This window comes from Anoplopoma fimbria, chromosome 21 (assembly GCF_027596085.1).
Source record: "Anoplopoma fimbria isolate UVic2021 breed Golden Eagle Sablefish chromosome 21, Afim_UVic_2022, whole genome shotgun sequence".
Taxonomy (NCBI): Eukaryota; Metazoa; Chordata; class Actinopteri; order Perciformes; family Anoplopomatidae; genus Anoplopoma; species Anoplopoma fimbria.
The window spans coordinates 7,513,816-7,802,173 of record NC_072469.1 but is presented as its reverse complement, the minus strand read 5'-3'; the positions used below and the strand labels follow the sequence as shown (position 1 = coordinate 7,802,173).

The window sequence follows — 288,358 nt, the reverse complement described above, 5'->3', positions numbered from 1 at the left end:
GAGCCGGAAACATTAAGCATTCAGCTGGAGGCGACATCTGCAACCAACTCATGAAGTTACGATAGCTTAACTAGCTAGCAAACTACCACTGAACTGGATAGGGTTTACAAAAGGGCAATTATCTTCATACAAAATAATCCACAATGTCTTTAAACCAGACGTACTTCCATTATTTCGATCTATGCAAGGGCATAGCTGCAGGTATTTAGGCATGCTCACTTTCCTTCTGGAAAAAATGATCATATAAATATATATTCCTCTCCTTTGTGTCATCCCAAGTCAATCTGAGGTGGATATTGGAGTTAAATTGAAAGCCTTAAAGAGTGGTTTGAGATAGGAGCGAGTTATCACCTCCACAGAGAGCCCTGGGAGACACAGCGCTCCTCTGTAGCAGTCCAGCCTGATGCATACAGGCCACTGACCCATGACAGTCAGCCCGTATCGATTTAAGAGGAGGCAGAGGACACAGGGAGAAAGGGAGAGACAGGGGGAGAGAGGGGAGGAGGAAAGAGATGAAAAACAGTGAGGAGGCCAGGGAGCAATATCCCTCTTAAAACGTATCCATAATTCATTGTCTTTTCTTTCTTTCTTCCTTCGATACTTTATTTCTCTTTCAGATGGGTGCATGGCGGGGGATTGTTCATTTTTTAAGGGGGATTAGCGACGACCTATTTTGAAATGCATCCCTGTGGTACTCAAACACACACACACATAGACACACATGTACAGTACGAACACAAGGACACACAGTCGCAGTCTAAATCGTCCAGCCAAGGTCCTGTTGTGGGAAATACGGAAATGTGCCCAAAAGGAACCTTTTCAATATTTAAAGAGATGATTATTCCCTTTTTTTCTTGAAATTGTAAATTACAACGAGGTGAATCCATTACTGCATGTTTTAATGCTTATAATGTAAAAATGAAACTTTCAGACATAATATAAGCATGTTACTGCCAAAAGCAAATCATTGTGGACATTGTGCCCCTAAAAAATGAAGCTGGGTCTGTTCAGCAGCGCTCAGTTGAGGAGGAACTTTAAACAGTGGTTCTAAAAAGGGAGTCTTAACCATAAAAAAACAACATGTTGAATCCATTTAGCACTGTGAACAATTGCCTCTGGATGTAAACACTGAATTAATGCCTGTCTACCCAAAAAATAATAATAAGTAGATAGATAGATAGATAGATAGATAGATAGATAGATAGATAGATAGATAGATAGATAGATAGATAGATAGATAGATAGATAGATAGATAGATAGATAGATAGATAGATCTTTTTTTATTTTCGTGTCATGCACAAAAACGTGCCCAACCCTCATGGGTTTACAAGACACCAACAGTACAGCTGCAGTGGATCCACATCTCATCAGGTCACATTTGATTACAAGATGACATGTTGCTTAGTAGAGGTGTTAAACAGTGCAGCCGTAGCTAATGACTTTCTTTTAGTGCTGTGAAATCCTCTAGACATGTTCACTCCTCTATAACTTCTACTACTCATTTGTATAATAGAAGGAAGAGTGTGAAAAGTGAAAGATCACGGTGGAAAATCCTGTCCAAGACTACATCGAGCATGTTTGATAAAGATATTATGAAGGTATTATTTTACGTAGGAATTACATCCACATTGGAAACCTCGGTTCAGTGTTTGGTGCCAATGCAATTGGCTACTTTACCCATTGTTTACTTGCCATAACCACAATGTGCAAGTATTTCAGAAAGCAATATTTTTTTTAAACATTGTCATTAGACATAAAAAAGGCACCATTGGACATAATTGGAAGTTTTGCAGAATCACCCAATATGTTTGGCGGTGCAGCCAAGCAGAAATGTGTTGCTATGAATGATAATCACTATAAACTGCTTTTTAATTGTTGAAATAGGGAATATTTTGTGAATTGGCCAAACACTAAAATTGAACCATCTACTTTTGAATAATCGATTAGTTGGCAGTTAATCAATTAGATGTCAAATATTAGTAGTTGGCCTCTTAAATGTGAGTATGTTCTGGTTGCTCTAAGGCAGTAACTGAATATATTTGAGTCGTGGAAAAACAAGACATTTGATGACGTCATAATGGGCTTTGGAAAACACTGATCAACATTTTTCATAATTTTAAAGACCAAACAACTAAATCCTTGGTTGCATCCCTACAGCATATTACTTATGAATGCTAAGTAGTACCAAGGAATCATATACAAAATGCAGATAGCTTCACCTGTGGGAGAAAGATAGCCACAAAATCTCGATCTCTTTAGGCCACAACTGTGCATTATACGGTACTCTTTGCAAGATATCCACCTGCAGAGTTCAGTCACCCAGACAACTTTCAGTCAGTGGGAGGTTCATGCGTTTTGTATGACAAGGTGCACACAAGCTGCATGTAAACACAGCTGTGCCGTGGGCATATCTTGGCATTCTCATGAAAAATCAGCTCGTTACAACCAACTTCAAGAGAAAGAACACCACAGAACTGGTCATTATTTAGAGATTTTTCAGCCACTAAATATTTCTTTACACACACACACACACTGTTTCATATTCAAGGAGGTGCATAAAACTCAAAGGCAACAACCACCACGTCTTTGTGACTATACGCAGACCATAACATCTAAACACACAGCGGTGACTCGTCTTAATTACTGCTTATGCTGAACTACTGGGACACCTCAATCTGCATTACAGGTAAAAGGCCAAAATCGGTCCACAAAAACACAAACAGATATAGAGAGAGGCACAAAGGAAGTGAAAATTGAACATCTGTCTTTTTTCCTTTCAAACCCTGTGCCAGAGAAAGCTGGTGCTGCACCTGGACATGAATTATAGAGAGGCACTTGGAGGCGGGAGGTGGAAGAAAGAGACAAGAGGAAGAGAGGTGAATGAAAATGAGCGGACAGGGTGGATTTCACGTCTCCCCCATCTGGAGACACTCACCCGGTGGCTCTACGGGAACAACGATCAATTCACTGCCAATAACTGCCAATAAGGAATAACACCATGATATAATGAACTAACTGCTTCATAAAAAGTTGTATTAAATTATGCATAATTGCAAATAATGCGTTTCAAATAATGACAGCTCATTGTGTATCGCTGTTACGAAATGGCCCTCAAATTCTACACTGTGTTTTTCAGACTGCTGTAGTCCTTTAGGAAAAAATATATATAATTATTCTCAAAGAGGAACTACAAAAGCAAATAGTGCTTTGAAGATGGAAAGCCCGAAATGTCACCCACCCGCTTTGAAGCTCTCTGGCTCTCTTTGTTTCTCTACACTTGTAACTAAAAAAACCACTGCCAGAGCGCGTTGCATTCAGGGGCCAATTTAATGCGGATGTACCATTAAGAGAAAAAACACACAGGTACTAAAACATGCTCATGAGCTCCAACAGTGATGTACTAGAAACACACAAACACTCGCACCTGGAAAGGCTACATGGTGCAGCAAATGTATGGCCATCTCGCTTTGTTTTGTACCAACCCTTTGTGGCTTCAAGCACTTTAAGTGGCATCTGCCGCCTCTTTGATATGCAAGTCCATTAAGAGCCATATTCAAACAAATATACAATATTTATGTTTGTATATATAGAAATAGAGAGAGCGAGAGAGAAAAGAGAGGGAGAGAGAAGTTGGAGTACAGAGCTGAAACTAAGACTTGATTAATCACAGCTGAAAGACGGATAGAATTCTAAAAGTTCTGTGATAATCGATTTATTTAACATTTAAATGTTAAACATTTCCTCGTTCCAGCCTCTGAGTCGTGAGGATTGACCGCTTTCTTAGTATCATTTAGTATTAAACTACATATTTTATGATCTAAGAACTTAATTCATTGAGAATACCCTTAGTTGTAGCCCTTGTGTAATGCATATTAAGGACTTGATGAACTTAAAGGTGGAAATAAAATGTTTCTGTCCAGTCACACACAATAACATATATAATACATCTCCAGCTCCTTTGATGATTTTTCTTTGGGATTTCTGTTAACCATTGTGTCTTCATACTGGCTGGTGTATTACAACAAAAAAGGAACCGTACCATTTTAAGATAAATCAAAGCACCTTTAAAACTTAAATGGTATGTTTTACAAGTTTTACGTGATTCATTTGGCCGATGCTTCTGTCCAAAATAATCCGTTCAAATGATATACAGTCCAAGGCACAGCAGATTGAAAGCAAGCGCTAAACACTCGCTTCCCTGTTGCACCTACCAAAGAAATAAGTGCATTGCGAAGACACAGAGAAAGATATAGAATGAGGCAGAGGGGAGTTTCTGTTTTTCCGGCTTTAATGCCTCTTTAAATGTTCTTGCATTGTTATTGAGTCCTAAAAATGTAATTATCTTAAGTTAAATTTGTGCTAATGGGGTGAGACATTATCAGCTGTTTCGAGAAATGTGTTAAATCAAGCATTAACAGTCTTAATAATAAAACAGAGATTTGCATTACTTCGACTTAAGTTAAGTTCAGTAAAACATAATGCGCTCTAGTTGCACGTTACTTTGTGATGAAGTCAACATTTTCCGACAAACAAGATCATAAAGCCTAAAACTAAACTTCTCGAGTGGAGTCAAAAGCCTACAGTCAATTTTTTAGTTCACGATAATGGGAAATGTTTCAATTCTTCTCTTTTATTGAATTATGACTCACACGGGAGCATGAGATGGAAAGGAAGCTAATTTACATATCCGTTTGTATCTGCTGCCTCATAAAGTAGCACCCATCAAGTATACAAACCGCTGTGCGCACAACAAACACTATGCACAAGTGCCTGCTGTTCTCAACATGAGAGCCATCAGCACATGGCCTCTTCACTGTGGGTACCGGCATGGAAGATGAAGGGATGGGGAGGGGGTGTGTGGAGAGATGAGGGTCGGGGGGGTTCGGGATGAAGCAAAGGAGGAATAAGAGAGTGCTGCTGGTGGCAGAATCGAAGTGGAGGTTGGATTTTCTGCTCAACATGGTGCTCAAACCCGCAGCAAGTATTCGCTATCTCTATGGTCTGACAGCTTCTTCAGCTCCAAGCCTCTAAAAGAGTAAAAAAGATGAAGATCCCAAAGCTGGCTATAGACAAATGGCTCTGTAACGTTTTTTATTAAAGCAAATAATCAAAATTTTCTGCTATTCGTGGACAGTATTCATGAAAAGTATAATAATTCTGTCATTTGACTTTAGCACGTTCTGTTTAGATGCAGAGCGTAAACTCTGATGTGTTTTTTTTGTGGGAAAGCGTGCCGTTTCATCAGTTTATAAAGCATGAAGCTAGTGAGCCATTATGTTATTATGCTCACCACCACGTGTGAGAAAATGTGTTGTCGCCAGCCGTCCTGCGCGGCTCAGCAGGAAATTAGATCATGGTAAGATAAAAAATCGCATCATCAACACTTTGGCTCAAATCCAGAGAAAATAAGTTATTAAAAAAAATTTGGACAATATGACGAGAAACTGCAAGCTGGAACTGTTTGTACCAAACAAATACACAAATAACACATTGATTAGTTTTTCATGTACACTCTTTATAACTGCAAATCTTATGATAAACTCCTGATTCCAATTTTATCTTCAAAACAAGGAATATCAAGGAGGATTAAGCTAAAAGTGGGCAAATCCAATAGGTTATATGTATATCTATATACAGTATGTCTATCTATGTCTATGTATATATTTTGTGATATAGTTTTTTGGAAACACAGAACAATGAAATATCTGTTTTAGACTAATCTAGTGTGGAATATAGTTATGCAAGTATGTATGTGGTCAAAAACTATAGATTTCAACAGAGAACGTTTGACTTGAAGGAGGCTACAAATGTTCAACTCATGGTTCACTGGAGGAAAAGTCAGATGATCACTTCATTAGGATATATCCTCTGGGGCTCATGAACGTCTAGTCCAATAGAACAAGAAATCAAAAAGTGATAGCTACCACAGTAAAGACTGTAGGGAACATTTGCATGGTATTATTTTACGGTATACATCATTACATCATATAAAACACTAGATTATGGCATTTTTGTCATGTGAAGCTCAGCTTACTGCATAGGGATGGTTCTTATTTGAAACTCTGCAATGACTAAGGAGGATTTAAGAATATGTTAGAACATGGATTTAAAGAATTTACAGATTCAACCTGATTAATTTAAAGGGCCACTAGAAAATTTTCTGGTCTGCATAGGAGATGATGGACTGCTTATGTTGAAGAATAAGAATGGCATCATGCTGTTAAAAAGTAAGTTAAAAGTAAGACTTGAAATAAAAAAGAACAAACAATTATAGATGAGAAGTGTAACTAATGGGTTTGGACACCAGCGTGGGTGGATTGTTTAGTAATTTTGTGTCTTTTTGTAGTTGTTTTACCCCTTTTTGTAGTTACTTTGCGTGTCTTTGTAGTCGTTTTGTGTTTCTTTGTGGTCATTTTGTCTGTCATTGTGGTTGCTTGGCCCCTTTTTATAGGTATTTTGCGTATCTTTGTAGTCATTTAATGTTTACTTGTGGACATTCTGTGTCTCTACGTGGTCGGTATTTGTCTCTTCAAGTGACATTTTGCAGGTGAAAGCCAGAGGGGCTCCTTAGTTTTTTGGCCCCTGGGCCTGTGCCCGATAGACTCTATCAGAAATCTGTCAGTGGACGTCAGTATAAATATATTCATAACCTTGTCAGAAAGTTTTACGTTCTATCGAAACACATATTAGGACAGATATGTGTTGATTTAAACTGCTCAGTATTGGCAAAAGAAAAAGTACCCTAATACCACAGCATCATGCGTTGACACACTTCACATTTAAACATATTGCTGTATTCCTTTCTTAATCCATGTCTTTCTCATCTCAATGCTCCCCCCCCCCAATAAAACAATGCATATTCAATTTCTGTTTACGAACTCAGGGTCTCTCTGGGTGTCTGAAAAAGGTTGCTCCGTTGTTCCAATTTGCGTAGCGTTTCACCCCCTACTCATTAATCTCCCTCCGTTCGCTGATAGCTTCGTTTCGTCCACTAGAAAATCGCTTTCAATTATTCATGCCTATTTTCCACAAATACCTTGGAGATGGAATTAGCAAACAAACAATGCCAGGCGACACTAATCCTCGTCTACAGCAAAGATCCTTTAATGCACTAGAGATCTGGCCGGCTGTTGACAGGCACCTGTTACTGTCTTCAGCAGCTTTGCAACAGCAATGTTGACACAGTAAATATGTTTGCAGGAGCAGTGTAGCCCTGACCCTACAGGACATTGAGGCGCAGGGATAATACTGAAGGAAAGGAGCGAGGAAGGATGGAGATCAGGAGAGCACGTGGAACGGGAAAGAGCAGGACTGAAAAGGATAAAGGGGAGTGTAAGACACAGCTCAATTCATGGGTTGGGACATTCCTGGATCCTAAACAGAAAAGGAAACGTTCCCACATGACACCTTTTTTCTGTTAGACGAGCACAAAGAGTCAGTGGCTGATGAAAGTACGTTCTCCGGGCCAGGAACAAGGATAAAGACTAGATGTTTTAAGCCTGATTTCCAGATGCCAGAATGCCCTGTTAGAGCAGCATTTATTTTTTTTAATAGCTGTCTTTTGAGATATTTTCTCGTCCTGAAGGCGCTAGGAGGGAAGTAAATACAAAATAAAAAAAAAAGAATAAAGCATTGTGACCTTGGAATTAAAACGATATCTGATGCCCTGGTAGAGCCGAAAAAAGTTTCCACAAAAACAAAGCAGCGATATTCAGCGTTTTACTGTGACTCATACAACTCTGGTTATCTAGCATCCTGCAGCAAGCAAACACACATACATGCACACACACAAACACACACAAACAAACGCATGCATGTGTGGAGTAAACAAACCTATTGCAACAGACAGCAGAAGTTTTTGAGATCAACAATGCATAAATGTTAGGGAAGATAGAAAGAGATGTGTCCTTTCGAATAAGCATCATTGTGCGTTTATGTTTGTGAATATATATATTTGTGTGTTTGTTTGTTTGTGTGTGTGTGTGTGTGTGTGTGTGTGTGTGTGTGTGTGTGTGTGTGTGTGTGTGTGTGTGTGTGTGTGTGTGTGTGTGTGTGTGTGTGTGTGTGTGCCTGTGCCCTCTAGCAGACAGGAAGATGATGCAAGGGAGCCTGGCAGGGTACTACAGAGACTGAAAGAAGATAGTGAGACTGACGGTTTAGACGACTGAGAGCCGAGCTTGTAGCTGGATGACACACACACACACACACACACACACACACACACACACACACACACACACACACACACACACACACACACACACACACACTTTCACACACTTTCTCACACTCAGACACACATGCACAGAGCCAGGGGCGATGGAGGAGAAGAGACCGAGGAAGACTTTGATCACCGAACTGAGCACATTCAAGCACTCAACCAGAGAGGGCAGTCAGTGATGAGGAGAGGGGAGAGTGCCCAGGGAGAGAGGGGGGGGAAGGGAGGAAGAGGGAGGGAGAGGAATCTGGTTGTTTTCTGACCTCTGCGCTCACTGATACAGATGTTAAAGCATGAACACACAGACAATCAGGCATCCGACACAGACACCACGGAGCTCTGTTGTATTAAAAGAGGTTAAAAAAAAAAAAAAAAAAAAAAAAAAAAAAAGGTTTTCCTGACATGTTTTTCTTTATCGCGTAGACCCATGCTGACAAAACTAATTTCATTTTCAGCCATCTGAACACTGCGTCTCAACGTGAGCATAATGAAAGCGGTGGCAACATTTATTTATTTACACTTATTTCTTTAGCCTCTAGCCGCTTGCTGAATTTCTGAATGGTAAATATTACAATATCAAGCAGAAACCAGACACACAAATGTGTCGCATAGGAATCCCCACGGCTTATATTAACTTTACAAACGGTGTATGTCCGAAATAAAACAGGCAGCAGTAGCACTACAGATCCGTCCTCCATACCGGAGATGCAGGTGGATAAACCATTGTGCTGTTTGCGAAGAGAGCAGGTAATTGTCGTTGCCATTTTGACAAGTGTTTGCCAGAGTGAAGGTCAACTCTGTCTGCGTGGGAGATCTATGCTAATCTGCTCAGCTGGAAAAGACTACCACTCACCACACAAATGGTAGCTATAGCACCATTATGCAGTCACGGCTACCGTGTTTTCACTTTAGAGTTGTCTGCAAGGGTATGTGTGTGTGTGTGTGTGTGTGTGTGTGTGTGTGTGTGTGTGTGTGTGTGTGTGTGTGTGTGTGTGTGTGTGTGTGTGTGTGTGTGTGTGTGTGTGTGTGTGTACAAGCAGATCAGAGAGAGTAACAGGCCTTCCTACAGAGAAGAGCGAGTAGAGAGACAGACAGACAGAATCAGACAAACAGACGGAGACGAATGGAGTAAGTTATATTTAGTCTCTCTAAAGTTTTAGAATAAAACAACACATTACACAGCTGCTTACAAAACTCTCCTCTTGGCTATAAAGTAAACTTTTCATTGAATGTGTATAAGCGTCTTGTTTTTTTGCATATTTTCAATGAAAAAAATGGAGTGGACAACAGTAATACTGAAAGAAAAAAAAAAAACGTTTTCAAGCTTGGCTGAAGTAAAAAATGAAGTGGATGTATCCTTAAAAATAAAATGTTACAAAACGCAATGGAAATAGACTTAATGACCTAACTATGACGTACATGAAGACTTAAACACAGCGAAGTTTCTGCTCTCCTAAAGTGACAAAAAACTGGCGCAATATTGAGATGTGGAAACTTGACTACTGTCTTACCCCCTAAAATACACAGGAATTTTCTCACCAACATTTCTGCTGTGTGTGTGTGTGTGTGTGTGTGTGTGTGTGTGTGTGTGTGTGTGTGTGTGTGTGTGTGTGTGTGTGTGTGTGTGTGTGTGTGTGTGTGTGTGTCAGAAGCAGAGGCAGGAACACGGGAGCAGACGTTGTCTACGTCCGTGTTCTCCGCGTGTCTCCCTCGGGTGACAGCCGTGTGTCAGGGTCTCTGCTCTCTGCTCCAGATGGCCCAGCCGGTTGCTCCCGGGGTCCCCAGGCTCCCAGCGCTCATTGACCAGGGCCGGGGTTCTCACGGCCTGGGGGCCCGCGGACTCATTGCTGTGGCCTGGCCTCTGGGGCCTTTGGGGCCTCAGAGGGGCTCCGGGGTCGCCCAGCCGTGACAGCCGAGACAATAGGAGTGTCCTCACCCAGCTCCCACCCACCACCTACTAGCCTGTCTTAACAAACACACACACATATATATATATATATACACTCACTCACCACTGCGTTTGGCCGGGCCATTCTTGACCACGACAGCAGCCGGGTCACCAGGCGTCATTTTTTTTTAATCAAACACTTACAAAACCCGGTGATCAATAAAAAACAAGCTTAACTATCATAGAAGTAGTAGAACACAAATGTGTCGCAAATCTGGATGATGATCGATCAACACACATCCTTATCGGCAATTAAAAATATAATGACAGCACATAATTGTAGACACTTGATAAAGCGAGAACAGCCTTCCTACGCATAAACCCGCCCACTCGCTGTGAAGTGTACAAACATGTGGAAACAGGTTGTAGATCAAATCCATCATCAGCTACAAAATGTTGCTTTGCAGAGAGCAAAAGCAACTCTGGCAGATCCAATTTACCCCGACAGAATTTGATTTACATGTTTAGAAATCACATTGAGATTGAGAGGCAGCAAGACGGCTCAAAAAAAAAGAAAAAAGTTGAGTTCTAAACAACACATTTCAACATTGGTTTTAACAGCTTGGCTGCCACTTCATCAAATATTGAATAAATCATTTCTTGGCACAGTATGAACACAGCTGCAAAAAAAAAAAAAAAAAAAAAAAAAAAATCGCACACACAAACATGCACACGGGCGCACAAACACGGACACACAGAATGCCTTGTAGTTTTGATAAAGCAGCAGCTTTCTCTTTTGTTTTGCAGCCGAGCAGGGATTAGGCAGTGCGGGTCTTTGTCCTGCGGTTTTCCAGTTGAGCAGAACACAAGAGCCTCTACCTCCACTAATACAGTCAGACCTCCCAGCAGGCCTTTCACCACTCAGCCGCTAAGAACCTGCTGCCCAAAAGATGCTTTTCAATGAGTTATCAAATCTCCTCTATACTGTCCATGCCTTTCAACCGAGTCTCTTTGTCTATTCTTTTCAATGGAGCATTGAACACATCAAATAGAACTGATGGGCAGATAGATGGACAGCAGAATGTAGCAGAGCGGCTGCAGAGTACAGTCAAGGTAATACCAGTCAAGGTTTAATATATTGTTGCCTGTCAATGTACATGTATGTAAGTATAGCATATAACAATACAGCCATTTAAAGTCAGTGTAAATAATTCCAAGTAATCTCACCACATCCGTTACGATCGATTAATCATTTCAGAAATGAATTGGGCATACATTTGGAAACACTTGCTGCCTCAAGCTTCTCAAATGTAAAGATTTTCATTGTTTTCTATCATTTAAAAGTAAATATTGCTGGGTTTTGTACTGTTGGTGAGATAAAACTAGATATTTGAAAGTGTCACCTCAGGCTCTCAGAAAATGTAAAAGTAATTTACTATAGCAGAGCAAATGTACATCCTGTCGGGTAAATAACAAGTAATTTTAAAGATATCTGCAAGCACTGCTATGCAGATGATGTTCAACTATACATCACATTTAAGCCTCAACATTTTGGGGGTTTTGGGGTTTCACAGTCTTATACGTCACCAGTTACACTTACAACAAAATGTAAGTAAAATTATCTTTTTGAATTGATAATCATCAAATCTGTAATTCAAGGCACAACAGGATTAAAAGATTAGTTGTCTCCCGCCATCGATTACCATACATATTTTTCCCCAAATAAGGTCCCATGGTGGTCCACCGGAAAGGGGCGGGACTTAGCACCTCTATTGTCAATCACTCAATGGCATCATGAAAGGTGCTATTCAAACTGACTTACTTACTTACTGGTTATTTATTTGATATACAGAAGAATATGTTTGCTGAATTTTCTACAGCATTCTTGATATTTTGGTTTCTAGTTTCATGACCGCTGCTCAGGCTCTCAGCAGCAGGTTACATTACATTACATTACAGTCATTTAGCAGACGCTTTTATCCAAAGCGACTTACAATCAGTAGCGCAAAGCTTATATTACATATCATTCACCCATTCACACACTGATGACCATGCTCATACCTGCCCATCAGACTCTAACTAACATTCATGCAACATCCAGTCCACACTGATGGCAAATCCTTCAGGAGCAACTTGGGGTTGAGTGTCTTGCCCAAGGACACATCGACTGCCGAAGCCGGGTATCGAACCACCGATCCTCTGATTGGAGAACTACCCTGCTCTCCACCCTGCTCTCCACTACGCCACAGTCACCCCAGGTTGAGCACAGAGTACAGCAGGAGCTTTGATGAGTTCATTAAGAGGCCACGTCATTTATGCACGGTCACACATAAGGCAATGGTCAGCCAGGATTACCCAGGTGGCCACTGCATGTGGGTGTCAGTTTGATTTTCTGATTCAACTTGAACCATGCGGTTGCTCCACAACCTGTAACCGCTGTGAAATCACTATGCCGTTGCCATATTGTATTGAATTCAATGTCAGGCGTGCATATTTGGATTTGGAATACAGCTAGAAAGATGATTTGGAACACCGAAAAGAGATTTTCTGCATTCACTTCACATTGTTTTAGATGTCAGGAGGGAGCGGGAAGTCCACTCCACCTCACACTGGGGTGGAAATAGAGGGGGGTAACGATGGTAGGAGGGGGGCGCAGGAGATAAAGCAGGATTTGATCTAAGGTCAGTGGGGGCACGCATGTAGCTCCAGAGACAGAGGATTTAACCAGACTGCTATCTACAAGCACCATTTTTACATTTTTAATACATTTCAGAGGTGAAATCCACGGTCAGTCAGGATTTAGAGACAACAACGATGCACCTGAAGTAGTTTGATAAGCTCCTTCTGTCGCCTTTTACAAATCACTATTCAGGTGGGCCGTATTCATAATTCATCACCATGGGTCAGGCTGATGATCATGTTGACTTAACATTTGGTCTGACATTTCAGCCCTGCTCATGCCTGTCATTAGCTCTCGCCACACGCCACCTCATCAAAGTCAGCCACACAAGACGGGAGGTAAAAAAAAAAAAAGAAAAAGGAAGAAGTAGAAAATGGATAGAATAGAAAGAGAAAACAGACGGATGCTATGATACAGTATGGTTATTACACCTCATGCAGGAGAGGTAAATCTGCAGCAGCTGCAATATTTGCTCATTTTGTTAAACAAACGTTGCCAAAGTGGGATGACGGTGAGGGATAAATACAGATACACACTGTAATCCAACAAACACACACATGTACAAAAACTCACACTCCAAAACCACTGAACCACAGCCCAACCCCCCGGCCCAACCTTTCTTGCGGTAAATCTGTATCATCAGCCGTCATCCAGCACATCGCTGATAGGAAACGAGCTGGTGCCAAAAAATGTCGGCGGATAGAAAAAAACTGGAGCAGCGACACATTTCAGCCAATAACAACACCACCATGTTGATTCCAGTGGGGTGATAGTGGATGATATTGACTGTTGGGAGTATTGCCGTGCTTCTCAAAGTCATTTCCGACCAAAGCAAGGACATCTACACACATCACACACACGCACACGCACACACACACACACACACACACACACACACACACACACACACACATAGAAGTATACACTCTAACTGATTGGCTGGTGAAAACCTGTTTTAACCTGTCAGCCTGTTGGACATAATAGAAGACCAAATAAACTGTCATGTACACTGTATATGTGTGGGGTGTGTGTGTGTGTGTGTGTGTGTGTGTGTGTGTGTGTGTGTGTGTGTGTGTGTGTGTGTGTGTGTGTGTGTGTGTGTGTGTGTGTGTGTGTGACAGACTCATCATCTCAGTAATTGAAGATCATCTGTCATTGCACACTGTTGATAATCTTCTTTGGGATGAGTGGGTTTGTCGGAACAAGATGAACACCAGCCTATCTACTGTATCTGGAGAGACTAATCTGTGTTCTCATTTAGGCGCAGACGGTGACAGAGCGGTCGGGTTAGTGAAAATGAGATGAATCGCCATGAAGGTCGTCAACAGCAATCGTGGTGTGATATGTGATAGAAGAAGAAAAAATAGAGAGAGATATTGACTGCTCTTACCTGCAACTTGGACCAGATCTGCGGTGGTCACGTTCTTTGGGTTGGGGCCGATTCTGAAAGTCAACGCTGGACCCAAGACACTGCAGAAAAACAGCAAGGAAATAGCAAAATGAGCAGTTGTATTTAGAGGAATTTTTTTGACATTTTGGGAAATATTCATATTTGGTTTCTTAAGAAAAGTTAGATGACAAGATCAATACAATTCTCTTGTCTGTTAGGTATGAAGCTGGAGACAAGAGTTGGCTAGCTTATAGAGATTGGAAACAGCTAGCCTGGCTTTTCCTGGAATCAGAGTGATGTCTACACAGGAGGCGTTTCAGACAGGCGTTCAGGTCGTCCATCTCACGACTGCCTGAACGAAAAGAAACCTCCCTATTTCAATCAATCAGCTGTCTAAACAGGCAGCATAACGTTCACGTTTTTTCCACATTGTAGGAGCCTAAACGCAACCCAAAGCTTATTTTCATGCTACAATTACGGCATGACAACAGTGATTGTTTGTTGCGCTCTGAGCGCTGCAAAAACACAGGTGATCCACTCTTAAAACTGTGCCTGAACACATCTTGAGTAGACGTACAAGGAGGATGAAGCTTCAGGGGGGCTGTGTAGACAGTTTTTGCTCCAGGTAAAGATATAGTCCCGTGCATAACCCCCAGTAAAACAAGATTTATTCATTTTACATATTTTGGTTTTGACTGTGTTAATTATGGTGATCTAGAGGTGCTACTAGGTGTATTTTGAGAAGCTCTTTCCAGTGTCTAGTCTAAACTAGAGACTAGAGCATCAAATTCACTGGGCAGATATAGTCTTGCAATCAATCCACTCTCAGAGACAATAAAAAAAGTAGCAAGAAACATTATGTTTAATTCTACATTCAATGCAGAATTTGCCAGAATGCACAAAAGGTGTGAGTGATGAGCAGAGAAGCTGTTAAAGACCAGTCACCATATTTCAGAGAAAAATATCATCATCATCATCATGATTTGTCTTTCCTTTTCAGTTTGAATTTGGCCAAAGACCAATGTACAGTCATCATGTTTTCTTTCCTCCGACAGTAACCTGCCTGTACTCCCATGTTCCTTTACTCCCCTCCGTCTGGTCAGGAGTCAGCTACAGACTTCTCTCCCTGGGGCAGAATAAATGTTTGAGGTCCCTGAGGTTGGCCATGAAATAAAATCTAACAACCCCACCAGAGTCTGTAAGAACTCCCTGCAGTGGTCAGGAAATATTGCGTATTCTGAAGCCATGTGTAGAGAAAAAAAAGAAATCATACCCATGTCTACTGTAACCTCTAAAAATCCCAAAAGATGACATTAAATTATGTATTTTTAACATACTGACAATAAATAAGCAGTGACTTCAACGGGCTTCCTCAGGAGGGCCGTCTTTCAAAACAGGTTTAAACAAGACAACAATAAGCATGTCATCCCCCACGAATGATGAAGACCCTGTCTGAGCAAATCAGTAACTAGTACGGCACATTGCTTTGAGCTGTAATTGTAGTTCCCCAATGGGCCAATCAGGGTAATTCTGAATGCTGTGAGTGCAGCAGTGAGTTGTGATTTTCCTCAAGTTTTTTATGAAAATCTAAAATAAATCAGAGATGTCTGAGACACTGATGATGAACACATGGCATGAGTGAGCAAATGATCAATGCAGGAGTCAGATGCATCACTCTCCCACGTTCTAGGAAAATCCTAACAGGGCATTTAGTGAGAATTGTAAAATGCCAGAAATGAGATCGACGCTGTGAAAGTCTGCATCTTATCAAGTACTTTGAGTCTTTTATTCAGTCCAAAATGTCTCCCAGTGAGGTGGGTACTAAAATTCTTTAAGTTTGTTTTTTTTACTTGATTCTAGTGCAGCCTGTTCATAAATTATTCAAACAAATTGATTTCTATTTGATTACATAAACCTTTCAAGAGACCTTTGGGCCTTAATAAAATACTTGACTTCATAAAAGGAATTTTTCTTTTTCTTTGAAGACCCATACCATTGTACTTGCATGTTTTAGCCCATTTACTGCAAATACAATATACTACATCATAGCTTACTGGCTAATTTTGTAAACCATGCTGCTGTGTTAAAGATTTTAGATATGATCAATACATATAGCAAATGACTGCCATTTATTTTGACTTTTGAAACCTGCTTAACGTGTATAATCCATCACAGTAAAAAGCAAGTTTGCATAGATTTTTAGTTTAGGAAAAAGACTTCACTGCATTACCCTCTAATGATACATTAACAAAAATCAGTGTACGATGATTCACATAACTCTAGCTAGTGTGTGCTAGAAGTTTTTCATATATGGAAATAATTGGAAACCAATACATGGAACAGTGGATACAAGAATATATATCTCTATACATTTTTTCAAAATCTTAGATTACACATAATATGTTGTTAAACCTGCATAAACTGATTTTTTTCCTCTCTTTTAGCTCTGTTTTTGGTCTCCACCAGCTCCTGAGGGAAGTATCTGTCTGCTAAATGCTTCACTATGTTCACCAGCTAGTTGCAAACTGTTTCTGTCTGCCGTTTGGTGCTGAGCAGGTAGTGAAAAATAGCTTTTTAGAGCTTTCTTTTATTAAAACAGCTGACTGCTGCACTTAGAAATTACACTGATAACAGTAGTCAGCCAAAACTGTAAAGTTGCGGGCTAAAAAAACAAGACAAAAGAATGAGCTGAAATAGGGTATAAGTGATAAGTAAAGCTGAGGGTACTGCTGAGTTGGGTGATAATTCTTAGTGGGTTCACCAATACAAACATACAGTCATTTTATACAGACACAAAAATATTTTAGCAGCTAAAACTTGCAAAAACAACTGTATCCGATATTGTACTTGATAGATACAAAACCAAAACTTATAGATGGAGGAGTGGATTATTAAATGGATACTTTATTTCTATAATAAACACACCAGGCGAGTACTGGTGCCATCTTTCCATCATATATAATCACTCAGACATTATAGCACATCATCATGTCTTCACACTTCACAAGTCCTGGAAAGTCTACATACATTTTCAGTGTACTTCTGCAGACTGTACGGCAGAAAGGGAGATTCATCAGAATGCCAGAGTGCTGTGACCCGGACCCACTCACCATCAGTCAGCCCGCTCCAGAGGCAGCAACACCCACTCGGCCGGGGGCAATATGTGAGCCGACACTGCCAGACAGACGGACCCAACCATGCACGATGCATTTGTGAACATGATCTCTCTCTCTCTCACACACACACACACACACACACACACACACACACACACACACACACACACATACACGGCTCTAAAATAAATGTGTCCTTCTCTAATACCTTCACCTAGGCTCTGTTTGCTCTTGTAAATGTCAATATTTCCGCAATCTTTACCCCTGCCTTCCACTCTCCTGATGGAAGGTATTCTGCCTGAGAGCTCGATGCATCTCAAATTGAACTGACGTGATTTTATGTTTTTTTCCAAGCCACACAAACCTTATTTAAATATACTAGGGGGGCGGGGAACACCGCCACAGTCATGAGATGAAAATTAAGACGAATACATTTTCTGGAGGACTTCACATCGTCTCCTGTGTTATTGGATGCGTAAGCTTGGACTTCATATTAGCTCTGCTGCTGGGACATGACGAGTGTAAATGTGCAGACTGGTTGGCGGGATATTGGCAGGCTGTGTGTGTGTGTGTGTGTGTGTGTGTGTGTGTGTGTGTGTGTGTGTGTGTGTGTGTGTGTGTGTGTGTCTGCACAGACTGTGTGTGAGGATGGACTTGTGAGTGTGTATCCCACTCCCCCTAGTGTTTCTGGTGAGAAAAACATTTACGTCATCTGAGCAAAAAGGCACATTTTATCCCCCAGAACATCATCATCCAAAACTACAATTTCACATCTCTTTTGAAAGGCGAATATTTTGTGCTGATTACAGTAGTAGCAGCCTCGAACGTAATTGTGTTCAGCATCTGGAAATCTCAACAACATCGAAACCTTCAGCCTCCTCTTCTCTTATGCTCTGAAATTCTTCTCTGCCTGCCTTTTGTCATATTTGAGTATCTCGTTTTCAGTCTTCCTATCAGGGCTCATCCCCCCCCCAAAGCAGGGCAGCGTGCTCTGACCCAGCTCTCGTACTCGAGCCGACTCATATTCAGACAGAGGCTTTCAAACACTCACCTGCCGTGGCCACACAGCAAGAGGCACAATGGGATTTGCGTCACGTCCTCCGCCTTGGCTATTTCTACTCGAATGCGCTTTCATTACTTTGTAGAAGGAAAGAGTGTGGCGATAAACAATCCCAACATAGAATACTTTTTTTTATTTATCTTCTGTGTAGAATACTGTTATCAATATGAAGTGTAACACTGTATCATTTAAGGCATCTGTCTGTGGCTTTTACACTGTGATCATGATTGTATGCAATGGTGGGAAAAAAGTACATCTACTCAAGTACTGTGCTTGAGTATTCCCATTTATGCTACTTTATAGTAGAACCTGAGAGGAAATTATTGTACTTCTTGTAAGTCGCTTTGGATAAAAGCGTCTGCTAAATGACTGTAATGTAATGTAATGTAAGTCCACTGCATTTATTTGACAGTTTAGCTACTAGTCACTTTGAATATTCAGATTTTACAGATATCTTATTGGATGATTTGTTAGATGAGACTGCACAGCCCAAAGCAAGAGAAAATAAAGACTGAGGAGGAAAACAAACAGATCTAAACAACATACAACCAAAATAGATAAATATATTGATACATAACTAAATATTAAAATAATAAATGACATATAACTCTGGCTTGGTCCAGCTATCCTGACCCGTCCTACTTGCCTGAATACCTCTTCGTCCACAGGATTAGGCCAGAGATGCCCCTCAGAAGCCTTTATTTTTTCAATTTCACTCACCTTATTGCTATTATTGTTATTATAGTTAATGCCCCCTTTTTATTGCGTTCTTTTCTTTTGCCACACAACTCCCATATGCACAAATGCACCTACTACTCACGTGCATAGTCTCATAAGAAAATGTGAATGCATCTAATCAATTTCACTCAGGTATCTCCTGCTAATTACCTAAATTCATTTGTAATCCCATTCTTTTTTGTTGTTGTTTCTCTTCTTGCCTTGTCACATGCAACTTTGTGTTAATGGCTTTTCTTGCACTATCAATAAATTATTTTTAAATGGATATTTTCATAATATACATCAGAGATAGTGATATCTTCTTAAAGAGTAAGTCACAAAGTATATATCTAAAATTTGTGCACCATGTCTGTGTGCTCAGATTTGACTGATCTATGACTGAGTGAAAACTAATTTGAAGCTAATGAAGCAAATCCTGCCTCACATCATAGATATTAACAAGAGAGAGTTGTCAGAGAGTTTCTCTTCTATCCACGAGGATAATATTGAATTATTACTGAGCCCCTTTCATTTAAAATAATAATAACAAGTGATAATTTAACAATAATATAATATCCAGGAAATATATACCACTGTGAAGGGTGTCATTGTAAGAAATGAGCACTTTTACTTTTGATAGTACATTTTGTTGATTAAACTTCTATACTTTAACTTGTATTACTATATTGTTGTGTTACTACCTTTACATGAGTCTATTAAATACTTCTTCCAACACTGGAAATATGAATGATTGTCCATTCCAAGTATGTCGCAGGGCTATTCATCCGCATCCAAACAACAGCATCAATCATTATGTGCATCAGGTGTTGATTCTGAGTGATATGAAATGACAGGTGTAATAAGAAGATTGGCTCAATCAGTGCCGGCGCGGTGACATGTCCTGGTGTTCTCGCTCATCCAAGCTAAATCCAAAGCTTTAATTTAAAGATGGGGATCAGGACGTCTCCTTGGTTGCATTTATTTTTAAGGTCACTGTGTATTTGGAGTGTTGAACACTAGATACAGAGAGCACTCTCAGACAGTTTTCCTTCGCAGTTGCTATTATCCGAACCAGAATACTGTGAGTCTACATTTACAGTAGAGCCGCAGTCTGCAGCGCACCGGCTTTGGTGTTCATATGCTGCGGGTGTTACTGAACCACCCAGACTTCACTTCTCCTGCAGGAGCGTCTTGAAAGGCTTGTCAGATCTTAGGCAAACACATCTCCTCTGCCTCCTACATGGCCTGACACCAAATGTACAGCAGAAACATGGTACAAGCGCAAACCAACCCCGCGTTCAAGGACAGTTCGTCCACTCATTAATATATTAACCGCCTCCTGCTGGACTACTTTCTCTATTTCCAGCTCTCGAATCCACTGCTGCTTCGCTTTCTATCTCTCTTCCTCCCTTTTGCCTCTAACTGGGAGTCGGTTGATGGCTTGACTGCTCTCTTTTTGACAAGCCGTACAGTGACAATGGTGGCAAGCAGTGTGTTGAATACAATGGAGACATCGGTATGTGTCTGCAGGTAATTAGGCCCGATTTCTCTCCCTGCGAGAAGTCAAACACACCAAAAGGTCAGAAAAACAACAAACGCCTACATTCTCTGGCAGTGTTCGTACGGCATTTTCCACACAAATAGTCCTTCCCGCTTCTGGACAACCTTCACTCTGTCCCCCGAGCTCAAAGGCACAAAACAAATCTGTTTCAAATACTTTAAAAGTGGCCAATTATCCTTTATGCAACGTATGAATCGTAAACTGCAAGGTAAATCTTTATTTGTGACAATGTGGGCACGTAAGGGGATGTTTGTGTTTGCACGTACGAGAGCTGGGTGAGGTCCGCGGTGTGGAGGTTCAGCCTCTCCGTCAGTCGCTCCATCAGGTCGGAGGCCTGGTCAGTGTTGAGGGAGCTGTGGGAGCAAACACACACAGACAGCTGGGTGTCACGTTTTGGAGGTCCACACACATTCAACATATACACACAGCTATTCGACCGTTAAAATGCTATTTTTTTTAGAGAGATACTGCCACAATTCATACCCACAAATGGGTCATTGCACACAAGCAGAGCCACAGTTGTCTGAACGGATGTACTGCACACATGTACACACTCGCAGACAGACACACGGGCACGCACAAACACAAACAACCGCACAAAGAGCCATGCCAAGGGAAAAGGGATCAGCTGCCTCTTCAGGCTTGGTAAATCACCTGCTTTTTTTCCCCAGCAATGAGACAAACAATAAGGTGCAAATGAAACCTGCATGAGGTGTAATGGCTGTATCGTATGGACGCGTCTATCTCTCCCTTTCTCCTCTCTCATCTTTCTTTTTCTTCGCCCACATTCACTTTTTTTCTCTGGCGCGCACGTACGCCCCAAAGTACAACACGATAACACAAAGTACACAAACACACGGGCTAGCACGCACGCGCCCTCGCGGTGAGATGAGAATAATAAGGTGCAAATGGAATGGAGGTGAAGTGTAATGGTGGTCTGATAAAGCCATGCCTCATCTCAGCTCAGTCCGTGGCTGCTCTCTCACTCAGAGAGTAAATCGCCAAGGAAATAGACCAAACAAAGGCAATCTGCAGGCCGACGCGCTGGATGGAGGAAATGAGAAGGGCACACACACACACAAACACACACAGAGAGCTACTTTATAGCTGACAGCTTAACCTGGAATCACTGGGAATGCCAAGTGGCTGCAAGGTGACACGCACCAAAGAGTCATGGATCATAATGAGACACTGTTTTGTTAGCAGATAAATGTGAAATGAACTGGGATCCAATTCCACGCAGCGTCCGGTAATGAGTGCATTATCAGCTATTTCTCTTATTTTTTCAGATAGTAAATATACAATAAAACATTTTTATAATTATTTTACATATTCAAGGTTAAAATGAAGCTGAGATATTATTTTGTTTAGCCTGCATTTGACACCACAATACAGCAGCTTCCCCCCCCCCCCCCCCCTCCCCAACAGAACAGTGTACTGTGCATGAGTGGATGATTCACTCCACCTTTGAGAGAGTGGGTGGCTCTTTTTTTCTCCACTTTTTGAGGGGGGTTTTGAAAGTTAAAGATTCACCGAAGCAATTCCAGACACGTTTGCATCCCTCTGCGGTAATTCTAGCAACTGGAGAGCTCCAGGAGTGACTTGGTTGTTGATGCCGGTACTTTTCCCCTTGGGTTTCTCCGTCTCTTTCTCTTCTATCCGAAACCATTCCACTTCCCTCCCCCCCCCCCTCCCCCTCCCCCTATTCCCCAAACCCCCCACTACCACCACCACAATGTCAGGAGCTGTCAGATAAGCAAGTTTGCGAAGCCTCTCTGCAGGGTGCGAAGGAGCTGGGGATAACAACCGTGCAATCATGAGGTCTGCAGCAAATGCAGGCCCCTCTATAGGCCAACTATAGGTGACCGCTCAGTGGGCTGAGGATGGACGGGGAGGAGGAGGAGGAGGAGGTAAAGATATTTAATTCAGAAGGTGACCTTTTTATTTCCCTTGACATATACTCACCGCTGTTGTGTGTTTACGTCTTAATCTGCGTTCCGCTATGTGTGGCAATGACGTGACAACGATTGTGCCCGCCGCACCTTTATGAGCCGACGTGTGATGAACAGGTGAAGGACGACACGCTGTCTTGATAACGCCATGAAGGGATTTGAGAGAGGGCCAGGGGCCAACACACAGGCGATAGGAACTTATCTTTTGCGGAGCCTGAGCCGACTGAGAGGTGAGAGCGAAGGAGAGACAGAGAACTTGGCTACCCTTCTTGACAAAGTATCATCATTAAAGCTGTAATACGGCGTAGTTATACCCACATGCCGAGGGATGTATCATTCCTGCTATTGTAATCAGGTGCAGCACACTGTAAGGATTTCAACCTGCGGTATTCTTTTTTTCCATAAAGGCATGAATATGTGGGTGGTTTCAGACAGAAACCGCGTGTCTCTTACAGGCAGTTTTACATAACTGAACAAAGCAGACATAAACTCGGTATTAAGGTATGTAATGAGTCTGCCTGGAAACAGGTTTAACAGTACGACTGAAAACTGGTGAGTGGAGCAATAAACTACAGTACATGAACATCAAAACAGCTGATAATTACCACTTCAGAACTACAGTTAATGTAAATCTATAGACACACTCAGTGTACACAGCTTAACGGAGAGCAGACACACATATCCCCTGGTTTTATTTTTATTTTTTATAGTTGTTTGTTTTATTGAATTTTTTTTATTATCTTTAGTTAGTTTAATTAACAGCCATTTTAGCAGATTTCTACATGTGGATGTAGGTATATCTGGATGCATGGATGAATGCATATGTGTAAAATATATACTTTTTGTTCGTATATATGTACGTATGAATGAATATGAAGTCTTTTTTTTTTCTCTTCTCTTTCTTGTTGGGTGTATAAACTTCAAAAAAATACTTGCAAATACATGTAAATACATTGGACATGTTGTGGTTGTACTGATTCATGAGTTTATGCACTAAAAGTCGATAAAGGTATATTGAAATTAAGACACAAGGCGCTTAACTCAAGATTGGACCTTGAAGACAAGGTGCTGGATCCTTAATGTGGACAATATAAAAGGAAAAACTAGGACAGAACACCAATTTAACTTTTTAATATTATTATCTGGGTGCAGGAAATGTCCGTGTTGCAATTATAAAATGTCAAATTGATGTTCTGTCCTAGTCTTTCCGTTTAAATAAAATTATATAAAATGAAAAAGAAAAAGAACAAGAGAGAAGCTTTTAGTCGGTTTGTCAGTGACGCTTTTTACATATGAGTTTTCGGGAACAGTGACTAAGGTCAAAGAGGTCATTGATGTTCTGTAAATCAATCTATTGACGGAGTCTGCATTGTTTTCATCTGTAACTGGGACAAGTACATATCATTGTCCCATACTACACGTATATTCTAACAAGAAGAACCTGTATACAAATACACACAGCTCAGCAGGAAAACATAGACCAAAAAACACAAACAGTCTTAGAATAAATTGCCTAAATATCCTTATAAAAAGATACATTGATTAAGAATATTATTATTTTAGAAATGATATAATAATCTGAATCATTGTTATGTTTTTATGTTATATTGTATATGTGTATCATACTCACTCTGAGCCGGTGATGATGTAGCCAAAGTGTCTGTCCTTTCCTCTGCTGGAAAACTCTTTCACCGCCACGTGGACCAGCTGAGTTTTGACTCTCATGTCCTTCTTCTGCGGCTCCTCCAGCTGCTTTTTCCCCGCTGGGTCCTGATTCCCCTGCATCCACCTCTGGATCTCTGAGTCCACCTGAGCGTCAGGCCCATCTGCACCACCGGTTAAACGCAGGGTGGCGCCTTCTTTCACAGGTAAGGTCTTCGCCTCCCATTGGTGGGGTACGGAAACTTGGCCCTGCGTCGTTCGGCTTTGGACATTCTCCAGTCCGACCATTTTACGAAGGGGAGCTGGCGGCCCCATGTTGACCTCTGCAGAATCACCGAAGTGCTGCAGGTTGAGGTAGTCCAGCAGCTTGGAGAAGAAGGCTGAATGCTGTGTTAAATCAAAGAAGATTTATCTTTAGAAAAAAAGAAGGTCTTTCTACTTCATTTTACTGATATGTTATATATGTTTCCTTTTACAAGAGAGTTTTTAAAGTTCTAAGGACAAATTAATGAATACTTTGAATAGAGAATTTTATTCAATTAGATATCAGAAATCATTTAAAAGGTATATATTTGTGTTGCATTCACTGACATTTCTGTATCTGAGCGCTGGTCCAAGGTCTAATGACATCTGTTTTCCTTAAAAATTGGTAAAGGATGCATTCAATAACTTTACTTACTTACTACACTAAACAACAAAAGATCCATGGCATCGTGCAGAACTACTTTCATTAATAGCGCTTTTGAAGTTTTGTTAAATTAAAATATTTGAGGCTAGACAACACTCAATGAACTTTATACAATCCTGCAGTTGCTTTCAAGTTCTAATAATTCAACAGTAAATGCTAGCCTGCACAACTTTCAAATCATCCCTATTTGAAGTAGCATTCAAAAGTGAATAAAGTGTAAGTCTGGACATGTCTCGCTCCCTGAGAAACCAATTTGTTGGTTGAGCAGAGTAATTTTAAATTCACCTTGTCAACAGGCTCTTTGTCTGCACCATCTATTTGTTGGCCTGGAAACAAACACAATTTTATGATAGCAGATTGTGTGAAAAAAAGTTATCTTTGTTATTTAGCAAAGAAAAAAAACAGTTATGACTCAAAATGAAAGACTCAGAAATACATTTGGCAGCACTTTCTATTAGGACTACACAAGCAAAGCATTATTAACATATATAGAAACTTAGAATGCCTTATATTCTTATTATCAATGGCAGAAAATAAACACACTAGTACTCCAAGTGTTGCCAGCTTTTATTTTCTTTCTCAACAGAAGAAACACTCACCTTGCTGTTTCATTCTCAGCGTGTCTTCCTGGTTCAGATCCTGCCCTTTGTCTGATTGCAGGACCTGGTCTTGATTCCGTTGCATGGCTGCCAGTGGCTCCCTGTTACCCTCCACGCCCCCCCTGGAGTCGGGGGCTCCTGGTCCTGGTTGGACCCCAACCGCAGGCCGCTCCTCATCCACCTCCTGCAGAGCCCCTGTGATGACCCCAGCCAGATGGTCCAGGTCTTTGCCCATCAAAGCCTCCATGTTGATGCTGTGCCGTCCCAGCTGGTTCACCATATTCTGGATGAATCGTTCTGGAGAAAAAAAAAAAGAATGAGAAGTGTACATTTAAACGTCATTTTTCCCTGAAAAGCAAACAAATGAAAACATGGGAATATTGTGGTACAAATATAAAAGCCAGAGTGTTAAATAAGCATTTCTTACCATCCATGTCATTAAGAGACTCTTTGGCGGTCGGTCGGTTTGAGCCAGCCTTGAGCAGAAGCCTGTCAAGATTAGGCCTTTGGGATTTGGAGCTAAAAGCCACTTGAGACTGCGGTTCTACTTTTTCACTCTGAGCCGGCCGGATGTAGCTGAGGTAGTGGAGCTTTCCTTTGGGCCACGCCAACTTGACACCCGGGACGCCCTCCTGAGTGCTTGGTACCTCGGCAAGAAGCTGCTCCAGATGGCTTGATAGCAGTTTGCTCCCTCCTGGGTCCCGGTTGGAGTAGGTTTTGCTGAGCTTGGGGTGTCTGCCCTCTCCACTCTGGGTGAAGACTTTGGTGACCGGAGTTTGGCCAGCTCCTTTCTGATGGCTGTAGATGGTGGTCTCCTTCCAGCCCTGCTGGGGTTTTGACCGGCTGGGCTCCAAGTGACCTTCAGACTTGATGTCTTCATTCTACAAAACAAAAGGCCACTTAGCAAATTTAGAGCATTGTTAATATGTCAAACATCATTTAGCCGTGCTTGTGGCCTGACAACCAGTCCACCACTTTGGTCAAGGCGAAAATATCTTCACAACTATTGGATGGATTGCCATTAAATGTTGTTCGTTCATTGAATCCTGATGACTTCAGTGACCCTTTGACTTTTTCTCCAGCGCCACCATGGCTTTACATTTGTGGTTATGACAGAAATGTCTCCAAAAGAACAAGACATTCATGAATTTTAATAACTTAATAACTTATCTGTAACATTGTCTATAAACCTCCTCAGGCCAAGTCTAAGTTGTTGTTTATGATACCAAACTACTGCAAATATCTGCAGACACAATGACATTCCCATCATAGTACAGTGAAATAAATCTGCTAACATGTCCGTCAACTCTTAGTCGTGTCTTGTTCATTTGTGTAAAGCTAAAGTGACAACATTCATATGATGAATCTTCAGTAGTTTCAGCTCTGCAGTAATGCCTTTTCTCTGATGAGAACATTGGACGGGTTGAGCTGGGTCAGCATCGCTGTGACAGACTTTAGTATAAAAAGAGAAGCAACCTGTGCTCAACTAGACAGGACAGGATATGAATTGGGATTCTAGATCAAAGACAACTGCCCTTGGAAATTGCATTATGGAAATCAAAGATGAGATAGTGTCACTCAAAGAGTAATATCATGCATTTCCACAACAAACTTTAAAAGCATATCCCTTCTGTCAGAGAAGTAGCAGCCATCCCCTTATCTAAAAAGACGAAACTATGAGGTATCTGATTTCAGATTTAGCCATATGAGTTTATATTTGACACATGATGAATTATGTGTTTACATCACAATGCGATGGGACACAGGCATACAGAGGCCGTTTAACAATTTGGCATTATAGTTGGTATTAATACTGGCACCAAAATGTGTGATTTTGTTCTTCTCTTTGTGAAAAAGAGAAATCATTCTTTTTGTCCGAATCATAAGGACCCTCGTTTCAATACAGCACACAATATATCCGATCCACTGAGCAGCATTATCATTCGTGTCGCTGCAGCACTAATACTAGCTATCTCCCTCGGTGCCATTTTCTGTCCTTCAAATGTATATAGAGAAAATGTCAGTCTTTCCAAGCCCGGCATACTGAGAGGCCATAATGGCATTAACACAGCGAGACGGGGGTGCTCTGCCATTCATGCTAACCATGTTTGCAACAAAGGACCTCGCCTCATCAATATGGAAGGTCCTGAACTCTTCAACTTTGCATTATGACTGCACTGACACAGCAGCAGGAAGCGGCTCGGCTATGAAGCATTTCACACAAAGCCGGGGTTCCACCCTAAATATGAGGATTGAATAATGTAAAGAGGTGATGGAAGATCTTTGTGTAAAAAAGGTCTCTGCTCAGTGGGAGAGGGAGGAGAACACAGAGAGCGAGAAACAATAAAGTGGTGCGGTGACAAGAGGCCGACCTCAGCAAAAGACATAATGACTCTTTTTCAAAAGGAATAGGAAGAGGTTCTTCCATAATTTAGTTGAGGAAAACGTGTTTGTTTAATCTGTGGACCAATATTTCTTGCCTAAACCCAGGACCTAAATGCTATATTTCTAGCTGTTACACGAAGACATTAAAATATAGTAAATCTTTAAAATGGTTTTCTCAACTCCATTTAACATGTCTCTTTCCTAGAGTTAGAGGGAAAAAATGTAAAAACTGAAGCTGCAGAAGCTGCGATATCTTGACTTTTAGTCTCTCTGGTATAGCTCCAAAACACTGGAGTCTCCATTTTCCGTAAATGGATTTTTCTTTTTTATTAGACCCTCCTTGCCCCCTAAATGTGCTCGTCCTTCAAGCTAAACACCTCTAGTTTGTTAGAGGCGTTTTGTAAAAAGTCTGAAGCCCAAGCTGAGATGAACCTGATGACATGAACAAAACTTTGGAAAGCTCAATCCAGAGCCACACGAAGATATTACACAACTGTCTTCACACATTATTATTTGGCATGATTTTTTGCACTTGTCACACCTGTTCAATCCGCTACAAAGTCAGCAACTGCTACAAGCCTAAAGCGTGTGAGACTTTTACCTGAACGTTGGCTCCCTGTCGTTGAATTCCTGGTTTTCCATCAACCTCAGACTGTGGCAGGAAGCCCAGGCCCGTCAGGTACTGCTGAAGGTTCCTGCTCAGGTTCCTGTCTCTGGAGCTGCTGTAGGCCGTCAGGGGGCTTGGAGCAGAGGTCTGGTGGTGGAGAGGAATGGTCCTCAGTTTGGAGAGCTCTCTAGAGACGACCTGCTGGGTGAGGTCGTCCTGCCATGTCAAACCTGGAAACAAAGATCGAACTTCACTTCAAATTCCAAATCGAGTAAGGAGCATAAGATGCAAAGCTTAAACCCTTTGGTTGTGGAGCTTTTTAAATACCTGTGAACTCAATATAACCTTGAAAGAGTAACTTTTATTACATTACATTACATTACAGTCATTTAGCAGACGCTTTTATCCAAAGCGACTTACAATCAGTAGTATATTACATATCATTCACCCATTCACACACTGATGACAGGCTACCATGCAAGGTGCCACCATCAGACTCTAACTAACATTCATGCAACATCCAGTCCACACCGATGGCAAGCCTTCGGGAGCAACTTGGGGTTAAGTGTCTTGCCCAAGGACACATCGACTGCCGAAGCCAGGTATCGAACCACCGACCCTCTGATTGGAGAACTACCTTGCTCTCCACTATGCAGATTCCTCCAGATTAAACACTATTTTTGAAAATAAATCAAACAAAACAACATATTCATCGATGCATACACGGTTAAAGACAACAAACATCTAATATTAAGAATGCGCAATTGAATAAAAAACTTCATAAATCTCCCACACTTTTTGTAGCAAACTGAAATGGGAGAGATAATCTGGCTTGGATAACTGAGGATGTCTGTTATGATGTATGGGAAAGCCAGACTAACACTACCAACCCCAGTACCTGGCTCTGTTGTGACTCCAAAATTGTTTTTCTGGGATGAAATGAATGTTGGAAGCAAAAAGACTGACCAGTTTCATACTTTCTGGGCTCTTATTTCTTTTTGTATATTATCGCTTGGCATTTCTAAAGAGATTTTGGAAATATTATGGATTATGAAAATCTCTTTAAATTACTTTTTGCTGCTTGCAAAAAAGCCATCACATGGAAACAACGGCAGGCTCCAACAAAATGCAATATACTGAAGAAAATACCTTTGTCCTATGGGGAGATTGAGTCTAAGTGTCTGTAAGATGTAACATATAGTCATTTAATATTGTGTCGCAAAAAGAAAATTAAAAGAAAATCCAAACAATCATCTCATCTATCAGACTGGAAATATTGTTTCTTTGACACAGTATTCCTTTAAATGGTGACAGAACATTGTTTAAGTTATCTTTACAAGATAAACAAAACAGCAAGGATGAATCTGAATGGTGGAGCAGAAGTGGTCTAAAATGACGACACATTTAAAGTAAGCCTTTACTACACATTCACACTCATGCACACATGTACGGACACATGTATATACACAGACATGTACACACACACACACACACACACACACACACACACACACACACACACACACACACACACACACACACACACACACCACAGCCAGTCAACAAGCCCAGGGAGAATGTCACACTGCGGCCTGACGCCTTGCCAACATCTCTGCTAATTGCCAACACATAGTTGGGATGCAGAACTCCTGGGCAGGGGCAAAGCACACTGGTGCCAGGACCAGATGGAGCTACCCAAGCAAAAAAGATACCCAAAACATGGCTTCATTCCCAATGAGCCAAGAGGCACAGCATTCCATCGGCAAAGAGCAGAGAAATACCACAGATATCATACTTTTTGAGGTGCCAAGATGTCCATTGATGACACTTAATTTCTGTGCAGAAGCATTTTTTAATGAGAAAGAAGTAATTGTGTTGCGTTGGACTGCTTGGATTCCTAGCTGCCACATACCTAACTTTTTACACATTCATCTAAAGAAACAATGCTGCTCTTAATGATGAGGACATGTTTGATAGCAATAAATATGCAGCCTGGGTTAAAAGAATACCAAAAACATGAAAGTATCAACCCAGTAGAATGTCTTCATTAGCCTTATTTCTCACCCATAGACTCTGGGTATTCTCATAGATATTCATAAGCACCAGATGAGGATGTGAGCAATGCAGAGCAGCTACAGATGCCTCTAGTCGTTCCTGGCAGCGCTGAATGGAGCACAAAAGCAGCGTATGTTGTCGCTGTTCTGGAACGCGCCTCAGCCATCCATCCGTGCAACAATGACAGTTAACTACCCATGGCTTAACCGGTGTGGTGTATACTTGTTATATATTAGCGCGGCGGTGATGATCATTTATGCTATCATCAGTGGGGATGGGGAAATCAGCTCTGGCTGCAGCCCTAAAGGATCCATATGGTACCTGCGGTTAACTGCAGCCGGTTAAATGGGTTCATGGTGAATGTGCGATTGGAGCCACAACAGGATGAAGCGGGCCTCATTGACTGTGACACCTCTATCCCCCTACCTGTCTCCTGGGGGATGCACTCATTTCCATACATACCATGTTGTTGTGTGTGTCTGTGATGGGCACACTTGAAGGGGGAAAAGGTATGCCGGAGAAAATTACAGAATCAAAGTGAACCATTTTGTAAAAGGAAAAGTCAGGAGGAAAAGTCAGGGCCTTTACTGTTGGATTTTTTTCTCAATCAGCAGCTCAGCTGATTATCCTGGCACTGAGGAGCTAAATGTCATGCAAATTCATCTGTAAGTCCGGAGAAAGAGAAAGTGCTGCCGGCTTTTTGCCTGTAAAGGATAGTATGCCGTCTCAGGCAAATGCCTCGGTTAATTAACGCCCTGCCATTAACGCAACAGCTTTTAAACAAGCAAGAGCAAGTGTGACAGAAAGACAGACAGAGAGAGAGAGAGAGAGAGAGAGAGAGAGAGGGGCTTCCTAAATATTCAAAGCCTATTAGATGGGCTCCTAGCTACATGTCTTGTAGTTTCATCTGCTTTTGCTTTACTTCTGCCCACCAACTGATTTTAAAGGAATTAATTGAAAAGCGTGAATAATTTAGCAGCAGGTTCTACCTAATTAGTCAAAAATAAATAACCTAACATGAAAACCAACAGTGCCTGAAATACGAATATGTTGTGTACAGTATCATTTACTTAAAAAATATAAAGTACAGTATTGATGTGATCTTCTGGAAATACTTAAAACACACAAACTTTGTTTAGTAGATGTATGGTCTTAGTCCATCAACTTGTTCCATCTCCTCACTGAAGTTATATAATGTTTACACTGAGTGATATAACTTTGTGTTTTATGGCTGCACTATTTCTTAAAATGCAAATATTCTAAATATATAATGCATTATTTTATACACATTTCCCCAAAATCCAGGCTGATATATTTTGTATCTTTTAAAATAAAGTTTTGTGGTTTTGAATGAACCGTGATTGCCTCACCATCTCTACTAAAATAACTTCATATTGCCAAAACTGCAAAAACAGTTGGTTAACATCTACGAGGATATAAACGATTATTTGCCTGTGAAGGAAATCATTTCGCCCAGAGTAAAAATCGGCAGCAGGTTTTTCTTTGAAATGATCCTGCCACCTTCACAGACACGGACTCACACTGAACGGTTCAATAAAAGCATTCTTGTTTTTCTTATAACAGCTCAAGTTTTCAACATGGCATGTTAGCGTGAGAGTGTGTCTGACTTTTGTTATTCTCCAGTACCATCTAGCAAGGTTGTCAAGGAACAGACAGCAGAATATGAGGACGAACAACAGGTTTTGTCGATTGTCTGTCAAAAAAGACATTTTCGTGCAGGAAGAAAGTAGGACTGCAGTGGCACTGGAGTGACATAATGTCAGTTTATGGTCACTGATTGTCCCTGACTGATGCCTCCTGTCAATGGAGCTATAATGCAAATGTCACAGTGCATCATCTTACTTCACTTGTCAGTACTATGAGACTATCCACCGCTCTGCACAGGGTCAGGAGGTCAATCGACCACAGGTTAGTGTGGTTTAACGTGGTGTATCATGAACACCGGTGTTACATTCTGATGTGATTCTTTCTGATGTTGAGGGTATGGAGCTTGACAGGATAAATACTGACCAGGAACTGAAAAATAGGACATGAACTAGTTTAAAAAACCTAGAGTTAACCTTCCTCCATCCTGAAGTCCAACTGACCGTTCACTAAGCCCTATAAGCCAATGTTAACGCTAAAACTCCGCCAGTTGGTTTAGTTTCAAAAGGAGAATCCTCTTAATATCTCTTAAATCTACAAATGAAGGCCACTTACATGATATTGTGCTAAAGCTACTATTCAGTCAGAATCCTTGCTAGCTTATAAAGAACTGCATTATGAATAAAAAATGTATATTAATTAACACGTTATTCATTCAAACCCTTGGATGGTTTGATATGCAGTATCACACAGGCACAACACAGTGACTTTAACCTTATTGTTCTTACTCATTATTATAACACTTTTACAAGAGATACAGATTCAAGGATGAGGAATAACAGATGAATATGGAAAATTAACAATAGCTTAAAGTTTGGGTGGGGTATTTGGAATGTAAACGTCTTCAAATCAAATACAAATACATTGGAGAACAGGGCACCTCGAAAATAAGTTTAAAAAAAATCAAACAATGAATACAAGGTGTTTTTGGATTTTAATTAAAAAAAAGAAAAAATCTGCCAATGAAACTAGTGAAAATTCATTTCAAAAGAGTTCTTGGAATAAGATGTACTATTTTGGCCTTTCTAGATAAAAATAGATCTTGAAGTTAGCTATGGAAACTCATTTTGATCTATAAATCACCAGAAGCTGCATTTATAATAAGCCTGTAAAGCTCAAAAGTAGTATTTTTTTTTTTACTTAATTAGATAATCAAGTCTACAAACAAGTCCTTATATCTCACTGAAATGTTACTTTTTGGGTGATTGTTTCTTGTATTAAGTGTTATGAGTTACTTTGACTAGTAATTCGAAAAATATACTTGGTAAGATTTTGCGTTTTTGCAGTGTTGAAGTGTCATCAAGGTTGATGTTGAAGTCATGAGCAGGTATCAGAACCTGTAAACCCCAAAAATACTTCACATAGCTAATTCCATGCCCCATGCCCTTGTAAATAACGCTAAAACTGGGTTACTACTGGTCTGGAAGCGAGTGCGTTTTTCATAGGATGGAGAAGACATGACCCGCCCTACTCTGCCGATGATTGGTTAACCTTGACATTCTTTCTCTAACCAATCCTACTCCTTATCCAAAAACCTAATCGATCCAACAAACGAAGGCAGAAACTACAAGCCAATGAGAGGCAGAGTAGGGCCTTCGCCATCCTAGTACAAAAAAATTGTCAGTCAGGAATGTGTGATGACGACAGATTGTTTCTCTTACTACAACCCCACCAATATTTGGCGACATCCAGAGCTAGACAGAACTGCCCTGTCTACATACGGTTGCTATGCTATGATTGGACATTTGGTGTTCAGGGGCAGTGTTTAGTGAACGTACAATTAAATGCTTCATCATTTTGTATTGAACATCAAATTAGTACATTACTAATTTAGCTCCTGTGTGTATCATCACACAATCCCAGTCTGCACACACACACACACACACACACACACATTTAGCAGAGCCATAATGACTCCACAGCAATATGACAGCAGCCTGGCTATGAAATGTGTAGACACGCCGCACACAATGTGAATACTAAAGCTGCTTGGCTTTAGGTGCTGTGTAATATAAAAGTCATTTGCAGTCGGGTGACAGGGCCCTTGCATTCAAAAGGTATTGTGGTGAAAATGGAATAGCAGACATTGTGCTCTGCCAATGGGGACACACAGCCAGACAACCCAAGCCCTTTTGTACAAGGGTCAATTTTCTATTGATCTGAATGACATTGGTGTTGTGCAGTGAGATTGTGCGATTTCAACCTGCATCTCTGATGCAAGATAAAGAGGATTGTAAATCGATTCCATTGATGTTTTTCAACATTTTTTCTCCCCTTCTTCTCTTCAATTTAGGTTACAGTAGAATGGTCTCAGTAACCCTGTCTGGGCTTAAAAAAGAAAAGAAAAATGTGCGCCCCACGTCTCAAAGATGACACTTCAATAGCTGTTGAGCTGATAAGAAGAACGTGCCATCGAGTATTAACAGTGCATTGTGGATTCATCCAAAGATAATGCTCTGTGTCTGTGGATGTGCTTCCACAAGACAGAAAAAAAGGGGAAAATGATTCAAAGTGATGATGTCATGTCTGCGGCGTCTGTAAACGGGCGTCTACAAACACAAGGTCAGAGCTGTGAAGAAAAGCATCTAAAGCATTTACACACCTCTTAAAACAGGAGCAGGGAAAATTACACACCGGGTCTGTTCTCATCCTCCTCACTCTCATTTGTTTATTTCTAAACAGTAATTAGAATAAATGTGTGGTCTCGCCTTGCTTAATATTCATCACTTCATTTTTTTCCCTCCTCTTTTTATTTTTTTTATTTCCTCCGGCCAACTGCTAACTCTTAATGATTTTCAACAGTGGTTCACGCCTGTTAAAAGATATTAAACTCAGAATGGCCTGCAAAGCCAATTACATTTAGAGGGCTGATGCTTACGGTCACGGTCTGTGTTAAAGGTGTCTACTGCCCCCTGGTGGTTCATAACTTTAGTTACAGGCTGCCTAATGTGTGGAGAAAATATTAAAGAAAATAACATCATTTTCTAATAAATTGCTTGTTAACACTGGTCTGTGATTTCCTGCAAATGCATTAATAATTTCCTGACAAGTTTTCTGGAAAGAATCACGTAATTAGCACTAATAATAAGGTAAATAGAGACACAGGTCTTTTAGTTAGGATTTAGTTAGTTGAGTTTAATTATTTGAAAGGAATATCATTAGAAGAACTGCTACATTTAATCCTGAGTACCTGGTCATCCATCATGTATTTATTATCTAACACTCAACTCACTGTTTGTCTCTTATTTCACATATGATTAGTACCAGATTACTTATTTTTTTCCAGGAAACTTTGTAGGAAATGATCAAGAAATGAGGGACCCACGTAACCATTTCAGTCTTACATTCCAAAATCCGTCACATTCAAGCTATTTTTAGGCATTTTATGGGCAGAGTTGTCTGTTAGAAACAAACGAGCCAAAGTCATTACTTTTAGCAGTTATAACGCTGGATCCATAACAGCAGACTGCCTGGAGGCTCCAGTCATTTCTAGCTGTTGTGTGTCTACAACAGAGAGAACAAGACATGAATATAAAATCAGCAATATCAACTTGACAGAAATGAGGAGATGCATGACTCCAGCACGGCTCCAAGGTTGAGAAACTTGAACCCCTTAAATGCCTGCTGCATTCATAATGAGCTTTTCAGTTACTTCCGTTATGAAGACATCTTATTGCAAATGCACTTTGTGCCCCTGAAGATGTAACCTGTTATAACAAACACATTAGCTGCTGCCGCTGATTGAGTAGGAGAGACTGCCGGATGTGATTACACTGCACACCCCACAGTTAGTCATCCACAAAATTAGCTCTAAATGCCCCACCAGCATACAACCCAATTAGATTGGCTGGAGGAGTTAGAGGGGATGATGGCGAAACAATGGCCTCGATATGAGTCAAATGACCAGTTCTAGCTCAATTGTGTCGCTCTATGCTAGCCAAGGAGACAGCTTGGCTTATTTGGCTTTGCATCACACAATGGCAGTTGACAAGCTGTAAGCCCTGTACATGACTGATAAAGGCTGCTGAACAAGGAGGGGGGACGGGGGGGGGGGGGGGGGACACTCGGACAAAGACAGACGGGCAAACAGGCGGTATTTACCTCTGTGAGCCAGCTTCTGGAGGAGGATCCTGAGGCGTTGCAGAGCAGAGGAAGAAATATCGTATGTGTACAGGTCTGCAGCGGCCAACTCCTGGCACCGTCCAAACACTCCATCTACGGGAAAAAGAAAATGGGGAAAACTGTGAAAACTGTTTTAATGAGGGACATGTTTTGATAGCTGAAATAGAGAAGCAGACATGTGTCCGAAACCTATAACATCCTGTTTTGTGGGGGGGTGATAGCTGACATTTTTCCTCTGACAGCACCAAGATAAGCAGCCATTCATGGCAGGAAAGACTTTATCAGGGACCCTGGTGATCTCCCCATCAGCAGGCCTCCCGCCTCACTCAATACAGGTTGCTAGGCAACCCTCGAACAGAGTCCCTATCAGCAACGTAATTCAAAGGCTGGTCTAGACCTCAGAAGGATGCTGAGGATCAGGAGGGTCAGAAAGCAGCGTGCGGACAAAACGCCCGGAATATAAATGACCCGCGTGGCCGTTTTATAGAGATATAAGATGGCAAGAGAGATAAATCCATGCATCTTGTTGTTGGCTAAACTCAATAAATGAAAGTCTACCTCTCAGATGATCTCTGGAGATGAATCCTGCAGATTCGATCCGAGCCATCTCATCTGTGCGTGTGCGCGTGTCTGTTCGTGCAATCATGCATACTACCGCGTGCGAGCTTGTGTGAGGATGCCACTGTGATTAGATGGGATCTAATGATGTGAATCAACACTTTGTCATGCACCAGAGCATCCCATTAATTAGACCCAAGTTGTCGGACAACGACAGCAAACATCAGTGGTACGATTGATGCCCGACGACACATCAGGGACTGAGAATACACAAACACTGATGTCTCCTCCTCCTATTCCTATTTATCCACTGCACATGTACGATCAATATCTTTTAATCATCTATGTGATTAAGCATTTTCACGCAAAGAGCGGGACGTGGAATTTCACCTTTGCCTTCAAGAGCAACAAAGAAAAATATTCCTTTTTTTTTTTCTTCATCCGTTCAGTTCAGTTTTATCCCACCACTAAAAATACTTTCATTACAGTGCCATGTTGAGTGTAAAAGTCAGTGACTGATGATAACAAAGATAATAACGTGATGTCAGGCTCTAAATTGAATTCTTATTCTAAACGAGAAGCGGGTGTTTTCCTGACCCCACCCCCCCTCCGTAAATGACAGCTCTGTACAGGAAGAAGCCCGAGGGAGGAAGTGAATTAGCATAGACAACACAGTATAACACTCCGGAGTTATTTTCGGATCTCAAACAGCGCAGAGGAAAACATTCCCACCTACGGATGCACAGATCATCACAGACATCTGAATCACAAGAAGTCAACCTCCTCCTTGCTCTTTGCCAACAGACCCTCTTCTCATGGTTAATATAATAACTTAGATTTTGTAGTTTTTCTCAAACACGTCTGGTTTGATTTATTTTTCCCAAACACAAACAACACGTATTATGTAAGAAATGAGGGAAGGCTGGTGACATAACAAGTCACGGGGAAAACTGTGAAATGTTTCAAACCCTAATTGGTTTCCATGGCAACGGCTAGTGTTAAAGATGATATTTCCTTCTCCGTTGACAGGTGCATTTCCGATAGCCACCAGACACACAGACACACACATTAAAAATAGGAGTCAGGGAGGTATTTTACAGCAAAGAAACCCTTGTTTGTCAAACATCATAGTTGATGGATTTATCAAAGTCACGCTGAACCATCCGGAGCCACATGCATGATGAATCACAGAGCATCGTTCTGTCCCTTTGTGCGTGTGTATCCACAATACTGGGATTATCAAGCAACAATGGTTCATTGTAGTTCACAGTTTGAAGGAAACTGATTTTCTGACAGCTAAAAACAACATTTTGATTTAAGGTTGGAGGAGCGCAGCATGTGTCTGGTGCATGAAGAGTTCTTAAAATCTGAAAATAACAGAAATGCAGGGCAATTAAATATCAGGGAGTTATTCCTTAAATATGTCAGCAGTATAGATCCATAGGGCCAACATATCCAAGGCTACTTGGGAATGAAGCTAAATATATCAAGCAGAGCAGAACAAAGTGATTTTCTAATGATCATCTGTCAGGTTAAGAATGGATCAATTTGTGCCTTGTGTCACTGTGACGAACAAATCGCAACTGCAATGCAAATGAACCTCGATCAATCTAATATATAATGCATGAAAACAGTCGACAAAAGCAATCAATCGACGTACAATCCTACAAATCAGTGACATTCTCCCTAAAGACGAGCTACGTCTGGATAAGCGCCATGTTGACGGGAATAAAGACGGAGATTTTCAGCCAAAGAAAGGAGGTAAAGAGCTGTAAATCCAGACACCGTCTCTCCTCCCACTGTGACAGACAGCGCGACACCCGGCTGCTGCTAAAGCTATTTAAACTGTGAAGGCTAATGCTCGGGGATAACAGGAGCGAACACTAAAGCTGACAGACAGCAGAGCATTTCTAAAAGACTGTACATTGGAAGGAGGAGAGGACCGACCCGGGAGACAAATGAAGACGTATTGGAGCAGGTGTATTAGCTGTGCAACTCATGTCATGAAAATGAATAGGCCCGAATCAATGCAAAGAGACCGGCCAGATGCTATGAAAAGAACAGAAACTGAAGTGTTTACAGTTTATTCAGGTCTATTTTAATGTGAACATCATGGCTTTGAAATGATAATAACGTTTATTCATGCACTGCAATCTACATATAAATGAATAAATATAAACCAGACTCCCAGAGCTACATCAAAACAGACTGCCTATTCACTTTGCTGTGGAATATAAATTAGCTTTATTATTACATTTAATTTATTATCTTGACCTCTCCCGTTATATTTTTCACACATTTGCCACCAAAGAGTTTGTGTCTTTCATTAAACCTTTTGTAAAGACTAATTTCACGTTCTTCACTTAACACTTCTTGATTATTTTTGGATTTGCATTCACTGTGTTTGCCGCTCTTTCTCCGCCCATACAGATTGTTTGTGATTATATATTTTTTAGTGGTTACTTTTAAGCGTTTACGCTACAGATGAACCCGTTGCAAGCTTCTATCAATAAAAGCATCACCTAAATACGTTTAAATGTAAAATACAGCGCAGACGTTTCAGACAATATTGGCCCGAGTGGAGGCAAGATAACCACCGATCGATGAGGCGGTTAAGTGTTTAATGGGAGACAACCGGTGCCCACAGGGAAACTTGTAGCACTTCTCCACTGTACTTCAGCATTGCTTATCACACCAGTTAGCCAGAGACTCTGGAGAGTTGCATCAAATTAAGATGAATTTCCGGTCTTAGGGTGATCACATGTCCTTTTAGAGGATACCCCCCTGGTAAAGTATTCCCCTGAAGATGGAAATAAAGATTTGAGAGGTTGGCTTCAAAATGAGACATGACAACTGAATATCTTACGATGTATGGTGGATGGTAATTGACCTACTTAATCAATGACATTTCCAGTAGAAGAACATATTGAAGGAGCTTTTTCTCCTGTCTACGCATTATTTAAAGCTGCGATTTGTACCCTTTAAAAAGTATTCCCAATTGACCAAAATAGATTATGTTTTTAACAAATATAAAACAGTTGAAAAACTCAAAATGAGAAGCCTGCTTTTGTTTACTTCTGTGTGAGTTTGAAGCCCCATTGTCACGACTCAAATACGCAGACAAAACAGGCAAGTCAGAGGTGGATGGAAGGAAAACGGCAATGAAGAGGGCTGTGGAGGAGTAACAGACTTTGCAGCCATTGTTTCAAAAATAGAACATTTTGAGTGTTAAACCTGCCAACGTTATCTTTGTAAACTTCATATGTGCCACCTGATAGAAAAAGCTCAACAGGCGAGCAGAAGAAAAATCAGCTTAAGGAATTAACGAAAGGGCAGTTGGACAGCCATGATTTGGGTGTTTCCTTTTGAAGCGGATGAATACTTATAATTAATAAGTAATTAATTTAGATCAATTTACAGACATCTATTTTCAATTCAACAACCTTTCTGCTGATCAGTGTCAAAAAAAAACCCACCACATATCATTTTCTCATGGTTGTAAAAAATGATAAAACATACTTATTTCCACCTGAGGGGGTGACTTATTTTTGTACTGTAAATAACAGACGACCAGGTATCAACTGGTGCTGACAGACACCACAGAGAGCAGCTCTCCCCTCATCCACTTTGCATGGCAACAGAACACGAGGTGATGAGGAGCACGGTTGGCCTCGCCCAGAATAAACCGGGTTACCTCTTCAGGGACCAGGGGAAGAGTTGAAGTGGCAGACCTAGTTACTCCCACTCATCCTCTGTCTGTCTGCTGCTCATCAGGAGTCCGATGGAGAGCGACAGAGCATAAATTGAATGTATGTGGAGGGTTATGAAGCAACTAAATAATGTCTCATTACTTGCATATTATAAACAACATTAATCTTTCTTGCCTTTATACGTTTGCTTTTATCGAGCATGTAATTATATTTCAGCGTGAGAGGGATAATGTGAGCGTGGTATAAAAGTAAAATAAACGATGAGAAGATGTGGGAAAAGAATATGACCATTCAGGTCATAGCTCTGCGGGATATTCTAAGGTAATATTGATCTTCCACACCCACCACGACCCTCCTCTGTGCCTCTGGGGGATTTATGTCGAGGTATCAGCAATTTCCCTCTATTAGGCTACACACAGCTCTGCTCTGCGGTCTCTGTAATTAAAGTCAGTCATTTATATTTCTCTACTGCGCTGCCTCCTCCTTCCCAGTTTCCTCATAAACTGGGTTAATATGGAAATAAGGGAAAGGATCTCTAAATTTGCTTCTCTAACATGCTACATATAAAAAAATAAAAAAAACACTGACTACCCTTCGCTATTAGATCTTATCCCTGCGAACAGATATCTTTGAAACCCATCTTTAAACAATAGTTGGATAAGAAGATTGATACCACCCTCGTGTCTGTGTGCTTAACGTAGCTACAGCCAGCAGGCGGTTATTTTAACTAAGCATGAAGACTGGAAACAGTCTGGATTTGTAACAACATCCTCCAACCACCTCTTAAAACTAACAAGCTAGTCTATGTCTTGTTTGTTTGATTTATTTCGTAAAGCCATTAGGACAGAGCCAGGTTAGCTGTTTCCCCCTGTTTCCAGTCTTTATGCTAAGCTAAGCTAACTGGCTGCTAGTTGTAGTTTCGTATTTACCGAACAAAAATGAAAGTGGTATCAATCTTCTCATCCTATCTCGGAAAGAAAACTATTTCTTTAAGAACCATATCTTTCCTTCAGCTTGTTAATATTCATTATAAAGTCTTTGCTTTTGTTCTACATTATTTTCCCATGCAATATGCCTATTGTTTATTGATTTTCCTGCTTTGTTAATACATTTCGGATCAATTTACATTTTTATTTTGTTTATTTATCTGACTGTAGTTGTCATCTTCTGCAAATCCCTTTGATGAACATTTAATAATCAATTTATCTACAATCAGCAACTATTAAGACATAAAGATATAATAGTAAGCAAGTCATTTGTGGATACCACATCAATCTCTGGGATATTACAATTGGCATTCTTTACAATTTATAACATCTTATAGAGAAAATGATTGACTGATTAAAATAGTAAATAATCAATAATGAAATGAAATGTCAGTTAAAGCCCTGCTAAATGACTTTATTCAACCAGTAATAATATAATAATAATCTCAAGTCATTTTCATCCTCCTCTCCTATTAATATTCAAACTGGTTCTTGTCCTGTTTTTCATTGTTTGTCTTGTTTGTTACTCCACGCTGTCTCCTATAGGTCACACCATGATTTGCATGTCATTCTATTGTCTGCAAAAGAGCAAAAACTCCCTTTGCTGGCTGCATCTTGATTGTAAAAATTGATTGTGTGATGAATCTGCAGAAAGTAAATGAAGTATGCAAACAAAAACAAACAACCTCAAAGCGCAGGCATTCAATCATTAAAAACAAACACGCACTGGGATGGATGTAGGTCTCCAGTGTGCACGTAAGAACAATATGGTGTTGAAACCCTTCCTCTACGGAAGAATACATTAACCTTTCAACTCGTGAAGATGTTCCTCGATATCGACATGCTATCAACGCCTTCAAAATTGAAGCCCCCCCCTCCGCGCTGTGTGTGTGATTTTAGCTGATTGCCACACTGTGAAAAGCCCCGACATTTCCCCTCAATTCATCAGGTGACACGTTGTCATGGCAACCACTGACACAGACACATCCATCCCCCACGACAAGATGGTTTTATAGATGAGGTTGTGACAATTTGCAGGTTCGAGTGAACCTCGACATGTAAAAGGTGAAACAACCTACTGGTATTGATCCTAAGCTTTGTAGTTAGTAAGATAGATTTAGTGAGAAAAAAAACTGTTGCAGCCTGGCTCCCTGATGTTTTTAATGATTTTCTTAAACATGACTCATATGTCCAAACTGAGTTGAATCGAAAATGCTGTGAGCAAGCTCTACAATGACGATCTTTCTCTCTATAAGGCCGTGAATGATTATAAATAGCTGCGACGGCTTGAGTGCTGCGTTGGATCGATGATATAATGAGGTGTGGTGGGCGTCGGGTTGACATGACTCTCTCGGTCTGACTTACCATTGACGCAGAACTCATACGGTGAACAGAGCTCGTCTTCAAACAGGCAACCTGGAGGTGAGAGAGGGTGAAACACAAGACATATTAATAGAAAGAAAATGCTCTTAAAGTTGATCTACAACAACAATGAATCATTTAAGTCATTTATCAAACAGAAATGATATAAACAAACTTGTTTAAGCTTCTCAAAAGGAAGAATTTGCTGCTTTTATCTTCTTTATATCATGCAGATTGGATACTTTGGGGTTGTTTACTACTGGGTGGACAAAACAAGCATTTTGAATGGCACACAGTGATGGACACTTTTCACCATTAAAGGATATTCTATGGTCTAAACAATGCATAATTAATTAATAAAAAAAAAAAACTAACTGACAGAAATGGTTAGGCATTTCGGAAAGTATGTTTATTTGTTTTCTTGTTGAGAGTTAGATGATTTGAAGATGATACCAATTTCATATCCGGTCTTGTTTGTTTTATCCGTGCAAAGGGTAAAACACTTACTCTTGGATAGAGGGAGGCTAGCTTTTCCCCTTGTTTCCAGTCTGAATGCTTAACTTAACTAACCTGCTGCTGTCTAGCTAGCTTTGAATTTACCAAACTCATATATATGCATATAACTCACAGCAACAACGCAAATAAGTGTGTATCCCTAAATGTCCAACTATTCCTTTAAGAAAATTAACTGCAGCCTAATTTGATCATATGAATCACTGTCAACTCACGATGAAAGAAGAGAGTAATTGTAAACCAGTCCAGCAGGTATACTTCATATGGCAGCAAGGAAACCATCACAAATGTCTTGATATTGATATAAATGGAGGCCATAAGCATAGGCAGTATACACAATAGACAACCGAATGAGCAGAAAATGTACTATACTGCAGGACAAAATTAGCCCAATGTCACAAAATCTAAATATTTCATCACTCTATGAAAGAAGCCCACAGCTTAGTAGTGCATTAACACTGGCCGTGGGCCTCGCTGCTAATGGCAGGGCCATCAATCATCAATTAGTGCGACTTCTCCTATCCTGTCTCTGACACTAATACCCCAACGTTTCCACATATGAATGCTGTATGAATATTAATTAACTCTTAACGCTTGGACCAGGGCTGGGTGTTCCAGACTAATAAATGAGCAGATGGCAGGAGCATTATGGGTAGCTGTTCCCTGTGTTCATATTTCACACGTGGGAGTCGCAGCGAGCAGAGGACTGATTGTTCTGCTCGCCGATCTGCACAGGTGATCCTCCACATTTCAGGAAATAATCAGGCCTTCAGCCAAGAAATGAGCTTGTAAGAGCCATTTGTGTTTGTTCAATAAGCTCTCGACTACAGAGTTTATGGCGTTGCAGCGTTTGCAACACAAAGACAATCTGTAAAGAACTAGGTCAAGCCCTCAGCCTTCCTTCGTCAGGTCTTTTATCTTTGATATTTCCCTGCTTCAGCTCATCAGTAGGAGTGACGTGATTCGATGCACCCCTCTAAGCCCGGTGGCCTTGATGGACAGCAATGAGCAGCTCTTGACCATGAGTAAAGAACAGGCTGAGTAGGAGGAGAGGCCTCAGTCAGACCTCTTTAATTATGAGAAGCGATAGGTTGGAAAAGTCTGTTAAAAGGAAAGATAATCAGGACAGGTGTGGATGAGACAGGAACTTTTTCAAGCATCCAAGTTTGTTCTTTTATCATTAATAAAGTCTAGTCTGCGTGATAACTTGGTTATGCAGACACAATATGTAGCCATTTTAGTTTGGAAGTCGAGGGCACATTTTATGAAATCACATCTTTTGGAGGTAATGGCTTCAATATGTCAGCAAAATGGCTGTTTAATGATGTAGAGCGATACATCAGTAAGGCCTGTAAGGTCGCTCGGCACTTAAGAACAAAAATAATAGGCAGAATGTCCTGAACTAAAGAGAAACAACTTAGTGCTCAAATGCCAAGACCACAAATGGCTTTTCTGACAACTCATACTTTACTTTAATTCTCATTTTTATGGACAGAGTAAACTACATTTTGCAGATTAACCATAACTCTCAAATGCTGCTGTTGGTTCAAAACTGCTATGTTTCACAGCTTCCTGCCACAGCAGACCCGTAATGACTATCCTATCCATTAATATTACACATAATACTATGTGGCATATATAAGAAAATTGAATTACAACCTCCCCATCTGTGCCTCCGTCAACCAGTCATGTTGCAGTTTACATTATGTCTGTCCAATAAGTCATCACTTCCTTATTTTACCCTATTAGACATTTGTGTGAAATTATCAGAATTAGCTAATTAATTCTCGAGTTATTGCCAGAAATGTGTTTAGTGAAGTCACTGTGAACTTTGACCCCCATAATCTTATCAGTTCATCCTTGAGTCAAAGTGGACGTTTGTGCCAAATTTGAATAAATTCCCTCCAGACGTTCCTATGACGATCCCGAGAATGAACAGACGGACAGACTAACAACCCGACAACATAATACCAAATATCACCAGCGCGAAGTCATAAAGAAATAGAAACCATAAAAACCTTACAGCACATATTTTAACTGCTTTACAAAATCCTAAAGCTGCTCAATATTTTTATATTCAGAATGACTGAAATGCCTATAAATAAAGTCCCAATAAAGTTTTGCTCATAGTAACAGAGAATTATCAGCAACTCCCTGTAGCTCTAAGGTGCATTTTAGCATCTTTCAGCTCATTTGTTTTGGTTTTACAGCACCTTTACTGTTTTGGTTCACTCTCACCGCTCTCATCAGGGCCATTAACATACACAGCAGGCAACTGTTTGCAGCGGAAAAGCTCTAATAAACACCCTGTACACTACGTGCCTAGCACCAAACAACAGAGAGACACAGTTAGCAACTCGCTGGTAAAGAAAGTGGGACATTTAGTAGCTATAGACACAGATATGTCCTTCAGGAGTTGGTGGAGACCAAAAACAGAGCAAAAAGAGGAAAGAAACACAACTTCAAATAAATATTTTTTTCACAATTGAACACTTTAAAATCCAAACGATTCACATTTTATCAAGAACTTAGATTTAGCTTGAAGATGACTTCTAAGAAAGAGCCACGTAATCCTTCTTGACTATGCACCTCAACGCTCTGCAATTAGCGTCACTTCAACTTTACCTCCTCATCACTGCCTTGTTTAATTTATCAGGTACTCTGGGAGGCCATGTCAGCTCTCAATATTAATTACAACTTTCATTTAATGATGCATCCTGTCAAGCATAGTGAGTCAGGCATAGGGTGTTTGTGTGTGTGTGTGTGTGTGTGTGTGTGTGTGTGTGTGTGTGTGTGTGTGTGTGTGTGTGTGTGTGTGTGTGTGTGTGTGTGTGTGTGTGTGTGTGTGTGTGTGTGTAATAGGCAGTGACAGAATTGATAACGCCACATCCCCTTTCTCCACCATAATGCCAGAGATGATTAAAATGGCGCCTTTTAATTAAAATGCAATCACAGTGGATGCTGCTGATTAACTTTGGTGGAAAAAACAACAACAAAAGGATGCTCGACTCATCGTGATTGAGGAAGAAGGCTGGTAAAAAAAAAAAGGTATCCAAGTTATATCTTAATGAAGGATCCTGACAAAAGAATAGCCACAATGGTCTGTAATTATAAGCGTGCATGTTCATTTCACAAACAAAATGACCTTTCCAAAAAAAGGGCTACACTTGCTACTGAGTGTTGATGCTCTGTTGCCATGTCAACCTCATCACAGAAGCTCATAAATGGGAAAATAGTCAATTCGAATAAGTACAGCCTGGGATTTGGTGGATCAACAGTGATTATTTGAGTGTGCTTTTTATGTTAAATCACAAAACCTAAACCTGTTTAATGTGCAGTGATTACATCTTCAAATTACTTGTTTTGTACAATTAACAGACTTAAAACAAATATATTTAGTTTACTATCACACAGGACAGGAGTACAATAAACAGCACATATTTCCTTTTGAAAAACTGAAACTAGGGAACTGTTTTTACTAATGTGTAATGTTAATGTGTAAAATAGCATATGAATGAATATACTTGTAGTAAATATAAATGTCTGAAATTTTGTAGCTCTAGATAATTGATTAGTTGTTTGGTACCTTTATTAAGTTAAAATGTCAAAATGTATCTGGTTTCAGGCTCTCAAATGTAAAGATTTACTGCTTTGTGAGCTCTCATTATTGTAAACTAAATATCTGGACAAAAATAATACATTTTCAGACCTTTTTTTCTCACTATTTCCTGAGATGTTATTGACTTAAAAATCAATTAATCATCCAAATAACTGCCAGATTAATAGACAATGAGCATGGTCCTTTGCAGAAGCACTAGATGTGAGCCAAGTACAGGTTTTGTAAATATGCAGAAGCTTCCCCTCCCAAAATAGTGTGACCTATTTACAACTACAGTATGCAAGGAGAATCCAGGAGGTCAACGGATGCAGTAAGTTAGTTCACGTTTTTTTTTCATGATATACTGGTATAGTTAGTGGCCTGTATTTTCATCATCCTTTGAAATCAGAGATACGTGAGAGAATTGAAACCCTTCGGATTTCCCAGTGTTTTTTCGCACTCTGTATTTGCAAATTAAATGCAATATGTTATAGATGTTTTGGATAAAAACACTTCCAGGATCTGGATCAATTAAATGTGGCCTGAACCTTTCCAAAGCCTCGATTCACAGCTGTGTACTATAGCAGAGAAACATTTTCCAATGATACCACCTGCCTGCCTTATAACCACTAGCTGCTATTAAGGGAAGTAAGTGCATCTTCTGTTTAAGTAAGCAAGGTTCAACACACACACACACACACACACACACACACACACACACACACACACACACACACACACACACACACACACACACACACACACACACACACACACACACACACACACACAACAATTCACCTTCAGCTAAAATCTCGTCTACACGGCGTGTCAGGGACAAAACAACACATGTCTACCCTCGGGGGCGTGAAATCAGAGAGCAGCGTGTCTAAAGGGAAAAGCTCATCTAAGGTCATTTAAGTAAAAGCAATTACATTAGAATGACGGAGATTTTCTCATTAGAAAATGCAATAAGCACATTAATATCTCAGATAAGCTCCACCTGTACATTATAGACCTTGCCTGGAACATTTAATATGTCCTGATGAGGCCAAACCCAAGGCTGAACGAGAAGTCAGAGACTTTATCGCTCAGTTTCCCCTCACAGGTTGTTGGGCCGGTGCCGGGATACCATCTGTGATGTCTGAGGGGCCAAGGAGGATGCTGGGAGTCTGGCAGCGAGGACAGCCACTCCCAGAGCACTGCTGCAGTTTAGGACATATTTCACTCACTCTCTGCGGCCACTGACAGATCTTTTATTATAATTATAAGCTGCGTCCAAGGACACCTGACTCATTTTTACCTGTACTGTCAGCCAAAAAAGCCATTTCAGAACAGTGCAGCGGGTCAAGATGGCAATAAAAGTGCAAGTGGATTGAAAAGGGAGCGCGGCTGGAGCGGGGACAGCAGAGAAGAACATCACCTGCAAGCAAATTAGCATCAGCTTGACACCATGTCTGCAGATTTAAACAGCTTGTGGCATGAAGGCGATCTCCTGCTAAAATTAAAGATGGCTCCGAGCTTCTTCTCTGCTCCAAAAAGGTCTGTTCTTGTCAAGAGCTGCAGTTCACATTTCAGCAATGCAGCCATGGTCATACACTCCTCATGCACTTTTTCATCTTTACATGACAAGACATTGTTATAACAGGAGTTTAAATAATAATGTGACAGTCTGTGCACTGACATTTCATGAGGAAACAAACTGTTACCGATCCATTTTAACACCACCAAATTACCACGAGCTACACTACTGTTGAGGCTTTATTTTCCATATTATTTTACAGGTAAATGTCCATTTTGTGCATAGAGGCAAAGTTGTACACTTATGGAAAATACACTAATTTGCTTCTTGCTGAGATCGAGATGAGAAGATTGAAACTACTCTCATGTCTTTACGCTAAAAATAAAGTATCACAGAGCAGCCAGTTAGCTTAGCTTAGCACAAAGACTGGAAGCAGGGGGAAACAGCTAGCATGGCCTGCCTAGCATGGCTGCGGCTTCATACATATTTTAGACATGTTATGACCGAACTCTTGACAAGAAAGCAAATAAGTGTGGTTCACTAAATGTCAAACTTTTTCTCTTGGGAAGATTTTATGCATCAGCGAATACATCTAGAGGTATTTTAAAACACATGAATAATTAGTAGGAGCTTTGAGGTCACTTTGATGGAAGAGGGAACCTGACATGAAACCATCTGACATCCACAGGAGTGAAAACTAAACACATTTCTCACCGATTTTCCAGAGAATTTGTCTCAGAATTCCCAGGCAGGCAGGTCACTCTCAGTCACTCAGCTGCCAGCTCCAGGCGACAGCCCAGACAGCGGCAATGAATTAAAGATGGCAGCGTCACCGCGGCAACGGAGGACCCAGAAATAGGCCCGGCTTGACCTCGTCTCTGACCCGCGTTGAATGATTCAGACATTTGATTTTCCTCCCCTCTTCTCAGGTCTGATTGGGCGTTTAAGTGCGGAACCAGAGCAAGTCAATAGCCAAGCGTCCTCCTCCTAAAGGAGCTCAAAGTGAACCAACATAACGTGGCCCCGAGGGAAATCTACCTTCCTCAAGATGGAGAACAAGGTTTAACAACAGTTGAACCTCATTTGAAGTGCAGGTCGCACAAAAGTGTTTGGCTACTACTTTCCCTACAGATGAAAACCAAACAATCAAAAAGGTGTATTCAGTTTGGTAACTTAATAACTCTCTGTGAAACTGCTCGGCCGCATCACCTGTGGAGTGTCAAATCAGATCGAGTGCCATTTGGGAACTACTTTATCATGAAACTGAATCCACACTTCAACCCACACAGACCACTGCTCATCACTAAGGGAAAGACAAACCCATCAGTTTTGTCTCCTTCACTGACAGGCTTTTTTTTCATTAAGTACAGCTTTTTAATACAATTAAACCAAAGCTTGTTCTTGCTCAGATTAATGGATGATTCTTAACAATCCTACGTATGAAGACCTTTTCCTCAAGCTGATTAAATATCTGTCCTAACACGAGCTGGCACCATTTTAAATACTAACCCATTCCTGTCTCGACTGAAACGGTTTTTCTGACACATTATTATCATCCAGTGCCAAGTTGATTCTCTGCATTAGAATATCCAAATATAAGACAACCTATAATATATTCAGATAGACTGAAAAGTAGTCATAGCACCTAATGTATATTAAACAGAAGGGTTTAATGAAAATATCTAGTTTTGGGATGGATTTTGCAGATGGAGATGTTATTTTAACTTGCAGTTGAAAAATGTATTACAAGCATAGGTACTAGGCTGAAAAAAAAAATGACGCTATACTCCATGTCACGATTTATTGACTACATTTCAATTCAAATTGGATTTTCGTCATGTCTAAATGTTTGAAATAAAAACCTGCATCAACAATTTTTGGGGGGCAGTGAAACAAGCTGAAAACACAATATCGACATGATACCTTATAGTGTTACATCTTATCCTATTATTGTTATCCTGATGATCTGAGAGCAATACGCCTGAACTCAAACATTAAAGTTGGATGCTATTAAACCAAAACAAAGAGCTGAAAGACATCTTAAGCTCCATTGATCTGAGGGAAACTGCACAGTTTGGTGATAATCCTCACTACGAGTGACACCTTTCACATTACACATAGTCATTTGATCAGTTGTTTATGTACAGATATTGATTGCCAGCCAATCACACTGGTTGTTTTTGAACAATACTACAAACTGCTTGTTCCATTAGAGCTGGATATGGAGTGTTTTTGGTTTATTTGAGCAAAATTTGCCCGGATAATGTAGTTAATGTACTTCGCAGACTACAGTGGTCAAATCAATTAGTCGCAAAAATAGGAAAATACCTCCCCCATTAGATTTATTAGCATATCTCCCTTGCATTGCTTCCTCCCAACAGTCATTCTGTCTCCCTGCTGCACTGAGAAACGGTCTGGAGCATTAATCAGCATCACCCTAAGACGAAGCAGACACATTACTGCTTTAATCACAGCCGAGATAGTATAGATTAATTCTGGTGCTCAACCCTCAGCCTTCGAAATCCTCATTACTGTTAGTGTCCTCATTATATATATCCTGGCGCTGCAACACAGAGGTGACCTTCAGACTGACCTCTTTACCAGCCCTGTTCTGAACAGAAAGAAACAGTTGTGAAAACGGCCGTTGGATCGTCCTTTGTAATGACCTGAGGATGTTTTCACTCCGTGTCACGAGGCGGTGGAGCTCGGTTATATGGCGAGGTGAGAAAGTACTATGCACTGCTAATGTTTGTGCAAGTTGGAAAACTAATAAACCAACATTGTGCATCATATTTCCGCAGCAGGAGTAAAGAGCCTCTCCTGAAATGTAATTTAATTTAGATTAAAGGGTAAAAGGAGAGCAGTCCTCATAACCTTCCTTGCCTCTCTGGTGGCACTCTTCCTCCTTAACCCAGAATATCTTCTAGGTTCACCTTGAACCGAAGCAGGAAAGAGAATAACGAGATGGATGGGCTCGACACGTCTCTTTGACACAGTTCTGACTTCCTTCCTCTCAAGAGCCGCCGACATTTGTCGGGAAAAAGACACAGAAGCACAGCCAGCCGCTTTGCTCCCACTCCCCTCGTCTCAACAACCGCTCAAAGCCAACACACTCCTCCGAGCATCTGTTGAGTCACAGAGAAACATCGCACTTCGTCTGTTATCACACCAGCCGTGGCAGCATCCCAAGCCAGGAATATACAGCCTGCTTTGTGTGTCGGAAATTCACTTTAAAGGCTGCAACTTTGAAATTAACTAAATAACTCATATTCCCAATGCATTTTTGAAATACAGCAACACTTCATGAATAGCTTATCAGTGTATAAGGCTGCAGCAGCTGTATGTTGGTTCAGTGCAGCTGAGAGGAGGTTTCTTAACACTGTGCGCTGTTTATTAGTTAGAATCAAAGGGCATATATTACATTCAACAGCAGATGAAAGCAGACGATCTTGACGTTATATCAATTACACTCACATCGAATGCTGCAGCTGTTGAGATTATTAATTTAGAAAATACAACACACTCATTTATCCATCCTGTGCAGCCATGTGCACAAAGAAAGGCCGTTTTGCACCATAAAATCTTATCCAATAAGTAGTTTAGCCATTTAATGGATGAGTCGAAGGCTTTTAGTAAAATCTATAAAAAGAAAACACATCCAAAGTGTCAATACAATCTGAACTGAAGGCCGACACTAGCTGACCCTTTACCAGTTCAGTCAAGATGACAGACGTCCGAAGAGATAAGAGAAATGCGACCTTTGCTGAGACACCGCGGTGGGGGTTTATTTGTTTTGGCAGTCCTATTAGTTTTTATCCTTGTATCAGTTTTTACTTTTACTATAATGAAGATTTAAGAGAGCATTCAAGCTGTTTTAGAAATAAGAGTTGTTATTATTCAGATGTGTTTGCTTTTGGAAGCTTGTTGATATGTGAATATGTGGTCTGATTGTGAATTTACACGGTTGATTGCAGGTTCCTTGCTAGAGCTCAAGGCATGGAAATGCTGGTCTGTTTTGGTCCAGAATCTAATATCTAAACAGTTATTGGATATATTGCTATGAAATCTTGTCTTGACAATCGTGGTCCCCAGAGGATGACTCCTACAGACTTTTGTGACTGCCTGACTTTTCTTCTCGCACCACAATGAGGTTGACATATGTGGTTTTTTTTAATAAAATGTCAAAACAATATTTAATGAATTGCCATGAAATTCAGTACACACATTCATGTTCCCCTCAGGATGAATTGTGATTACTTTGATGATCCCTTCACATTTCCTCTAGCGCCATCCACAAGTCAAAATGTTATTTGCCAAAATGTCTGATTTATGACTAAAAACCCACAAAACTGTATCAGCATTCCCACTAAACTCAGCTGTGCTTTGTGTTTAGTGTTGATTGGTAAATGTCTGGTAAGGTAAGATAAAGATTACCATTTTAACAACGTCACAGTGAGCATACTAGAATGCTACAGTTAGCGTTTAGCTGTGCAGCCTCACAGAGCCGCTAGCATGACTGTAAATAGTAAATAGTTGTTTCCACTCCTAATATTGTTTCCATATATATATATATATATATATATATATATATACATACAGTACCAGTCAAAAGTTTGGACACACCTTCTCATTCAACTACTTTGAAGAATCTAAAATATAAAACATATTCTGGTTTGTTGAGCATTTGTTTGTTTACCACATAATTCCATATGTGTTTCATAGTTTGGATGTCTTCAATATTAATCTACAATGTAGAAAACAATAATAAAAATAAAGAAAAACCATTGAATGAGAAGGTGTGTCCAAACTTTTGACTGGTACTGCATATATATATATATATATATATATATATATATATACAAACACTTGAAGTTCTTTTTTTATATTTCCCTTCTTTCTCACTAGAAAAAAAAAGCTCAGCGTTAATGTTGTTTTATGTAAACTATAGTGAGCTTGCTCCCAGGGTGAACCACATAGAAATGACTACTCCCCTGGGACAGACAAAGAGTGTCCTAGCAACTCAGGATATAATAAGACAACACAAACCACACAACACATAGGATGAAAACAAAGCACCTCCGGCCAGGCAAGATGTCTAAACTCACTTGGATATACACCATGCTCATTATCCACACAGTTGTAAAACGTCTATCCTCATGTCAGAGCACATTTCAATCCTCTCAGATGATTTATAGCCACTGTAAGATAGTTGATATCACCACTCAGTCCTGATATCTATGGGAAGACAGGGGTCCGCGGCAAAATAGATAGAGCTCAGCAGACTATGAATCAAATCTAACTTGTCTGGGTGTATTAGAAGATGGCTGCTGATAGCGAGCTGTAATGAAAAGACCCTGCAGCAAAGCCTTAAAGGACAATGTCTCCATGTACATATTGGAGATAAGAGTCCCTGTCACATATCTCCATCCATCAATACACATAGCTCTCCTTGATTTGACTCATTTCTAGAGCGGGTTTAGGTGAGCTGGGACAGAATCCTTTGATTCTGTTGCAAATGCCACACAGGGCTTTTGGTAATCAACGAGATCAATATGGTGCGATGAAGTATTTTTTCATGCAGACTCACTTTTTTGAAATGTTAAACTGAGTCTGAGCTCTGTGTTCCTGCTAGATTTGTGAATGCATTATTAGGAAAAGGGCTAACACCCTGATGGGAGTTGGATTGATATTTTCATTTCATTAAATCCCAAAAAGCTATTCTGAATTTAATAACTTGTGGTTTTCTATTGATATTTCTCTCTTTGTCTGTTCAACAAACTTGCTGGAAGAATTTCTCTTGCAAACAAAACATGACCTTGCAGCTGGAAAACGGCCGCCTGTCTAGTTAAGAAACTACAGGGTATTTTGGTGGTTGTTATTGGGATTCAGGACACTGCCAAACCTCTGCAAACAGAAAGGAGATGCTGAACAGAATTTTAACAGCAAGCCTCATAGCAACACTGATTGTAAAGTGCAAGACGGTTAATGCACAACAAAATCAATTTCTGATTGGCAGAGTGCTCTCCGGTGGTCAATGACTTCATTATTCAAATTATATTCTTCCTATCTTAGTGTAAACAGGGTATTAACCTTCCTGAACTCTTAAAATACAGCTTAGTGGGAAAAGATGCCAATCCTTGATTTAATTCCACCATTTATTCCCTCTTTCATCAGAAGAAACCCTTTTTAAACAGTCTTCCAGGATGTATTTTATGACATAATTAACATCTAACAATGTTGTTAAATTTGTCAAACACCTCCCACTGGTAGCAATACCACGCTTTGGCTGATTCTCAAGTATGCTTTTGAATTATGCCTTGCTTCAAGGCACTGGACTCAAGGCTGGTTGTTGAGTCACGGCCAGCATGAAAGCACAGAAACGTACAACATGTTAACCCGTCCATGACCTCTAGTGTTTGTTGGAAGACCAGAGCGTCATCCTGGAAGGAACAGTATGGACGTTATGATCAGATCAAGGTGACTAAACAGCATATAGCATTTTACTGCTGTTTATGTAATCCTGAAAAGGTCAGGGTGAATCTGAACCATGTAAGGTGGACTTTATCTACAATACCGACCAAAGGCAGAGAACTACATAAGCAGTGAGACTGAGAAAAATTAGTTAAAAGTTGAATCAGGCTGGCGCTAAAAAATAAAAAGGTTGTAATGCCTTTATGTTATGCCTGTTTGAACTGATTCAGTGACTACATTAGTGCCATATAACCTACATAAGACTTAAATGCAGATACTCTGCCATTGGCAAAATTAGTTATTTTGTCTTTCTTGTGCATTTTTTCTTTAATAAAATAAACTTGTTTTGATTATATACAGTGTATAATTATAGCTATTAAATGTTTTACAAGTGTCTAACTACTATCAATATTTACTGAAATGGATAACAATAAATGTATCTACAATTTTATACATTCAAATTTGATTTAAAGCTAGATTAAAAGGCATCAAAAGGTGTCCACCTGTCAATCGACTATAAGCTAAAATATTTAAATCAGTTTGTAAAGAAAAGTGCTATAAAAATATTGTTTATCAATATATGTATGTATTCGAATGTGATGGATTTAACAAGACTATTTGATGTTAAGGTAGTTTAACCATACAAAGTCATCTAATTCAACTTGAGCCAAAAGCTAAGATGGCAGTTAAATGCTACCTTGCTAAACTAGTTACCGTTAGCAAGAGTTTAGCTGGGATTTTATCTCCATCATGATTGTATTTAACAGTTGGTAAACTTGTAGCTTTAGCGAAGGCTAGCTGTGACTATGTCCCCTGCTGGCTTAAACTAAATACATCTGCACATTACCACTTACACAAGTGCTTGTGCATTAAAAAGTCAAATTCTGTGAACACTTAATAGGTGTGGGCGATTGTTGAAATGCATTAAATATTACACAGATGAAAAAAAAAAAGTTTCCATGTTTTAAGTCTTATGCACAGGGACAAATTCACACCACTGATTACATTTTTCGCAGCTCAATAATTTCACAATCAGAGCGTGCAGCTGCAGACTTATTTCTCTCGTCTGACTTTCATGTGCTCTCAGACAGGCAGGACATAAACACCCACGCACAGCATGCTCTCGCTGTCTCTCTACCGCACAAACACACCCGTGCATAGATATGCACTGTTATTAGACATAAAGATATACATCACAGCAGCACACCTTGATCCTAAGCTTTTCCAATGACACAGCGCAATCCGCAGTGGGACTCATTAAAAACAATAACCATCTCTAACTCCCTTTCACACGCTGACAATGGAGACCTCTTCCGCACACAGAGAAAAACATGCTGAGAATTCAATGAGAGAAATGCACCCGGGGAATAAACACTGACTCATTCACAAGTATTGTAAGCATAAATGAACCAACTTGCAGGGAGAAAAAACTCATGTGTCAAATGACCAGTGCTGTCCTTTCTATATTATGTTAGCTGACGTAAAAGCCCACAGGATATACGTATGTATAAAAAAAGAAAACCCACTACTGAACAGTGGATAGACACCCTCTGCTTCTAAATAAAAAGAATATGATGCAGCTCGGTGCCTGTATGAATCATCACAGAGCAGGAGTGCCAACCTGAGACCTATATTTGCCTCATGCTCATTATAAAGTTTATACTGTCATGTATCCAACTGCTGATCCTGGATCAGTAAGTGTGAATACAGGTGTAAATTGGAGGTGGTAAGTAGGACACACACACAACTGAAACAGTGAAATGAGGGCCTCTAAACGCTTTGTGTCTAACAGGAGGAAACAATTATCACAATGGCTTCTCTAATATGCCATACTTTGGACATGTGCCATCCTTTTTTTTTTTTTTTTTTAATTACAGTGGGGTGTCTGAGGCAAGAACAAATCAAGGGTAATGAAAATACAACCGGGCCAAGTCTGAAAAGGAAACAGGGCCGTATGAAAGATGCCCCTTTCTCGAGGAGGCATAGGATAACATAAAATATTCAACTAGATTTAAAATTGCATGCTCCTTGAGGGTATGTGTTGGAGTATTTTTTTTTTTTATAGGCATGAAAGCCATTAAACCCATATGAAATGGACTGCATTATTGTAGTTATAGTGTTTACATCTGGAGGTAAAACTCATTATTGGCTGCAAAAGTTGTTTTTGTCCCCTTGCAGTACAAGTGTTCATGATGAAACTAGAGGTTAAGATGAAAACCATCGTTCATCATATAAGTAGTAAGTCTCACAGCAAACATTTCACACATTGGGCCTGACAGATTATGTAACTTTTCCAGTTGGATCCTCAGATCTCGTGCAAACAGCAAACACACCAAAACACAAACGTACATTTAGGAAATGGCAAAAAAAAGAGGGTGATGTGCACTTGCATACAAATACTATAATAATAAACTATAATATGAAACAACTTTTGCACAGTCACTTGAGACAGTGAGGTGGATTTATCACAACGTGCAGCTTATAAAACACAGTTATTGGGTTTATAATAATAATAATAATAATAATAATAATGAGACAAAATGAAACACAATTGCTTACCAAATCTTCTGTCAGCGAGGGCAGGTGAGGGGCAGAGGCTGACAGCCAATGCAGCGAAGAGGATGGGACACCACGGTGAATCCATACCGCTCCTGCCTAAACACAGAGCCACTAATCCATCGCACACCTCCGCTAAATCTGCATGATCAACGCCGACTCAGGTGAGAGCTGCTCGGACGACACTGGGTCTAAACAGGCATGTTTTTCCAGGAGAAACGCAAGAGGCAACAACAAACAAATGGCAAATGGCAACACAATACAGGCGTTGTTTCAGCACCACAAACAGCAACCAGCCTCGCACAGGAGCCCCTCCTAAGTGTCTGACGTCAAACACACATGGAGAGGCGGGATGATGCGGGATGATGCGGGACGATGCGTGCAGCGTGAGACGAGAGATGGATGGATGGATGGATGGATGGATGGATGATGGATGGATGAATGAAAGGCAGAGGAGACAGCAGGTTTGACTGAATGATCACTGCCCGGAAACCGTGAAGGAAACACATGAACACAAGGAAAAATAATAATAATAATAATAATAATAATAATAATAATAATAATAATAATAATAATAATAAAAAAGGTAGTTCACATTTTATTAGTTTGACTGAGAAAATATTATGGAGAGCTAGAAATTTAGATTTTAGAAGATTTCTCAGCAAAAATGCCATTAAAGGGAATGCTGTAGAAATACACACAACTGCATGTTATTTCAGGCTTTTTTTGGATTTTAATTATTATTATTTTTAATTATTATTTTATGTACAGTACCAGTCAAAAGTTTGGACACACCTTCTCATTCAATGGTTTTTCTTTATTTTTTTTCTACATTGTAGATTAATGTTGAAGACATCCAAACTATGAAGGAACACATATGGAATTATGTGGTAAACAAACAAATGCTCAACAAACCAGAATATGTTTTATGTTTTAGATTCTTCAAAGTAGTTGAATGAGAAGGTGTGTCCACATTTTTGGCTGGTACTGTATTATTTTTTATTATTGGTTTTAGAGCACAAGTGCAACCAAACCAATACTTTAACATACACAAAGATACCTTAAACATAAAAGGTTCACATATGGCACAAAAAGGTGTTACATGAAGTATTGATTGATTGTCCCTCTTATTAACTTGATCAAAAATAAAAAGATTACATCATCATAATAGTCCCTTTAAACCTCTTCTAGTGATTTTCAGAGTGCATCCAAAACATTTCCTTGAGCATAAAGACCTACAACATATTACCAGTGTCGGAGAAGTATTCCGATTATTTACTTGACTGAAGGAAGCAATACTACATTGTAAATATATTCCACTACATGTAAAAGTTCTGCATTCAAAGTGTTACTTGAGTAAAAGTAAATGATTTAGCTAAATGTACTTAAAAGTATAACAATTAGAAGTACTTGTTTAGCAGTTAATGTTAACTTTATAAATGCAGTTGGGTAGCTCGATCTGTTACAATGCAACATATTCTATTAACTGATATTATGTTTTGTGTGTAAAATCTTAATCTGCAAGTAACAACAGCCAACAGATTAATGTAGTGAAGTAAAAGTACATTTGCCTCTGAAATGAATCAAGTACAAGTACCCTAAAAATGTTCTTTAGTACCGCAGTTGAGTAATTGTACTTAGTTACTTAGGACCACAGTAGATTACATGATCAACTTGCCAAACATTATTAATGAATGATATGTAATATACTACTGATTGTAAGTCGCTTTGGATAAAAGCGTCTGCTAAATGACTGTAATGTAATGTAATGTTACTCTTAAATGACTGTAATGTAATGTAATGTTACTTAGGACCACAGTAGTTTAAAGGAGACTTACAATTAATCTAACATTTTTCTTTCAAAGAGGAATAAATAATCAAGATGTAATTTATGAGCTTCAGAACAGTGAAATTTACTTGCACTAATCTCTTCTTGTAGCTAGAAGTCAAATAAAACCTTTGCATTTCTATCCCCGGCATACACAATCACAAATGTTGACTAAAGTAAAACAGCATGTGAGTTCTGAAAATAGGAGTCACTCCTCTTTAAGAATAAAGGCAGGAGAGAAGATGATTTATTGCTTGTTTTATACGGAGTGATTTCTTGGCAAACCCCTGTACAGTCTGAGAAAGAAATAACCATCAAGTTTAGGTTGATTGATACGGTTTGTTTTATTCTTAATAAAAGCGAGCTACAGCTGGAAGAACAACAGATACATAAACATGATAGTGAGACATGAAAAAATATATGTATTATATTTGAATGTGTTAAAAAAAAAGGTTATGGAGCGAAAAGCTTTTAAGAAGAATACCACTCAATCTGATAAACTGTGTTCCTGCAGTGTGGAGTTCTCCATCAATATTTCTCAACATTATCAACACACAAAGCCTGAGAGACTTGAAAGACTTGAGCAATGTGTGCCATCAAGAAATAAATAAACAAAGAGAAGTGGAGCCAATCTGGAAAAACATGCTAACAGACAGTCATTGTCCCGAGATTTAGATTTCAATCCAAACCATATTGTTTTTTAAAAAGCCCGGTCAGTGGAGTTGAAATATTTAATTGTGTCATTTTTTGTCTGCCAGCAGCTGAAAGTCTGTAATGCCAACAGCAAAGCAGACATTTTATGGCTCTGCTCAGCTTCATAAAATACAAATGTGAAGCAGATATTACACATCAAATAGGTCAACTCATAAATCCAGAATTTCATTCAAGGTCTTCACAGAAGATTCATAAATAACCCTGTGGCAGGAGGGGATACAAAGGTTAGTCATGACAGCTCATAAAACAAAGAGCAATGAATGTATTTATCTATAGTTCATCTACAGAAAACATCAGAACTGTCTTATGTCCTCCCACTTACCTCTGGATGTCTTTGGTGTCTTCAGATGTGACTGCGTGTCTGTGAATCTGCAGCTGGACAGATGTGGCTGCGCTCTTCAAACCTGCTTTAGACTGCCCCGCTAAAAGTGTCACATGTAACAAACTGTGATTTATCTTTACTAGCAAAAGAGAAATATCTGATCTGCTTTTTAATAACCAGGGAAACTAAAATTCTAATCTAAATTCATATCGCGTAAACTCACTGTGTCTGATGACCGCCAAGACGTGCAGCACGGCAGCCAGTTCATTCAGATTGCTGATGGCCTCGGAGTCGAAAGATGAGCTGACTTCTGTCAAAAAGGCCCTAAAAGAAACATTCAAGAACAAATGAAGCTATATTTATTACCATTAGCTCAAGCACATGTATTAAACTTAACAGATGAAACAGGTTAATCTCTCTAAAAGAACAGAAATGAAGCAGAGGGCATGTTTATTTGGCTATAGTAGGTTTTAAGTGTAAGTAAGAGAGAGTTGATGGAGGATATCTACCTGGTAAGAGAGGCTGATTTGAGGATGACAGACAGTAGGATGCTGGACAGAGGAGGCATGTCCTCCACTGACTCTGGGGTGATCACCTCTTCAGGATGGGTAATCTTTAAAAGAGAACAGCAGCAGCATTCATCATTCCCTTTAATTGAATTGCTCAAGAACGTCATCGGTCAAGTCTCCTATCACGCCCAGGACGTGTGCGATATTAGCAAAAGACAAATGCTCTGGCAGGGTAGGTCAAACCTTCTGAAGCAAATGTCTCTTCTCCACGACGATGACGGCAAAGAGAGTAGAGAAGACACCGCAGAGAGGTGCTTTGTCCTGGGTCTGTGCCGCCTGGAGGAAGTCTGCCAGGCCGGGGACGGCTGACTGACAGAGCTAAGCCAGGGGAACAAAGAGGGGGATAATCTTAACACAAGAAATAAAATAATGGAAAAGGTCTAAGAAAGGTGGAATATTGAGAGCAGCTAAAGACTGCTGCAAAGTTTGACAGTCTGTTATAAAAACAAAACAAAAATAAACATCTGATGTTTTGACAACTAGAGAGAAAACAGCTGATGTGCAGTAAGAAATAAACAAGTTTATGTACAACATAAGTTAGTAATAAAATAAATAAATCAACACGCTGGCAGTCCCAAATGTTTACGTGCCTGTCTTCCCTCTTCTGGTTCCTTCCTAAGGCGGCGAGCCAAGAGCTCGATAATCTTCTGGAAGATGTTGGCCACCACACTCAGAGCAACAGTGCTTTCATCTTCCTCATTTTCATGAGCCTGGTTGTTGTTGTTGTTGTTTTCCTCAGGTACATAGCTGTCCACCACCTCCTTCAAAATCAGCAGCACTGCAGGAATGCACAGGTAGCCTGCCTCTGGAAACACGAAGGGAAATACGTTGTCGTAAAAATGTCAATTAAGGTAAAGAAACATGATGCAACAGGACTGTTTAAAGTGAAAACGCTAGCTACGGCTACATCTTTCTGTTATAAAAAGCTGTGTATTTGTACTCTGGCTGTGTTTTTCACAATAAAAGACTTTTGAAAACACTCACCTGAGAGGAGGGTGAGCGAGCACAAGTGGAGGATTTGACCTTTGAACGTGTCGTCGGCCAAACCCACAAGTAAAACGTCTCGGCACACTGTCAGGAAACTCTGGTGAAATGCATCAAAATAACGATTTAGAAAACGTTTCATACTCCAAAAAACAGAACACTTATTAAAATCAACAACAAATAGAGATGAGGAAAGAGTCTTTAGGGAGCTACATTTCATTAAAGCGTTAATTTCTACTGTTAGCTGGTGGTCTGCAGAAGCCCCCCCACAGCATTATAAGACAGGGTTGTTTTCAATATCTGATCACAGCAGTCATGTGGCTACAGGCTGGATAATAATGGCACAAATAAAGAAATTAAGCCCATTTCAGTGTGGCAGTGTGAGCATGAGCAGGCATGGACACGAGCGTGTGATGGGGAGTCTAAGTTTACCGAGCAGAACTGAAAGTCCTGGAAGCAGGAGGCAAAGAGGCTCCACAAAACTTAATGTTTTGGATAATAACTCAACTGTGTTGTTTGCATCAACAGCCGTGATGAAGGCTGTTGTGTGTTTGAGTGAAAATGAGTGAGACCAAAATCTGAACTGGCAATTTATGAGCAAAGAGATATGATTTAATTTTGCAGGAAGTCTGTCGGCAGAGAAATCATCTTGCATGGACTGACTTTACAGTTCACATAAATGATCGTACTGCAAGAAATATTTTTCAGAGATACAGATACATTCATATCATCCACATCCATTGTGAAAAACTCACAGATCTCCCAGTGGCTGCACGATTATGTTACGGTATCAACAGGCATCACAAAAACTAAAAAGGTCTTCTACTGAGAGCTCTTTGGTTTTTATTTGAGGTTACTGCGTGTTGATGAAAGATATAATGACCAGACGATAATTTACTTCATAACATAACACAAATAAAACACATTTTTATGTTCAGCTGTAATATTCTATTATGAAAATGTACCCACCTTGTGTGCCTAAATCACACAGTTGAACTGCACTGGAGGAGTGTGTCTCAGCTCCCTTAATGGAGACCACACACACATTTTCCCCCATTTGCCTTAATTAAATGCCGGTGCTTACTGCGAGCATGCACATTCAGCAAGTCATTTTGGCTTCCCTAATTACAGTCGGGCAAGGTTCAATACGATATGTTCAACACGTATTTGTTCGGGCTCAATTAATCCTTTTAGTGGACGTTTTCCAGTCTCAAGTCCTTGACCGATAACATGTAAGTTGGCTTTTCGGAGCTTAATGTTTACATTAGTAATAATGGAGCTCACCTCAGTTATCTGTGCAGCAAGTGGCTGAAACGTCTCTGAATCCTCTTCATCATCATCTTTGGTACGTTTAGCCAGGAAGGGCAGCACTCTCTCAGCGACCCACGCTGCCACATGCTCCAGAGAGAGCAGGTAGTCTCGACCCTCTGAGGACTAGGAGAGAAAAGGGTTTAATCTTTTAACTTTTTCACTTTAACTTGTTTTTGTAGTTTGCAAAGGACAAAAATGTATATTTGGACACGTCATCTGGAAAAATGCGTGCAAGAAAATAAATAATTAGCCGTCTCCTCCCTGCCTGAACATTTACTGTAGGGCAGCAAGTAATGATTACTTTCAATATAGATTTATCATTTGGTCTTTGAAAAATAATGATCAGGGCCCACAGTGATGCCTTTAAATGTTTTGTTTCATATGTCCAGAAGTTCAAAATCAAAAAGGTATTCAGTTGAATATTATATATGACAAAGGGAAGCAGCACATCCAAGCTGGACGTGCAAATGTTTCACCTCTTTGGCTGAAAATTTTCTGAAAACATGAATTGATTATCAAAATGTTAAAAACTGGAATGAAAAGTAAAGTAGAAACTCACACTATGTTGCAGATGTGCACCGAGACGTCCGTGATGCATGAAGACTTTCAGTGCCGTCTCCACGCTGGGACTTTTAGGATCTTCAGTGGTGGAGCTGAGGTGGGTGTACAGCACCGACTGCTGAGACAAAACATCACACTGATTCTCATGTCCGAGGAAAACTGCTTCTCACCGAGGACAGATATAAAACACATTTATCTACTCTATGTGTAAATGCTGAAGATAAATGTATTCATGCAGGGTAAACACACTCAGGGCTGTTTAAATAAAAAATGAAAATAATCCAACATACCCTCCAGTTTCCTAGAACTGTATGGAGCTGCTTGAGAGGTTGCGGACCAAGAGCCAGGACTTTCTCCCGTGTTAACGTGTGTCTGAACAGGTACTCCAGGTAGGCCAGTGCCAGGTCCGGTTTGGCCTCCACCGTCTCCTGGATACGCACCTTTCGTTTGCTGTTGTCCTGAAGTTGAAAGGAAGATGACTTTTACAAAGAGCAACAAGCGTTATGTGTTTGGATTAAACCTCTTACTTTCTATAAAAATCTGAGAAACCTAAGAAGACAATAATTCCAGCCCTTTTAGTGTCGTATTGACTGACCCCTTGCTTGGGCAGAGCCTCGGTGAGCCAGTCAGTGACGAGTTCCAGGATGTCAGCAGCCTGGCCCCACCTGCACATGCAGTCTAACAGCTGGACGTACTGCGTTGGCACTGCTCCCGAGTCCATCCTCCTCAGTCTGGACAGGACGCCACAGCTGGGGATGAGAGATATGAGTTGGACGGCAAAACAAAAGAGTAGCATGAGATGGAGGCAGAGCGACGAGGAGACGAGCTATGGCTTACCTGAATGTCGGAACAGCAGCTGGGGGCATTAATGAGGCCAGTTGGATGAGAGGAACGGTACAACGCTCATCCTGGGAAAAACAAAATCAAGAAGGTTTTACAGTAATACTTGTTAATTCAGGGAAGAAAAACTAAATGTAAAAATACAAACAACGCAGGGGAGGGTGAAGTACCTCAAAGGCCTGGAAATACGTTCCCATGACACTTCCAAACTTGGCAAATGTGTACTTCTGGGCCTCTTCGTTTTGTTTCAGCGCCTTCTCCACACTTCTCCACAGGATGACCACGACCTCCAGCAGACCCGACACGACGACCATGTCTTTCCCCAACAGAGGTTCAGCCAGCTAAAATCAAACGCATAAAGTCAGACAAACAGCATGATTTTTCATCTGATTGAGGCTTAGAGACAATAAAGCCCTGATCAGGCACAGATGCGTCACTACAGGCCTTGGCAAAGCGCATTGAACAAAACAGCTTTGTGCACTTGTAGATAAAATATGATTAACAGAAATAAAGGATTCAAGAGGACAAATTATGTGGCAACAGTTACCTTGAATTATGTATTTTATCGTAATTAATTACTGTAATTATCAACCTTTTGTCTGCATTTGCCCCTGTCTCAAGGTTCCTAGCACATCTACCGGCATCAAAAGAGGAAGAAAGTGGTCAGGAAGTAAAGTGTGTCTATTGTTAATTTGATTGGCTGCCTGCGTCAAGTGTGACATTTACAAATGATGGGAAAAGTTGAGAATTTCTTTACTTTTATGTGCATCTAAAAATAACAACTACCTCCTCCAGACTTTAAAATTTTTGATCTACATGTTAAAACGCATGAAATTAGAGATTAAACTACAAGTCTATCGACACACTTACATGGCTACTATTCTGATTAATGGTCGTACATTCGTTGTTAATTACTTGCTGGTCCCAGCTTTCTGTATATGATGTCAATTGAATACCTTTGGATATTTGACTTATCCTTTGAAAGAACAAGAAGTTTTAGGATAAAATATTGCGATGGGCTTTTTCTCCACTATTCTTGACATCTCATGGACTCGTCGTATTTGTCAAGGTTTAATTTGTGGAGATAAACAAAATCAAAAAAAATGATCAACTTCAATTTAACATAAATGTCTCTGTCTTACTGCGCTGTTCTCCTTGTTGCTGTCATTAATATCAGACAGGTCACAGTCGGTCTGGATACAGCTGTTCACAACACGGCGAATGGCCAACATCAGCTTTACTGGAAGAGACAAAACAATGGATGAACGCACTACAAATGTAACATGCATTTAGGTTTTTCGCTAGTCTTTTATAAGGCTTTAAAATATCTGTCCCGTATTTACAGCACTTACTTATGTTAGTGGGGGCTGTGTGTTTGTGGGCATGCTGGTAGAACTTCCTGGCAGCCATGGGGTTCATCTGGATGAGGGTGATGCAGCGACAGCACCACTCCCTCTCCGAATCGTTGACGGGGAAGAAGGACTTGAAGAGCAGATCGACGATGCGCTTGGAAACCGAATGGGAATCGATGGCCAGACGGGCCAGCAGGTGGTCCATGTTGCACACGTCCCAAAACTGGAGAGCGGTACACAAGAAACCTCCTTTTTACACCTGGCATTGACTCGCGTCTTGTAAGTGGATTGTGTCTGAATGTGATTTGGCTGAACAACATCTGGATCTATACCAAGCACTTACATATATCTAAAGTTTATGACTGAATCTGCTTGCCAACGATTTGATTTGTATGAACTTCATTGTTTTATTTGCACATGGAAGTCCATTTTACATCCGTCTAGCTACTATGTGAATTATTTTTGTTCCAAATACATGTCTTCAACGTCTCAGGTAACGAGTTTCCCTTCATTGTTTATGTGGGAAATGCATCCTTTCCAGTGTCTTGAATGTTCATATCATACATAAGTATTTATGGCTGAAAAAACTGACATCCACAGAAAAGTCTGGTCTCCTTTTTAGCCAGAGCATCTTGTTTGGCACAATACGAGATAAATAAATCGCCATATTTGTTATCTTCGCCACCATGTTGCCTGAAAGGGAGCCAGCAAGATTAACTGAGTGAGATTCAACTTTGTTTGGAAGGGGGAGAGGGAGACACACCAGGCGGAGGTCTTCACTTTACTGAGTGCACTTTTATAGTTTTCATTGTATTATATTGTTGCATAAATCAATAAGAAACCCTATGCATACAGTACCTTGGCAGCCCGCACTGCTTTGACCTTGATGAGCATGTCCAGGAACGCTGTGCGGACTTTCTCTGAGTTGTCATGAAGGCTGTATTTGAGAGTGGGCAGGAGTTTTTCCAAGAGTGGATGACTCAGACTGTTGTCCAAGACAATAGTCAGACACTGGGGGGAAAACATTACACAAACCACAAGTCATTAAATATCCTGTCTGCTGCCAATTAAAATCTGTAGCGCTAATTCAGTCTGAAGTTAAATAAAGCTTAGAATTTGGCATCACAAAATATGGACAAGAATGTCCTCATTGTTGTTATTTCTAATATAAATTGACTTCATACTGCCAGTTTGTTGAACAACCTGGATAAGATTTTATTATACTACTCTAACTTTAAGAGATAATATACTGTACAAAAGGACAAAGAGAAACGACATGTCCTACCTTAAAGACTGAACACCGGACATCAGGGGAGCTGGTGTCAGCCGACAGCTCCGTCACCAGCTTCTTCAGGAAGTCTGTGATGATGGTGGGAGGGAGGAGCTCCCAGCACTTAGCCAGGATCTTACAGACTCCCAGGGTGGCATTGGAGCGTACGGTAGGATGAGGGTCATCAAGGAGGCCCTGAAGATGAGAGACGGTTGTAATAGTGGAACTTTTTGCTACTTTTAAAGCTCAGAGTCTGAATGTGTGTTGTGGATTTAAAGCACCAGAAATCGAAAAAAAACTGTAACCCATTATATCTCTAGTTTGTTCACAAAAAAAAAGTAGCCGAATGTTTTGAATGGTTCTCACCATCGCTGTGTCCAGCTGCTTTTGAATGACCTCATCTATATTCTTGTTGTTCTGCTCCGGGTCGTGGACTGGGAAGGCCTCAGTGAAAAGCAGAGTGGCGTTTGCGCGCACCTCAAAGTTTGGAACCTGAAGGAATCAAACGGAAACACATTAGACTAGAATAAAATACAATAAAACTAGTAATGAATGCAGTTAGAAATCTGTGTCCGTACACTTAAAGCTTTCCAGAGAATGGGCTTGTAGAGATTACAGAGCATCTTGTCCACCTTGTTACAACCTTTCCTTGAGTGGAAATAGCTCACGATCTGTAAATGAAAGCAAGGAGATCACACAAAGTGAGTATACTGTGCACATCATGACCTTAAATGATTGGGAAAAAAATAAATGAAGAAGCTCATAAGTCTACCTGGCGAACTTTGGCGTGGACAGGAGATGCTCTATGAAGGAAGATCGCCTTCTGCATAAAATCCTGAATGCATGAGCTCTCAATCTTCTCCAGGAAGTCCCCGCTCGCCTTCTTCCATGCTCTGAAGTAGATCTCTGTAATCTGAGCAGTCATGGTCCTGCACAGAACGATTTCATAGTAAATGACGTGAGGATAAAATCGACTTCATTCAAAACAGAATAAAGTAAGCGTCTTACTTGCTGTAGAACTCCAGCTGGTTCTTAATGGTGCCGTGAATGGCCGGGATGAAGTCGACGTTCCAGCTGAAAAGAAACACCAGGAATCGCTTCCCCTGTGACAGTATACACATCATCAGGCTGACAGCTCAAAGACCAAACCACAACAATGAAACAAAACAAAACATACACAGCGGCTTAATATCACTCTACTCACGTCATCGTTTCTTATGTAATTGGGACGATGAAAGCACTGCAGCAACAAGTCGATTATCTGCTTGTTTTCCTCTGATGTGTAGTCCAAACTCAAAAGCACATCATGGAGACTCCAGACTCTTTGGATCTCAACAACCTGACAACAGAGAGAATGCATCAAAGTTATTCAAAAGAATCAAACAAAACTACTACAAACGAAAATAGAGTGATAACCTTTAAGGCCACAGAAAAAAGGCCCGATATTGATCGATTTGATGTATAACTGAGGACGTATACTGACTTGTTTCTTCAAAATGAAGCTCTTCTGCAGAGAGATGAGGAAAGCAGTGCGGCCAAACTCTTCTTTCTCCTTCAGCCCTTTCTTCCACCAGGCCTCGCACAGCGTGTGGATGTGGAGCTGCAGAGGAGCCACGCTCTCTGAGACAGGCAGCGACACCAGAACCTCTGAGGTAGAGATACCAAAATCACCATGAATTAAAAAAATATTGATCTACCTGAAGATACATCAATTAAGCAGAGAGGAGAATCAGCAAGGACACTGACTGTGAAGCCTGTGGGCAATTTCCAGAAGGGCACTGTAGGTGTCCCGTCTTGTAGGACTTTTATGGACACATGAGCCACGAGTGTGACGCCATCAACAACAGCCATGACATGAGTCTGAAGGAAAAAATAACAGTGGATGATACCAAAAAATTATATTAGAATTGTTTTATTCAAACACAAAACTAAACAATAACAGAATATCAAATTGTAATGCCATCAATGTTTGTCACAACTGTACATAAACTCACAGGGTCTGCAGCCGACTCTACTTCCATGCCCTCGTCCCTGTTCTCCTCCCAGCGCTCGGGAGGTAACTCCTGCAGGACATCCCGAAGTAGGGAATCCAGATTTCCCCAGAGAGTAAATCTCTGGTCCCTGGGCATCTCCTGCACCACCTCCTCCACATCGAAAGGCTCTGTTTTGTCTTTCTGCTCAGCGACACAGACAAGAGCGGGACAGAAACAAGTTGAGACATACAGGATAGAAACGCTGACAGCTATTAAAACAGTTAAAACTTCTGACTACAATACTACATCTTATTCCTAATAGTAAATCATTTTTTTTCACTTTTAATTTTGCTTACAAATTTAAATTGTTTCTTTATTTTCTTTTTTTTCCCTCAGCTGTGCTTCGATGAATTATTTGTTTACTTTGGGTGTTGTCAATAAATTACTCATAACTTTAAACTGGGTTTTAATAGCATGTGTCCTAATTTGACATGGAATAATTAAATTACTTAAATTAGAAATAAAATAAAAAATGCATTCAACAATATACATGGCAATGTGATTTGCCAAAACTGCCAGAAATAATCAAATGTAAGACTAATTTCACAAATGATATTTACAATTTATATCAAAAACTACCCAAATTGTACCTGTATTGCATTTCACAATAGTTATTTTTTCGCAAGTTGTTTTAGAGGTGTTTATTTAACTTTATGTTGTTGTTTTGAGGCTGCAGTTTGTGGTGCTCTTAAATTGCATGTATAATAATACTTGCAAGCTTTAACTCAAGAGCTTTTGTTATGCAGTCAATACATACAGCTGAGACAGATGTCTGGTGGGGGACATTGGACATTGAATAATCAAATTACTGAAAATAAAATAAGAAATGCATTCAACAATATACAGGGCAATGTGATTTGCCAAAACTGCCAGAAATAATCAAATGTAAGATTCATTTCACAAATGATATTTCCAATTTATAAAAGTGTACCTGTATTGCATTTCACAATAGTTATTTTTCCACAATATGTAAGGTCACCTTTGCAAGTTGTTTTAGAGGTGTTTATTTAACTTTATGTTGTTGTTTTGAGGCTGCAGTTTGTGGTGCTCTTAAATTGCATGTATAATAATACTTGCAAGCTTTAACTCAAGAGCTTTTGTTATGCAGTCAATATATGCAGCTGAGACAGATGTGTGGTGGGGGACATTGGACATTGAATAATCCAAATAAAAAATGCATTCAACAATATACATGGCAATGTGATTTGCTGAAACTGCCAGAAATAATCAAATGTAAGACTAATTTCACAAATGATTTTTCCAATTTATATCAAAAACTTCCCAAAGTGTACCTGTATTGCATTTCACAATAGTTATTTTTTCACAATATGTAAGGTCACCTTTGCAAGTTGTTTTAGAGGTGTTTATTTAACTTTATGTTGTTGTTTTGAGGCTGCAGTTTGTGTGATAATACTTGCAAGCTTTAACTCAAGAGCTTTTGTTATGCAGTCAACATATACAGCTGAGACAGATGTGTGGTGGCTCTGAAGGAGTCCTGGCTTTGTATTCACTCACATGAAGCTGCATAAAGTCAAAAGTTTGGACACACCTCATTCAACTACTTTGAAGTCCTGCACATGTTCCTCACAGGCGGCCGCTAGAAACGCCTCTCTCTTGGACATGTTTCCGGTGAGAAGCGACGTGGAGACTCGGTTTATGACTTATAATAATACAAGTATGAAATACAAACTAATAGCTTTGCCAGTCACCTTTTTATTTATGATTCTGTGAGCCGACAAACGCTGGGTGACAGCCTCCCATAACAAACAATAAACCCGCGCAAATTTGGATCCAGTGCGTGATGACGTAGTACGTCTGCTCTGACGCTGACGTGTTGTTGTCGTTTGCTTCCTCTGCCACTAGATGGCGACAAGTCCCTGTTTATAACTTACACATGGTGGCGTATTAAGCAGAGCCACAAGTGTTTACAGTGGCGCTGCTGCACACGTGATTTTATTCATGTTATAGGACAGTGGTTCTCAAATGGGGGTAGGCACTCCAGGGGGTACTTGAAATTTTTAAAGAATATATTTAAAATTAGCATCCATTCAAAAATCCTTTCAAAATAGTTATTTAATAAATATTCAATAAAATATAAGTGTAAGTTCATGAACTGAATTCAATGCCACAATGCAATCTTCAGTGTTGACAGTTTAATAATCAGACACTGATGGCACAGCGCTGTGTATTACATCTTTTTTTCAACCAAAAATTCTTTGTGCTGGTTAGGGGGTACTTGGCTGAAAAAATATTTCACAGGGGGTACATCACTGAAAAAAGGTTGAGAACCACTGTTATAGGATGTATCCCTTATCGATTACACCCCAATTCTCAAGGGAAATTATGCTGCTGTTCAATGTTTCCATTTCCATTTTATTTTGCCTGATCTTCTACTCCACAATATTTTAGAGGGACATATTTATTATTTTATTGAATATATTTAGTTACTTTACGGATTCAGATTATGATACAAAACTAATAAATTACGGTACCAGTCAAAAGTTTGGACACACCTTCTCATTCAACTACTTTGAAGAATCTAAAATATAAAACATATTCTGGTTTGTTGAGCATTTGTTTGTTTACCACATAATTCCATATGTGTTCCTTCATAGTTTGGATGTCTTCAATATTAATCTACAATGTAGAAAAAAAAATACCCTTGAATGAGAAGGTGTGTCCAAACTTTTGACTGGTACTGTATATTATACATCAATCTGCACAGCAGTATCTAAAAGCAATATTCCAATCAAATAATCTAATATACACGATTATAATATACACAACACTATTATTTAGTACTTCAAGTATGCAGATACTTTTGTACTTTTACTTGAGTAACATTTTGAATGCAGGACTTTACTTGTAAAATACTATTCCTACACTGTGTTATTTCTACTTTGACATACGTAACTGTTCCGAGTACTAATAACACCACTGATAATATATCAAATTTAAATTGGAAATAATATATATATATATTCTTTGTTGCTGAACAGATGGACCAATGTAAAAAAAGAAAACTGCGGGACCATTTTCACAAGAGAAACCATTTATTCCTCAAAACCCATGAGGCATCATATCATTCAAAATAATAACATTATGAAGGCAAAAAATTACATAGCAGGTTTTTTTTAAGGCACAGGATAGTTAACAAGAAAAGTATTTAAAACCGTTTTAAAACAGTTATGACTGCATGACATAACATGTACAAGCCTGACGACATTACAGCAGTGTCAGCATAACAACAACTTCTGGCATCCCTGCTCATAAAAATGCAATAACTGTTGTCTCTGCTCATATTATTCAGTTTGTTCGACTCACGTGTGGTTTGAACATCATTCAAACCCTTATTCAAGTATCCTTCATAGTATACAGCACTTGTTCATAGCCCTAAAATGCCCCCACGTCTTCACTAACATCCAAATATTGCACAAAATCATCTTAAAATATACAGTTATCATTTTAATCCTTGCATATGTGCATTCCGTGTTTGTAATCAAGCATAAAGAACAATAAGAGGTAAATGCAAATAACACTGCATGACAAAAAAAAATATATCAAAGTCAAGACTGCTACTTAAGCCTACTTTAGTGATTGTATCTGTTCCTTTGGTAAGAGTTTTTCTCAAATGACAAAACAGAATTTGGCACATTTGAACAAAACGTACAGCAAAAAAACGATTCAGACAGATTTCAATATCATTTCCCCGAAAGAAATGTATGGCAACCAAAAAAAAACCTTCAAATTTTATTAAAATACTAGCGACTTGATATTTACATTAAACGCTGAAAACAGAGACAAGGCAATTAGTGTGTTTAAACACATAACAGTATATTACAATATCTTCCATTATTTAAATAGTGAGAGGAAATGTTTGAAAAATGTCTTGCATGCTGAAATCAGTCCTGTAAATGATATGAAAAATGTACAGGAATACAACAAAATGATGTGCCCTTATATTAACAAGAAATCTATATTACAGCGGAGACGTGGGTTCACTATGTAAAGAGGGAGTCTTGAATACTTCTTATGCTTTGAGACGACACGCCATCTTCACTCAGGTCATACCTGCAAGAGAAAATGACACAAATGTGTATTGAAGCACTAAAATGTGACGTTTATTACCTGAATAAGTCACTGAATGGTCAAGGGAAAGATAAAATACAAGTTTACCATTGTGTACATCCTTTTGATATATCGTCCCCACTTAAATCTACCAGCACCTGCGATTTTGAACAAAAAGAGAAGGTTTTTGGAATATATATGGCATACTTGGGAATGGCTCTAGTGCTAAAGAATATGCATTATAATAAACAGAAGTTACCTTTCCCAGAAGCCCTTTGTGTTTAGACAGGATGCTCCCTCCGTTCTTCACTGCTACATCCAGAGTTCTCCTGTGGAGCTCCACCATAGATACACTAAACTCAAACCTGCAAACACAAATACACACATTAAACTCTGATTTTTATGACACCGATCAACCATGGAGTAATTTATGCTCCAGTTGTTAAACAAATGAGACATTTACATGAAGTATTGTTTAGACATTTGAATTAAACATTTCACAATTGCACCGTTGATGTGCTTTCTGTGTTCATTTGGATCAATCTCTTTATGTCTGAAAGCCTTTAAAAGGCCCCTGATCGTCATTAACAATGAGAAACAATACAAACTAGCTATTGCATTAATACAATTATGTTATAACAACAAACACTAAGCCTATCATTAAACCTAATGAAGAACAGGGCACAAGTGAAAAGCCGGACAGCTGCAACACACATCTGATATTCATAAATATTGCCACTGACTAATTTGAATCATGAGATTGTGATAATATCTGAACCCACGTCTGATCATAAACTGGGTTAAGGGTCCTCTTCATTGTGCTGGTCTTCCTCCTCCCCGTCCGGCTCTTGTCAGGCAGCAAATAGAGGCGGATGAAGGGATCCGAGCCGTCTTTGGTGAAGGCTATCAAGTTACTGAGGACACACAGGACAGAAATTGTTTCACTCACATGTCGCCTGTCACATGTGCTTCAGGTTAATGGTGCCTTGTTTATTCTTAATGTTAACGACTCCACAGGAAGCAACACGCAAACTCCAAACTCCACATTCTCCTCTTCTGAGAATCACCACCCCTCAAATTAAGATAAGTGCTGGGGACTTGGGCCAAAAGAACTAATGAGCTGAAAAAAAACAAAAGTCCTTGAAAGTGAGACAACCTTCAAACTAGTCGACCATATATCTTCGCAAGAAAAACACATCTAAATGCAGAGCGTGATGGCAGTCGAGGAGCTCACCGGCAGGCGTGCGCCACCACAATGAGCTTGTTCCTCTGGGAGCTGTGGCGGACCGTCAGCTGGACCTCACCCAGCGGGTACTGGCTGGGGGCCGAGCCACTATAAACACAGAAGAGTAAGTCAGTGTCACTTCCACAGACTGCAGTAAATTACACAGCGGGGACAGACGGATAGCTCGACAGGCAGGTTGATAAAATAGTCATAAAGATACACATTGATATAAAAGTCAGGATGACATTCTATCAGAGGCAGCTGCAGAATTTAAAGTACATAAACACATTTTAAACCAACAAGGACAGAAACAGAGTTTGGGAAACAGTCCTAGAAATAAAGTATCATATATTTCCTTTACTTCTGCAGCTGACGTAGCCTCTGGTGGAGCTCCGAGGTGGCGAAGGGCAGCGAGATGTCCGAGGCCAGGCTGGGCGTGGACTCCGTGTGAGGCAGGTGTTTCTGGGAGCTGGACATGCAGTCGCTCAGGTTGGAGACACTGCGGAGGGGGCTGGACGAGTACGGCTCGCCGTCCCTGTGTTGGAGGGTGAGGGTGGAGGCGGCCATACGTGGCGGGGGCGTGGGCGGAGGCAGCGGGGATTCTGAGGCCGATCGTCTCTGGGTGGGTGCTGTGGTTGGCTGCGGCACGCTGGACTTCCTGACCTGGACGGAGGAGGGTTGGTCTGAGGACACCTGCTTCTCCAGGGACAGGATCTACAGGAAGACAGGAGGACATTACTACAAATCATGATAAGAACTACAGCAAAGTACTGGAATAATATTCTGAGTAATATCTTGAATTGTACTTGTTATTTCCTGTCAAAGTTCTGCATCTAAAGTAAAATTTCTCCACAAAAATGAGTTTTTTTCAAAGGAGCTTTGGTTGGTTTGGTGGTTTTAAATGCAACCTTACAGCGACTAACAATGATCTGACTTTTTTTAAAACTTTATGCTCAGAGTGACTAATCCTTTATTGTAAAGGGGTCTCAAAACTGATGATTTAAAATGTCAGGTATTTTATTAAGGGGTTTGTACAGCCAAATCTGTCCCTATGGCGCTATCTATCGTTCTATCATCTGGATCCAGAAACAGTCAATAAGTCTGTAAAGCAATTTCCCTCTTCAGGGTATCCGTTATGAATCTTGATATGTTGGTTGTGATCCAATACAGGGAGAGCTATTTCAGTGCAGGTCATTAATTTGACAGAGCTGCATTCATTTTCTTATTCGATCAGTCGTGCTGACTCAATGCGAGAGAATGTACTTTGTTTCCGTGTCATGAAAGGGCAATGCAATTTAGTTGCTACAGTTTCCGATGTTTTGAGGCAGGGACTGAAATGATTCTAGTCTGAAACAGAAAGTCAATATCAGTATGATGGTTTCATTAGTATCATGTATTGGTGAGGCGCCTTTGTTAAAAGGAGAGAACGGTTAAATTTGGGGATCCATGTCCAATGTTGGTGGGAGGTTGGTTTTAATAGTATCAAATTCTTCATTTTTTTCAATTTGTAATTTTATTTTTTAATGCTGTGCCACAAACTAAACTCATTCGACTTCACAGTATCAGTTGAATTTCAGTGACAGATATCAGAAATTCAATCTAAATATTTAAATGGTCAGATAGCACTAGGGAGAAGGAAGAACATCAGTCATTTTTATTCTTCGTTTTAATTATTTATAAGTCATTTGGATGAAGCAACCTTTACCTTTGTGGAGCACCCAAACACAACATTGAACAATAAAATAATAAAAAGTCACCCCGAGACGGCGTTTTAAACAAAATCCAACTGATCAAATCTGCCAGAGACAGTTGGCATTTAAGCCGGCAAAAAAGTGGTTCTGAGCTCGAAATGAGGACCTTGCTGATTGCTACCTCCGTCTGAATTCCAGCATTCATTGTTTAAAAATTTTTTGGAGTGCTAAATCTGCCACCGTTGTCATTGTAAACTGCAAATGAGCCTTGTGAAGGAAACCTTGACAGCTTGGTGTAGCAACAGTTGCTACGGGAGGCGGGCCAAATTAGAATTGAGCTGAGATCATAAGCAGTGAAGGCTGTTCAATAAATCATTCTCAGTTTGTCGTTGACACTGCGACGCTTGCTTTGCCGGAACATTAGTTCAAATGTACTGAGCCGCTCAAAAAGCAGCCTTCTCACTCTGCATTCTGTTTGAACAGCAGATCTTGAACATCTGTTCAACCTCTTACATCACAGACTCATACGGCACAGTGAGAAGTGATGCGGTCCATCTTTACCCTCAGGGCCATCTTCAGTTTGATGGTCGAGCTGGGCCCGGAGTTCTTGAGAGGAAAGCACTGAGTCAGCGTCATGTCCTCCTCCGCCAACAGGCCGCTCAGTGGCACCGTCAAATTACCCAGGGTGCACTTGTGCTTGTCGTCTTTTACCTGTGCATTGAGAAAGATCTGCTTTAACGCGAGACAGCTGCCTCCACCACTTTGTGCACGATCTCATAAAATATACATCAGTGAAACTTTAAATGAGTTGTTGGGTAATGCGGCTTCACCTCCAGCTCGAGCTCCTGCCTCCTGGGATTGTGAACGAAGAATGAGAAACAGTCTTCCCACAGAGGCTCCTTGGTCTTGTACCGGATCTTTATGGGAAGACAGGTAGTCGTTTGAGAGTCATTAATTAAAAGACACTGGAGAGCAGCTAATCAACGACACGACTCACCTGGAGACATCTTTCAGTGGTTACTTGAGTAATTCCATTTTATTTTCCCTAATATTCAACTCCACAATATTTTAGTGGGAAATATTTATTATTTTATTAAATATATTTAGTTACTTTACGGATTCAGATTATGATACAAAACTAATAAATTACAGTACCAGTCAAAAGTTCCGACACACCTTCTCATTCAACTACTTTGAAGAATCTAAAATATAAAACATATTCTGGTTTGTTGAGCATTTGTTTGTTTACCACATAATTCCATATGTGTTCCTTCATAGTTTGGATGTCTTCAATATTAATCTACAATGAAGAAAAAAAATAATAAAGAAAAATAAAGAAAAACCCTTGAATGAGAAGGTGTGTCCAAACTTTTGACTGGTACTGTATATTATACATAAATCTGCACAGCAGTATCTAAAAGCAATATTCCAATCCAATAATATAATATACACGATTATAATATACACAACACTATTATTTAGTACTTCAAGTATGCAGATACTTTTGTACTTTTACATGAGTAACATTTTGAATGCAGGACTTTACTTGTAAAATACTATTCCTACACTGTGTTATTTCTACTTTGACATACGTAACTGTTCCGAGTACTAATAACACCACTGATAATATATCAAATTTAAATTGGAAATAATATATATATATATTCTTTGTTGCTGAACAGATGGACCAATGTAAAAAAAGAAAACTGTGGGACCATTTTCACAAGAGAAACCATTTATTCCTCAAAACCCATGAGGCATCTGGAGACATCTTTCAGTGGTTCTTTCAGCCATTAGAACTTGTAATTTAAACTTGAATGTAGAATCATACTATCACTGTCAGCATTATACTATTAACTTAACATCATATATTTTTATTGCATGTTTAGGCCTTTTTTTAAAAATATATTTTCAGGTTATATATTTATTTTATTATTGCCCAGCTTACATAAAGTAATGCTTTATTTTTTCAATATTACATCATCTTAATTTCTATAGCTCCACTTAATAATGTTGTCATCACATCTAATTAGCTCTGTTGATTTTCATTATCTATCATCAATTAGCCAGTTTCCCCACAAGATCTGTTTCCATGACAAAATAATTAGGACAGTGATAGGCTTTTCATAGTTTCGGCGCTGTACTTAAGCAAATTGGATTTTAAATGGAACAGTGACTCTGATGTTAAAGTGTCATTTTAGCTTTAAGGGTCGTCTATATTGAGTGAACGGTGTAGGACTTATGGCCTTTTTCTTACAAGTCCCCAAATTGAATAAACATTCTAAACTTAGTATACTGTAGACAAGGTGACCAAGGAGTTTTATAGCCATTGGGCTTGATTGACATCCCTCATAAAGTATATATAGTTGTGAAGAGAGAGGAGTTATTTTGAGTGACCCTCTTCTGAAATATATTTTTCAGACAGTTGGAGCTCTACTTAGTCATTATTCAACTAAATTATTAGTGAAAAAGACTAACAACTGTATCAGAAAATATAAGGTTCCTTAATGAAAAAGTTGAAAGTACAAGTCTGTACATAAAAACGTAAGGTGACATGTTAACTACGACTCCCATGGTGCATTTCAGCAGGAAACATCTAATCATAAAATGTAAGCCTCTTTAACATGGGCTAGTTCCAGGTTGAGATTTAAGATTACAGTGTTAATAAAAGTAATCTTTACTTTTTGTCCCCCAAAAGAAAAGAGCAAAGATTTCTGCATGACTTAAGTGATGTAAACACACTTAAATTAAAGTGCAAGTACTAAGCCAATTAAAAAAAAGTCAAATTAAAGTCACTTAAATGTTAAACTGTTTCATCTATCTTCTAACTCTACAAAAGGGATCTAATTCAACAAAGTTTTTTAAACCCACATGCCTGCAGTAAAACTTCAGCATCAAAAATAACTCGCTCTACTAACAGCAAGTGTTTCTTCTTCCTGAATAATTTCCCTTTTGAACTTTCCTGCGAGAAATACCTGGTACAGCTTGTTAACCGACACTTAACGGAGAATTTTATGTTACCACATTTTATTCTCTGAACTATAAATTGCAGTTCAGCTCTCTTTTAATACCAAAGTCAGAGCGAAAAACATTTTGTAATAGAAAGCTCCAGAGAGACATGGTTAAAGAATGAGATGGGTCGGCTGTTAGATTTCAATACGCCTCTGTGTGAAAGAATGCGAGATGTTTTCTGGTGAATATAACGGCTGTGTTCAGTTTCTATTGCCAAATTAAAATTGGAAGATTGAGAACAAAATCACCTCCAGATGTTTTTTCTTCTCATAATGAAAGGAAAGGACAAAATCTGACAATATAACAATATTCACGAATAATCATATGACTCACCTTGCTCTCAAGTGTTTTGTGTCCAACAGTCAGTTGGACATGCGGACAAGGTTCACTGCTACTCTTCTTTGCAGACTATTAGAGAATGAGACAGAGGGCAGTTAGCTGTTTCTCCTCACTGTGACACAAAATGCATAAATGTCAGTAAAAGGACAATATAGCTGCACCCAAACTCAAACATTAGCTTCTCGAGACTCTGTACAAAGCACACAGTAGGTGAAAGAGTCTGTATTACAAAAAGGGAAGCAACATTTTCATACATTTTGCGAGCGGGGCTGCAGGCAGAGAGGCTACCAAGGAGACTGCCGAGCTTTGTCTCCTCTGCTTTCTAATTTTAGCATGCTGGGTTTCAACAGCTAAGTATTATCCGGTACTCCTTACAGAATAATAATACCCTACATATCTGCAGGCCAGGAGGGGGGGAAAGTCTTAACTTACTTGTTTACTCGTCCTTTCTCTTAAGGATGATGCTTAAATTTGACATCTCTTTCTCACCAGCATTAGAATTAAGCTCCACATTGTATATTCAGGCTGATTAGCACAATCCCACACTTTGATATGCTACTTTGAAGGCACTTGGCTTAAATATGCACAGGATTTAACATTAACAATATTATATGATTGTCCTTACTTTACCTAAAAAAGCCTTATTTGTCTTTCTTTTTTTATTCTTCTACTTCTGTCTATTGTGTAACAACAGCTCCTGTACACTGGTATGTCCAGGAAGAGAAACACCTGCTCTGTTGTGCTTCTTGAGGTGTTCCTGATTTTTTTTTTACTGTTAAAGTTTTTCTTAGTAGAGTATTCCTTATCCAAATCGGTGGACTCATGATAGATGGTGTAGTATGTTTTTCATACTGTAAGGCTTTCTCAGACAAATCTGTGACCTCACATTTAAAATAACCCATAGCTGATCTTCAATCTAATTTTTTTTATTATTTCCATTGTTGAGACAATTGTCTGTAGCAAGTAAGATTTTAAGATATCTTGTCTCCATCGAAGCAGTGATGGCAAACTTGCTGATGCCCTTTGGGGTATAGAGCACAGCAGTTGAGAAGATTTGTACAATCTATTTCATTTTGATTGACTTATACAGAAGGTCAAACTGGTGTGCACCTCGTTGTGTGTGCATTCTCAAAATGACTGTCCACATCCAGAAAAAATGCAAATGTTCTCTAAATCTCTGCTCTGTCCACAAGACGTCAACAAGAAAGACTTACAAAGAGCATTTTAGACATCAAAGCAACTTTCCAGCATAGACATGATGAAGAAAAATTAATGAAAGCGACAGATTTTTATTAAATCTAGTCAACAGGTTTATATCAATTGATGAATAAAGGCAACAAAGAGATGCAGAGGCTAAGTCTGTCACCTCTCTAACAGCCGGCGGAGCCAGGTAGTGGCAGCACAGCACTCAAAGAGCAACAAAGAGTGAACTCCAGGAAGCAAAGTGGAAGTATTTGTACTCCGATTGCCCCATAATGTCAGATGAAAGTGACGCACAATGCCTCTATGGAGGGTTATGTTGCACTAAGGGAGTGTCGCCGCATGTGGGACAATTGGAGGCTTGGAAAATATTAAAGGCAAGAAACGACAATGCAGCAGTCGAGTCTCCTCTATTTCCAAGAAATGCAGATATGCTGGCCCGACAAGCACGAGTTTCAACATCAGGTTGACATTATCAGCGTTTTGATTAGCCAACACAGGCTGGGTTGCTCTGCAGGTTTGCTGTTGAAAACCTGCGACCATAATTCACAGCAAAATGACATTTTCTCTCCTAATATAAACGCTGCAAAAGTGTCCACAGTTTTATTAAACCTTAAAGATTGGAGACATATCGAGAATAGAACAGATTGAGTGCATTGTTAGACTTTTGCATGCAAGATCACAAGTTAGTAGAGGTGGAAACTCATATATCATTACAAATAAGAAAAGAAGACTGCATGGCACAACAAAGGCACAACACAGACAATGCAATCATCTGTCATCATGCACTTATTTCAACTAAGATAATTCTCTCTGCCTGTCTGATAATCATCACAAACACATGACACTGCATGGTGCACTTGAAGACACAGACAGATAAACCAGATGAGACACAGGGTGTGATTTGCACATGCAGACCATCTTTCCCACATTACCTTCAGGGCCTTAAAGACTGAGACTTGCTTCAACCCGTCATAGGTGAAATCTGACAGGTTGCTCTTTAAGCCGCGAGGAGATTTGGGGGAGAAAATCACACCCGCAGTTAGTAGGACGGGAGTCGGGTATGGTTAAGAGGCATGAAGAGAAAAACCCAGAAAAGAAACATGTTGAAATACAAAAGCCAGACGTGAATGATGTGGGAGATAAATCAAAAGCAGCATGAGGGGCTGATGTTGTCGACACTACAGGGAGCTAACAATGAAAACACAGCTCGGAATAATGAGGGTGGTTCCTTCAGGGGAGATTTGGAGGAGGTAGTTTTGAGGCGCTGTGTAGCTTTTTTAACAAGCTATAGGCTTTCTGTGGCTTCAGCTACACATTCATTAGCTCACTAATGCAGACAAAGATCAGTAGAGCTATTTGTACTGCAGATGTACCATATTTTAGCTTCAAACTAAACACCTGATTTAGAAGAATATACATCTGGCTAACAAGCTGGCATATCTAAGTCCTCTGTTTAGAAGTGTCTGCTTTATGTTAACGGTTATTGGGAACTCATTGTTCATCAGACGTTACAATAAAAACCGTGCAGCTAACACATGCTTTAAGATGCAGGTTTTTTTTTTAAAAGACTGCTGTTACTGTTCAACCCACGTCATCGCACACCGCTAATGCTAACACTATCGGGATGCAAAAATTGTACCGGGGGACTCACAAATATTGTTCTATACTCTGAAGTATCGGTCTCACAAAAGACTAGACCAGATGCTCTCCTCTGACTTAAGTTTCCACAGCCTAAGCTGCCTGTGAAGACGCTCTTGGGTGAAGAGGAAAGAGAGTAAAGGGAAAAAAGGTGAAGTTATGAGGACTGAGATGGCTTAAATAAGGTGTTATTTTGTAATTGATGGTTCTTTAAAGGTTACAGGTACCACAATTGGTGCAATGAACGATTTCAAATTGTATTAGATACACTTAATAAATGTACAAGGGTCCTGAAAAGTAGAGGTTTTTGATTTTCAAGGGTCTCATCTGACAATAGCTAGAGAGATATTGGCATAAAACAGAAGCCCTGAGCTATAGTGACATATTCATAAATTTGGTTAAAAACATATTGACCCGTTTGGAGCTGAGGCTACATCCATATTAACCAATCATTGTGTTTTATGGCTGGGTTTGCAGTAGCTAAGATAATGAGCAAACAAAAAAAAAAACATCCTTGATTTTCCTGCCGGAGTGCAGTGGAAATCAAATTTCAGAGAACACTGTTCAATAAGAAACGTGATGACTGGAAAGTGGAGCATTGTTGCACACTGACCAATAATCCTTAATCAAACAGGCATGCAACCCTGGTATTTCTTACTAAACTGGTTCTGAGAATGAATGAGGTCTGTTGTTTGTGCTTCAGGTGAAGAAAAAATAAAGGCCTGCATAATCCTAATGCTATACTCTACCACGATCTATAGGGTCAGAACAAAAGCACCGACAGCAATCGAAATAAAGCGAACATCGCAGTATCTTACAGGCAGGTTCTTTGCTGAGTCCAGATAGACCACGAGCAGTGCTGATGAGAGCCCATCATTGGCCAGGCTCCTGTCTGCACGCACACTACGCAGCACCTGATTAAACAGGAAAGACAGAAAAGGGCAGTCACCACGGAGATAGATGACGGACAATACTAGTTCTGTTGAAGCAGGAAAGCTTCTTTCATTTCAGTGTTGTACCTGGTCCAACTTCTCAGGAGTGGAGAGCAGAGACAGCCACTCCAGTTTTAGGTGGAGTTTTCCAGTAGGGGTTTCCTCCAGGTCAAACCACTGCAACGATGTCACAAAACATCAATGATAAATCAATGAATACGCATTTGAGGGGTTCTTTGTAACCCTTTACATTAAATGTATTTTATAAACAGTTTTGGTTGTATTTGTTGAAATTCTCTTTACATTCCGACAGCAATCTTTAAATCAAATACTCTGAAAAAACACAACAGAACTGTACCTACGGATGACACAGGACTCTAATGAGCCTGTCCAATCGTTTCATTCATGCCTAATGAACAAAAGCTCCTATCTACTTTCATTGGAAAAGCGTTTGCAACACTGCAAGCTTTAAAAAGCCTGAACATTTTCCGTAACGACCCATAACATATTAACTCTAAACAAATTCAGATTAAATGAGTGCTACAATGTTACTATAGAAATGGTTTTACCTCATCAACCTTCTGTTCTTTGTGCAGCTCGGTCATATCGATCATCAGGCTGTGAATAATGTCAAATGATAATCACTCAGAATGGGCCGACAACCAGTAAGCAGAGGAATCACAGCAATTAATCAGAACAGAGAGGGGGGGGTCAGTTATCGATCGGCTGCATTGTGCAGTCAGCGCTTGGTTTACTGTTACAGCCTTGCGGTACGATCAATTGACTTTGCCCTTGGGCTCGGATGTGTGGGATAAACACCTTCTCTTTACTTTAACTGATGACCACTAACACAGATACTTTCATCACACCTTCCCCTAATGTTTTTAACGCTGTGTTAAGAACACAATATATAATATCATAGCAGATTCCTAGCTTGTCTTTACCTGTCTATTAATTACAACAAAGTTTGTTCTTAAATATCAGTCACACTGCTGAGGTGCAAATAGTCTTTGTTTCTTAAGAAGTATGTGTGATATGATCACAGCAGAGCAGGAAATGAGAGAAACCTCACCTTCCCAGGAAATCGTCTTTGTCAGGATCTTCGTCAAACAGCTCAATCTCAAGGTGTTGACCCGAGTGCTCGTACACCAAAGCCTGATGAAGACGAGCACAGATGTTGATGCAGGTTGAAAGAATACATTTGTTTTCATTGTCAACAAATGTAAGTATAACTCAAACAGCACTGTTATAAACCGTCCCCTTCTACAAGAGGCACGCCCGACTTGTCACCTCATAAACTTCGTTCCACTTGGGATGGAGGCTCTCCTTCACCGCCTTGCTCTGGAACAGCTGGTTGCCGATCTGCAGGACGCCGTACGGGTCCGACTTGCCCTTGATCAGCCCTCCCAGAAATGTATCCTTCCCTTCCAGATCCTGAGCCTCCAAGAAGTGGATCCTCAGGACTCCCTGGGGAGACATGCAGAGCACAGCATCAAGGGGAGCAACTCTGAAATAGCAGCCTTTCGACACTTCGAGGCCACAATGGCGGTCAGAGTTGACAGGATGTGACGCTACACACCGGGTGTCAAGAGGCAACGCAAGAGGCAACTGTGGCTTATTACTAGGGTAAGAAAGGGACTTAATATTTCCAATGGTGTTATATATTATTTACATTTTACTGGGTTTACTATATACATTATTTGACAATAATATTTATTATAATATTTTTACAATCTCCTCAACAAAGATGCTGCTTACAGTGAAATACTTTCTGTCTGATATTAGGCAACTGAAATACACTGATTCGTTATCATGTTGCCATAGATACAGGTACAAGCAGCAGAGCCTTGAAATGCTTTTGTGCTACTGTGAATCAAATACAAATTAAACCCTGATAAAGACTTTCTTTTATTACATTAATAACCATAAAACACCAAACAGCCCCCATGAGATTGGACTATCAAGAATCTTCAGTTGCTAACCATGAATTCCTTCATTGCATTACTCTCTGTAGTGAGCTTATAATCCAACCCAAATAGCTATAAGAGGCATATTGAACCACTTGTTTGATTGCATTTTCATATTACCTTTGGCATGGGGAAGCGTAGCTTTGCCAATTCCACATCCCCGACCAGTGGGATGGTGATACGATTAGGTAGAACCAGATAGTTGTAGATAATGTCTTGAATCAGGTTGTCAGAGAAGCCACTGTAGGGAAAGGAGGGAAGGTTGAGAGAAGGGAGGAAAGGAAGATAAACAGAATCAAGCAATGAATTATTGTATAGACAGTAAGGGTGCCCTTGGGTTATAAATATTCTCCTTTAATCTCAGTTTAGTACAGTGCATTTCTGAAGATAGTAGGAAAATTGGAGTCTGTTCAAGCATGTTGGTGCTGCCGGCCAACAGCCCTCTCAATGTCTATGTGATCCACTGCTGATTCAACAGTTCGTGACAACAACAAAGACAGCGAGGGCAGAGAATGCATTACCGCCAGGCTTCACTTTATTCGGTTAGCCGCTGTGGCACAGCTGGAAAATTGCAATCATGGCTGGTAAAAAATGGGATTACAAGGAAAATTCATCATCTGGGTGTTAGTGTCCTCATCAAAGGTGTTTTGTAAAGATCCTGTAATATTTCTGGAGGGATCTCAGGACTCTAAAAACATACTGGCTAAATCTACAAAAATGGGTGCTGCTATTTGAGATACAACAACATGGACAGTTAACAAGTTGCCTAATAAACCGGCATTTACTAATAAACAGGACATGACCGTAATGTTGCACTGCCATGTTTCTACAGCAGCCCAGAACTAACAAACCAAACAATGGCTTTATCTGGGGCTAGTCACGTTTTCTCGTCGGCCACTCTAGTTCTCCTACTTCCTTTGCACACAGGCGTTTCAGTTGGTTACAATCTGAAAAGTCTCTGCTAGATGCCACCAGATCCCTCACACTGCACCTTTATATATCTGTTACACAGCGGCTAACAGCCTTCAAAATAAATTGAAAAAAATCTCTCAATTTCACCGTTTCTCTTGTTACTGCTCTCTGCCTTTGTAAGGCAGTGATGTAGAAATGTATTCCTATGATTATTAAGCTCACATCGACCCTGGAACAACCACTTAGTTCCTCTCTGCTGCCAGCTTTAAAAGCAAAGAGTTCAGGCCACATCTGACTCTAACTTATAGCAGCAAAAACAGGTGACTAAATGCCAACTGATTCATCAGGCTGAAAGCAAATACTAACTACGAATAATGGAAATACTAAGAAACAATGAGTTTTGAAATGTCTGACCACGCAGATGTGAATAATTTACCTCTAGCCAGGAGCGATTTTAGACCAAAGAATAGTTCTGAGTTTGCTGGAGTTACAAAGAAATACAGTAAAAGTTATGAATCCAACAGAGATGACCAATATTACCAAATAGCTGTATCGGGTATCAGTCACAAAAGGCAGATCTGGTATCAGTAACTGTTATTTAAATAAATAGCAATTCAGTATATTGATATCTTATGTATTCATTTGTTACATAGAACCTTTTCCAAACCGGTTACAAAGGGCTTTGCAATAAAAACAGAACTGATTTTTAAACAAAAATAGATTTAAATGGAAAAAAAGGCTAAAAACTAAACACATAAAACACACAGAGTTAGCACCCCTGATCTCTGCAGGTTGGTAATTCCACAGTCTGGCAGCCCTGACTGCACAAGCTTTATCACCTTCATGTAAGAATCCAGACCTTGTTACAAGAAGGAAGGATGCATCCGAGGATCTGAGGGTGCTGGAGGGGACACAGGGCAATAAGAGATCTGATAGATGACTTGTAGCGAGGCCTCTCATGGCTTTGTACCTAATCCATTATATCTTGAAATCAATTCTAAAAGCAGCAGGTAGCCAGTGTTAGGAAGTCTGTATCGGTGAAATCGGCTCATGTTTCTAGAACGAGTCAATGAGCTGAGCCGGAGTCTGGAAAGGGATTTTTTTTGCTGATGCCAGAGAGAAAGTAGGTACAGTAGTCTAATCGTTACGAAGGCGTGGATCACAGTTTCCAGATCTTTATGAGAAAAAAATGGTCTAATCCTTTAAATGTTTCTGAGATTATGAAAGCAGGATTGAAACATGTTTGTCCAAGCTTTCTTAGGTTTCTGCAATGGCGAGTTTGTTAATGGGACAGAGAACCAAAATGTATTTCTGTCATAACGGCTTACTAATGGCTTTTAAAAAAAACATCTGATCGCTGTGATTATTGATTGTATTGATCCAGTAGTAGAGGTGAAGGATGACCCCTATCTGTTTGGAGCATGTGGCCAGATCTCACACATTGCACCTTTAAGGAAATAAACTTTTTCCTTTTTCTACTCTAAAGCAGCTCTAAAGCAGCAGAGACACCATCTGCTCTGACGATAACTGCAATGAAATAAACTCAATTAAACGGGCTGTGTTTGTGTCTGGAGTCAAGAGAAACATTCATTTGATCAATCCTCGGCTTATTTTCCTAGAAATCGGCAGGCTACAGCTCTTCTCCGTGAGCCGATTAGAGACGCTATGATTCTCTGGCGGGAGACTGATCAGAGACGGAGCTCTTCTCCAGCTGAGAGCTCAGTGTGTGAGCGGCTTCCTGCGGCATCAGCAATTATTGCTGCTTTTTTGTGGCTCCCCTGGCGTAAACACTGGAACACCCCACGCACCTGCTTGTGTGTGTGTGTGTGTGTGTGTGTGCACGCAAAGTAACAAAAGTGGGACTGTTTGTTATTCAATTTAGGACAAGAGTGCAGACTGCAGACATGCACACTCATACTTTATAATAAACAGTTCGGTACTGTGTGTTTTACTCTTCTTTGAGCCAAGCCACAGACAAGTTCTATCATCCTTTGACTGACAGCCTTGCTAGTGGCGAGTAAGTCAGAGTGGTGCAGACTTTCATGATGAATTTGAATAACTTTGGTGATCCACTTTCATCTAGAACTGTCATCAGGTCAAACTTTAATCTGTCCAATGCTTTGGTTTACGATTAAATAACTGCAAAACTAATGACATTCATCAGCCTCAGCTGTGCTTTGTGTTAGGTGATAATTGTTGAATGTTAGCATGCTATCACGCTAAACAAATATGATGAAAATGCTCATCATACCTGCTGAACATCAGCTTGTTAGCATGGTCATGCAAGGATGTTGTGATGTTAGCATTAGCATTTAGCTCAAAGCACCTGAGATCAGCCTAACAGAGCCAGTAGCATGGCTGTAGATCCTTTTTCTTGTTTTGATTCTGATTCTAAAACAGACTCAACATCGATGACACATCACAACATGAAAACAAGTAAGGCATTGGTTGCATAATGACAGTAACAGGGTTTAGGAGCGACGCGGTGGGAGGGGCTTCATGTGGGCAGCTGATGCTGTCTGTCCGTCTGTCTGTCTGTCTGTCTGTCTGTCTGTCTGTCCGTCCATCTGTCTGTCTGTCCGTCCATCTGTCTGTCTGTCCGTCCGTCTGTCTGTCTGTCTGTCTGTCTGTCTGTCTGTCTGTCTGCTGCATTTAAAGAACTCTATTGCTGCAGCTAGGATTTCACCATCTAGGCCTCTCCTACATGAGCTAACCCCTCTTTTTCTGCACGTGCCCCCCTTCCTCCACAACCAACACACCCACACACACACGCAGGCACATGTGCACACAGACACACTGCATTGCACAAGACTCAACAGAGGAGCTGAGGGAGACCGCCTACTGAGTTCTGCCTGTGCCAGCATGTCTGTCCACATCAGCAGACAAGTAGCCGTATTCCAAGAAAATCGCATGCAGCATTCATGCATTTGTCACTTTATTCACTGTGTAAATAAAGTATGAGCCACTCACGGCAGCAGCGAGTTATTGTGTTGTGCTGTTAGCATCTCTTAATTGACTTTAATTTACTCTCTGCTCAGCCTACACAGCTACCTGAGGGGAAAAGACACTTAATGTAAGCAAGACAAACTAAGCAATGATGAGTAAGCAAGCTACAAGCAGCACATTTTCCTGATCCGACCACTTTAGGTCCAGTTGGATCATTAAACTATTATCTTAATCTGGTTATTTAAAGTAATACGTGCATGTCAACAAACTGCATGCATAAAGAAGTACATCGTGCTTTAGCTCAGTGTTTGCTCTCGAAAAGACAAGTATAACTACATCAGCTCAGTCTGGTTAAGCTCTTAATAACAACATTAACAAGGACAAGGACACCATCGGCCTCCAGCAGGTAAAAAAAACACTAGCAGGACATTTGTTGAAATGTATCTTCTCATACTGGACAGACCAACATCCAGTGAAAATACAGCCCAAAACCTAGCAAAAGTACCCGCTACTGTAAGATTTTTCAGTATTGGTTGGCTTAATCCACCGCCATGTCATTGATATTCTTAAAAAATCTGAATCAACACATTTTTGACACATTTGACACATTCAAAAAATATATATTTCATGTTTGCGGTTATTCAGTAATATATGATTAAAATCATGAATAAAGTAGACACGTGTCCAGTTTCCTAAAAACAATAAAAACATCCTACTTGTTCTAAAACTCTTAAAAAATCTCAACATTCACAAATCTTTCTCTAACAAACACTAACAAAGACATTTCTTGATAAGCAAGTAAGAGTTGACTTACTTGAGCCCAGGAATGTCAAGTATATTGGTGAGGCCGGTCCAGTTTATGTCCACAAGCTACAAGAAGAGAAAAAGGAAAGGAGAACATATAAGTTGTAGAAAGTTTGAATGATTTTAAACTAATTCAAACACTTAACTTTAATGTATCCTGTCCCCACATGCTACATATGCCTCTTGGAATCTTATTTTTTGGGCCGACAAACCCTTCTGATAAATAACAGCGGTGACAAATAGTCATGAAAAAATACCAATCAATAGTTCTGTGGATATGTTTCTATCGTGGTCCATTTGGAAGACAAAGCACTGCTTTACTTATATGTATATTGTTGCCTTATTAATTATTTAGGATATAAAATGTGTTTCTCCCCCACACACCAGTTTGACACTGTAATGTAAAAATAAACCACAACCTTCTCTGGCCTTATTGCTTTTACATTTTTAATTTTTTCCATCTAAGTTCACTTAACCTTCTAAGCGCATAAATGGATGCTGTGTGCAAAATTAGCTACAGTTTATGAGTCATGACAAGAGGCCAAAGCACAGATCCTTGCATGGAAATGAATACAAAAACACCTGCTACTTAAATATTTATAAAAAAGCAGCAGCAAGCCTCTGGGGTCTCATTAGTTTTCAGGGTATAACGAGATCAGAGACATGTACTTTTACATGGTTGAAAGTACCAGTTTCTTAAGTATTCTAGAGTAAAAAAAACAACCAATTTACATTCACCTTCTGGTTAAAACCGACAGACAGGTATGTGAAATCGGATAGAGACAGTGGAGGAAAGCAAATCAAAGAGAAAGTGTGGATGGCATCAGCTGAGAACTGAAATGCAGCGAAGATCCTTCGTCTCAGTGAGCTTTGATCTGATTCTGCCTCGGAGCTGAAGCAGCTTTCTTAATGAGTCTTTCCCACCCTACTTTTCTGCCCAAGTCGCTTAGACGCTACTGCAGCAGATGCGCTGATGCCGCAGGGGAGAGGGGGAGCACTGCAGGGCTGTGATCCGATGTGGTGGAGAGTGTTGTGGGAAGGTGGTGTGGAGGGACAAACCCCCGCCAAATCAAGAATGGGACAATGACAACAATGCTGACAATTCAATCAGCATCATCATTATTATCATCATCATTTAAATAATATTGATATCAAGAAGAAAAAGCAGGGTATCCTCAAATTTGGGAAGCTGTAACCTGCAAATATTGGATATTTTTTATGATTGACCAATTATCAAAATAATTCAGCGTTTTAAATTGAATAAATGATTCAATGACAATTTTTTCCCCCCCGATTATGATTAAATACAAATTATATTTATCGATACATCAATTTTATTGATTCATCAATGCATTAGTTTTAAAGAACCTTAAGTTCACAATATAACCAGCGACAATAGATATCATCCACTGCTTAATAAGTCCTTATTTAAAGTGTAGGACAGTTCAGCTGAGCCATGGACTCTCCTTTTGAGGTCTCACAGCAGAATGTGTTGCATCCTTTTATTTACACTGCGCTGAGTCGCGTTGGTGCGATTGCACAGCCAAGGCCGAGACCTCTTATGGTCTGGAAATGTTTCTATTTCATTTGGCACCTGGGATCAGACCTTCTACGGCACGCTGAGAGGAGGAAGATAAGTTATTTGGATTCCAGGGAAAACAATGTTGAGGTTCTTTTGCCCAGAGGAAATTTATTTTACAGCTTGTTTTCTCGGTATAGCCAGTATATTAAAGAAAGGTTCCTCATCTAGAAGCAGGACGCAGCTTGAGATGCATGTCTGTGCGTGTGTGTGTGCTTGTATACATGTGGGACTGCGGCACGATTTACTGAGAGCTGCTGCTTCTCCTTTCGGCCTTCTTCAGCAATATCTCCACCTTGAGCTTCAGCTGAGTGCCTTGGGTGGAGAAAATCTGCCAAAGTAGGGCTGGCTTGGTCTGCGGCTATTTAAAGCTCTGCTATAATTCCACTGGGTCCTCCAGTTTGGTGTAAATCGGCCAAACACTTTTAAGGCTGTGCAGTAGTGGCTCTGTGCAGGGAGATTGATGGAATGTGCACTGGAAAATAATAGCTATGCAAACAACTGGCAATGTGAAATGCAAATTATGGAAAGTGGTGTAGAGTGTTTAAGCTGCAAGACTGTAGACAATATCCAGAAGGAAAACAAACTGTCAGTTAGGGGTGTAAAATGAAAGAAACACATTGTACTGTGATTCAGCTATGATTGGACTTACAGTCGGCACAATCACATTTCTTCATTTTAACCCCTCACTTTTTCGACTTGCCCATCGAACAGAGTCACAAGAGGTATTGGTTTAATCTTCTGATGTGAAATAGGACAAACGTTCAAGTCATGGTTGATGGCTTTTGTTGTTGGAATCTAACAATGCCGTCTGCTGCTGTTGCGATTAACAAAGAACATAAATACATTTGTTGTTATCTGCAGCGTCAGCCACCATCTTGCCAAGGATTTCGCAAAGGCATTCTGGGATATTTCTCATAGCCCTCGCTTTTGAGCGTGTGTCTGAGAACACACAACACGGAGGGGTACTGCTAAGCAGAAGGGGGCAGGAGTGTGTTGGGATTGGCCCTCAAATCCAATTTAATTGCATTATTTCTGCCTAAAAGAGGCAAACAGATAATGCAGCAGAAAACCAAGGAGGGATGTCGTTTTATGAGGTGCAATTTTATAAAATTTAGTGAGAGCATAAAACACACAAAGAGCCAAAGTGGAGTATAAAAGATATTTAGGACGTTTGGTGATATCCACAGAAAACCGAGTGAAAGCATCCAGTGCGTGTAAATGAAATAAAAGTATAACACTGAATGGGACATGCGTTGCCCTGCTGCACCGTTTCAGGGGGCTGGAATTTAAGGAGATATCTGTCACAAATCCCAGTTTAATAGCATCTACTCTGCTCACATTGCATTCATTCAGACTGTAGTGTCATTTTAACCTCCACTGCTTCTCTTTTTAACGGGTTTTAATTGGATTAACTAGAGCCATAAAATCGGCGTCTGCACTTACTGGCTTCTTGAGAAAGAACACAGACAGAGCTCCGACGAGAGGCATATCGCCCAGCAACGGCTCCATCACCACTCTCAACACGCCGTGGATCTATGGAAACACAAGAGGGACATTTTGACATACAAACACAAAGGGAGAGCTAACGGCTCCCCCGCTGAGGAATGTCAAGGGCTGTAGCACATGACAGGTCGGAAACCTGACCACGGCCCGACTTCACACCTGCCCCGTGTCATCCTCCACCTTCTCCATAACGTATTTTGACAATTACAGGGATTATTGTGTTGGAAGCGCTTTACACGTGTCACGTGGACGCCACACAGCTGGCCGCATAGCTGCTCTAATCGACACCTGAGAACAAAGGGTGTTTAAATTCTAGCACCAGTGTATTTGTTGTGTGACTATATTTGTATTTTCAAGATGGATAGCAATAACATCTTAGTTAAATTGAAATGGAGCCAATCCTAACAAATCACCAGTGTAACCAAAACCAATAACACTATGGAAACCAATACTATTAGGCTCTTTTAGTGTCCCTGCAGCTCTTAGAGGATTATGCCATCGCATTCATTTTAAGACTTCTCATTGTTCCCGTGACTAAGGAAAGTTAAAGCTGAGACGTTTCGTGAAACTAGAAAACTGGGAAATTGATCCTTCACTTTGTCATCTGTAAAACTAAATGAGCTCTTTAGAAAATGATACAATGAGTCATCTGGCAAACCAAAATGAAGTTCATATCCTTGGATTTCTAGGAGCTAAGAACGAGAATTTGAACATAGTTTTAAATGAAAAACTTCAATCATAAAAGAAAATGCTGTTCCCTTTCTATGAGGCAGAACCACAATGTTATTACACAGTCTTAAAATGTCTGCAGATTTATAGCTGTAACAACAAATGTATGTTAAATATTGACTAATCTGTCTTAAAGACTCAACAATCTAAAAACAAAAGAAAAATGTCTAAAAAAAAATGATTGTACAGTGGCTGGGACCAGACGAGAGGTTGATATTAAACAAACAGTAAAAGTCCAATATCTGTCAGCGTTTAACCCGGCTCCTCACGAAGCCATCAGTAATCTAAGCGCCATCATGGGGTGAAATGAACCTGCTCTGTGTAATGTGAGCCAGCTCGAGGAGCGATGGGGATGTATTAGTGGATGATAATGAGCTGGGGAGATATGCAGGTCTCCTTGAGTTACATAATGAGAGCAGTGAGTAACAAACGTCTCCCAGGGACCGACCTAACAGCTATCTGTCTCCACACTGATTGTTTTCTCTGGCTGCTTGGTTCCTCTAGAGCAACACAGAAGGGCCAAGGGCATACAAGAACAACAAAAAACACACACACACACACTTATGCAGTCAGGCAGTACAAAGAGCAGTGGAGCTTTCTCAGAAAGTAAGATTCAGATTATTTAGGGGTGTAAGGAAATATTTATGTCACATTGAGAGTATCACAATGTGATACTCATTATGTCTTTTGATACTGTATCGATGCTCAAAATCGATGTATTGGTTTTTAATTATTACTTTAACAAGATATTCACATTCTGTATACACTGTTTACATTTTTTGGTTTACTTAAGTTGTCTACCTAAACAATTCTTCAAGCTCTTTCATATCATTTTTTTTACTGATACAGCCGAATGTTAATTTGTTTATTTCAAAGTAAAATTATGTTTATTACATACACTGAATAATGGATGGGCTCAGTCTAGTAAGACTATTAGTATACGTACTTTTCAATTATTTATTTTTTAATTGTCGCCTTTTGTATTATGATTCTCTTTTAATTTTGCTGTTTTTTTAGCCACTCTGTTGTATTTGATCATCTTTATAATTCTGCAATACAAACCTTTTTTCAAATTTTTCTCTAGCATTTTTTTTCTTTGGAAGTACTGAAAAGTTAATTAAATAATCAGTTCTTCGGATTAACTGGTCAAAACATTTAGTCACATGATGCCTGTGACATAGGGTTGCAAGAAGGCATTGCTTTATTTTGAAGGGTTAAACAAAAAAAAGGTTTGAAGCCAATGCTATAGAGCAGTTTACATGACTATTTCATTGTTGTTGTTATTAACTTCATCATTACCTGATGGGCTCATCAGTGGTAGAACACAGTACACAAATTAGTCTTTTGTCCTTTCATGCAGCTATTGATGAAATCATACACTTGTGCAGAAATAGTAAGAAATATTGTTTTTAAAGCTCCAGTCCAAATACCTTCAGCGTCCTACTTTTATGTGCTATACAAAAACGCTGCTGTTCATCCACCTTTGAAAAAACTTCTCCAATTAGAGCCAACAGGAGAGACCTTTAACTGAAGACACTGTGCCATTTAACATCCAACGTTTCATGTTCTTTACTGACAAACAATGTTGAGGCCAAGACTCACGCCAGCAGAAAGTTCCTCTGTGAGGATGTGAAATAAATCAGACAAAAAAGGAATTTCCTTACCTGAATGCTCTTAATGCCGGCTTTGCAGTAGTAGCGTTTGATGTCTACGTCGATCTCTGTGTTGCCAACAAAGCTGAGTGACAAAAACACAAAATATGTACGATAAAAATCATGTGCAAGGGTTCCTACACTTTTCCACCAACATTAAAAGGACTTTCATGGTGAGATAAGACATGACATTGGTCAAATTTAGACATCATGGTGACTCCATGTTTTATTTTATGCATTATAAAACTTTTTGTAAAAAAATACATAACAACATGCATCAGAGAGATTTCCTCCAGATGTGACATGATTGTAGTCATTGACCTCATGTTTTTTTCAAGACCTTAGAATGAAGTCACAAGGTGCTTTTTTCCTGGTACAATCACTCATTGTAACAACCTCTCTATACAGTAGTTTTTAATTATTTGTGGCGATGTCCCCCATTCCAAAGCTGGATTCAAGTTGCACTCATTGCTGCATTTAATCCAGTATGACTGTTTTTAAAGGTGCTAAATAAGAAATGTTTAGCATATCTATTGTCTTTGAAAACTGTGGAAATTTAAACCGCAATCATAAAGAAGCTAATAAGGAGACAAGGAGTGGCCAAATAGAGAATTTATCTATTTATATTGAGGACACAATTTACTAATTGGTGCACATAAGATATAATTAGTTATCTCAATCTAATTTTAATCATTCTCAGGATTTGAATCATTTGGGGGCACAAATTAATTGATGAAATCATTTTGGCAGTGAAACAAGACCAAGTCATTCATTCCAGCCGTCACCTCCTTAAAACACTTGTCCTTGGTTGTGGATAGCTATGGATGGAGAATATTTAATTAAGCTTTACTTTAACGTTAGGGGATGAGTTATCAAGACGTTGTTGATTTGCAAGGATTATTGTTAGTAAAATGCAATTAAAAAAAGGATATTGAGAGATTTTCGATTATATGGTTAGCATTATACTGATTAAGCAGGTGCTATCTACTGTAAAATATAGAAGGCAGGTCTGTTTCTGCTCTCTTTCTGCATATACAATTATCTTGTGCGCAAAAATGTATAAATCATGCCCTCAATTTGTTTATATATTCTCTCTAGGCCACTCTGTTAGCTACAGAAGTAAAACAATATTATAATACAATAATGATTTAAATAAGGATCCGGTGGGCTCACCTGATCTGCAGGTCCATGATGATCTGCCGCTTATCCACATTCTCTGTATAAACCTTGACCCCGTTGACCCTCAGGGGCTTCACCGCAAGAGAGAGGAAACCATTATGACCCCTGCACCACCCCAGTCCATCAACACCACACCACACCACACCACACCACACCACACCAACACCTCCACCACTCCCAAAAGCCCCCGCGTGGTGAGCACAAGGCCGACCCCCCTCCTGACCCCCACATGGAAACTATTTATGCGACAAGCCCATGTGTCAGTGACGTTAAGCGTGTGTTCACGTTCAAGCTCCACCACACACCCTCGTCAGCTGTCCCCACCTGCTGCCAGTAATCTGTGACGTCACTGCTGAAACAACAGGTGTCCAGTATTGGAACCATGCAGCAACACTAAGGGGTGCTCACTTTGTCGCCCATGTCGATCTTGCTGAAGCAGAAGGTGCTGAGGTGGGCGTTGGACTCCTTCACCGCCGGCTCGATCGTCTCGTGGAACAGTTTCTCCACAAACTGGCAGATGTACGGCCACATCTGTTTCACCGTCTGAAGGGGAGAAATCATAGTAGAGTTTTGTTGGGACGAACTGAGAAATCCTTCCCAACATATGATCATTCTAAAGGGCATGTACGCACATGTGCTGTAAGACCTTGTGGGATATTACTGTCACAACCTCTCCCTCTTTAAGCTATTCTTGTTACCTCATACCGGAACATCTCTGACACTGTGAATGATAAAGTTATTTTAAAATATTCAAAATATAGCTCTATTGAAGTAGAATCTGTCAGACTCAAACACATCAAGCAGGGACACCAGCCAGTGTACATTTTGATATTAGCATCTAGATCATTTAAAAGGGATCTCTGTGAGTACTTTACAATTTACATCCAGGTCGTTGCCATGGGGATTCACACGGGTTAATGCATTCCACAGTGCAGCAGAAACGGTCCAATGTGCTGCAGCGTACAGTGTGGCGACATACACAGCCACAGTGGGAAGAGGAGGGAGCAAGGGAGCGACAGATATCCCATTTACTCCAGTTATCACAAGGTGGAAAAGGAGGGCATCACTGAAGCAAACAAATCGGAGCGACAACCGGTGAAATCTTTACCTTGTTCAGCCACTCCACCCGCTCTATATCTGGGAAGTGGACCTAAAATGGAGAAAAAAAAGATGGAAGATGATCTTTAGTAATTGTTGGTTTCAATACGGCTGATAATGCAACATTTTTAGAGGTCCTCATACAATCTATGTGGTGAGATTTGTTCCTCTGCCAGTCTGACTTTAAATGATATGTTCAAAGATTTTAAGCGATCAGTTTAAAAAGCTACCTTCCACTTTAGAGAAAATGAATGCACTTCATATTCCAGATACTAAAGTAACGGTTCGCCCCGATCAAAACTAAAAGCTTAGATATATTATTAAATGTCTGCAGAGGACCAAAGTGTGCATCGCTCCCATCTCTTACATTTATAAAGAGTGTCAAATTACTACTGTATGTAATTTCAGATTTTACAAATAAAAAAAGCTTTCGAAGCTCCTACTTAGGAACATCAAGTTTTAAGATATCATATTTCTCATTTCAAACAGGCCTGTCTCGACGGTCCTGGCATCCAGAGCAACACATTAGTGTGATTACACTTTCAAAGAAGAAGACAGGGCAGAGTGGGTTTCTATTGGGTTTTGGTGCATGAGTCCATTTGTTGCAGAGGAACATTGATATAGAGTTGTTGCTTCATAAAAAAAAGAAAGAAGATAAAGGAAAAGGGAAGATGAAAAATAAGTTTCAAAACACTATTCAAGCACAGATCACTGAGTTTTATCTCTACTTTAAGATTGCATTGCTTGAATGACCTTTCATTCATCATCATATTGTTGTGTTCTGTGGTATAAAATAACTGCCTTCAGTGCAAACATTACACCTATTTGTTCTTCACATTCTGAGTCAGAGCAAAGTGCATTCACGCCTTGTACTATTGAGTTTACAAGTAAATTAGAAAATACAATTAATGTTACCTTAAGACAGTGCTTTTCCTAATTCAAGACATTTAAAAAAAAAAAAAAAAAAAAAATCCAATACCAAGCACGCTCACATTTCCACACCTCCACAGATCTCCACAATAAATTTGCACCGTGAGACTGAGCTGCAGTTTGACTAATCTTATCTGCGGCCGAAGTAAATTGGCCATTGATTTAACACGAGGCAAAGGAAATGCCTGGGATAAAGTCAATACTGTGCACACAGGTGTGAAGCAATGCCCACACCTCCTTAATAAAGCAGATAAACAGCCTTGACTCTTAATCTCACTGAATTGAAGGCAAGTTTTCCCGAGGCTAAAAAGTAAGATAAAGTGGTGTTTTCCAGCTGGAGTGCTGGTGAGATATGACATGCAGTCTGACAGCTACACGGGACAGCACTATCCCTCCTGGAGGCTGCAAAAGTGCTTATCCAGCACTTGTGTCAAGCTGTGACAAGAGCAGGAAGACGTGGAGCAGAAAGTTCTAGTTAATATGACATATTCAGGCCTTTAGTTTTGTTTTGAGGTTGAAATAACATGATCATCTGGAAGAGACGAAGCTTCATTATAACACCTCACACAGTGACCGTAATGGATGATACACTCAAAGGGACACATTTTAAGTGCCGGCTGATAAAACACAAGCTGAGCAGCAGAAAATGGGAGTAAATCATCTCAATTATTCTGCTAGTTGCTGTGTTGGTGTAACGCTTAAAATGAATTGCGGTGTATGTCATGAACTTGTAATTAACAGCGTCCTTGAGACTAACACGGTTGTTCAAACTGCTTAAAATGAGAACACCGAGACTGGAAAGTAATCAGGGCCTGGAAACAAACGTGAAATACCAAACTAGACGTTGCATAGTTAATAATGCGTCATTTATATATCTTGGCTGTATTTACTTTGTCATTTTCTAATTGTTTTCTAAAGTTTGTATAGTATATGTACATGTTTTTAAAGAGGAAATCTTTCCTAATCACCTAACAGCAGTGTGAACTAACGTTTGTGGTCCTTCGGGTGAATATTTGAATTTATCTTTGTGTGTGTGTGTGTTGGTACAAATATATATATATATAGGACTAAGCAATATGTACATATTACATTGTTATTGTGAAATGAAACTAGATATTGTCTTACATTTTGGATATGGTAATATGGTAATATCCTAATATTGGAAAAAAGTGATTTATTATCCTGGTTTACATAAACAAAACAGCAGCAGTTAGCGAGACAGTGTGCTGGATGTATTTCCCCCGTGGTATTAAACTAACAACCATACCCTTACTTTCAGTGTAAGTAGCTGCTGCACCAGCCAGCCAATGACTCACCCAGATGAATACAGCTGAGGGTATTAACTGGAACAAGGAGTGCTTTTTAGCAGCACAAGTTTTGGAATGTGGGCACTACACTAAAAAAAGCATTTGTGAAAGCAGTGCCATGTCTATTAAGGCTCACTCCTGGCTAGTGGGGAGAAAACTCTCACTGGCAAAGCTTTAGGGGCTTTAACTGTAAAATCCCCTTGATGACAGCGCTGTGTAAATGCAGTGATATGAGCTCAGCTTGTCCATCTGGGGCATTCAAAGCAATTGTTGTAAAGTCCTGGAAGGTTTTTCTGTGATGCACAGCCTCACCAGGTACGAGCAGAGTTAGACTTTTAGTGCTTGCCTTGCAGTTTCTGAAACATCAGAGTTAAGGCCGTTCATTAATGCCCCTTTCCTCAGAGTGGGATGCTGTAGCTCTACCCCATCGAGTTCCTCCACCCCCATTTAATAGCCTCCATGCCTCCTCAGCCTTTTGTGTCAGCAGAATAAGCTTTTTTACTGTTCTCAAAACAAGAGGCTGCGCTGAGCATCACGAACAAAGTTGAGCTGCGACTCTGGGATGAGTCTGATATGGGAAGTGTTGGTTGTACGATTTGATAAGTTATGAAGAAGGGACTTGACGTTCACTTTAATATGCAGTTCACATGAGCACCATGTTGTGCTTGGATAGCAGTCAAATAAATGCAATCTAACCTGTTTCCATTATCGGTTTCTAAACTGGACACCTGACACCATCTGGGGTTGTTAAAACATGTTTTAGTGAATAGACATATCTCAATTTCACTCCCGTTTCCACTCCAGAAGATAAAAAAGTGCATTAATAAATATTAAAGCTCTTCTACAGCCAGTTCATCTTTATCTTCTGGACTTCCAGTGGACTTAACTTGTCGATACGTAGCAGGAGTCAGCAGGGAGTTTGAGATGAATCAATGAATATGGAATTTAAATGACTGATGCGTAAACATTGTACACCCTTCTTTAGGGAAACTAAGTTCATTAATTTATTAAAAAAGAGGCCAAGCCATTTACTTTGAGATGGATCCCATTAATGCTATAATCCAGCTCCCTCCAGACGGCAGTTAACAACATAGATTACATGATGTCTCACAAACCTCTATTAAAGGAACAAGAGTCACTGAACATATGGCACAAGTGACAAAACTGATGAGTTCTGCTGCCAAACATTCGACATTTATTTGTGGGAAAACATTGCCTGCGGTTAGTCTTCTAATGTTAATCTCTAAAGAATCATCTGAGTTGTTGTCTTTTGTGTTTTGGGTACCACTTCATTAAAAGCAACCTTATCTCATCGTATGGTACACACTGAGGCTGCTAATCTTTGGGGAGGTTTCAGGAGATTTCCAACAAAAAAAAAAACCCTGAACACTAATCTGTTAACCCTGAGATGGAAAAAACCAAGAACCCCCTCCCCCCCCGTGATATCCAACACGTTTGCCAAGATAAAGTGTTGCCGTAATAGAGTGAGTGACTGCAAGTGAGCAGTGTGAATCCCAAAATAACAGGGACCATGTGGGCATGTTTCCCTTGCAGCGTGGTGTCTGGTTCACCATTGTACCCTGCTGTATTTAGACTGGGACTCTCATGTCTAATGTCACTGGGGGGGGTGGTGGTGGTGGTGGTGGGGGGGGACACAGCTGCTTCATCACAGCTTTACAGCTCAACTCTGCTCCTCATGCTCCTGTCAGCTGATTGTTTCTTCCTGGAAACTCAAAAATATTCATCACAAACATACCACATGCTTTTACAGGGGGAAACAGATCAAGTGGGATAATTACTTCTGGACATTACTTCATCTGCTGTTTGTTATTGCACATTGCATATTTCTTACCCATGGTGGTAAATCAGAGGTGGTAAGACTCTGCTTGATACTTCTCTCCTCTTGCTCAAAGAAAGCAAGAGCTCGTCTCAGCCTGCTGTGCTTCCCTCCAGTGTTTCTCCTCCACCAGAAAAAGATAACAAGTCCAATCAACAGCCAGCTGAAGCTGAACTCAAAATAGCCCAATGCGTAAATGGGGAATATGAGAACGAAGGTTTGGCGACGTGCGCCCAGGTTTGGGTCAGCTCGCTGGTGGACGACACCGGGGTGTCATCGGGTAAAAGCCCCGTGGAGGGATGGGGAAAGTTGGGGCTGGGCTGAGAGATGTGTCCGTTCTCCTTGGGTGAATGGGCTCCTGGTATATCTGTCATGCTGTCCTCTGTCCTGGTTTTGGGTGACACGGGTCCCATGTCCTCTCACGTCGGCTCACCTGCACAGCAGCCAGCCATCGCCTTCAGAGGGGAGTCGACCACTAAAACCACTAAAACCACTAACAGCGTGGGAATGTATTTGACATTTGGTTTTAAAAAAAAATCAGTCCAGTCCAGTCCAGTGCACAGCTCCTCTCCTTCTGACTCCACACGGGTTAAATGCTCCTATCCCCCGAAATAAAACGCGCAGGGATCACGCACTGTGCGCTCAAAATGAGATAAAAAACACACCGCCATCTGGTGGTCAGTAGAGGTAAACGCAGCTTGTAGAGAACACAGAGAAATCGATCGAAATAAATTTTACAATAACAAAAACATCGAAATAATTTATTTAATAATAATACATATGTATTAGTGTAAATCATTATAAAAGTTTAAATGACAACGTTTTTAATACAGTATGTCAAAAAGAAAATGGCAGTTTCCATGGCAACTGCTGTTTATGCGAGTGGTTTCTCTGCGGTTGATTAACAGGCCTGTTGTCAAGCTGAAGTGACGCGTTCTCCTTGGTTTCGAACTAACTGCGCATGCGCACACACGATTTGCCATCATGGCGGCGTCATTATCAAAATACGAGTTGATTTTCAGCGTTTAAAAGACTTTAAAAAGAAAAAAAACACAGATGAGAACATGCATAGCGACAAGGTAAGTGCTTTATATTTGAAATGCCCGTATGTGGTCTAAAGCAAATTAGTTTATTTCAGTAGAATATTAATATGTAACGTTGCTTTCTTATTGGCATGGATTTGGTTTGATATAGTAACATTTGTTGAAAATTGTTCTTTTAGAAATTAACCAAGGAAGACACATGGAGACCAGCTGACCTGAGAAGACACATCAGGGTAAGTTTTTGAGAAGACAGTATTAAAGTTATATCAGTAGACAAAATGACATCAAAATAACATGGATTTATGTTCTCTTTTTTTAGGAGGAGGGACATGGTGATGACAATGTCAGGAGGCGAGACGACAATGAGAGAAGGCACCGTGGTGGAGAATCCATAGAGAGACGCCGCAGGGACCCAGAGAAGGAGTCCAGACGAGAGAGAGACAAACCCAGGGAGATCCCAAGGGAGAGAAGGGATGAAGACGAAAAAGACAGATATGCAGATCGACGAAAAGAGGGCTCACAGGATAGGAGAGGCGATAAGGAAAAGGATAGAAAGGATGACAGGGAGAAGAGAAGGGAAAGAGACAAGTTGGTAGATGGGAAGAGGTACGATGATGATAACAAGAGGCGAGATAGAGAGGACAAGCCTGAAAGGGAGAAGGACAAGGAAAGACACAGAGATAAGGAGAAAGAGAGGGAGAGGGGTAAAGAGAGACGCAATGAGGAGGACAGGGACAAAAGAAGGGAAGAGAGAGAAAAGGAAAGACGGAGAGAAGAGAGGGAGAGAGAGCACAGGACTGAGAGGGAGAGACGGAAACACGATGAAAGTGGAGAAGGAGAAAGAGATCGGGTGGAGAGGCACGAAAGAGAAAAGAGAGATCGGCATCGAGAGAGAGAGCGACCGAAAGATGAACACGAAGACAAGAGGAATGACAAAGAGAAAGAGAGACGAGAGAGACATGGAGACAGAAAGCATTTGGACGTGAAGGACGAAAGAGGTGAGGCCTCAGCAGTGTGCACACTTAGCTTGCAATATTCACAATTCATAATTTCCATACATAAGGTGAGCATTTATGTGTTTCTGATTTCAGAGGACAAAGAAGAACAGAGAAAACATAAAGAGGAGAGAGAAAGGAGACAGAGAGAGAGAGGACATCATGTAAGCATCTGTAGATATACTGATTGTTCATCACTATCTTGCATTTTTAATAAATGTATTAACATTCTGCCCATATCTCACCACTCTAGAGCATTACACTTTTCTTTGGTCAAATCGTTTTACTGGTGTGGATTTTTTGCTCTTCTCCAGGATGAAAAGCGGAAACATGACAGCGCGTCCACGGAGAATCGAGACTCGAAGGGTTCGGGTGAAGAGGTCAGGCGTCACCGTGGTGACAGAGACCGAGCAGAACGGGACAAACACAAAGAGAGGAGGGAGAGAGAGGAGGAGGAACCGGAGAGAAATCATCACAGAGACACGACCAGCTCCAAGAAATCAGCATCTGACAAAAGTCATAAGCATCAGACTAAAACTAAGGTGTGTGAGTCCATAAGATGCCCGTATCTGTAACCTGTAGATCATTTTATTTTTCTCTTTATGGTTCCTAATGGACTGTATGGCCTTTTTCTCTCCATGTGGTGATCCAGGATGTAGCAATGGTATCTGAGCAGCAGACAACTAATAAGAACGATGTAGAAGAGCCTGTAAGATGCTTGGTTACTTATCAATTCTGGCAACTTTTGTTTTTAGTTTGTTGATGTGTTCTTCTTATTCTTACTGATTACTGGCTGAACACAATCAATCCACTTACAATGAGATTAATCTCACAGCTACATTTCTTTTGCTTTTTGCATGAAAACAGTTCTTATTTTTTTAGTTTCAACTCAGAACTTCATAAAAGCAGCTGCAGCATGAGCTGAAACTAAAAAAATAAATGAACTGATTGCAGGTGAATTGTTTTTCTTTGCTGTGTGAACCATATAATACACTGTGTGTACGGCATGCTATGCACTCTCTTTGCTCTACAATACTTTCAGCTTCAGTTTCACTGTAATGCTGCATCATTCCAAAGAGTTTCTTCACACTTATTTAAGTATTTGATATTTTCTACTTACTTAATTTGTGTCACATCAGCAGGTTGCCAATGATGAAGATGTGGCTTACCAGGAATATGAAGATGACTTTGAGGTAAAAATACAGGCTTCTAATTACGAAAAAGACTACATACGGTAGAACCATAGTTGGACGCTTTTAAGTTTTGTATCATGTCAACATTAATTTACTCAATTTTTGTGTTACTTTTGCATGCTGTAATCGATTTACATTCAAAGAAACTGGTGAGTATTCAGAGCTTTTACGAGTGCATCCATTTTCATTCTTATAAGATGTGAAGTTTGTGAAAAAGCATTTTTTTTGTGTGAAACATGTATTAAATGATGGGATTTCTCTTTTGTAAAGGATTATGAAGAAGATTTTGAGGAGATGGATGAGAGCGAAAACGAAGGTGAGGACGAGAGGGAGCCTCAGCATCCAGAGGTGGGTGAAGAGAGGGAGGAACTTTCAGCACAAAGGAGGAAGGAAATTGAAGCAATTCAGAGAGCCATGGATGAAGAGAACGAGAGAGTCGGAACAGCTCAGTCCAGACAAAGTACGAGCAGAGAGGAGGAAGAAACGCCTAAATGGTCCAGAGGTACAGTCCTTTCTTCTGTTTAATCTACTCAAAACATATTTTAAGTAAAGCACTTGGTCATATTGTATGTTGCCCAGATTTGTTTCTTCATGTCTGATCGGAAGTCAGTTTATGTCTGCATATTTTGTACAGAATTATATTTGATTTAAGGCATCTTTGCTGCTCTTTTAATAGGATCAGAAAAGAACCAGAGTAGAGCCTCCCAACGCGGGAAGTTTATCGACTTTGTAGCCGCAAGACAGCGTGAAGTCAGCAAGAAAGTTTCAACAAAACAGAAGTAAGTTAACCTGCAAAAAACATGTTCATGTTGAATGATTTGTAATATGATTTGATATTCATAGTGACTCCCTATTCATGATTTGGGACACTTTTGTCTTGGAATCCTGAGCAAGGATTTGTCATGTACAGTATTTGTGCATTATCTTTAATTGTACCTTCAACATGTATTTTTTTCAGGAAACGCAGTACAGAGCTTCTTCGCTTAATTGATCTGGATTTCTCAATGACAGTCTCCCTTTTGGATCTGCCTCCAGTGAATGAATATGACATGTATATCAGAACCTTTGGAACTGCAAACACTAAGCAGGTCAGTATTTGCTATTTCTTACTTGACAAATATACCTGTAACCAGATTGTAAAAGAGAAAAAGAACTCATGTCATAGAAAAAAATATTCTACATCTAAATATCTTCATCCTTTCCAGGCTTACGTTCAGTGTAATGAGGATAATGCAGATAGAGACATCCAGACAGAGGAGATAGAGGTGTGTGAGAAGTGGACGCAGCATCCTCCAGAGCACAATGGAGCCTGTGGGGGTAAGGAAAAGCTTGTTAAAAATATTTTCTCTAATGGACTCAGTGTTTACAGGTATTTTTTACATTACCTGTGTTTCTTTTCTTGACAGATCCAAACCTCTCCCATGAAGCACGAAACAAAAGTGAGATGAGCATTGATTCGCAGCGTCTGACAGCGTTTCTGCGCTCAGCCTCTCAGGTTTTTTTTACTCATACACAGTTTTAAAAATGAAAGACTTTTTGATTTCCTACATGATGTTTTTTATGCCTCAGAAACTAACATCTGTTGTTTTTTTTGACTGAATCAAGGTCATGGTTGTCTTGTTGGAAGAGGATCGAGCTGAGAGAAAATCCCTGAGGAATGTGAGGTCTCAAAAAGACACGCTGTCTTTCAGCGATGGAAGTTTACAGCTCAACACTAATTTGTCTTTTCTTTATGGTATGCACCATCTCATTAGTGTTGTTTAAAATATGCTGTATAAACTAGTACATGCGCGTAATTACACATCTCAGTGTACCTCTTCCCACGGATTGCAACCAATTTTGATTTAATTGTAAATTGCAGGTCGTTGCATCAGCCTGGTTCACTTCTCTCAGGTCCAGAGGCACACCATGATGTCAGTCCACAGCCCGACAACTAAGCCCAGCGCTGTGCGTCTCGACAGCTGCACCATCATCTGCATCTGGAACATTTGGGAGCCGTCCAGACCTCAAAAAGTCCTCGTCTACGAATCTGAGGTGACATTTTCAGTTAATTTGGAGCAAAGGGAGTAAAATCAGCATAAGTATTTAGATTTTTCCAACATTTCAGTGACTTAGAAACTTGACATTAGCAAGACTTGTATTAATTAGCTTAGATTTATTATATTCTCCAATATTTAATTACATAGATATCTCCAAAAGTGACAGCCTTAATATGCAACATGCACCAAAACCAATTCAGTGTCCCCAAATCAAATGTGCCAATAACTCACAGAAGGCAACCATAGCAACCTCACGTATAACAACCACAAAAACGTCCACACAGAACGCTGTCAGTAACCCCTTTGTAATGTTCACTGATGCAGGTGCAGTGTTGTTGCTTCAGCCCTGGAAAGGCCACACTAGTGTTTGCAGGAACATCAGTTGGCTCCGTGTTGCTGTGGGACCTGAGGGAGCACGCCAGTGACCATTATCGCCTGAAGATAGGGGAGGATGAGTGGACTTTCCGACAGCCGACCTTTTCCACTGGTATGTTAGAGAGGAGGATTACATGTATTTTTAATACATGGACATGGATGGTTAAGATAATAATACCACCGGTGAAATCCTATTCGTTCTACAGAGTTTGAAACACAGATTTTCCCATATATGCAACTATTTCACTCACACCATATTAATATTTTCCTGTGTTTTGTATGACACTTTTAGTGCCTTTTCCTTCTACTCATTATACTATATACATCACATTGTGTCATTATATGAAGAAGGTGGAGATTTCCAAAGGGGTTTTTGCAGGGTTCACCAAATGAACTTGTGAATACCTCATAGAATGCAATTTAATACCTGACTCACAGTCATACTAGTATGAAACATATCACAAAAAAATAGAAGGGATGAGGCCTAGAATTATTTACCGATTGCATGAATTGATTGATATTTATAATTACATTTTTGTCGGTTCCCGCCAGTATTATATAACAATAATTTCTGGATAAGCAGCAGAAAATGGATGTATCAATGTATAGAATAATCAAAAACTAAAATAATTAATTTAAAGTTGCCTTTTTAACTATCACATCCCTGGTTATATTGTGCACCTCTTAAACAATATTTGCAAAAATAAATACAAAAAAATCTATTTATTTGTATTTTTATATCTAAATCCAATCTACTTTCCTTCCTTTAAAACCAAATATAAGGTGTGCTTACTTAAGCTTGTACCAATGAATGGCAATCAATAATGTCATGACAACCATCCATCAATCAATATGCAATATTAATCATCAAGGGAGATGTGTGTGAAGCCACAGGCCTCTGTAGCTCTGTATCTCGTTACATTCTAAGCCCGCCCACTTTTTGGCTGTCCAATCAATTGTGAAGGATGATTTTAATCCCTCTTGTTACTGTACACCGCTCAAATATTAGTTTCTAAAGAGCTAAAGACGCTCTAACCTCCGTTTCACTGGGTCTTTAAGGTCAACATACTGAATGAATTTTATATAAAGACATGAGTCTGGAACAATAGCACCGAGAATTTTCCAGCTAGTTTTTGTTAAAACTGCATTCAAGGAGTAGTAACTTTCTAGGGCGTTTTTCAGGAATTTGAAATCCACACCTTTTTAAGCCTGGAAATATACCATGTCATCCGTCATGCTAATTTCCGCAACCCTACACCAAGCATGTGTCTACTGAGCCTTTTTTTGTCTGCCTTTATTTTGAGAATATTAAGCCCCTTGATCTTCCACTCAGCCATCTTTGTTGTTGTGTGTTCCTCCCTTTGCGAAGAGATGACTTTCAGCAGGCAATAAGAAGTAAACATCCTTATTTACTGTGTACGGTGATTCAGAGCTGCTTCTGACCTTTCTGTCACTTAAAGGTCAGAGGCTCTGTTTATTCCATAACCCTTGTGTTCATTCTGTGTTTCTCATATTCTCTCTCTCGTCACCTTGTCAACACAGATGCAGTGATGGCCGGCTCGAGCCATTTCTCATCTGTGACATCTGTAGAAGTTGTCCCCTCCACTGCAGCAGGAGGGCTGAGGCCAGAGGTCCCCCTTTTGGCATCCGAGGAAGGTATGGAATGGTATAGGGATGGTTAACACATTGATTGAAGACCTTGTGTATCGTTTCATAAATATGCCATGTGTTTCTGCCATTCACAGTTGGCTTCTTGTTTAATTGTTATTCTTTTTTTTATGACCTAGAGTCGTCAGGATTGTCATTCCAGCTGGCTTCTCTGGATGAAATGGGGGTTTTGAATTTCTGGGTAAGTTGGGTAACAAGGTAGATCCTACATATTCTTTCTTCATGCTGAGTTTTTTTAAACTGAGAGGCACTCCTCACCACGAGAGAGTTGAAAGGGAGCATGGAGGGAGACGGGTGCATGCTGGTGTCAAAATAACATGAGGTTAGTTATTATAGTTTGGCCCGCTCATCAGTTGCAGCACCAGTGGCTGTGACTCACAGCTCATGCAATTAAGGAAGCTGGTCAATCCTTTTGGTGGCAGAAATATGACTCTTTGTCTGAGTCTTAACACTGTCAAATCTAAACACACTCACATGACACACATATTTTTAGATTCAGCGTGACTTACATTTCATAAGAATATTATTATCAACATTTTTTTTTCCTTTTAATAAATGACCATACATCTTTCTGTACAAAGAAAAAGATGGTCCCTAACTGCATAATATACACATTTTGATTTTTGAGGTTTTTTCAGCATCAAATACATTCATTGATAGTTCTGTACATTCATGAGTACTTTGCAAACCAAATCGGCAAATTGATAATTCGTCATACTTTTGATGGGGCCAGTTTGTAAACAAATACAGGCTTAAAAAAATGTGTAAACCCACAGCTACCTCACTGACTCCATGGAAACATTATCCTTTTATTATCCCATTTACATCCTCAAAAGAAGGAGAACTGTAATTCCAAGACTTTCAGCATGATTATAGCCTAAATTCTGGAAAAGAAAGATTTATATTAGGAGTGACAAAATCCATTCATTCTAATTCAATCCAATATAAACTGTCTTGTTTTATCTGTCTTGCCCTGTGTTAAAAACCTGTGTTAAGCCAGCTCTGTGGTGGGTCTGGAGCTGGACAGTCTGGAGTCAGTGGGTGAGAGGAGGATGAAGGCCAAACTCGGAGCCATCCTGGACAATCCCTCTCACCCTCTCCATGAGGAACTGTGGCAGCTGGGCAGCTCTTTCAGCCATCGGCTGATTCTGCCAAAGAGCAGGACGGAGCGCTTCAGACGCTCATTTGTGCCCACTGCCATCAGACTGTACAACAACAGCGGAGACCACAGTCTGTCATCATGCTGACCAGCCCCCCCCATGTGGATATACTGTACATTTTTATTCCTGTTCTATCTTTATTTTGTTGTATAGTATGTGTATTTATTGTCTGTGTCTGTGTAGTTGAGCTGCTGCAACACTCGAATTTCCCCCATGGGGATCAATAAAGGAATATAATAATAAAAACCTGTGTTTAAAACCTGTGCACTGTGCGATCCTGAAACCCCTCGACTGACAAAGTCATGCCATGATGGACTTGCATGTTTTCCTCTCTGTGTCCTTTAGGTGGTGGTGGAACTCCCAAAAGCCAACGAGGCCGGCTCTCCAACTGATCTAGGTAAAGCGGTCGCTCCCTCTTTTTCCACACAACTTATCATCTTTTTCACACATGCTGGTAAAAGCTTCTCTCTCTCTCTCTCTCTCTCTCTCTCTCTCTCTTTTTTTTCCCCATGCAGGGCTGAGGCCTGGCGGCAAAGTGAAGTTACTTCACAGCGCCCACCTCCTCACTGCTGAGAGGTGAGATTGATGCATAGCTTGTGAGGACCATCCGTCACTGCCGTCCACCGGGGCTCAAAATACCCCACAATGTCTTTGCCCAGGGGAGCACAGCTGCTCCGTCGTGGTCATACGATCTTGTTTGTTGTGTCCTGGGGGCTGGTGTTTTTGTCCCCTCAACATTTAGATAAGATAAGATAAGATAATCCTTTATTAGGGAAATTTACAGGATTACAGCGGCATAGAGGATAGTGCAAACAAGAGTATATATATGTGCAGTGTGAATATGATGAAGTGTTGTGTTCCACTGTTGCACAGGTTGTTTTTGGCTGGGCATGTGGTAACCTTTGACCTCTGACGTGACTTTTTTTCTCCTCTCATGGTCTGTCTGGTTCGCAGGATATCACCGCGAGATGCAGCGAAAACAGGGCCGTTACAGACACTTCTTTTAAGATTTCTTCCGACAGACTCCAATCATTTCTTTATCGGCACCAATATGGTGAGCATCGTCTTCTCTGCCATAGTATGATGTCCTTACTGTTTCATTTTGTGGCTTCGCATTAATATCTTTTCTTTCTAGGGTCTGGTCAATCATGAAACAAGTCACGGTTTAAAGGCTCCACCAAAGTTTTACAGGTTTCAGGAGGCTGGAGTCCGACCTATTGATGTCACCTCGATCCACTTTTCTCCATTCAGGCAAAAATTGTTCTTGGTAAGAATGACACATTTTGAGGACTATTCATGCCTTTTTTTCCCTCCCAAGTTAGAAAATATATATTTTTTGCCTTCAGAAGCGTTCAAGTACAGGAGCATTGGTTACACAGCATTGGTTACACAACAGTGGCCTGCAACGATTTTATACTGTGCACAAAAGCATGAAACCTGCTCTTATATTTCAGGTTGCTTTTTTTTTTTATTATGGCTGCATAATTAATAGAAATGTTACTACAGTTGCAATATGGCCTATAGAAATGTTAAAATCACATCAAGCCCACTATCTGTTAAAGTGTCAAAATACCATTTTAAATTAAATATTGCTGCAGAGGTGTCCTGGCCAATACATCATATTCACAGTTTGGTACAGATCCGCACAAAAATCACACCATAATCATTTTAATATTTTTTATTATGATGTAAATCATTCCTGCTAATATCCCAAACCATATGGCAATTGTAAGATATTGTTTTAGAATGTTCAATCCTAAGTATGTTTCATTCCAGAGATTGTAATTTAAGTTACTTTATTGGCTTTGCAGCAAATCCTTTACCAATAAAACCATCATTTAAATAAAAAACATATTAAACAACACAAAGTAACATTATTGTAAAAGATGAGTTAAAACAATAAAATACCACATAATATAGTTTTCCCTGTCGTTATTCCAGGTTGGCTGTGAGGACGGCAGCATCAGGCTCCATGAGGTCAGCCACGAGCTTCCTGTGGCAGAGTGGAAGAACGGTACAGCTGGTGAACCTGTGGTCTCACTGCAGTGGACCCAGACCAGACCTACAGTCTTCTGTGTGCTCGACGCAGCCTCTAACCTCCACATATGGGACCTGCTGAAAAACGACACGGAGCCTGTGGTCACCGAAAGGATGGACTCCGACAGGTAACACCAGACAGACATGAGGGATGATTTTTGTTTGATATATTGATATGCGATGCTCATTTTTCTGCTCTCTTCTCAGGGTGACTGCCATGGCCGTGTTTGGAGACTCAGGACAACAAAACACATATTCAGGAATAGCACTTGCACACGAGTCAGGAAAGATAGAAATGCAATATTTCAGCAGAGATCTTACTGTGCCTATTACTGCAGAAGAGGAGAAGTTGGAGAGCATGATGACTGAAGCCTTCTGAAACTCTGCATCTTGTATGGCTGCATTTGGACTGATGTGTTAATTCAAAAAAATGTTAGGACTCTGGAAGAGCCTAGATATCAATTATTTAATCTCTTTTTGTTATTGTTGGTTTGTATATTTGTCATATTAAAATTTGAAATGCATTATACATTTTTCCCATATTGCAAAATAAATTACATAAACACATGGCTGAATACCAAAGACACAATAACATTTAATAACCTTACATAAATACCTAATAAGAAACATATTATGTAAATGTTTGTTGATGTAAATATTTCTGCTGTTTGATAAATTAAAGATATTTGTACATTATTAATAACTTTGATTTTTATACAATAAACTGACTATATCTGTAGTTGGGTTCTTTTATTCTATGTGAATTTTATTTTTATTATAACGTTTGATGAGCTTTGTAAAACAGCCCTGTGTTCAGCTAAATCTATTTTTTTTTATTAATAATAATAAAGGAACAACTTATTTCATCAGATAAATTAAAAAATCATTAATTCCCCTATTTGGAGAGTACTGTTGAGTAATGAAATAATAAATGATGTATTTATTTATTTGTCTGAAAAAAAGTCAAATGTAATAAACTGTGTCTAAACAATATAATAATATCTTATAGAATATCCAGTAAAGGATATATACTGTGTTGAAACTTTTCCCCCCAGGAATTCCCAGAAAAGCTGCTTGCGACATGACTTGATGATTTGGTCTGTGCTTGTGTTTAACACGATTGGTAAACTTAAATTGTGTTTATTTCATTTAGAAAAGATGATAAACTAAGTACCAACATTTCCTGAGAAACCATTTGAAGTTCAGGTTTTGCGACCTGCTGCCATGGATGCAGCCGAGCGACCCGTTGCCTGACAACAAAGACCATCGACGCTCCCAGAGGACTAACTATTAACACACGTGTGATTTGTTTATTGATTTTAGCTGAATTAACTGATCTTTGTTTTAAAGTGCAAACCCGCTGCTTCATCCGGGCTACATGTCTGCAAGTCTGAGGAAGGTAAAGACAAAGTTTAACAGAGTTCACTAACCTTTGAGGATGATCAATCTTCAACTTCAGAAGTGAAAGTAGAAATACTCTGTTGCAAGTAAAAGTACTGCATTCATAAACTTACTAAAATAAAAGTACATAAGTATTAGTATACAAGTAAATTAAAGTAAAAGTACTTGTTATGCAAAATGACACATTTCAGAAAAATATATTACTTTTTATTATTGTATTTTGTTTTGGTGCATTAATGTGTAAGTTTCACTATTTAGAATTAAAATAAGTCAAAAGTAACTAGTTACTAATGTCACTAATGCTTCTAGACCTAAAAGAGAGAATTTCAAAGGCTATGAAGTCTTTCAGTTTATTTGATTTTTACCAGTGTAAGAGTGACTCCATATGAAGCAGTAATTGCATATGATCTGTGTAATTGTAGAGTGTTACATTTTCTCAGCTACAGTTTTTAAAGCAGGGAAAAATATATTATTTGAATACCTGGGCATTCATTGAAATAAAGAGTCTGACTGTCAAGGTATCAGCTTTGCAAGATATGCTTTTCTTTGCCAAAATAATTAACGGAAACGATATAATCGCTATGACCATGGAAAATGTAAAAAAAAGCTACGAGTCAAAATCATCTTTAACTTTTTTTTTTTTGTCAAATTAATTACCTTTAAAATACAAAGGGTAGGGAGTTAAAGAGAATCTGTAACCTTAGTTATGTAAAGTTTTTACAGGCACTAGATTATTTCCACAGTATCATCATATGTGTATTATTACCATGATATCAATATTTCATTTTTAAATGTCACAGATATCGCAACACTCCTAATCCTGTTTTTGTTTATCTACAGGCCAATGCACAAGTAAATGTCAGCAGTACAAAAGGTCAGCGGATGCAGCAAAAAGCCTGTGTAGAAAGTGGTGGAAATGGTGGCCCCAGGAGACGAGACGAGAACAACAACGGTGTTCTTCTCCAGTCCCACCCTGAGGCTGTTGTCTCAAGAGAATGGGATATCAAACGGGGAGACGCTTGGAAAGCAGAAGTTGTTCAAGCAGGATGTGAAGCCAGCTACAGGCAAGGTAGACCATGTAAACATGATGCATACTGGCTTTGTTCAAATCCCAGACATCTTAAACACCTTATACTATTCATCTTTGTCTGTATCTCTAGGTAAAACAGTCTAAAAGCAAGCAGCGAGTGTTCACTCATGGTCTCCATCGCCTACATCATTTCTCCTGTGACAGCCCTGTGCGTTTCATGATGTATTCTGAAGCGGCTGCAGCATTCATTAGCCTCCATTCAGACAACTCAGTCTGCCTTTACAAAGCTGATGGCCACAAGCAGACTTCCCAAGCACACCTCCCTTTTCTGGGCCTGACCTCCACAAAGATCAATGGCTGCCTGGTGGGTTGGGGCCCGGGGCCTGTCTTCACTCTTCTGGACGCTGAGCTACGCCCCGTGGATGCTGCTGACGATGCCCTGGACATACGTGTGTGTCAGGCTGCAGAGCACTCCACAGAGTTGGTGACTGCAGGTGCGGGGAACGTGTGCGTGTGGTCGGTGATGCTCATGAGGTGTAAGGTGAAGATACAGGCGGAGCTGCAGCACAGCACTTTCACTGAATTGGCGTTGGCTCCACCACGATCTGACCGGCCCCACAGAGCCTTTGTCGTGTGCGGATTGGTCGTGACGGTGGTCGACCTCGACGCCGGGAAGGTCTTGGAGCACAAGAGGGATCTCTGCTCGTGGTGTGTATTGATTCATGTGAGGTGAATCAGACTGTAAGAGGTGTGATTTGGATTTTATTCAGCATGAAGATTAACAAGTTATGTTTTACAGCGATATCACTGCCATGGCGTACTGCTCTCAACTGGACTGTTTGATCCTCGCATCTCAAGAGCTCTCTATTACAATATGGGGTCCAGATTGGGAACTTCGTGTTGCTTTTGAAGGACATAACGGTAAAGTCATAACGTCCATCCATAATCTTTTTGTCTATCTTTATGATCAGGCATAATGTTGACAATTTGTGTTTTTATTTGTGTCTAGGTGTGGTTAGCTCTCTGTTCTACTGCTCTGCATTAAGCATGCTCTTCTCAGCCTCTGTGGATTGTACGATACGTTGCTGGAAACTGGATGAGGCTGATGTGGTCGAGTGTGTCCGCACGGAGCAGAAGTCTCCTCCGTTGTGCATCGGTGGCACTAAAAAGGGAGATACTTTCTTCTCGTTCTCCCACAAGGGAGTCGGGCTCTGGACCATCAGGACCTTGTACACCCTCCACTGTAAACTCAAACAGGATGAAGGAGCCCCTCTGAGACAAATCCTAGCCTCCCCCTTCCCTGCTCCTTACCCCTTGCGAGTCCTCTGTGTGAGCGGGGACAGTGATATCAACCTTGTGGCGGCAGAAACGGGAGCAGTGTTGACTTCTTTCAAGGCAAAGCAGAGGATTGTGTGCGCCGACTACTGCCTGCAAAAAGAGATTCTGTTGGCTCTGACTGACACAGGTACGGTGCTCCAAGCCAACACACTCACTAATCCAATCACTTTGATGCAAGAGTGGAAGGGCAGAGGCCAGGGCCCCTGGCAGCATCGGGACCACGTGACTGAGAATGACGCCATGAATCTACCGATCCCTGGCCCGGCTTGCTGCCTCGTACTCTACAGTTATGTGGCTGAAACGGAGGAAGCGTATGAGGAGTGGAGGAGTTTGCAGGACAGAAGAGGATGCAGTCACAGGAATAAAGCAGCTCTTGATGATGCCAAGAATAAGTGAGCATTATGTCTGCTTTAAGATATCATTCATGTTAATATACTATGGGGAAAAAGTATCTTTATTTTAGTAAATTTGATTGTTCTTTACAGGTTTTTGATCATTCTTGGCCAAAGTGGAGGCTGTGTGAGTGTTCTGAAAATCGATAATGGGAAGGTTTTGTACAGGATGCCGACACACAGCGGCCAGAGAGTCACATCAATGCAGGTGTATCCTGAGAACAGCTGCGTCCTCTCCACAGGTATTTCCTAATGTCACTTCATTACCTTTGTGTGCTTCTCAGAGATGACTTAACGACTTTACCCCTATCCCCTAAGGTGAGGACATGACAGTGGTGGTGTGGAGAGTAAACCCGTTCGTCCAGGAGTGTCTAAGCCAACAGCTGAGCCTGCACTGTAGCCATCCTCAAGTCTACCTGTCAGCGCTGGGATCCCAGTTGGCCCTGACCTTTCAAGAGCCAAACACCGGCACCTACAACCTGATGCACTTTAACTTACTCAACCAGAGCCGGACCGGTTGCCCCCCCAATGACGGACATTCAGACCACTTCACAGGTCACATAAACTATTTTGTTTTTGTCACTACTGGATGGATTGTCTGTTGTTCATGGTGTTGTGTTGTTTCTATGTGTGTGAGTGACTGGGTGTTTGCTTTTGCAGGACTGTGTGTGCTTCCTGATCTGGAGGTTTTTGTCTCCAGCAGTCTGGATGGGACAATGTGTATCTGGAATGAAAATAATCACCTCATCAGGTTGGAGCTCATTTCCTGCCACTGAATTATTGCATTACAGATGTGAAAAGCATGCAGTGATTCAGTAATGTATGTGTGCGGCTGTGGCACATGTGTGCGGCTGTGGCACATGAGGTAGAGCTTGTCCCGTAACCACAAGGTTGGTGGTTCAAGCCCCTCTATCGGCAACAGGCAGGTGTCCTTGAGCAAGACACCTAACCCCAAGTTGCTCCCCGGGTGCTTCATTGCAGCCCACTGCTCCTCCGGGATGGGTTAAATGCAGAGAAATAATTTCCCCATTGTGGGACTAATAAAGGCTTAATTATTATTATTATTATTATTATGTATCTGTGGCACCTACAGGACGCTGCGGCTGAATGCAGTGCCCGAGTGTCTGGCCTACGCTGGGTTTGGAGGGGAACTGTTTCTTGGCATCAAAGGGGATCTATACAGGATGAACTGTGCAAAGTTCCTGCCACACAACTATCATCAAATGGTAACTAGTCAATTTAGAGTGTGGCTGATGGATGTGTGGGGGGTCATTTGGACATTTTTAACAAGAGCTACAAAATGTAAGCCTATTTTATCCCATTTTATTTCCACAGCTTCTTTACACTTATTATACTGAGCCCCCTCCTGACATGCCTATCATCGAGAGTAAAGAAAAGCCCAGCAAAAGAAAGTAAGTTTTATTCATATTATATATTTTTAAAAATCCAAAAGAATGCCCTGATGACATATGAGCAATATTTGTGCTAAACAGGAATGGAAGCACAGACAAAGATGAGAAAGAGGAAGAAGAAGAGCATTTGCCAGCAATCACCAGCAATGTGTTTTTGACCGAAGACACGACAAGACAGAAGGTGTGTGGGAGTTGATTTCAATTGCACACTGAAAAATGTGTTCAAATACCTATAATATATTTTCTATCATTCTTGTTCCAGGAGTATGAAAGCTCAGTGGCCTCGAGCATGGACCTAGCGGCACTCCTACAAGGCTCAGTAAAAAGCCAAAAACCGAAGCCTCCCAGCACGAAGGAAACCAAGAAAGAGGCTTTTGATCGCTATATGAAGATAATCTATGGCTTACCCCGCAATATTAAGGTTTTTTCATCTTCCCCCCCCTTATTTTTTTCTACTTCTTTTCGATACATTTGAATAATACACACATTTCTGACAAGTTCTCTTTATAAATAGCTCCCCTTTCATTTTTCCTTTAATACTCTGCTCAGTCTGATCCTAGCACAAGTCAAAAACATTAGTCTAAAAGCTTCTTTCTCTAAAAAGCACCATATTTCTTTATGTAGCATCTGCATAATGAAAATATTATTGTATTTTTGTCTCAACTTTCAGAAATTAGCCATCTTATTTGAATGTTTTGTACATTTTCATTACGCAGACATAGATATTTCATTAACATGGTAATGGTGTGTTAACAGATTGATCTGGAGGACACCTTTGACCCAGATACATTTGAGATAAACTCATTTCCTCCTGAGCCATATGACGTCAAGCCCCGTAACCCTCCTACCTTGGAGGAGGAGGTCCGCCCTCAATCCAAATTAAAGATTCCTGTGATTGTGGCGAAAAAGAAGGTAAAAAACCTCGTTTTCAGTCATTCTTGGCTTTTCTTTGCAGAAATGTACAGTAGAATTCACAGCTTTATGTGACTTCCTGTATGTTGTTATATGTCAGTACGCTGTATTGATCTGTTTCTCTAACTGAAGGAGAAAAAGGCTCCAGCAGTAATCTCTAAACCAGAGACTACAATGAAAGTCAAGCCACGGCCTTATACACCCAAGAAACCCGTCATTGAGGTGAAGCATGAAGAGGTAAGATCATTCATTGTGTTTGCTTAACGGATGACAAAAGAACGCACAAAACAGCAGCAGTTGTGTGTTTATCTGCAGCCTCCAGAGAGAAAATCTCCGATAGAGCAACCCAAACCCAATACTCCTCCTCCACCTCCACCTCCACCTCGTCCAAAGACCCCACCACCACCACCACAGCGGGAACCCACCCCTGAGGTGCCGACGTTCCTCAAACAGTTTGCAGATGCAGGCTGGTTTAAAGACCTGTATCCTGATAAAAAGGTAATCTCTTCCAAGCATATATATCTGCTATTAACCACAAAATGATATCACGCACAATTGCGAAGGATGAGATTGTGATAAGTGTGTGTTTGTGTGCAGTGTATCCCAAGCACCCTTTCTCCAGAGGACTTCTCCTTGCAGCTGCTGGCTCGTCTCAACACCTGCAGGTCTCCGATGATGATCCTGGCTGCACTGCAGGCGCTGCACAGCCAGGGACTCCTACAGAACACAGACAAGCTTTACCGAGGCCTCATCGACCTGGTGCCCAAATTTGTGAAACCACACATGGTACTGTATGTCCAGGATCTATTTTGCGATAGTGCATTTGAAGAAGTAAATGTGTCTTATTGTTTCTTTCCTGTGTGTGTGTTTCAGTCAGCTGTGGAGCGGGCCACACTAGTTGAAACGTTGAAGCTACTGATGTGTCTCAAGTCTGCCAGCTATGAGCTCGTGAAAAAGCTTCTCACACTTCTAGCTTTTAAGAAGCTTGGTCTTCGGTGAGTCTGTCAATGTTAGAATTACAATCAATGACAAAACAGACATCTTAATGTTTATATTTAAAGCAGCTATAATCAATATTTTAAAGTATATATGAATGTAAATGACAATTGTGGAAGCAAACAACTTCTCTCCACTGCTCCAAAGTGGCAGGAAGTTATTGCAGGTTTATTTAAAGAACTGTAATTTTTTTTAGAATCTTTCAACTCTCTGAAGTGACTGAAGGTTTAAATGATCGTGTTGTCCTGTCAATAGAGAAACGGTGCTAAGCATGCTGACTGGTTTAGCCGTAAATGAGGCCGAGCAGTGGTTGTGGCCAGAGCTGGAGAGCTGGGACTCCGAGCTGCAGCACCAGTCTGACATCTGGACGGGCCTCCGTGACAGAGCAGACTCCTGGCTGGAGTTATGGATTTCCAAATACAAAGTAACAGAGACATTTTTTGCTTGAATCTTAATCTCTCCATCTTAAATTTTGTTTTAAATCTGAAAGAAAAAAAACTAATCTTTCACATCTGTTATCACCATCTGAGTATTTTTGAGTGTGACAAAAGGACAGAACAGGTGTTTGAAAACTGAGAGGCTTTCCTTCTTTGAATCAGCTCTCCACTGCTACTCGTGTCCTTTCCTGTGACCTTAACTAAGCTTGTCACTAGGTTGTTGACTGGCATGGCCCGTGGTGTCTAGATTGTTTTTTGGCTTGCTACTGTAAATGATTAACTGCTTCCCCTCGCTTTTTCCATGTCAACAGGAACATAACAAGTACCTCTACGTCAGGAGTACAGCAAAGTGTAAGCCATCAAACATCAGCATGGTGGATGTGCTGAATTATTTCTGCTCCGTCCAAAAAGAGGAGTACAGAAAGCCTCGACCTGTTGCACCTGCTGGTCGCAAAAACACTGTTCTTTTGCCCCGAATTGACTGGTATGTGAAACCAATACAGTAGATATGGTAGTTTCCTCTGCAAAAAGTAATCTACTACAAGTTTTTTCTTCTTCTTCTGTCTATTTGTAGTAGTTCGGAACCAATCCTTCGTCTAGGAGAGACTTACAGCATGGCCAGGGGATGGAGGCCGCCAGGTAAGATTTAATTCTACTTTAGCAAAGATAAAGTTTAGTTAAATAAATGTTATGAGTTTATAACATTTAACTTATTCTTGTCCTACAGGTATAATTCTGCCTCCCCTGAGAAACCGTCCCTTCCTCATGCACTTCCCCAGTTTCATTTCCTTGCCGTTGACTCGGGTCACTCTTTACCCCTTTCACATCTACTCAGAGGAGGACTGGGTGAAGGCCTCAACTCGCCGCTACTTCATTCAGCAGCAGTCGTACGTAGATTACTACAGATGATGCCTCTCAGTCTGCAACACCCCCATTCACACAAGATGAGCCAATCATCATTTATATCAGTTGGAAGTATGTTAAATATATTTCACAATTAAAGTACTCTTAAGACTTTGCTTTATGATTTATTCTGTGACTGACAATATGTCAATGCATTCCTGTGGTACGATGGTGATTTGATACATGCATTTTCTGATAATTGGGGATTTTTGACTTTTGACCCATAATCCAATCATTTTACAACAGAAATACAGCATGACAAATATGTAAATAAGAAAAGCCCAAAATAGAGAATACATCACTCAATTAACTGCTAGTTATTTCAAATAAGACAGAATATTTTGTAGTTACATTACTTTCCTTTTAAGCAAGAATTGTGCAAATATTTAGCAAAAACACATAAACTGAAGCCACTGTGAAACTTAGTTTTGGTTTGCGGCACAGTATGCAGATGTATTATCTGCATATATACTGAATATGAATTAATGCCTTGTATGAATAAAGTACTAGTGAAAGTTGTAATTCAAACTATACTGTTAACCTGAATATAAAGCAGTTTGGGGTACAAAAAGCATCCTTTCATTGAAGCATGAGGCTTATTACTGTCTCCATGAAGGAGTTAAGGTTTTTGACCTTCTGTCTTGTAAACAAATATAAAAAATGTCCCGTTCTTTAAACCCTCGAGGACGACACCTCATCTCACAACAATAACAAACCTGTTACTTTGGTGACACGATGTCTTCCCTTTAACCCCACCATCACCCTTAACCGTGGCTACCCTTATGAGAGACAGATGGGGATAAAGAAAATATAAAAAAACTAAATAAACAGATAGACCTGGACAATTACTATGAATGACAATGTGATTGTCAGGTGTATGTACATTGCTCTGGTATGTGTTGGTAAGCAAACTAATAAGCATCCTTGTCCTTCCTTTCACTTCTGCTCTAGTCCACTAAGTCTTTATCATAATTGAGCAGGTCGCACGTCAGAAAGAGGTCGGAGCGCCCGCTTTCTATCCGAACCCTGTTGAGCTGACCGCTGGTAATGTTGATGTCTGTGGCTTCATCCAGAGGCCAGTCCAAGAGCTGAGCACTGGAGGGCAGCTCAGGAAGGCCCGGCTGGTAGTCCTCCAGGGGGTTCGGGTACAGTAACTGACGGAGAGAGGGCATTCTCACGGCCATCCTCACCAGGTCCATGAGGCCAGCAATGGAGAGAGGGTTCAGGGCCAAAGCCAAGCTCTTGAGGGCCCTGCAGCCTCCCAGTGAGGGCAGCAAGAGTCCCAGCAGGCCGTCAGTGATGCCACAGCCGCTTAAAGTGAGGTGCTGCAGGCCAGCGGAAGCCTGGGAGAGGAGGCGACGAACAGAGTTCAGAGTGTTTTCATCCAGACGGTTCTCACTTAGATCCAGCTGCTGCAGTGTGGAAGCATGATGGCTGCAGGACAGATAGGCGAGGTCAGCTGGGCTCAGGCTCAAATACGGCAGCTCCAGTATCTCTAAAGGCTGAGGCAGGGAGCTGTAACAAAAGAACAATTAAAAAATAACGAATCATTATCAAATTCAAATATTCCATTTAAAGGCATAATTGTTTGTTTCTGTTTTTAATCTCATCATTTTAACTATTTTGGGCAGATTTGCTATAAATATTAAAATAGGTCTCCAATTTTTGAAGAAGGCGATTTAGATATGATTAGGGCTGCGACTTATTATTTCATTTTGGATTGATCTGGTGAATATTTTCTCGATCTACTGATAAATACCTGAAAAATAAATGAATACTGGATATAAAATGAAAGGAAATGGTACAAACATTACTAAAACCCAAAGTAGTTTTTTGAAATTTCTTGTTTTGTTGCACAACAATCTTATATATTAAATATACTATCAAATAAAAGCTGCAAATCCTAAATTTGTTAGACAAATTCCTAAAGGTGAGAGCCAGCTATTTCTTGGCACTTCTAATAAATTGTTCACCAAATAGCAGAATAGAAGATTTGATTCATCTCAATTAGAGATTGGTACATTTCCTTTGCGTAACCTTCTCTAAGTTGGACAAACCTAAAAATAATGTCAGTGTGCGTCAGTGATCTTTACTAGGCTTAGCGTGGAGGTACAAAGTTACAGGACAGCGTGCATACTAGGGGGACCAGGCCTTACCTAAGCAGCACACGAAGCTGTCCAGGCAGGCGCAGTGCAGTGAGGCTGAGACGTCGCAGTTCTTGTAGCTGGGTCAGACCCTGAGACAAGTCCCTCAGAGCCTCGTCCTGGCCAGGCTGGTCTCTTCGAAAATCCAAGTTACAGTAGTGCAGGCGGAGAGAGTTCAGTGCAGGGAAGGTGGAGAGCAGAGGCAGCAGCTCAGCCAAGCCAGCCACCCCGAGGCTGCTGTAGCGAACGTCGATGCCCAGGAGACCCTGGCGGGGCAGGAGGCCAAGCAGGGTCCTGATACTAGACACTGAAATCTCCTCCACACGTAGGTATCTGCACTGGAGCTTGAGGGGCGCCGATGTGCTCAGAGCCCCGCGAACACGCTCCCAAGAGCGAGCATTCACAAAAAGATCAGCTCTCACATGCACCAACACATCACAGTTTACATCTGTTTCTTCCGTCTCCTTTCTACTCCCTCCTAACCCTATAACTGCAGTCTCTCTCTTCCTCTCTACCTCCATCCTCCTTCTGACACCTTTAATCAGCTCTTCTTCACCCAGAGTCCCACCTGATTCCATCCTCTCTCCGTCATTTCCACCCAGCTCCTCATTACCCGGGCTTGCCACATCGCCATTTGTTTCCCTCTCCCTCTTCCACTCTCCCCTCTCTCTTTTCACATCTATCTCTCTCTCCAGAGCTGAGAACCTCTTCCTCTCTCGCTGTGCCCTCTGTGCTCGAGCTCTGGCCTGAACAACCATGGTGCAGAGGGCCACAGTCAGAGACCAGCCTCCCATGGGGTCTCCCATCCCTCCTTCATCTCCTTGCAGTCCACAGAGATCCAGCACTTGCAGGGCACACCTTAGGGAAAAGAGATGGGTCTTAGATGTCTCTCACAATCTTCCAACAAATCCAACAAACTTAATAAGCTGGTGAGGAAAGCCAGCTCTGTGGTGGGTCTGGAGCTGGACAGTCTGGAGTCAGTGGGTGAGAGGAGGATGAAGGCCAAACTCGGAGCCATCCTGGACAATCCCTCTCACCCTCTCCATGAGGAACTGTGGCAGCTGGGCAGCTCTTTCAGCCATCGGCTGATTCTGCCAAAGAGCAGGACGGAGCGCTTCAGACGCTCATTTGTGCCCACTGCCATCAGACTGTACAACAACAGCGGAGACCACAGTCTGTCATCATGCTGACCAGGCGCCCCTGTGGATATACTGTACATTTTTATTCCTGTTCTATCTTTATTTTGTTGTATGTATGTGTCTGTGTAGTTGTATAGTATGTGTATTTATTGTCTGTGTAGTTGTATAGTATGTGTATTTATTGTCTGTGTAGTTGTATAGTATGTGTATTTATTGTCTGTGTAGTTGTATAGTATGTGTATTTATTGTCTGTGTCTGTGTAGTTGAGCTGCTGCAACACTTGAATTTCCCCCATGGGGATCAATAAAGGAATATAATAATAATAATAATAATAATAATAATAATAATAATAATAATAATAATCCAAACACTGTATCTAGAATAATAAACTCCTCCTCCTCCTACCTTTGGTCTGACATTCCTCTCACGACTGCAAGCAGCAGGGCCTGCACGCAGAGCCGGTTTGGTCGGATCTGGCCTTGTTTTCTGCTCCTGCCGACACGCAGTGTGCGTTCAGGCCACCTCTGCACCAGCTCACCCACAGCCAGAGGCCTGCAGCCGGAGAAAGAGGCGTCCAGCAGCGGTCTGTACAGCTCCCTGGGCACCCACCTCAACCAGCAGGGGGACGAGCTGTGGTCCCTCACCACCTCCGTGGCGCAAAGACTGACCAAGGAGAGCACCATCTCTACACAGAGGAGGAGGAAGCTTTGAGCATGAAATATAGAGCAACTTTATGGCAGTAATTCGAGGCGGTCTTGTAAAAGCCCCCAAAAAAGAATTTATAACATCATCGGATATCTACTTGGAATTATTAACAATTTAAAAAATTCGCTGGTGAAATAGTAAACGCTGGAACACAACGTGAGCTAACTCTGCACATTACTGCTGCAGGAAGCTGCTGCTGAGGAGCGAGGAGTGTTTACATTTCAGACTGACGCACGCCGGTGACGTGACGCACGCCACGGTGACGCGGCACGCACAGGAGAGGCGTGGCTGTAGAAATGAAAGCATAGATTGGGTCTTGTGCACTTTTTTTCCTTACTTTTGGGCCCTTTTGTTCTTGATTGTGCACAATTATTTCCATAAAATAATTCATTATTTTTTGTAGTTTTACTGTCACCTAGTAATGTTAAATCTGCACATTGAGAGTTTATTTATTCTAAAAAGACTCCAAAAGAGACCTGAAATTACAGTACCAGTCAAAAGTTTGGACACAGCTTCTCATTCAACTACTTTGAAGAATCTAAAATATAAAACATATTCTGGTTTGTTGAGCATTTGTTTGTTTACCACATAATTCCATATGTGTTCCTTCATAGTTTGGATGTCGTCAATATTAATCTACAATGCAGAAACAAAATAATAAAAATAAAGAAAAACCATTGAATGAGAAGGTGTGTCCAAACTTTTGACTGGTACTGTATTTTAAATAAGTAAGTAAGTAAGAAAAAAATCAACAATAACTAAAAAAAAAAAAATCTTAGAAATACAGACAATAATTATAGTTATAGTATTCAATTCAATTCAATTCAGTTTATTTTGTATAGCCCAGAATCACAAATTACAAATTTGCCTCAGAGGGCTTTACAATCTGTGCACATGCGACATCCTCTGTCCTTCCCTCACATTCACAGGAAAAACTCCCCTAAAAAACCCCTTTAACAGGGAGAAAAAAGGAAGAAACCTATGGGAGAACGACAGAGGAGGGATCCTTCTCCCAGGATGGACAGAATGCAATAGATGTCATGTGTACAGAATGAGCAGCATAACAGTTCTTAGATACAACACATTCAATGTATATGACATAAATGATTCATATAATAAGACTACATATAATAACAGCAGCAATTATTACAGTAGAATTATAGCCATGAAAATAGGGATAGTAATGTGACTAATAATAATAATCGAAGTAGCAGTGGGTGTCAGTCGGCTCACAGCAGGAGGCACGACTACGGTCCAGCTACCACAACGATTCATGGAAACCTGCAGAGCGAGAAAGCAAAAGGGCTTCAGGGTGGAAGTAAAGCTAAAATGCTTAATGGTACAGGTAATAGTAATAGTAATGTGACTAGTAATAATAATAATGGTGGTAGCAGTCGGTGTCAGCAGGGCCGTAGCAGGATGCACATCCACGGTCCAGGTACAGCCACGATTTATAGAAGCCTGCGAAGCGAGAAAGCACAAAGACTCCAGGGTAGAAGCAAGTCAATAAGCGTAATAGTACAGGCAATAATAATAGTAATGTGACTAATAATGATAGTGGTAGTAGTAGTGGGTGTCAGCAGGGCCTCAGTCGGTGGCACGATGACAGTCCAAATATAACCCCGATTCCTGGGAACCTGCGAGGCGAGAAAGCACAAGAACTCCGGGGAAGAAGCAAAATCAGTAATGTGCATAAATAGGAGATTAATACATAAAGAAGGAGGGAGAGAAGAGGAGAGAGGAGCTCAGCGTATCCTAGGTAGTCCCCCGGCTGTCTAGGCATATAGCAGCATATCTAGGGGCTGGACCAAGGCGAACCTGAACCAGCCCTAACTATAAGCGCTATCAAAAAGGAAGGTCTTAAGCCTGCTCTTGAAAGTGGTGAGTGTGTCTGCCCCCGGACTGAAACTGGAACCTGGTTCCACAGAAGAGGAGCCTGATAACTGAAGGCTCTGGCTCCCATCCTACTTTTATATACTCTAGGAACCACAAGTAACCCTGCATTGATTGAGCGCAGCTCTCTAGTTGGGTAATATGGAACTATAAGTTCCTTAAGATAAGACGGTGCCTGACCAGTTAGAGCTTTGTAGGTAAGTAAAATAATTTTAAATTCTATTCTTGATTTAACAGGGAGCCAGTGCAGAGAAGCTAATACTGGAGTAATATGATCTCTTTTCTTAGTTTTTGTTAGAACACGTGCTGCAGCATTCTGGATCAACTGTAAAGATCTAAGAGACCTATTAGAGCAGCCTGATAATAAGGAGTTACAGTAATCTAGTCTAGAGGTAACAAATGCATGAACTAGTTTTTCTGCATCACTTTGAGACAGGATTTGCCTGATTTTCGCAATGTTACGTAAATGAAAAAAGGCTGTCCTTGAGATCTGTTTTATATAAGAGTTAAAAGACAGATCCTGGTCAAAGATAACTCCAAGGTTCTTAACGGTAGTGCTGGATGCTAGAGCAATGCCATCTAGAGAAACTATATCGTTAGATAATTGAATTCGAAGGTGATCTGGACCTAGTAGGATAACTTCTGTTTTTTCAGAGTTTAACATTAAAAAGTTACAGGTCATCCAGGTTTTTATGTCCGTAAGACATGCTTGAAGTCTAGAGAACTGGTTAGTTTCGTCTGGCTTAATTGATAGATACAACTGGGTATCATCTGCATAACAATGAAAGTTTACTGAGTGTTTTCTGATAATATTCCCCAAGGGAAGCATATATAAAGTAAATAAAATAGGTCCAAGAACAGACCCCTGTGGAACTCCGTGACTAACCCTGGTTTTCATCGAGCTTTCATTGTTTACATATACAAACTGAGATCGGTCTGATAAATACGACTTAAACCAGCTAAGTGCGGTTCCTTTAATGCCTATTAGATGCTCCAATCTCTGTAATAGGATTTGGTGATCAATGGTATCAAATGCAGCACTAAGGTCTAGCAATACAAGTACAGAGACAAGTCCTTTGTCTGAAGCTATTAGAAGGTCATTGGTAATTTTCACCAGTGCCGTCTCTGTGCTATGATTCACTCTAAATCCTGACTGAAAATCCTCAAATAAACTATTGTTATGCATAAAGTCACAGAGCTGATTTGCTACTGCTTTCTCAAGGATCTTAGAGAGGAACGGAAGGTTAGATATAGGTATATAGTTAGCCAACACCTCTGGATCTAGAGTAGGTTTCTTAAGAAGAGGTTTAATTACAGCTAGTTTGAAGGCCTGTGGTACATGGCCCGTCAGTAAAGACAGATTGATAATTTCTAATAAGGAGTTGCTAATTAAAGGTAAAACTTCCTTAAGCAGCCTAGTCGGAATCGGGTCTAAGAGACAGGTGGAAGGTTTAGACTTAGAAATAGTTAAAGTCAATTGTTGAAGGTCGATGGGAGAAAAGCCATCTAAATATATTTCAGGTTCTACAGCTGTGGATCGATCGGTACTGGTTGAGGGCAGTAGATTATAAATTTTTTCTCTAATAGTTAGAATCTTATCATTAAAGAAGTTCATGAAGTCACTACTACTGAGGTTTATAGGAATACAATATAATATAATATAGAAAATCAACAATAACTAAAAAAAATACAGACAATAATTATAGTTATAGTATTGCACAGTGTGTTTGTATTGCACAGATTTATTGGTGTTTTGTTTTGTGGTCTACTGGGATGGCAGACAGAGCTGGTTGTTGTATGAATGTTAGTTAGAGTCTGATGGGCAGGTGGCACCTTGCATGGTAGCCCCTGTCATCAGTGTGTGAATGAGTGAATGATATGTAATATAAGCTTTGAGCTACTGATTGTAAGTCGCTTTGGATAAAAGCGTCTGCTAAATGATTGTAATGTAATAATGTAATGTAATGTTGTGCAGCCTGACAGCAGCAGGAATGAAGGACTTGTGGTACATCTCCTTCACACACCGGGGGTGAAGCAGCCGGTGGCTGAGGGAGCTGCACAGAGCTGCCAGGGTGTCCCGCATGGGGTGGGAGAGGTTGACCATCAGGTATGATAGCTTGGCCATCATCCTCCTGTCTCCCACCACCTCCACCGTATCGAGTGGACACCCAAATGAAAGCATAGATTGGGTCTTGTGCACTTTTTTCCCCTTACTTTTGGGCCCTTTTATTCTTGATTGTGCACAATTATTTCCATAAAAGCTTTATTTTGTAGTTTTACTGTCACCTAGTACTGCTAATCTGTACATTGAGAATTTATTTATTCTAAACAGCCTCCAAAAGAGACCTGAAACTATATAAATAGATGATGCCACAGTCCTAGGATGTGCATTTGACTGATGTGGAGTTTAGCCCCTGACCCATAACCTTCAGTAAATGCCAACACGGATACAGTATGCTTTGACCGAAAACAGTTTGACTTTGCAGGGACTTCTGAATTAGGAAATATTCAGAATCTTTACTTGTAAAAAGTTTTAAAATACTTCACTTAAAATTAAAGTCAAGCATTTAAAATCTTATATATACATATATACTGATAGTAGTTATCAGCTAAATTTACTCTTAAGGCAGTGAGGGAGTGTTATATAGTAATACTATATTATATAGTAATAATATATTCTTGGATAAATAACACAGCATTTCAAAGAGATGATGATCGAAGTTTTATATTTTGCTGCACAGTTAAATAACAAAAAATACAACTATTTACCTATATACCAATTATTTTCTTTTTAAATAACTTACCACTGAAGCTCTTCAAAAACTGCAGCAGAATAATCCTTCTGGAAAAAATGGAAGTTGAAGTACAAAGCAGCACAAAATGGAAACCCTCAAGTACTCATAGCATTTGAGTAAATATAATTAATTACTTGCCACAACTGAATAAAGTTGTATTTTATATTTGCAGTTTTGGTATTGTTATAGGACTGAGTTACCTTCTTGTCTTTAATCCGAATTCAAAACATAAGATAAAACTGTCTTTGAAGGTCTTTTTAACTCAAAATCTGCCTGCTTATTTTATGAATTCAGTATCTCTCTCACTCACACAAGCACATATGCCTGCACAAATTGTTTGCCACATTTTGTCCACCTGATTGTTTATATTTATCTTCCATCGATGCCAGCTAGTTTATCTATTTTTTCTCGACTGCAAGAAGAAGAAAAAAACTATTTTTCTTGGTTCACTGTACAGATCTGTGGATTCTATTAATCTTCTTTGAGTGCATTTTGCCATCTTGCAGATGTGTCCAAAGATATGCGAAAGCTGAAAAATAGCTTGCCAGGCAGATGATGAAATAGGTCTGTAAGGAATCAGTGTATGGTGACGTTGCTGGGACCAATTATTGATTTGGATCTGTGCTTCATAAAACTTCTGTATACTCAACTATTTCCCAAGTGATTCAGCGGAGTAAAAGAAGAGATTGAATCACACCGGTCATTTCAAGACATCAGACACTAAATTTGTCAATATAAATGTGACATATTATTCAGTTGTAGCATTTAGTGAATCACTTCTGCATGTTTATAATTTGTCAAATGTTGTGTTTGTATATAAAAAGTACAGGGACTCTAACTAGTTGTAGAAGCTCCACATCTGGATGTCAGTAGTCCTCCACCTCCACCTGTCCAGAGAGGCGCCCAGTTCATACTCCCACTCTCCCATAACTAAATCCACCTGGTCAACAGACTGAACGTCCAACTACTGCTGTATGATTATGAGTTTACTGATTCAGTATGACAAGCTGAGAGGCCGAACAGCATTGCAATAAGAATATGTGCAAAATTAAACGAAGCTTCATTCATTTTTTTCCTTTGTTCTGATAACAGGTGGCTGGCGACTGTGCCAGCATGCACTTGGCACTGAGGAAGGGAGACACATTAGACAGCAGTCCAACGAAAAAGAGAATTGGAATTTACCCAAGACGGTAAGTCACACTTGCAAATCCATGTGATGAATTTTGCACTAAAATGTTACTTGTATCAAAAACATATTCAAAACAAAACACATGCATTCGAAATACAAATCATAGCGGTCCATTAAATGTCATCAAAAGACTGAGTCAATTGTTTTGATTGTACCATTGTGTAATTTGTAATGTATACATGACTCTCTGCAAAGTATCGATACTGAGTGATTATCCGCGTGAAATAAGCTGTAACAGTAAAGTCTGCAGAAGAGTTGTGAGTATGTTATTTCATTAAAACAACATTTGGTTTGTGCTCACTGACTGCGTTGTGTCCTTAAAGAAGCCTACATGGATAAATCACTAGATGGAGCTAGAGGTTCATGCAATCTGACTGTGTTCTGCCCTATAACAAAAACACCACATCCCTTTACAGAACATTTACATTCCCATTCATCCTGAGGTTTATTTATCTGTGTTTAATAATATTAACAAGCCTTTTGTGAATCATTAGTAAGTTAACTGTCCTTCTATATTGTTAGCTGTTACTAAAATACTTATTAATCATATATTCCAAGCAGCTATTGCTTCGGATAAATCTGAATATATTTCATCCTTGCTCATATCAGACTTTAGAAGGCTTTTGTTTTGGACTGTCAGGGCTGATTGTGACTATGATGATGAAGCCTACGCTAATAAGTGGATTTATGTCACAGATGGAACTCTAATATTTTTGCTACTCACTCAGGATTTGGATTTATTTCTTAGCTGTAATTGATGCTTTGTTTGTGAACGTAATCACATTTTTTATTTAGAGAGACTGAAGGACTAATTTCACAGAGGGCACAGGTAAACACTGATTTTAATGGGCTACACACACAACAGCAGACACACACACACACACACACACACACATACACACACAACTCAAATATACATGCTTTTACTGAATTTATTGCTACAATCCCTTCAGATGACCTGCGGGGATCTTTGTCCATCTCATTACTTCTGCCTTTGATATGAGGCAGTTTAATACAACCTCCATCATTATGTTATAGAACCTTGTGAAATGTAAACAGCAGATTTCTGTACTTTTCTCATCATGTCACGGTTCTCGCTATGTGTATCACCTTGGTTTCACTTAACTTCAATATCTATTGATGTTGTTTTCCAAATTCAAAAGAGTTGTGTGCCACAATCATGGACTGTACTTAACAACAACAAAAAAATCTTTCAAGTAAGACATTCATTAGAGGGGAAATCACATTAAGTAATATTTTATTGACACATCAGTCTATCCTCCTCTGCTCATCAATATGTGTGTAGTCTATTGTGTAGACAGCTAACATAGAGTGCTGCAGGAATAAGTCCTAAAACCTGGAAATGAACTAGCAATTCTGCAGATATAAGAACAGAAAACACATCATAAACATCACCTGAGCATTTTCACGGAGCATCAAATACTGACACTAATGGGTTTACATTGTAGTAACTTAAAAACCCGATACGTCATCAGACGCGAGTTATGAGAACGGATGAATTTTTCCTACTGTGTCGTGTCAAAATGTCCTCTGTAAAAAATGCTTTGGCTTCTCCTTCTCAGATTCAGTCCTAATTGTTTTACCCTTCTATTCAAAATCTGTTTTGTATGTCGGCCATGTCATGTTCACATATGGAGAGTGTTAAATGGGAACTTATTAAACACAATGAAACGGGTTTTGGGGTTGCTTTCCCCCCTTCATATTGGGCCGATCTGTCAGAATGAAGCGTAATTTGAGTTTAACTGATTTGTAATACTGGTGAGATAAACACCATATGCTCAACAGACTGGCTGAGTTGAAGCCTCGGGCACTCGTACAACACAACAAGGAAGAGAGAAAACACCTTTGTTTTACATGTTTTTACATTGGGTGAAAAAAAATACCATTCTTGCCAACAATGCCTCTAAGAAATCTGTACATGAGATTGGAGCCTCTTAAAACATTCAGACTCACTACACTGGTCAATACTAAATAATGTAACTCATACATGGTGCACACATAAAGGATCCTTCAGCAGAATTCACTGACTGAAACCTCTAATTGATTAATAACTAACAGATATGGGAACCTTCTACTCCCTGTTGCCTCTAAAATCATTCCCAGTTTTCTGTTTATCTGGCTCAAGATATGCTGATTCTTGCAGCCTTTGTTGCTAATCTCGTCAAATTTGATTTAACATACAATAACAGTCTAATCCTCAAATAGCAATATCAATACTCAGGGATCCAATACTGTATCTTCCTGATCCCCCTTTTCCAGCCAGTCAGAATCAGAATTATTCATTCCCATTAATACTGATGCTCACATGACCGACCTTCTCTGCTCAGAGATAATTGCAGTGCCTGGGTTGCTGATTAATTCACAGAAAACATTTTTATTTCCTAGATATGTTGTGCAGCCAACACTCAGGATATTCCCCCTGTCATGTAAGTGTCACTTTAACCCTGTCCTCTTATACATTCTGCAGTTTAATTTGCATTTTACAAGGATGCTTCATCACTGAACCATGACCTCCACAGCTCCCTATACTTCCATCACATATGCACCCAGTATTCTAGTTGAGCATTCTTGTATCAAATAGTATGTCATACAAGATGTAATCTTTACCTTTAACATTACAGCATGGCATAGTTCAAAAAAAGCATTTCAAATTACTGAATGTCTTTTATGCAAATATAGTTTATGCAGCGATGTTCAGTCTTTCAGCAGCAGACCACCTGCAGTCCACTAGCGCTCCACTTCCGTTAATTATTTGGCACCTTTTGTTTTCAGGTTTTATCTGTGTGTAATATTTCACTTGCACTTTCTGGAAAAATGCCATTTTAAGTTTGTCCCCAGAAATAACAGTGCTAATGGTTCTGGGGAGCAAGTGATTACCCTTTCTGTTTCCAAACAGAATTAATGTGACTCACTCACTGATTAAAAAGTTGTTACGTTTTTACGTAAAATATGAACAACTTTTGAAAAACATAAAAGCAATGAAATGAGAGCAAAGAAACACATGCAAGCAATAATAGTTCTAAACCTCTTTTAATATACTAAAATGCATGCAGTGTAGTATATTGGAAAGTAAATTGGACTACAAAATGTCATCATGATGAACACTGGTTGCCTTTAGTTTAGAGGTGGTGACGTTGAAGTCATGTGACTGTGGTGTTGTTTGTTTATAGCCTCATATTAGCTTTTTACTTCTTTTAAAAAATTATAAAAGTGGTGTTCATCTATGAAGATTATGTTATTGAACGAAATCTTTAAGTATCATTAACATTTGTCATAACCCAAAATCCAATGGAAGAATCCTGTTGGCTTTTTGTCGATGGAACCAGGGCAATGCTAACTTCCTGGTTGGCCCACAAAAGACAAATCATCCCTGCATCAATCCAATATAGCAAATCACAAAGCATAACCACCCCTGAAATATCTACAAATGTGTTTCTGGCTTCTGGCTTTTTCATAATGGTAAAGAGAAGAGAGTAAAGGGGAAACGGAAGAGTGGCTACATATTTTTCTTAGAGAACTGAAAGCCCACACAAAAAGAGAATGAAGTTTTTACCTTGAAGATAAAAAAAAGTACTAATAAAGGAGTAAAACTTTGGTATGTAATTCAAAAGAGCTTTAAGACGTTTTGTGTTTAACATGAAAACAGGTTTATCAGCCATTATCTGCAAATTCTCCAGATCATATTATCTTCCCTTGCAAATGGCAGGATATTAGACACTTATCAGCCATTTCCTGGCAATGTTTGTGACTGGATTAGGTTAACATGGCAATCTTTTTTTTGGATGTGGTCAGGCTCAGGACTGAAGACTTTGTATGATGCAGGCAAATTGGCAAAACAATCTGGCAGAGAGGTAAGAAAACCAAAATAACTTGATTCATGGGTTCTCGGGAGTATCTTTAACTTGAACATCTTAACAGGATAAAAAAAGATTATTCTTTTTTTTAATTCTTAATAGTACAAAATCTTATCATGTAAAAATGAATCAGTTGTCAACCTCATATTAGTGCTGTCCATGTGTTGCATCTTGATAAGCGGTGCACTTGAATCCAGCCAATAACAAAAGTGATATATTGACTTTGACAAGTTAAAAGCAACTCCTCCTGTAGGGGCACCTCCAGGGTATTCAGGAGAGGAAGCACCGTCCCCTCCGTAATCTGTCGGAACCTCCTTCAACCTGGCCCCATGACCTTCACACATAAAGAGAACCTTTTGAACTCTCTGGCTGAGTAGAGTGCAAATCATCCAAACCAGTGGAGCAAAGACACATCTAATGGGGCTGGGACATTTCAGGTCGAAACTGTGTTCTGGGTGAGGAGCATTGAAGTCTGAGGGGTATGTTGTTGCTTGCAGTCTGCAACCTAACCACTAGATGCCAATACATCTCACCCTGTTCCTTTAAACAAGGGAACTTTAGCCTAAAATATGCCAACAAGGCAGGTAACTCTAGCTGTTACACTTACTGATCCTATTAGCTAATTTTATTTTTAAAATACATCAAATGTATATATCTAAATACGCATGTCAATGCTCTATATTAATAAAATAAATCAATTAATTTATTAACTACTAAATAGCAAAAATTTCAATTCTGTTTCTCTATTTGTACTGATTTCTACCAATATCTACGCATGCAAATTGCCCGCCAAGTACTTCCTGGAACTATCTGAAGTCTACGTGAATCACGTGACAATCAAGCATTTAGAACTTCTGTTGAAGAAGCTCTCTCTTTATATGGCTCTGGTTCTCTGGTTCCATGCTCACTGTCAAGTGCCGCGACTGTGGGAAAACAACAATGCGCAGATAGTGCAGATATCTTCTTTTAGTGCAGATATCTTCCTTAGTTTGTGTTTTGAAGAAAACTTACTATGAAGCACCTCGTTGCCCACCAGCTGCGGAATATTGTTATAAACCAAACCTCTGGTAAAAGTTTAACGTGGAGTTGTTCTCCAGGTAAAAAATGGTAAATAAAACGGTAACTGCTGGCTTGTCGCCTAATTGGTGGCAGGGCCGAGATTGTTCACGTTACATTTTGTGGTTGGTTGAAAATGCTCGTTAATTAAACAACACCAAAACGATAAATTAAACAATCCACATGTTGCTATTTTTTTTTTTTGCTAATTTACCTTCACTGCATGCACGCTCACGCAGCCAGGGCCACACTTCCCATTAGAAGGTAACCTTAGCATGACAACGCCTGCATGTTGACCCCAAAATGTAAAATACATGCCTGAATTAAAACAAATGCACGCTCTCGCCCCCCCCCCACACACACTCTTTGTCACACTCTCTCACACACACACACACACACACACACACACACACAGACAAATTGCCTATAATTTAGAGGTTGCAGAACTTGAATGTCAAACATGTCAGAGTTGTCCTTTTAATTCCCAGCTAGAAGCACATGTATGACAATGTGTAGTATCTGTTGAATGTTTTGTTAAAGGTCAAATGTACAGTGGAGGAAATGTCGACCATTTCAGGTCAGATTGTTGCCTTCGGGATCATTCTAGATTGCCATTCACTATGAAATCTGTCCTCTCGTGCTGTCTAATGAACGTCCCCTCTCTCCTCAGCATCATTAATCAGCCTGTGATTATTCAGATGATTTGCTTTGAGCTCTAATGACCAGAGGGAGAGAAGGACAGGGCCTCTGCTCTCAAGATACTTTATCATAATCTAATGCATTATTTACAGAATCTGTCATACTGATCTGGTTATCCAAAACAAGTCAATTAGTAATTAGGTAAGTTTTTGTTTAGGCAGGTTTATCGCAGTGAACTGGAAGGTACTTGTTGCTACAGTATACTTGACCTCCACTACTTGTCAGTAGGAAATGCTGTACCTTTGCTCCACTACATTTATTTTTCTTTTAAGATTTTACATACAAACATATGTTGTGTGTTCAGATGGGAAATTGGCCATACAAAAAAAACAAGACAAATACATTTTTCCCAAAGATGTTTTCTGACAATTCAGGTAGTTCTTATCATGCTAATTTATGTTCAAGTTTCAAGAATTGTACTTACATTTCCATAACCCTGAACCTGAAAGATGGACAAAAAAATGATTGCCCATTGTGTTACTGAATTTCCAGAACTGTACGATAACAAACTGCCGTCATATCGAGGTCAGACAAAAAAACCTACTTATACTTGGTAGGTTATACTCTCTGAGAAGTAGAATTATACTGCTAGTAACATTTAAATAGCAGCTAAGATAGCACCGTTTAGTACAGCAAGACAGGAAGTCCTGGAGTGGTAATACTAACTAACTACCTTCTGCAATAAGAGTACTTTTACTTTAGATACTTTAAGGACTTTAACCTTTTCAATAGAGGTTTAAGGAAAGGATCTGAATACTTCCTCCACCGCTGCTGTTAATGTAGTTGTGAAGTGCTTTTAAAATAAATTTGGTTTCCTGCAGAGGCTTCAGATGAATAGCAAAACTGATGACATAATCAAGCTATAAAAACAATCACCGCCTTCCTGTAAGTTACCTTGTTTGGCTTTTCTCTGAGTACCTTGGCACAGTGCCTTTTGAATACTGACAGGTGGCTGGCGGGCAGCATTGTGGCAGGACAAGGATCTGGCTAATGGGATGCATGAGAGGCGGCTGCTTAATGCAGTCTGGGTTTCTGCCTGGTTCCTCTTGAATAGCTCATTTGTCAACACTTTGTTGGCTGCTTTGTGCACAGCCTCACGTCACAGAGCTCTGCAGGATCTTCTGTGTTGATTGAAGGTGCTGAGTGAGTGCCTTCTACAGGTATGCTGTTAAGATCCAAACCTGGCTGTTATGATGACTTCACTCAGCAGTGAATCACTGGATTCAGGTTGGAGGAAAATGAACAAGTGCTGCACTTTGCCACAGCGGATCAGTTGCATTCAATATGCAACTGCGGTGATGGTATGTTCTAAATTAAACTGTTGAATGGGGCCAGAGTAGGTTAAAAAGACGAATGATGAGGCAACTCAACTTAACTTTTTTTTCCTCTCATGGAGCTACATTTTTTTTAATAAAAAAATGCAGTTACATAATATATTCAACAGCTTTCTGCTGCTGAATGGAAATGTGTCTGTGAATTTAAAGTGTGTACTTGATTGAAATTCTGAGAGATTTCATTGATTGTTTTTGTTTGCCTTTCTCTGTCTGTGCCACAGCAGGCCATAACCTGATTTGTTTCAGCTCTGCATTTTAAACTTACACCTGCAGGCGGGATTTCTTTGTACATCTTGGCTTTCTATTCGGCACAGTCCTTCTGTATTATTTTTTTACTTGTGAGATAATGGGGTTTTTGACTCCCATTACTCAGATGAAACATGTACAGAAGGGCAACAAAATGGAGGTCAAAGACATTCAGTTTGGTTACAAAATGGGAACTGGATTTAATCACACCTTTTGTTTTAATATGTACAAAACTATGTGTGTGAAATAAATAAGTTCACATCTTTGACAAATGGCCCCACTGGTCACACCAGCCCATTGGACTTTAATGAAACATTTGTCCTATTTTAGTCACTTAACATGCTGCTCTGCTTTGACCTCTATTTCAAACATGAAGGTGAAATTAATCACAGGAGTCCTTAAGAATTCATAAATATAATAATGTGAGGAAGGAAATACATTAATTCAAATTAACAAGGTGAGCTGTGGAGGAAAGATTTGTTGAAAATATGGCAGATTTCAGAAGTTTATTGGATTAATTTCCATTACGTCTGTACAGACATTAGCAGCATTGTCATCCACATGGTCAAATTTCAAAATCCATTCACTATATTTATAAGATAAATAGCTGAGTGTCCTTGCTGTTTGTACTACTGGCTAGCTGGTTGGCTTGCTCTGTAGAAAACAGCAGAGGAATGGAATAGCTTGTTGAATGGCACGGAGAAAAGTCACGGCAGTTGTTAATGACTCCCTCTTGTTTTTATTGGCTAATTGTAATTATGAGTCACCATGATTGACCACGCTGTTCTGTACTCTTGCACCTTCCTGTCAAATGTTAAAACTTGAATAAGATGATCGGTCCATCTGTCTGTCCTTATCGTCCTGACCTCATATTGCTCCCCATCTCATGTATTTTTGCATCCTGGCTGCTGTGATTCAAAGTGAATAATGTAGGTATTTAGAAACAACTCCATTGGACACATTCTGCTCTATATGTGACATGATGCCATCTGCGCTCAGTTTACTCTCACTACCACTGCCAATAGAGGTCAATACAGACACGATCTTTTCCGTGTTCCATTAGTCCCTTGTCCCTCACGGAGCCGTAGAGCTCGGCTTTTTTCCCCCTCAAGGTTAATTTCATTTGAACTACACCAGCTCTTGTACTGGCTTGGTGCTTGTCTGTTTTTAAGCTCCTGTCTTTATTGATTGCTGTGAAATGAAATTATGCCTCACTGTAAAGTGGGGACCGAGCCCCGCTGGACACAGTTAATGATCCTTCCATAGCAATTCATATTCCCAACCTCATCTCTTCTTCCCTTTCTTTTATAGGTTCACACCACAAGTTTGTAGTAAGCCCTAATGTATTATATCTTGTTGAAAACAGTGGGCTATCTGCAGGCTCTTCACAGTTTGTGCGAATGGAAATAGTTTTCAAATTGAATTATGTATTAGAAAGGATTAGATTAGTTCCTTGTGCTTGAGGATAGGAATGTAAATACATGGATTCTGTTTAGGTTACAGCTCAAAAACACAGAAACAAACACAGACACGTGGAGAGCAGGGTCGTCCTCCAATCAGAGGATCGGCGGTTCGATCCCTGGCTCCAGCAGTCCATGTCGATGTGTCCTCGGGCAAGACACTTAACCCTGAGTTGCTCCCGAAGGCTGTGCCATCGGTGTATGAATGGGTGTGAATGATTATAGAGATCCTGATGGGCAGGTGGCACCTTACATGGGAGCCCCTGTCATCAGTGTATGAATGGGGGTGAATGGGTGAATGATTAGTAATGTAAAAGCGCTTTGAGTGGTCGGAAGACTAGAAAAGCGCTATACAGGTACAGTCCATTACCATTTACCTACCTGATATTTAGCCATGCTAGCAGCAAGTCCAGCGGAAGAATTGCTCTGACTTAAGTAATCCCTTTCCTCTAGCGCCACCATTAGGCTGACATTAGTTGTTTTGAGCGAAACTACTGAATGTATTGCCATTACTTTGTGTAAAGTGCCAATTAACTAATTTGAGGCTGCTTAACTCATATGTTGTACATGGTAAAGATTATACTTATAATTATACAGCATCATGTTAGCATGCTGGTGTTAGCTTTAAGCTAAAAACACTGCTGTGCCTGAGTACAGCCTCACAGAGCTGCTAGCATGGACACATTAACCAGCAAAGTGACCCATATTGTGTCACAGCCATAAAAGCCTTTTATTACTCTTTACAACGTGCTAACAGACTTCAAGATCCAAGCAGACTGTACTCGGTGAAGAAAAGCTCTACCTCGACTGACGTTCGTCCTCACGTCCTAGCAACAAAATGCTTTACTTTGAAGTCAAGAGAAGGTTTGGTAGTTAAAGGACAAACAATAACCAGTCAGATGACGTTGCTGGTTTTGGTGTGGCTGCTGATGGCCTTCCCTCTGGGGTCAGTTGGCGGTTGTTCATCGCAGGAGTTTAGCTGCTCCCAGGGGTCGTGTGTTCCTGAGGACCGTGTGTGTGACTTCACTGACAACTGTGGAGATGGCAGCGACGAGGAAGACTGTGAGTAAAGCCCTAAATGATACACAGTGTCACAATTATTAATGATACGATAATTTGGCAAGATTTTTTTGTGGATTGTCAGTGACAACATGGAGAGTGAACTACAGGGTGGATACAACATACCCATGATGTACCTTTAAGGCCGTTCACTCAAAACCATCAAGCCTTTTTCCAGATGAAATGTATTTCACACACAAAATAACTGTACTATTTTTTTTAATATATTTATTTCTCTTTTTTGATGAAGGCACTTGCAAATTACAAGATAGTACAAAATGTAAAACATACTGTGGTGTTTCATTTTTACCATTTTAATTAAGATTTCATTAAACTTATCTTTTTTCCTTTTTTACAAAATGTACCAAAATACTTGACAACAAGGAAGACCTTAATCTAGATAATATTGAGAATAAATATGAAACAAAATTGAAACCATTCCTTCTAAAAATAAATCTGTTTTGAATTGACATCAAACAATATTACTATGCTTGTCTTTGGTGGAAAAATTTAAAGCGATTAAAAAAGTAAGATTACAAGTAAGAAATGGAAAAATTAAAAATTAGGCAATGCATAAGAGCCCTAGTTCAGGCAAAAAATTGAGTGGTGCTGAAATGAGTTAGTATTTTGAGCTTCTTGTTGCCTCATCTCGAGGTTAATGGATTCTTATGAATGGGCTTTTGGTTAGAGGTCTGTGGCAAATACTAGAACTTCTGTGAGGATATTAATTTATTTACATCTGCCTGGCATACCTTTCAAAATACCATAGTATCACTAAGTCTTTGCAGTCCCTTGTTGCACATTTGGCTGTGAAGTCAAATAAGATTACTTAGATGCTTATAATGAGAAACCACTTTATTTCTGAGCTCTGCAGAGTTGACGAATCTCTATTGTGTGTAGAACTCACAACTTAGTCCCAAATCACAGATTCATAACAAACTTTATTTCAGGGAGAAACGCAAAAGAGCCCTAGTGAAAAATGTTTGTTTTTTAATTAAAAGGCTCTAGATATAAGAGGTGTGACTTTGAGGAGGGATTCTGTGACCTGATCCAGAGCTCCGAGACGCTCTCTGGATGGAACAGAACAACGGACGTCCCGGGAATCAAAGAAGACCACACCAACAACACTTCAGGTAGGTCCCATATGACATCTGTCATATGGGATTTAGTGATAATTAATCTTGAACTTTTACCTTATACTTTATCTGCTTTATTCATTCATGCTCCCCCACACTTCTCGCCCTCCTTTAGCACATTTCCTGTCCCTTTTACCCGTCAGTGGAAACAGAACCACCGCGGACCTGAACAGTCCATTCTTCCTGCCCAGTCACACTTGCCAGGTAACAAAATCCTCTGGTTTCATGCACACAAAAACCATCAGCAACCACATTACAGCAACTGGTGATATCTTACGTGCTTTTTCATTCGACAGATGAGCTTCTACCATTATGTTGGGGCACAACATGGAGATCTTTGGGTTCTGGTTCAGAATCAACCGCTGAGTCAGAGCACAGAGGTGTTGAAACACTCCACACAAACACAGCTGGAAATGTGGCAGCGGGCAGTGATTACGATCTCCAGCAATCACAGTTTTCAGGTCAGTGACATTCAAAATGTATTACAATAGAGTTGTTTATAGCTGTTAATATTGTAAAGTAAAATAATACTAGATTGAAAATGTACATCTGACATATATCATGGTATTTTGCATCTTATCTAAGACCAAAGACACATTTCTTTTTGGGTCTCCTATTTCTTACAAAAGTCTTGAAGGACTGTCCTTGTACACCATTTCGTTTAGGAACCTTTTTTAATTTACTTTCATATTTCCTACGGAACACATGACTAGTTGCATGTGAAGTGAAACCATTGAGAATCATCACCAGACTGGAGTTCCCTTTAAACCTTTTGAGCTTTTCTGCATCTTTCAGCTCTTTGTGTTGGTTCTCTGGCCTGCTACTTTATCGTTGCGGTTCACTGTCACTGCTCTCATTAACCTTATTTCCAGCAGCAGTTTCAGTATTAAACCATATGATATCTGACCGCTGACGGACAAAACAGTTCTTAAAGAAATGTGAATATTGAACATAAAACCGTTAGGTCATCAGAATCAAAAATATAAACTATAAGTTTCCTTGAGATTGATGAAGTCATCACAGCAGAACTGAGCTCCACAACAGGAGCCGTTTATGTGCAGCAAGGGTGTACTGACCCAACTGGACCCTTCAGAGGCCATCTGGAGTCCTGCTGTTTGTGTCCTTCCTCCAGTTTATCCTCAGACAATGTCAGTGTGTCACCCTTCTCCTGCTCTCTGCCTTCACCATCTGTCAGTTTAATAGCATGGTAACATTCACTCTCCCCTCCATTAAGCTGTTTCCTGTTTTAAAGGCATCTGAGTTAATTGGGTTTTTGTTTACCACATTCATTTATGGTGATTTCAATTTCCGCCAGTTCCCTTAATGAGCTGCACTTTTTCACTTGCTTAAATACCCCCTGGCTTTTGCAGTTGCTCTCTAAATGTAGAAACACTGGTCTTTGGACAGCTTTATTAAGATTTGTGCATACAAAAAACAAAACTGAACAGTTGGCTTAAAACGTAACATCTATAAGTTTGAAGAGCTGCTTCTACTGACAATAACTAAGTGGCTATGTGGATAGAAATACCCAAGATTTTCTTAGGGCACACTGTCTGGATCAGATAAACACGCTGGTCTGTCTGTGAAATCCTAAATAAACAGACATATATATATATATATACACAGTCATTGCTATTATCCCACAGATTGTATTTATTTTATAGCCTCACAGTCTAGGTTTAGGAAACAAATACCAGCTGACAAGTGTGACCAATAAAAAGTGGTGTATTTGAGAGTGCGTTTTCCCATCCCCCATGATGACACAATCCAGGGTTTGTTCAGATCAGTCATACATGAGGGGTTATAAAACTCCACTGGTGTAGATAAAGCTTTTCTGTGGACTTTGATCAGTGCAGCTTTGATATTATTAGCACTGGGACAGTCATAGATATTGTGATATGTGTGTCTATAGCTATCTACTGTAGCATTGTGGCTCTGGGGATGGTAATGTCTGCCTGTAACTGTAAAAATCTCAACAACTATTAGGGGGATAGTCATGGAATGTAATGTCCTTCTCAGGTTGTATTGTAATGACTTTGTTAAATTAGCTGTTTTTTTCATATAGAGCCATTATCTGGTCACAATTTAAATTTTTCCAATGACAAAATAGCTGCAAAACCAATGGCCTTAGCTGCATAGACAGAATAGTTTTGTTTTCCTCAGAGTCTCAGTGTTAACACACGCATTGTGGCGTAGTGGAGAGCAAGGTAGTTCTCCCGGGTCGGTGGTTCGATACCCGGCTTCGGCAGTCGATGTGTCCTTGGGCAGTTGCTCCCGAAGGCTTGCCATCGGTGTGGACTGGATGTTGCATGAATGTTAGTTAGAGTCTTAGACCTTGCATGGTAGCCTGTCATCAGTGTGTGAATGGGTGAATGATATGTAATATACCACTGATTGTAAGTCGCTTTGGATAAAAGCGTCTGCTAAATGTAACTGTAATGCATGCAGACATATATCTCATGCTGCATCCAAATGCACTAAAGCACACACATACTGAACGTCCAGAATACACAAAGACAAACAAATTGTTTTGATATAATGAAAAGAGGTGACTTCTTAAATGTTTTCTTCCAGGTGGTGATTCGAGGGCAACTTTCAGCTGACAGCGAAGCCTCAGAGGTCATTGCAATCGACGACCTATCCTTCAGCCCCGGCTGCGTGACTGTGCCTGGTACTGCTACCATTAATAACACCTCACTACACAGACGGGACAAGTTCAGACCTTGAAATTTTCTAAAATATCGCCACACATAAACAGACCACCACAAACCTGTTTTGAATAGTGATAACATGGGAAGACACTAATGGATGGGTTTCATGACAGAATAACTGTATCATTAAAATAGGGCTTGCTAAACATTTTCCCTGCACAGAACATTGGGCAGTCAGAGCCACAATGACCGGGTTTATTTATGTCTTTCACAGTGCGAAGCCTGCAGCTCAGTGATGAATATGATACACTGAACACCCTGGCTGATAAAGCACCGTCCTTTCTAGCATTTTCTACATCATTTTTACGTGTCGCCTCAGTTATAAACAGGTATTTCAGCAGCAAGCCCAAACTATAGCATCTTTACAGCTGCTATTATTCATCTTATATAGGATGTTCCTGCTCTATGGCTGTAAAACAAGGAGCTGAGCTTTATTGATTTTGTCATTTATGCTATAACCTGTGACCTTCAGATTTTTTAGGTCCATATCTAGTCGAGCATCAAGGCCAGAGTGTAAATTGGAGAGAGAGCAGCACTAGATGTTTAATTAATGTCACAGGTTTAAGTTAGATGTCAACTTTCTGAGCTCAAGCACCACAGTTTTTCAAGGATGTTTGACATTGTGAGCTTGAATTGCAAAGAATGATGTTTTTACTGAATATATACATTTAAAAATAACTGATGATCCTACTTTCTCATTCATTTATTAATCACCAGCGAAGGTCTGCAGGCAAGCTGTCTGAAGTCAATGCTTTATTTAGGATGGATTACGTATTTGTTGTTGGTAGCAAGAGTGCTACAGTTGTTTTTTCTAATATTTCCAGTTTCTCCCCTACAGTATGGTACATAAGCCTAAAAGGGGCTGCCTCATTGATTACTGTCTTTGGCAACACTTGAGCCTCACTTCAACTGAAGTTCACTTTAGAGACATTTCTCTGTAACTATGCTCAATCTGACAACCGTAACACTACAGCAAGGAGGACGTTCCGTCAGAGGCGAAGCATACGGCCATAAAAACATAACACTCCCCATCAACATTCATCGTCCACCAATCTGCTCCTAAAAATTTTGTTAGGATAGTGTTTGCCTAAAATATAATGCTCAGGACAGCCAGACACGGCCAAAACAAGCTTCTCCTCCATTTTCTATAATGACTTCAGCAGCACTTTTGTGAAAATTTCAGATATTTTCGACTAGAAGCACTCAGAGCGGCTAACCTAAGTTTGGTTGTTTAGTCTGAACCAGAGTTCAAATGAGCATTCACACCACCCCAAACCAACCAGACTATTTGACAAAACGCAACAGGGTTCGGTTAAAATTGACCAAAAAGCTCTGTCCTCTGCTCCCAACATGCTCCACATCTCAAAAAGTATGGTTCATGTTATCATATACAAAGCATTTAACCTGATAATGAACAGTAGAGCACAACACACAGAGCTAAACTCCAAATCATTTTTAAAGTGAAAGCTCCAGTGGAGAATGCATGTCACATTGATATACTAAACACACTTTACTACACAGGCTAAAGGGTTATTACTATATATATGACACATCTGTATAGTCTGACATGTGAGAGAGGGAATACAAGGATGTTGTTTTGATATGTGGCTCTCATCTAATATTGCTAACTACCTGTCATAACAGTCACTTCATAAGATTCTTTATGTACCATATCCTTTCCCCCCCCCAACTACTTCATAGCCAATCAATTTGTTGCACATTGCCTTTGTTGAGTTATGGATTCACAACATCAAATCAGATTAAGTGCACAGGCACATATAATAACAATATAACCGTTACTTATTGGCTTATAATTGAATGGATGTGGGGGAAAATAAAACAGAAACATGTTAATGTCGTTTCAGCTGGAGTCTGACACCTCATTTACACCCTGTTATCACAAATCACACTCTCTGCACGAGTGAGTGTCTGTGTATGTGTTGGGAATGAGCTGGCCTGCATGTAATTCATTACGGCTATCCTTTTACATGCCTAATTGATATTCTCATTTTGTCTCTACTCTCAAGAATCTCTGCTTTTATGAACCCTTAAAGGAATACTTCACCCTTAAAAATACCATTTGTATGTCAATTACTCACAGCAGGTTATCGTGAATCCTTTGTTTTTCTTCTGTGTTTTCTCTTGCATGCCTCCACTGTGCACAGAGACTCAGAAAACGGCGAAAATCTTTGATGGAGTGAACTAAACGGAAGCCTGGTTTACCAAAAGAAAAACAAAATCAAAATTCTGTTTACAAACCCTCACACAACTCAAAGTCTCGTTTGTCTAGTTGTAGTGGTGGTTGTGTTTTAGATTAGGTAAGCTTTTGATCTAGTTTTGCTTTTGTTAAACCTGGCCTCTATTTACTTCAATTCATAAAGGATTTAATCCATTTTTGAAGTCTCTCTTCATCGTGTAAGTATGCGAGTTTTCTTAGAGAATTCAAGGTAACATGTTGTGAGTTATTGATGTACAAATGGATCATTTCAAATGTAAAGTACTAGTTTAATCATTTTATCAGATATTTTATCTTGCTGAGAAGAGATAGCTAGTGAGACACTATGTGCAATATCCTAAAACTGTACAGACAACCCTGTCTTGAAAAGTAAGGCTATATAGTGCAAGATACATTAAATACAACTTTTAATCATTAGGTTGTATGCAAGCTAAAATTTAATCCGGGCATCATCCTGTTTACTTCAAAACATATTGACTGTTGAAAATTAAGTTTTCAAATAAACACAATTTACAGGAGACAGGGTTGGTACAGAAGCACGAGACATTTTGTACTTAATAAAGTTGCACTATTCAATATTTTTATATTAACAATGAGTTAAATGACATTGCATGTGGATGCTGAATGAGAAAAAAGTCAGCTGTTTTCTAGCTTGTTGGCAACTTTACTTCGTGTTCCAACTTTTATTCTTTCTATAAGTAAATGCAGTTTGCTGATCTCACATAATTGCCAGCATATCTCAGCCCAAGTACAGAACGTTAATGCAGTTAACTTCAGCAGACACCATTTAAAGACTTATTTTCAATAGCCAGCTAAAGGCAATTTAAAAATGGTCAATTTCTAACTTAATATTTCCAATGCTACTCATAAGCAGAATGAAATTGAGTTCATTCATTTAAGAGATGGGGTCTCGGACTTACTATTGATCAAAGTATCTGAAATTCAGTTATTACTTCACAGTTGAGTCTAATCTTCCATAACTCAGCTAATGTACTTGCTCTTGTCTGGATGAAGCTGAGCTCATCTATATTAATCCACCCTGGTTTCATTATGAGTGCTCTTTAATGATTAAATCACTTGGTAGGAGTCAGAAATAACAACTGTAGCTCTTTGTATCTGGGGGTCTACATCTGATATGATCGCTCTCGGTAATCAAAGAGCCTCTTTCAACTGAATGCTCTTATATAGATTGTATTAATCTTTCATTTTTATATTCCTGTTACAGAGAGCAGCTCACTTCCCCCACCTGTTTGCCCTCCCTTGTCGTTTGCCTGTGGCAGTGGCGAGTGCATCGACGAGAGCAAAGTGTGTGACTTCACCCAACATTGTCCCCAAGGAGAGGACGAAGCCGACTGCCGTAAGAACCTTGTTGCCAAGTAACCCATTCAAATAATCCACATCCTATTTGTAGCATTTGTTTTGTCAGTGAAGGCTAAATAAATAAATAAAACCAGTGGGTTTATCCAGATGTAAAAAAAAGTTTATTGAAATAGTTGATGCAACAATCTCACCACAAGGTCAATTAACTGGTTGGAAGCTTGTATTCCAATAACAATTTTTTATTCAAATTATGTCCTCTTTGGTACTTTAAGTGGCAATAGACAAGCTTTCAAATTTCACTCTTCGTAGCGGTTTCAAGTGGTATTATTGTCGCCGCCGCTGCCAGAGAGACATCCTGATTGCTTTCAGTTTTCCTCAGAGCCTACTACTAGTAACAAATGCAGCAATTTATAAAGACCATCAGAGAAAATGCAATACATTTATTCTAATGTTTTATTTTGTGATTAATTCCCAATCATGCTGCTAGGAATAGTCACAGTCCATAGCGCTCATTCCAACAACACACCCTAACTCTTTAACCCAGGATCCAAAAGTGAATTGATTTTTATAACCGCTGATTGTCAGTTGTCAGAATGCATCTTGGGAGTTTTGTTTCTCCAATTTTTATGAACAAAGACTTTTACTTTTTTACTTTTTCTAAAATAACCAGATATCTAAGCAATAGATTGTGAATTTTGGCGTATTTGATTGTTTCATTTGATTGTTTCACACAATCTTCCTCAGCACTTGAAGATCTCCCAGTGTCACTGTGGAAATTTCAAATCTCAATCATTTTTCAGAGCACTTCAATTACTTCTCATCCATGTCAGTTTAAAAGTATTATTGATCTTGGAAACAGAAGTTGACATAAAAATCTTACCACATTGTCCTTCAGTATCTTTTCTGGAGCTCTGAGTCAGTGTCACACAAAAGAATGAACTATCAGTCTCTACTTCATTTTAATCTTTTTCTATCTCTCTACTCATTCAGCCTTCGAGTGTGACTTTGAGGATGGTTCCTGTGGCTGGTACGAGCTCACCCTTGGCGATGGCTTTGATTGGGTCCGGGGCTGTTCTGTGGAGGTGCCTCCAGGCTACCACCCACCACCTCTGGATCACTCTACAAACAGCACTGAGGGTACAGAAACAAACACACCTCACATGTTCAGTAGCATTGCTGTCATCTGCGATATGAAGTTTCCATCTAAAGTCTCTGGTATAAGAACAGAAAAATATTATGAGCCAATAAGATGATTTCACTGCGTCCGAGTGTTTGGTCAGAAACAACTGGCGAAATATATTATGTACAGATCATATCAACGTTTGGTGGAAGGAAAGAAAATCCCTCTTCTGTCTGTTTTTGAGCGATAGGCACTTCATGGAGAAATGCTTTCTCAGCCATGTGAATAATAGAAAGGGACGTATGCTGTAACCATTCTGCATATTAACACCCAGTCCCTCACTGGAAGACACAATACTATGCTGGCCTTTCCCAGGTTTATGTTCCACAACATGTTACTGTATATTATGCCTCATCGCATCTTTATACTCAGGCTTTTTCTCCACATCTAACCTCCAGAAAACCTGTAACCGTTAGGCTGGCTTTATGGATTTAACAAAGGAATGTTTTTGTAAGTTGTCTTGATATTATGCAGTTTTTTTTTAGCAACAACATTTGTTTTGTGTGAACATGTTGTGAAAAGATGCTCCGTTAGTTTCAGACGTTTGCTTCAAGCTTTGTGAAAATGACACATATCCTAGGGAGAGAATCTGTGTGAAGGTTTAGACAATATGAATGTGAACATTCAAAGATTCAAAACAAGGCACAGGTATGTGGTGGTGTTCAAGCTGTGTCTGCTTGGCAGTTAGGCTCATAATAGGAGCCAAGAGAACTTTACAGCTTCAACACACCACCACCGCATACTGTGCAGCATCGAGCAGAATGGACTTAGCCAAAACACAGTGACTGTCTATGGTCCGCTGTAATTTCCCCCAGGGTTCAATTTAGTATAATGTTATGAACATATAAGTAATAATGTAGTTAACACATGAATTTGACTTTTGCCATTTATTTTACTATATAAAAACTAATGAACTCGAGCTGAAGCTTAAACTTTCCCTCTGTGTTATCCGTAATTAAAAAAAATCCATTTTGATGAACTGATGTCTTGTAAATTCAGTTTCTTATGCAACATAATGAAATCAGGCAGTAGTTAAAGTTAACCATGAAGAAGAAATCTAACTAAGCAGAGTAGTAGTGACTGCAATCTCAGCTTTTGACTCTAGTGGAAATCATGTTATTTGGTGTTAAGCTGCCTTCAAATCCCATTTTAAATGTAGAATATTGTAGATTAATTTCAAACTTGGGGATTTAATTTGTTATTCCACATAAATAAATGAGGGGGTTGCTAAATCCAATCATGGTGGGAAAAACAGAAAGCTAAACTCCCCCATATCTATACCTATAAATATTCACAGTATATAGGATAGGATTAAATTGCCGTTAAGTAGGTTCTATGGCAATACATTTTTAGGTAAAATAATCAGCCTAAAAAGGCATAAAATGTTTTGTGTGCAGTTTGTCAGCTTGAAAACATTAAACCCAACTTGCTTTTAAGGATGTGCATGGTTCGTTGGTCCGTGTGAAAGGAAATGGCCCGCTGCACATCACTGCTGCACCGAGCAGCCATTTGTGCGTTTGCAGCCTGGCTGTTAACAAATGAGCCTTTGCTGTTGTCCTCTGACTGGTCTCATCTACAAAACGTTTTTGGCATGGCGACTGCAGTCGACAGGATATGTTTCGTCTATCCCATGAATCTTAATATACTTGGTAGACTTTGTTGTGCACTAAAATCCCAGAGGGTGAAATATATCTGAGAGGATGAAATTGACCCATCTGGCACCAACAGCGATGAGCGAAGCCGTTAAAGTCGAATAGTCTGTCTGCACCCGTAACACTTTTAGCTTTTTTAAAGGTGATTCAACAGGTTGTCAGCTGCAATGTGGAGGTGTGTAATAAAGTTAACACTGATATGGTTTGAATAGTAACTGTTGTCTCACTCACTGCAGGACACTTCATGTTTATAATGAAGAACAGTAGCAGTCTTTATCCGAGGGCTGTTCTCAGAGGACCCTGGTTCAAACAGTCTGCATCCGGGTGTACCATGACCTTCTGGTGAGCGTCACAGTGTGGCTTCCTTCTCCACTCTATGAAGTTGTTCAACATGACACGTTATCATAACCAGAATATGCAGAGCCACCGGGAATGTTAGACTTTTTCCATTTGTTGCCTCTCATCCTTTATGTTTTTTCCCTTTCCCCCATCATTTCACCTGTCTCAGCTCTGCTCTCTGAGCATCTCTTGTGTCACAGCCAAACACAATGAGATGATATGCATCTGAATATATCATGTTTTGACAGCTTTGTGGCCTCTTAAAGTTTATGTCAAATGACAGATTGAATGTTTTCCACTGGATGATTGGAGGCATACTCCTGGCAGAGAATGACTGGAGGTTCATAAATTTCATTTTTTTTTCTGCATAGTAATCAAAAGCCCTCATGTATAATATCCAGCAAGCATATGCATCATCACAAGAGGAATCTGGGATTTACCGCATCTGGTGTGAGGAAATCATGTCAAAAGTATAATGCCACAGAATGCACACATAGCATTCTACCTTCTGTCTCTACCTCAACTCCTTCAGGCATTATAACTCGGGTATGTCCGTGGGGGCTGCAGACATGTACCTTCGAATCAACGGGGTCCAAAACAACACTGTCATATGGCGGACTTTGTACGACCAGGGAACCCGTTGGAACCAGGTCACCGTACAGCTGGGACGCATCACCCAGCCCTTCCAGATCGCTCTGGCTAAGATCAGCCTCGGTGTGTTCGATGGGGTCTCCGCCTTGGATGATATCACCTTCAACAACTGTTCCATGCCCCCTGCGGTGGCAGACTGCCCCACGCACACACATTTCCACTGCACGCATACTAAGGCGTGTGTGGAGCACTTGCAGCTCTGTGACCTTGTGGATGACTGTGGGGATGGATCCGATGAGGAGGGATGTTGTGAGTGTCCCTTTCGGTTACAAATTGTTGGTGGTGGATAAAATACTCAGATCATTTTCTAAAGAGGAACATCAAAGTCTGTTTACAGGTTACAGAGTACTACAACATATTTGAAAAAAGAAAACCCATTCGTGGTTCCAGATCAAAATAAAATACCTCACCACTTGCGGGGCTGAAAACTACAAGTTTGAAAATAAAAAAAACATACATACATAAACCCCAGCAAATTCTAGACCTGAACTGTCAGTGATCGAATTGCATTTTGGGTAATGTAGAAGCTGGGTTTTGTCGAGTAAGAAGAATGTGCGGACTAAAAAAGATGATGTCTTTCAAATTGTCCAAAGTGAGCCTGACAATGTTATAGGCATTCAACACTACATCAACTCTTTTAAGCAAAGAGTATTGCAATATAAAAATACACCATTACAAGTAAAAGGCCTGCATTAAAAAGCAACATCTTCCTTCAAGAATCAAATGTAAATGTTCCCTGTAGTTGTTATACTATTATTATTACTGATTCATTGAAGTGTAAGTTGCATTTTATTGTTGTAGCTGGAGAAGGTGGAGCTAATTTGAACTATTTTATATACTGTATGGTTAAATCTCTAACATTTGCATTTTCCATGATTCACTATGCTATGAGTTATTTACGGTATTCTTAATGGCATACTTTACAATTACTTTTTTATGACTGTACTTCGTTATGACATTTTTATGACATACTATAATATGAAATATTTCTCACAGTTTATAACATTTTTCATGACATGCTATCTATCCTATGATTTTTCAAAGATTAAATCATCATTTTAATTATATAAAAATGATATGCTTAGTTTGTAAAACCTTAAGGTAATGTATTTATAGTTGTCAAATAAATGTAGTGGTAAAAAAAGGTCAATAATTCCCCCTGAAATGTGGTGTAGAAGTATAAAGTGTCTGGCTCCAGTGTTGGTTCATTTCCTGTCATGTCTCACAGCTCCAGAGCTGCAGTGTAACTTTGAACACGGGCTGTGCAGCTGGAAACAAGAACGCAGTGGAGGAGATGTGTTTGACTGGACCCGCATCCGAGGCCCAACTCCGACCATTAACACGGGGCCCTGGAAGGACCACACACTGGGCACCAGCTACGGCCACTACCTCTACATCGAGTCCTCCGTCCCCCAGGAGTTCAAAGACACGGCTGTGTTGCTGAGCAGAGTCTTCCAACCGACCCACCAGCGGGGAAAGGACCCGTCCAGGTCCCACCACCGCTGTGTTTTCCGCTTCCACTACCACATGTTCGGCTCACATGTGTTCTGCTTGGCAGTGCACCTCAGGACGACCACTACAGGCCGAGGGCAGATGCTGTGGGTCCGATACGGAGCACAAGGAAACCTATGGCACAGGAAGACTCTCTACATCACCAGCGCTCGGCCTTTCCAGGTAAGTAATCGCTCCAGAAACTGATCCAAAATGGGCAATACAAAATATTTCAATGTGTTTTTAGGCTTCGGTGTCATTGAGTGTGTTCAGGAGATTCCTGTCATCAAATGTTATTTCTTACTTTGCAGAAAGACGGAATATGCTTCAGATATGCCCTTGACATCCCTTGCATTCATTAAAAAATGTAATGTTCACAGAGGAAAGGTTTATCAAGTTAGTTGAAAACCATGATGGATTATTACTGTATTCAGCCCATTTCCCACTGGACAAAAAAAACCACCCACTAACACTCATTAACATCTGGCATTTGTCTTTAACGAGAACGGTAACAATCGGCAGTGAATACTGTATATAATAAATAAAATGAACAAGGGTTTGGACAATTATTACAATTTATTCAAGAACAAAACATACAGTTAATAGTCTCTCCTCAAAGCAACCAGACTCTTTTCCAACAACAGTAATTGTACCTCACTGATTGTCGAAACACAGTCTTTGTTGGTTTCTCCACTGTTCCAACAATCAATGACTCTGGTTTGAAAGATTGAGAGAGAGACAAAATAAGCAACAAATATTAAAAAAGAAGTAACCACCGAAACATTTTTCACTGTAACAGTTACCCTGTTATCCAGCACATTCGTGATGACAAACATGACAGAATAAAACATAAAAGCATACTTTTTTGGGTAGAAAAGACTATTCCTGATGCTTACAGCAGTATTTGAATGTTGTAGCTGGTGCAAATTAAGTTCGTTTTAAAGTCATTATGTACTGTTGTGTAGTCTACTATAATACCACTTAGATTCACATCACATCGTGCTTTAAATCATTTGCATTTCCTCCCCTTGTGAAATCAAAGACAGATGTATAGACATGAGCGACGGGTAAACACAGATCCCCAGCAGGCAACAATGAAACACTAGTGAAGCAAAGAGCCTGCGATTAAGTGTAAACTACAGGTTTTCATGATGATGTATTTAATAGCTTCACTACTCGACATTGATCCCTCCAAGATGGATGTTCTGCTGTCATTACTAATGACTGAGTGTAACTTGACAGGCAGTTAAAGGCTTTCTCTCTGTTTTACCATTGAAATCAGGAGCTCTGTTAGTCAAGTTAATTGACAGCAGAAAGGGTAAAAGTGAAAAATAGAAGAGACACTAGTGAATTGAATTCAGAGTCAGGCTGGTCCTTTTGTTCCCACAGTGGGTATGTTGCCAGAAAAATAAAAGGATAATGATTAGATATCAAGATAGTCAGTTGTACCATCTAACTCCTTCCTAATTTGCATTTGAGATTTAATAAGACAGTGTAAGCACATCTAATTCACAAAAAGTGCATGTAAAAAAACAACAACAATGAGATAAGCAGCATTGAAGTTCATTAAATTGTTTCCAGAGCTGGTTGCCAAGGCAGCAAGTGGAAATGGCTTATTATTGGAAAAATATTTCAAAACATGTTTGCGCAACACTGCTGCTTGAATCATTCTAATGTGACTTTCTAAATCCTACTAGTGCTTTGAATAAACATTTAACAGGCTTTATTTGTTTATTCTGCAATACACATGTGTGTCACTACAACAACATTATCAGCAAAAAACATTTTCTATTTTTTTAGGTTGAAGCTGTTTTCTTTGAAAGCTAATATCAGGCTCTGTCAGTTCAATATTTCCAAAGAATGTTCAACTTCTTGGCACCAATTCAACAGAGCTGGAGGCTGTTGATGCAACTCATCTGAAGCAATCATCTTTAAGCTAATTATTTGTTGCGTTGGAAAGCTGCTGAAAAAACCTTTAAATTCAGTGTATGTAGCAACACAAAGTGGCAAACAGGCAAGAAAATACATTCAAACACTTAAACATTGAAACAAAAAGCATGGTTGTACCTTTCTAAAAGGTTCGTTATTTGGTGATTTGGTTTTATATGTATATGGTAAAAAGAATAGCTGTAGACCATTTTCAAACATAAAATCAATAGCTTTGATTAATGATGACTTCATACCATCAATGCTAGCTAACTGGCATGGCTTACTGTAAAAAGGATTAATAAACAGTTGGTGCAACCCAAATTTTAAATTAACTGACATTATCTTGTGTTTATTGTCAGATTCTGATAGAAGGGACAGTGGGAGATGATTTTAATGGGGACATTGCCATTGATGACCTTTCCTTCCTGGACTGCGACCCATATGATGGTAAATAACTCTGCCATAGCAGAAAATTTGAACATTTTTAGGGCAATGTCTGTGTTTCCCTATTATAATATTTCACCTGTTGATTTTTCTTTAAACCGTGCTTTGGTCCAGGAGAGCTCCCCACGGCGAACACCACGAACCCTTCAGTGACCACCCCGGCCCCCACAGTTCACCCCCATAGCTGCCCTGATGGAGAGTTTGTGTGTGGGAAACACGGGGAGTGTGTTGCCAACAGCAAAGTGTGCGACTTCAGGCGGGATTGTTCTGATGGCTCGGATGAAGAAAACTGTGGTAAAATATTGATATTTTCTACATTGAAAGATTTAATTATTGCTTTTTAATGTTTTCACAGTGCTGTGTCTTGTTTTTTCCTGCCCCGCCTTTTTGTGATAATTCACTTTTCTCGTTCTCCAGTGAAGGAACGGTGCGATTTTGAAGGCGGTGACACTTGTGGTTGGAAGAGCGAAGACTCCTCTTTGGTCCCAATCCACGCGTTTCGCTGGTCACCTGACCAAGGGGAGAGCATTCATGATGGAGAGCAGTACCACCGTCCTATTAATGACCACACCCTGTCAGTACCACCAAATACTATTAACAAGACAGTAATATCTTAAAAGTTGATAAATCAATATATCTGCAACTACAGTAATTATTTAAAAAAAAAAAATCTCTGATTGCAACTTCTCAAACTATGCGTATTTGATTTGAGTAAATTAAATATTTTTCTAATTTGGACAGTTGGTTGGATAAAACAAGCAATTTCCAAATGCAATCTTAGATTATTCGACATTATTTTAGGCCTTTTGTTTTACAATTTTCAGACAGTTCATAGACAAAAAGATGAAAGATGAATAAGGAATATACTGGATGATGAAAAAGAATAAATAAGATGTCCCTAAAATGGGGGATGGGGAGTAGAAAGAAGAAAAGCAGAGCAATTAAGTGCTCTTTTTTTATGCCGTAGGACTTTTCTCTCTACTGAAAGCTAAATGTACTGTGAGCTGAGTGAGTATGGCCCATCTATAGCGGATAAACCGACCGGATTGTCCTTATCTATGTTTTATTGAGTGACCAGTGAGCACAGAAATTGGCACTTTGACCACTAGATTTCAGACATTTCTTCCCTCGGGCCCTCTAACTAAAACTCTCCTTCCTCGCTCCTGAAACAACCTTGACTCGCTCTCCATCGATAAGTCATGAGTGAAATGGAGAGGGGAAGCTGTGTCTTATCCAACCCAAGTCAAGCCACGTCTCTAAGGGGAATATAAAAGAAGTGAAGCAACAGTTGAGAAGCTGGAACTAGAGATTTTTGGGCATTTTTGCTTGATTGAAAAGCACTTAAAAGAATAATCAACGTCGCAAAAAAAGGTCAATTCCAGAGAAAAAATGACTGCTCAACTTAAAAACTATACATCATTACTCAGTAGGTAAAGATGGCGCACCATTAAAGCAATCAGTCTCCAGAGGCCGTCCTCAGATCAGTAGTGTTTAATACTTATATACAAGAAAATAAAAACAATGACCTAACTTCACTCAGGTGTACAACAATCCAAACCCAACAATGACTCTTAATGATGCTAAAATTCACTGTTGGACTCTCACAAGTTGGGCACATAGTTCTGATGTTTTTCTGTGCTTCCTGTCTTTCCTCTGATAGAGGTGGTCCAGAGGGTTGGTACATGTGTGCAGACAGTTCAAACGGCGGCTACGGTCAAACCACCTCCCTCCAGACACCTGTCATCTCCTCCACCGGGCCACAGTGCACGCTGGTCTTTTGGTACCACATGAGCGGATTCACAGTGGGGTCACTGCAGGTAAGACGATTAAAAATACCATATTCATCGGGAGAAATTGTAATCAGTGTAACGGGTTCATCAGAAAACTCATGTCTATTATGTTCACTATATTTTCAGGTGCTGTTGAAGTATGGAAACGTCACTCATGAGGTTTGGTCTCAGACTGGTAACCAGGGCAACAAATGGAGACGAGGAGAAGTGTTCTTGGGGTTATTAAACGGCTTCCAGGTCTGTAAATTATTAGAGATAGAGAACGTGTAACATAATCAGACTCTATGAAATGAAAAGGTTCATATTTTTGTAGCCAATAATACTCCATCAAATGTCTTTGTTTCTCTTGCATTGGGTTGTATAAGTTTCCCACAAATATGTTTATTACTGTCTCTTCAGTTGTAGTTCTTTTTATGCTTTTTGAGCCAGTGACTGAGTTTACTGCAGTTTGTTCAATTTTAAAGGGGCAAAAAAGTATATTTCCATTAGCTCAGTGTGGCATGTTCTAACTACATTCTGAAGATGCTGCATACTTTAAAAATATATTACATATTTATATGTTATTAAGTGAACTGTGCCAGTGGCATTCATTTTTGTGGGTTGTCCGTCACATTCTTGTGAATCCAATAACTTTGAAGAAATGTCTTCAAATCTGGCCCTGCCAATTATTCATTACTAACTTTTCCTAATTTTTGAAATACTTGCACTTGTATCTGGTGCTTAGATAAGAATAGTTTACAGTGAAGAGCCCTCTTGACATGATTTCAGTGTCATTATAACTTTCACATATATAGACAGCGGATCATTGACATTCAGTTTGAAAGACAGCCTCTTAGCGGCTTTTCTGTGCACATCAATGTAAGTGACCTAATTTCTGTCATGGCAGGCTAAATTGTATGCGCAGACTTGATGATCAATGAATTGACTGAGCTTAATGAGTCTTAACTTGTGAGCGTGACAGTAATCAGAGTTGCAATACCTTCGTGGTGTCTGCCTGCTGAGGTTATTCCAGGTCAGTGTGACCACACAGACAGAGATCCTGCGTCATTGCAGTGGAGCAGACATCTCTTTGACCAACTACAATGCACTTTGACCATTTAAACTGGTGCATGTTAACCTTTGTCAGACCGGACACACTGAGATCTGCGCTGCTGGTACATCTGCAGCTGAAGGAACCTTTTCACACTGAGGAGCTTTGGGGCCAAGTGCCCTTTTCTTCTTTTCACTTAGAGCTTCATAAACTGACAGCAGAACATCACTCATAGGAATAGCAGCTATCGGCTCTTATGATGTTAAGCGTCAACTCCTGAGTCAAATGATAGTTTGACAGACGGGATAAAGATCCTAGCTTTGATGTTCTTTGTCAGGTGGCGTTCAGGGCGAAGCGAGGGATCAGCTACATGGGCGATGTGGTGATCGATGATGTCAGCTTCCTGCACTGCTCCCCTCCTCTTCCTTCAGACCAGCCATGTACACCTGAGCAGTACGCCTGTGCCAACGGCCACTGCATCCCTCAGGACAACCTGTGTGACTTCATCAACCACTGCGGGGACAACTCTGACGAGGACGCCTACATCTGCAGTGAGGCCTCCTCTCATGTCTGACTGATGACAGATACTTATATCGATAGCCTGGATCGATTTAACTTGTCTTTGCTGTCTTTCAGAGGGCTTCAGTGGGCGCTGCAGCTTTGAGTTTGACCTCTGTTCCTGGCGTCAGTGCCGACAGGATGACTTTGATTGGCTGATCAAAGCGGGCAGCACCCCCACAGTTGGCACGGGGCCATCGAGTGACCATACCTTGAGGGACCCCTCGGGGCACTACCTCTACCTGGAGAGCTCCTTCCCCCAGGCAGCCGGAGACGCCGCCCGCATATCAGGACCCTTACTGAGCCGCAGGAGCTCACAGTGCAAGGTGAGGCGGAGGTCGAACTGCAACCAAAAAACAAGACAACACTAAAGATTGGTTCAAATTTTTAGTTCATTCTGTAAACTGGAAAACAAGATCAATATATTGACAATCTATTTTTGCATTGATGCTCCCTTGAGAATAAATATTCTGCATAGATTATATAGCTTCAAATAAAGAATTACCATCCACAGTAGTAAAAGTAAAATGCAAAAAACTATGACAATCAGAATAGAGGGAAAACGTTAAAGACACACTAAAAAAATGTAATAAAACATTAGCACTCCTGTGGTTTACCTGACATGAATGCTAACATGTATTCTGAGGATCTAATTTACTGCAGTTGGTTCCATTTTAAAGGGGCAAAAAAGTATATTTATATTGGTCCCTGTCTGCCATGTTTTAACTACATACTGAAGATGCTGCATATTTTTATATTATCTTGTATATTGATGTGTTATTAAGTGTTCTTAAGACTAAAGAGGCAGCAGAAACAGTGTTGTAATCAGCTGTAAAGCTCACAGATGAAATTTGGAATCACTTTAGTTTAGGAAATAACAAAAGCTAACACGGACCAACTCACTATATTTACAGTTATCACATTTGTTTTAGTTTGACTTTATGGGAACAAATTAGAAGATCGATAACACACGTGTCTGTTAAACATATAAAGTAGACGTTGGCTTAGTTTAGCATGCAGACTGAAACTACGAGGAAACAGCTAGCTTTGCTTTGTCCAAATGTAATGAACCCTGACTTTAAATGTATTAATTTTGAATCCCTTCACAAACAAAGTGCCAAAACAAGTTGTGGTGTCAGGGAGGTAATTTGCTGGACCATTAAACAAACAAAATGAATACCGTGTTTATATTTCCCCCTTTTTTCTTTATGCTAACCTAAACTGAGCTCCTGGCTGTAGCTTTGTATTTAGCAGACGTACATGAGAGTGGTATCGATCCTCTAATCTAACTCTCGGCAGGAAAGTAAATAAGTGTGAGATGATGAAATATTCCTTTAAGCTTGCAGTTGAAATTGTGTTGCAACTTAACAAGCAATCACAAATTGAGTGTATGTGCTTGTGCACTAAATAGTTTGTCTGTGTGTATGTGTTAGCGCCTCCCATCTGTCGGCCCCATGCTCTACCGGGAGCGATGACTTGATTGACTGCTCAGTTTGCTCTGCGCGTCGGGTCTGTCTTCTCCCACTTCTGACCTGTCAATCAGTCACACAGTCAGCAAAAAAGGCCCCAATTAAAGTGAAGGGAGGACTGTGCAGGGGAGAAGTGAGAAGGAGGAGAAGGAGAGAAGGACGGGCAATCTCTCTCTCCAGAGATGGAGGGTGTAGTTGCGCTGCTGCAGCTCTTACACGCCTCCATTTGTAGAGAGAGCCTATAAAACATATCACTGTCTCAGTTCTGTGTGTGAAGAGACAATGAATCCCCAAGCTTTAATAAAGACGAGGACTGAAAGGAAAAAGTGATATCGATCTAAAAACTGGATTCAAATTTAATCACCTTTCTATGCCCATAATTTTGGTTTCTTTCCATATTCTGCCATGAGGAGTAATAGTTATTGTCGAGAGAGGAAAGTGAAAAAGATAATGGAAAAGAAAGCAGTGTCAGAGTTCCAAACATGTGTGTGTCTATGTAGTAGTCAGTAACAATGTGTAATATGCCTGTTACTCTTTACAACACTCTGATTGCATAATCTATTTTTCTTCAAATATGTGGCTCCAAAAAAACAGCTATTATGTTATCCTCTTATACTGTTTATATGAGAAGAAATTGTAAGGTATCATTCACATCTGCACACTCTGTAAGTCAGTGCCTTTTTTTGACATATTCTTAATTTCCCGTCCTTTGTCCAGATGCGTTTCTATTTCCACATGTCTGGAGACGGCATCGGGACCATCAGCGTGTTCAGTAAAAGCGAAGGGCATCTTCACCTCTTACTGAACGTGACGGGAGATCAGGGCAACTACTGGCAGATGAGGGAGATCCCGCTGAGCCACAAAAGGGACTTTCAAGTCATGTTTGAGGGCAAGGTCCAAAGTCCGAAGGGTGACATCTGCCTGGATGACATCACTTTCTCACCAGGGTGTCTGCTCGCTTTCTCAGCTACAGTAGAGGACGATACTCCCCCGCCTACTGCAGGTAGGTACTTTGTACCCAAGGTACTTTGTCTCCGTTGTTTTATGTATGATAAGCTCTTTTTTTTTTCTCTGCTCCAGCTGTGTTCCCCCTACTTTCCCCTCCGAATCCTGCCGGACCCCCCTTGAACTCAAAACATTACAAAGAACTGCTGTATTTTTCAGGGACTAATCTCTTTGATGTTGTTATCATGACTTTCATCCATCACATTATAACTAAATTTGATTTACTTTAATCCTACTGTCTCCTTGAGTTGCCTTTCAAAATAGTTCTTCATTCTACAAGAACACAATGTCACTTTGGTCCACCACTTTGGTTTGGACTTAAATATCTCAACAACTGTTAAACGATTTGCTTTAAAATCTTGTACTGACAGTCATGGTCCCCAGTAGATGAATCCCACAACTTGACTCCGGTTCTTTTCCTTTAACGCCACCACGAGGCTAACATTTTGTATTTCTAAGTGAAATATTCAACAGCAACTGGATGAATTGCCATTACATTTGGTTCAGCTAATTATATTGATTTGTAATAACTTTTGTGATCAGTTAACTTAAAGGGAAAACTTACCACCTTTTTATGTGGATGTCAAATCAGCGTTGTTGCTAAATGTATGTAAAATTCCTCAATGCGCCCTATCTATTGACCGAGAAAGCTGAGGTCTCCTGCTCACGGAGCCATGCCAGCAGTGCCTACATGTACAAGGATGCATTGCGTGTGAGCATCTGATGCCTGGTGGGTTACTGCCAAACATATCCTCTTGCACAGCTAATGCTGCTGCAGCCTCTCGGCCGTATACTGTGGCTGATATTAACTAGATAGATGTACAATGTCACTAACATGGCTTTAGATCTGCACCCTAATGCACTTTATCTCGGGGGATTTTCTGCCCCCAGAAAAGTACATGAATGAGACTTTGATTATGCTTGATGTTTTGATATAGTTTTGATCCCATTTACTTTTATTCATCACTATGTTTTTTTTGATTCTCTGTTCACTATTGAGGCACACGAGAAAAACTGTTTCATTCAAGGTCACACTGGTGAATAATTGGTATACAAAACAGGTCATTTGGGGCGTGAAGCATTCCCTTTAAGCTGAGTAGACAAAGACTATGGTTCAACAAGGCACTGTCCTTGCAAAACAAGAATAAGAGTTCAAAGCCTTGCTTGTTCGTACTGGAGCAATAATAAAAGGCCACTGTGTTTCTGCAAAGGACCGGAGCCCAGAGGAAGGCCAGTGTGTCGCTGGTACTTTGTATTTTATTGTTGATCCTGAAAGAACTACAGTCAATTACAGCTTTCTAATTCCATTGTGAAAGAAAGTTCTGGGATGGCAGTCTTCTTCTTTCTTTTACTAAATAACTGTATAGCTTTTGGGCTGTTTTTACCTCATGAGAATATTTCGAAATGTTAAAGAATGACTGACAGCATGTGTAGAACACAGCTGTGGATCCCCAAGTGCCGAAAATTGGATTATTTATCTGATTAAGGAAAGATATTGCGTTACTAAAATGTAGATAATTGCAATTTTAATGACCTTCACTGTGATAGTTTGCTGTTGAATGAGCAATAAGAGGATTATTGGCTGCTGACATATCAGAACCATGTTTTCTTTTGGAAGAAGATAACTGGCAGTTTCAGAAATTGATGCAATTGTTATAAAGAAAACAAAATTAGATTCACCTAGTCGTCATAATCATGACCAAAAAATGTGTCAGACCTCCGGGAAATTGAGGACATTCCTAAAATCTGTTGGATGTTTCTGGGTAAACATGGAGCAACATGATAGACTCTCACATATACTGTTGTGGTGTAAACAGGGGAGTTGTCTTTTATTGACATCCTGTTTCTACCGGGCTAATGTTGAGATATGAAGAAAAGGCACAGTAAAAATGTAGTTGTCTTTTGACAAGAATCAAAACTTCTGAAATTGTTCTGAAGGAAAAACTCAGAGAGACTCTGAAACATTTGCTTGACTTAATCACCGTCTGTCTGAGCACTGACTGAGTAGAGCAAGCTCTTTATCTCAGACCTGGTAACCATTCATCTATTAGTAGTTTGTCTGCATCCTTTACATTCTTTAAGAGGGAACCCTTTAAGAGGCGAGAGAAACGAACAAGAGCTGATTCATTGCCATTGTTACTGCGAGTATAATTGGCCTATTAATTTTATTGCCTTTCTTTTGTATCGGATGTCGGGGAGTTGAGAGAGTTTCTGGATTGTCTGTGCTCAGAAATGGTGAGTCTGTGTGGACTCTGCAGGAGTCTCCCTGTATTTCTTAGATGAGCAGGAGAATGCTTATCTCCAGCAGCAGAAGTGTGAATTTTTTTTCTTTTCTTTTTTAAGGTTTTCCTCACAGCTGTCTCTTTCTCTTACACATTTCACCGTCACCTTGTCCCTTTGCATTCGTCAGTATAAGTGCTAACAGTGAATAGTTAGCCCCCCACAGAGTCGGGGTATTAATCAGTCCCTATGGAGCTCTGAAGTAGCGCTACATCACTTTGATTTTACACAGTTCTGCGTGCTAATGATGCTTCCATGTTAATGCTGTTTATTACATTTTCTATCCTACTCTGCTTGAAGCCTTTACATATACTTTAGAGGATCAAAAGGACGCTTGAATGATATTTCTGTGTTGACCAGCGTTTTGATATTGATTTCTGCTGAGAAAAGTTGAACACTTAAACACAGTGGAGGTGAATGCAGCGTTGTTTGTGATGTCTTTGAAACAAAGCCTTCTTTACTTTGAATAATCAACAGATTTACTGTGATAAGTGCAACTACTTTCTACGGAACAAATAGTCCCTTCCAGAGTAACTGCAAAGGTCCTTGAAAAGAGATGTTGCTGTTAAATTGAATTCACCTCCTTTGTTTTGAAGTGGAGGTGGTATATATATATATATATATATATATATATATATATATTTATACTGTAAGTGACTGTAGCTTGAGTAAAGGCGCTGGGCACATCTATCATAAAGACTGTAAAGAATAACAAGGTTGAGAAATAACAGAAAGAAGAAATGTTGCCAGTAAGAGAGGGCAGAAATGACAGAATCATTTTCAGAACAAGAAAAAGCAGAGCAAATAACGCAGGATGGAAATAGAAAGGGATGTGAGTCCGTGTGAGAGTAATATTTCTTGAAGGTTAAGACGTGGAGTAACAGCGCTGCCCTGACAGTGAAGCTCGTCTTCGGGCGTGAGAGAGAAGTGTCTCCTTAGCTGCTGCAGGCTGCAGAGAACGTACCGTGCTGATGAGGCCAAAGACAGCAGGAACTGTAATTATAAACTGCAGCGCCTCGGGGGCATTTTTCCTCCGCTGCTTCATTTTATAATACTGTCACTTATTATATGATGGAGTGGTGAGACACACTGAATCATGTGCTGATGCGTTTTTTTGTTTGTTTATCTTGGCTTTAACAGGATTGAAGATTACCTTCAAACTATTTTAACAACAAAGCGCTGTCAACATTGGTTTAGCACATTGAGAGACCACTATGTATATTTTTATACCAACTGCATGACAAAATAAAAGAATAACGTGAGCAAATCAGAATAAGAGTCCCAAATGAACGTCTTGCCAGTCTCTGCTAGAGCAATGTCAGTCTTCATGAACTGGAGCAGCAGGAATCTTTACCTAATGAGTAATGAAAGTGATGAGAATGATGCATTATATTACATTCACTGGAAGGGAAATGGAAATATCTCCCGCTCACAATGCTAATTCGAGGGCTTCATTGGCAATCTCTTCTCCCTCCATGTCAATTTGCAAGTGATTCTTTCTGTGAATGTTCTGTCACGTCTGAAGAAAGGCTTAAGTAACATTTACTGTACACTGCCACACAGTCACCGACAGTGGCCACTTTAATAGGTACAGCTGTACAATCTAATGCAGTCCAATATAACAGCCCTGCAAATAAAATCTACCTCTTACGAAGCTCATAACGTTCAGTTTTTGATGATGAATCGTGTGCTTATTATTGAGGTCGTAGTTAAAGATGTTCTTGTCACTTCTCTACTCACATACATGAGGCAGGCTGAATATTAGAAAAACCTCTGAATATAATGCACCACCACAAACAATGGCGTCAACGCTAAAACATGTAATTGAATTAATAACAGTGATCGTAAACTGATACTGTCATAACATTATTACAACAGATGGGTGAAGCCAGCAATCACTTAGACTAGTAACTAGACTTGTTCTCTCTGTCCTCCTCTTATCGTCAGTGGCCTCTGATGTCATAAATTTAATGTATTCTTCAAATTGAAAGCTTTTGATCACAATGCGCATCCTGGCGATGTTGACTTATCTGTAAGAGTAATGTGGTTATGATGCTGTCACTGTATCTGTGTGTCATGGAGCAGGACAAAGAAAGGCAGGGACCAGGGACATGATGAAGCTTTATTTAGACATTATTAAAAGAAAAGAATGGAATAAAAATTACAGCATATGGTCGATACAACAGATCACGTGGCACCTTTTCGTTGGCCTGATTGGACAAAATCCTTCACTTTATACATCAGAATTCTTATTCCAGAAGTAAGATTTCATTAAAAAGTTGATCTGGGGTAACATCCTTGCACCAGGGGGCAGTGTGCCAAAAAGGGTGACAGATATACTGTATATGAGGACATTTGGTCACATTACAAACAGCAATGTGGACCCACAAAGTTTTCCATGTAACAAGATATGTACTTGAGTTAATGAGGACAAATGAGTACATTCTGGAAGTTATGGGTGAAGAACTGCATATGTAAAGAGATGAAGCTGTTCTGGGAGAATTATTAACTTCAACCATTAACTATTCTTTAAATAAATCCACCAGTATGCTGCACATCAGGTGGTGAGGCAGCCCGGCTTCACAGTGGGGAGCCGTGGCTTCCTGGCTTCCTATGTGCCTTTTGTTGCGGCACATTGCTTCTGGTCCTCTGCATCCGAAGAAGAACAAAGGATTAGGGGGGGGGGACTTATACCCCTTTCTCTCCTTTACTTACAGGGACCACCCCTCTTCATCACGCCTCATCTCCCTTTCTAACACTCCCCAAAAACCAAGCACTGACCCTGCTGGAATGCCTGGCGCCCAAAAGAAGCAGATTACAGCCTCCAGCAGCACCGTCACCCTATGATCCGCTGATGTGCCCCCATGCTTCCTTGTCTTCTTAAGCTTCTTAAAAAAGAAACTGATTCTGAATGCAGATGGTCTCCTCACTCTTGAGATGACTTCTTACGCTCTGAAGTTAATACTGAAGTCTTAGGTTGCTGTTGAGTCTGGTGAAGAACAGCGTATATAGAAGATAAAAAGACAGTATGCTGATTTTTTTGTTTTTTATCATTGCACTATTCAATTTTTAAAGGAAAAGTTAGACATTTCAGGAACTATTCTTATGTGCTTTTTTGTGGAGACTTGATGAGAAGCTCGATAGCCTCTCATGTCTGCAGGGTAAATGTGAAGCTACAGCCAGCACATGGTTAGCTCATTTTAGCATAAAGGCTGGAAACAGGGAGAAACTGTTTGGGTGGCTCTGTTTAAAAGTAACAACACATCCTACCGGCACCTCTAAAGCTCATTGATTAACATGTTATATCTCATTTGTTTAATGTGTACGAAAACCGAAATATAAAGGAGACAACTTACTATTTAAAAGGTCATTTAGTGACGATGTTTATTTGCAGACTGCAGTAACTTTGTACAGATTAAACAAATACAATGTTAATCAGTGGCTTTAGAGGTGATGGTAGGTACTTTCTGATTACCTTTGGACTGAGCCATCTGTGTCACCCTGTTTTCAGTCTTTATGCTAAGCTAACAGGCTGCAGAAGCTTGATATTTACAGTACAGTCATGTGAGTGTTACATTACATTACAGTCATTTAGCAGACACTTTTATCCAAAGCGACTTACAATCAGTAGTATATTACATATCATTCACCCATTCACACACTGATGACAGGCTACCATGCAAGGTGCCACCATCAGACTCTAACTAACATTCATGCAACATCCAGTCCACACCGATGGCAAGCCTTCGGGAGCAACTTGGGGTTAAGTGTCTTGCCCAAGGACACATCGACTGCCGAAGCCGGGTATCGAACCACCTCTGAATGGAGAACTACCTTGCTCTCCACTACGCCACAGCCGCCCACAGTGTTATCATTCCTTTCATCTAACCTACAGCAAGAAGATGAACAGACGTATTTCTCTCCTCTTAACCTTGACCTCTGACCCCTAAGTTTCGCTCTGTACAATAAAACATAAACATGTGTCATGATGTCGACAGACCATGTCCTTGCTGGGAAACAGATTACTTTACATGTTAGAACATACACAGCTACACACTGATGTTGGGGAACAAACACAACCTGTCTGAAATATATTTTATGTGTGTGTCTCATTTTCAGGCTCCTGTCCTTCAGGCTCCCTGCCTTGTGAAAATGGCCTGTGTTTCACTCCGGGGCAGATCTGCGACTTCACAGACGACTGTGGCGACGGCACTGACGAGAAGGATTGTGGGACTTCCTGCTCCTTTGAGAACGGCCGCTGTGGCTGGAAGAGCTCCATGGCAGATAACTTTGATTGGACGCTGGGGACCGGATCTGCGAAAAGCATACGGCCGCCATACGACCACACGTTGATGGATGAAAGTGGTAAGTGTTCACAATGTACACACTTACAGCTAATTTAAAAGTTTTAAAATATCTCATTTAAATGAAGTTCCTTGCTGTTCTAGCCTCCTCTTTGGATTACCATTGTATAATTTAAGTGCACCTTCACTTCTGGGTGGTTTTGAATAATCAGAGTGAATGAAACTGAGCTGATTTTTTTAATTCCTATTAGTCAGACCTGAAATGCTGCAGTAGCTCTCCATGCTGTTTAATTCATGACTAAATCAATGTAGAGCAGGTGAGCCGTAAGGTGATTGATGCCGGGCGTCTAGGGCTGTAACACCATTATACAGTGTGCATGGTAAAAAGTGATGCACATGAATAAATGAACAGGTATGTACATTTGCAGACAAAACTTAGAATCCCGCTTTCGTGAGAAGCATCATGAATCCAAAATGGGAATGGCGGACACGGCCACTAACAATTTAAACTAGGAAGATAATTGGTGGTGAGAAAATGCAGACCATGGATTATATTAAAAAAAGGGTTTGATTTCATGAAGATCTGAAGGATTCGAACTATAAATTTTAAACTTGTGTTATGTTTATGTACATTCCTATAAGTTATAATGAAAAAAGCTCTCTGAAATTATTAGTTATGTAGAAAACAATTGCCACATTGAAAGAGACATGAATGCACAGATGCACTCCCTTTGTTTTTGCATTCAACCGTCAGCGATTACTCTGCGGCCCCTCGCCCTTGACAGTCCTGTAATTTGTCACTGGCTGCAAGAGCTGCTCATACAGAGATGGTTATCAATTCCTCTTTGCCTTGTCTCCTTCAACTTCTCCTTCATCACTTTATTTTTTTCCTTCTTCTCTTTAGGTCATTTCGTCTATCTGGAAGCTACACCGGTGGGACTCAAAGGCGATAAGGCTCATATAAGGAGCTCTGTTTGGAAAGAGTCAAGCGCCATCTGCAAGCTCTCCTTCTGGTACTACATTTCCCACATGGCCTCAGGAAAAATCCGCCTGCTGATCAAGGTAAACCACCTGCACAAGAAGGGAGTTTTTGACTAACACACTCGTAATAAGAAATTATGAACCTAACTGATGCCAGTTCATGATAGCTTTTTAAAACGAACCCTGCAGACCCGTCTCTTTCCATCAAGCGCTGTTATCAAAGCCAGATCATACTAAATCATATTAATACTGACAGTAATTATGTCATATTAGCGCTGCTGTGTAGTGTTGTCAGTAATTTTGTAGAAGCGAGAGGTGCGGCTGTCAATCTCTCTGTTTTTTGGATCTGTGTGTGTGTGTGTGTGTGTGTGTGGGGGGGGGGTTGAGATGAGTCACGGTGGTCGTGGTCACATCTTCGGCCCAGTTAAGCCTCACCACACCATCTGGGCACACACCAGCCCTGCCAGTCCTCAAGGCAGTCTTGCTTGTTTGGCATTCAGCCATCCAGTTTGTGCATGCATGGTTGACTTTTCAGGGATTAAGGTTTCTGCTCGCAGCTTTTCTGCCATTGAAATTCTGCTGTGATTTACTGTGGCTCCAGCCTGTGGTCTGTGTAGTCCCAACTTCATTTAACTTGGTCAGGTGCAACTCAAGGTCAAGCTGCAGGAGTTGTGCCAGAATAGATTCTTTTTTTTCAATGTGTGATTGTGTGTCTAAGTGTGCAGATTTGTCTCACATGCTCACTTATGCACAGCACGAGCATGATTGCTAGCGTGTCCTTGTGTGCGCTGCAGAAACCGTTAGCAACATTTTCAAAACACGTCAGCAGATAATCTTGCCAATTTGTGTCTTCAAACAGCAAGATGCTGGATCCCACCATGCAGAATTTGCATATCATTACTCTTGCAAAAAAAATGACACTTTCTCATTCTGCAGCAGCCAAGTCATAGAGGCAACAGAGCTCATGATGCGATTGTGTTTACATGAGAAAATCTAAATTATTCTCTAAGTAAAAGCTCCATCAGCAGTTAAAATATAAATATAAAAGCCTTAGTTTTTCTTATTGTAAACATATATGCCATAAAAAGACTGAAACCAAACATGAATTGTTGTTCAAAGTGATTGAGGACAGTAAAGGTTAACAAGATAGATACCACAGAATATGGCTCTTTTTTGCACAAATCCAACATAAAGACCAGAAACAAGACTTAGGTATAACCTGTATAGTAAAAGCCTGAATTTGAATATGTAAAAAGCTTTTTTCACTGCAATATATAAGTTCTGCAACTCTTTGGAAACTGCACAACCATGGCTAGAAGAAGGGAGAACTCAATAATGTGTCTTCTCCAGTATAACACATTTAAAAAACGAAAAACATGCAAGTTGAATTTCTTTGATAATTACTTTAAAAAAAATAAATGTGGCGTACAGAATTGAATGTTTTCTACAGGATCTGGTTAGTCCAAACATCTTGTTTTTGGAGGAATTTTAAACGAGACATATAGAATAAAGGGACTTTTAAGCTTTTCTATGATTAAACAGTGTATTTTTTTTTTTAAGAAAGCATTTCTATCAAACCCGCCAACGGGTTGTTAGGTTCAGGGTTGCTTGGAACCAATGGGGTAAGAAAGTACTGAGAAAAGTAGTGATTCATTTTTGGTTTAGAATATCAACAGGCTAATCCATTGAATGTTCTGACTGTACAGTAACTTCAAATATATTCATGCCATGTCTCTCCTAAACTGCTCATACACTCAATCTAGCACCTTTGTATTTCGATGACATATTAAGTGATGCCGTCTTGAATTGATTTATGATACAAATACTACCGCCCTACAACTGTATTGTATTGATCGCACTTTAAAGCCTGTTGTAGACGATGTAACACTGCTCCTAGAAATTTTTTAATCATGGGATTTTCCCAGTTTTCCAGTCAAGCCCACTGGCTGTTTGATTGATTACGTGTCTCTGTGAGAGACAGGGCATGATGGATGCATGTGGACTATTTTACACGTCCTGCTTGTTCACGTTTAGGTGGCAAATGTAAAACGTGGCCTTTTAAAGAAGGTTAGCTCCCCACATGAAAATGAGGCGATGGAATCACTCACACACTTACAAAGACGGAGATCAGAGGTCATCGCATCTGATTTTACACGTTGACTAAAGTGTGTGTGTGTTGCCTGATCTGTGTTCAGTGTGAGTGTGTGTGTGTGTGTGTGTGTGTGTGTGTGTGAGAGAGAACCAATATCTTAGTTTAGCTTTATGTCCTTATAGTCTCCCTTACAACATAAATCATATTAAGTGCATGTGTGACCTAGAAGGTTCAAAGACATTAGCACTTACAGATTATTGCTTTGTGCTATAATTTACAGCATTTTCATAGCATCAATGGTGCCTTGTGTCAAAACAACTACATAAAGACAAATATGAACACACATTTGCACAGGCATGCCTGCAAATACACACACCCTCATCGTGTAAATACAGTGTGAGGCATCCTTTAAAGGTTGGTTGAAGAACAAAGGCAGGTATGGTAATGATGCTGGAGGATTCAGTGGGAGGCACAGAGTCGGGGGGGGGGATTATATTTACCTGGCAAGTGTTTCCCTCTGTGAAGTCTCACAAGGGGCTCAACAGTCCTGTCTATTTATATCACCAAGCCTGTGAACTGCTTGACTCGTTGTTCATTAGTGAGTGGACCGGACATGGCAGGGTGTCCGTGTGAAGCAGGAGGGTGGTGCAGCAGACAATTTTGAGTCTGCAGTCTGATAATGATGTGTCATTGTCATGTATTCATCTGCTATTCAACACTGCACGTGATACATGTAGATTCAGCCAGAGAGCAGAGGGCATATTCTGTTTTACGCTTTTGATTTTACTTTATTATCAGGTGCAGATAGAGGTGTAAGGGACTAGAAATAACTGTGAATATTCTATTTCCTCACTTGAAGAAAGTGTTCACACACACAAACACACACACATCAGTTGAATAGCCGGCAGTCCTTCAGTGGGACACATTCATGTACAAACTGCAGCCCAGACCACCTCTGAATGTGTTCTGACAAACAGGATCTCAATGCATCCTGGGTGCATTCACACCTTCATTCACACCAAGCTTAGCTTAGCATAAAGACTGGAAACCGGCTTTATCCGAAGATAACAAAATCCACCTACCAGCCCCTCTAAGGCTACCTTTACACTGTAAAAAGTGTGAAAACAACAAGAAGGGTTTTGTGTAGGTTAATGTGTTAGCCGCATTCAAAGACTCCAAATACACATATTTCACAAAATGTGAAACTTTTACCGAAACATACTTTTTGGAGTTGAACGAGACTTTTCCATTTCATGCATGGAATATCCTACTTTCTCTTTAGACATCACGTACATTTCCTAACATTTTATGAGAGCAGGCCTTGCATGGTGACAAATCCACAATGAAATCATGATGAATGAGGGAAATTACTTCAAAACGATGCTTCATAGCCAGCCGCGTGCTCATTTATGTCGTTATCTATGGTGTAGTGGGTTCAAATGTGGCCTGCCATTATGGTGAACCAAACGTCCGCCCCTTAACCAAAGGAAGGATGTTCTTCCCAAGTAAAATATCGCATGACCGAGATAATCATTTCAACCGGTTCTTGTCTGAAGCGTTGTTGTAGAGCACTTTTCTCATATAAACATTAAGCTAATATACCAGTGTTGTAACATTTCTAAACTAAGCAGAGATGGAACACAGTAAGTGGATGCACTCTGAATTGAAGGTGATCCGGCAGAGAAACCGTTGCCAGCAGCTCCATACAATGAAAAGGACATGAATACAAATTGGATTTCTGCTCAGTGGAACATTCACTATATGGTTCAGATGTAGGGGATTTCAATAAAATAAGCGTTTTATTGTGATTGCATTTTTCTTTGTTCTATTTTGGGTCTCTTGGCTGTCACCAAGGGGGGATAATAGAATAAATTATGTATATTTATATACACTCTTCACTTTGAGCAAACGGAATTCGTGGTTGCATTGCCTTGGCTGCGAGCGCAGGAAATGAACCTTCAAATTGATCGAGTAAACGCCTCGACTGATTCGCCACCGAGACGTCAAGTGTGAGCTACACATGCCAGCGCCGCAACCTTCAAATTGATCGAGTAAACGCCTCGACTGATTCGCCACCGAGACGTCAAGTGTGAGCTACACATGCCAGCGCCGCACTCTCCTCACTCTAAGGCCGCTTTAATGGTTTGAGCTTTTATTCCATGACATAAATCTGGATAAATCCCGCTGTAACGCTGCCTAATAATCTATGCTCTGCCCTCACAGTAACAAGATTATTTCAAGCCAGGTCTCCGCTGGCGTAAAGCAGAGGAGACAGCCTGTGCCTGCCTCACCCAAGGGTGCATTTTAATAGGCTTTCAAACTGCAGAGTAGGATATGACATTGCTTGTCCTCTGGTCTCCAGTACATTAGACCCGGTCCCTTTTTTTTTTTTACTGCAGTCAAGCCTCCGGCCACATCTTGCAACTTCCAATACAGTTATTTATCTCTGTTTTGTATCATCAGTTTAGCTGCTCACCTGCAATGTCCAAAAAAAGTTTGAGACTTCTCAGCGTGACACTGTCTTCAATCTGAATTAATGATGTTCTGGACCTTCAGTCATTCAGTCACCTTTTTAAAAAGACGTGAGGACAAGGACACTTGTGAATAATTTCCGATGTATACCAGTCTTAATATTGGACTCGTGAACCTTGGGAGGATGGGTAGTTAAATCTATACTGTCTTCTATTAAACGCACTGCGGTTTAACCAGCCAGCACTCTGCATTGACCTGAAGCCGAAGAAGATCACTCCAATCACTTCAAGCGAGAAACAAGATAGAAAACAGACAAAAAGGGATGTGATTTATATGCAAGTCACAATGAGGACACTTGAATCTATATTTCTTCCTCTCTAGCTGGCAGGTTGCTTACAGATGTGATGCATCCAGCTTGCTTCTGGATTTCAGGTAAAAGATAAGGCTGGCAATATTTTGCATTCTCCTTATCGTATTATTAAAAGACCAAAACCAACATGTTAGTTGTTCTCTCGATACTTTGCCCCAAACCCAGTAGTTCAGACTGCAGACGTGAACCTTTGAAAATGGTTCATGAATATAAACTTTGATTTCCTAAACAGCCGGACACGGCAATCTTTGATGGGGACTATTTTCAGCGTTGAAATGCACAATGCAGCTCTTTGGCACAGAGGAATAAGATCCGGCTTTGGCTGCACAGGATCAGGTTCAATTCATTGTTGGTTTTGATCTTCAAAAAATATATAGAAACACCAGCTTTTTCCTGAAATGTTTTTTGTTTAGTTTTATGCTTTGCTTTATGCTTTTGATGTAACTGCTGTGGACTGTAGCCAATGCTGCAGAGAGGACGGTATTATCTTTCTTCGCCTTCTTTATTCATCTTTGAAATAGATTTGTCTGAGTTGTCTCAAATTCAATGTTTCTCGGCTTAATCTGAAGGCTACAGTATTTATGAAAAACATAACCTTTGTACTTTCTCTAAAATGTGTTCTTAAAAGCGGAGCTCCAGCAGATACTTTGTAGTGGCTAAACATTTTGGCATATAAACGCAGGTCTCAATTAGTAACTTTTTTTGACATAAACAATATTTTCTCTTTGTCTTGCACCATGATGTTTTTGGTGCGCCTGTTTTTGTTACCTTGCTGGCTACAAAAGAAAAGTGTCCTCATCTTTGTCTGTTTAGTTTTCATCCCTTTTTGGTATGCCAAATAGGTTCGTCACTGAAGGGCAAATGGGTTTTAAGAGGATAAAGAGAGGGTTTGTGGGTGCCATAAAAACAGGTGGTAACTGTTTTGGAGCTTGATCAAATGAATGATTTATAATTGATAATGTTATTTGCTAGTCCAATTTTTTTACAAGTCATATTCATACTGGTTTAAATAAACAATTTGATAGTATTTTCCATCTTTGCAGAGCAAGAGTTCGGTGTGAAGTAATCAAAGGCTTGTCTCGGTTAGACGCCTTTCTCAACTATAAACCGGTTGAGTTCAGTAATTGATTCAAATAACAGCCCTGGCTATTCATTGCAGTTTCTCTACTGCTTCAACAAGTACTGTACTAGTTCCTCTTATTCTCATGTCATAACAGTGTATCTTAGATGTGACGTGATATGACTTTGTAAATGTCTCATTCATGCTCTTGACACCGCATTGAAATACTGGCTCGCAACAATGTACATCCCCAAAACTCCTTTCAAAGTCACATTGGCTGTTTCAAAGCGGTATAAGTCATGATTTAGTGTCTGGTTTGTACCATGGGAAAAGACAGAGAGGCCTTACAGATGAATACACATCGGCCTGTCTCCTAATATGTTCCATATGTGGCATGAGAGAAATCCATTACCATACCTCGGGCTGAGCAGGGTTTCATTCTGAATAGCAGGTTTTAAAGCAGGGAACTTATTACTACGATGTTATGCTAATGAGACTTTAATGAGTCCTCTCAGATGATTTTCACTGTTTCTCAGCTTGTCGTCCCAAGAGTTCATTTCAGCTCATTTTTAACTTCTTCACTGTTGACAATGATACTCAACGTTTGACGTATATGTTTCTGATAGTAATCATAGCTGCAGGCTCTATGCCATGATCACAGTTGACGTCGTAACCAAAAATGCCACCACATGGTCGTCCCCTTTGTCAACGCCGCTCTTCTCCTCAGACGGAGAGCCATTTGTGGGAGGCGTGGAACAAGACGGGGCATCAAGGGAACAAATGGAACCGAGTGGAAATCCCTCTGAGGCAGCTGAGGAACTTTGAGGTGATATTCGAGGGGACCCGCTCGAGCGACCTGAGTGGAGGAGCCGCCATCGATGACCTGGAGTTCAAAGACTGCGCACCAAGTAGGTGATATGAGGAAGCACACACATTTTTTAAGAAGTGTTGCCTATTAACCGAAACAAAATAAACTATATAATCATTCCAATCATCTTAAAGTATTATCAATTGTACATAAGTACGTTACTACACAAGTGGTTTAGTGATCAGATGCTCATTTAAAGACATTTTACGACAATTCACAAATCATGCTTATTTACCAAGAGTCAGATGAGAGGATCAATTTCACTCTCATTCATGTTTGCAAGCGTGTTAAGTATGGAGCCAGAGCCTGCAGGCGTTTAGCCTAGCTTAGCATAACGACTGGAAACAGAGTCAAACAGCTAGCGTGGTTTCTTTCCGAGAGTCTGAAAAATGTATGCTAAGATAACCAGACTGCTAGCTCTAGCTTCATACTCAATATTGTGGATTTTTTACTTTAGTTTTACTTATTTAATATTCTTTACTGTTTTTATTGCTTATTTTACTATGTCTCTTGTTTGCACTATACTCTATGCTGCTGTAAATCCTGTAAATTTCCCCGCTGCGGGACTAATAAAGGATTATCTTATCTTATCTTATTAACAAATATATGACTGGTATTGATATTTTTGCAATTAAGCGTGTTCAACAAAAGGTTTACTTGTATCATATACAAACAATAAAGGAAACTAGCAGATAACAAAGCTGCTTTGCTTTGTTATCGTAAAAAAGTGATTCACCTTTGTACCAATCCCTCGCAGCACTTTCATCTGTGTGTGTGTGTGTGTGTGTGTGAGCTGTTGAAAGTGCAAAAGTGGGCAGAGGAAATGGGAAATGTCTCGAAATTTCACTGTCCCTAAATGGAGCACTGCAGTGGAAAGCATGTGTAAAGCCAAAAATCTCACCACCTGGCAAAGTAATCAGAGGCACTGGTGTTCAGAAAACCGCTGCACATACAGTGTATTAAGGTCTCTTTGTGCAGAATTTAACTTCTTCCTTCTTTCATTTAAAGTCATTTTACTGAACCTTTGAATGTTTGAGCAAAATATTCATGAACTCATTTATTGTCAGTCAGCTTTTCATACCAGTCCATTTCTAAAAATGCATGTGAATATCTTTGAACATGTGTTTGAAGATTACTGAATTACCTGTGAATTGACCATCCTTGCAAATGCAGTAAAACATATGTTAAAAGCACACAAACAATTTAAATTTAAAAAATCTAAATTTCTGTACTTGATGATTTTCTCTCTTGCTATCGTACAAGCAAGCAAGATAAAACTATCCTGTGAAATTATTTTATGATCTTTTCATCTGATAGTTTGAGGTATTTTGATTCTGCAGCTGGCTCACTCGGTTCATGAACAGAGAAAGAGAAGGAGAGAGTTAGAGCGTCTTAGAGGGAGAAATTATTTTGTGGGATGAAGGTTGCTGTCAAACGCTGTTTGATGTTTATGGCCGACACAGATGTTAGACATTAAACAGGACCTGGCACAAGGCTGGACACCATGTGGGATGTTTCCTGGCTCTGCCGAGGCCGTTTGCAACACGCAAATATTAACACACTCGCACAGAGAGACATAAACACTGAGCCACAGACAAAATGAGAGATGGATCAAAAACAGGCTGAGAGGCGTGCATGCGAGGACCAAACGTTCTGTCCAAAACTAAACATCACTTAACCACTGGACAAAAAAAACAACCCACTAACCCCAACTAACATCTGGATTTTTTATTTGGAAGTTTACACTCAGCATTCATGAAAATGACTCTGCAGTATTCACAGGTATTTATCTGCTCCAGTTCAGATCGGCAGGGATGGAAACATGCTGATTTCCCCGTCGTGATGCTATTTGAGGCACGTTGAACTGACAATATAATAAATCAAATCAGCAGGGATTTGGACAATAATCATTATTTAGATATGTACAATTAAACATACAATTAGAATGCTCTCCTCAAAGCGACCAAACTCTATTAAGAAAAACTGTTATTTTACCACACTGATCATAGAAAAACACCTCATTCAAACTCAACAGAAAACATTAAACTAATCAAAACCATCTTATGTTAATCTTTTAACTGTTCTAACAATCACCAACTCTGGTCAAAATAAACCCTCTATTCACAAATTTTTGATGTTTCAAGAAACCACTATTATATCCGCGCCTTACCAGACTCCATTGACAGAAGCAGTAGTTTTACCTCGCTCACCATTGTAGAACACTCTTCATTCAAACTCAACAGAAAAAAAGTAAAACTCATCTGGGTTTGTCTTTCCACTGTTCCAACAATCATCAAATCATCAACTGGTTTGAGGGTTTAAAAGAGAGACAGAATCAGTTACTGCGGTAAAAAAGGGAGCCGCCACCACCGTAACATTTTCTCTATTTACTAACCCTGTTTTCCAGTGGGTTTGTGATGAAAAACAATAATTGTCTACTGGCAATGGGAAATGAGTCTATTGCCTATAACAACTTCCATGAACTTAAAATACATGCTTAAATGGATTTTTTTGTTACTCTATGATATTATTAACCATGCTTGAACTCCTGGAATTAACTTCAACTATTTGCCAATTTCAGTTATCATTTATTGTCTCTGCCTTTTTGATGTTCAAAACCTTCCCATACTGTAACGTCCTTATATGCGTGCTGTCTCTGCTCCACCTGATCTCCTCTCTTTCCTCTCTGTTCTGTCTGAAACGAGGCTGATGATTCTCCTGACAGGCCTTTGTGTGCTTTTGTTTACTGTCTTCTCCACCGCTGTGTCTTATTAAAACAGAAAGTTTTAATAAGACACAGTGGTTCATCAAAGCATTTTTCCCTGAACCTGTATTTGATTGATCAGAATGGAAAGAAGTAGTTTTCCTGTGTCGGTCGTAAAAAAAAAACAAGATTACCTGATGTAGATTATAAACATGAAAGTTTCTCCCTTGTGTGTGTTTTTAGATGTGGTGGAGCCACACAGTTGCCCTGAAGTCACAGACTTTGTGTGTCACAGTGGCCACTGCATGGAGTCCCACCTGGTGTGCGACAACAAGGCCGACTGTGCTGATGAATCGGATGAGATGGACTGTGGTGAGTAGAAAATGGGAAATAGTTTTTTGGGGGAGTAGCAGAAAAACAATCTTTCAACCCAGACTTCTCACTCTTTCTCTCTCTTTCTCGTAGAACACATAGTGAACTTGCCAGGCGCTTGTAATTTTAACATGGATGAAAACCAGTGGGAAGACACCTGCCAGCTCTCTCAGGACGCTGATGATGACTTTGATTGGAGGACCGGTCATCGAACTGAGACACCAGGAGCTGGACCTGACGCTGACCACAGTCCTGGTCAGTACCGTCTCTTCTGCCAACCGTGTCTCTGTTATAAACAACAAGTCCTTCAAACTAAACAACAGAATATGTTGTTTGTTCAGCAATTATATAATATTCAACTTAAGCATTTACTGAGCTTACATGCCTATCAGCAGGATGAAATCATGTTCCGCAAATGATGTCAAATTCTAAATATAAGCCCAAACATAACTTAGTTAAGGTTAGGAAAACATTGTGGTTTGGGTTAAAATTACTATTTTGTTGAGGTTTCAGGAGCCTTTGCCTTTGTCTTCATGGTTAGCGTAATGACCATGTGGATCAGGTAGGTGAATAAACTGCAGTCATAGTTCAAAGAAACCAGAAGAACAAACAGAAACAACCCATGAAGTTGTTTCTCGTAGGACTATACTTTATATATGACTCATTTCCACAGAAACAGAAATACTTAATGAGAGAAACATAATACCACCTGAATAATTCATTTTTCTTGATCACATTTTCTTATATTTGTGTTTGGGCGGACTCGGCTCATGTTGATCATCATCTTGGTTAAATATTGAAAAGTTGAAAGTGTTTACTTTAGTAACACTGAATTGAAATTACAATCTTTCATCGACCTTAACCAAAGTGCTTTTGTTCCCTGAAACTCACCACAGTACGTGATTCTCCCTTTAGGTTTAAACTACAAGTGGCAGCTTTAGAAATAATTTTGACACACACAAGTTTGAGTTTTCTAACCTTTGACCTTTTCATCATGGCCGAATGAGCACTTGCCAACACACAGCTATAAATTCCCACTAAGGATCCTGTTAATGTTCAAAACTCTCTGCATGTGTTTGCTTTCTGTCTTGTTCTTTAGTGGAAGATTTATAATCCTGTCAAAAAGAAACATTTAACAAAATGAATAACAAACAACTTCCTCTTCCTCCTTACATCCTCCATGTTTTCAGCTCTCAGGCGGCTCAGTGCAGCGCCTTTGTAATTACAACCCGACAGCTGGGAAATAGGAGCTTCATACAGGAATGTGAAGGCGGGTTAATAATACATCGTGATCAATGTCAGCCTGAGTCAAACTGAGCTTAACAGTATTGGACTTGTTGTTTATATTGTTGTTTATCAAAATGTGATTTTTGCTACTGATTAATTAAAAAGTTTCTGGTTGGTGCTAAGGTTACATTTACACACATACAAGGCAATGGGAACCTTCATGTGACTCTGTAATTTGCATTCGTTAATTATTGTTTTGTACTTGGCTGTCAGTTTTTCTTTTTGTTCGTTGATGCAGCTGGTGTATAGGGCTTGTCGAAATGACTCAAAATGATGTTGCGAGGGTGACCTTGATGAGGAGAAGATAGCAGCATGAAAATAATGAAAATTCTTATTACAGTTCTGGCAGGAGTTCATTTGTGGGGAAACACTGTACAGTTTGCTTGACTTCCCAGATAGAAAATTCAGTAAAATACATCAAGAAATGCAGGACTCACCTTAATCCATCAACAGTAGTACGATTTATGTTGTGTAATTGTGATTATTATATTATTGATGGACTGCTCTGGCTGTCGCTACAATCAGGCTCCTCCAGCGACTAACCAAGAAGTGCTATTTTTCATTTGGGATCCATGTGGGGGAAACCACACATCCTACTTAACATAAGCAAGAACACAACAAAAAGATTATGCAGATAGAAGGGAAGCAGATGGAATGATCATTTTTACATCATTACTGTCATTTTCATTTAAACACAATTTGAAATGATTATGTTATGTTGTTTTTTTTTGTAGAGATCCATACCAAACAAAGACATTTTCTTAAGTCTGTAGAATATCATGTGTAGACCAGGACATCTTTGCAGCATGACAATATTCAATTTAAAATGAGATTTTGACCCCCATTTTGCCATTTAATAGTTTTGATTACTGTTTTTTCAGTGTACTGGCAGGAGTATCGTGTATCTAAGTCATCATATCCTCCAATATATTTGTAACAACTGTGTATTTTTCATTATTAACTCTTGACTCAGTGAACCAACAGATCCTACAGTGGAGCTCTAATGAGTCCTTGTATTGGCTTTGGGTGAGTCACTGAGTCCACACCAACTTCTGATTGGCCAGTTGGCTTTATTGATCTGAGAGATGAATCTGGACACTCTGGTCTGTGTCACAAAATGAACTTATGATCTCACTGCAGAGCGGATCAATAAACCCGGCCATCTGTAACACACACATGCTCGTGGGAGACTCTGCAGACATCACTTAGTTGCATTTTCGGATGATGTCAACATCTGAACACAACATTTATTTTTTTGTCTGAGTGAATGCACAGACTCTTGTTTTTACTTTCTTTCTGACTTTTGTTTTTAAGTCAGAGGAGAGTAATCCAGGGTTGTGGGTGGGAGCAGGGTTCGCTATGCTGTGATGGCCTTAAATCCCTTTTAACTCATGTGGAAACTCCCACCTTGTTCTGGCCTCAGACATATGCCTCATCTCCAAGCCTAGCCGAGCTGAAGAATCTCTCCTCAGTTTTTGGCTGCAGGCTTTAACATTTCACAACAGCATGAATGCTTTTCTCCTGTGCAAATGTCACGTATATTGGAACCAACAGGAGAACGCTATTGGATTTTTTTTCCCCGCAAATGGAATTGAATGCTTGCAGCTTTGTCATTCATCACACTGCAGTATTACTCAAACCTGACATAAATGTACTACAAATGTGACATGTTCTTTGTTTATCTCCAAAGGTGGTGGCGGTAACTTCCTGTACATACACTCAGCCACTCAGAGGGAGGGTGACGTTGCCAAGGTGACAACTAGGAGTCCATTTCCAGCGAGTATCGGCAGATGTCACCTGCGTTTCTGGTTCTACATGCACGGCTCAGACAGGATGGGAACGCTGAAGGTGAATTAAACTGAGCTACATTTCCATAAATAATTCAAAGTCCTTTGTGTGTTTGTTTGTGACAGGCATCTAGCTTCCAAATATGTTTTTGTTTTTTTTCTTAATGTCATTTGCGGTAATGATCCGTCACAGTCAACCTGAAGGCTTAATTTGCTTTTGACAGAGATGTCTTTTCCATTTTACTGCACCTCTCACTACATCACACTCTGCTTACTGTCAATCACCTGATACCCACAGGAAGAAATGAAAGTCTCCCTGCCAGGAAATAATCCATCAAAGCGTGTCACCTCACAAACTTGATCATAATATCCATCTTTCATCATGTCTTTTTTGGGTGTGTTTGTAAGCTGTGTTAATTTCAGGACAATAAGCAAAAAGCAAATAATTGGGTATGATGTGCAATGAAAAAATGCCAAAAATTACATGTAGGTAACACGTACAATCGATGGTCACAAATGTGCTATGACTTTAAAAAGCACCAGTATTAATAATACAATAATAAAAAATAATACCCTTTATTTATATAGCACATTTCATAATATATAAGTGCTTCACAAGAGAAACAATTCAGTATCAGATATTAAAAACATAAGACACAGGGAGGGAAAATAATCAAAATAACAAAGCCCTAAAGGGCTGTGGGGAAAACGGGATAATACTCGTAATAAAAACAAGTTGATTGGTAAAAAACATCGAACAAGTATGAGAAAAATAAAATAAATAACTAACAATGATGTTAGGAAAATATGGAATAAATTAGAGATACTTTTTGAGCTTTTTTTTTCATTTGTGTTTGTTCCAAACCTTTGATGCATAACAGACGAAAGCTGTTTCACCGTAGTACCATTATTGGTACATTGAGCAAGCCAGTGCTAGACGACCTACGGGAACTGTTTGAAACATACTCCGATAAGCAATCGGAGAGGGATGAAGATGATTATTATTTTATAATTATACTTATCATGTTTTATTCTCCTTTCAGGTGCCGTGGTTAACAGAAGTTTAATTGGTTTAATAAAAATGTTCAAGTCAATTGCAATGCTCTATAAAGGATTTATTAATTTCTTGAATCATAAATTACTGTTTATTAAAAAAACATGTAATATAAATGATTAAATTAAAATCTTTAAAATTAACTTGGAGACTTGGTTGATTTAATAACAAATGATGTATTTGACAAAAATCTATCTTTAGCTGAAAGTTTCCCAAAAAATGTAAAATGACAGAAAATCATTAAAGCCAAAGTTTATTTTGATTTAATTCTTTTTGACAAAACGTGGCAATCTTCAATGACATTTCATGTCTCCTAAAATGTCCATGTTGGTTTGCCCCTCACCAGGTCTACACTGCTGGACCCAGTGGCACCAGTCTGCTGATGTGGGCGGCCACTGGAAACCATGGTAACAAGTGGACGTACGCAAATGTCATCCTGTCCAACCCAGGACCTTTCAGAGTGACCTTCCAGGCGGAGGCGGGTGGAGACATGTGGACAGACATCGCCTTGGATGACATCTCCTACACTGCAGAGTGTTTGGTAGAAGGTAAAAGCTTTTTTGTGTTTGGTCTCCATTTAGTTTCTTGTTTTGTTTTTTTCTCTTTTCCTGTCCATTTAGCACTGTGCTCATTTGTCATGCAATTTCCACCAATTTCCACCTTCTCCCATTTCCTCTTTCTCCACATTTTCTGTCCACTTACATCCATGCTCCTCTGCTTCCGTTTCCATATAAATTGCGTGGACCCTCGGGGTGAGTGTAGTGAGTAAATGGAGCCTGTTGCCCTGTAGGTCCGTATAAATTTACTGTGGAGACCGGGTCAGCGCCAAGGGTTGGCACGGAGGGCATTGGAGGGGAAAAGCAATTACATTTATATTGTGTTGTTTCATCTCTGCCATCAAGCAGCTCTCCCTTCACCCCTGAACTGCTTGACTTTCTGAAGACCATTAGCATACCTTTTTTTCCCACCTTAAAACAATCCTCTGAGGTTTCTCACCTGTGGCTGTGTGTGAACTAAAATCAATAAAAGGGTATTTAAGGTGTGTTAAGTTTTTTGCATTTGTGTAATTATGTGCATTTTTGCTTCCTGTGATTTGTTATCCTCAGGACCAGTGACTCCCCAGCCTCTGACCTGTGGTGTGGACCAGTACCAGTGCATGTACTCCTATCAGTGTATCCCAGAGAGCTGGAGGTGTGACGGAGAGCTGGACTGTGCCGACCAGTCCGATGAAGAGTTTTGTCCCACTGTGGTACCCGGTACTCTTCCTCCTCAGGACCGCTGTCCTATTGGACATTTCCAGTGTTCGAATGATATCTGCCTCCCGTCCATACTGCGCTGTGACGGCGTCCCAGACTGCCCCGATGGAGAGGACGAGAACAGCTGCCGTAAGTTTTTGTGTGTCTTTGTCTGTGTAGGGTTTTAGGAAATATAAAAAGTACACTCTTTATTAGTAAATCACATGGTCAGTTTTTGGTAAACTTTTGTGGTATGTTCATAGTGATCTGTGAACACCTCTCAAACTCGCCTCTACATATTTGACCAATATCCTTATGTCAAACCTCTTTCATTTTTCCCACCAGCTCTGCTGCAGTGCGATCTGGGAGAACTGGTGTGTGAAAGTTGGCCTGGTTGTACCCCACTTCAGAAGCGTTGTGATCGCTCCACAGACTGTCTGCCTTTTCACTCTGATGAATCCAGCTGCCATGGTAACATGTTTTTTTTTATACATACCTTCTGCTTGCAAGCTTTTTGCCATTAACCGTGGTCCATTTCATGATTCCCGGACCTTGAAGCTCAGACTTGTCACAAGAGGCACTCTGGTTTTAGAAATGGAGCTTGTTGTGCCTCTTTCCTTACGCCTGTCATTATTCAGTTCATGTAGTTTCACTTTCATAAGTGGCTGCATGTTTTAAGTGTATTCTTTTAATGCTTAATGTATCGTGATATTAAGTTTAAGTGTGCTCTCCAAGCAGTCTGTTGGTGTACAAAAAAAAAGATGTTGCTATTAAATTTACTACATACCGTTCTTCCTTCTCTATATTATACTTTCATGAGTCACCAGTCAGTTTGGACTAAAGTTTTGCCAAAACTTTTTTCATGTCTGCTCATTTCTAGCCAGAATAGCTCACAGAACATTTCAAGTATGGCTTTTCTTTAGTTTTCAAAGCACACCTCAACAGCTGCTGTGAGCTGCCAAAATCCATTAAAACCTCTGCCTTCCTACATTTTCAGGGAATAAGACCAAACCTCACATTTAGCCTGCTTTGACTGCCAAGCCGTAGCTACTTTATGGAGGTTGAACAGGACTCGAGGGCTTCAAATATAATGATTGTTGAACAACCTTGATAACCCTCACACAAAATGTGGAGGGAGAAATGTTCATTATTGCAGTCTATAAGTGGTACGATGTACAGGCCGACGCTCTCTGCAGAGGTTAACGGATGATGCTCAGTGCGTTGTGTCCCCCTGGCAACATAATTCACTGATTTCATGTTCAGAGCAGCAACATGCTCGAGTGCACGTCTGTTTCATGTCAGAGGAGAGAAATGGAAAACGATTCCTGGCAGAAAGAATGCAGAGGAAAACCTTTGGAGGTTTACATTTTTTGTGTATTTTTGATAAGGTGTTCAGCAGTGATCCTCCGTTTCTTACGTGTGATTTGCAGATTGTCCTCCACTGTATTGCCTGGATCGTGGCTCATGCCTTGTGGAGAAACACGGGCCGGTTTGCATGTAAGTTGAACTTGATCACCCTCACACAGATAAACACACATTTCTAAGCCCACAGCAACACACTCTGTCACGCTCATAAACATGCACAAACAAAGATAAGTATCATGTCTGTCGATCCCACTCCTCCTCCCGTCCTTTATCTCTCTTTGTGAGACCTAAAAACATGGAAATCCTATCAGGCTTGTTTCTTTCCTTGGAAAAGACACGCTCCACGAAGCATGTGGGAATCTGCTTATCCCCGACAGCTTAACCAGGGTGGTTGTGCCTTCATTCATCCACCAGCACAGTGATTCCTGGGAATCTCTGAGGGATCCTTCTGGTCAATATTTAAACAAGGCCCCTGCTACCAATGGTCTTAGTGGGTAGACCACGAAAAAACTCCAGACAGACACTGCGGTCACTCTGTTGGAATTCTTTTTTTTTTAGGGAGCTTATGAATCTAGTTGTCTGCATCAGCAGCTTGGGATGTCCACAATGAGATATTTAATTCTAAAAGTGAGAATGCAATTATGAGACTTGCTGCTGGATCTGCTAACATCATTATGCACCACCAAAAGATCCACATTTCTCCATCTTCGTCTCAGACGGTTGCTTTTTCCACAGACTGGACGTGGATGGATTCACTTAACTAACTGCACAATGTGTCTGCAATGCATGTGTTGTATTATTGGAAATGCAAAATGATGGAACAAGAAGACAAGTCTATATATATGTCTGTCTGTCTGTCTGTCTGTCTGTCTGTCTGTCTGTCTGTCTTTAGAAAAAGATCCAGACAAACGTGATAGCTCCAGAGCAGTGGTTCTCAACCTTTTTTCAGCCAAGTACCCCCTAACCAGCGCAAAGCATTTTTGGTTGAAAAAAATATTTAATACACAGCGCTCTGCCATCAGTGTCTGATTTATTAAACTGTCAACACTGAAGATTGCATTGTTGCATTGAATTCAGTTTATGAACTTACACTTATATTTTATTTAATATTTATTAAATAACTATTTTTAAAGGATTTTTGAATGGATGCTAATTTTAAATATATTTTTTAAAAATCCCCCTCCTTCACGTACCCCCAGGGGTACACGTACCCCCATTTGAGAACCACTGCTCTGGAGAAATAGATCTTGATAGATAGATCTAGATCTGGACAGATATATCCAAAGAGATGGATCTTGAGAGGTGGAGAGTTGGATAGAGATAGATCGAGACAGATAGATAGATATAGATATTTAGATCTAGATAGATTGATATATATAGATCTAGATGGATAAATGGAGATGTATGTAGAGAGGTGTATCTACATCTCTAGATCTATCTCGATCTATATTGCTAGATCTATTTATTGGTAAATAGCCAATTAGCTGCTCAAATGCAGCACAATAAACAAAATGTACCTTAAAAAAACCACTATGATCTGTTTGATGCCAGTGTGGTCATATCTGGTCAATATCACTGCTAACAACACACTGTCTGCCCATTGCTTGTAGGCTTCCTTTTTGTTTACTCTGTCTCTCGTTACCCTGCCGGAGATATTGGAGCCTGCCAGCTGATATCAATCAAACACAGATATTTTGACTTTTCTGCAAAAATGAAAAAACTGTGTGTATGCAGCATGAAGATATTTCACGGATCTCATTGTCTCATTCAACCTCCTTGTGTTTGATTCCCCTTCCTGTCCAACATTCCTAAACACAGCGCCACCTCCATGGCCTCCTCTCATTATGTAAAAGGACTTTACTGCCGTCATTCGCTGCACAGTGTGGTATTGGGTTATTTTGGCTGTTCCAGCATTGATAACGACCCTGCTGTAGCGGAACCTGAGACCAGCATTGGAGGACACCTCTGGCTCAGTATTTGCATCACGTTCCCCCACTCTGCTGAGCAGGATCCACCAGGGAACCAGGCCAGGGACATCCCTCTGCCACAGCCAGGCCGTCACACAATATGTACCCTGAACCCTTCTGAATGATAATGAACCAGTCTGGCTTCGCCGAGAGCTGTGTGCTTTGCATTAGAATCTAAATGTTGCGCAGAAATCGAGTTGATACTGAACAGATGTTGACTTGGAGTCTTCTTTTCGAGAGAACAAGAACTTAGTTTCTTTCCCAGAGATGCAGCTCACCAAACTTTTTCAATTAGAGTGTTTTTCCATGCTGGACATCCAAAAGATAAATCTTGCACCATTTGTCAAGATAGTGATGTTTGTTTTGTTTTTTAAATGGTGTGAGAGATAAATTGTGTACTGCGTAATACAGATTGTGATTTATGTTCCTCACCTATTTCAGTATTTTGTTCTGTTTCTCTTTTATCGTCTAACTCACATTGAAAGGGATGTGGCCAGTTTTGTTCTATATTTTTCTAATTTTCAGCAAAGCCCATAAATAGACCAAAACCAACAATGCGTTAGTAAAATCAGTCCCAAACAGGGGCACCCAGGGGGGGTACTTCAGGTAGTATGAGGAAAGGTTGTGAAGTAGATACATTTATTTAAAAATAGAACTTCTGATTTGGTTGCAAAAGTAGATACATAACCAGATTTATGTTGGGGAGGAAAACACACAGACAAAAAGGATTACAAATATGTGCAAGGCTGATCTTTAGTATATTTTTAGTCCAATGATTTTTCCAGAGACCTGGAAATGAGTTAGTGGTTTTGGTTAGATGCCTGAAGTGAGGGCTGTGGTGTAAACAAGCTACAGTGCTAAACATTTTACGATATAAAATATTTCAGTAAATACCCCTCTTGTGAATTGTGAAGCTTTTAAAAGGCGAATGCTAACAAATGTCTAAATTAGGCTACAGAAGTTGCCTGAGACATTAAACATCATCTAGTCAAATGCGAAAATCAAATTAAAAGTTGGAAGCTTAGTGGTGGTGACATTGAAGTCATGCCTCTGTGTTTCAGCTTGTTTACAGCCTAACGTTAGCTTTTTACTGCTAACGATTACATTTACGCTCGTGGTGTTCATTTGTGAAGATTGACTCATTGAACAAAATGTTTAAGTATCATAAACTTGTGTTTGCCACAGAGCTTATTTTCTGCAAAAAGCCAATGGGATTTTCCATTTGACTTTTGCAGAACATGAGCTCTGTGGGACCCAGGGCGATGCTAACGTCTAAGTTGGCCTTCAAAAAATACTTCATCCCTGCAGCACTCAACTTTTATGTCCACTGTAAAAGACTGTCCTTCCACCATCCTCAGACGGTTTTAACACCTTGACACCATGTGCAGCGATTAAGTGTGTGTGAAAAGTAGTGAGCAAAAAGTCAAAACATATAGCCTAAAGTGATAGATAATAATAAGTAGTTGTACTAACGCAAACAATACCAAACCTACTTCAAAAATAGACTTGTATGAAAACTGATATACTAGGTGTGCTTGATTCTTGATCATTTGGACATTTTGCTCCATGTGACCATGCAGCATCAGCCTCATAACTTTTTACTTCTTCTTGGTATTTGATGGCAGGTGCTTTCCAGGATGGACCGGCAACCGTTGCCATCTGAAGGAGAAACCATCTCTCTCCACCTCGACACCCAAACCAGAAGACACACAGCTTGGTAGTAAAGAAACTCTATTAAACTGTATAACTGTATAAACCTGTATTCATTTAGTATGTCTTTGCAAACCCTGTTAATGTCTCTGCAGCCCATAAAAAGTTCTCTGTGAAGGAATGAAATAAACCTCCCTGTTGTTTAGTCGCTGTGTATGTTGGCATCGCCATCGGCCTGCTGCTGCTTGTGGCGGGAGTCGCTGTCTGTGCTCTGGCTGTATACAAGGAGAAATGCTACTCTGTGTGAGTTCTGGCTCCACTTATGACCCCTTTTTGCTGCTGCTGATGATGATGATAATGATGATTATGAGTGTTTTTTTCCGCTTGCTCCACAGACGGCCCGACCTGATGGACTACGGAGTGATGGATAACCCAACGTTTGACCGGAGAGCAGAGGTCAGCGAACATAAATGTCCAATCAATCATCAGCAAATTCTGTTAGCGCAACATTTGTTTTCTGAGCTTTACAAATGTCGTTTTTCAATAAGTGGATTTAACATTTGAGGAGGTCAGAAGGTGATCACCGAGCCTCTCTGCTAGATCACATTTTAGATTTAGGATTATTGACTTTGTGGTTTATGTGTGCTCTGTGTGTGATTTGCACACACACTGTGGAGCATATACAGCAGATTAACTGAACCATATAATCTGATCAGATCCAACAGCACAAGCTTAACACCAAAAATAACCAGCTTCATTAACAGCTATTTGAAACAGTCTTACAAAAATATAACATGATAAGAGGCTTTTAGACTGGATCACTTTACACAGGTGAGGTGGTGAAAGAAACTTTTACATCCCTTACCTCAGTAAAAGTATTATAAGCAATATGTATTTAAAGTAGCAAAAGTAAAAGTAGAATATTTTATATGTTCGTATTATATTGTTGACACTGATGCATCAATGTCGAGCATTTTGGTATTTGTAGCTATTTGAGGTGGAATTATTTTTAACTTCTTCATATACAGTAACGTATCCAGTGGTTCACAACTGGTTCAGGCGTCATTAATGATGAAGAATTACAATATTTAACCACTTTGGGCCTCAAACAAATTAAACAAACTTAGAAGTTTAGAAAGGCTATAACAACTCATAGACATCCAAAACATTGTATTTTATCAGATTTTTTAAAATGTTAAATGTTAAATAAATGATATAGTACAGTATTTATCTCTGACACAAGTTTAAAGTAGCATAAAATGGAAAAGTTAAGTAAAAATACCTCAAAATTACATCGTAATACAAAACTTTAGTAAATGTACTTTACTAGCTACCTTCCACCACTTCACATGCGTTGCTATTATTGTGTCCACCCACATTATGCCATGTTTCTCTTCTGTTTTTCCTGCTTTCACTGATCCCAACCATCAGAGACGATACAATCACAACTATTCCATTTGGATAATGGCTTTCTTGTGTGTGTGTGTGTGTGTGTGTGTGTGTGTGTGTGTGTGTGTGTGTGTGTGTGTGTGTGTGTGTGTGTGTGTGTGTGTTAAAGATAGGGGGTTTCTAAAAATGACAAAAGAGTGAGCTATTTGTCCAAGCACACGCATATTTATCCGTCTGGATATACAGTTAGTGTCATCCAGTTATACGAGTGAGAGCAATGTTGAGAGCCTCAACTATCATGACTCTGATAATGGAGGTTATCATGGATTTAATAATGCTGTTTGAGTTTGTGTGAGAGTGTGTGTGTGTGTGTGTGTGTGTAATACAGTAGTCTCTGTATGATATTTCCAAAGCAGATTACTCTCCATTATATGATTTATCGACACAACACATATAATCTGTCCAGGTATACTCTATACTGTTTCTGTGTTCTCTGTACATGTTGGTTTTAATGTTGCTGCAAATGAGGAGGCGGCGTTAAATAGAGAGGCGTAGGTGTGAACCGGTATCTCTGTCACACAGACGGATCCGCTTTACTAAGCAGTGGAAACACTGTGTGGTTATTAAACCTCTGGAAGATGATGAAATGTTTTATGGAGGTTAGAGGTGTAATTACGGACGCATAACGGGTCAGTGTGATTTAAATTGCACCTCCAATTTCATGCACTCCTTCACATTAACGCTCATCTTATTTTAAGCCGGTGTGCATGATTGTCTCTCCCTCAGTTTCCTAGTCTGCATGAAAAGGCGGGCGGTTGTCCCGGAGTAGGCCCCAGCCGGAGTGACGGTCGGGGGCTTTCCATCAGTGTCTACCCCTGGAGGAGGGAGGTGGAGGTGAGGCGTCTCCGCTCAGCCTTTTGGGACTTCACTCTTTAACTTTCCGTGCAGAAGTCAGTGACGTGATGTTTGTGTCTTTCTGTCCACAGCAGGTTTCTCCTTGTAGAGATGCCAAGCTGTCCTTCGCCAACCCGCTGTACAAGTACTCCCCTGATGCTAATAGCTCTGAAGCGTAAAAACAATGGACTTTATGCATTGACACTGCAGTAGATCGGGGTCAAACGGTGTGTGCACATACTTGATGAGTTTGTCTCGACCTGCTGAGGTGCCAAGTGGTGGCAGAATAATGCAAAGAGTGGAAAGGAAGTATTTGAATGTCAATTACTGCTGTTGTGATTGACAACTAAATTATTAATTAATCAAATGAATGATATGAGTGATATCTCCCAACTATCTTGTACTATTAAAGCAAAAAGTTTTGTTTAAAAACCCATGATTGTTGAGTTTAGACTTAAACACGTTGTGTCCATAAGAAAACCAATAAATGTAGATTTAAAAAACGTTTACAGAGGTGAACAGCGGTGTAGATTTCTCTGATTCCAATTTTTCCACTCTTAATGCTAAAATAAGTTGAGCTAATTAGCTGCAAGTTATGACTTCATATTTGTCAGACATCTGTGATATAACTTCTCATCTAATTCTCATCAAGAGAGAGAATATGAAAGCATATTTAACTAAATGTTAAACTTTTCCTGTAATTATTCCATGATTCAGGAGAGACCGTAAATATGAATTGCCCATTTTCAGAAGAAGAAAAAAAGTTAATGTCAATATCCACTACTAAACAAGTCAAATTGGCCATTTTGTACACTTAAAACAGCCAGTGCTTCAGTTCTTTAAAGTAGAGGAATGGTTGCGTGGGCCTCGTGTTCCTTTAACGCTGGCCAAAGCAGAAAACATCCAGTACATTGAACTGAGAGACTCCACTGAACGCAGCTTCCAAATGGAATCCCGACTTCATTAGTGATCCTTTTTAATCCCCACAAGTGCAAATAAAGTAGTTTGCCTCTGTTTTATTTGCAAATTAAAATCCATTACAATTCAACCAGCCTGCAGCTGCTTTGTATGTGATGTGAACTGACTCTCTCATTCTCTCTGTATCAACCAGCGTGGAGCAGATTGCTCATAAACAGCACAGTTAAACCGCTCTGGCATAAATTTGAGGAGTGTTCAGTCACGGCTCGTCTCAACTGTGTGTCATCAAAGATGCCATCATAAATGGCCTTTTCATATTATTTATTCTCATATGACAGTCAACATGAGGATTTATAGGTTCAGGCCATGTTCTGTATGGTGAGATATGCTAAAGAGAGCATCTATTTGTGTGGGCGGCTTCGTCTTAGCCTCAACAATTACTTATAATATTTCAGGTGTGAGTTCAGTTAAAGGAATAGTTCAACATTTTGTGAAATATTCTAATTGTTTTCTTGCCAAGGGTTATAAGAGAACTATTCCTTTAAATCATTTTAGGCAATACTATTACATCAAATGTTGCGTAAGAAATGTCTCCAATAAATGATCTCCTGTTGTGCCTCCTAATTGGATTTTAGAGACATTTTGCAAACTGATGTGTTGTGAAGCAGGAAAGTAAGGGTCACATTGTTGCTTTGTCAACATAATAAACGGATTACATGTACTGAAACCAACAAATACTTGTTGTGATGTAACATTTTATCCCCTACTGATGAGCCAAACACTCATATATCCATCAGGTAATTTTCAACAGAAGAAATTTCAACATGTTGCAGGAGTTATGTAAGCACAGGTGAAAATAATAACATTAATAATGGCTGGACTAGAACGGAGCCGTTGTTATTGTTGTAAGTAACACCTTTGCTTTGTCAATTATGATACTGTAACTCAAAATGTCTGCTGTGGAATAACATGTTAACTGATGTCTTATTAAATGTTAAAAGCTCAACATATTCTATAGGTGGGAACAAAAACAGTGGCCTGTTTTTCAATATTGGGGTAGGCCTACTTCTGTCTTTTACAGAGTTTCAGCCTCCATCCCATTCATAATAAATGTTCCACTCCTTCGTATTGGCTCAAGTTCAAGTTGTGAATCTTTGATTTTACAGACTGTGCTTTGAACACAAGCTCCAGTGTCATTACTGTTAACTCTCGTTCTCCATCACCGCGGAGTCTTTGCTGAGTCCATAGATGGATTCTGGGTCAGAGATTTATCAAAGGGCCACAAGATCAATATCAGTCTTGGAGCTGTGCACTGTTTCATTGTTTATATTGGCTCACTGACTTTTTTCCTCTGACACACCTTTCTGCCCTACAAAGCCAAAAAACAGGAAGTACACATTGGGTCAGAACAGAGTCATGACTGAAATCTGGCATCTCTTTTACCATAAAAACAAATATTTATACCATAGATAAATATATTAATTCAGGCAACAGCATGTGAAAATGTCACAGAGAGGGACAAAGAGAGAGCTACGCTAACGTTAAAGAAGCAGAGATGGCTAATTGGACAGATAGCCGCGGCTAGAAGTAGCTAAAGCTGCATTTACTAACTGATATCTCCCTAGATGTAATCTGTAATTGAAAAAATCCAGTTTGATGAATCAACTGGTCGTTCAGTATGTTGTTTCATACATTGAGGCTGACACACCTTTCTGCCCTAGTAGATGAATTCAATCTTAATGGAGAAAGAAAAATACAGCTAAACTCCTTCAAAGCTAACTAGCTTAGAGTAGCAGTAACGTTTTGTTCATCTTGTTTGTGGATACTGTGTTTTCCTTTAAAGATTGTCCAAAAGCAGAGTACAGATCTGCATTTTCCACGTCTTCTGTAGGTTTGATTGCCGTTATCTTTCTTCCTAATAATTGAAACGGGTATAAAATGAAGGCCTTACAGTCTTTCTACCTTAGGCTTCTTTTGTTATGCAGTTTGCCCGCAAGTCTGAAATCTTTGCTTTTATAATTACTGTTCTCCGCCTTTGTAAAGCAGTATTGAATAAACATTTAGCTCATTAAATTTGCAAATTAATAATATCTCAGCAAATATTGTTTAGTTAAAGGATATTCTGACAAATGTAGACTTCTGTGTTACAGTTCTAGTCATTTTGATTTGCATACTTTTATTAGTTTTATCATTGTTTCCTTCATTAACAATTGCAAAGCCAACAATCCAACACCTCCCGTCTCTCTGTGAAACACCAAAAACAACAGCTCAGCCTTTTCACAGCCTCTACATCGATGTTTGTTTGTCTCAACCCTGTGACATTTGACCCAACACAACCACAATCAATGACCGACACAAAAACCTTTTCCACTAACATACCTCCACACAAACAATGCCAAACTCTCACACGAGGGCCTGCTGACCGAGAATGTGCAGCTATCAATGTTTCTTTTTGCCCCGGGCGATCGTTTCTCTGGTAGCTTCATTATTTGTGCTGTTGAATAGCACGCAGGAGAGCTGCTGCTGTTGTTGTTGTCGGTGAAGGCAGCGTTAGTCAGCTTTTCTCAGCGGAGCTATTGTTGTCACAGGTTTTTTGTTAATCACAGAGTCCAACTAAAGGTCACTATTTTGTTTGTGCACCACTCGGAAAGGTCTCTGTAATGAAAGCGCTCAGCAGTGACAGCCTTAAGGGGCCCCTTCCATCAAAAAAAACAGTTCTTTATATATATATAAGTGCTCACCTGAGACCTCCCCCCCATCCTGGACTGTCAAACTGCTATCAGACCAATATCCTCTTCTAGCAGCTGGGGACTGAGGTTACCCAACCATCCCAGTCAGGTCAATGTGAAATTTACTCCATTTCCTTGAAAAAGATAGCTCTGAATTGGCTCTCTCCTCATCTCTGGCTGAGTGCAGAGGAAAATGTCTGTTTCTTCTCTCTGTATTCAGTGAGAGTGGATGGCGATCAGCCCAAGGGGGGCGTTCACTGACCAGAAAAACACTTCAGGTCTCGGCCTCTTGTGGAGGCTCTTGTGGAGGCTGAGGAGAGGAGGCGAACTGGGCTGCTTCTGATTCAATCTCTTGTGGGTTTTTGGGTTGTAAAGGCATTTTATCTACAGCTTTACTACCTCCTGTGTGGTACAGCGAAGCTTAATTAAGACTTGAAATAAAACTGTAAAGGGTGTTTTATGCAACTTGTGCAGCCAATCATCAATTAGAAAGTTCCCTCATTACAGGCAAAGAAGTCAATTTGTCCTCAAACTTTGCTCATTCAATGAGATTCTAAAGTTGTATTATTTAATGTTTGCCTTATGAGGTACACAAATGAGGCCTTAGAGACTGACTGCCTACAGATAAATGACCTCTGCAGAGTAATTTATTCTGCCATGGACTGGAAATACAATGAATGACTCATGAGAGTTTGATAAATATATGAGAAAGCTTGTGTAGCTCAGTCGTTTTTTTTTAATATATGAGCCTTCAGAGCAGCTGGAGGAGACATGCTGTTGGTGAAATGACAGCTTGTTGTACTGCATTGCTCCTGCCTCTTATTTAGGTTCCTATTTAGGTCATTTATTATGTAAAGGCCTCTTCTATTCAGGTTTGAGCTTGTAATTGACACACCTTTCTGTTTGACTTGAGGTGTTCAGTTAAAGGTTCACTATACAATATTTAGGTGTTCAGTTAAAGGTTCACTATACAATATTTAGAGCATTAATAAAGCAGCAAACTACTATTGTCTATGTAAAGATATAGGAACTCTCCCTCTGTGTGTGTTGTCATCGAAGCTTCTCTGTGCAGTGTTGACCTTGCTGGGCCGGCATTTTAGTGCATGTGATTGTGCCCAACTAGGTAGTTCACGGCTAGCGCTCTGCACTGCACTCATAAGGCGTTTCGTGGTCTGGACGAAAGCGCTGTCGCAGTACCGCAGCTGCCAACTTCCTTACCCAACCTCCAGTTCTCTCTCTGGTAAACACGGTTAGCTCTTTTAGCACTTTTAGCAGCAAGCCACCATGTTGCAATCCATGTGAATTTCAAATTTAGCACCTTTAGGATTTAAAAACGTTAAATGAGATTGGAGATGTATAGTAACATTTTACCATAGCAACGGAGAAGGACTGGCGCTGTTAGCATGTTTATTAAGATTTAAGATGGAACAAGATCGCCTGAAACTACATACTGGGGTTTGTTGAGTCAAGTTAGAAGAGAAAATACTGAATTCCCTTTTTGCCTGTTGCTGTAACACATAGTTTTTATAGCAACTTTAAAGGGCATTAGGAGCAGCATCCTTCAACCAGTTGGTTTATGGATCACACGACTAAAACAAATGATTGGATGGATGAGATGCTGAAGTGGAGAAGTTTGAAGCATGAAAAAGTAGAAAACAATCGACCAATAAGGGAAGAAAGGTGACCTTTTTTAAGGCTCTCCTCAAAGCCGACCTAAATAATTCTGCGCTTAAAGGTCTTGTTAATACCATTGTGAAACGGAAAAGCTAATAATCTGCAGTTTTCATAATGGAAGGACAGAAACAGAGCTGAGCTTGTTCTCCTCATGACTTCACTCTGTTCTCTGTGTATTACGCGGCCAAGCATCATAAATGCTGCGGTGACATGCAGCTCTGCAACTCAACAAGTGGGTCCCTAAATCTACACACATAAGCACTCTTTGGAGTCCCTTCATGTCGCTCCCATCTCATTTTCATTCATTTCATCACAGACGTTTAGATGCTCTTTAAGGGTCACCCTGGGGAGACGGCGTGCTGCGTTTACTCCAGCCAAGAAAAAGTTCACTGCATCTGGGACTGATCCTGCTTCAACAGGAAGAAGTTTGAGTAATAAAAGCTTAAAGAGAGTTGAGAGAGAAAGACGGTGCTTTTGAGAAAGAAAATGGATAAAGAGGGATATTTTAAGAGTGGTCAACCGAGGACTAGCTTGGTTTCTTTTTTGCTGAGGAGTTGTGGAACAAGGTGATTAAAGCAGCAGACTGCATGGGGAGCTGTGGCCGCTGAGCCTCAACTACTGTGATGATTAAAGTGCTTGGAAAAAGTTGCAGAGAGAGAAAAAAGAAAAAAAAAGTAGAGGGGAGTAGAAGTATGTGGATGGAGGATGCTTTACTGGCCTCAGGAGTAAATCCAAGCTGGATACAGGGCCGCGTGATCTGATTGAAAGATGCTTTACGGCTGAAATGGCCGCACTGCATTTGTCAAAAACAATATTCTTTTATGACATAAATACATCACTTGGCAGCATGTTTTTTTATGTCTTTCCGGGTGGGAAGGTATGTGTTTCGCTGTACAGACATTTGATATACATCCCCCTTGGGTGCACAAGAGGTGTGTGTGTCACTCAAATCCCCGCTGAGGGGGATTTCAAGATTTATGTGAGAAAGTGGATGTGACACTATCATGGTCAGGTGCTGTCAGCAGATATTTATTTGAGTCTTATGATCTTGAAAAACATCTCCCGGAGCTATTTTAAAGAGAAGTGAAAGGAAAAAGAACGTCACTCCCTCGCGTCCTCTTCTTCTGAAATCTGGGTGAGGAGTCTTCACACTCTGAACGCAACATCCTCAAAATATGGGTGATATTAAGAGCATTCAGGATCATTAAATTGAGAATACTTTTAGTCGACAAATATGTCACTCCCAAGACACATCTTTTTAGATAGCTATAGAGATTATACCCACAATGTGAAATTTGAAATTGTCTAATTGAAATATTTCTTTCTTTCATGGATTATATTAAATATGTTGGTGGGATATTCAGACCCTAAATAAATAAATAGTTGCTAGAAAATACATATTTGAATGTATTTCTAATATTGTACAGATTATTGTACAGTATTGGTGTTGCCGAGGAGTCAGTTACTGCAACTTTCTGCCTGTATTGGTTAAACCTTGGCACCAAAACAAAATGCTGAATTAGCTATTACCGGTTCCTGTTTACAATGTTCCCATGGATACAATGTCAACTTTAACTGAATTGTTTTGATATTGAAGAAAAATTTAAAACTTCAGTTCAGCAGCTGTAAGAAAAGTATTTTATAATATTATTTCTAGGCTGAATTAAGGATGTTTATTATTATTATTATTTATTATTATTATTATGGTGTTTGCTTTGTTTTAGAGTTATGGCAAGTCTTTAGATGAAAAGATAAATGTTAGAAGATATATTATTGTCAGATTTAGATTTTTAATCATGCTATTTATTATTTTAATATACCCTCTTTTTCTCTCTATCCTTTTCAGAACATACTAAGCATACTATTTTCTTGTAAACAGTTGACTTTACCAATGATTTAGTTTGAGTTGGTAAAAAAGAAAGAGACAAACTGAAGTGCTCTTCTTCAGGTCGTGTTGCACCATCACTCACACAAAGCTGCAGCTTTATTCATTTTGTGCAAGAACAAATCACTGCTGCAGCCACTCAGTTAGCAGTCGCCTGTAACGATTATGGGACAGAGGAATTTTAGGGGCCAGAGAAGATCGTCAAGGCAATAATAAATTAAGATAGTGACATAATTGCTATTTATTGATCCATTCTCAGTTGAGAGCCAGACTGGCATGCTGTCAGAATATTTACGCACTCTCACGTTTGGATTCTGATGACTTTTACTACCTTTTTAACCACTTCAAAAGTATGAAAATCCATTAGGCACAAAAAATTCTAAATGTTTTATATGCAGCCAAGTCAATTATAAAAGTGGTCCTTTATGCGAGAGTTTCCTCTCTTTAGCTTTTCCATGACTGGTGCTCCAGCTCCTGAATTCCCACAGCGAGTGTCTTAATTGGAACAAGGATGTGGTCCAAGTTATTCTTTCTAAGTTCCCAAGGTGGTTTCCAAGCTCTCCCTCTTCAATATATGGCTGCTCCTGAGAAAAGAGAAAGAACACAACCAACGTAGGGAACGAGGAGTAAATTAAATGGGAGTTTTCAAAATCCCCCTCTGTTCTTTAACAGCTCAAAAAACAGACATGCATTGTTTTATCTGCTATGTTCTTCATTCTTCATTCATGATTTTTCCTATGAGAATTGCTTATAAACATGACTTCGACATGTTTTTGTCTCCTGCAGAAAACTTCTCTGCTGTTACTTGTAAAACCTGGCTGAACACAGTGGGTTTTCATTAGTGCTGTTATTGTGATTAGTGTTGATTTTGTACTTTTGATGCAGCTCTACCAAGTCCTAGACTTTCTTGATTTTTAAGAGATCTAACAGTCAGACCTCTCTGGGATCCAACTGACCCCAAACAACGACGAGGTACTGTACAATTCTTTGTCTTTTAAATACCTTTTTTTTTAATATAGCAAATATAACATAAAACATGAATTGTAAAAACAAGACTTTTTGCTTATCGGGTTGTGGAAAAAGGGAAATGGTTACCACAGTTTCATAAGGTCAATGGAAAACATTTAAAGGAAACTGTTGATTTTGCAGTTATTCTGATAATGCTCACACATCCAGCAGCAGTGGGCTCTGCGGTAAGAGAAGCCAGTGGTCATCAAAACAAAAGGGCTTAATAGCCTTAATTATGATCCAACTTGCACCTGAAGAGGGCGCCCTCACAGTTCAATCACCTGTTTGTTACAGTGGAGGTGAGGAAGGACAGACAGACAGACAGACAGACAGACACAAAAACAAACATAAGTGAAGCAGAGTGTCACTCAAATATAATAAGAAGTAAAAAACACAAAAACAAAAACAGCAGCCAATATAGAACCTAACCTTCTCGTATATCTGTTAACAAAGCCTCCGTGCTTAATAAGAAACAAAGCCCTCTGAGGAACGAGTTCAGCATGTTCAACATCTTTTGTCTGCTGGCAAACAGTTGGCCTGCAGCAGAAGCTCCTGAACGCATCTTCGCACATCACTCAAAACGCTGCTTGTCAGACACGCTGCAGATAATATCCTCAGGCAGAAGTCTCCACTGTCTCCCACACACACACACACACACACACACACACACACACACACACACACACACACACACACACACACACACACACACACACACAAGGGGGCATCAAAACAGACTAAGAAGAGGAAGCCATTGGCTCCGAGGAGCTGGTGACGGAGAGAAGCGCACTGTCTTCTCCAGGAGCGCATTTAGCCACACACACACACACACACACACACACACACACACACACACACACACACACACACACACACACACTGCACACACACTGCACCTCCGGCCAGTGGGATGAGACCAGTGTGTCGGACTGGGATGAACATTTAAAGTGTGGGAACTTTGTTTTTTTTTCTTCTCCTGCGGTTATTATTCTTTTTTTTTTTTTGGTGTTATCTGGAGGTGGAGACCTGTTATAGGAGCGCGTTTTGCACTCTCCAGTGTGGCACAAGCTGGAACAAAAAAAAAAAAAAAAAAAAAAAAAAAAACCCAAAACAAAAAAACCCTCACAGCTCAGTGCAGCGCAGGCAGGTTTGCGTTTTAAAAAGCAGCAGGAGAGGCAGGAGAGTTGCGGAGTCCTGCGGGGGAAGCGGTGTCGGTGCAAGAGGAAGACCGGGGAGGAAAAGCAATCTTCTGTGGTGGAGCTTGGATATGGAGGGGGTGAAGACGGTCCACCTCCTGGTTGGAGTTGTTTTAGTTTTGCAGTTCGTGGGGGATTCAAGAGCCGAGATCCCGACAAGTGACGGTAAGAGCCCGCACCTCAGAAACATCAACCGGACCCGAGTTGAGGTTCTTTTTTCATGCAGAAGTCAAATGCTTCTGCAGATCACGCAGAAGAAAAACACACACAGGTGGAGTGTGCGTCGCTACTCAATTACATGCCTTGTTGTTGCATTGAACCTTTATTTATCAGATTTTAATGTGTATATGCAAAATAAGAGAAGACCCTGAAGGTTGCTCTTTCATTATCTTATTTTTAGGAGCGAGGAGGACGTCATGACCTACTATCTTCCTTTTTCCTGTCTAGATCAAAGACTTTGTTATTTTCTAATTATCATATTTTCACAACTACTACACGTTTGAGTTAATTGCTTTTTTTTCCTTCTTCTCCATCTTTGCACAATAATTTGCCCTCAGGCTTGAATTATTATTACTCTATATTGTTGTAATACAGTCAAAGCAATCAGTGCAGGGAATGGAAATCTCAAACTGCTTATAAAAATGTCTTTTTGTGTATTCTGGCTTGTTTATATGTGAGATTCTTTTCTCTCGGGTATGACCTGGGGGGCAGCCTCTGCAACTTTTATTTCTACAGATTTGAGATCAGTAACCATTGCACAGTGCAGGTGCTTTCTCTGTAGACGTCCTGCAGAGGGAAACGCTGGATACCTGCACGCTCTGTCCATCTTGATGTCCTTGATTATACAGTCAACACTGGAGCATGAGGACTCCCGTGTGAACAATATGCCTACTGTAAAGCCACAGCCTGTCCACTAATCTCAGATCTAGTCCATCACACACACACACACACACACACACACACACACACACACACACACACCAACACACACACAGCTCGCCCTCTGACAGAGGATGGAATAAGTTTATGCCAGACGTTGGTCCGGTTCACACAGGCCAGCTCTTGTTTCCCAGAGCCATTTATTGCCGGCAGTGGATTTTCATCACGTATCAGATAGTGGTTAGAGAAATGTTCGGCTGCTGACAGTGACTGTAAATTAAACCCGTGTGTGCGAGTGCAGACCACAGAGTCACTGGAATGTACGGCCCTGTTTTGGGAGAGATGCTATCGGCCGTGTGTGGCCGCTCGCACACACTTTTCTCAGTTTCACACAGTCATACTCATTCTTATTTATGAATTCAATCAATCTGCTGCTGCTGCACTCATTTCACATCAGTGCTTTGGTGGAAAACAACGGCTTGTATGCTTTTTTTTTTTTCAGATTGATGCTTGTTTTAGATGCTGCAGATTGAGGAAAACACAGACATCCATTAAGGAAAAAAAGGGGCATTTTCCTCTCAGAGTGCTTCATCGCTCCATCTCCTGCTCGAGCCGGACACTTTTAGTATATAGGACAGTATTTTTAGACACTGGGCGAGGTGGTTCCCTTGTCGTAGACTGACCTCGACTCTGCTGTAAGGAGCAGCCCCCCTGTCCTTCCTTAGATAGGCATTTATTGATAGAGAGCAGGTAGACTCCTCCGCTCCCTGGAGTTGAAATAATAAGGTACCAGTAAAGCTTTTCCTACTCTTAGAAAATGTCTCAGCAGCTCCAGCAGAGCTTGAGATGTGAAAAGACTGGGTTGCACTCCTTGCATGTATTAGTTGGATGAGCTGTGAAGCACATCTGGGTGAAATTACACAACATCCTGTGAGCTTGGTGCATCGTTTTTTTCTTTTTTTTAAAATAATATTTCAGTCTGTGGCTCTGTGATGCTCACCAGTGGTACACTCACAAAGCTGGGGCTGCTTTTTTGGGGGGTTAATTTGCACCCCGGTGCTTCTCTCAGAGTGGAAAAAGAGATGTTCCACTAGAGTCTGGAGTGTGTCTGCATGTGCGATAGGAGAGTGAAAGAGAGGGGGAGAGCGTGAGAGAGAGAGAGAGAGAGAGAAAGTATTGCCTCGTGTGATGCTGCGGTCTCATTTAAAAGCCTGCGCTGAGGGCTGTTAATGTGCAAAGATTGTGGTTGTGTGTGGAATTTAATTTGTTGTGGTGTTTCTCTGGTCGGTGGAGGGTTAATTCGCTCCCAGGCAGCGATATATGGACGTCTCCAGCTCCTTCATCCATCATGTTGCCAGCAGCCACCTCTGCAATCATACAAACACTCTTTAACAGAGGAGTGTAGGCTGCAGAGAAACATGCAGACCAGCTCTGAAGTTTGACCGTCATGACACTGGCTCAGATATACGATACCATTTTGAATCCAGTGTCAAGTCTGTTCAAATATCTGGATTCCTTAAACTCCCCAGCCAACAATTCCAATCCCAAATCTTTCATTCACAATATCTTTTTAGTTTAGTCCCTGTTGCCTCACTCTGACACTACAGGTGTCTGCAAAAGGAACCAATGAAGGGAACGCAGGCCAACTTCATTTCCATCCACTTTTCAATTAGCGCATAAAAAAGTAGAAATGTTGGAAAGTCTAAATAGCTTTTATGCTTGGCTGAGGAATAATAATAATATGAGGAGTGCAGTATGATGCATCTTTTAGGCATTAGACTGCATCCAGAAGTGGTTAAAACTTGTTTATAAAAAGTCTTAATAAATAACATTAAGGAGTCTTTATGTTCTCTGTTGAGAGTTGCGCATGTGTCGTACCGATCGGGCAGGATGTTCGGATCGTGACAAGCCGAGCTACCGCTATCAGAGTGCTGCAGGACTGAGTCCTAAAACCAGGAAATGAGTTTAACTTCCTGTTCCCTCATCTCAAAGTCAAAGTTTTTTTCTTTGGTTAGATGCCTGGAATAAAGTATAACAAAAGCTGAATAGATTCAATATTTTGTTTTAAGACATAAAGTACATCTATAAATACCCATCTTTTGAATTTTGAAGCTTCCACGTGTCATAAAAAAGGAGATTGCTAACAATTGGCTTAATAAGACTACAAAACCTCATCACAGCGAACACTAGTCCGCCTTAGCTCAGTGGTGGTGACGTGAAGTTATCGGCTAACGTTAGCTTTCAACTTCAGCCGACTGCATTTAAGCTTCCTAAACCATAAAAGTGGTGTTCATTTGTAAAGATTATCTTCCTGAACAAAACGTTTAAGTTTCATAATTGTTTGTTTGCCATAAACCTCATCTCCTGCAATAATCCAAAATTCAATGGAAAAGCCCCATTGTCTTTTTGTTGAAGGAACCAATGCGATGCTAACAATAACACGTAATCTCTGTAGCACTCTGTAGCGACCACTATTTCTTTATTACTTATGCGAAGTGCAATCTGTTTGGTTGTGGATGAACGGATTCAGAGAGTGTTGTGTTGAAGATGATGTCAAGGCGGTTTCATGTTGGGTTGCTTTGGCGATCAGCTGAGTATCCTTGGGGAGATTTTCCGTAGTGGAAAACGAATTAGGAAAAAGTACTGCTACCAAAAGTGAGATGAGTTGAGCTGAAGCATGCAGAGAAAATGAGGCGTGAACAAAACTTAACCCCAACATCAGAGGGTCTGTTCGAATGGTAGCTGAAGGACAGGGTTGAAAAACGTCTGACCCTTTCCACACAGAGGAATCCAAGTGGATAAGGTGTAACGCCGCACTTATACAGTACATATTTATATATTTTAAACGATGAGTTCATTTCCCCACCATCAAACGACCTAAAGCGATTCGATAAGGGGATTTAAAAAGGTTTCAGATTTGATATCAAACCTCATCCCTTTCCTTTAAATGCTCTCTTTCTCTTTGTCATGCTTAAGGAATGAGTCCCGACACAAACTGTCCAACGGAGAACAAAATGGGAGGTCTGGCTCGGTCTACTTTAGTGAAGAGATTGTAAGCCTCCTTGGAATCTGACCCCCCCCCCCCACGTCTCTCCCTCTTTCTGACATTGCACATTTCAGAACAGGCAGAATGAGCTAGCCTCTTTATTGGCCCTCTGAATGACCTGCTGAAAGGATCTGCCATGAATGGATGACGGGGGTGGGGTGGTATGAAGGGGCGACGGCAGCGGCGGTCGGCGGCGGCGACTGCTGGGGTTTATGTGCAGCCCACGTATGCAGACACAGTGGGCCAGCGCCATACATCGCGGAGGGCAGGGAGGCAGGGTCGACCCCCGTACCAGCATGCAACAGCACCAGCAGGCTCCTGCATTGGTCACGCATGGCCCTCGTCGCTGAGCTCCCTGCCCCCCCCCTTTTCTTTCTCCTGGAAGAAGCTCAGTTTGACGGCTTGAGAGGGTCCGGAGCGGCACACAGAGTTCAATAGGCTCAGAGACAAAGAGCAAAGGGGGCCACTAGTTAATGAAACCCAGCGCGGTTAAGCTCCTCTTTAGCTTCTTCTCATTGTCTTTCATGTGGTTTTTCAAAAGCCCCCTTCACTTCCCGTGTGCTGCAGAGCTCTACCAGAGTTATCTGCACTCTCACTCCCTGGCATTTTCTAATTTATTTAGCTTATTCTGAGCAGCGAAATTATGGATCTTGTCCATCAAGCAAGTTTGAAAAAGGTCATGGGTAGGAGCAGCAGCCTTGTTAGGGAACCTTTCAGATCCGAATGTCTGGTTCAGTGAGAGATGACAGGCATTTTTCCATTCATGATAAACATCCCCCTTTTTCAGAGATGATTGCAAAAGCCGCCAGTAGACCACAGCCAGGCTGTTATCTGCTCCTCCTGTTGACTCCGCTCAGGGATGCTGCTGTGTAAGGGATGCTAGATCATCAACTGAGGGGTGAAATGAGCAAAATGTTTTTTATTTAAGGTGGGAGGAGTTGGCTTTTCTTTTTGCCTGGAGGGGACAGTTTGGGGGAGAGGGAGGAGGCTTTGAAAATAAGCAATTCCCCCCCTCGTTGCTGAGCATCTTCATAAGAATTACAGCTGCACAATACAAATATTACACTCCAAAGTAAAGTGAGAAATTATAAACAGCATTTTATTATATTATGGTAGAGAAATGATAGGAATGTGAGAGGAGGAAAATCCCTCCCTTGGATGCTCTTACATGTTTATGTTTAATGAAGATCCAGGAGTCATTTTGTGATGAAGTGTTGGAGAGGGAGTTGGTGTACTTTCTGTTTGCCTGTCTCTTTTGCTTCTGAATCTGTTAGTTATTTATTTAGTATACAGCATAGAAGTATGTTCTTGTGTCGGCTGAATTCCATATTTCCACAAAACAATGCAAGCACACTTGATAGCTGATGTGTCCTGTTTTTTTAATACAGATTTTCAGTGTGGAAATACTGTAAAAATAGAAATATGGGTGAAAACGTTGGTAAAAACAAAATACAACAAAGTGAAATCATGAAATGCATGACGCGTGTGACTTAAACATGCTTGGAAACGTGCATTTATTCCATTTTCTTGTGATGATTTCTTTGAAATTTGATTAAAGTTTGCTCTAAATTTGGTTGCAAACTTGTCCATTGATCAGCTAACTACCTCTGATGGATTTCTTTCTCTATGGTAGTGAATGTTGGTGCAAAATAAGCATCCATGCCGGTCTTCGATGTGAAAGGCAGACATCAAATGGGTCATTAAGATTATTTTTAGATTCACCTTCTCCTATTTAACTAGATTGTAGCTGCCTGGAATATATCAGGACCGTTGACCATAACAACGTGGAGCTTTTCTTGGTGGATTTTTCCTTTTGAAGTCATCTAATCTGGTCCATGTTAATACCACTCACATGCTTTCATCTTTGTGTTGCCTGTATGCTGAGGACTGCTGGACAGTTGAACACCAGTAAATGTCTGGTATTTGACAACAGTAACCTAAAGTTCACGGTGCTGATTTTATGGAGAACATATTGTATAAAATGGCCAGCTGGATGGCAGTCAGCTGTGTGGCCTGTAACAGGACTCCCTGTTGGCTGGGAGACACAGATGGGTGATGATTTCATGCTTTATACACATTAGACCTGATGGAGAAGTGTTTTGTGTCTGATGGCAGGAAGTAAAAAAAATACCTGCAGGTGTAACAGAACAACTATGAATTTCCTTTCCAAAATAATTAAACAATATTATATCGTTATCATGATACGACTAGATGTCATCTTAGATTTTAGATATCTTAATCTGGCAAAAGAGTTGTCTTCTCCTGGTTTTTAAGGTTGCATTACAGTAAAATTATGTAATTTTTTGCACCAGAATGTTCCATATATAGCGATATAGCCACAATACCTCATCACAAATAAGGTTATTTCATATCATTAACAATATATATTGCGATATAGCATGTTTTCTGGTAATTATATATATATAAGTCTATATGAAATAATCACAAGGTTTTGTTTAATCTTGTGTTAATGAAATACTTGACAAATTAAAAGTATTGGGTATTTTCTCATTTAATGAATACATTAAGTGCAAAATATTCCGATTTTTTGGAGATATTTGAGTTAGTATGTGCTTGTTATTCAATTTAGACGACGTTATTGTGTACCGCGATATCTCAATATATGTTATCATAACAATATGATTCTATTGAAAGACGATAAATGATCGTATTGAATTATCGCCCAGCCCTACTAAGTCATTATATCCAAATAACTGATGATTATTTATCAAAAATCTCATTGTGTAAACATAGTTAGCACAAATAGTCAACACTACAATATCATAACAATATTGATATCAAGGCATTTGGCCAAAACTATTGTGATATTCGATTTTCTCTATACATTTTTTCACACACAACCCCATGAAGGTAACTGTGCATCCCAACAACAAACGGCTCCTGCATATGTGAAATCACACACAGCGCCTTCTTCTTCTCCATGCGTTGCCTGCACCGAAATGATGAAAAGCAACCAATGATTTGAAGCGCTCGCTGCAGGAGGTTGAAAGAGGCGGCTCTCCAAAGGAGAACAAAGTGTAACATGCGTGGCTATCATGAAGGAGAGGAGAGAGCGTGGTGTGTCAGGCCGTCCAGTCGTGCTGAAAGAAGATAAGGTTCCAGAGGAGCCTATTACCCCCACCCCGAAGCAGGCTTCATATCCTGAGCCCAGCAGGAGCGCCGGCTTGGCTTTGTCCCACAATAGCTAGTGTCACTCACGGGGTTTACGGCATGCTGCTACATGCCTTTGCCTATATGTGCAACTGTGTGTGAACGTTTTCTCTCTCACACTCTGTATCTGTGACCGTCGGTTCCCATACACTCTCTTTCACTCATGTTTTCTTGATTTTACCCTTGTATTTTAGAATCCAGACAGCAGTCAGTGAATTAACCAAGGCAGGATCAGTATGTTGTTGTTCGGGCCGAGTTTCAAACCTCTGCACTTTTTGAATCCAAGTTTGCAGGTTTGGTCAGATTCTTAGCCTTGTTTACTTATTCTCTGATCAGATATGAAGGGCTGGTGGAAACACTTCAGAAGTTTGTCTTTGTTTTGGCTTTTGCAGGGTTTCTTGCATATTGCATTATTGAATAAGTATTGTTTTTGCATCTGTGATGGTATTTCACTGGAATCGTCACTTATCCCCTCCTGGTTTAGGAACAGTTCGCTTTGGATTCACATTTTGAACCAGTGTACGTGGAGCTTTGGTAACCAAGATACTCCATATGAGTTTGAAGAGTGGTGGTTTTCTTAGCCTTTCCAAAACCAAAAACAGAAGATCAAAAGTGTAGAAGCGGATGTTAGCTTGTCTGGCAAACTAGCTTACTTTCCAAGGCCAAGGAGCATTTCAAAGCACATATTTTGTGAGGTTACAGGTTATAAAAAGAAAACAGTGTGTCCAACCAACTAATGGAGCTAACATTAGCTTAATTAGGTAGCTTCCGGCAGTTTCATTTCAGCTGGCAAAATCTAATGTCACCGGCAAGAAACCAGAAGCTGCTTCTTTCTTTCTCTTTGTAAAATCAAGGACCCAATTCAATCTAATTTATTTGTATAGCCCAATATCACAAATCACACATTTTCTTCAGAGGGCTTTACAATCTTTACAACAAAAATAACCATCTTAATTTATTTCAGTTAGAGCAATTACATTTAACCTGCACCCTAACTTAACCCCATCGACCGGTGTATTGGTCTGTTTATCATGTTAATAGCGTACTCTCTTGAAAACCCATCAATTACGGTTTTATAACATGCAGTTGTCACTTCTACTGGTGTAAAAAGCAATGGTGCTTAAATGCACCGGCTTAGCGGGGCTAAAGTCCCGGGCCTAGAGTACCAGGGGCATCACTAGACACAAGCTTGATAAGAAGAAATTGGATACCTTTAGGTCAAAACTTTCAAATTTTCTTGGGGTAGGATCCCCAAATCCCTTTCGAAAATGTATACAGATTTATTGCTAGTGATGCTTGCGTGTTTTTAATTTAAAAGACTGATCCTCTTGCACACAGGCCTACTCATTAACCTTGTTAGTCTTGACCTACTGCTGACGTATTGTCTTATAATCATTGGATTCTTTTTTGTTTACTGATGAGGAGGCCATGTATATATTTGTTGCTGTCCATTTATGTAAAGTTGTGACTTATTGTGAAGGGAAGGAAGGTCCTCCAAATGTCCGTCGCCCCAAGGCCTCAAATCATATTAATGCGCCTCTGGTACCATGATTAACCTGCTAATGCTGCGCACACTTGAGTATGTTCAAACAGTATGTTTTGAGCTGTGTGCCAACTAAACCCCTTCGCAGACATTGATGTGTTTACTTTGCTGTAGGTCTAACAGCGCTGCCTTTGTTACTCTGCCCGGAAAATGTCTCCACGTTCCCTGTCCACAAGTTTTTCTTCTTCCCTACCAAACTCATCCTGACAAAGAACAAGTGTGCCCCACAGCAACGGCTCCTTCACAGTGCAACTCTTTGACGAGCCGGAGGATTTTGGGGATGGGAATGAAAAACATTTACAGCCACAAGTGTGTTTCTGCGTGAGGTGGCTAGAGAATAGATTGTGACTTTGATGACTCCATCAAAGTTGTTTTCTGTTTGACCCCTTACATCTATAATTCATATGGACAGAAAAAATATTGAGGATGTTTAAACTGGTTATTGCCAGTTGAAAAGCATTGTTCTATATATACTTAGAAGGACTTTTTATTGGGTTGAATGTTGATGTCTTGTAACACTAATGCCACAGAAACTGAAATGGACTCTGCAGTCTCAGGGAATTAAAGTTGGTCATGTGTCACTGAGTGCTGAAAAGAGAATAGTGAACATTGTTCTGCGACTTGTTTTGCCGTTTTCCAGCTCATCGAATGAGTCATGAAGGCTCAACAGAGTTTTCGGAATGCATCTGTAAGGCTTCCTGCTCGGCTTTGCTGTTCATCTCTTGACCCTTCAGGAATCAGGGTTGCCAGGATTGAGAGGATAAAGGACTCTTCCCAGAAACAAGCAAAGTTTTGTAGAGTTCACGGGTGATCTTTGTTTGTTAGTATGCAGATTTGGACAAGCTTGGTGCAGCTGTCCACCTCCTAACCGGGCGCTGAGTTTATCCCTAGGCTGTAAACAGGAGGCCAGTTGGCATCTCATTCATAATGGGAGTTGCACTTGCATCACATTGTCACGTCTGTCCTGTTAACCGCTTCTTTTTATTCTTCTTGCATGATCAAACATACTTGATTGAGTGAAACAACCCCCCCCCCCACTAAAGTTAACAAGTGATTCTGGTAAATGAGGGTTAGTTTGTGCCAGGTGTTTTTTCTGTCTACTCGCCACTGCCTACTTTCTGAGAGTTTCTCCCAGAGCTCAGGAACAAAGGCTTGCTTTGAGTCTTTGTGGGGATGAATTGCAAGGTGTAACAGCAGCCTCTGTTTGAGTATACTGTATGGGAGACAGAGAAACTCTGGCCAGGTAACTAGAGACAAGTCTCTACCCAGTGGTATGTCCGGCTCTGACTGTGGGAGATAATTGTGTTTCTTTTGTACAGTCTAGAGCAAGAACAAGCATCCTGATATCAAGGGAGGTCGTGAGGTGTTCTAGTTATGATCCAGAAGGCAACAACACATCAATTTAATGGGCACACTAGATCAAGTCTGTGGTTTGGCTGTTAAATTGGCTGGTCTGCAAGCTGAGCCCTGACAGCTTGCAACGTCTCTATTAAGCGCAGGTATTTGTTATGTATAACTGGGTTTGAATATGTCTGTTTGTGCTTGGAATATTTTGCATTTGTCTTTACTTTTGATGAACAAAGAGCGAGGAGGAGAAATCAACCACTTCCTCCCCTTCTCGCCCAGAGAGGCAGGCTCTTAAATATTCCTGTCCTTTAGGCTGATTGGTTTTACGTCTCCATCCATCCATTTTCCGTAACCTGCTTATCCAGTTAAGGGTCGCAGGGGTGCTGGAGCCGATCTCAGCTGTCAATGGGCGAAGGCAGGGTACACGCAGGGCTGACATATAGAGACAAACAACCATTCACACTCACATCCACACCTACGGGCAATTTAGAGTCTTCAATGCACCTAAGCTGCATGTCTTTGGACTGTGGGAGGAAGCCGGAGAACACGGAGAGAACCCACGCTGACACGGGGAGAACATGCAAACTCCACACAGAAGGTTGTCTAGCCCGGGAATTGAACCCGGGCCCCTCTTGCTGTGAGGCGACAGTGCTAACCACTACACCACCGTGCAGCGGTTTTACGTCTCGTCTCTGAAAAAACATGCAGTATTTGATCAATGAGTGTCACTGAGAATGAAATGCTCTTCAGGTCTGGAGAACGTCTTGCTGATGCTCTCCGTCACCTCTCTGGGAATGCCGAGCTGCAGAAATGTATCAGACTCTGCTCCTAGCAGTGAGGTGTTGTATTAAAATGCTAGATTACATCCATTCTCTGCAGCTACCAATGTCCAAGAATGTGATGGATGGCGTTTTGCTATGGAGAGAATTCTTAGTGTTTGTGGCCATTAAAAGGTGTATATGCGAGGGCTCTTTTGTCAGGTAATGAGAGGAGCCCTAACATCATGAAGTGGTAATTGACTCCCATTTAAATGCCATTCTCTCCTGTGTCCCAGAATGCTTTAATTAGATGGAAAGTGAGAGCAGTTTAATTATGAATATGTTATTCATGCCATTGCACAAAGGTAATAAATGTGTCCTTGTGTCAAACAGGTAGGGTGGGAGTGAATGATAAGCGAACGATGTAGAACTGTGAAGTCAGTTTGAGCGACGGAGAGTCAGGGGTTTTATAGATGTCATAGAAGTATGATGGCCATAAGTTGCAAAACACAACAGCATTGGACCAAACAGAAGACGTGTCTCAGGCAGAGGAGGTCCAGATATTGATTAAATGTCTGGCCAGCTACCCCTTCACCCAAAGGCCTCCTGGTACAACGGACACTGGAAGTAGTCAGGGTGCCAACGCACTGTGCATCATCCCAACTGGAACCTGCTCTCTGCCAACCGAACTTCAACTTATTTAAGTCGTAGGGATGTAATTCGACATCTGTGATGCAATAGATTTTTGCCCGTATTGTTTTCAGCCTGATAAAATGAAAGAATTTCTTCCCAGCACATATTGAATGGGAGTTAGAAATGAAATGCCCCGTCTCCAGACAGCTGCCAAACCAATGATATATCCTCTATCGAACAAGCAGCCAAAATGTAAATGAGAGGTGGCGATATGAATATAAATGACCTGTTTGGCGTCCTTTTGTTTTGCCACGAGTCTGCCCCAAATGTCTGGCCTGGCAGAAGTATTGGTATTATTGTGGAGGCACGTACCAGTTACTTCAGTAATCTTTCATTTCCCCACTACTACAAAGCCAATTGGACGGTTTTTGACAGAACATGATTTGCAGTATTTCATTCAAAGTCACAGCGACTTTTTCTGCTAATTTGAGATGTTAAATCTCCTTCTGACAGTTGTGGTCAGAGCAGGGCTGTTTGTCCATTACATTTAGACATGATTTATGATTTTTGAAGCTTAGTAGGAATTAGACTTTGAACCTCTCAATGTGCCAACCTAAATGTGGAATCTTTTGATAAAGTGGCATTTAAAGTGACGTTTCCTCAACTGAACCCAACAAAAACAATGGAAAATCAATTACAAAGAATCAAAAGCAAAGAGCCAAAAGTGGTAAAAGCCGACATTTCCCTGAACTTAAGTTTATGTGTTTACTGTAAAAAAGCTTCCCTGCTTCAGGGCTGTTTTTGTCTTTGCATATGTAAAGCCAGATGTAGGGAATTTGTGTGTTCTTCTTCAATTGTTCAGAGGTTTAGGGATCAGTTCAGATCTGGGCAGGAGATCAGCTCATCAGATCTGAGGCCTTTTTATTGTTTGCACATCATTTCTGCAAACAATTAGAACTGAACGGATGAATTGAAGGCTGTTGAAAGAGCGGGCGCATTAAGCTTTTGAATGTTAACGTGTATATTTGTTTGTATGTTTGTGTGTGTGCGACTTCCTGCATCTGCTTGAGGGTATCTTCACAGCAGCCCATCGGCAGCGGTCAGCTAGTTATTGTGTATTAGCTGGTGTGTAAACAGATGGAACGGATGAGTTGTTATGGGATCATTCTTTGGAGAACCTCATTGATGCAATAATAAAGATGAAGGTCTGGAGACACTTTAGAGTCAAACTGAAATTGAATTTGTGTTTGTTAAGTATAAATATATTGTTTTTGTGTACTTTTTTTGCTTGAAACTGTTATTTTTAATACTGCATTTTACCAAACTTGTCCATGTGAACACACGTATGCACTCATTTTGCCAAACTTGTCCATGTGAACACACGTATGCACTCAAAATAGCAAGTGTAATTACGTAAGATCGCAACTTAAGACCCAGCATGAGTGTACAGGTGCTGACCATGACTCAGCAGGTTAGCCTAGCTTCCTAGCTTCCTTTTGCAGAGTGGATTACGAACTTAACGCACACTCAACACTCACTTTAAGCAAACGGTAGATTGTTAACGCTATGTGGGCTAGTTGAAAAAGTGGGGGAAATACTTACAGACTCCGAGCAAAAATATTGCACAAAAGCTGCAAATCTCACTACAGTTTCTATTTCTATATAGGAAAAAGTGAGGATAAAAAAGCAAGTTTGACTTTGAGGGCACAACGAAGCAAGGACTGATCTCTCTGTTTTGCTGTTAGCCAGAGTTTTCTGACAGCTCAGTCAGATTTCCAGACGGACCAATCTCTTAATTAATCCGCAGAGCTACAGTACCGGAGTCTCCTGCTGCATGGATGTAATGAGGAAGTCCTTCTGCTTATTGCCGAGCTTCCTGTTAATGTTCATGTGTCACATTTGATTATCCATCGAGCTCGAATGATTGGTTGCCTGAGATGCTTCAGAGTGACCCTGAGGGACTGACTGAGGATGTGTTTTTAATAAGCTGGAGGTCACAGTAATCTACTGCCGAGATCAGACGCCAGGCAGTTCTACCTCCAGTACCAGATGGTGGAAAAATGCATTATGGGCATTCAAACATCCTGTACGCCTTACCATGCGTTCTATGTGCCTCTTCATTTCCCCTCCCATCCACTTTCTTATTCTCATTTCTCTTCCTTGCCCCAGTTTTACTTTAACACAGTGAGCTCTGTAAAAGATGGACAGAGTTAGGAGTCTTTAACTGTGTCGTCCATCATCTGAGTTTAGTTGTGTAGCCTGTCCTTCACCTGCTGCCTGCCACGCTGATGAAGAGCCCAGAAATCAATACCTCGCTGATAACATTGAGTTTGCACCTGAAGAAAGATGTGAATCAATATCACGCTAAAATAACAGCATGACACCAGTGTGCGTGTGCATCAATACACTGCTATAACAGCCACCAGTCTTTTCTTAGAACGCTTTCCAGAACATTTTGGTGCCTCAGTGCAGTGATTTACTCCCCAGTTAGTGCTGCGACTAATGATAATGGGCTTTATTGACTAATCTGTTGATTTTTTTTGGGATCAATTAAAAGTTTCTGTGAGGAACTTTCATTATGTGTCATCATGTCATTTTGACAGTTCCTTTGGACAAAAAGGATCATGTTTCTGAGCACCAGATTCCTTTGAAAAATCCTATAATTAATAAATATAGTTATTTGATTTCCTCTGATTCTGACAGAACCTGAATCGGTGTTACAGATTACAAACAATACGTATAACTATATAGACAAAATAATCTTCTCGCAGTTTGTTTGCTTATTTAGGTCATGTAGAGTCGTCAGTATTGACTTGAGACTATTTCGTAACCAGTTAAAAGTTCCTCATATTAACACAGAAATATTCAATTTAAAGTAGCATTTGAGAAGATTGTGCCAGAAAATATTTGCCATTTTTGCTTTATTAAGTAACTAGTGATAAACCAGTTATTCAAATTGTTGTAGATTAATATTCTGTCAGTTGACTTATTTATTAATGGGTTGATTTTCCAGTTCATCTCAAAGGTGTTGGTTTTGGTTGAGGTTAGGACTCAGGGCGATTGAAGTTCTTCCACACCAAACCAGTAAAACCATTTTTTTGGTTCATGTTCGTGCACGGATAAATTGTCATGTTGAAACAGGAAAGAAACATCCTTAAACTAAAAGAAAAACAACCCTGCAGGAAAACTCTCCTTAAATACAAACGAGTCTGAGAGTGAATAAATGGAGACAGAGCAGGCAGTGAGTGTTGTAGCATGTCCCTCATCTCGACCTTTGACCTTTCTCTTGCAGCTAGAACAAACTTCAGTCCGACTCCCTGACTCGACGGCTAAATTCATCCGTCTGGGAGTGAGGGAGGCAAACACATTAACACTGGGGTGTCGGCCTTATGCCAAATAAAGCACTCGCCAACAGACCTCAGACAAATATCCCTAGGAGTCGGCAAATACAAATACGGCTATGCAGACACTGGGAAAAGGTTTCCAATCAACGAGCAAATGCATGATTGAATAGGCACATTAACCTTCAACCTTATAGTTCAGACACGTTGACATTTACCCTGCTGTAAAGCTTCAGTGAAGACTTTCAGTAGCCCCAAATGAAACCAATTGATTTAAAAGGAAAACTTTAAGAAATGCTTCTTAGAACTAGCCATTTTACTACGAACGATAAATGTGTCCTGTATAATTACGTTGACTCAGAGGTTGATTGGACAGCTTAAAAGCTTCAGGTAATTATGAGAGAAAGAAAAAAATGAGCAAATGATCAACATTTGTGCTGCAAGTGTCAGAATAGAAATAAATGCCTGAAACCTTTTAAATCTTCACTGCACTCGCTGCATCTTATCAAATTATTGTTTGGCAGTTTCAGCAAGATGTTTTCTATTTTTTCATCTTGGCATTTACAGGGAATACACTCAGAAGATGCACAATGAATCTTTGTTTACAGCAGAATGACAGAGAAAAGTTTGGGAGGCTCTTACTATTTGTACCTCCAGGAAAAACACACTCACTCTTAGCTTATGTTCGGACTTTACAACCCCAGAAACTTCCATGTGTAAATCAGTCACACAATGATCTTTGCTAGAAAACATACCACTTAAAAGTGTATGACTCTACCTTATTAGAAGAGATAAAAATAGACAACATGATAAGCAAATACTTTACTTTGTATGCGTGTTATGTTTTTTCTTTAAAGTGGGATACCCTCAAGGCAGACACTATGCAGAAGGAGCAAGTCCAACTGAAATGAAGTTGCATATTGTTTCTGCTACAACATACGCTTATCAGCTTATGAATGTAATTGTTACAGATTGATATGTTTAAATGCTAAATAAAAAGCTTTTTTCTACAATACCACTTCTAAAAAACACTGTCTGTTCAGAGCTGGCAAGCTACAGTTATAAGACAAAGTTTTTTTTTACTTCAAGTCATTTTTTCATTTAAATAATAAAATGTACTAACAATGAATTTAATGCACAACAGGAAGACTTTTATGATTTAAGCTGGACTTTTAACCTGCAGTATCTGAATAGATGGCCACTTGCCTACTGAGGAAACAAGCTGTTAATACAGTGACATATCACCTCTCATGTTGAAATGCCAATGTCGTCAGCAAACAGTCACATATTTAGACATTTGACAAATATGGAGCAACAATAGCATTCGTCTAATTACAATATGGGCTCTGCTTTTAGCTTTGTTTTGGTCTCCTCCAACTCCTGAGGGATATATCTGTATCTTTACCTGCTAGTTGCTCCATATGTTCACTTGCTAATTGCCAACTTTCTGTTTCTGCTGTTTGGTGCCAAGCAGGTAGTGTAAAGTGGGATTTTAGAGCTTTCATTTTCGGAAAAAAGGTGTGGGCCGTAATTGAAAACATTGAGCTAAATTACACTATAAATCTCTGAGTAGCTAAGGGGAACTTCAGATTCAGGCGGTAATTATATGAAGGTTCATGACTATTAGTGACCCCTTTCACATTACACGTAGTCATGAGATCCATGTTAATCTAAAAAGTGATAGCTGCTTTAATATGTACTTTTAATTCTGTGCAGCAATGAGCAAATATTCTCCAATATCCCACTGACTCCAACTAGCTCAAAATGTGCCAAGCCAATATTTTTACATTAATGCTGACATAATCCACATGGCGAACATCACATCGTCTGGCAATGGCCCAACAGTTGGCTCCATATTGGATTCAGTTCCAAGTTAATAAAATCATCAAATCTGTTGAACAAATCTCTCATCCAGTCTGCTGTTTTCTCCCTTTAAATAAAAAAATCAATGTACAAAACATTCAGATAGTCATGGCACAGAGATGTGAATGTTTTTGCTGCTTGATATCAGTTTTAAAAATGCAGGTCATGGTTTGGTTTTGGTTGTTTTGGGCATTCTGCTGCCCCTCAGGTCACATCTCAGTCTAACATACATGCTGGCAGGTAAATCACTTCCTCTGGTCCCGGCTGACGTTTTCTCCTGGGTGCTTCACCCTGGGATGTTTTGCGTCCTGTGGCAGATTTGCGCTGACAGCGCACTGCCGAGACATGACAGGCGACACATCCGGCTTGATATGGGAATACAATCAGGTTGACAGGAAGGTAATGAAAGGCCCCGTCTTCCCCGACACGTTGGCTGTCCCACTCGGTGCCGGTGCTGGAGTGCATCGCGAAGTGATTGACGGTGATAATTTGACCCTGTCTGTCAGGGCATCTCTCTTTATGGAGCGCCATCACTACGCGGACCTGATTGTCTTGGTCAGAGGTTATCTGCTCACATTGAAGATGCACTTAATCTGTCAGAGGGTTTGTGTATACTTCAATTTATATTTTGTAAAGATTCAGTAGCTTTGAGATGGGAATTTCTGGAATAAATCAGATGTTGCTATTTAACGGCATGTTTTGCACTCGTTGGCTGATAAGCTTCCTTCTGTCAGCTGTTTCAGTTTTCTGCTCAGTAAAAGTCCTGTAATTCAGAGGAAAGGAGCGAGGGGAATACCATGTGGGACTGCACATCTGTCTTAAAGGGAAGAAAAACAGGTTTGGCCTTGTAAAGAGGACAATGAACAGAGAAGGAGATGGAGAAAGGTTGGAGGAACTGCATGGTCTGATCTCATGTACTCCTGGGTGTCTAACAGATGGAGCGACATCTTCCTTTTTCAGACAATGTGAGCCATGAAAGCTCAGATGCAGCAACTTTTGTGAAATAAAGTTTAACGGCTGCAACTTTTAAAAGGTCACCTAAAGGGAACATGTACGCAGACTCTACAGTAAATGTTTTAAGAGGCCAAAGTTCAGGCTCAAACTTCCTGTCGTAAGCTTGTTAGCGAAGCAAACTATTTCTCATGTGTCAGCAATATTCTCTCACCTCCTTGACTTAAAAGAGATTTTCCCTCTAGCTTCAACTCCTTTGCTCTGTCTTTAATAAACAAAAACACTTGAGACACACACATTCTAATGTAAACAGAGCCCACACTCCTAAGCCTCCACTGTTGTCATGAAAATCTGAATTTTGTGCAGATGCCTTGTTTTCTTCCAGCCTTATTTCCCTCTACTCCCCTCTTCCCGTCCTGCAGATGTGAAGGCTTTTGTAGTTACTGAACATCCTCTGCTCTGGATAGCTTCAGCTGTGTTGGAAAGGAATGCATTTATTTATTTTTTATTGAAGGGCACAGAGAGTGTGGGTGTTTCATTATGAATAAAGTTTTTTGAAAGAGTGGCCTGTCCTGCTGAAGTGTCACTGAGCAAAAAAAGAGCATTCAGGCCGAAATGACTGAATGTGCTTACAAGTTTTTCGCTTGCTAGCAATGTGGCTCTAGAGATGGCAATTTTGGTCTATCGGTTGCTCCAGCACTTTGGTCTAGACTGAAATATCGCAACAACTATTCGATACACTCCTATAAAATTATTTACAAACATTCATTGTCCCCAGAAGATGAATCCTACTGACTTTGTTGATCTCTTGGCTTTTGCTCTAGCACCATCGAGAGGTTGACATTTCTGGATTGTACTGATATTTTACATTTTAAATTGAGTTGTAAAACCCTGGAACTGTTAAAAAACTTCCTGAAATCCTGTATGTTGGTATCTTCTAGTTCAGATTTTTTTTTTTGTGAAAAAACTGGTGGAAGAACGGTGGAAATTGGTTGACTTTGCATTAAGTACTATGATTGTGTAATGATCCATGTTCTTAACGGACTGGTCTGCGGGTCAGCGTAGTATTGCAGTGAAAACCCCTTTGGGTGATGTTTTGTTCAGCTTGTTCTCATTCCCAACTTGTCAAATACTGCAGCTTGGTCAGTGGCCCTGTGCTTCAAACTATGACGCTCTACTCGGCTGTAGTTATAGGAGGACTAAAGGAGGTACTTTATATAACTTAACTTGCGTCGCATACACAGGTTACCCTGCTTAACTACCTGATAACCATACTTATTTAAACCAAACCATTTTCCTAAACATAATCAAGTTGTTTCCTGTGAATACAGAATTTTATGTTGTAAAAAGCAGAAATTGACATGGGCAAAATTCTCGCTAAAGGGGCACGTTTGAAGAATAGGGCCACTGACCAGGCAGAGGTATGTATCATGTAGTTGCAAATGGGAACGAGTTGCTTTAGTCGATACTGTTCAAAATGAATACTGTTTTAGCGATAAGTGGAAATCATTTAAGATCTCTGAGAAAGTACTCACTTCAGAGAACCTGTGAATTTTTTGAATACCATCACCTCTTTAATGGAAACTGTTTCCTCTTCCATGCTCGATGGTGCTTGAATGTGTTGACAGTGCAGATAGTAAATTATTTGGATGTCAATGCATTTTTGCCATATGTGCAGATGTCTGCAGAAATCTCTGTGTGCTTGTGCAGATGTACATCAGACAGGATAGAAGATAATTAGTGTGAAATAAATGTTCCTCAATGACAGCTGGCACACAGAAGACAAAGCAGGTAATCTGAATATATTTCAGGACAAAAACAAGCTTGTTAGTCAAGGTAATTTTCTCCTCCTCACTGACAACATCCAGAGACAGAGGCAGCAGAGCTCTGACGTGTTTCTGCATGTTTGTGTCTGGACGGTGACCCAGTACCCCTGCTGACAGGGTGATAAACACACTGTACTGTACTGTCTTTATAGACTCTGTTGAAGAGCCAAGGCATTATTATGCAAATTTACACAGTGCTAGTCATGTGCTGCTGTGGTACAGGTCTGTACAAAACCTACCTGGCCCTGTTGTCAGCACTTCTAGTGGCCTATAGTTACGAAAAACAAATCACCAAAGCTATTATTTGCCTCAGCATTTGTTAAAACCTTGTGTAGCAGATAAAACTGCGTTTACTGAATCATTACTTTTTATTTACGTTTTACTCCCATGAAACTAAAGTATTTAATAATATAAGTTTTTTCATTTAAACTTTTGAAGCCCTGTCAGAGTGTGATAGGAAATCAATAAGAGAAAGGGGATGAAATCTCACTAACTGCCAGATATTACAGCTTTATTTGGAGAAGAACCAAAGAGAAGTCTTGTTGATCTATTGTCTCCCTGCCAGCCAGTAATGATATGCTAATGCTGTAATTATTTTCCTTGTCAGGCAGCAAACTTTGTCATCTGTTTTCAAGGACAGAATTACACTTGAGACGCTTTAGAAAGGGATGACGGATTGCTAAAAAATCGCTGTCCAAAATAGACCACCATTTCCTCACGCTAATCCTTTGCTCTTGACAAATTTGGGCTGCTCACTTTTAAGACTTGCCAATTATTTAAGAAAAGATGCATTGCAGAATCAGAAGTCTACCTCTCCATCATCAGGTAGAGCACCGTACGTCTTCCCTGTGTGTCCAAGTGTAAAAGCGGCCTGTGTTTTCTGCCTGTAAAGCCTCCGGCAGTCCGTCTCCTGTGGTTGAATCCTCAGAGACAGGTGGTGTGAAGTCAGAGGATAGTGTCTGCTGCAGCTCCTGGTACAGCACAGGGACTTAACCCAGCATTCAACCCCCTCAGGGCCTTTCCATCCCCTTGCACAAACTCCCCTCCTTCATTATAATCTACCATTGTACACATTGAACTCTGGCAGGCAAAGGTCTCCCTTATTTAAAGACCTTTTGACATTTCCTTTGTTTGTGGTACCTGCTTTTCACTCCTATCTATGCACATCTTGGGCAAAAGAAACTTCAAACAAAATGTATGTTGAAATGTATGTTTTCTCACCTGTTCCTGAGTCGAGCCGAAAGCATTTCATTTGAATTGTTAGAAAGAAGCAGTGTTTTTTTAGGATATCACCGCAGGGAGATTTTCATTTTTTATTCATGCGCCACAACTTCTTAGTGTTTGTTTGTAAGCATTTGCCTTTATATGCCCTCTGCACAGAAACTGTAGGTTGTGAGAAGAGCAGTGGTGAAAAGTACATTCAACAAATACTGTACTTCTATATATCTGTACATATACTGTACAGTAAACACATTGACGATTTTCATCTAAATGAATGTCATTAGTGTAAACAAATTAATTAAATGGATATCATCAATGTTAATTAATGTTAAAAATGTAAAGTCACCATCTACTGCCCACTGTGGTAACACAATTGATTGGGTTTATTGATGGAAGCACTTGCATTTGCAGTATTACAAGCTGGATGTTTGTGGTGACATTCCCAGGAAAAAACAAAAGCGACTCTCTCGGGGAAGTGTTACAGTTTTTCGCTGTAGATGCCGCAAGAAAACAAAATGGAGATCTTTTAGTTTGAAACTTTATGTACCATTTTGAGATGATTTTAAGTTTATGTTTTTTTATACTGCAGTTCGAGTGCATCACGTGACAAATGGATATATTGTACTTTTTACTCAGTCTAGTTTATAGTTTGTTTATTTACTTATTGATTAAAATGAAACTGATAAAATTCATTACATTATTGTAGATTGAACTAATGGCTTTCCACCCTTTTTAACTGGTGGCCCTTCATAGAATCTATGAGTTGTTAGCAGTTCCACCAAAGAGATTTTCCCTTTGAACTTCTCACATGCTTTCATTTTAATAAAAGTTTAATAACTAAAATGATCAAATTTTTCACAAATATATTGTTTTCCTTTCATATATCAGTCATAGAAGTATTTTTTCTGCACAAGTACTTTTACTTAAGTACATTTTGCTCATAATATTAAGGTTTTTAAAGTGTTTTGCAGTAAGAAATGCTGTATTTTTATTCTAAATATTAGTACTTTAACTTAAGTAAAGGACCTGAATGCATTTTCTGCCAGAAAATGTAAAAGCATAAGCGTTGCTACCTCTCCTTTCCTTCATCTGGCTGCTTGAAAAGCCAAGGCTCTGTCAGTGCTGTGGGGCCCTGAGTTTGATCAATGAAGCCCAGAGAGGCAGAACATGGGGCCCAGTGCTGATGGCAGGATGCCCAGAGGCAAGGCATGAAGTGAAAGGGGAGGCTGAGTCACACTTGAAAGTCCCAAAACAAGGAGATTTTCAAAGGCAGAGTGGGTTTTGGGTTTAGCTTTCCCATGAAAATGTCAAGATTCTGCAACACTAATGCAACATTTCTACAGTGCAGTGTACCAAAAAAATGTAATGTGATTTAATTTTATTCTAGAAAGGTTCTTAAGAATACAGATTTCAACAAAGTTTTAGACACATTAAAGGAACAAAAATGATCTAAAAATTTCAGACATTTTTAGAAATATCATCATTCTTGCTATTCCTTTTCTTTTTTATTTCTACACTTCATATTATGTTTATTTAACAAACAAGATGTAGTGTGTGAATCAGTTGTAGAGGTGCAGTTTTAGAGTTTTACAGGCTACTTGTTTGCCCTTGTTTACAGTCTTTATGTTAAGCTTAGCTTATGGGCTGCTGACTGTAGCTTTGTATTAAGCGTACAGACATTAAAATGGTATTGATGACGCTCTGTAAGAAAATAAATAAATGTAATTCCTTAAAAGTCAAACTAACTTATTAATGCAATAAATAAGGTTAAATAAAGAGAGAACAAGCAAACCAAAATGTTCCTTTTCAAAAAATACATTGCCTTTGGCTAGTGCCATTACCAATATAATAATAAATCTTATGAGCGGGAAGGAATTTATCTCAGATATTATAGTGATAATACGGTATGCATGTGCAATATGGAAGCACCCATTAAACAAAATAGTTTTTCCCTCCCTGGCGTCGATGATCTCACCCCGCCCTTATAAATAAATCAAGGGAGCCTAGGGCTCAAACAGGTGTGAATATGAATGTCTTACTGATTGACTCTGAGCCAAAACAAAGGCAGTGTTAGCTTTATCTCCTCCGAGGAAAGTCATGAGGGTTCAAACAAAGTCAGCAAGGGACAAACGAATGAAAAAGTTGGAGGATATATAACAAGTCTATCCCATTTGCATTCAAACCCAGTGTCTCCCAGGCTGTTTGTCAGAGGGCACTGAACTGTCTGTTTCTATTAAAGACTCAGTGCAGCCATGCTCAGCTGTATAGACAAATGGTGCCATCAGTCCTGAAGTGCGCAATTACTCCCGTGTCCTCTACAGGGGTCAAAAATATGTTTGGGTTTGATCAATACGGAGATTTGAGGGATCGATGTTGCAAACCACAGACAGAGGCAGAAACATGTCAGCTAATTTCACCCTTCATTAACGCTGAGGGGCTTTTACTGCAGACATGCATGTCAGCACACGTAGGGCCATGTGAACACGCAGCGGAGATTATCGACGTCCGGCGAGTGTTCAAGCCCGAGGCTGAAGAGGCAAGCACCCGCATGCAACCTCAACTAACATGGAAACTTTAAAGACGCGGTCACAGTACAAGGTCAAGTTTCGTCACTTGCCCTCACAAAATAGAGTGTCATACAGGCCGGTGCACATCTTAGCGTTCAATAAAGCGTTCGTGTGTGGGCATCTGAGTTAGGAAATAAGCTTCACATTAGCCCTTGAGCTGTATTTTGATTGGAGTTCTGACAGCATCGATATCTGCTTGGTGAAAAGAGATACCGAAGTGTCGACAAACCAAAACTGGTGACCTAAGCTACTGTAGCAAGCCAGCTAACGTCAAGCTGGTAACATGCTAGCACTAATCAGTCAAACTAGCCATCCATACTTCTTTCTATTATCTCTGTAGTGTGCTAACATACTCTGCTTATGTTAGCTCCACAGGTTTCCCCTGTTTCTAGTCTTAATTCCATGCGAAGCGAACATCACCTATGATTTAGCTTCAACTATTAGCTTCAACAGCGAACTATTGCTATAAATAAAACGTAATAGTACTACACAGCTAATAAAGCAACGATAGCTTCTTCGCTTTTGGTCTTTCTGGCTCTCTGTTCCTTCAGATCAGCCCTGTCAAGATGATTTGTTTTGCATGTTGAAGTTGTACTGGTTGTTTTAATTATTCTTATCCTGTGTTAGTCTGTTTTCCCGGATGCACTGACCCTAAACTGTTAACCACCTGCACTATAACCCCGGACCCTGCAGCTGCACCACAAAGCTGTTCAGGCCTGCGACCGGGGGTGATAAATCAAAACAACTTGGTCTCTTCGCTCACTATTTTATTTACAGCCTGGTGACCTTAGCAATAAACCCCTGTCCCGCATAACAAAACAATCTCTTTACGACTACATATCTGTCTTTCCCTGAAAAAACAACTGTATTTAGTGAGAGAGTTGGACATCTTATCTCCAAGACATCAATTCACACCGAGGAAATCATTTCACAATAAACAACTTTTAGACACTGCCCGAAGAAATTTTATTTATTACATTGTTCAAGTCTGCTGAAGATTTTCTTCCAGTCGCCTATGTCATTTTAGACGCCAGTACAATTAGTGGGACAAGTGCAAGGACTAATTAAAATGAGAAGTCTGATTGTGTATTTAAGGAATTTAATTCAGTTTGAGAAACCTTTGTGCTTTTCACTCATCCTGTCAGAAAAGAGACAAAGCAGAACTCAGATGGAGTATTTTCTCCTCATAATTAGACATTTTCACAGAAGGTAAAGGGGAAATCTTGTTATTCAATTTGCAGTGCAAATATTTGACAGTGTGTAGTTCTTATTGAATGGAAGTTGGAGGGTCTTAACAAAACTAAATCCCCTCATATTTTTTGGGGGAGGGAGTCAGCCATCTGTTCGGTGACATGCTGCTCTGTAGGTCTCATTCTGCAAAACATGGTTGTGTTGTAGACAATATTTATTATTGATTTCCTGTGAGTGGCTGAAGCCTCCGCCGCTGAATGGGAAGAGTTTGAAGCAATTACAGACTGTGTGACTTGGATGAGTCTCACAGTTTGGCAGCTATAAGCCTGGGGAATGGTCCTCTCTTTCTTTTCTGCTCACATGCACAGCAGAAGAAGAGAGTCTGAAAATATACAAGCTTGTGGGATGCTGGTGCTGTCGATTTTTTCGGTATCTTCAGTCTTTCTGCTGTAGCTGGTTTGTGCCTGGAGGCTGTAGGTGGGAGGATATGGGATTTGGTTTTTAAGGAGTTTTATATGTTTTTCCTGCACATTTAAAAATCTTCTGCAGAAGGTTAAAAATCAGGGTTATATGTTTACATCTGCTCACTGGGAAACCATCCAGATCTGGGAGGAAAAACACGTGTAATGCATGTTTCTTTTTATTTAAGAGGTCCTGTAATACTCACAAGTGAAGCTAATTAACTTGATTATGAGGAATTTTATAAGTGGATATGAGGGCTGCTTTTAGTGCTGGAAAACCACACTACGTGTTGTTGGTTGAATTTGGCCTGATGGATTAGTAGAAACTGTACAGAGAAAGAAGGAGGCATCATTGACTAAACATTAGAAGATTCATATCTGCTAATTTATGAGAAATAAAAAGTTGAGCCTGATGGATACTATGTTATTGACGCTGATAGCAACATCAATTCACGATTGAACTTCAAGCAAAACACAGATAACTGACTGCAAGCGTGAGGCAGTTGACAAGAGGAAGTGGCACCTCAGCTTTCTTTTCGTACACGTATTTCCTCTAATAATACCACTGTTGGCTGTCTTTTCCTCTGGCAGCTTGACCCTCTTTTTTCTTAAATGACAACTCCATTGGGCTAAGAGTTTGAGCTGTCTGTGTGTTTACACAGCGCTCAACTTAGAGAACATTGGAGTGTGGCGAGATTTGGCGGGGCGGAGGGGTGAGAGGCTCGGTGATGCTGATGGATTAGTAGGAAGTATGAAGACAGGCCCAAGGGCCCCGTCTGGCCTCGCCTGTAGCTCTTTGCCCACAAGGAAGGTGGAAAGAACACAGTTCATAAACTCACACTAGCACTCAGTCAATCAATCTCCTCCTGCAGGACAAGTCACACATAAACGCTACAGACACATGCATACACATCTACACGCACACACACACACACACACACTGCAGGGAATCAATCTTCAGTTAAAGCGGAGCTGCCTGCTATTTGAGTCTCAGATCGATTGCTTTTAGGGTGACAGAAAGGTGGTCAATTAGCCGAAAGCACCGGTGTGATCAATATGTTTAAATTGACTGTAATTTATACCCAGACAGAATACAGCAAGAAGTTAAAACCAACATAAAAGCATTCACATAAAATGAACAACAGACTTTAAACGATCCAGCAAATTGCATCAATCATATCATTTTCATTCAGTGGTATGACGAGTACATTCAGGGCTCAAATGATCGTTTTAAATCTTGCATGCTTATAAAATAATCTAGTTTGAAATGTCTCTGTAGCTCAAAACAACTTTAAAAGCGCTTTCACCAAAAACGGTGCAGGTTCAATGGATAATGTACCTAATTTTAATAAACTTTCAAAGTCAAATAAGTTAAATTTTAACACAATTGAGACAAATGTTCTCCTGTTGCTGTGGGCACAATGTTTTTATCCTTCATTTGTTTGCACCATTGAAACTATTCTCAATAAGCAATTGGCAGTTCCTGTTTGCATGTACTCATTCATTTGAAGTTAATCATCACTTGGTTGCTTTGAAGAAGAAAAGGAAAAGATTGTTATTTTATTAGTCAGTTTCTTATTGTTTTCTCATTTACGAAGCAAATAAAAAGCCAACACATCTGTGTTTTGTGAGATTTATCTGCAAACACTATTCATTCAGCAGACGTGTAGTTGGCCAAGAAAGATGTTGCACATACAAAACACAAGTGAGTGCATTTGTGACCTCAAATGATGAAGAGATCAACTCTGGACTAAAAGAGCGATTATTTTATTAAGTAGGTCTGAGATGTTTGGTGTGTAGGTGTGTTTCTATCCAAAGAAGCTCAGCTGAAGAGTGTGTGAGCCCGGAGGATAAAGGCTATTGTTTGTGATATGGCGTATCAGAATAAAAGTGCAGGCTTTTCTTCCGCTTATCCCTCTCTATTCTTCCGTACAGGTGTGACCATTTCCAATTTTAAGGTCTGTTAAGCAAGCACTAAGAGGGCTGTGTGGGAACAGTGAAAGGACAGATCTTGTGTTTTCATGGAGAGATTTGGGGCAAACGGTGAGGGACGCTGGGCTTTTGTCTGTGCAGAGACGGTTTTGGCTAGTCGACGCCCTGTATGAATACAGTAATATTACCACAGGTAATGGTCTGCACTGGAGGAAGGAGAAATAACCGGTTATAGGAGGTCCGGTGATGCATCGCCTGCCAGGCCCCAGCTCTCTCCTGGTAGAGTGATTCAAGGCCCCGGGACTCCTGAGCCGTGCCGCTCATTCGCAGAGTTGAAAAGTGGAATGAAAGCCAGCAGCGGCGCTTCATATTCCCGCAGTCAATCACTCAATCTCCTGAAATATGAGACAGACACGGTGCCTGACTAGAATCCTGAATTCCTAAACGCCTGTGTCACTCAGGAAGCGCATTTTCTCTTTGTGATCCCGCTGCCTCCTGACTGCCTGCAGTCCTTCGCCTTCATTTGCCAAGGCATTCACTTTTGTATAAACTAACTTCCTGCACTGACCAACGCCAGAGCCAAGACAACCACCAATTACAGCAAAAAAAAGCCACGGCGGTGACAGCAGACCCTGTGATGGTTTACTCCAGCACTTTAAAACCCTGTGTTTTGGGGTTTGATACTGTGTGCTCGGGGATGTTTGATGGTGCTTTGTGGCTTAGCCTGCTTGGATTTTATGTCCAGTGTATTTAGTTGTTTACAGCAGATGCTTGGAAGGGTAAATTAGCAAATTTCTCTCAAGCCTGCTTAAAAACAATTATGTTCTTCAAGGTTAAAGTCTTGATTAAAAATCGCTGGACCTGATTCTGGTCACACTCTACCTCCTAATTTCCCCCCTCAGTTTCTTTGCCTCCAGTCTCCTCACTTCCTCTAACAGGCAGTCCTGACAGCGGCCCTTTTTATGGGCGCCATGTTACCCCGAGCACCTCGAACGCAAAATTAGTCTCCTTCTAATGAATTCCCTCCACCTTCCATGCTCGGCAGATTGTAATTAACACTTTTGAAACTTCAAAATTGGCTTCTATTTATAGAGCCCCTTTCACACCTGCCTCTTTGCTCATTTGGGTGAAATAGAGGTGTGTCTGCACACACACACACACACACACACACACACACACACACACACACACACACACACACACACACACACACACACAGTTAGTCAGAGATTATTATGTTCCTGTTTTGTTACTTATTCTGATGTTGCCAGGAACCTTTCTGATAGTTATAGCAGGGTCAAAGTTCAGTGTTAAGTCCAGCGGCTGTAATTATGGTCGCATGTAAATGTAGTATAAAGAGCAGTAATATAAAGTAGTATACAGTATAAAGAGCAATAATATAAAGTAGTATACAGTATAAAGAGCAATAATATAAAGTAGTATACAGTATAAAGAGCAATAGGGGGTTGTGGCTTTCACCCAGGAGACCCGCTTTTGTTTATTGGTATTGATTTACTTTAAGTTATGTAACGCTAATGTTACTAAGTCTAATAGGAACACAACCTTTTCCTTAACCTTAGTAGTTTTGTTACCTCAACCTTACCAAGAGAAAGTGCTAAAACCTGGAAATAAGTCAACATTTTTGTACCTTTTTTCAAAGTCAGTTGGTTTTTTTAATGTGTTTTTGGTCAGATACGTGAAATTAGGTCTGTGGTCAACACAAGCTTAAACTATTTTAACATTTTGTTCTACGACATTAAATACATCAGTAAATATCCTTCTCTTGAATTCTGAAGATATTACGTGTCTTAAAAATGCAGGTTGCTAGCAAGTATCTAAATGAGACGACTAAACGCCATCTTGTCCGACACAAGTTCGCCTTTAGCTTAGCGGTGGTGACATGAAGTCTTGCAACCACAATGTTGTTTGTTTGTATATATGCTTTTAACCTCTGCCAATTGCATTCACGCTTCAATAATCTCGTAAGTATCATAAACTGGTGTTTGCCATAGAGCTTATTTTCTGCAATAATCCATTGACTTTTGTCGAAGGAAACAATGCGATGCTAACTTCCATGTTGGCCTACAAAAATACTCCCACCCTGCAGCACTCTATTGTTTTCTATGAGAATGGCTTCTATTTATAGCACCCTATTACACCTGCCACATTTCTCATTTTGGTGACACACAGTGTTAGTAGCACATAGTGTTCATGGTTTTGGGTTGATGTTGCAAGGAATTTTTCTGATATAGTAATAGAAGGATCAAAGTTCAGTGCAAAATCATATTTTACATGATAATATTTCACATTCAGATGTCCTATAGCAGTTTTCCTCAATTTCAAATGCGTCTTTGTGCTTTGTCTCTTATCTAAACGACGCCTAGATGCATCTGTGGGTTACCGAAGTGAGAAATCAGCTTTGTACAAAGCTATTTTAATATAAAATCCTCAACAAGCATGTATCAGAAACAGACACGCGTCACTATCTTCAGTCCTAATCTGAACCTCAGGGGATGTTTGTGTTGCAGTGCTTTGACTTGGAAAGATGTGACTAATTGTTGGCAAAACAAAATCTCTGGTGTAATGGAGCGTTCGCGACAAGCAGGACACTCACTTGATGCCTCTGTCTGCAGGGAAAATGATTGAATTTTCTGTATGCTTTTGTTGGTGTGAACACGCCTGCAGTGTTTCATTTTCTGACTAAACTCGTCTCATGCCCTGATTATCTGAGATTTAGATGCATCTCACATTTAACCTTTTTATTTCATTACGCTGCTCATCTAAACTTTATGAGGACTGTTTGAACCCGTCTCTCTTTGTGCTGACTCCCTGTCTACCTGTGTTTAACTTTCTCCTGCAGTCAGCTTCTAGACTTTATGGTTTGCCTAATGACAGGCTGCGCTTTTAAAAGAGGATGTGTAAAAAAGCAAGCTCCGGCAGGTTAGAAAAAGCACATTTTGCTCTGCATATTGTAATAATTTCAGACAGTTGCATGTCTGGAATTTGAGTGGAGTAATGTTTAATGTGTCTCGCCACCCCAGGAGACCGAGATCTAAAGGGTCTGCAGTTGGATCACTTTGCATCACACATGCTGTGCATTTCAATATTTCAACTAATATGAAACTGAGCATGTCGGCTATAGTTAATCTGCTGTATGTAATCTATAATCTATTAAACATAAGAAGAGATAGAGAAGCTTGTTTAAAACGCTCTCATCTTGTCCGTCACAAAATGAAACATTCAGCAGTCATCTATAAACCCAGTTTATTAACTTATCGTTAACATCATATTGAATTTCTGAGCTTATCTGCCTCATGAATTTAGCATCAGCCAATGCTGATAACACTCCGTCAGCGTTCTTAGCTATTTTGAGCTTCGGTGTTTGGGGCTCTGAGATGACCCTGAACATAATTTGGTTTTTAAAGGGCCATAAATTACAATAACTGCCTGTTGTGTCAAACACTCATACAGGCACCAACCTCATATGTTGACTTGAGAGGTTTAAACAAAATATATGTTTTGGTTTCTTAGACAGCTGATTCATTCAAATGGGAATATGATCCGATTAGGATAGGCTTTGCAAGATAGCTTTTGCTGTATATGGCTTGTATATGGCGTTGGTTCATTTTATACTTCAGACCAGCCACTTTTTGGGTTAAGACATATGCTTTCACTGAGAGAAACAGGAAATTGTTGAGAAGCTTTTGTGTTGCAGGTTAACAAAGGCTTGCAAACTGAGATTAGAGGCACATAAGATACATAAATATATGTAGTGTCAGTGTGGTGAATCACAAAATGATGCTGGTGACTGAGTGTAATATCTGTCTAGTGTGTTCTAACACTTTATAGACTGCAATTGCTTAATGCAATGAGAAGAATTTTCCAGTTTCAACGGTCTATGCATCAGTTTTTGTGTTTAACTGCAACAAATCTTTCCTGACTAGACTCAAAATGTAAACAAAATTTACATAATGTACCATATGGGGTTTAATTTGGGTGAATTGACCTTTTAAAGGAAAGTGCTTAGCGATTTGTGTTGTTATGCTCAAGTTTTGCTGAGAGCATCATTGTTTGCTGACTTTACGAAGTTCCTCCAAAGTGTGTGTGTGTGTGTTTGTTTGTGTCTGTTATAGAGATAGTGATGGAGTGCTCCCCTGACAATTGTTCCCAATGAATCATTTCTAATGAACAAAACAAGAGACACTGAATGGAGGAAAAATTGCGATGTTCTTCCTCGTGATCTGGAGCCATACTGTTAATCACATTGTCTGTTCTTTCTATTAGAATTTCTTGAGTTCCGCTCTAACAAGAGGGCCTTTCATCACACAGATTATCTGATTTAGTTTTGTCTCTTGTTTTGAATCTTAATTGAGCACAATTTCAGAAAAAACTGGACCGTCAGCAATAGTTACATCAACTTAATCCGTGTTGACCCTGGGGACTTGATCTGCACGGAGCCAGAGCGAAGGTCCTCCAGCGTTTACTTTGATAAAGCAGCGTTCAGTGGGAACTAAATTAAGACTCTGACACCCAGACATAGAAAGGCAAAGAAACCGTCGTGGGATGTGACTTTTTTCTGCTCAAATTATGCACACCACACACACTAGCATGCAGAAATGCAATGAAGCGTTCCACCTCTTCTACTTTCCAGTCATGTGTGGCAGTCTCCTGTCAGCAGCACTGAGTCAGGTGGGAACCGAGAGGGGAAAACAGGCAGAAATTGTGTGAAAGAAGGGGTGCAGACAGCACCTTTATTCTGCGGTTTTATGACCCTTTAAACGCCCTTGAAGGGTTTTAGGTGGAACCAAATTACAGTCTCTCCGGTGTTTGTGAATCAGAGGTGTTGACAGGCGTGAGTTCGGCCAACAAGGCCGCTCGACAGAGTCAGGGTGAAGGTATGCAGGGGCTTTTCAGACGCACTGAAAGAAAAGTAGAGGGGAAAGATTTCCTTTCACACAAAAGGCGAGGAACAGCCTCGTACTGAGGAGCTGCCTCGTCCTGCTGGGGGGGTTATTTTAGGTGTCCCTCAGGGGTCTGACCTCAGTGCCCTCCCAAATGCTTGCCAAAAGACCCAGAATTCACCTTGGATAATAAGAAAATCTGCTGCCCCTGAATCACCAACACCAGAGGTGGTGCTCACAAGAGAAATGCAGGTGCCTGTGCTCCTTTGAAAGGTGACTCATCATGGGGCGTTCACATTGGGACATGCTGGGAAAAGAGCAGCCATTTATTCAAAGTCCCTATGTTGTGGTCATGGTGTATTTTAAAGCATCCGCTGTTTGCCAGCTTTCCATCGTATATTGAGGAACTGACAAAGATCCTTTTGCAGGACGAAAAATAAATGTTTAGGTGCCTCTTGGAAAGAGTTTATAACTGCCGTTGACAGGAAGTTTGCCTGGGCTACTTTGTCCACATTGTTGTGACTAATGACCATTAGGGAGAGAGTGAATGTCATGGAGTGTTAGTGGTACGGTGAGAATGAGGGAATAGTTGGCCAGGGGAGCTGCTGCAGACACCAAACAACAAGACGGAGATGATGCACAGGAAAGAGAACTTGGTTCTGCAAAGACTGCCTCGTCTGTGTGTAAACTAAAGCTACACTCTGGAATTTCTGAGCAATAACGGTTGCATTTTAGGCACGTATATAGCAAGTAAAACACGAGCCATTATGCAGCCTACGAAGACGGATGGATTGTTCAACATAGATGCATATCTCTCCATTAGGCGTTTGAGAGACAGACAACTAAACAACTGTTACAGTGTAGTGCAAGACATTTAAGGTGCAATGTGTAATGCAAAGCGTACATTTAAAGTAATAGGTTATAAAAAAAAATGTAAAATAGCCAACTACAAACAAACAGCAGGGCTAGAATATGCAAAATGTAACCCAACTGCAGAGGAAGTTAAAGTTTTTTTTCTTTATTTTGCTCAAAAAACAATTTGCTGCAAATTGCACTCAGCTCTCTTTCATACTCCTCGCTAAATCTTTGTTCTCAGTTAAATTCTTCCAAAGTACATCAATGCTATCTCTTCATGCAGATTGGTCACTTTGCTTCTTGCTTTGCTGATGCACATTATAAAGCGAGTCTGTCAGCTTCCACTTTTGGGTGAATTAGCATCTGAAGCCCCTCCACTTGCTCCCTCCTCGTCTCATGAGAACCAGTAGTCGGGGGGCCAGAAAGAGGAGGAGAGAGGAGGATGAAATGTGGGCGTTAGAGAAAAAGAGAAAGACGGGAAAAGGAGTGGAAAACACGGTCTGCTAGTTAAACCCAGTGACCTCTGTCTCGTAAAAAGAAGCAACATACAGTAAAAGTAGAGGAATCAGCAGTATTTTATGTTCTGAAGCCAAAACAATTTGCATCGCTACAACAGCATGCAAGCACTTTGTAAACTTTGCATTTGGATGAGTGCTATAAAAATTAAGTTTATTACTAATTGTCTTGAACTGCTTAATCCTATTAGAGTCATGGGGAGCAGGAGCTTATTCGAACATGCCGAGCAGTAGCCTGAAGGAAGGGAAACTATTCTGCAGTCAATCACAGGACTTACAGATAAACAGACTATCTCAGTCCTAATTAAACGACAATTAGCATCTCTAATCCACGTGAGAGGGAAGTTTATGTAAGCAAACGGAGAACATGCAACATGTTTGTTTAACTCCTTTTCACTTTCTGATTGACTGACCATTGCTTTTGGATTATCCTGCTTTTTATTGTATAATATATACATATATAATATATACAGTACATTACTTGTAAGATGTCTTACTTGATAGTTTACATTCATTGCATTCATTTTGAAGTTTAGCTTTTAAATTTGTGCTTCACACTACTAAGACCAAGATCCACCTTTTCAGAGGGTCTTGGTCCGATTGTCTTAGCCGGCAATCTAGATAAACTGAATCAAACTAACACCTGAGCTTGTATAAACCAAACTGGTGAGGAGATAAAGCAGACTTAACTGAAGGCAGTCAGAAGGAGCACAGTAATTCTTATATTGTTAAACGGAACAAAGTAATTCTGGTTTGAAATGTGTTTTTTTTGCAAACTTTACAAGGAAAAAGGACTCCTGATAATCTCTTTGAGGTTTTTCTGACTCGTCATTTCTTATATTGACGCAGCAGATTTCCCCGTCTGTCTCCGTTAATCGAGTCAATGTTTACATGAACACAGAACCATTTTTCACCTGTCACCAGCGTCTCATTTCAGACTGGGATAGGGATGATTGTGTGGTTCTGTGGCCCACTGGTCTGTGTGATGGCTGCTGAGTCATTGCTAATGTGCATCTGTCTCAGGCAGTGAGATTTCTCCCCAGATCAATGAGAGGAGTCCACATAGACAGTGAGTTATGAGGGAGAGGCACGAGATTAATGGCTTGAATAGTAATTTGTCTATTGCCTGAGTGAAAACACAAATATTAGTATTGCATGTAATTATCTTGCTTGTACATTCCACCAAATTACATTACATGGCAACACGTTTTCCCTTCGGACTCACACAGGGTTCAATAAAGTTGCAAAATTATTGAGAATGCTTTAATAAAATATATTTGGGTTGACCTATTCTGCATTTATTAACATGCAATCACAACTTTTAGGTGATCTGGCTTTATAAACTGATGTTTTTTCTTTTACTCACACTTTTGTCTTCCTCTCTCTCCAGGGGTCTCTTACTCATACGTGCAGGGCCAGGCAGGGGTTGAGGATGCAGAGGTGGACGTGAAGCCGTACAGTCACAGATGGAGGAGATGGCTTCCCCCAAAGCCTCGTAACATGGACAGTAACAGGGCCAGTCAGGAGCAGGACCAGGATCCTGAGCAGGAGGAGCCCGAGGGCTTCCCCGGCCTGCTGTCTGCAGAGGAAACAGACAACAGCTCCCAGATAGAGGTAGGTGCTGATTCACGGCGGGGACGTTAGCAGAGAGAGCTGTAACCGCATGTCAGTTTGTGTTTTCAGAAACAGAGAAAAGATAGAAAAAATGTCTTATAATGTTTGTTATGTCTTCTGTGGTAAAGAAGTATAACTGAAAGTTTGCATTACAAACTGGAGGTGAAAGACTAGCATGCAGGTTTTTTTTGAGTTTGACTCATACAGGTGATTTAAAGTCAGCATTACTTATTAAGCTTATTTATCTTCATCTGATTTTACCTGTCTATGGCGAGTCCCCAAAATGAATGGATGTGCAACGCTACAGTGAATCACTGGAGCACCTGTTTAAATGTGTCATTAGGCAGCATTAAAGGCCCAACACACCCATGATCCTCCCACACAGGCGTAAACTTTGATCACGCATCATCTGAGGGCAGCGTGGGAATGTACAGACTGGGCTTGACTGACATCTCTCGGGTCTTTCTGTTAGTTTGGTCGCACCTGTTTTTCGGGACGTTAAGCCTTGTTTTCTGTCATTACTAGTCTCTGATGCTACAGAGTGTTCACATCAAAGTCCTAAGTCTTAATCATGATGCCCGACATCCATTGGAAGAGGTCAATATGATTAAACCCAAATGTAATGCATACAGTGTTGTATTAACAATGCACAGTATTTTTAACCCACACTCGACCACCTCTAATCACACAACCGACTAGAGTGTACCAATGACTTGAGAGCTTGCAAGTCTCTAACATGGGAATCTTTGCCCATCAAGGCTTTGTCTTGTTTTTCAACCTTGTCTTCAAGTTCAGTTGTTTTACTGGATCACTGACTACGTTTGTATGCACAGTGATATTATACGATTATTTAGAATATGACGATACTCTGAAATGTATACGGGTCATGTAAACAGCATATTCCGAATAAAACCTTATTCCGAATGTGGTATTTACCGACTAAGAAGTGGAATTTGCGGATTTTGTTCAGGTTTTAGGAGCATTCTTTGGACCTCTCCTGTTTATGATGTAGGAGTCTGTTCTTGTGCACAGCCGTATAAAGAACAGCTTGAAGAACACAGTTTTATAAAATATCGAGAGAAAAAAAAGTGTACATGGCGGAACTGCAGTTGGATAAATAAAGTTATTTCAAGTGCGTAGCCGTAAGATGTACGTCATGGGGGCGTTTAAGGTTAATCGGAGTTTGCACGGCTGCAGGCTATCAGGAATATATAGTGGAATATACATTTTTCATTAGCCATGTATGGCTTTGTAGGAGTATAGTCTTTCTGGAAATAAGGGCACAAACTGTAATATTTTGTGCGTGTAAACATGGTGAATGTCTCTCATTTGGAGATCCTTCAGGTTTTGATAAACAAAGTCATGCAATGCAAATTAAAGTAATAGAGGGACATGAATACAAAGTGCATTTATAAAAATGATTTTTGTTTAAACTCTATGTTGTATGATACATCAATCATTTTATGTTATTTTATGAAATGGCATCAACACAGTGCTTTGCAAAGAAGAAGGAAAACTTGTTTCCTTGAACTGTGGCAAGTGATTGCCGTCGATAATCATTATCACATTTAATCAAAGAGTCAAAGTTTGCCATCTTTGCCATCACCTTCAAATTAAACATAGACTTTATTGTGACTCCGTTCATATCAGCGCAGCTCCACACAGTAAACATTCCTGTCTAGTAAAGAAGCCAACTCATATAAAAAGAATGAATCAATGTAGTCCTCTGTTGAGCTGAACCAAAAAATACTCCCTGGAGCAATTATAAATCTCCCTGGAAGAGTGGATGTTTAGTAATGAAAAATAAGTCTAGAAGGAGTCTTTTTAAAATGTTATATCAAATTAAGCTGAGCCCTCAGGTGTTCATCTGCCTTCTTCATGGTGCTGGATCCTCGTAAACTTGACCTCTAAGAGACCAGAACAGGAAATTAACCCGGCCGCCCACAGTTTTGAGGGGTTAGTGGAACTGCTTTAGATTAATAGCCTGGTGTGGTGTTTGTGTCTGTCTATGTAAATGAAAGGCATCAACCGTGTCCCCTGTGTCATGGCGCCTTGGCCTCCACACAGCATCGAAGCGTTCAGTCATAATGATGGCGGCCACCTGGGCTTAGACAGCTCGTTAAGTCTTCCTTTGGCTTCTAATCATCTCAGGTTCAGAGTGTCGCGTCTCTCAGCGAGGAAGGGAGGCAGCTGTAATCATCCACAAGCAGACATTTACGTAGGAACACAATCTACACACTCATTGTTTTCCCTCCTTCAGGCTCATTTGTTGTTGCAGAGTTGGAAAAACAGTCCACAGCACAAACACCCCGTCATTCCTCCTGTCATTACTCAGCACAGTCTCGTTGCCTCACCTGCCTCCAACACTTTGTTGACATGAGAAATACCTTCATATTCAGAGGACTGGATTTAAAGACTGTCACGTCTGATGTGAAGGTGCTTTAACTGAGGGAGACATAGGAGGGAAAGTCTACTCTTCAAACTATTTATCATCAGCTTTTCATTGTGTGTTTTGTCTATTTCAGTTGATGATTTGCTAAACAAACGTCAGAATCTTTTACTGTAAATGCAGCGTGTCTCTGGTGCACTAAAGTCTGTTGAAGCTACTTCTTGCGTAGGAACAGATTTATCTTACTCTCTTCTTATTGATTTGCTCGTATATTATTTAATGACTTTTGCTGAAAAATAGTGATTTCAGAAGGAAACAGTGACTCTTTTATTTTGGAGGGGCCGTCAACAGACTCATGTTAATTATTGAGTGTGAGATAATTAATTACAGCTGCACCAAAAATACCACATATTCCCTTGCTTGCCAAGACTTAGATGAAAACATGGGCGTCAATCATTTCAATATGAAGCTGCATCCAGCTGCCGGTTAGCTTAGCTTAGTATAAAGACTGCAAACAAGGGGAAACATCTAGCCAGGAGTCTTGTTGTCTCTGCAGAAACTCCAGGAATTATCCAAGAAATAGTCCCGCTTTTAACCACAACATGTTTTTTTAAAGAAAAGAGAACTAATGCATTTATAAGAAAGCAAGGTGGATTTTTTTAACCTTTGGACTGAGCCAGGCTAGCTTTTTCTCCCTGTTTCCAGGCTTTGTGCTAAGCTAAGCTAACTGACTGATGGCTCCAGCTTTATATGTACAGACACTGAGAATAGTATCAATCTCTCATTTACACCCAGTAAAAAAGGAATTTTCCCAAATTGCAAACTCAATTTTTTAAGTCACACAACATATTTTTGCAGGTTTTCTGTTACAATAACATAAATTGTTTTAATTTCCATAAATCAGGTTTCCACCTTTATAGACCTGAATAAATCTCTCCATCTCCTTCTTTGTCTCTGAGGTAAGTAAGTCTGTGTTTGGGTTAACTGGTGCCGTAACACGAGTTTCCAGCAACAGATTCATCTCACCTCGACATGCAGGTTTATAACAGTGTCCTTAACAGCAGACTGTCTGACGCCCTGAATGACTGTGACTCACTGTGTTGGCTATCAGATTAAACCGACCCTCAGTTTCGGGTCACTGTCAGGTAGAATAAGGCAAAGTTGGAACAAACCATGGGAACGAGTCGGTGTCACTGAATTTGAGCCAAATCTCATGACTTTTTATCAGGAAAGGCAGAAATGGCTTGTGGCGGTATTTTTGTTTTTGGTTACAGCACCTTCCAAAGTGCAGGTTCAGCTGTTAGGTTGTCATGTAACCTCACAGTTTGTGCAGCATGTTTATACTTGTTTTTTGTTTGTTGACCAGGGAGCAATGTAGTTATCATTCTGAACATTAATACGGCAGCACACAACTATTTGCAATGTGAAGATGAAGTGGAGTATTGTCTCCCTCTGTGTGTGTTGTTACCCGAGATTCTTCTTGCTTTGTTGGCATAGTTGGGCATGTTCGTGCATGTTAGTGTGTCACTCTGGTTAGCTCACGGCCGCCACTCTGCAGGGCTCTCATACGACGGTTGAAGCTTATAACGCCGTCCTGACAGAGAGCTTTATGTTGGAGCCACACTTTGGTTCCCTCTGTGGAAACACTGTTAGCTCTGTCAGCATGTTTGCAATAGTTTGCACTGTTAGCGCTGTTATAACCGTTAGTGATGAGCTGCTGGACCATGCGTCACCATGTTGACAGCCAGAAAAGTAATATCTAATGTAAGCTTGAAGGAAACTTTCTACACCTTACTTTGAACCATGGAGGTAGATATTGACAGCATATTATTGGCACCAATATTGAAAAACTATGTGTTTTTTCTCAATTTGATGGACCACTTAAGCTGTCTCACAAGAAAAAGAAGTCGGTGTATAATAATGTCTTGATCATTTTGAACAATCTATCACTGCTGCTAGTCAAAGCTTCAAAAAACAAACTCTCCTCTTTCATTTCAACGAAAAAACTGACTGTATTTGCACAGCTGAGGATCAGACGCAGGGGGTGAAAGCCGTCACCTGGAAATCCCCGTCTGCACACAAAGGGAGCCAACACGGGTCCTGACCTCTTTCATAAAATACTTCTGAGATAACTCACGGCTGTCAGGTGCCACCATTTTAAGCCCAATCTTTATGAGGAGCATAAACAAACCACGGGAACACGCATACGGCAGCCACTCGGATGATAGATTGTACAGTGCTGCTCTTTTTCTTTCCCCAAATCCTGTATCATGTTGCAACACAGCAAGTGAAGCCAAGAGAGACATATAACTCCTCTGTGTTCGCGCAGACATAATGTACACATTTGATGATCTCATTTCCACGCTTGGCTGTTCGTATCTACAGTAAAGTACAGCCTGTGAATTTAACCAATGTCAGGTTACCAATAAAAGCAGACAGTATATTGGTGTTTGGGGGGTTGGTGTTTTTATTGCTTTGATGTGTAGTAATAAGGGTGTGGTTCATGTTTGTTATTGGATGTCTGGGACTCCACAGCTCAAGAGGCTCTTCGGGCATTACATGCTTCAGTACATTCACTATTTATTTGTTTATTTCTTAAGGGGGAGAATTCACTCAGCGAGGCAGCGAGGCAGTGAGCAGCTCGGCTTGCTAATTTTCATTACCTCACTTGATTCCCAATGCTGCTTTTACCCTTGCAACGCTCCATATTCAGACCCTGCAGTGAATGCAAATTATGTTTTTTTTGCTTCCTTTGTTTGTTTTGTGTCTCCGTTTGTCAAGTTTGTTAAAAGGTTCCCAGAGGATAATGTGCTTGGGAAGAGATGTTTACTTGACTTTATGTAGTTCAGTGTTTAAACTCTGTAATGCTATATCATCTCAGGCAGCTCCAGTACTGCTCAGGGCTGCTCCACAGATGAACCTGTAGCTGTTTAAATTTCAGTGTGTGTCCGGTTTATAACCCTCTGACTGAGCATCTTCTTGTGGACGTTGTGGACTTTTCTGAGTGGATAAGCTAACATTTTGGTTTGTAGTTATTTCTCCAGATTAACAGAGACAGAAACGTTGGACTGTTTGTGAATTCATAGTGAACCTCTGCGTCCTTGAACATCACTTTGAAATACAGCCACCTTCTGTTTGAACCCATCAGACAGCTTGCAAAGCCAATTCATGAGATTAACAACCAACGAAGAAGAACCCTAGAATTATATATCAGAGTTCACCTCAGGCTACTTATCTTCTTTATTCTCTCCAAATTTTTTACACATGAATATTTATCCAGCTGAAAGTCACCTGGCACGATATCTTATAAATTTTGAGCGTGATCTTTGCCTGGTCCAGACCTTTGAATCCACCAAATACCTTTAGTCCAAGTTGACTGATTCGACTGGCATCGTCACACAAAACACAGTTTTATTCATCATGTCAAATACCTGAGTGAAATTGAATTTTTGCACATTGGGTTTTGGTATATTTTCTGGTTTGTTTTTACAGCTGTGACATCATACTAAAGTATCCACACAACTATTAAAAGAAGTCAGGTGGTGCTGCACAGACTAGTTTGTAGTTTCACATAGTTGAACACACACTGCCTGGAGACGGAGCAGAACGATGAATAATGGATCACAGGCATTATCCGCTGATGAAGCACTGGACACATGAGTGATGGCCGCTTTTTAATGTTTTCTCAAAAGGCCGCAGTCTGATGTAACTGCGTATTCTGCTCTGTCAGTGTGTGTGTGTGTGTGTGTGTGTGTGTGTGTGTGTGTGTGTGTGTGTGTGTGTGTGTGTGTGTGTGTGTGTGTGTCCCAGGTCGTACTATCTATAGGAAAAAGAAGGCTTAAACCCAACATTTTTTGGTTGTACTCCTCCTTTAGTTTTCCGACAAACATTGTTAAATCAGAGCAGCTACTTCGTCTTCAGTACCAGTTTTGAGACACATCTCAAAAATATCTTATTTTCTAAAGTGAAACCCCCTGAACAACCTCGTAAAGATGTCACGGAATCCCGTGTGTTATGGAGCCATTAAGAAGTAAAAACAAGATATTCAGGTTTCACTTTAATGCAATATTGATGTGGAGGGCAGCTTGGGATAGAGATGGGAGTGGATCTTTGTGAATGAGTCCTTTCTGCCGTTTGTTTTTGTGCTCCTGAGACACAAAATGCTCCATTATAGGCAGCGATTTCTGTTTTCTCCATCACTATCTAGTTTCAGTTTACCCTGAAGCTGAGTGACGAGGTCACAGTCCTCCTCTCTCCTTCTTCATTTGGCCATCTATCATCCTTTAGCTTTGAAGTGCAGCTCAGTCTCATCTCAGCACTGTTGTGTCTCTGAGTGTGAATTGGAACTTAACCCACTAGAGTTGTCTATGTCTGTATCCCCACATACTCTTACAACATCCAAAAATGAATTCAAGATATAGAAAAAAGGGCCTGCTCGTGTTTTTTTATCATTAAATAGACATCAAATGTAAGGGATTGTATTAGCAAATACATTTGTGTACAAAACAGTTATTTTTGGAGGGATGATGTTACTTTGATGATGTTGTAAATCTATTTCAAATAAATCCTTACAAAATGAACTCACACTAGCGATTGTAATGTGTTTCTGTCTGAAATACATTTAAAGATGACATACTATGATAAACATGCTTTTTCAGTGCTTGTGAACATACATTGTGGTATCTGAACTAACTAGCAACCCACAAACCTTGAAATAAGACAACCCAGTCAGTGTTCTGTGGGATGCTTTGATCAGAAAACCTGTGTTTCAACAAATCATTCAGATCCAGCTCCCCTCCTATCTAACATGCAGGCTCATTAGAATATACCCCCCCACATCTCCACCCATAGTGTAAGAACTACTTTTGCAAGGGTGCACCATTCTTGTTTGAGAAAAATAATGTGATTTTCAATATTAAAGCATGTGAACATGTTTCTAGTTGAAACCCAAAATATAAGTATGATCCTGAAAATTATCACGATATGTCCCCATTAAAATGGCATAAAATATATGTTAAAATAGGTTCAGTAGAATATATTCACAGGACAGTATAGTTATAATAATTAAGCCTTTATTAGTCCCACAATCGGGAAATTACAATTCTCTGCATTTAACCCATCCCGGAGGAGCAGTGGGCTGAAGCGCCCGGGGATGCTGTCACTGTTTAAACTGTTTCAAATAAACAGACAGGCCTGCAGATGCCCATGACGGTTTTTGAATCATCCTTCGGGAATGTTTAACTTTATTTAATAGCAGACACTACAGAGGTGACAGGAACTGAGGGGCAGAGTGAGGAGGATGTCCCATTTTACCTAAAGACATCACCTGTCTCAGCCAAATGCACATTCAGAGAGGTTCAGCTCAGGTACTGTGCAAAAAACAGGAATATATATATCACTGTCATTTCATAGCTGCTAATAAATGTGTTAAAATATTCCCCTCTGTCTTCCCATGTGTGATTTGTGCAAATAACATTTTACATTTATAGAATGTCAGCGGTAATTTTACAGCTCAGGATTTTTTGTTCCTGTGAGTGAAAAGTTCAGTGTGTTTCACAACCACTGTAATGGTTCTTTCTTCTTTTTTTAATGCTTCACCAGCTGTTTTTATTTTGTGTTTCACAATGTGAGTCAGCATTTTTAAAGTGCCATCAGGATTCTGAATACTTATTCTTGTCAAAATGTATCTGAGGTCCCACATGACTCAGTCTACAATGGACAGCTTCAAGATAAAGTGGTGATTGTTCAAATTATGGATAAATGATATACTGTAAAATACAAATACCAGCTGATTTCTTGTCGTGAGTTGGTGTTTGTTTTCCTTTTTTGATCCAAACAATCAGTACTTAGTGATGTATACAGTCTTAATCCTGTTGTTTATGAACAATTCTGAGTTGAGATTGGATTTGAATTTATACGTAATGCATTTTCTGTTGTTCTGTTTAACAGTAAAGTGCAGTAGCAAATTTCATATATCAGTATGGAGTACTTCTCTTACATTTTGGCAGTGCATGATTTAAAGAAACAGTCAGTACCTTCGTCCCACAACCTCCCACCAAAACTCTTTATATAATTGTGTATTTCTGTGTGAGACTCTTTATCTGGCCCACCTTCCCCTTCAGTGGCCCCTCTCACCTCGGAGGAGCCTCCATCTCCCTCAATCCCTCTCCACAAGACCCCCCCAAAAAAAACATCTTGAGCTGATTAGGAGGAAACTTTACAGCTGTGCATTTGCGTCGACTCCTTTTACAAGTGGCCTTGTTTTCTATTCTGAAAGTAATGTGCTGACCAAGGCTACCCGGAGGGGCCTTTTTTCCCCAACACGATTTGTCTGCACTTTAAGCCGCGATGAAAGGCTTCTGGCAGCGTTCGCTTAAATCTACAAATTGATCAAAAGTGAAACCACCTACATGGCTGAGCTCCATTTGGATTTCTGATATTTATCAATCCCACTGAGGCTTTTGCTAAGCCTGAAACATTATCTCTCTGTTTTATATTCCAGGCTGAATATTGTGAAGCGGTGTTAGGTTATAGCTCTCTGAGGGGAAATATGAATCCTTGAAGCAAAACGAGCTGAACAGGGAAGGATTGTGCTTTAATTAATGTTTGTCTCATGGCTTTTTGACAACCGTAGCGCCGTATATCTCAGAATAATACAACCTATGTATCAAAGAATGCACAGAGCTGTGTGAGCTCCTATTAGTGAGATCACAGTCAGACATATAGTGTACACTTCCCTGTCTCACCATCCAGCAAAACATGAACTTTAACAATGTTTTAGATAAAAAGACACAGCTGTAAGGTATCTCATTAGACCCAAAGGGAAAGAGATGAGCAATAGGAAGCCCGAGAAATGAGCGTTCTTCCTAATCCTCCACAGGAAACAATAAAAGCAGACGGGCCGCTCCCACATGGCTTATAAAAATCTGCAAATGTTTTTGTTAGAAAAGGCCATTCTGCCTGTGCAGTCTGGTTTTAAGAGTGGAAGAAGTTGATTGGCTTTTCGTTTTCTTTTATTATTATTTGATAAGTAGACATTAAAACCTCTTTGTGTGCTGATTGGGCTCCTAATGAAAACCACAGAGTTGAATGAAAGGACAAAGAGAACACACACATAGTGGAAATGATTGCATTGTCATATAATGTAATTTAACAGCTACTCTGTTCTGCAGCAGGATTAAAAAATATACTCTCATTGATTTTCAAGATTCTATCGCAGCTCACACAATTAGTTTGCTTTGAATTTGATTTGGGTTCACAGGAGGGCTCTTTATAAATAAGTGTTTGTATATTGTGTTAGCTGTGTACTATATAATAAGGGTTTGATTAACAGAGATACACAGAAATATCTACTCTCCTTCCTCTGAATCAATTTTGTTGTATTATGCGTCTTCACAGTCTTCTAAATGCAAACTCACAGGGTGCATTTTGTTTTGTCTATTCTACAGGAGGACACAGATCACAACTACTACACATCGAAAACATACAACCCGTCAGACGCGATGAGCAAGGACTTGTGGGTAGACGTCGACCAGATGGACAAGGAAAAAGTGAAGATCCACGGGATTCTGTCCAACACACACAGACAAGCAGCGGTAAGTCAACCGACTACATGAGAAGAGAATGTTTATCTTTATGTAAAATTAATTGGTGGGGCTGTTGCTTTTTGTCATTAGATTATCTTTAGTGTAAGATGTAAAAGATGTTGTCAACTAAGGCTGCAACTAACAATAATTTTAGTTTTCAGTATAGGACGGTGGATTGTTTTTCTCAATTAATAATTCGGTCTATAGAAAATAAAAGATGAGGTTTTGTTCAACCAACAGTCCAAAACCCAAATAAATTGTTTTTATAATGATCCTTACAAAAGGGATAAGTAGGAACAAGAACATTTTTTGCTTGTAAAATTAATAATGATTAATCAATTATCAAAATACGCCACTAGAGGTTAATGTGTCTGAGGTTTAACTTAATCCTTCTTCAGCTTAAGGTCATTATATTTGGTAGGGGAGCAGATTCCTACAACTATGAATATTTTGTTAATTAATTAAAGTTATGATCCTTCACAAGAAAGACATTTACTAAGACATGATGAACATGATGAAAATATCTAATTTATTACTATTTTCCGAATGAATAACCAGCGCTATTAAAGGGCATTGCTCCTTTTAAGTAGAAATGAAGTAATTTATCTGTCGTTATAGTGCAGTTCAGCTGCTTTTAACCTCAAATCTCCACTTAAGCCGAACTCTTATCTGCAGCTAAGATGCTAAGTGAAGCAGCATCAGCCCCCATTTGTCTACTTAGAGTGAAGTTTAGAGCTGTTTCAACTGTTTCTTTTAACACCAATCTGCATTTGCAAATGTAATCCTCTCAAAAACACTTACACACATACAGTATGACGGCAATCGTATCAGTGACCATTGCCCATTAGCCGTTAGTTTAGCCAGTGAAGTTTGCTTAAAGAGCCACAGAAAGATAGAATCAATGCCGACAACAAAGAGAAGAGTAGGCTACAGTATGTTGTATATGGGTATATTTGACAGTAGACGACGGGACAGACTATTGTAGATGGTGAAATAAAACAGTAAGTAAACTATATGTAACTGTAAAGATATGACTTGACAGATTTCTGTTTATTTCCTGTACCATTATAAACATGGATATATCAGTCAATCCTTAAAGCATCTAAACCGTTAAAAATCTTCTCTGCAGTGAAGTTTAAAAGCTTCCCTTCCCTCCAGCTCTGCACAAGCAGGTGACCCATGTGAGGTGCATACTGATGAGGTCACCCAAGGCAGCATTTACTGACTGTAGAGACAGAGCAGCATGGCAGCAGGGCAGTCACAGACTTATAAAGAGGTAGACAGAGAGAGCGAGAGAAAGCACCCAGGGTGAACAATAGCTGGTGAGGAGATAGAAAAAGTCCCACATTTTGCATTCTGCTGCTGCACCTTCAGTCATATAATGATGGATTGAACCAAACAATCTGATGCAAGCTATTCTTTGTAGCCACGGAGCGGCCCGGCTAAGAGGCGAGGCCTTTCTTTCCAGGCAGTATAGAAGCAATGTTGGAGGTTTCTCTGACTTTGGCTTAAAATAATGAATAAAAAACGGCCAAGCCATGCAGAATCAAAAATGAGATCTTGCCTGCGTGATTTCATTGTGTGATTGCAGCCAAAGACCATCTGCGCTGAAATGCAGCCGCCGTGTCAGCAGACTAAGATTTTAAACAAACAGAGTTCATGATGATGGCAGTTAAAGTCCCGAGAAACTGCATAAAACCCTGAGAGCTTCCATGTTTCCTTCTGGCTCCAATGCCCCGACCAGCACTTTGGCCGCTGGCACGAGAAAAGGAATTGACCAATAAGGTCGTAAAAGAGAAACACAGCCGCAGAGGTCAACTCCATCACAGGACTGTAAGAAAGTTAAGCTCTGGATTGGATATATAGTCTGTTAGATTCAGTGTGGTTCGCCACAGGATTACTCCCTCCAGAATAATCTAGGATCACGGTTAATGGCTGAATGTTTACTGTGGACTGTCTTTCTCCATAACATTTTCTGGCAGTGTGACTCTCTGGCACCGTCAGATCATAGGATTAAGACAATGAATGTAGAAACCATAATTTGTGGTCATATGCTTGAGAAGTGTGTTCTTCATTTAGTATAAAAGTAAATTTATGGTGTTATAGTTTCTTGAAGCCATTTTTATTATGTGTTAATTCCCATCAACATATTTTTTAAATAATATGGAAGCCCATTTCTGTCAGGAAAAGGAAAAAAAAATTTTAAAAAGTTAGGAATGATACTAATGGTGGATTAAAATGATGCGATACTAAAGACCTATTTGCACAGGACTAGTATTACCTTGGGATTTCTAGTAAATTGTTATTATTGCGGAGGTCAACTATGATCTTAATCATATTTTCTTTCTGCCTCTTTCCCGGTCGAGAATATTGAAGACTCCAGTGGAAACTGTAAATGAAAGTTTTGACAGCATTTGGGATTTTTGCTTCACAGCATGGAGACCCATTCACGCTGGAGCAAGAGGTCTTTTGTGAATATCATGTTAACATAAATAATATATATTAATATTAATATAATAATATTGATTCGAAATATTATAAAGTATAATATTTTTAATATATGTGGATGTCACGCAGAGACTTGACATCATATCTGGGAGGATATGTCAGTAAACTTTGGTAAAATACACACTTAGCTCATCCTGCGCCACATGAAACACACACACGGGGTATGATATTTAAATCACATGATGTCCACAGGTACAAGTCAGAGTATTCGAAATCAAATGAGTTCATAGTTTTTCCACTAGTAATTTTTGTCATTTTTTTTCTTCCCCCTAGACAAAATGGGCTTCCATATAAATGAGTTTATAGATACATTAAATGCAGATTCATCCATAAATGACATGAATTACAAATGCTACTATTTCTTGACTCCTCATGAATCAGCATTAACATTGTCAGGAAGACATTTTTCATTGTTCTGGTATTAATCTGTGATAAAGGTCATATGCTTTAAATCTCTATTTAATATTTCTACTCAGAAATTACCGCTGATTGGCCCATGAAGTAGAGACCTCTGTATTTTCTTTCCACATTTTTTTTCCTCCAATCTAAATCCTCGTGTTGTTTTAAAGATGAAGACAGTCTATTCCTCTGATCCTCCTCTTGCCTTTTTTCTTTCTGACCCGGGTCATCTGTCTGTTTTTCCCCTCACAGAGAGTTAATCTGTCCTTCGATTTCCCTTTTTATGGACATTTCCTGCGTGAAATCACCGTGGCGACTGGTGGTAAGTGAACACTGTTCTTGGACTCTGTTCTCCCAATAGTAGTTATTACTGTTGTTATTGGATATACTGTATGTGCTTGGCATTTAAGACTGTACACAGACAGATTTTGTTTTATTGCTGCTAGGTTTAGGAGGGAATGTGGCATTTATGAAATGGAAAAGAAAAACCGTCTGCATGTGTTTCTGGTACTTTGTGTACCTGAGTAAGTGTGGCGTGGCTACTGTTCACAGACATTCCAACCCTGAATACAGAAAAGAACCAAACAATGAGTTATTTCTTTAGCTGTTGTTTCTAGGGAGGTTAAAAAATCTCGTCTGGCACAAACCACAGTATAAAACCACCACCAACACCAACACAGCCAAGCAGTCAGTCTGATACAAGACCGTTTTACCTCCGTGGCATACAGACTGTAAGATGAAAAAACAAACCACTCCCAACACTCAGCACCATCAGCTTCCACACCAGACTTAACTGGAAGAGAAACCAGACTGATGGGGTTTGGACTGGAAACAGGAATCCCCATGCCAAGTGGCCTAGCACACCCTGATAGACATGTATAAGGAGCACGGGGTATCAGGAGGTGTGTGTGTGTGTGTGTGTGTGTGTGTGTGTGTGTGTGTGTGTGTGTGTGTGTGTGTGTGTGTGTGTGTGTGTGTGTGTGTGTGTGTGTGTGACACAGCAGACGTGTTTGCCAGAGTGCGCAAAGCAATTTTCCACTTGAGTCTTGACGGCGAAGCCACAACAACCCAAACCATCTATTATCACATCAAACACTAAAGCCCTGCTCTTACCCCAAATATTTCAGAGATGTTGTGCTGCGTTTTTAACTGCCACTGGAATAATAAAGAAATAATCCGCCGTGATCGTCACTATCATTGCCGTCTCATTTTTTCCCCCACTTGATTCTCCATCAGTGGCAAAGTTTGTGCTTGAGAGGCTGGATGACGGTGTGGAGGCGTGGACGGGCAAAGACGCTACCAGAGAGGAGATAACAATACATTTGCAATCTTCCAGACAGAGGAGGAGGAGGCAGCTATCTTCCTCTTGCAGGCCTCTGGGGGTTTGTCTCCAACACGCCCTCCTCACATCCCTATGTTTCAGGGCCTATCAGTCAGCTCGTCCTCCTCTTTTCTCCCTTCTTTCATCTCCATCAGCAAAAGTCACTGTTTTAACTTGAGCCAATATTTCTCTTTGCTACCATAAGTATGCTGAACCTCTACAGGAAAAGATCATTTGTATTACAAAACAGCAGCAGAGTTATAGTTGTACTTAGTGTTGTGTTTTCAGAGTTACGGTTACTTTCCAAACAGAGCAGAAGCCAGTTCTCAAACACATTAACGATGAAGCAACAAGATGAGGTTGGCATGCGGCCTTGTCAAACATATGAAGTCTGCGTCCACTTTTATGGGTTGTTGCATGCAGTAAATTGAGAGTTTCACTCTAAAAAGTCTCCACCGCAAGAAGTCATTTTGAGTTCTAAATGTTTTACTTGTTTAAATTAGGAGAAGAAAATTGTGTGGAAAGATTTTAAACCATTTAAGATACTATTTAACTTGCAAATGTTGAGACTTTCCCACAATATGTGAAAATACCTCAAAACAAGATAAAATAAGACACATTACTGCACAAATTCCAAGAAAAATGATTTGAAACAAGTTGTTTTGTATTAGAAACAGGTAGAAACCTTCTCCTTCTTGTCTTTAAAGATATTAAAAGCTTAAAGCTTCAATTTGGACAAAAAATGTTTGATGAGATTAAGATTATTTTGTTCTGTTTTTCTGCACATTTAAAACCATGTTGAAGCCACTTTTGCACCTTACAGTGTGGGTCTAAAACTATTATTTTCTTAACGTATTAGCTGATAAACAGACAATTAACCGTCCACAATTAAAGTAATGCATCTCTATAATCAATGCACGCTGCTACTTTAACACTTTAAACTGATATTCTCAAACATCACACAAACATAACAAAGTCACTTCAACAGATTGCAGTACCTTAGATGCCTGAACACATTAAATATTACTAGAAATGTCTTGAAAATAAATGTATAATGCCAACAAAGAGGAGAAATATTCATACAGTCAGAAGAGTTACAGTGACTGTCAACAAACTGCAAGTGTTGTAATCAACTGATTTGTTATTGTTGAATAGTGTGGGTGTATGTGTGTGTTTGTGTGCGTGTATGTATGTGTGTGTGTGTGTGTGTGTGTGACGGCTTGATGTGGAGAATGTGAATACCAGAGATGATATATGATCTGACCACTGCCAACTGTGTCGACAGATATCCAGCTGTGCCATGCTATTTACCGGGCGGCCAGCTGTCACACTTTACAACCAGGACAAAAACATAGATTCAGAAAACACTCAAGAACATTTTTATCAAATCAAAGTTATTATATATTGATATCCAGCTAGTTGGTGATCACAAGCTTCTATATGTAAGGAACCAAATACATGAGGCAAATAAAGGAGCACATTGCAAATTTCCCCGCTGCGGGACTAATAAAGGATTATCTTATGAAAGGAAACATAGTGTAACGCCATCTGCACTCTGCGACCCAGATGTGTCAGTGGTTCCCAGCCTCGGGCTAAAAGAAAACTTAAAGGGCTGCAAGATAAATCAGAAGGATCATAAGATGATTTACAAGACAGGAAACATCTTTGTCCTACAAATCATGTTTATTATTTCATGTTTTTTATTGTGACATATTGGATAGTATAGGCCTCTAAAGATTATTTAAATTAAACAAACAGAGACGGGACCATCAATCGTTGGTTGACGCTCTCGCAGCTCAAACACATAAGACACCTCTAGCCAGTGGTCGAATGTAACTAAGTACATTTAATCAAGTACTGTACTAATGTACAATTTTGATGTACTTTGAGTATTTACATTTTATGCCACTTTATAATTCAACTCCAATACATGTTTGAAAGCCAATCGTAGTTACTTTGCTGATTCGGATTGTTTATACAAAATATATATATCAACAAAATGATGATGAATTATTCTAGATGAAGCTACACAGCAATATATTAAGTAGTTGATTAGCTCTATCTTTACCAGCTGCGGCATTAGTGATGCTTAAACATTAAGCATTACTGATTATAATCCACTGATATATAATAAATGTTTCCTCAAACAATAATTCTTATGATATTATAAGAAAAGTTATTCCTAATTTTTTCTTGCGTTCCCCTAGAAAAGTTGATTTCTTCTCCTTACATGCATACAGTCTTTTCAAAATAAACTTCTGTCTTCACACGAAACAGCTTGGTTAGTTTTAAAGATAAATGGTGGTTTGGGTTAAAAATAACTACAGAATTGCATTATACTTACATTACATTACATTACATTACAGTCATTTAGCAGACACTTTTATCCAAAGCGACTTACAATAAGTGTATTCAACATAGGTATTCAAGAGAACTACTAGTCACCAGAAGTCATAAGTGCATCTCCTTTCTTAAACAAGCATCTAAAAGCATAAACCAGAGCAAAAGTATAGTGCAGAGGCAAATTACTACGAATACAATAAGTGCAACAAACTAATACGAATAAGAACCCGTAATAAGAACTTACTGGTTCTTATTACGGGAATTAGATGCACTTTTATTTAGTGGTATATATATGAATTACAGTGCATTACTTAAGGTCAGTATAGCTACAAACAAAAGAGAACAGCCTGATATTCTTTATATTATTATGAAATGGGCCATTGTGCAAAATTAGTACTTTACTTATTGTGATGCTACTTTTGCTCAAGTATTAGTTTGATTGAAGGACTTTTATTTGTAACTTCTTTAGTATTTTTACTATGTAGTATTACTACTTTAACTGAAGTGGAATATCTTCTTCCACCACTGCCTATGGCAAGCAACACCGTCTCCTCGAAAATAAGTATTCACTTGAGAAAAACTTTTTGGAGACAGGGTTGTGACACGGATGATAACTTTTTGTTTATCTTTGGGTTATAAAGTTTTGCCTTTGACAAATGTGAAGTATTGCAGACGATCACTGGCAGCTTGTAATACAAAGAAATATGTTGTGAAACATTAAACACGTCACATTGTTTGTGCCAGATGTTTTTTCCATTAGAAGACATAATGTTTTGGTTATAGGCTGACATAGTTCTGTTTGCTTCATTCAGCAATAAAAAACAAAATAACAGACATCTATTTTAGATTTTTTCAGTTTTCAGCAGTTTCAAAATATAAAACACTAAATAAAATGTGTGTGTGTGTTCCGGTCCAGGCCTTTCCTGGCTCAGAACAGCTGCGATAAACAGGAAATATTCTGTAAATTAAACACAGCTAAGTAAGAAGGAACAAAGTCCTTGTCTAAACACAATGTCCAATAAAGTGAAGCTTTAGTCTGGTGGGCCAGCTTATTCCCGCTCTTGTTTTTCTTGGACACACACACAGCCCTGTACTTTTGGATGGTAGCACATATAAACAGAAAGAGTTGGAAAGAATTATCCTGCTTCCTAAAACCCTCTCTTTCTCTACCTCAAACTCTTCTTCATTATTTCTCCTCTCTTCTCGTATATGAGCTGCTACCCACTGATGTGTGTCGCTGCACAATCAGATAAAGGAAAAATGCAGTCGCAGCAGCATGCATGGCGTTATCTTTACCTTAACTTAGACAGGTAGACTAAACAACCCTGCCTCTTTAGTTTCTGTCCTCTTTACATTCATTGCCCATGACATATTCTGCTTTTATCTGCTGGGCTGGGTCCATGTCCTGCAAACCCAAAACACATTTGTATTCCCTTCTACACCCTTTAAATACTTGTTTATGTTTCTAAAAGACTATAAAAGCATTTGCTCTAAAACAGTGGGACCCACTTTTTGAAAATGACAAATCATGGAAAATCTATTCACAATAGGCCCTAAGGTCAACCAGCCATTTTGAAGAAATATAAATTTGATAATCACAACTTTCTTTAATGCATATTATTGAAAACATACACACAGATCCTTAGCATATTCAACTATTTAAAGCTATAGTTTGACATCTACAAATAGAGTTTTTGCTTTCGTTCCGAGAGTCACATGAAGAGATTGATAAAACTAAATATGAAGCTACCTCCAGCAGCCAGTTAGCTTAGCTTAGCATAAAGACTGGAAACCAGAGGAAAGGATTAGCCTGGCTCTGTACAAAGTTAACCCACAGTTTGGTCAATACATCTGTTTCCTAAACCTACCTAGTATTTCTGTTGCCTAAACCTAACCAAGTACTTTTGTTTCTTAAACCTAACAAAGTACTTTTTCTTATTATTAATTTAATTTAGTTTAATTATTGCGTAAGTAAACCTTTAAAACTTTTAATACTTTTTAAAAAGAGACTGTGTGCATGTAACAAGTTCAGCATTCATAGCAAACCTACCAAAAATAATGCTCCGTAATTTGTAGACATTCCACGAAATGTTTTTGCATATTATCCAGCTGATTTTGAACAAGGAAGTATCAACAAAACTGCGGTCTGTCAGCCAGAAGACCGCAATTCGTTCCCTATGTGAACTTATCCTTTTCATTTACTTATAATGAAAGTAATGGTTAGTTGTAGTCCTATAACCACAAAAGCTTGTATATTGGAATAAAACCAACCATGGCGATTCCTATTGAGCCATGAAGGGCCGAATCTTTACCCTCATTCACTCCAGGTTGAGATCTCTCAATTCATATCTTCACTCCCACTCTCCCTGCTCTTCTGTATCTATGCTGACACTGCTCTATGGAGGTAATTCTGAGTGTGGAGGTCTTTAGGGAAAGACATATCCCCCTTATGAGATGCTCTGCTCCTGGTTTCCAGAGTGATATATGTGTTTTTTTATAGCTAGCCTTCTGTATGAGAAGACATATGGTGACATGAAACGGTGGTTTATGGGCCTGGCCTCATTGAGACTTTTCCCAAAAATCCTCTTTTCTTTTTGAGCAGGGTTTTTCCTTCCCCTAAACGCCTCAAGCAGCTACTTTATACACTGTATTTCTGTTGAACTTCTACAACAAAGCACAGAGATGTCCCTTCAAAAGAGAATGATTTCTTACTTCTTACCTTTTTTGATGATTTATTGTGATACTCAGTACATTTTTTAAATAATGTCCGTCCTGAAGACCGAGTGAAGTGAAGGTCTTTTTCACAGTTATGTTATACTGACTTAAAGGGAATAGTTGAATTTTTGAAAAAAAAAAACACAATGCAACTCTCTGCAGACAGCAGCCAGTTAGCTTAGCTTAGCAGAAAGACGGGAAATTACGCAGAGACAGCTGAATGTTGAAGTGAAAGATTTCCAATGTCATATTCACATATTTTTATATATATTTATAATTATTTTACTGTCTAGAAAAAGTCCATATTTTTAGTGGTTGCTGAATTCTGTGTTTGCAGGTTAATTAGATGATTACAAACAGTCTTTAAGGCTTGAACAACCATGTCTGTCATCATAAAAAAATCCTGTAGCTTCCAACTTTCAACAAGACCAAGGTGGGAACATCTGGAGAATAAATAGATGCCCCTTTTCTGTTGCAATAATCATTTTCAAAAAAGAGTAATTTGTCTTTTTCTCAAGATACACTGTAAGTGTCTTATTAATTCTTCAAACTCCTCTTCAAAGGTAAATTATATTGGATGCATGTGATCGTCTCACCCATATTCCATGTTTTCCCTTTGTTCTGCGTCAAACATGATTTAATGAGCACATGTTAAGGTTTGTTTCGGACGGTTTTGCAATTCAGGCAAAGTCAGCGTGAGAAACTAAAAATGAATACATCCTTAAATAGCAGCTGACTTTGCTAAACTTTCTTGTCAGAAGGGAAATTAAGAAGCTGTTAGATTCTGTTGTTATGAGTGCAAAGACTGTTCCCTCGTGATGAATAGTGTGCGTTTTCCCCATTTCTAGACTCCATTAATGAACATGTGAACAGGCTGCTAAATGATGCAACTCTAGTTTGTGTTGACTGAGCATGTCTCCTTCTGTGGAGAGATCTATTTGTGTCTCGCTTAAGGGACGCGTAAATTGAAAAGGTTTGCATAATCCTTTTATGTAGTCTCTTCGTTAGCGACAGTGATTGATGATGGAGAGTAAAAAACACCTACATGAGGATGTAAAGGAGTTAAAAAAAACGGCTCATAGGCCCATGGTAATATATTTACTGCTCACTCAGCATACCTTCCCATAAGGAGAGACAACCTAGGTGAAAAGGGTAAAGAAAATGTAGTAATAGATATCACCACAAAAGTTCCCCAGCTGATAACTTATGTTATTTTGTAAGTTTTGTAAAAATGTATCTTTAGATATACAAATGAGGCATTATCTTATCAAATATGTGCTACCTTCTATAACTTTCCAGAACAGTATATAAAGCAGATATCTCTTTTTTCACATTAATCCACTCCGTTAATCAGAAAATAGTGTCAGCAGCCATTAAAAAAGTGCATTATCGCAATGTTTTTAGTATTAAATTGTTATATAAATCAGGTTATGAATGATATACGAACAAACCCCTATGCAAAAACCTTCAGAATATAGAAAGGAATGAAAGTGGAACATTTGGTTTATGGAAGTGCTACTCAATATGAGACTTCTGGCCCAGAGTATTGAGAAAATACAATATAGAAAATACAATATAAGATATTGATTGAAAACTCCATTTGTTTTTTTAAACAATTAACTAATATATATATATATATATATCACAATGAAACTTCCCTAGTTGATTACTTACATTAGGACAATTATGTACTATATTACAAGTTTTCCGAAATTCTTTTTTTAATCATCATCTAATGGTAACTTTCAGTGAACTTAGGGAAATCTACAGCTGCAAATAGACAAAGTCGTTTTTATTTGAAAGAAGGTATGTTATAAAAGCAAAATAGGCCAAACTCTCCAAAAAAAAAACATCGCAATAAAACGTTGTTTTCGTCCAGGGTGTCTCTCTTTAAAGCTCCTCAGATTTGCCCTGCTGTTTTTGATCAAATATAATAGCACTAATTATTTGCAGCCTTCAGCGTGAGGCCAGAGACGGAGGGGGAGTCGTTGGTTCTGGGTTAATGAGGCGCTTTTAACTTTGGACTGGAGGGCAGACTCTTTGTCTTCCTGAAACGTTCTGTATCTGATAACAGAGGAAGGAAGTGAAGGGATGATGGATGTTTGTTTTTATGAGTTGCCAAAGGGTAAACCCACCTTAAAACACTTTATCATAGCAGGTACACCACTATAAGTGATACATTGGTGATCTAACAAGAGTGAAATTTTCATTTAAATCAGAATTCAGAGTGCTGAGAGTCATATGTCGTCTGTGTTTCTTCCTCAGGGTTTATCTACACAGGTGACGTGGTCCACCGGATGCTAACGGCTACTCAATACATCGCTCCTCTGATGGCAAACTTTGACCCCAGTGTTTCCAGAAACTCTACCGTCATCTACTTTGACAACGGTAACAGCTGTTTTCTTATTCATTTAATGTCTACCTCAATGCATACCAGGTTTGAACTCTCTTTTGTGTGATGCAGGAAGCACCAACTGACACTTTTGGCTCCAGAAAATACTGAAACAGAAAATATTGTATCCAGAAAACAGAAAAGAAACTACTCCTGGATTATTTCTATGTGATAAATTTACCGATATTGCTGTTGTAATTGGGAGCTGATTTTAAAATGCAACGTAAAGAAACTACACTTTTACCAACAACAATAAACAAGCCTGCATGGACTACACACAACTTTAGTCCCACTGAAAAACCAACAATACAATATATCTCAAACTAAGACTAAAAAAAGTCACATGATGGTACAAATAAAGCAGTAATAATGAAATAAACAGTGATAATGGCAAGTCAAAATATACGATTTTTTGCATAAAAGTAATGAAGGGCCAGAATAAAAATTAAAATGTTGATTTTATCCTTTCACAACTTCTCAATTGGTTTTACCTACAATTTCCTTTATCCCGATAAAGTATGCAACAATATCGTCCACTAATAAATTCACACAAAACGGTAATTATAAGGTCTTACTTAAGCTTTTCAAGCAATCCTCATTTATTCTACAAAATAGGAAGTCTTCATCATTAACTGATTTATATGAAACCCTCCATGACCCTCTGTAACATCCCTTTTAATGTCCACTTACTCACTTTAAACTAATTTGATGCACTTCCTCACTCTCTGCACCTTTCTTTTGCCATCAGCGATGGTTGTTATCCATCATGTCCGTCATTAATCCATCCCTCCGCAGCAGAGCGACTGACCAACGGAGTGACCTTCTGGAGCTCATCAGACTTTAACCAAACTGGCAGCCGATCAATTCTCGGCCCGCCTGCTCCTCAACACACTGTCCATCAGTCAATGTCCTGCCAATACAGCACAACAACTGTACGGCCTGTTGCATTGTGGGCGAGGGAGTGCTTCTTTCCCTCAGCGGTGTATTGTTTGTTCTGGACACACAAACAGAGACATAGTGTTGTTGTTTTTTTGTCAATTAGAATCTGCTAAATATATTTCTCTACTTCTAGAATACTACAAATACAACTATCCTGAAGTTTGATAAAGCACCGTTATAAAGCAGTGAAGTGTTTCAGCATCTGACCGAGTTCTGAATTTGACTTTTGTTGCCTCCAGTGTTACCATGGCTACAGCCCCGCAGTGGTAAACATACCTCTACATTCTTTATATGACAAGTTTGACACAAGGATAGAATTCTGCTGTAACTTCAATTTACAGTAGCAGAAAAGCATTTATTAAGACTCAACACTGTCATCTGACCTTGTTAAAATGTCTTCTTTATTACATAAAGAAGTACAATGTTTAGAGCCGAAATGTGCAACCAGAAGTGACACGAGAGGCTGGGATTAGGTACAACCAAACACCGAAGAAGACATTATTGGGCAAATATGAGTAAAACTGAAAACACAATCTGTAAGAGTTAAAGTTGTAAAAAGAAAAAAAGGGCAACTCCCAGACCGGACAACTTGGTGGTAGCGACCTGTCATTCACAAGGTAGCCACGCCCTAAAGCATACTCTCCTTTATTGTCTATTATACTATAAATGGGACCATCATTTATCAAAGGACTATCATGCTGTATTGAAGAAGACTTGAAACGAGAGAGTGAGACCATAAACTCATGTTTACAATGTTCACTGAGGTAATAAATCAAGTGAGATGTAGAGTCATTTTCCCATAGACTTCTATAGAATCAGACGAGATTGCAGGTTTAAGGCTCTTTCTTATTAGTTTCTCTTATCGAACCCGGAGGATGCTGCCTGTTACATAAATTAAATTGACTTCTGCTTTTAACACATTATTAATTTTAGGATCAGAATGCTGCTGTAAAGTGGGAGTTACTTAGGGGTTTGATGTCTTGCTCAATGACACAAATATATACAAATATAGAGCGTCTTAGTTTGCAACTTAGTGCCACTGACCAAGTTGCGTTACTTAACACAAAGGTGTGAGAATGTGTTGCTATTTTATACGTTAGGAATCATCAAACACCAGTAGTAAGAAATACATCTAAAAATAAATAAAAGTTAAAACATATAAATATCTATGGAAAAATAGGCTGCACAGAATAAACCACACTAAACTGCTTCACCATACAGAGGGGTTGGTTTGCGTAATTGAGCTAGATTTGATTTGTTTGTTTTGAGTTCATACAGCTTGTTAGGCTTGTAAGTGGAATTAGAAAACAAGGCCAGAGTTTGCTCCCTCCACGCCTCCTCACACACTCAGTATTTTTAGCCAGAGAGCCCCAGATAGCACGCAGCCTCGCCTCCTGAACTCAATGCATTTTAAGCAGACTTATATTAGAGCTAAACTTGTTTCTGACTGAGTAAGCACTCTGGTCCTCCCTCTGTTATCCACTGCGTTCTCCTGAACTCTCTCCTCTTTAATGCATTACACAGCAACTCTTCAATACTTTTTTTTTACTTATTTCCCATCCAAACAGGCACAATAATGCCCGAGAGCATTAAGGAGTGTCTCTTGCCCTTAACTCTACAGTTGTTTAACCTCCTTTGTTTAATGCCAGAGGCCCTCTATACTCAACACATGTAATTTATAATGGGGTTTCTTGTACAAGCAGACGCCTGTGCTCAGCAAACTGTCCAAGCTATCTACTACTTTGGAGGGAAGAGCTCTGTCTATGTTACGTAAAAAATGGATTAGTTGTGTTAACAAACCCTTTATTGCCCTGGCGCACAGCCAAATGACTAGCTGGGAGGAGGGAATGGCTTTCACGTCAATAGGTTCTCCAAAGTCCACAGTAAATCAAACCGGTGTTAAAAGTAATGTGAGGCCCGATGTCTGGAGGGTAGAGCTGAAGGTCCCGCGAGTCTGGCGCTAATTTAGCACTTACCAACAATAATGCAATGCCTAATGATGACTCTTTGTGGTCCCACGTGATTTAGTTGTGGCATTTGGCTTTTAGGTTACTTTCATACTTATTTATTTATTCATTGATTCATTCATTTGTTCAAACGGTCAGTTGTTCAGTCTGCTCACAGAGGTCTTTAAGATGCCGGGCATTGTTAAACATGAAACACTGAACCAGGGTCAGTCCAGCACTCCTTCATGACTTCATGTTTGAATGGTCAGTATTGTAAACCCTGGTGGTGTCTGAACATGAAGCAACAATTAGGGCTGCAGCTAACATTTTGCTGACTCATTAATCAAATAATTGTTGATAAAATTATGAAAAATCACACTTTTCACATCTAAAACCGCAAATGATTCAGTGTATTATCACATAGTTAATTAAGAGTTGGAGATTCATTTTCGTTTGGATCAAGGAATTTCAGGGCGTCTGCAGGGGTAGAGCGGGTCATTCTTTTAATCACAAGGTTGACGGTTAAATCCCCAGCACCTCTTGTCTGGAAATCAGATTGTCCTTGAGCAAGACATTGAACCCCAAGTTGCTCCCTGGCACTACAGCCAACTGCTCCAAAAAATGCTTTGGATGAGTTAAATGCTGAGGTAAATTTTGAACTTTATGTGACGAATAAAAAAATAATTTTTAATGTTTTAAATTGTGCAGTTAAAAACCTGAAAAACCCAACAGTAACATGGCTTTCTCTGCATAATTTGCACACATTGTTATTAGCAATTTGTATTAATTTATTTGGTTGTGAGCATGTTCTACCTACACTGACTAGTGAAAATGTTAACATGAAGATGTGGATTATTTGGTGTAATCAGGTCTTTTTGATTTTTTCAAATCAATCTTTTCAAAGCTTTTTGCAGCATAGATTAAATTCCATTCACTTACATTATAAAGTGACAGATATCTCAAAATCTGAGCAAATTAAACCCAAAAGTATGTCCTTCTGTAATATGGGTCTTTAAATTGGCGTCACTGTTGCCTTTCCCCTTGACATTTTAACCTAGGTAGTGGCTGCTCTTAGGCGGTGTAGTTGGACACATGTTTCACTACCATAAGAAAAAGAATTTGCAAACAAAACTGTGATTCACTCTTGCACGTAATGAAAAACGTTTAGTGCGGTGAAAACTGCTACATAATCCATCACAGTAACCATCACGCCTTGATTCTTTTTTTCTGAAGAGTTTCAGTTTTATTGCTGTTTCATGCTGCTCCAGCGGAGTGTTTTCATATCAGTGCTCACACTACCTCAGTGTCAATCCCGTCACACCCACAGGGAGAAATTAAGTCTCTGCCATGAAATAATCCCTCAAAAACATATCGTTTTACATACTCGATTGTAACATTGATGTATTCTCATTCACAGTCTGGGCCAAGGCAGCGGTTCATGTCACGCCAAATCTGAAACAGTAGAGATGATATTTAAAAAACAGTGAAACACAAGTCAGTGTTAGAAATAAAATAGTGTTGCAGTAGCTTCCAATGACGCCTTTATTTCCCTTTTAATCTGGGTGATTTTATATAGTTCTGCATGTGGTAATGAGCTGTATGTGGTTGTTTCTCCTTTAGGGACGGCTCTGGTGGTGCAATGGGACCACGTCCACCTGCAGGACAACTACAACCTGGGAAGCTTCACCTTCCAGGCAACACTGCACAACACGGGCAGGATTGTTTTTGCATACAAAGAGGTCAGAACTAATTCATTAAGACTACTTAGACAGTGTTTTTCTTTGCTTGTGTTGTTTTTCCTGTCTATTTCTGACACCACTAACAGTCTGAATGAATGAATGAATGAAGTATTTGTTATTGTGCACCTAGTATCAGCCTGCATGGGTGTAGAAGCTGCAGAACTCAATAAAAGCCAAATCCAGAGTGCCTTTATATAAGCAGGCTTGAACAATGTTCATTATTGATCTTAAGACCTTTATTGTCTACAGAAAACCCTGACATTTACTATAATACTTGAGGAATCTGGGTAAATACTCTTTATACTTATCTTTTCAAGGCTTTTGAGACACATTTACCTAACCTAAACACAAAAAATACAATCAAACATCACTTATCACACTTGAATATGTCAGGGTTTGGCAAGACATTTAATGGAATATTTACATTATTAATTCATCATAGTTTATACAGAGAAATAAAGATAATGGTACTCACTTCTTTTTCTTCCAAATAACACAGCTCAGTCTTATTTCTGTGTTTAGCTTCTTTCTTATTCTATCCAACTTTTTAAAATGTCTATCCATCACTTGATGCAGCCACATGTTCATATTTTCACTCATTATACAGAAGAGTGATGCCAACATGACTAACTCAATTATATGTGTAATGTCTTGTGCTTATTCCATTATGCTTATGGTTTTCATGTTAGATGTCCCCATGGTGTTTATATATACAAAAAAACAGATACAGCGAGAAAACACAGAGAAAACAACTTAGTTTAACAGAAAAAAAGAGGTGATAATGAAAAATATGGTGCCACAGAGACTGCTGTATGAGTGTAAAATTGCAATAATAATAAGTAATGACCTATCATAATTGCAATGGTTGGAACAGCAGGCCTGCCTTTTTGCCACCACGGCCTCTTTTGCAATTTGTTATTTTCACATATTAGAAGAGTTGTTGGAGGTGTTTCCCTTATAGGTGTTTCATTATGCTGCTATTATTATTCTGAAAAGGGCAACCTGACCGTCACATGTAATCTGGGTTCTTTATGAGATTCTTAACGATAACAAGGTTTGTTTAGTACTGTGTTTCATTTCCATCTCATTACCTTTGACAATTCAACCCTGTGACACAGAGTACTTTTGTTTAGTTTAACTCCTTTCCCTCTTTGTTCTTTATAAAATAAACACACCAAATGTATCTTAATTAGAACATAAATACAAGGTCCTCTCTTTTGGTCTGTTTTCTCAAATATAAGTAAGCCCTCATAAAGTTGTTGCTCAGTTTATCCTCGACTGTGTCTGAATGCAACATTCTTGTTCAAGTTGGAAGCCCATAGACCGAATGTAAAAAGTGGAAGTATTTAGTGTGACATCACCCATTTGCTTGTGGACTGCTCTTTTGAAGTCTCGAGTTTTGGCATTTTGTCTGTCGCAATCTTGGTTTTCCAAGTACAAGGTTACAATTCAATTTGATGAACTTAAAACACACTGTGAAAGGGTTAAGTTGTAAGACAAAAACACAGACAACTCCCAGACCAGACAACGCCATGCTAGCAACCTGTCAATCACAAGGTAGCCCCTCCCTAAAGCATACCCTGCTTTATCTTCTATTTTGCTCCAAATTGGACCATAATTTACGAAATGAACATCATGCTGTATTGAAGAAGACTTGAAACTAGCAATTGAGACCATAAACTCATTTTTACAGTGTTTACTGAGGTAACAAATCAAGTGGGAAGTAGAGTCATTTTCTCATAGACTTCTATACAATCTTACTTCCTTTTGCAAACAGAGGAGCTCCCCCTGCTGGCCATTAGAAAGAATGCAAGTTCCATACTGTTGTCTCCTAACGATGCCTCAGCAGATTCCTATTGTAGATAGTAACAAATAAGGTGAATTGTCTGTGCTGTCACACTGTTGTGGCCTGCTTCTGTTTTTTAGCCTGCCCCAGACAGATCATCGTGACTCCAGTAATTGATTTTCTCCTCTTCCCTTTCAGATCCCCATTGAGGTGTCACAGATCAGCTCTGTCAATCACCCGGTGAAGGTGGGCCTGTCTGATGCCTTTGTGGTGGTCCACAAAATCCAACAGATACCCAGTGAGTCTCAGAAGAATTTTCCTGCTTACGTTTGCTTACTTGTTCATAGAAAGGAATCAGAATTAATTATAGGATTCTTGTTTGCATAAAGTTAGCTGGAGGCATACTTTTCCACCAGCTCACAAAGTTAGCTTTAATTAGCTGATAAAACCTGCAGGTGACATTCGACATTTATAAAGAATATAAATGACTTGAACAGCTAGAAATAAGATGCCTGTGTACAAAATCGCTCACTATATTCCTATATATACCGAGTAATAATGCGGTTGATTACATAGAGCTCTCTGGATAGTGAGTAGCAAGGAATGAATGAGTGGATGAATAATTGAGTGAATGAAAATGACTAATTGTTTCGAAAACTATGAAAAATGATTGGCCTGCCACTGTCGTCATGGTAAGATGAATTCTAGAATGGAAAGCTTGACGAGCACAGCAACAGTAACCAAGGGGGGGCGGGGCTTAGCAAAGGGTAATTTAGCTGACTGAATGCATTGTTTCATCAGCATTATTTACCCTTTCAAGCTTTGCCTCAAAGCTCTGAGTTCAGCCTCGTCTGTTTTTGCTTTAACCCAAACTGTCGACACCTCTTCTCCAACACTGTTCCACCTCTCTCTCAGTGGGCAAAGCCGTGGGCACGGCTCCAGATCTGCCTCTCTCATGCACTTTTGAGTTACTGCAATTTAGGCCCATTAAATTTAAAGCAAATGCAAGCAAAGCGTAGACACTTCAAACATTTTTTCCACAGCCGGACTCTCTCTCTCTCTCTCTCTCTCTCTCTCTCTCTCTCTCTCTCTCTTTCTGTAATGAGCCCTGACTCAAAGTCTGCCACAATAATGAGTTGTCAGATATGATTTATTCAGTAATTTAAACTCTGTTTTGAATGCGTGTGTGAAACTTGAATAGCATTTATTTCAAAGTTATTAATTGATAACTTAAAACCCAGTACATAAGAGGGGATTTTTTTCCCGTCCTTCACTAGGCATCTTTATGTTGAGTTGGATGGGGATGAATTACTACGGTGGCTGACAATGGTGAACGCACTGCAACATGTCAATCTGGAGAAACTACAGCCTTCTACAATATTATAAAAGGCCTAACGCTAGAAAAATAACTCTGTTGCTCTTTTATTGAACTCCCCCCTAGAGGCCTGGAGAAGTTATCTTGTGTTGACATACATCGTTCTTTTCTGTTGCATTTGTTGTCAAGGTTTGTGTTTCATCTTGTCTGTATATGTTTTGGGCCTTTGTTTGCCCTTGTCTGCCTCCGTAGCTTACGGCTGAGAGCCGTGAGAATGATTTCTGTAAGTCTGGCTTTGGAAGAAAAAAATCTTCTCCAGTTTCTGACATGGACTTTGCTTTTCCTCAAAAGATCTCTCTCTAGAGGTTTCAGTTGGCACTGAATGATTTATCTATTGAACCATTGAACCTGTTGGCACAGTCCCCCCAGACAACATAAACCAAACCGTCTTTGATGTGTCCGACACAACATGATGAAACCAGTGAATGCAGCTTTTTTGCTTATGGAGTGATGAAATCTTAAAAGAAGCAGACTGAGATGTCGTGTTGAACATGAGTGACGTCTTTGAGGAGTGTGAGTTTTCTTCCTCATTTCAGACTCTTTTCTTCTGTTTTGATAATCCATCTGAAATATCACTGTCCTTATTATGTCTCAAGAAACAATTTAATACACTGAACATTTGAGAAGAGATGTAATAGCCAATTCCTTATTTAAATATATTACCTTAAAGTCAAATGATATGTCAACATTTGTAACATTGTTTCGTAGGCTAATTGACCAATTATCAAGCCCTACCTTTCTTAGTTACTGTTGTACCACGACAACAGTAGCAGGTTTACCACTTTTAACCCCACTAGTCTTTGATTTCACACAGAAGTCAATGAACGCAGCTTCTTAGTTCAAACCGTTCTAGACGTTTATTTTGAAATGTCGAATGTCACTCGCATATTTTGTCACCTTCGATAGTCTGGAGACCAGCTGACATTGGCCTTCGCCAAATGGCAATGTTGGCCTTCACCCAATGTCAGCTGCGTTTGGCTCCAGCTACCCGCGACCATGAAAAGGATATGTGGTTAAGGATAATGGATGGATAACCTTGTTTTGCAAACCCTATCTCGTCTAACGTTGGCTTGGGTTGCTGAAGTGTTAAGTTCCAAGCTGATGTTAGAGCAAAAAAACACACAGCTTAATCCATTCCTTACATTTTTGTTCTTCGGTTTTTGGTTTTGGCAAGGCTAAATCACAGAAACCACCCTTTAAATTCTGTAAATGCAGATTATCGGTCTTACTACGACCCCATGTACACTGCTTTAACATGTGCAGAAATCCTCATCTGATCAACAGAGGTTTTTTTAATGAATAGTCAATTGCTAAGCTAGCCTTCAACAGCCGAAACAAACAAGGCTTTGTTTTCTAGCTGTGCAACGAGCAAATGATATTTGCAAAGTGCACTGGTTCAGGTCCAAAGCAAAAGGGCAGTATTTGCATCTTGCACCTGTCAGTACAAAGAGCTTGACGTGGCACCTGAACTGTATGACTCTGTGGAGACGGCAAATGATGCAACATCTAAGATCAAAGGTTCTTACACCTAACATTGATGCAAATAAGAGTGTCACTTTAATAGGGGATAGAAGAATGGGAGTAACCTTTAAAAAAAGCAAGAATCAGCAGTTTTCATGGAGATATAGGATGCCATGGTAGCTCATCCGTCCATTGGCAGTCAGTTACTCTTTGTAGGACGGTTACAGTTAATGTGTGACCTCAAGCCATCATTTGTTCTTGGAAATGTAGGTTGGAAAAGATGCTGCTGAATTACTTTTGACATATTTTTTTTCGTGTATCAAGACAGTTAAGCCGTTAATAAATGGCTTCTGTTTAGTGTCCATGTCCTGAGAACATTAAGCCTTAATCTTACCAGAGAAGAAACAGGGAAGAGAGCCATGACCGCTGCAGGCAGCACCATGAAGAAGTGTTTCAACTCAGCTAAGTGTCTGCTGCCAATTACTGCACAGCAACCATGGCAACCAGGGAGACATTTTTTTAACCCAGCTTCGCCCCGGATTAGAAGCTCAAATAAAACATTTTACACTGCCTCCAGGCAGAGCGAGCAAAGAAAGAGATGAGAGGGAAGATTTGTGGGTGTCCTGTGGCCCGGGTGTGTAATTAACAGGTACGAGCACATGTGAAGACCCAGGCTCTATTGCTACATTATGCATTATTATCAGTCACAGTGAGTTATTCTTAAAATGAAGCCAATACCACCTCTGGCCTTTTCATATCTTCCTGCCTGTATCTGGATTAATAATCTTGATACCCTGCAAGAAGGTGCAAAGACTGGAGCTATTAATCATACACGATTGCCATTCTATGTTTTTATTGTCAGGTTTTTCACAGCAGATCTCTGCTTAAGAGGAAACGGTGCGGTTTAATATATTGGAGATATCGACGCGCTCCAAGAGTTTAATCATGAGGTTAAAGAGTTTGATTGTAATATTTTGTGTAACAGTAAAAATGGCCAGAGCGCTGCCTGATGAGCAGACACTATTCCTGCATCGATCTTTAACTCAATGTCTTCACATCACATTTGTATTGATTTCAATGCAGTCCTCCCACATGGATGATTGAGCAGTAAGAGTCTGGTATTGTGATTAAATCAAAGCGAGAATGTAGACAAATTTTGTTCTTTATATTTTGTAGCTTAAGAGTGTAGTAATATGTGCAAGTGTATCTTATCTGGACGTGATTTTAATTTGAATGTGCGTTAACAGACCCTCTTGAGCGTAATTGATGACACACTATTGCAAATCTGCCTTTGTTTGATAGCATCAGTGGAAGGTAGCTAAATCCTCATTAGGCGTTATTTATGTTGTGGCTGAAACCAGGCTGTAATTGATCTGATTTGCAGCTCCCTTCCGCCCACAAACAGAGGCCAGGGAGGATGTAAAGTCAGCCTAAAAAAGTATTCACAAAAGCATGCACATCCAGATTATAAATACTGCTGTAAAGAAAAGCATGAAGACAGAAAAAAACAATTGCATTCCTTGTCTGAAGAAGAGCTAGACGCTCAAAATGTCACCTGTGGTAATAAATGAAATGTCCATGGGAGCACTATCAACTGTGTAGACATTTCTTTTCCGTCTTGTACAGTCGGCCCCGCACATCAGCAGCCTCAGGTTAAGGAACTGACCTTCCTCTGGCCCCCGCTGTGTCATTAGGCACCTGATAATCCCTTTGCTAGGGGCAAGAGGAAGTCAGGCACCAGGGAGAGGAGGGGAAATGAAGAGCGGTCTTGTTCTCAGGTTAGACGGAGCTGGCTCACATTTTGCTGCTTTGATCAGTTGTCTTGTGGGTAATCAAACCGAGCAGGTCTGCAGGGAAACAACATCCTGTCACAGGAGAAGAACAATACTGTTGCCAGCGCAGCTAATGGCTCATTAAACCAAGCAAAAAAAACCTAAAACTAAACTAACATTTAATCTGAAGGCTGTGAACTGATTTTTTTATTGTAATTCAATACATAATTGTTTGCGGTTAAAGCAAGAAAATTAGCTGAGATTAAGAGGAGATGGATGTTGCTCAATGTTTGAACTCTATGTAGCAAGAGCCAGCAGACAAAATCTCCTGTAAAACCACAGTTTTTGATTTCACACTTTTATATTGGTTCGGATTAAACAAACAAGATGTAAAGTTAATTAGTGAGTTTAAGAGAGATGCTTTTTTAACCTTTGGACAGAGCCAGGCTGTTTCCCCCTTTTTACAGTTTGACGCTAAGCTAACCGTGTCCTGGCTCTAGCTTCATATTTACTGGACAGACCTGAAAGTGGTATCGATTGTCTCCTCTTACTAAAGGAATAAACTTATTTCCTAAATGTCAACTTTGAAACGGTTTCAGCACATTACAACACTCTATGATGAACGAGACTTGCAAGTCGCTGCTTGCTGTATATACACTTTACACAGCCACAGCCTGGTGTATTGAATTTTAATTTTGTAGCTCATTGGTCAAGCAGATATATGTGCTATAGAAAATGTCATGTTTTGAGTAATGCCCCGATGCTCCTTGCAGTGCATCTCAATGATTTATTCTACAGATTTACAGTTTCATTCCTGGAACGGCTGCGTGGAAAGTCATTTCAACAATCCAATTAGGGTTTAGATTAACTACAGCACCAAGGAGTTATTATCAGATCTGTTTGGATGCTACGCAGGACAAGAGCCCTTTTTGATTGTAACAAAGGCTGTTTTTCATCCTCCTCTTTTTCCATTCCCACTGATGGGAGGGAAGATGCATGGCCGGCAAAAGCAAGCAGCCAATTTTAAGTTATAAAGGCCAGAATGCAATGAGAGTCAATGATGTATCTAATCAATTGCGCCATCTTTCCCCCGGCTGATGACTTGCCGTTACAGATGACTGGGAAGGCGGCCTTTCAACAGTGTCTGATTGATATCAGCTCCCTTGGGAAATTGCTACCGTCCATTGCCAGATTGTGGGCTGACGTTTGGGCACAATGAGAGTTGAGAAATAAAGTGCTGTGGCAGCGTACCATATGACCTGATTCTGCCTCTCGCTGTCTTTCCTCCTCTTCAGGGGCCACTTGTGCCAGTTTTTTTATCTCTGGGTGAGAGATTTGTGATGGTTTGTTCGCACTCTCACTCTATCTCCTCTTTCTCCATAATATAGACGTTAGGCGGAGGACAATCTACGAGTACCACCGCGTGGAGCTGACGAAGACGAAGATCACCAACTCTACAGCCGTTGAAATGATGCCGCTACCCAGTAAGAAATTATTGAAACAGCTTCTGGCCCAGTCAGTATATGCTTCTTTATTTCGATGGATTCCTTATTATAATGTGGAGTCTACACCTTTTTCCTTGGCTGTATGTCTATTAGGCTATTGATTGTGTAAATTGTTTGACCCGTATTGATCTTTCTCCTCTCCAGCCTGTCTCCAGTTCACCAGCTGTAGCTCCTGCATCTCCTCGCAGATCAACTTCAACTGCAGCTGGTGCCATCGGCTCAACAGGTGGGATTTGATTGCATAAGTTTACTCTCAAAGGATTCACCTGAAATCCTTTTACTCGTCTCGCTCTGGCTGATTAAAAAAGAGTATTGGCATTAGACCCGCAGATTATTTTTGAAATATTTAAGTCAATGAAATTTCAAAAAGAAGTGAAAATATGTCATCATCAAAATATCTGTTGTCTGACAAACTGTCCAAAAACTAAAGAAACTGATACAATAAGTAAAAGAAACAAAATGCACAATCAACTAAGTTAAGGATGAATTTGACTGGTAGCATAGGTATAGATATAGCAATAATATCATTATCATGTATTATTTTGGCTATGATAGAGTAAACAAATTTACTTTTACAAAGTTAAATCATCTAACATTTATATCCAGCTGCAAGCATTTCTGATCACAAACTTTCTCTTGAAAAATGTTGTATTGCTTAGTAACAAAATACGACATGGAAAACAACTTGTTTCATTTTAGTTGAATCCTGTAAATTACATTTGTTCGCTGATTTATTTATTTTTTACATTTGGATCATTGATATTACCCAAAACATGGTTTTAGAAAATTCATTCAACACCGAGCTAGCATAGCCTGCAGCAATATTTTGATTTAGTAAATAATTCAGCGATATAGAGGTTAGGAGCTGGTGTCTAAAATCAGCTGAACCAGACTGAAATAAGTGCAATAGCAGCTTATGTTGTGCTACGGACACTATTTAAAAACACACACTTAGAGAGCACACATACAACCGTTTATCAGGATGTACACCAGAACGGAAATGTTCACATTCAACAACTTCATATTAGAATATTTAAAAGTTTTTAACGTAAAACACCACCAATCTGGAGTACATACAGTGTACACATTGCTTGTTTGAGACATTATGATGATGAAATATATGTAAACTATTACAGCTGTCTACAGTATTTCTGTTACCATGGCAGCAGAGTCTTATTCAGTGAATAGGGATGTAGTTCTGTTCATTTAGACGAGACAGTAGCTCATTTTATCCTTCATTCAACTCACAACTGTTCTGTCAACACTCTGCTCCCCTTTTTATCTCATCCTTCCCGTCTCCCTGCACTTCAAACTAAAGTAAATATTTGAGCTGCTAAAGAAGTGATAGCGTTCCTCCCTAAAATTTCCTGACAGCTCAAATGTGAGCTGCAGGATTGTAGTTTTGTTTTGTTGGATGGAAAAAGTTTGAGGAGAAAGAAATACATTATAAGGAGATAATAGAGTTGTGTTTTTAGACATAGACAGAGAGTCAAGAAAGTTTCAACTTACTTCTGATAAATGTGTAGCCTGGATTGTTTTTGGAGGTCGATGTCGGACTTTGTTCAGTCAGACTTAGGGCACCATCTCATCTATTTTGTGTGCATATTGAATGCCTCATACATCAAATATTAATCTGCCACTCTTTCATTTTGGACTCATAATTTATTCTGAGTAAGGTGGTTCATTGGAGAAATGTGCAGCACTTCTGCTCTGTCCGTTGAGATTTTTACATCGAATTTGACTTCACCCTCCGCTTTGTATTTTAATTCTTCCTGCCTTTGACAGAGACAAATTCATTTGCAGTGCATCAACATGAAGAAGAGTTTTTCCCCTCAGCAATGTGTGATTGCTGCGTAGAGAAACTGTACGCCCGTAGCATTGGTCTCATTAAGCTGCGTTTTAATTAGCTTGCTAACCGCGTTAATATCTGACTGTTCAGCCTTCCTGCGCCCTTTGTATCCTTCAGCCACTTCCTTTGAAAAAGGCAAACATGCTTTAAACAGGCGCTAATTAAAAACAGTGGCGTCCTCGTTGGCTCCAGGGTTAATGAAAGGCGCAGACATTTTAAAAGAATAACACTAATGAACTTCTCGCACAATAAAGTGCTGGGCAGGTGAGAGCGCAGCGCCTCTTTCTCATACAAACCTCTGAACTAAATCAGTTCAGTTTGTTGTGGCTGATGTGTGCAGCCGGAACTGAAGCAGGTTAATAAAGCTTGACAGATGTCCCAGTGGATCCACAGTGGGCCATAAGTGACTGTGTAACCGAATATTGATGAGTTTAGAGGAACTTAAGGGATTTATTTAGCTAAAGAAAACAGCTGGTGAGCATCACAAATGCAGATTGCAGAGAAATTAATGGGTGTTAAGGAGACAAATATTGAGTTTTAATACGTCTTGTTCTCCCAGGAAATTGTCATAGCATACTTTAGTGTTGAGAAATGGCGTAATCACAAGCTCATCACTCTTTTATGAGCTGTGGTTTCACTGCTAAATAATCAGGGATGGATTCAGTTAGTTTACTTAAGGAAATTGAATAATGCAATAATGTAAAAATACTATTTTGCTTGTTAAAGTACTGCATCCAGAGTCTTACTTAAGTAAAGTGATTTGCATTGAAACAGGTTTTAATTAATACTCACTACACTGGTGGATTTGTTTCACTTCTTATAAGAAAATAAAAGTTGTGGACTCTTTGTTGACATCCAAACAGTAAGTGCCCTCAAATACAACAGAAAACATTTGTTGAGCAACTGGTTTACAGTGCAGCCAAACAAACTCATATTGTTTCAATAAAAAAGTCAAACAATAACAATAGCGACTGAAATCTGATTTCATGCTGCACACAGAGCGAGTCAGGAAACGTTTATTATGTTGCTGAGAATTTGGACAAAATAAAACTTGTGTTTTGCCAACTGAGTAAGTAGGATGATCGGTTTGCATCATCTATGACTTAATTTAGCTCTGATACAGCTGCAGGAGACAGATATCGTTTTGTGATATATGCACGATTTTCCTGTTCATATGATGGAGGAGTCTGTCACTAACAATAAAAACAACTGTCAATTCAAGAATTTAAATACATTAACAAAAAACAGGGTTTGATTTCATGAAAATCTTTAAAACTTAAAGTACTCTACGTGAGAACAAGAAAATGCAAAGAATATATACTACATGTCTTCGTTGAATAAATTGCAATCTATCCATCCTGCTGTGAATGCTGGAAACCTGAAGAGAGATATTCTCCCTCGTGAGCTCATTTATATTCAAATGAAGCACCTCAGTCCATTTCTAATTAAAAGCACCGTGGCTCACTGCGCTGGATGGCGACTAGCTGAGATGGATGCCATTGAGAAGAAACAAAACACAAGCTCCCCATAGGGACAGGTTGGACCTGCTCTGTAATATTGTGTCTCATTTTGCTTCCATGTCCTCCTTCTGCGGGGGGCATTCGGGGAAAAGTCTGGGATTAAGCGAAGGAATCTGTCTCGCCTGATTGAACAGATGAGGCAGAATTTTTCTTTTCCGGGGGGAGGGAATAAAAGGAATGGAATGATTAGAGAGGTAGAAAGATGAAAATGGACTCCTTCACATAAAGACATTACCATAACAATGTGTTCACTAGAGAAATGGAGCCTGCTGGGGATGTCTGGGACTCTTCTGGACTCACTTTGTCCTCGCAGCACAAATGCCATCGCTGGCTTTAAACCAATGTGTCCCTGCATTGTGAGGCGGTCATAGGTTGTTTTCATTTGGGTGCGTTTTTCCGTACGTCTCCCACCTGCAGGGACAAATAATTTGCAGAAAAGCTTTTCAACTTCGGTTTATTTAACAGAACACAGTGTGAGTGGGTTTAGTGCTTTGCATACTAACTTTTTCTTTCAGACAGGATACAGTTTGTGAAGCCTAGACAGAATGATGGCAGGTTCACTCGTGGGCGGTTTTATAATTTTGATCCGTTTACAGCATGGAGGATTAGCCGCCGCCGCCTCGATTAATGTCTGCCTTTTGAGGTTATTACTCAACAGCACCCTTACCCCGAGGCCCCATGACCCATTGAACTTCCCCCTTACATACTGTAAAAAAAAAAAAATCTGCTACCTCTTTGAATCTAGATCCCAGGAGGAGGCACAGAGTGGGAGGTGCAGAGGTTTGCTCCTCAGATTGATTCGGAGCAGAAAAACCTGAGGTGTTATTGTATAAAATTATCAATATAACTGTGACTCCTATAGGCGTGAAATTACACTAGAAAAATTTGTTAAGGGCCAAAATTTCACACAGCACGATCAGTTCATTGTCATGAGGATAGATACCCATCGAGACAGAGCCCAATTACCGTAAGTCCATTCCACACTGGAGGGGAAACAATTTGTAAGAAGGTGCCTCCTTATCAATTCTCTTTGCTATCAAACAACATAAACAGAACCAAAGTTTTTGCAAGCTGCACAATTGAAAAAATTTTGACAAAGGTGAGGCCTCAGCAGGAATAATGAAAGGAATGTGGGATCATGACTCTCAGTATGCCAAATGTCACATGTAGCAAACATTTTTTCTGATTTTTTTGTTTATATTATTAACTATATTTCTGTAAGTTATGCAAAAGCATTTTAACAGTATGCAATTGGTGTTATGAAAGAATGCTGATACATCAGAAAACTATGTAGTATTATGTTTGCAAGTGAATCATCATAGTGCTGGGACATTAGTTTGCAGCTGCACCCCTGGTAGACACTGGGTGCTAAAATAATCCTTTCTACAGACATTTTGTTGGCATTACTTGGTTGCCGCAGATTGCTTTCCCCTCCGATGGCCACGGTTTTCAGAGTATCTCTCTGTCTATATGGGATATTTGTTTTTACAGTCTGTACATACACACATACACAGTACATGAACGCTATGCCTCACCAAAGTGAAAACAGCTGTTTAAGTGTTTTAGATGCTCTCTCTTCCTCTGTTTCTTGTTACCTCTAAAATGGCCACTGTTGAATAAAAGGCACAAATGCTCCGGAAAAAAGCAAACACTTTAAGGGGAAGTAACTTTTCAATATAAATTGGGTGTGTGGAGCAAAAGACTGGAGCGTCATCCAGATAGGGAGGGTCGGATAAGTAGGAGCTTGAACTACTTTGTTTGTGATTATCCTGTTCTTAATCAGACCCACAGAAAGTCTCACCACTCTATAAAGGCGCAATATTAAACCTCTTTTATTAGACTAATGATTTGACTGACAGCTGTTTTCTCTCCCGTCAGATGTTCCAGTGGATTTGATCGCCATCGGCAGGACTGGGTGGATAACAGCTGCCCAGACGAGGTGAGCAATAAAGCTAAAAACATAATGACTTGAATCTGTCTGATAGTTTTAGCGTCTTGCTTACTAATAGTAAAATACATGCGGTGTGTTTAGCGCTGCTTTAAAGATGAATGGCCTCAGCTGCAGTATGCAGGAGATCCCTCTCATATTCCCCTGCACACACACATTATTTATTTCTTTTTGCACACAGCAATGACAACATTTCTTATCTTTCAGACCAAGGACAAGATGTGTGACATCATGGACACCACGCATCTCTACCCGTTCACCACATCGACTTACTCCAAAACCACATCCAGGGGCAAAGAGGCAACTGCAGACAGGGACACGCCCTCCACCTCCCACCCCCCCACCAGCGTCCCCACCGAAGGTAAAGTAGAAAAGAGCTGGTAAGAGGCCACGGTGCATATTGTGTGTAGGAGCCCAGAGCTTTCATTCGTGTAGTGATGGATGCTCTCTCTGCTCCCGCAAGATGTTAAATGAAGTGCATTTGCTGGAGCTGCTATTTATTGGTATTGATGTGTTTCCTTTTTAATAACATGAGCAAGACACTTTTCTCTTTTGGAGAAGGCATAAATATGAACTGTAGCTCTCCACTTGAGCTACAAAAATATATATATATATATATTCCAGATGGCAGGCAGTGGAGCAGTGCGCAGCAGCTGTGTTTGTACCAACTTTTAAACAACGCAGATTGAATTAGGACAAATCTCACCAGTCTGAAATAGATGCACCCACACGGACCTGTGAGCACGCTGTTCTGCTCTGCTGGCTATCAAAAGTATCAAAACTATTTCCATTCTGTTATTGTTCTACTTAATCATTTTTCAGATTAATTAAGGCATTCACTCTCAGTATTTTACCGTGAAGGCGAACAAAAACCAATTTACATTTTTTGAAGGCTGAACGTTTAATAGAAAATTAGATTGAGCGCTTGCTTTGTCTCACTAAGTGGAAAGTGACTTTACAATCATTTTGAACTTTAGTGAAATTCGCTCGATCTGATTCAGACATTGAGGAAAGCAAACCTTGTTATTACCTGTGTTCTCGCTCTCTCTCTCTCTTTCAAGGTCTCATTTTACATTTGACAGCTTTTTCTAGTCAGATTCAATTAATGTGGATTTTTGGTGAAAAAAGGGAGAAATCTCAAATGAAAAACAAAAAGATAGTATACCTTTAATTGCAAAATGTGTGTACTTTAAGGTACTTAAAGTCAGGACTTTAAAGACTGATGTAAAGTATCCTAAACATAGTAAAATACGTTACCCGAAATAGCAAGTTGGTTTTCTGACAACCACAAAAAATGCCTGTCTTATGCTTAAAAGTGCCAAACGGTAGCCTAAAGATGAAACAAAAAACATATTCTATATAAGTAGCTCACTTTGCATGTTTGCACATACAATATTTATGTAAAGGAGATAGTGGTCTTGTTATTGTTATCTCCTAGATAAAAGTCAAAATATGTTTTAAACATGACATTTACAAAAGAAAATGTCGTCTCTCGTGATGAATTTAGTGCATTCTTTTAAGAACATGAGACCCCGTCTATAAAGTAGGTGATCCTTTAAAGGACATATTTATAACTGAGTGTCAGTCAGATCCAGTCAGAATCATAATCCTAAAATTGCTAAAAGTGTCTTTGATTGTTTATTTTTAGAGAACATCACAAAAATAAAATTGAAACACTGGATGTAAACAAGATTGCACTTGATAAAAGTGTCTTTGACATGGTTTACAAATCTTTAAAAACAGGTCATGGATATTAACTGGTCTGAAAAGTGAAACCAATGAGGAAGTTCCTTGTTCTTGCATTCTTTCTAATCTAATCTATGACCAGCAGGGGGCGACTCCTCTGGTTGCATAAAATAGTCAGATCCTATAGAAGTCTAGGAGAAAACAACCCTTCTTCAAACTTGATTTATTACATCAGTTAACATTGTAAACATGAGTTTTTGCTCCCAATGGTTAGTTTCAAGTCTTCTTCAATACAGCATGATGTTCATTAAGTAAATTATGGTCCAATTTAGAGACAAATAGACCTTAAAGGGAAGTAAATACAGTCTTTTGTCCTAGGTAATAGTTTAATTTCCAAGGAGGCTCATTCATTCATTTCCTAAAAAAGCTGAGCGCTATAGTTTTTAGCAGACTTCACTCAAACAGGAGTAGATTGTGCATTTGTTTGGGACTATTTTCAGCGGCGCATTAATACTTATTCCGTGCAGGTGGGTATTTCCGACGTCAGGAAGATGCATGTGGGATAAATTACAGTTCGCAGGTTCATCATAATGTAGGAACATGTCACTCAGTGTAACAGTGTGGCTCAGTTTTTAATAGATTTTGGACAACAATACAGGAATAAGATATATATCAGGCCTTTGGCTACACACACACTAGTGGGATAAGTTCAGTGTTGGTTGTAGCCGTCCTGTGGGATTTGCTGACAGTAAACAAAAAATCTCCAGACTTGGAGACTGTTGGAATGATGGATTTTCTGACCTCATCAGATGGAGCATTTCAGGCAGTGTTTTGGTTCAGGGCACACTGAAAATAATACAACTTAAAGGTCTCTCAGCAGGGACTTTAGTCTCTTGCTAAGTCAAGGCTTTGACCTTGGCTGTTCTCCATAAAAAAAAACCTGAACATTCAAGGTGATCATGCTTCTATGTTGTCGTTCCTTAAAACTCACTTTATATTTCTCAGTGTAGTAATTTAATATCTGTGGTTTATCTCTTTTTCCCTTTACTTTCTGTCATTTTCTGCACTTTGAAACTACTATAATGAAAAGTGCTTTCAATTTACTTACTGACTATTAAGTTATTAATGTTCCCCATATATTCGATTTGTTGAGCTTTTTTAAGGTTTTCTACATTAAAGCCAGGCTTACCCATTATTTCATTCTCAGAAAAAGGCACTTTCTTTCATCACTAACTGAGGGAGTAGCCGACCTTTTCTCCCCCCGCATCCACATTAATCATCTTGTGGGGGCTGAGTTTAAATGGACACTCCATTGCAGTCGGGGTGCTGGAAGGGTTGCTGTGATAAGGATGGATGCAATGTGAAACTGACCAGCTGTGAGGCAAAACACGCCGAGTAATCCTATAGATCAAACCTGGTCCTGTTGAGAGGACTAAAATGTGTTTGGTTTTACGTGCGTTTGAATGTACGTGTGTGTGTCCAGGAGGTCAAGAGGTCACTCGGCAGTGTCAGTCTTGTAGCCGACGCAAAGAAACTCCTTGCACTTTCTGACAAGTACGGCGGATCAGTTTCCTCAGGTCTCGCTTGTCTCTTCAGCTGCAGGGGTCAAAGGTCAAATTAGAGAGCAGGCTGGGTGGCTCATGGTGGAAGAGAGAGTGAGAGGAAGAGGAAGAGGCATGCAGATGGATGTGTCTGTGTGTGTTTAGGTGTGTTTGGGTGGAAGAAACACCAACATGAAAAGGTTTGATCTCCTTTCTTTATCTATTGACATTCAACTTAAGGTTATAATGAGTTTAAGCTTCAGAGGAAATCCAAACATTGATCTTTCAGCCAGGAAAAGGCTGTTCGTTCACCATGTGAAACGAGAAGTTAACATTGATTTATCTCTCACTTCCTGTAAGTCGCTTTGGATAAAAGCGTCTGCTAAATGACTGTAATGTAATGTAATGTAACGTAACTAAGTGCTTCAGTAACGGCATTTCAGTAGTTATTTTAACCTAAACCTAACCAACTGGTTTTGTTGCCTTAAGCTAACTAAGTTTCCTGTGAAGACAGAACTTTATTTTGAAGAAAATATAGCTCTAACAAGTGGAAATTGACACGTGTTGATGTAGGAAAACACACAAAAAATGAGGAGTAACTTTTGTGAGATCATGTGAACACTAGTATGAGGATACGTTGATATATCAGTGAAGGAAGGTTAAATGTCCGTCTCAATAGTCCACATATAACTTTCAAGAAAACGTAACAAATTATAATGAATCTGGACTTGGTTTTGCATGTACATTCTCGTTTTTTATGCATCAAACATCCAACTGGACTCTAGGTTGAGCTGATTAGAATTTGGGGGTCGAAGGTCAAGGTCACTGTGACTTCTCAAATTACGTTTTTGCCATAACTCAAGAACTCATAGGCTTTATGATATAGAGGATGAAATGATGACGCGATAATAATAATATTTGACACAGTGAGCTATAATGTTGGTGTTGGTTCAATTATGTGCAAAGCCCTGAGCTGAAGTCGGAGACCATCTCATTTTTAGACCATTTTTGCAAACATCTCAGCATCCTCACAATGTATACACAACCTCTCGTTGTGCAATATGACTCATAAAAAACCTGTAAAAACCTGCCGTCGTATTTCCACTATTCATTCCCAATCAACCAGAAAGGGTTACACAGACTTTTATTTAGACTCAGTTTACATCTACACTTTTTTAAGATAATATTTGAGAAATTTGGTTACATTGTTAGAACATTATGTTATTTAGTAAAAAAAAATTCACACACACAATTCTTCATCCAAAGTAGTTTCCACCCAGCTCTGTTATAAATCTCAACACAGGTGTATATATTTTTGTGAAATATACATACATATAGTAGCTTTTGTTATCACCTTCTGGCTCTTTTCCCTCGAGCAACGATGACCCTCACTCTGGTGTGGGATTAACTTGAACTAAAAAAAAACGTGGGCTCTCTTACAGTACCATATCTCATTTAATGATTCATTTCAGACACCAATATGATGCTGCATTGGTTCTTTAGAAAATTGAAATAGAAAATCCCTTTGAATTAAATCGTTCAGTGAAATATATGATGTGGTAGTGTGTGTGCTGAATTTGCATAATGTGAATCCTATGGTGTGGGTAAATGCCTGCTACCCTTCAAGGAGAAGTGGGCCACCATTTCCATATTTCACATGTATAGTTAACCCCAGACAGCTTTTATGTGCTGAATTATGCATGCTGGACCATTCTATTCAAATCATTCATTTTTAATCAGATTTTAAGTGGAGTAAATTTCATGTTAAAATTTCCTACTAATGAAAGACGCTTAATCTCATTTAGGCCTTCGGGGAGTTGTTTAAATTATCAGAGCCTCAAAAACAAACTACAAAGAAAAAAATCATTATTGTGTCTGACGCTCTTGACTTTCTTTCTTTGTCTCCTCACAGATGATACCAAGATCGCCCTGCATCTCAGAGACAACCAGGGTAGGTCTCTATCTTCCACTGCTGTGTGTGTGTTTTTTGTCTGCTTCCTGTTTCTGTTCTCAAAACTGAGATTTTGGAGGTTGTGTGGCTCAATCAGCTGATGAACGTCATCTAGCAGCCGACAAGTATGATGCTTAGCTAATCAGTTACATTGTCTGGACTGGTGTGAGAGGGAGTGTGTGCCCAAAAGAAGTAGTTGTATTGAGTTACTACCCTTTATATGAAAGATTTCAAATTAAGTCTCAAGGGCAACAGAGGAACCATGTATATGATATATTTTCAATATCAGTGGCTGTATTCCTGTAAAGTGGAGGTAGAAAAGAAGGTAGCTGTATAAACATAAAGATACTGCGCCCCTTTGTATATTCAACTAAAATGTAATTATCTTTTGCATGTTTGCATAAATAACTTGCATGAAGACAAAGGCAACAGACTCAATAACATCACAAATAGTTTGACAGTTGCATGTTGAGGATTCAACAAAAAAAACATATATATATATAATATGCAAAACATCCCAACCCTGAAATTACCTCCAACTCTATCAGTTTTCAGAGATAGCCTCTCGAATGTTTCCAGCCTGAGAGGAATTGGAAATCTGCGGCTTCTATCACGCTTTCATTACACAAACACTGCATGTCTCTCATCACTCCAGCATCACTCCACCTGGCACTGAGATGACATCTCTCTGTGTGGCATTTTTTTTTTTTCATGCATCTAACCTTTTCTCATCAAAAACCTGCCGATAATGTTATTCAAGGTGAAAAGCGAGGAAGACATTAAAGCATGATTTTTTACCGTCTAGGTAAAAGATAGATGAGTAGGTATTAAAACTACTGGGTATTTAACAGGTTTAATTAACAGGAGTGGTTTCAAAGGGTGTCTTTTCATGCAAGTTGACCTAGATGATCCAACTGTTCAGTTCTCATATCAGTCAGTTACATCAAAGTGTCCTCTGACCTTCACTGCGGTAGGAAACATTGACGTAATAACAACAAAGTAAGTGCTGAGATGAGGAACAAAAGGAGCCAAACACCCTCTCTCTGGATATTCTACTCAACACCGCCACTCCTCAGAACCCATTTACAAAGAATCTGAATTATAGGTCTGTTTGTATTGTTGGTTTCCCAAAAAGAACATTAGCGAGGTGAGAAAGCTGTTGTTCTCCACCGACGTAGAGCTGGAAAAGGAACAGCTTGGCTGGGTTTCCTTTGGTCTCATTTGTTCTTTTCCCAAAATCTCTAATGTATTTTATTGGCGTCTAAGAGCTCTGCTGTCCATTAGTGTTTACTCAGTCTCCTCAGGTTCAAGCAGTTGTAAGGACAAAGCTAATGGAGAATGAATTCAGGGCAATTTGCTAAAGACGAGCCATTTCTGTGTCCAGACTCCATTGTGCTACAATGATAAATATTACCAATTATCTCCATAATTACGATCTCAAGAATATTTTAAGCCATGCTGACGGCCCGGCTCTATGTTGATTAATGTTGGTTCCAGCTTGTAACATGAAAGGATTTTTTCTTTGTTAGATAATTATAAATTAAATACCTTTGGGTTTTATACTTTCGGTCAGACAAATGAAGTTTAGGATTACACTGGGAGATAGGCAGTTTTCCCTTTTAATTGATTGATCAGATAAATACTTGATATAGTGCCTTAATCATCATTAACTGACTGACTGAAATAGAATGTTGTTCAAACAATAAACTGAATATATGACTTAGCTCTTAGTGTCACTAATAGTTGCTAAAAGCCAAGATTGCGGCGGCCAAAATGTCAAACTTGAGGCTTCAAAACCGTAGTCCGCGTCCACTTTTAATAAACAGTCTATGGTGCAGACTTTCATGGTTTCCACAGGATGAATCAAAACGACTTCTAATCTAACGCCACCAAGAAGTCAAAGTTTCAATTTGTTCTTTGGGTTTATGACGAAAAACCTGCAAAATGAATGGCATTCCCATCAGCCTCGACTATTTACAACTTTACATATTTTGCAAATGAAAGAATTCTTACATGCAAAATGAACCTGGTGAAGATGGTAAACATTGTCCCTGCTAAACATCAGCATGTTAGCATTGTCATGTTAGCAGCATTCAGCATTTAGCTCTAATCGCCGTTGTACCAAAGTACAACTTCACAGAGCAGCTAAAGCATGACTGTAGACTCTTAATGCACTCACAACTGCATTGTATTTTGCTGTCCTGTCTTTCAACAACCCACTATGACCCATATGGACCCTCCTGTCTTATCGGTTTAAATGCACCGTTCAGAAGAGTCCAGATAAAACTGGACACACCCGTATCTGCTAGCATCGCTGGTTCTTTAGCAGCTGGGCTGTTTTTCTCATTGTGTCTACATCTTTGCTCAGTCTCATACCCCCTGCTAACCTGCTAACAACCCAGACTAACAGCCTGTCGCATTGCTTGGGCTTCCAGCTGACCAAGAGATGGCTCTTTGACTCTATGGGTCTGACAGATAAATGCAGGAAAACTGCCTTTCTGAGAAAACAAGAGAAAAAGAAAACTCCCTCACACTGCGTTTATTAGGATTAAACACAATAGTCAGAATGTCATTGCAAGTACGTTTAAGGCTGACTGACAGTAAACTCTGAGAACCCTCGTGAAAAACATCAAATGGCATCATAAAATCAGTTTTCTGTCGGATTATGGACAACAGAATCTATTGTTCTGTTTTGTTTGTTAAATGTGAAACTTTATCGAGGGATGTTCCAGCACACCAAATTATCCATACTGTGTCCTTTCGTTTTTCCAATTTAGGAGTGCACATAATGGCTGTACACAGACTTACCGACCCACACATTCACAGCGCCGGCCCACACACATTGGACATGTTTGATTACCACCCGGTTATTCTGTGTGCTGGGAATCAATGAGGCAGGGAGCCAGGGGAGAAGATAGTTGGCTGACAAGCTCGGCGATGGCTGCTAATTAAAGCCAGGGAGGAGCCCGGGGAGAGGTTGTCAGGGGGCATAGGAGAATAAATCTGCAGGCGTTTGAATAGATCTTGGGTGATCCTGCTTTAAATCTGTGGGAGATAAGCTCTGGGGGCATCCTTGATGTGTCGACTCCGATATGAATATGACAAAAGTACTTAAGCTTGGAAGTGATCACACACGAGTGATGTCTTCCAAGGCTCGCTGAAGAACAAACTTATTATGTAGTCACTATATACAGCCTCTTCAGTTTGCATTGCCACGACTGGAGGCTGCAGTTGGACTCTTATCAGGATCTATAGGCCTCTTTTCTCATTCTATCAGGAACACATGCTGCTAACCTTGGTTTGGGATTTACTCTTTTTTGGGAGGGAAGAGCTGCTCACGAATACCTAAACAGAACCCAGAATGGTATCACCACAGACTGCTAAAGACCAAGTTTAAACATGTACCTTGAATTTAATCTCAAAGTGAAGAAAATGTCCCCTCAACTCTCTGTAAAATCGACTAAAAGTGCATATGAATGTTTTTAATCACACATGGCTGAAGTAGATTTACAGTTTAAAATGTCTGTCTTTTGCAATCTGATGACATTTAGTACAATTTTGGCTACAAGCATGTCAATTTAAGGCATATTAGTAAATGTTACAAAAGAGGGTCTTGATGAATGATGAGTGACCCCTGCTGGTCAGAAATGACACTGCAGAAAAAGGATAAAAACATAATTTTGGTATCTCTGCATTTTAGATACTATCATTTAAGAAAACAAAACATACATCTCTTTATAAAAGGCTGTAACGGGTTTTTTCTGTGTTTTTTTCTTTCCAGTGATGCCTGCAGAGAGTGCTGTAGACAGGAAGCCAGGTACACACCCTCTGCACACCGGTCTGATCCTCGGCATCCTCCTGGTGATGCTCGTCATGGTCGGCGGCGTGCTGGTCACCGTGTACATCTACCATCACCCGACCTCCGCAGCCAGCCTCTTCCTCATCGAGGTTAGTGGAGATGATACCAGCTGACATGATGCTCAAACAGGAAATTGTTCATTGAGAGTCAAAGTTTATTCCCGACCTTAGAAACAGAAGTAAACTGAATAATCTCACCACAAGGTCCATTTAGTAGCTGTTTTGGAGCTTTTGAGATTAGCAGCTCATACTTGACAGAAAGTGTACAAGAAGTCCTTGAAGTACTTTGAAACATAAAAATCTATATTTCTACAACTCCGTGACAACTGGGCGACTTCATCTGTTGGGGAAGATTGTGTGATATGATCAAAAAGCTCCAACACATCTATTAAATAGACCTTATGACATTATTTCAATAAAGAAATAGCTCATATTCTTAAAAATTAGATAAACAGAAAAATATCTGAACTATTTAAGGACCTGTAGGATGATGATAGGTAGTAAGTTGGTGCGTCATTAAATCCTCAATATTTTTCATATCTACATATTTATCATATTCTATATCTGAGGCATTTTGGAAGTTAAATCTTCAAAAATTCAAAAAGATATTCTCTGTTATTGTCTGACTACTTTAATCAGTGAAACATTTCTGACTTATCATATTAAGGGTTTTATTTAACCCTTAACATAAAAGAGTTATCAAACTGCTTTTAGTTTTGATCATTTTTTCTCAAACCTTCAGACATTCTGGTGTAATAACGAGAAAATATGTCTGGCCGACTGTACAAAACAGAAACATTAATTCAGTGCTTTGTGCTTTTCATCCTTCAACTCCTTACTTAAATATGGATTAAGAATTTCTGAGGGGGATGATGAAACTTGGTGCAAACAGTCCAGCATGAGTAGGTGCTTTTGGGAGAGAAACATATTTTGAAAACAAAGGCGCTCATGTTCAAAGACGCTCTCATTGTCAATATTACAAGGTCATCATCAGTCACAGGAACTCTCTGATGTGGAGTTTGCTGTCTAAAGTAAACTCAACGTCAGGCATGCTAAATTCAAAAATTCAAAAAAACAATTTAAGGATAAGAGAGATAATATTTTTTTATCGTTCATTGTTGACAAATCTCATGAAAAGACTAAAACCTGTGTTGATCTCGTCATTTGTTACTAAGAAAGATGTAAAAAAGAGCTTTCAAATATATACTTTCATATTAAAAAGGCTGAATAATTCAAACATGAATAAATAGTGAGTTTTTTGGGAACTGTTTTAAGTCATGGATGGATTCTCATCTGGTCAGAATGTCAGAATTAATTGAAGGGGTTGCGAGGTGATTTCCTCGGTAGAAAAAAAAGCTTCATAAAATCATATTTACTGCTTCTTCACGGCAATACTGCATTTTTATTCACTCATCTACTACTCCCTATGTAATGAGACGCTGAATAATTTACTCTATAGTGAGCAGAAATTTCAGTTTTCCGACAGTTACCACTGACGGGAATAGAGTTGAACGACTGCATCTATAAAATGTAGAGTATTGAAGCGTAGGACTGCTAGAAGAATGTATTTTCTGTGTTCATTGTTGGGACTTTTCAGAGCACTATATAGAGAATAAATTACACACTCAGACACTCAAATAAGAAACAATTTATTGCCAAGTATGTTTGCACATACAAGGAATCTGGCTTGGAGATTGGTGCATGCTAAATCAACAAAGTGCAATAGTATAAGACATAATAAAAAATACAAAATTTGAAAAATGTACAATTGAATATGTTAAACAAGCAAACAATCAAATCACGGAGGGTTAATATATATCACTATATAGTAAATAGGGAGTGATTTCGGACAGTCAGGCTCTCCTCAGGTCACAGACAAAGATCAACCTTAGCTTTGACCTTTAACCCTGTTGACACCATGACACTGCTCCTCCTAAACGCTGTCCTCACTCACGTCCTCTCCTCTGCAGAGACGCCCCAGCAGGTGGCCGGCCATGAAGTTTCGCCGCGGGTCGGGCCACCCGGCCTACGCGGAGGTGGAGCCGGTGGGCCTGGAGAAGGAGGGCTTCATCGAGTCCGAGCAGTGCTGAGGGAGGAGGGGGCGTCTGCATCCCCCGCGGCCCCCCTCACCCCTCACCCCTCATCCTCCTCACCCCCCCTCCCCCTCCCCCTCCCTCCTGTGCCGGCCCTCCTTCCTTCCTGCTCCACAGGGACTTCTCACCAGGAACCTCCAGGATCTGCTTATCAGTGTACACAATGACTCGCTAAGACTGTGGAATCGGCCCAATTGAGCGCCAACGATACGAGGAAGTGAGAAAACCCTGAAAACTGATCCCAGGCCAGCCCATTGATCAGCTCCTGTATGCAAAGACCTGACCTACTGGGGACAGAGGGAGGGACGAGCATTGATGTCATCGACTCAGTCAGCATTGGTTAAGTTTTGTTCGGCTGCTCTCGTGTTGCCATGGAGGGATTGAGCTGCCTAGACTGGATACTGGTGTGGTTGAGGGGGAGCAGGGTGAATTATACAATATATATTTTCAGAAACAATACAGAGTATGTGAACAGAGATTTCCACTTTATTGTTGGTGGGGTTATACTGTATAGGCCTTTGTATATCCATCAGGTTTTTACTTATTTTCCCTTTTCTTTCAGTATGTTGTTTCCACAGGAGCTGGCACATTTATCTGTACAGACGTCGGTATTGCTTTTCAATACCATAGCGTGCTTAATTGACTTTTCCACCGGCTGCCCTGCACAGAGAGGCTGCAGCTGAGCGATATATGACGCGAGCTGAAGTCCTGTCACTGCGATCGATCGCCGCAGCAGCGTTGAATTAGGTTGTGAGGTTTGGCTGTTTTCATTTTCTGAAAATGAAGTGTAAGGTGTTTTTCGTTCGCTGAGTATTCTCAGTGTCTTTTTTTTTTTTTTTTTTTGGATGGGTGATGGGCACACACTATCGTTCTTATTCTTTTGATTGGTTCATTGATTGATTCCTGACATTATGGATACCATTTTATGTATTTTTTTTTGTTTTCATTTTTGCCTTTTTTTACATCACTGCCGTGCCATTTTGTCCCCGGCTATAGTTTGCACATTTTTTTTCTTCATTTGACATGTGGTACTAATGCAAATTTACAAGACAGGTGCTTGTGAGTGTGTATGCTGAATATATTTTCTAAAGTGTAAGTGATTCTGTGTGTGTGTGTGTGTGTGTGTGTGTGTGTGTGTGTGTGTGTGTGTGTGTGTGTGTGTGTGTGTGTGTGTGTGTGTGTGTGTGTTTGTGAATGCAAAAGAGAGCAGTTTACATTAGTGATTGGATATCCACCTGCTTTATGGGTGCATATGTTTGAGCTGGCTCTGCACAGGTGATTCTTATTGATTTGGATATCGTTTGTGTGAGCCAAAACACACTGGTATGAGTGGAGTTTTCCTTGATTTTTACAGTGTGGTTTCCTTTTTCTAGTATGTTGCCAGCATAACCATAGGCTAGCCTGTGTTAAGTTATGGTCGGCTCATCCGTGTCAACACATTAATGTATATACCAAGGCCAAAACATTTGCAGATTCAGGTATCTCATGGCAAACATTTGTAGTGTAGCAGTATAGTATAAAGAAAAACAAACTTTTTAATTTTTTATGAGTGGCCTTTTTTTCTCTACTTTTTTACTTAAATGTGAATACTATTCCAATCATTACTGTCAATAATCAATACACAAGGCTTCTGACTGAACAAATCCAAACATTCACTTATACTGTTAAGAATATTATCTCAAGACAAAATCATGCTTTTACTTCAATGATTGTAAACACATTTAAGATCAGTAT

The 288,358-nt window shown here is 39.9% G+C and overlaps 7 protein-coding genes across 8 annotated transcripts in view; 3 read left to right on the top strand and 4 right to left on the bottom strand.

Annotated features, from left to right (window-relative positions):
• The window catches only part of ptprn2 (protein tyrosine phosphatase receptor type N2), a 121,021-nt gene extending 63,291 nt beyond the window's left edge, over window positions 1-57,730 (bottom strand). Inside the window, exons 1-10 of the mRNA XM_054623054.1 lie at window positions 57,646-57,730; window positions 42,986-43,036; window positions 36,346-36,459; window positions 28,519-28,754; window positions 25,960-26,413; window positions 25,533-25,829; window positions 25,219-25,259; window positions 24,214-24,632; window positions 20,898-20,984; window positions 14,178-14,257 (exon numbers count right to left, since the gene is read on the bottom strand). Of these exons, the coding sequence (XP_054479029.1) occupies window positions 14,178-14,257; window positions 20,898-20,984; window positions 24,214-24,632; window positions 25,219-25,259; window positions 25,533-25,829; window positions 25,960-26,413; window positions 28,519-28,754; window positions 36,346-36,459; window positions 42,986-43,036; window positions 57,646-57,730 (1,864 nt within the window). The remainder of the gene's footprint in view (window positions 1-14,177; window positions 14,258-20,897; window positions 20,985-24,213; window positions 24,633-25,218; window positions 25,260-25,532; window positions 25,830-25,959; window positions 26,414-28,518; window positions 28,755-36,345; window positions 36,460-42,985; window positions 43,037-57,645) is intronic.
• A 2,079-nt stretch (window positions 57,731-59,809) lies between these two features.
• Window positions 59,810-71,048, bottom strand: ncapg2 (non-SMC condensin II complex, subunit G2). The gene is made up of 26 exons (XM_054623386.1): window positions 70,989-71,048; window positions 69,388-69,567; window positions 69,140-69,227; window positions 68,877-69,040; window positions 68,598-68,732; window positions 68,402-68,496; window positions 68,166-68,322; window positions 67,972-68,064; window positions 67,760-67,885; window positions 67,409-67,588; window positions 66,982-67,134; window positions 66,124-66,346; window positions 65,914-66,011; window positions 64,942-65,112; window positions 64,769-64,839; window positions 64,527-64,680; window positions 64,222-64,389; window positions 63,930-64,049; window positions 63,344-63,493; window positions 62,060-62,159; window positions 61,666-61,880; window positions 61,259-61,393; window positions 61,016-61,119; window positions 60,730-60,830; window positions 60,507-60,606; window positions 59,810-60,385 (listed from the first exon to the last, which is right to left on the bottom strand). Exons 1-26 carry the CDS (start codon window positions 71,046-71,048, stop codon window positions 60,334-60,336), a joined length of 3,393 nt encoding a protein of 1,130 aa, XP_054479361.1. The 3' UTR covers window positions 59,810-60,333.
• A 1,592-nt stretch (window positions 71,049-72,640) lies between these two features.
• On the bottom strand, window positions 72,641-102,546 carry esyt2b (extended synaptotagmin-like protein 2b). Its single transcript, XM_054622557.1, is given in 23 exon segments — window positions 72,641-73,497; window positions 73,603-73,652; window positions 73,754-73,859; window positions 74,277-74,408; window positions 74,729-74,827; window positions 75,081-75,433; window positions 76,972-77,121; window positions 77,241-77,327; window positions 79,756-79,830; window positions 83,421-83,516; window positions 83,622-83,711; window positions 84,104-84,152; window positions 84,607-84,689; window positions 84,825-85,001; window positions 85,622-85,742; window positions 90,174-90,229; window positions 93,189-93,278; window positions 95,642-95,714; window positions 96,803-96,879; window positions 97,217-97,351; window positions 97,917-97,958; window positions 101,996-102,201; window positions 102,204-102,546. Coding segments are annotated over 23 exon segments (2,607 nt in total). The 5' UTR covers window positions 102,394-102,546; the 3' UTR covers window positions 72,641-73,427.
• Window positions 102,547-102,970: 424 nt separating this feature from the next.
• dync2i1 (dynein 2 intermediate chain 1) lies at window positions 102,971-113,067 on the top strand. 2 transcript variants are annotated; one of them, XM_054622556.1, is made up of 23 exons: window positions 102,971-103,059; window positions 103,203-103,256; window positions 103,343-104,021; window positions 104,115-104,182; window positions 104,333-104,560; window positions 104,671-104,727; window positions 105,161-105,211; window positions 105,482-105,713; window positions 105,888-105,990; window positions 106,170-106,299; window positions 106,417-106,528; window positions 106,618-106,706; window positions 106,817-106,946; window positions 107,073-107,245; window positions 107,575-107,737; window positions 109,168-109,281; window positions 109,413-109,474; window positions 110,799-110,850; window positions 110,969-111,029; window positions 111,408-111,507; window positions 111,589-111,720; window positions 112,395-112,618; window positions 112,698-113,067. In XM_054622556.1, the coding sequence occupies exons 1-23, from the start codon at window positions 103,045-103,047 to the stop codon at window positions 112,867-112,869; spliced, it is 3,201 nt and encodes a 1,066-aa protein (XP_054478531.1). In that variant the 5' UTR covers window positions 102,971-103,044; the 3' UTR covers window positions 112,870-113,067. The 2 variants fall into 2 exon arrangements, with proteins under 2 accessions (XP_054478531.1, XP_054478530.1); XM_054622555.1 differs by having other exon boundaries at window positions 105,158-105,211.
• Window positions 113,068-121,431: 8,364 nt separating this feature from the next.
• On the bottom strand, window positions 121,432-125,511 carry si:ch73-174h16.4 (leucine-rich repeat-containing protein 14). Its single transcript, XM_054623128.1, has 3 exons — window positions 125,000-125,511; window positions 123,468-124,313; window positions 121,432-122,826 (listed from the first exon to the last, which is right to left on the bottom strand). Exons 1-3 carry the CDS (start codon window positions 125,275-125,277, stop codon window positions 122,259-122,261), a joined length of 1,692 nt encoding a protein of 563 aa, XP_054479103.1. The 5' UTR covers window positions 125,278-125,511; the 3' UTR covers window positions 121,432-122,258.
• A 15,234-nt stretch (window positions 125,512-140,745) lies between these two features.
• Window positions 140,746-192,156, top strand: malrd1 (MAM and LDL receptor class A domain containing 1). Its single transcript, XM_054623308.1, has 33 exons — window positions 140,746-140,908; window positions 141,907-142,038; window positions 142,157-142,245; window positions 142,338-142,502; window positions 144,616-144,712; window positions 148,214-148,345; window positions 149,299-149,445; window positions 151,377-151,482; window positions 152,012-152,379; window positions 153,359-153,804; window positions 155,910-155,997; window positions 156,109-156,288; window positions 156,412-156,568; window positions 157,655-157,811; window positions 157,911-158,021; window positions 159,152-159,365; window positions 159,451-159,698; window positions 161,559-161,844; window positions 168,246-168,491; window positions 169,335-169,492; window positions 176,133-176,313; window positions 179,221-179,349; window positions 179,443-179,604; window positions 182,327-182,484; window positions 183,824-184,025; window positions 184,584-184,862; window positions 185,058-185,183; window positions 186,143-186,209; window positions 189,670-189,761; window positions 189,901-189,997; window positions 190,090-190,150; window positions 191,870-191,977; window positions 192,070-192,156. Exons 1-33 carry the CDS (start codon window positions 140,746-140,748, stop codon window positions 192,154-192,156), a joined length of 5,439 nt encoding a protein of 1,812 aa, XP_054479283.1.
• A 9,148-nt stretch (window positions 192,157-201,304) lies between these two features.
• Window positions 201,305-286,621, top strand: plxdc2b (plexin domain containing 2b). Its single transcript, XM_054623188.1, has 14 exons — window positions 201,305-201,552; window positions 235,779-236,002; window positions 245,840-245,986; window positions 249,137-249,206; window positions 257,529-257,651; window positions 262,161-262,279; window positions 264,264-264,363; window positions 270,062-270,157; window positions 270,323-270,404; window positions 275,426-275,486; window positions 275,703-275,856; window positions 280,635-280,673; window positions 284,455-284,621; window positions 286,502-286,621. Exons 1-14 carry the CDS (start codon window positions 201,459-201,461, stop codon window positions 286,619-286,621), a joined length of 1,596 nt encoding a protein of 531 aa, XP_054479163.1. The 5' UTR covers window positions 201,305-201,458.
• The last annotated feature ends 1,737 nt before the right edge of the window (window positions 286,622-288,358 follow it).

Coding starts and splice junctions, on each gene's coding strand:
- malrd1 (XM_054623308.1), top strand. CDS start 140,746: ATGACGTTGCTGGTTTTGGTGTGGCTGCTGATGGCCTTCCCTCTGGGG. Junction 142,246..142,337: donor TGCCCAGTCACACTTGCCAG/GTAACAAAATCC, acceptor TTCATTCGACAG/ATGAGCTTCTACCATTATGT. Junction 190,151..191,869: donor CGTTTGACCGGAGAGCAGAG/GTCAGCGAACAT, acceptor TCTCTCCCTCAG/TTTCCTAGTCTGCATGAAAA.
- dync2i1 (XM_054622555.1), top strand. Junction 106,300..106,416: donor GAACTGCAAACACTAAGCAG/GTCAGTATTTGC, acceptor CATCCTTTCCAG/GCTTACGTTCAGTGTAATGA. Junction 109,475..110,798: donor TGGGGGTTTTGAATTTCTGG/GTAAGTTGGGTA, acceptor TGTGTCCTTTAG/GTGGTGGTGGAACTCCCAAA.
- plxdc2b (XM_054623188.1), top strand. CDS start 201,459: ATGGAGGGGGTGAAGACGGTCCACCTCCTGGTTGGAGTTGTTTTAGTT. Junction 257,652..262,160: donor CGTCATCTACTTTGACAACG/GTAACAGCTGTT, acceptor TTTCTCCTTTAG/GGACGGCTCTGGTGGTGCAA. Junction 270,405..275,425: donor TGGTGCCATCGGCTCAACAG/GTGGGATTTGAT, acceptor CTCTCCCGTCAG/ATGTTCCAGTGGATTTGATC.
- ncapg2 (XM_054623386.1), bottom strand. CDS start 71,048: ATGTCCAAGAGAGAGGCGTTTCTAGCGGCCGCCTGTGAGGAACATGTG. Junction 68,065..68,165: donor TCCACGCCAAAGTTCGCCAG/GTAGACTTATGA, acceptor TTTCATTTACAG/ATCGTGAGCTATTTCCACTC. Junction 62,160..63,343: donor TTGCTGCACAGATAACTGAG/GTGAGCTCCATT, acceptor GCATTTCACCAG/AGTTTCCTGACAGTGTGCCG.
- si:ch73-174h16.4 (XM_054623128.1), bottom strand. CDS start 125,277: ATGGTGCTCTCCTTGGTCAGTCTTTGCGCCACGGAGGTGGTGAGGGAC. Junction 124,314..124,999: donor AGAGGAATGTCAGACCAAAG/GTAGGAGGAGGA, acceptor CTTTTCCCTAAG/GTGTGCCCTGCAAGTGCTGG. Junction 122,827..123,467: donor CAGCTTCGTGTGCTGCTTAG/GTAAGGCCTGGT, acceptor CTTTTGTTACAG/CTCCCTGCCTCAGCCTTTAG.